Source organism: Oryza glaberrima, chromosome 6 (genome assembly GCF_000147395.1).
Source record: "Oryza glaberrima chromosome 6, OglaRS2, whole genome shotgun sequence".
Taxonomy (NCBI): domain Eukaryota; kingdom Viridiplantae; phylum Streptophyta; class Magnoliopsida; order Poales; family Poaceae; genus Oryza; species Oryza glaberrima.
Genome location: NC_068331.1, coordinates 25,232,828 through 25,515,827, shown reverse-complemented (window position 1 = coordinate 25,515,827; position 283,000 = coordinate 25,232,828). Strand labels below are relative to the sequence as shown.

Genomic DNA, 283,000 nt, shown 5'->3' with positions numbered 1-283,000 from the left:
GTATTTAGGATGGATTGATTACTATATATCAAATATTCATGGTCTGAGGAAGTAATAGTATTTTCTTTTAGATTTTTAGGAAGTAATAGTATTTTTTTAGGTTTTTAGATTGGATAATTGGAAATCATGCATATAGATTGGCCTCGAAATTGCTTTTCATGATATCTTTCAAATGCTTTACAGTAGACATAGAAAGTAGCAGTAGTTGTCAAAGTTGTATTTTGTAAACTGTGTCGATGCCCAAAATGACGTTTTTATTGTGACCAGGGAGAGTATACAATGTAACTTGACTATGTATGAAGAATAAGAGATAAAGTGATCTAATTTTGCCTCATAGTTATCTAGAAGAAAACAACAAAAATGCTCTGTTCCATGACATTTTTGCAAAATCAGTTGTACTTGCAGTCAGGAAACGGTACGTACAGGGTATAAAGTGTAGCAGAAGCCTTCAACTGCCAGGAAACAAAAGTTAGTGCACAGGGTACAGCTAAACTGTTCAAATTCAGCAAGTCCTTCATGGCGTCGCCGTTTGTACAGGATGATTCGCTGTCAGGTGAGAGAAGCTACTATGGCCCTGTTTAATTCCCAAAACAAAAATTTTCACGCTGTCACATTGATTGTTTGGACACATATATGAAATATTAAATGTATGAAAACACTAATTACATAGATTATGTGTAAATTGCGAGACGAATCTTTTAAGTCTAATTGCGCCATAATTTGATAATGTGATGCTACAGAAAATATTTGGTAATGACAAATTAATTATGCTTAATAAATTCGTCTCGTAGTTTCCTTGTAAAATCTATAATTTGTTTTGTTATTAAACTACATTTAATACTTCAAATGTATGTCCGTATATCTGATATGACAATCAAACCTAAAAATTTTCCCCAACTAAACAAGACCTATCTCTCCCGTTCTTGGCACCATAATAATGCAGTCACTTCACCTTAGGGCCAGTTTAGTTCGCGAAAAGAAAATTTTTGGTGTCACGTCAGATGTTTGACCGTATATCGGAAGAGATTTTCGGACACGAATGATAAAAACTAATTTCATAACTCGCATGGAAACCACGAGACGAATCTTTTGAGCCTAATTAATCCGTCGTTAGCACATGTGGGTTACTGTAGCACTTATGACTAATCATGCACTAATTAGACTCAAAAGATTTGTCTCGTGATTTCCCCCCTAACTGTGTAATTAGTTTTTTAATCTATATTTAATACTCTATGCACGTGTCCAACGATTCGATGGGATGTTTTTGCGAAAAAAATTTGGGAAACTAAATCAGTCCTCATTGTACTGTCAATTTCTCAAAAGTAATTAGGTACCATACGTGTATGTACGTCTGTATGGCCAATTGATCACAATAATGGAGGTCACAAAGATTTCTGTACTCATCTTTGTACATTGTGTTTCAGTCACTATGTACTGGTTGAATACTTGAATGTTGATTGAGCATATGGAGATTTGACTCGATCCTTCCATAATTTAGATGCAGTAAAAAAATGAATTTAACTTTGTGTTCATGTGTTATATTACATCAAGCTCTTAAGGAAAAGACAAAGAACCTCAAGTCTTCACCTCACAATAACAGCTAGCATTATAGGTTGTGAATGATTACTAATTAATCTTGTCATATTCATTGCTCAGGGTGTGTACCAAAAGAAATAGTGTGGAGTCTGAAGAGTTGGGTGTGTGTTTCTGTTTACAAACACTGTTAGCAAAACCATCGAAATAGCATTTGATTGGTGTGTATTTTGCTTTCAGAAAGCTAGATTCTACAGTTTTTAACAAAGGGTATAAACTGACATCTCCGTCGTGTTACTGTTTTTGTTTTTGTCTACTTTCTTGTCTTTGAAAAAAAATGCTGTGCTTGAAATGGGGATTTCATTTTTATCTTTTAAGGGAGAGTGATTCACGGTGTTTCAAATAGTGGGGTAAAATATTTAGCGGTAGGTCCTCTCAAACATCTAATAGCAGGTTAAATGAAGCAGGTTAAATGAAGTTATAGCGGTTACATGAGGTTATACGAGAGCAAAAGTTAGACTACTCCCTCCGGTTCTATTTTAATTGACTTTTTAGATAATGACATGGGATAACTGCAGGCTATAGCGAAAGATTTATAACTTGTGATCCAACGTACGCGGGATCATGATAGCCACAATCTTGGTTAATTAAGTTCCAAGTTGACCCACATTGATTGAGGATAACTGAAGATTAATTAACTGAAACTGACTCTACCAGATGCAACAAGAACCATCTCTCTCTTTCCATCAATTCTCCAACAGTCGGTCAAGATTCTGCCCATATTACCAAAGCATATATTATAATAACACGATCACAATCGAGCTGAAATGTATAAGTAGATTATCCTGTCCCTGACAGCTCAACGAGATAGCTCTGCTCCGATCGATCCAAGTTAAAGCACGTAGCTATATAGTTAGTTGGCAAGTGAAGAAGAAGAAGCTTAACTGCAAATTCCTACACGCCAGGACGACGGACGTACGCACACGATGGGAACTCGTATGAAAGCTTTGGCATCGAAGCTAAGCTGAAGCTCGCCGATGGAGGATTGGGGATGAACTGGGGACAGACATGTCATCTTCAGGCTCTTCATTTCCAAGCTCTGGAATCAGTGATTAGGTGGTGATGGCCATGGTGGCCATTGAATGCGAGGAGGAGGAGGAGGTCGTCTGGGATCAACAGAGAGGTCGCCGTCGTGCATCTATGGCGGCACATGCGGTCAGTGGACGGTGATCTCTGCTCGATCGCCGTCGTCAGTTACTCTCAGTTTTCGTCGTTATGGGGAGGTGTAATTAACGTGTGTAAGTGAGCACTGTAGTGCTGCGTGATCTCGAGGAGGTTCTTCGTGGCACTGTTGCCGATTTATGACTTCTTCCGTCCTAAAATATACAATCTGATTGATTGGATCTCCATTTTCATTAAACTAAACTAGAGCTCTGTCTGAAGAGTTACTTTGAAAGCTATTTTTAGCATAAGAAAATAGCTCTCCAATAAAATAGCACTAAGTTGTTTGGATCCAATGGTTATTTTAAAAGCTATTTAGCCTTTAATGTACCTTCCCATGGAGAGACATAGAGAGAAAAACCACTTTTTCAGTTGGCCCCACCCGAAATAGCCCTAATGAGCACTTCTTGGGTGGGTTGTTTTCAAATAGCCCTCAAATAGCTCACCCTTTTGAATCTTTTTAGGCTATTTGGACTATTTCAGAGAGGGCTAAAAAATATTCCTTGAATCCAAACAGGACCCAAGAAGATTAATAGACTTATATACACGGGCACCTTACTTAAAGTGTATATATTTAGTTTAGTTGGCTTTTACTTGAAACTAGGGAGGTGGCCAACGCATACACTTGTATTATTGAAAGGTAAGATTTTTACTGTTTGTTTAAAAATTTTGTCTGATAGATTAAGGGAAAAGTAAAGTTCAGATACTGTTATTTTATAATAATTTAAGGGTTCTATTTTCTTAAGGTATCTTAAAAATCCATTCACAAACTAAACTTTTGAGTAGGAGATGGATTAAGTACTTACGACTTTTGAATCATGTTCTTTTTTTCTCGAGTAAATAATAAACTATTGCTTATAGTATGGCTACAAATGAAAATGTGAGAGCAATATACTTAAAATTTTTGTGATTAAATCGTCTCATGAAGGTGCATGATACAATAAAAAAGGGAGGAAAGCGTATACATAGAGAAAAAGAAGAAAGGGAAAAATGGAAAAAAGGAGGGGAAGCGTAGGTACCCACGTACGTAGGTGCGTACCGAAGGTGGAGAGGTGGAACCTCGTAGTATTTAGTTTGTTCTAAGATTAATTTAATCTAATGGTTTATAATATTTGACCCATCGATTTAAGTGAAAATAAAGTAATAGATACTTTGCTTTTTTTCTTAGAATTTCTAATATTTTATCTAATTTATTAGAGCACCACGTGACAGCTTGAGGGCATTTTAAGAAATTTTAATGGACTTACCACATGTAATTATAATATTAACCATGTAATATATATGTATGTGATATATGTTAATATTCATTCTAGCATCGTCCATGTTTATATACAGACCTATTTACAATTGTTTATAGTAGCTCTTACGGATTCATCTTACGACTTTTATTATGTGTTGATCACCAATTTACTAATCACCATAACTCGCATGAAAAAATTATGTACTACTTAGGGTTTAGGGTTTAGGACAACTGAAATTGATGAATTATCTGATTTATGTGATAGCTATTTGAGATTATAAACGAATGAGTTAACTTCTAAAAAGTTAAAAAGATGTTTAAGAAAAGCACCATTTAGGAACTTGGAAAGCGTGGAGCGTGCAAACGAAAATCCAAAATATAGAATCAGGGAAAAAAATAGGGCCTTAAACTCCCTTATAACACTCTTATCCTAGTAAGAGTTCTATTGATATTCGTTAATATTGTGCTCACATTTGTAACGTAATGATTTCTTTCAATTGTACGAACAAATAATACAAAATCTAAATACAACATAACACAATATATTATAATTATTATGTAATCAACTATCGATTTCGGCTTAAACAGAGCTAAGTGTTCCCACGGTGCTTAATTCTTCTCTCAATACATCACACATTTAATTTTCTTTTCATGTTATTAACAAAATCGGTAGCGCTGCAGCGGTCATGATCACCTGAGATGCCTCAGACATGACGCTTTGTCACACATACGAAAGGAAAAGGTGTAGACGTGCATTATGCAGCGGGCAAAAAAGAGAACTTTAGATACTTTAGTTATTAATAATAGATCCGATGATTTAAATAATGGGTCGTACTTTGTTCTAGTGTAAATATAAATTAGTTAATATATTTTAAATTGTTAATTTAATGGGCACACAATATAATGGTATAGACTTTATTTTAAAACAATGTATTATTTAAGAATAATAGTCCAAAGTAATTATAAAAATAGATCCAATGATTTAAATAATGGATCTATCTGTTTAAGTGCATGTATATATTAGTAAATATAGATCTTAAATTGTTTATTTGATAGGTACACAATATAATTGTGTAAATTTTATTTTAAAATAGTGCATTATTTGAAAATAATAGTAAAAAGTAATGAGAACACCAGTTTAAGTGGAAACTATCTTACATTATTAATTTAATGGGTAAACATATAATATGGTGTAAATTTTATTTTCAAAGATTATAGAGCTAATTTAGTTACCTGTGTTTATAAAGAGTTATATGATGGTATATTTTTTGTTTGTAAAATTATCAATTATATAAATGGAAAAAAGAAGTAAAAAAGGAAACAAAAGGACGGAGGCGTACGTACTGCATAGCCATGTACGTACGTGACCTACCTATCAACCTATGCACGTATAAAAAGGAGAGATGGGACCCATAGTATTTGGTTTGTTTTAAGATCAATTTCATTTAACGGTGTATAATATTAGATCCACCAATTTAAGTAAAAATAAATGGGTATATGTTTTGCTTTTTTCTAATTTATTAGAGCGTCACGTGGCAGCTTAAGAGCGTTTGTAGGAAGTTTAATGGACTTTTAGTATATATAATAGATATTATTTGATTTTAGTTTATACATCTAACTGCGATGAGCATGAAATTTATAAGTGCTAATTTGTAGTATACTCTATCCGTCCCATAAAAAATTAATCTGGTACCGGATGTGACATATCCTAGTACTACGAATATGGACATACATCTGTCCAGATTCATTGTACTACTCCCTCCGTCCCAACCTAGGATCGGATGAGACGTATCCCAGTACTACGAACCTAGACCGGATGGACTGTCCATCCGGTCCTAGGTTGCTATATTCTAGGACGGAGGGAGTAGAATATATCACATCTGGTTCTATATTCGTTTTTTATGGGACGGAGAAAGTAGGTTTTAATATTATATTCTCCCATGCTTTCATATTCTCCCATCCTTCGGCCGAGTTTAGTTGTAAATTTTTTCTTCAAACTTCTAACTTTTTCATCATATCAAAACTTTTCTACACACATAAACTTTCAACTTTTCTATCATATCATTCTAATTTCAATCAAACTTTTAATTTAGACATGAGCTAAACAAACACACCCGAAGTGACTTGAGAGGTGTCTGAACAGAAAAAGGCATGATAAACAGAAGCGGCGGCGGCGGCATGGAGATGTGGAGTACTCGTGTTCAGATTGCGCAGACGCTATGAAATTGCGGGGCATAAATGAAATGAAGAGCATGAGCATCTTTTTCAAAGTATCATAAATGTAATTTAAATTTCATAAATCTTTTTACCGTGAAAATTCGTGTATTATTTTTCCATGAAATATTATTTGATTATATTTTATATTTAACTCTCTACTGTAATGGGTGTGAAATTGAACGGTTGATCTATAATACATATAGCAAAGGTCTTATATGTTATTTACTCATCTATCTATTATATTATTAAGACAGCTCGAAAAGAAGACATCACGTTCGATGTAGAGGCTAGAAAATTCCATATTAATCGGAGAAAAAGAAAAAATATTTGCCGTTAGATCTTGATACATCTAGATTTTAGTGGTTGAGATTGATGGAATATATACGTAGAGAAAAAATTTACATAAATCCTATTAGGAGTTCACACGGATAAATCCTATTAGGAGTTCACACGGACAAATACTAGACGTATAAGCACAAAATTCAACTTTGTATTGGATCCGGACTCCTTTCACATGGGGCTGTTTAACGTGTGAAACGGACATGGACTTAATTAATGGATCGTGTTATCCTTAAAGCAACCAACTGAGCAAACATAAACCTGAATCCACAAGCAAACGCTCATACAACTACATACACGGGTTACTGTATATCAGTATATGTTGCCATTCAATCTTTCAAGGTGATTATGTTGCTAGGAATTTTTTTCTATTAGTAAACAATGCATTTATATATGGTTTCTAATAGTAGAAATTTTTAAGAGTTTTGTAACTTTTTTCATGCTAGAATTTTTGTTAAGTGAAAAAAGAAACTCAGAAGTATTATTATACTAGAAAAATTGCCCGTACGTTGCAACGGGTGAAGACTATTTTAATTATAAATTATCACGTTAATCGAAGAATAAAATCCAAGCCGTTAGACTGTGGTAGAACCAAATTAGAACGGTGAAGATTGATAACATAAATACATGTAATATAATTGTATCTTTAGTACTAAACAATGGTACATAGAGTACAGTGACAGCGTTTGATGAGACTTCTAAATATTATAAAAATGAAATCTAACAAAACAATAAACTCTAAAATTTACAAGGTCTAAATTTTAAAGGTTCAGAACTTCTAAAATATAAGTAAAAAAACCAATGATAATAATGTTCGATTTTAACATCTCAATGATAATAAAGTGAGGAGGGACCATGCGAGCCATAGAAGAGTACATTGGCAAAGCCGCTAATGGTTTGGCGGGATTTTCTAGAAAATAAAAAAACCTAAACAGTAATTATGTTCGATTTTTAAAATTCCAATGACAATAAAAAGAGGATGCAGCAGACAGACTATAGAAGAGTATAGTGGCAGCGTTTGATGAGACTTCTAAAAATTATAAAAATGAAACTCAACGAGACAATAAACTCTAAAAACTACCAGGTCCTATTTTTAAAGGTTCAGGACTTCTAAAAAGTAAAAAAAAAACAATGATAATAATGTTTGATTTTAAAATCTCAATGACAATAAAGAGGGGAGGTAGCAGGCGAGCTGTGGAAGAGTATAGTGGCAAAGCCGCTAATGGTTTGACAGGACTTCTAAAAAGTAAAAAATGAACCCAAATAATAATTATGTTCGATTTTAAAATTCCCAGTAATAATAAAGAGAGGAGGCAGCGGATGGGCAGTAGAGGAATAGAGTGGAAATGTTGGATGGGACTTCTAAAAATTATAAAAACGAAACTCAATGAGACAATAAACTCTAAAAAATATAAAATCAAAATTTTAAAGTTTCCAAGGAGAATGAATATAAATAGTAATAGATCAAGCAAACAAATAAGGAATAGGATGACTTTTAAAAACTATAAAATTAAATATGGAGATGATATGGTTTGGGCTTTAAAAGTCTTAAAATAACAAGATAACTATTCAATAAATTTTAAATAAAATCGTATTAAAATAGATAATTTTATATGGATACAAGCCGTGCAATTGCACGGGCCACCCAGCTAGTTCTGTTTTATATTATAAATCATTTGACTTTTTTTCCTAGGCAAGTTTGACCAAATTTGGTTTCTAGCTACACTTTGCCACTTTACATATTTGGCTGTCACATTTTATTAGGCACGTGTTTGATTCACTGTTATAGTTGTGTCTGCCGTACTTTTTAAATATCATGTTTCGCGTATAGTAGATTTAACTTTCTTTTCAACTTTACTATACTTTATAACTAGTGATTTGTTCGTCATATGTTTGTGAGTGTCACAACTTGTGTAATTTACGGTAAAGTGTGACCGGTAAACAGAGCAGATTCAGCCATGAGATCGATCTGAGTCGGCGTGTCCATCGCCCGTTGCGTCCACGTGCGCTACGTTGCCATTGCCTGCAGGTTGCGGACTTGCGACTGCGACGTGGGGAGGCTTGAGGCCAGAGGCTGTACAGCCTCATCAATCAGCTAAAGCTCAGCTGCCAACGGCAGCGGCAAAGTCCTCGCGCGCCCATGCCCATGACCATGCCACTGCAAATCCTCGAACTCTCTGGGCCTCGCGTTGCAACGCAACACCAACACACACTGGCGGGCGGGCGGGCGGCGTACTATGTGTCTTGCTGCCGCCGAACGCGTCGAACGCGTCGGCGGGCGTCGGCATCGCTCGGGATCTCCGCTCCTTCGCCTCCTCCATCGCCACCCACAGGCACGCGGGAAGACGCGGCAACCAGTTGCTTGCTTGCTTTTGCGGCTGCATCTCTATCAATCACGGTCGTGGGTGGAAATGCTTTCCGTGCCTCCTCAGCGACATCTGCGTGTGCGATCGAAGACGGATCAAGCAGAGACTAGGTCCCATTTTTTTCTCCAACAAGATTTGAATAAGATTAAGATTTTTATGGCACGTTTTTTAAACTGTTAAATGATATGTTTCGTGCGAATACTTTCTATATGGAAGTTGCTCTAAAATATCATATTAATCTATTTTTCAAGTTTGTAATAATTAAAACTCAATCAATCATACGTTATTACCACCTCGTTTTATGTAAAAAAAACTTAATCTTCATCTTCATCTTCATGTTTATCTTCAGAAGAAAAGATCACCACCAAGTGAGCGACTGACATGCCCGCGGCGCGAGCCGCAATATTAGACATGAGTACATAGCACCTCTGTGACTCTAAGCAGTATCCTTTTTTTTAATCATGGGAATTGATTCCAGTTGAAATGGTTATGGAAAATTCTGAAAAAAATTATAGACAATATAGAATACAATGACATTTATTAGTTAAAAAAAATCAAATTTAAATTCGACTTACACATTATGGGAAAAGAAGATAAATTCGAATGTAAACTGTACCACTACTATTCCTAAATTTATCTTTTTTTTTAAATATCTCAATGTATGATTTGAGTTTGAATGTGGCATATATATGTTGTGTGAGTGTTGTTAAAGTTTTCATAATGTTTGGATGGTTTTTAAATAAAAGAGGAGTCATTCCCCAAAGTGATCAAAATATCTTGCCGCAGATCAACTGGGTATTTACATCAGGTTTACAAATCGGAACCACTAGACTTCCTAGACTGGTCGGTTTTCAGTCTTCCCAAAATAAAAATTACACTGAATTTCAGTTTTTTTTTAAAAAAATGACCAGATTTTATCACAAGTCAAACTGTTTTTCCGAAAACTGAGAAAACTGTTGGTACCCGGTTTTTCGCTCAATCGGTTTTGTGAACCCTGACCATCCCGGTTTTTCGCCCAAAATCAGTTTTGTGAACCCTAACCATCCCCAACAAATTCATCAATCTCAGATAGCTGGTTATAAGACTTACAAGTTACTCCCTCCATCCCAAAAAAAAAAGGCTGGATGCGACATATTCTAGTACAACGAATCTGGACAGATGTATGTCCAGATTCATTGTATTAGGATGTGTCACGTTCAGTATTAGGTTGGTTTTTTATGGGACAGAGGGAGTACAACCTTACTACAAGGCACCACTATTCAGCATGAATTGTAACCCCATGTATCATCGTATAATATTCACCAACATGAAGCACGTGATTGGTATAGCCCTTACAAGTAAAGGCGCAGATACGCATCAGATCAACTGCTCTGCAGATATACCAGTATCATGCTGCTATTCACAAGGCAAAAAAAAAAAGTATTGTCTAGGCAAGTCCTGCTTCTCTCGTGCTATCACTGTACACACACATAAAACATTACCCTCCAAGCTATTTCTCTATAGCGCCTATACATAATATAGCGTTAGCAAAAAAAAGTAAAAGAAATATGGATCGACTTCATACAGCAGAGCCGAATGGTTTTCTGTTGGATCAGTTTTTATCAGGCGTTGGAAGAGGAATCTGTTGATGTTCTGACTTGCCTTCTGCTGTGACGCTCATCAATCATCTTCTGCCCTATATACCTGTCAAATGTTAATAAACAAGGTCATTGCAACAGTTACAACTGGACCATTGTCGAGAGGGATCTTAGATCCTAGACTGTTACTATGTGCTATGCATGTGATTTTCATTTCCTCCTAAAGCTAGGAGACATTGCATTCAAATTTCCTGACAGAACATGGGCTAAACTTGCTTGAAAACCTAAATTATTTGTTGCCTTAAATACAACCAGCAGTAAGCAGATTATAGTGCTACTGAATTATACTATTATGGAATAAAATATTTGATGGATATCTAATCCTTGCTAAGGACCATCTCCTGCAGTAATCAATTTGCAAGAGCTATTCTCATTCATACCTGCCCATCATCATGATTGTGGCTTGAGGATTGGTCCCAGGTGTTTCCCTGAATGTTGATCCATCCACCACACGAAGAGCACGCACACGAAAAACACGGAAATCCCTGTCAACCACACTTCCAGCTACACATCCTCCATGATAATGCCATAATGTTGCCACAGTCTGCTGGCAGAAATCACCCAGAGCTGTGTCATTTGTTCTCCAGTCAACTGGCAGTGCAGCCCCAACAATCCTGAACTCCCTCCTCCTGCTGTCTTGGCTCAATGATCCCATCGCTGAACGAAACACATCCATTGTCGTGCTCTCAAGCACTTTCGCCACACGCCGCATGCCCGTCACACACCGTGCCAAGTCCTCACGACGGCTCAAGTAGTTGAACCGCACTGCTGGGCTCTCCAAGGGATTGGATGATGTGAGCCAAAGTGAACCTTCAGACAATGGTCCAGGAACCTTTTCCATGATGGTTACCACAGTAACATAGAGTGGCGAAGACGGGCTGAACGGACCACCACGGCGTAAGATGGGAGCAAGGGGAACAATGTATGATGCAGCCTCAAGGTAGGACTCATTCCCATTAGCAGAAGGAATGCCAACTACCTGGATAAGGGAGTGATCGATTGGGATTGATGGGATGATGGAGATGCCGTTACGGGGGTTGTCAAACATATGCTTGCCAACATCAGGGACATCAGCAAAAACTGGGATGCCTAGGGATGTAAGATCATTGGCAGGGCCAATGCCACTGAGGAGCAGCAACTGGGGACTCCCTAGGGAGCCTGCAGAAAGTATAACCTCCCCCCCTGGGCGCAACAATGCGTGGTGCTGCTGGAGAAGACGGTCCTGGTAAACGACACCGCTTGCTGCTACTGCTGGCTGTGGAGACCTTCCACGGCGTGCAACTGGACAAGTACAGCAAAAGTATAAAAGTTCCTTCGCACATACTTAAAACAGTTTATGATGAAATGTTATGTGTTATTACATGATCATTGATTCAGGAGAATTTGGATAATGGTTAGCATGAGGAGCAGTTAATCTAGTACATTTCACAAAAATTAGAATTCCTAACAAGCATGAAGTTTTGGCTTGTAGTAACGTATTCCGCAGGACAGTTTAGTTCCATAGTCATTGGGCTACTCCTCTATCTGACATCTTTGTTTTCAGTTCACATCTCTTTCCAAGAAAAAGTTTTTAAGTTCATAACATACCAGAATAAAAATGTAGTATTTTTTTCTTGTAAATGAAATTGAGATGAGCACAACTATTCACAAGTATCAGTACTAGACTGGTTCTAAAATTGTATCTATATTTCTCAACAAATACATAATTAGCGAATCTTCTAGAAAAACAGTGTAGAACATTGAAGAAAGCTCTTTTATGCTCAGTGTCATTTTTTTTAATAAAAAAAATCAGCATTGCAACATGCTCTTAACTAGTAGAGTATATGATAAATGTGTTTGACCCAGAATGGCATCATCTGATCATCATCTGCATTACACAAATACACAGGCACATAACTTCCTCTGTATATTCATCATGCAAATGAATGGCATGATCAAGTAAGGGTAATTAAAGAAGAACTTTGGGTTCTATCTAAGTATCTAACAGGATCATGCAGTCTACTCATTTCATGAAAAGTAATCAAACAAACTTTGCTGACTCAAGACATCATAAGTTCATAATAAGTATGTGGATGAAAATGATAACTCAAGTGGCCTTACCAAATGTCCACATTTTACGTCAATTCAGTCATATGTCAATCTTTCAGACAAATATTTTCCGAAGCACTGCACAGGCAACAAAGTAACAAGCAAACAAGTACTAGTAGAAGAATGCATCTCACCAGGTTCAATTGGGCTCATGATGATGCGAGTAACCGTCGCACGGATGGCAACACGGAGACGGCCAGGGCGTGCAAAGGCGAGGAGATCTGCGGCACTCCAGCGGCGGCCTGACGAATCGAACGTGGTGGCACCAACCTTGGTGCCAGAGACATGGTCCATTGTAAACCCGTTCCATGGCGTCACATTAGCTTCCAGCAACCCCGCACGCACCGCCGCCTGCCACCCACGCACCACCGGCTGGAACGCCAGTTCACGCTCCACCCACTCGTAGGACGAATTCACTAGCTTCATGTCCCAATTCATCGCCTCACCACCCTGAATCCCCAATAATTCACAAAAGAAATCATCAGACATGACACTAGTTAATTTGTTTACTCGATTCTGCACGAGAATTTCGTTGTCGAACTAGCTTCGCGAACACCGCAGACATGACAGGCACGCGCCACGCGCATGAACAACCGAAGGCAGTGAGATGCAGAGAAAGGGGGGGGGGGGGGGGGGGGGGGGACACTGACCTCGCCGTGGCTGCGGAACCAGTCAGGGTGGGCGCGCGAGTAGAAGCCGGCGTTGATGGAGGTGGCGCCGCCGAGGACGCGGGCGCGGACGTTGGGCACGCCGTCCTCGGAGGCGAAGGTCTGCGCGGGCGCGTCCGACTCGGGCGCCGGGTCCGCCATGGCGAGCGTCCTGACGAACCCGCCCGCGGTGGCGAGCGGCGGGAACTCCGCGGGCGCGCCGCCCCGCTCCAGCACCAGCACGCGCCCGCCCCCCGGCCCGGCCAGCGTCGCGGCGAGCGGGCACCCCGCCGTGCCTCCCCCGACCACGATGTAGTCGTACGCCTCCTCCGCCGCCGTCTCCGCCGCGTCCACCACGTACCGCGCGTACGCCGGCGGCGGCGCCACCACCCCTGCCGCGAATCAGACTAACATCAAATTCAGACACATCGAAATTAACCGGGAGCGTCCACGATCATATATCGAGGCGCGAGGCGTTAGGCGGCGTTACCTCCGAAACCGCGGGGCTGGGCGGCGGCGAGGGTTGGCGCGACGAGGAGAGCGGCGAGGAGGAGGTGGAGGCGGGTGGGAATGGCGGCCATGGCGGGTGGTGCTAGGGTTTGGGGGAGTGGGTTGGGTTTTGGTGGGGAGGAGGAGCGGAGAAGACGAAGTGCGGCGTTGCCGTTGGGGAGTGGAGGGAAACGGAAACAGGAGAGGTGGATGACGTCAGGCAGTAACGGATTACGGGTTGCTTCGCTTGTTTCGGAGAAAATTGACATTTTGCCATTGTTAAAATGGGGTTTCGCTCGAATGCCACTCCAAAAAGTGGTTTCGTTAAAATGCCATTCTCAAATAGGGGCAACATGTTGCAATGCCATTTCATCCATTTCTTCTCAATTTAATGATTTTTGTAGTGTTTTTTCTTGCTAAGATGACTAAAATACCCTTGTATCCTATCTCATCCTCTCTTCCTCCTCTCTGTTGCAGATGCACAGCTCGGCTCGGCTGCGTGGCTGTGGATGGGGACGACGCTAGCGTGGGTGGGGAAGGCTGCCCCGAAACCTAGTTGACGCCGCTGCAACCATAGCCGCCACCGTCACCCCGGCCTTAGATGTAGCAGCCGCCCCCGCCCTCAGATCTAGCCGTCGTCGCGCCACCGCCGTGTGTGTCATCAGGATACTTCTGGCGTGAGGGAGGGACGGAGACGGTGGAGCATATGGACATACAGGCGGCGGCGGCGGCGCAGCTGGGGATAGGAAAGGTGGCGACACGGCTGGGGACAGGGACGGGGACGGCGGCGGCGCCGACATGGTTGAGGCAGGTAGGGATGTTCTCCTACATCGACACGAATGGCGTCGCCAGCGCCACCGTCATCCCAGCCGCGCCGCTGAGCCGAGCAGCCTTCCCCACCCACGCCGGCGTCGTCCCTGTCCCTAGCCGCGCCGGCGCCGGGGATCCATCTCCTCCACACAACTCAACTAAATGGTCATAGGGGCAATTTTGTCACGCCACGGTGGAAATCATTTGCAAATCAACTAATTTGGTCGAAATGGCAAAGTAGTAATGTAGCGTCGTCCAAAAATGGCATTATAACGAAGCCACAATCCGGAGTGCCATTGTGGTGAAACCCTATCCCGACGATGGCTAAATGTCAATTTTCTCCTTGTTTCGTGGGCTTTTGGAGAGTGCAGGACGTGTCATTTGGGCCAACGGATTCCTTAGCCTCGTATGGATGGGCCGAACTCCTACCTTACCGATCCAAAGGAATAAGTTTGCATTAGGTCCTTTAAATTTGTCACCGAGTCTGAAATTCATCCATAAACCGAAATACAGGTATAGCCTATTCTACAACTCATAGTACCGTGTCAACTTTAGTTCCTCGACGATATAGTGGTTGATTTTGGTTGACGTGGTGAGTAGGACCCACATGCCAGCAGCCAATTGTTTTCCCTCCTCTTCCCACCTCTCTTCCTCACTTTTCCCATCTTCTTCAGGGCGACACACAACGGGCAATGTGGAGAGGGGGTGGCGGACGACAAGAAGTAGGGTGGTAGCTGCGGGTGGGAGGCCAAGTGGAGGAGGAGCGTGAGAGTGGATGAGACTAGGAGGAGTGGGCGGGGGTCGGGTGGAGGAGTGCGCGGGGTTCAGGCAGAAGAGGAGCGGCTAGAGCAAGGGAAATGCACAGACCAGCGGTGGTGGTGGCAACGATAGCTGGGGTAGGGGTACCATCTTCTTCTACTTCCTACCTTGATGGACCTCAACAGTGGTGTTCATGAGGGAAGCGAAAAGATAAAGGCCACTGTCTCTAGGGCCGCCATCTCTGGGGCCGTTTCCCTCACCAATGAGCCGTCGTCTGTGCCCAGTGAAGATCCCCAATAGTCTCACCGACAGGATCCCAACGCACCTGTCCGCCTGTCAAAACCTCGTCGTGCTCATGCTCACCAACATCACCGCCACATTGCTAGGGAAACAATCGGAGTTCAATACCTCTCCCTATTCCTTCTCTTGCCCCACCATTCCCTTCCTCATGGACACCAGTGTCGTCAAAAGCTCGATGGGCTAGTGGTCATCGTTGACGCGTTGTTGTCTCCATTCACTGCTGGACCTAGCCATCGTCGGATCCCCTCTTGTCAAGCATCCTCTAGCTGCTACAGACCGCCACGGTCCCCTACTCACCAGCCACCCCACTCCAACGCTTGAGGAAGTGAGAGATGGGGACTAGAGGGAGATGAGTTGGCAAGTGACATGTGGGGCTCACATGGGTCCCACTCATCACGTTAGCCAAAATCGGGCCCTACCCCCGAGAGATCAAAGTTGACACGGTATTATGAGTTGGAGAGATGTGTTGTATCTGATATTTCAATTCAGGGATGAATTTCAGGCTCAGCGACAGATTGAGGAACCTAAGTGAACTTACTCTCTGATCCAAATGTATGGGAAAATTGAGAATGTATGTTCAGGAACGAATTTCTCGGCTCAGAACGTTGTTGGGCTTCATATCGGCCCATCCAGATGAGGCGTTAGCGTTTTTGGAATTTCAGCTCAGATCCAGCAGCATTTGTCAGCATTCGGTTACTTCTGCCTCCCCGGCTTGGCTGGGTGGATGAGAATTGCCTCCCCTGGTGCGGCACAAACGCCGAGGCTGGCCGGCCGCATGCGCATCACGCCGGGATCCCGCTGTCCCGAAAACCCGCGACACACCCAGCAACCACCATTGCCTGCCGCGCCCGATCCATCCATCGCCACCACCACCGCACCGCGTGCGCCGCGCGCGCGCCCCCTCCATCTCCAGCAAGCTCGGCTTTGCAAAATTAACAAAAACCATATCCAATCACATGCCTGTCTCCCGTTTCTCTCCGCGGATGCCATTGCCACCACAGGCTGTGTCTCCGTCTCCGCCACTGTACGCGGATGCTCCTGCCTCTCCTCTCCCCGACTCCGCCACGTTCACCACCATCCGTCGCGCGGCCACTAGGCCACACCCAAATCCATATCACCATTGCCGATCTCTCCTTGTTTACAGTAAACACCCCGTTTAGATACTTAAAATTTTGAGAAGCAGCGGGTGAAAATACGAAGAAGCTGAGAAAACCAATTTATGACTTCTATAGAAGTTCATATTCTGGATTTTACTACAGATTCTCATAATCTGAGTGAACTATTTGAGAAGCTTCTAGCAACGGCAACTTCTAAAAAAAAAAATCTCCAGCTACCATATGCTCCTCAAACAGGCTCATAATCTACTCCAATACAACGAGATTATTGCGGGGATCTGGGGTTCGATGACGTCGCCTTGTTCCAACAGCGAGCTGTGCTTAACCATTTAAAAAGGTTTAATCATTTGTGCCTCGAGATCGGAGGTGTCGGGGAGGACGCGAGGTCTCCCGCAAAATTCTGCTGTCGTTGCCTCGTTCGTTGGGTGGGGGAGGCGCCCCCGAATCAAGCAGAGGATCTATCTACACGTCGATCGCGTGCCATTTTGCCAACGGATGTTCCTCCAAACAAGCCCGGTTTCTTGTGCTCGTTTTCAGGGGAGAGATCCACATGTAATGTGATGATATGTAACCAAAGCTTTACCCACAACCCCCTCTCATGATTGCGGCTTCTTCTGCCACTAGATCATCTGATCATGGAGGAGTATAAACTAATGGGCAGCCAAATCTTCTCCGCGAGAGAAATCTGCAGGATATATGTATACTAATCAAGTAATCATAATCATCATGTATAATACTCAATCCTTAACGTGCCTGTCTGAACTGAAAAAACAAATGCAGAAGTTCAGACTTTCAGAGGTTCAGGCAATGTGCTGTTCGTAGTCAAGTCAGATAGAGCAGGTTGATCTTGCGCACCCCCACAGCATGATTCACTCATCTACTAGCTATCTACCTACTAATATCTTAGGGAGATGAGATGAGATGAGATGTGATCCTTCTCATGCAGGCAGGAGATTGTTTTTAGAGCAAGTTTAATAGTATAGCTAACTATGGGCTTCAAATCATCTATAGTCAATTTAATAGACAATTCATATACTCCATATGTTTCTAAATATTTGACGTCGTTGACTTTTAAAAATATGTTTGACCGTTCGTCTTATTCAAAAACTTTTGTGAAATATGTAAACCTATATGTATACATAAAAGTATATTTAACAATAAATCAAATGATAGGAAAAGAATTAATAATTACTTAATTTTTTTTAATAAGACAAACGGTCAAACATGTTTAAAAAAGTCAACGGCGTCAAATATTTAGAAATGGAGGGAGTAATAGTTAACTATAAACATGTACTATATAATTAATGTCTAGTCCCACATGTCATACACACATGTATCTTGGAATCCGTGCTCGCTGCTCCTATCTCTTCTCTTTTATCTTCTTAAAATATATTTATAGCTAGCGTATAGTCTGTTATTATACCTGCTCTTATGGCTGCTGAATTGATGATGATGATGATGAATACTCCCTCCATTCCAAATTGATCTACATATAGTTTTTTTGAGGTTATTCCTAAATGATCTACATATTTGTGTTCATTCATTAAGTCTATTCGTTATTTGTGTATTGGAGTAAATGGACATTGATGCATGCATCCATGCACATAAGTATTTATAACCTACATGCAATATCTTGATTTGCTATTTGCTAGGAAATAGTGGGGATGGTGCATGCATAAGGTTTGTTGCTAGAGTAAATATTGTATGAGAGAGTTATTAGTTTTTTTTGGTCTTGGTGTACCTATGAAATATGTAGATCAATTTAGAATGGAGAGAGTAATAAACAGCTACTAGCTAGTGGCATGGTGGCAAAGTAGTTTAAAGCAGTAGAAGTTTCTCTCCCCACCAAAAAGATCACAACTAGGCGTGCCCCCAACAAGCTGTCCCAACTGTCTCACTTGCTTTGCTTGCCTAGAGCTTAACAATAATTTGGAATCTAGGACAAGGTTTTTGTGCCCTTGTGATTAGTGAGCATGCTATTCTATTGAGCCTTGTGACAGTTTCATTCATAAACAACTCACAAAGCCAATGTAAATTAGTAGGCAAATAGGGGAGTGAGAAAGCAACTTGCATGCAGAAGATGCATCAAAAGGGCATCAATCATGTTTATCAGGCAACTATGCATATATCTTTTGCATAAAGTGGCCAAAGGGGGGAGCAGAAATTTAAAGCAAAAGGCTCAGAAGAATGTGAGTTGCAATAATGGTGTGTAATCGAAGCATGAGACAGCAGAAAACATTGTTTATGAGATGGTAGTGATTCTGCTGGTCAGTGTACTAATCTACGGCTGTTTGCCATTGCTTTCTGGTTCGGATGCTGCGGCAGCTCAGGGAATTTTGATCCTTATTTTAACTCTTTAATTATGCTCATGTTATGCTAGCTATAATAATTCGGCATGGATCCACCTGTATGAATCTTATATTTGCAACGGCTAAAAAGCAATCTGAACTAACAGTATTAACAATGAGAAAAATTCAGAGCATATATTACAAGTACTATATGGTTGAACTATGGATCTTTGGCTACAGATTAACAAGCATTTTAGCAGAATCTTTAAGCATGCTTGCTGGTTATCAAGAGGCTACAAGTTGGTTTTCAATCTCCCATTTCTTAATTTAGTCGTGTCAACTTGTATCCTCATTTCAGTGGTAAGAAAGGAAACCTTTTTTAGGAACTGAAGTAGAAAAATTCAGACACGTTCTATGACCCTATCAAATCGTGCTGCCAACAGAGAAAAATTAAGTGGCAATCTTTGATTGTTACACAATCCAATTATGCATGACAGACCAACAGGATCATCTAATCAGTCTTCTCATGAAGACAAACCGTCTCCCATCCATACATGTGTCACTATATTTCGTCGAAATTATGATTGATTTGACGATTATTACTTTGTTCGATTAAACAGACCTAAATTCCCAGTAATGTAGGATGCCTTTTACTTTTCATTTCCAAAACCTGGCTAGCATACTTCGTGGACTTCAGGAACGTCTCATAGAACGACACGAAATTCACCTTCTGGAGATATAGAAAATTAAAGATACTTCAGAAATCAGAAAAACTAACGATTCAATCTGTCAATTCATACACCGGGAATATACCATTATCTCCCCACAACCTCGGATTTGCGACATGTAAGGTCCAGCTTACGGTGTGAATTGCCCCAATTCGACAGTATCTACCGGTACTGTGATTGGACCAGGGAATTCAGAGTTAACGAGTGGTGTTCTTCGTGTCAGGATTTTCCGGTATTTCTTGACCCCTATGTCTACTCATGTCCTATCTGTCTTGGACTCTTGGTGTTTTCGTCAAGCAATTCTCCTCCACCAACACCAACAATCTTCTTGGTATTACTTCGTGGGCGCATTTCCGGGACACACTGACTGATTGATGGGCACAGCACCGATACATACATTGACTGTTCTTTTATGTACTGTACATCTTGATGAAACTACTACGTTTTGTGCCTTCTGAAGATATTGTTATCATAAGCTATACACCTATACATTCTAAGTATCTTTACAGAAAAAAGAGAGCATTGCTAGTACTCCCTCTGTCCCAAAATAAGTGCAGTTTTAGCACTGTTCATGTCCAACGTTTGACCGTTCGTCTTATTTGAAAAAAGATTATGATTAGTATTTTTATTGTTATTAGATGATAAAACATAAATAGTACTTTATGCGTGACTAATTTTTTTAATATATTTCACAAACTTTTCAAATAAGACGGATAGTCAAAACGCTGAGCACGTATATCTATAGCTGCACTTATTTTGGGACGGAGGTAGTATGTGCCAAGATGAAAATTTGACACAAAGTTGATCTAACGGCAGAGTTGGAATTCAGAAAAAGCTTGTTGTTTATCAGTCAGTCTTGACAACAATTCCGCTGATATTTTGTCTGTCCTAGCTGTCGAAAACCCATCGCTAACAGATTTCCCTTCGACGGGACAGAAATCACACGAGAAACATCACATTAAACACATGAAGAATGTAAATTAAAAGAAAAACTAATTGCACAGTTAGGAAAAAATCGCGAGACGAATCTTTTGAGCCTAATTAATCCACGATTAGCCATAACCGCTACAGTAACCCACATGTGCTAATGGCGGATTAATTATGCTCAAAATATTCGTCTTGCGGTTTTTAAGTGAGTTATGAAATTAGTTTTTTTATTCGTGTCCAAAAACCTCTTCCAACATTCGGTCAAATGTCCGATGTGACACCAAAAAATTTTCATTTTGCCAATTAAACAGCCCTGATCGAAAGCTCACAATTAGGCAGCTACAAACAGGATGCCCTCCTGTCCTATGAATTCTAGAGTAGTCAGTTGATAGTGAGTACTACTAGCATGTGGCTGACTTTCTGTTGGAGCAGCTCTGCACCATGGAAATTAACGGCAAAAATCTCCCGATGGCTCAGGAGGAATCAACAAAGCGGGTTTGGTTTTGCTAGTGGCGGGAGAGAATTCGATTCCGGTGTCCCCGTCATGGACGGAGCAAACGCAAGCTTTATTCCACACAAAGGGGATCGGATTATCAGTCCCGTCGACTGATCTCCATCTCCTCGCCGTCGTCTCGTCAGTTGCCATTCCTGACAGGTGAAGTTGTTGCTGAATCCCGGTGCACCATACACAGTATCTCAAAGCTTACGCTGGACGGGGACGTCTCTGAAGAAAGGCATTGGGTGTGTTTTCCGCTGCGTCAGGGTATACAGCAACGCAAGCTGACAGGGTATTAGTACTAGTATACTGTTATTTTAGGAGTATACGTTTCTTTACTTTTTTTCTATACGAGTATTGGCGAGCTTTTTGGAAACGTGAAAAAAGCACGTGTGGTCTTCACCTCTCTATGCATTGCATGCATGATGCATGGGTGAATCATGATTGGTTTCATCTGAATCTTTTTTTAGTTAATGAAAATGGATTGCATCTTCGGTCTCTGCTCATGGATACACAACCGACAAGTCTCAAAAGTAAAAATAGAAAGGAATTAAAAAAAGGACATTATGGGATAAACCCCAACTTCCGCTAATAAAAGATCAACTAAAATAATATTTTCAAAATCACATAGATTCTAGTACAAAATCTATATTGTATTATTAAAGGAATAGAAAAAGAAGCCTCCACATTCGCTCTCATGACCTAGAAAATCCCACATTATTTGGAGGAAAATAAGGAAAAATATAAAACACAATGTGGGACGGTATCACATTAACAACAGCAAAAAAACAAAAACAAAAACAAAAAAACCAATCGGACACACTATTCATTATTCAATTTGGAAACAATATTTTAATTTGGTAAACAAATCATACATGGTGAAAGCAATTAGAAACAGAAACAAAATAATGCATGTCTCTGTTCCGTATTGTACTCACTACATTAATGTAAAAAAAATTACACAGACTTAGCAACCAAAGAAAAATACAAATACACAAAACAATCATAGCTGGCACGTGGGAAATCGTCTCGCCAAAATTAGCTGCGTCAACAAATTAGATAATAGAAAAACAAATCATAACATTTGCTCTTAAGGCCTAGAAATTCACACATTAATTAAAAATAAAAAATAGAGTCATATTTTTAAAATTTATGATATCTATCTATTAACTTACTAAAGGAATAGAAAAAGGAGCCTCCACGTTCGCTTTCATGACCTAGAAATTCTCATATTAATCAGAGCAAAAAAAAAACAGAGTCCATATAGAAATACAATTTAGAAATAGTTGAAATTCGAAATTTAAAAATAAGGAATATTGGAAGAGGAGACTAGAGTCCATATAGAAATACAATTTGTAAATAACTGGAATTCGGAATTAAAAGGTAAGGAATATTATTAGAAGAAGAGTATGTATTCCATATAGAAATACAATTAGGAAATAATAGAAACTTGGAATTAAAAATAAGGAATATTAGAAGTAGAGTATAAAGTCCATATAGAAATACAATTAACCCCCCGCAAAAAAAAAGAAATACAATTAAGAAAAAATAGAAATTCGGAATTAAAAATATGGAATATTAGAAGTAGAGTATAGAGTCCATATAGGAATTTAAAACTGATTAAAATTCAGAATAAACATAACAAAATTAAAAGTAGAGTTTAGAGTCCGTATAAAAATACATTTTACAAATAACTAAAATTCGAAATTAAAAATTAAAGAATATTGAATGATGAGTTTAGAGTCCACATATAAATAAAATCAGAAATAAAAATAAACAATATTGGAAGAAGAGCCTAGAGTCTATATAAAAATATAATTTACAGAAAATTCAAAATTAAAAAAGAAATATTAAAAGACGAGTCTAGAGTCCATATAGGAATATATATAATTTACAAATAACTAAAATTTGATATTAAAAATAATTAATAACTAACACGTATATAAAATACAATATGAATATTACGCATTAGTAGTTTCGTAAAGTTAGTACAAAATTTTAAATTATGTTGTCATTTTAATATATTTGAATAATATATTGAGAATATATATATGCTATTATATGAGAGAATATAACGATGCTAACTGCGCAATCTGCGCGGGCCACCATGCTAGTTTTGTAGGTATTACGCTATCCCAAATTAGAATAAAAATTTCTTGGCTACCAATTCCAAGCGTGTAGCCTCGATGCGCATAGTATCCTGTTGTTTTTTTTGAAAGTATCATGCATCAAAAGTGAAGCTAATTGAAACACATGAAGATAATCTGTCTAATGTTAGATAATTTCTTATGGTTAAAAACTATTGTCTCATCACGGGAACATCAGATTGATCAGTTTCGTCTGAATCCGAAGGAAAAAAAAAACTCTCCCTTTTTATTCAGCTGTCTTCTACAGAACAGTTGCCCTACGGAAAAGCAACACTGCTGCCTGATCTGCTGTGTCCCGTTCCCTAGTGCATAGTAGTACAGCTAAACTCTGGTTCTCGAATGGTTGCGATTTTTGCAAACGTGACATGTCCGTTGGCTCATGCTGATCATCGATCGAAAATGGACGCAAACGCACAGCGAGATGCATGAACACATGGCGGACAAAATGCGGCCGGCCATGCCAGGCCAGGCAGCCAGTTTGCAATAGACACACGCTGCCGTTGACCCCATGCGCCCGGTTGCGCTGCGCTGTCGCATCAACAGCAGAAAGCTACTACTCTTAGGGTGTGTTTAGTTCCTGAAAAAAGTTGAAAGTTCAAAAAAAAGCTAAAAGTTTTTTAAAAAAATTAAAAATTTATGTGTGTAAAAAAGTTTTTATGTAATATAATATAATGAAAAGTTAAGAATGGGAAAAACTAAACACGACCCTAAGCAGGGGCCTGAGGCCGGAGCGACGCCACACAACTCTTCCCTCGCCGAGGATGACAGACAAACTCTTGCCCATCAGCATGGCCCCGCGGCGACTCGCGAGGTCGTCCCGGCCCGATTGAGATCCTCCGCCTTCAAAACATCATATTTTCATCACTCTCATATGTCAGTAACAAAGTTATATATTTTTAGACCGTGTTTAGCTCCAAAATAATTATTCAAACTTCTAACTTTTTCATCACGTCAAACCTTTCCTACACACAAACTTTCAACTTTTCCATCACATTGTTTTAATTTCAACCAATTTTTCAATTTTGGAGTAAACTAAACACAGCCTTATATATGGTGGAGCCTGATCCGTCCCGGTCACGCATGGCCGGGTGGTACGAAAACGTGCAGGGAAAAAATACCGGAATAGTAGCGGGGGAAGACGAGCGAGCGCGTCGCGGTTGGTCCCGACGTACGCCGCCGCGAGTGCTCCGCGCCACCAACCGTGGAGATCGAGTTCGCCGTACGTCGCTCGCGTGTCGGCGTCGGCGGCCGTACGTGCGGCTGCTTTTGACGCGCGCGCGCGGGGAGGGGGGTTAGCGTGACGAAGGTCACGGAAACCGGCAACAACCACCGCGCATCAGCCAAACTGTACGAAACTGTACGAAGCAGTGTCGCGCGCGCGCACACTAGCTGGCTCATGTATGTGGTCGTGTTTCCGTTAGTCGTGGGCACGCGCGCACCCACTGTAGTCATGTGTACCTGTCACGCCTACGCTACAGGGAACGCAAACGCAACAACAGACGTACGCACAGTGGCTGCACTACTCTGCTACAGTTTCCCCATCGGCTCATCCTTATCTACTTCTACGTCCGTGCCCATTTTAGTCGTGGGTTTGATCGTCCGTTTTATTTAAAAAGTTTATAAAAAAATTACACATTAAATTTTATTCATGTTTTATCATTTAATAATAGTAAAAATACTGCCCATAAAGATTTTCAAAATAAGATAGATACGCTAAACGTAAGCAGTGCAAAACTACATTCTTTTTTATGGAGCTAGCACTAGTAGTAGGACGTACTCTTCCGGTAGTAGTAATTGTACGGTTACTCCGCGCGTCAAGTGGTGTATAATAAATTAAGTTTGAATTTTTTTTGAAAAATATATTTATTTAATATTTTTTAAAAAAAGTTATATAGAAAATTTTACAAATACTGTATATTGTTAACCGTTTGACAAATGTGTTAACGAAAATTAGGATAATATCTCAATCTTAATAAGGAAAGAAAGAGGCCTATATGTATCGCATGGTTTTCACCGCGCTGCACACATCGACGTCAAGACGCCGATGGCCGGCCTAATTTCGCGCAACTGCCCTCGTCTCATCGACACATCGGTGGATGGGCAGCATATACGCCGGTGTTCCAGCGAGCGCGAGAGAGATCAACTCGTCTTCCTCACAAACGTCCATCGAAACCGATCGTTTTCGCCGTGATGGCCGGCCGGCGGCCGGATCGGACCACCGCGCGTCAGATTCGGCGGGGTTTCATTCATCGATCGCCAGCTTCTGCTGCCGCCTGCCGATCGGATGACCCACCAATGGCGCGCATCTTGGCATCTTGCATCGGATATGTCCATCTCTGTCTCGTCTTCTTGCTCCCAAGTGGAGTGCAGAATCGATCCACCTGTGACATGTACGCGAGCTTTGCTTCGCTCGTTTTTTGCTCGGTTAAATTTGTTGATTCACTTGGGCTGGGTGGGTGATTGATCGATGTTCGCGAGACAAATTGCAGCTAGTCGTAATCTGATGGCGATATTTTGATGCTTTATTTTCACTGTAGATTGAATAGATCACTGGAGGAAAATAATAAGGATCTTCGAACAACTATTCTGACAATCAAATATACGACTCAGTGAGACGTGTCTGCAGTAACATTGATCACCATTACAGGTAAGAATAAGTGGACTAATCCACAAAACTACTTATAGCATATTTTCCTACTGGTTTGATATGGCTTACAAGTTGACCTAGACTTTTTACCTCTTGCTTCTTTTAAAAAACTTATTTTATAAATAGATCCTAAAAATTAATTATTATAGGAATAGACCTTTTCGCGGCACCAATTTTATTGACGTCGTGGTCCAATATGATGGCACCAGTAATGTTGACACCATCCCCTTGGTGAAAGCTAAGTCACTAATGTGAAAGGAGACGGCATCAATGTTGTTGACGATGAGTACTAATTTGAAAAAAAAGAACCTATTTATAATTAAAAAGTATTTATAAATAAATAGGTTCTTTTTATTTTGTAACTAAAAAGTAACGTTGGCATCATCCCCCTTGATGCCAATGACGCTGGAACCGAGGTCCTATTTGTAATTTTTTAACGGATTTGCTATAATTGTGGCGATAGATTTTCTGTCCAATCGCAGTCGATTTTTTGGCCTTAGGATGACACGTAGATTCGTGCTCATGTGCTGTATCCGCGCACGTTTTACGGCTCTTCCACAGCTTTTGCCTCGTCAATTGACTCCGTGTGTGTTGTTTGATGAGGGACATGCTGATTTGACCGATGGATGAGATACGTGTAGTAAGTTACACCATAATTATATCATATTTACACTACAATTACATATGTAATTTTAAAACTTACATATGTAATTTTAAAACTTACATGTGTAATTTTGGTATATACATTGTAAGTACACTAAAATTACATATGTAATTTTGAGACTTACAATGTAAATACATGCTGACTATTTTTTGGTGAAAAGAATGGCGCCATAAATATAGCTACTCCCTTTTTTAATTACAAATGGAATCTTTTCTGCTACAAATAGGTTATTTTTTTTAAAAAAACAAATTGGTCCTCGGCGCCAACGACATTGGCTAGCCTCCCCCTTAACATTAGTGACTTAGTTTTCGTCGGGGGGTTAGAGGGACTGCACCATCATGCTGAACCACGGTGCCAATGATGTGTATCAAGGTTATGGATACCACATACCTAATAGTAGTTGACTAAATCTTGGCAGGATCCACCACATACCATGTCCTATACGGAAGCAACCTTCGGATATAGGAGGAGTTCCGGATAAGGAAGGACAACCAGAGTTCTACATGGAAACGACAAGGACTACTCGGATTGTATCCATATTGGTTTACCTAGTTCTACTTGGACAAGAAACACCTATGGATATAAATACAAGCCCCCCTAGGAGGACAGGGGGACACCCACCACGAGCCAATCAACTCCCAACACAATCAACATAGAAGCCACAACATAGAAGCCTACATACGCCAAGACACGCCGCCGGATATCGACTTCAGGGATAGGCATGGCTATTCCTCTACGGTGTCTCCGGATACTGTCAGGAGATATGAAACCGCTATCTCTGATCTCGCCGGGCACGGATTCGAGGTGGAAGGCTACCCTGTTGTTGACTACGAGTCAGACCTTCAGACCGCCATGTCGACAACAGTTAGATAGGCTACCCCACATATTGTACTATTGTGATTATGGTGAATAAAGAGCAATACCAGCTTCGGCCAACAGGATGTAGGGTTATTACCTGACAATTCAGGGGCCCGAACCTGTATAAAAATCTCTGTCTCCATCTCTTTTACCTCAATCTCGCGTATATCCTAGCACCGACGATCCCCATACTGTCCAAATACCGTAGTCGAGACATCAAACGTCGACAGTGGCGCGCCAGGTAGGGGGATTTTGGTGCTTCAGGATTTCGACGAGATGGGTTTAAAAGATGGATTCTCCAACAACAAGCTACTCGACGACTTCAGCTATAGGGAGATCCAACCCGGCCAAAGTACGTCTCCCGACGAGATTGGAATCATTATCATCAACTAATTGATCCGGCGAGATCGATCAAGCTTCAAGAAATCGTCGCCGTGGAGAGTCAACCCAAGATCTATACGGCATCAAATTGGTGTGAGGCGTCGGTTGGCCGAGTCCAAGCCGAGCACGGGAGCGTCGACGTGACCGAGTTTTGCCAGGAGCTCATCTAACCGATTTGGAGCATGCATGACATCAGCACATAAGACCATGCACTGATCGGATTGGTGGACTCTCCCTACAGTACACGTGTATCATCTCGGGAACCACGTGTGATGGCTGTTCAGCATATGCAAGTCAAATAAGGTAATTAGTAAGATTGATTTTTAATTAATCTACTAATTCCGTAGATACATCCGGCATGTATATATAAAGGTACGCAATATTTTATACACAATTTACCGTACCTACTTTTCAGATCATACAGTATTGTCAGATCAATAATTTATTATATTTACCTAGGGCATGCTTCTTATACAATATCCGTTGTGCGAGTACTTCCGACGATAGGCCAACTATGGTCTAACGCCGGGGGCTCACTCCGTTCTCTTATATATAAATCATGCTTGTTTACGGTTTACATAATGCCTGATAATTACATCTGCTCGTTATGTCCTGATAATACTAGAAGATCCATGCAGTTTTTTTAGTACATACTCGATATTATCTGCTATATATCTTGTCTTCTAGAAAATATTTTTTAGGAACAATTGAGCACTCGAGTAGGTTATGGTCAAGTATACTCCATTATCGAGAACATTCTCGACAAATGCGGAGTTATCGCACCCAACCTACCAACGAAGACCGACGACCTATCTCATAGCACCGGCCATGGCTGGACTACTCGAGAAAAGGTTGTTAACGGATAATTCCTCGCAAACGCCGTCGGCTTGATCACCCAATATGATTGCGAGCGGACATCCGGATATGCTATAAGTTGGGTATGTGAGTCATGCTGGCTACATGATATGCACATGTAATAAACCAACTTTAGCGCCCCTATAGGTGATTAAGAGACTCCTACTCCTGGTTCTCGAACCAGTAAAACGTAGTGATCTCTCTCGCCTCACTTTAAGTGGTTGAGTTACGACTACTGCCTGGTCCTCGACCAGCGATGTAGCGTTTCTCCCACTACTTCCACTTTAAGTGGTCGAGTTATGACTACTACCTGGTCCTCGACCAGCGATGTAGCGTTTCTCCCACTACTTCCACTTCAAGTGATCAAGTTACGACTACTGCCTGGTCCTCGACTAGCGATGTAGCGTTTCTCCCACTATTTCCACTTCTAGTGGTCGAGTTACGACTACTGCCTGGTCCTCGACCAGCGGTGTAGCAATTTCTCCTACTACCTCTACTTCAACAAAGTTGGTAGCAGGTACACAATATCGCCAAGTGTTTTACCCAGAGATCCCTTACCACAACAACACCTAGCGTTGAAACCTATCCTGCTGTCCCTTTACACCGTCTTGACAAGGCCTCCGAGGAACCTAAGGGATCTTCGGCTGGGGACGCCCAGAGGCGATAAGGCCTTGTCGGATCCTGTAGAGACGAAAGACCATGTAAGATCTGGTCGTGTAAGAGTTCTCGCCGTGCGTATTAACCAAGCCGTGTAATCGGAAATTAACTTTCCAACTTCACGGCTGGGGGCTAGGATTAGTGCTTGTTCAACCAAGGCAGGTCAAGGGTCCAAGAGCCTTATCCTCCGAGAACGATTCTCCGACGACAAGGCTGGGGGCTAGGGAGAGTGTATGACTCTACAAACTGACTGATCGAAGTCGGTAAGAGAGAAGACGCTCATACATAAAACATTGGTCGGTAAAATTAATTCATTTTTAGTTTTCCATACATATTATAGCTTGTCACCCTTTGAGCGTTCGCTCGGGGGCTATTTCTATTTGATATTATTTTCTGAGTATTGATTTCAGGAAAATTTTATTCGACATTGACGAAGACTCCATGTCCCTATGGTTCTACACCAAGATCGACTAAGGCCAGTACGACCAATGTTGACAAGGCTCCGTCGCAGACTCTACGCCTTCTTGATCGCTTGAGAACGGTTGCTGGATCTCGACAAGGAATACGGAATGAAGAAATGGTGTACCCGCCGAGATAAATTTCTTGACTTCAATCCAAATTCTCGATTACAGCAAGACGGGAGACTTAGTCGTACGCTCTGTACTTTCTCGGTTGACATTAGAGATTGACTTAGACAAACCCTTTCGGTGTCCGCACGAGGCTGACAAAGGAAGTCCAACGTTATCTCTAAACTCACCGAGAACGGTCACATGAGCTCGATAACAGTTACTCCAATGTCTGCGCGCAGTTGAGAATATGAATTCGTTCATTTGCATCGAAGTCGGGGGCTACTGTCAGGGTTATGGATACCACATACCTAATAGTAGTTGACTAAATCTCGGCAGGATCCACCACATACCATGTCCTATACGAAAGCAACCTTCGGATATAGGAGGAGTTCTGGATAAGGAAAGACAACCAGAGTTCTACATGGAAACGACAAGGACTACTCGGATTATATCCATATTGGTTTCCCTAGTTCTACTTGGACAAGGGGACACCTATGGGTATAAATACAAGCCCCCCTAGGAGGACAGGGGGACACCCACCACGAGACAATCAACTCCCAACACAATCAACATAGAAGCTACAACATAGAAGCCTACATACGCCAAGACATGCCGCCGGATATCGACTTCAAGGATAGGCATGGCTATTCCCCTACAGTGTCTCCGGATACTGTCAGGAGATACGAAAGCGCTATCTCTGATCTCGCCGGGCACGGATTCGAGGTGGAAGGCTACCCTGTTGTCGACTACGAGTTAGACCTTCAGACCGCCATATCGACAACAGTTAGATAGGCTACCCCACATATTGTACTGATGTGATTATGGTGAATAAAGAGCAATACCAGATTCGGCCAACAGGATGTAGGGTTATTACCTGACAATTCAGGGGCCCGATCCTGTATAAAAATCCCTGTCTCCATCTCTTTTACCTCAGTCTCGCGTATATCCTAGCACCGACGATCCCCATACTGTCCAAATACCGTAGTCAAGACATCAAACGTCGACAATGTTGGTTTCGCGAAAAGGATCATTTCTAGTATACTACATCCGTCCCAAAATATAAGCATTTTTAGCTATGAATCTAGACAACTATGTGTTTAGGTTCATAGCCAAAAGTTGCTATATTTTGGGACGGATTGAGTAACTTTTTTAGGGGTCTATCTGTAAAATAAGTTTTCTAAAATGATCAATAGGTGAAAATTCCAGACGGGTTGACCCACTTGCATTGTTATTGCTAGACACCTTTCTCGGGTTGACGCAGTAATTTTTAATCTTTAAATGGTTGTACATGGCATTTTTCGAATTTTGACTTATAAGTCGCATTGGTATTAAAACTTATGAGGCAGTTGTATCCTAAAGTTATTTTTCCTGTTATAAATATTTCTTGGAGAAATATTTTGATAAGCATGCCAGGTAATGTGTTTAGAACCTAGAATACTTCATTATTCATACTGGCTTAAAATATTTTGTGATTATTGCTGGTTCTTATACACATATTGAGTTCATTATATTCTAGTTGCGGAACACTTTAGGGGAAAAAAGGGGATAGGGAGAGACTCCAATTTTTATTGGGGTAAATCTAGAAAAAATTACATGATGTTCTTACAAAACTAATACTCCAGTGCTTTATTCATGTGTCTAAATGGGCCAACACAGTAAGAATTTCAATCTACCATGTGTCCTGTGCACCTGAGTAGCTGTACGTAGAGGCGGATATAAAGCCCCCCTACTTCGCTGAATGGTGAAAGAAGAGGAAATGGGAGGGGGAAGAAGAGGAAGAAAAGGAAAAGTATGGGGGCTGGAGGAAGAAGGAGAAAAGCCCTCCCTCTATTAATGTCCTAGATCTGTCTCTGGTTGTACGTGGAACCGCCGCGGCTTGTCATGACAAATTATGATAGAACAACTAATCATTTTTTTTAAATGAGGGCAAAAGCTTTGCCTCGTATATTGAGAGATGGAGAAAATACAGAGCGACAGAAATATGTACAGGGCTAGTCTAAAAGAAAACTAAGCCCGCAAAAAGTGATGGTTATATGATATCTCCCAAAATTTCAATATCTTGAAGCTTAAAGGCTCCTGCTTTGACCCATGCCCGACCTTCTCCCTGATCTTGGCGAGGATGGATGCCGGCAGCGTTTCGAAAAATTCCTGCATTTCGCTCACACCAGATTTCCCATGAGACCAAGATCACCAGGGTATGCAGGGTGATGCGGGGGTTGTTGGGAGAGTCTACCACAAGGTTCCACCGTTGTTCCACCGAGTCGCAATTGCTCCATTTGTTTATTTGGAGATCGGTTTGAGCCCACCTTTGTATTTCTGTCCAAACCAACTAATCATTAACTTGCGTGTTCTTAGTTTGCATCAGAAGTGGAAAAAGATCCCACAAACCATCCCTAAAAACCAATTCCAAGTGTTTAACTCCCATCCTAAACATATCCTAGCTAGTCGTTCCTACATCAAAGATCGATATCACCAAATATATCGACAAAATAAAAGTAATGTTTTTGTAAGATGTTTTAGAAGCAGTGCGATGTGTCCTGTTCCCTCAACACTCGGGGTATAATTTGCGTGTAGCTCTCATGCTCAGATATAGGATAAATCTATTTTTCAGCTCCACATGACGGTGCAATAAGGTCTATATTTTTTAACTCATTGACTTTGCTAGGTTTGGACGTAATCCATGTGATTTTTATATTGATGGATCCAACACGTCGTGGTAGTCAACCACATTAGGGAAAAAAAACGATTGAAATATCTCTATCGAGCAATCTGTTCACTTAAAAAAAAAACTGACGAAATGTGCCAGCATTAATGTACTACTCAATCAGCACACAGCCACACACTAAAATGTCAAATGTGCACTGGCATCATGGAAAAATTATGGGCACATTTTGAAGCAGCACAAGATCTCAAAAGGTTGCTATGAAATTTGGAAGTGCCCTCATACATTACTAGAAGAATTAATGGATCGGATCTGATATGTATAGTAGAAGAGTTAAATTAAAGCAAAACTTTATAAGTGAAAACCGTCGTGAAAAAGAAAAATAAAACGTAGTGAAAGTATCTTAACTGGATAGATTTTTCTAAACAACAATACATCGAATTCAAGTTCTAAACTTGACACTATACCTACATTTACATCTAATTATTTATTTAGGGGTAGGCAATGTATCTATCAATAGCGAGTTGATTGTTATGACTTTGTGAAAGATACAATGACCCAGTATTTTGGAGATGCTCATAACGATGTGCAAGCGTCTAAGTGCCTGTGTTTATATTGTGTTCCTTAAAAAGAAGAAATATTGAGAAAAAAAGTGCTGCAGACGCGAGTATTTTCAACCGAGGGAGAGTATATGCTGCAGATTAACTACTTTATACCCATCCAATGATAACGGGACAATCGTCGTTGTCACCGATATAATACACACATGGCATGTTCATGCCCTTAAACAGATTCTCTGTCTTCACCCTTTTCTTCAGGGACATACTTCAATAGTTTTTCGTACCATAGGAAACTGCATCGGCACACTCTGCATTCCTGATTTACTCCTATATTCATGTGAAAACAGAGCGAAGCCGCCGTAAACCAGAGAGACCTTCCACTAGATTCATGCACCTCCCCTCCCCTCCCCTCGCGCGCAGCGCCATGCATGTCGCCGCCATGCATTTGCATCCGCTGCGCCGTGGCCGTGGTGGCGAGACGGGGACGGCTGCTCGCGCGCGCGAGCAAAACAATGCTCGTGTCGCGCGCTCCACATCGATCGCCCACCACCACGGGGCGTCGCGCCCGCGCCCGCGTCGTGTCAACCAACCCGCGACCGCGCGCATCGGTACGGGAGAGAGAGGTCGGTGGCGCGGCGTGGCGCAACGCTTGTTGCGAAGTCGCGTTCGCGAAACATGGTGGCGAGACCGCGAGGAATCGTGGGTGGGAAAGCCGAGGAGGAGTGGCGGTGTACTGCCGGTGTGTGCGCTACGGCCTTCTGAGCAGTAGGTACAATAGCATCGCGGAGAGAAAAGAAAAAAAAAAGTAAATTTCGTAAAACTACATGTACTTTGATTAAATTATCACAAAACTATAGATTTAACGTGATGTATCACAAAACTACATATTTAACACTAATTTTATCATAAAACTACATATTTAAAGTAAAATATCGTAAAACTATAGGTTTAGTAACAAAATTATCAAAAAAAACTATAGGTTTAATATCAATTTAGTCATAAAACTTGGATATTTATAACTCAAATATAACATTAGTGCAAAGAATTCAAACCCTAAAATATGTAGTTTAGTGATTATTTTATTATTAGATATGTAGTTTTGTGATACTTAGTCTTAAACATGTAGTTTTGTGATAAATTTGTTGCTAAATCTGTAATTCTATGATATATGACCTTAAATCTGTAGATTTGCGATAATTTAGTCAAAGTATCTATAGTTTTGTGAAATTTATAAGAAAAATAGAGTATCAATCTATAGATTTACAGTAGCACAGACTCCAAAATACTACGTGTGTATGACATGTATGACCAGGTATTAATAGTGTATTAGATATGTTTATAGATAATTATTGTATGGATTGGCTATTAAATTGACTATTAATTATTTGAAGCTAGAAGTTAGCTATACAACTAAGCAAGGCTAATAATACAGCCGATATGTTGGCTATAAGGTTTTTTTTAGCCTTCTCTCAGCCTACCCAGTTATCTCTTTACAATTAATACATGGCTCACAGAGTTTTTTGGTTCTTGCGTCTAAGCCGGCTGTAAGTTTACAGCCCGCTTCTCCTCTCCCTCCTCTCTTTTCTCCTACATCTCAGTATTTAGCTGAGTTATAATCTACTATTATACTCCCTCCTTTCCCAAATATTTGACGCCGTTGACTTTTTTAAACATGTTTTACCGTTCGTCTTGTTCAAAAACTTTTGTGAAATATGTAAAACTATATATAGACGTAAAAGTATAGTTAACAATAAATTAAATGATAGGAAAAGAATTAATAATTACTTAAATTTTTTAAATAAGACAAACGGTTAAAATTTTTTTAAAAAGTCAACGGCGTTAAATATTTTGGGATGGAGGGAGTACCTTAAACATGCTCTAATCAAGCGACACGAACAAAAAAAAGCCGTAGGAAACGAAGGAAAAAATGAATCGCAGGCACAGCCGCAACCAACCAGGAAAGTTTTTTTTAAAAATAATTTTCCTTCAGGGACACGCTCGGTGTGGGCCCACCAGGCCCACTGGGCTTTCACGGCGGGCCCACCACCTCCCGCGGCCATCGGATAACAGCGATGATGGTGTGTGTACCTCCGCGGTGGTCCACACCGTCCATCCGCGCAATCTTCCCATGCGCGCCAAAGCTAGCATTATGGGAACATCATCCTTGGCCATCTCTCCGTTTTGGGTGTGATTAGTTCACGAGTTTAATTGAAATTAGAATAATACGATAGAAAAGTTAAAAATTTATGTGTGTAGGAAAGTTTTGATGTAATGAAAAAACTAGAAGTTTAAAGAAAATGTTGGGAACTAAACCAGTCCTTTATCTCTTAAACTTAGCATGAACCAATAAGTTGGGACTCCTCTAAAAAAGTAGTATGAAGGAGGAGTTGGGACTATTTTGTTTGTTCCCTAAAGTAGCCGTACCAAAATTTGATAACGCTATGACTTAGCGTCATTTGGTTTGTTACTTAGTAAAAAATTACTATTGTTAGAATTTGGCAACAAACCAAATTTGTATAGCAAGAATCTTTGCATGACTAATTTTTTTATTGCTCTTTTCACTCTAAAATATAGCTATTTACCTATTTATATACTAGAGTTTTTCACAAAGATTAAGGTAAAAGGTAAAAAGATAAAATTACCCTTTGTTAATTGTCCCAGTTGTTGGGATTGGCTGATGAGATGAGAAGCATTTCGAACATTTTATCGCTACAAACACCCCCAAGTACATTTAAAGTAGTTCTATTTTACGACAAGAATTGAACACTTGGACATGTTATTTTCTTTCTTTTCCAACTCTCGCTCGTTTTCCAAACCGCTAAACGATATTTTTTTTAAAAAAATTCTACAGGAAAGCTATTTTTTAAAAAATCATATTAATTAATTTTAAAAGTTTTTAAGCTAATATTTAATTAATTATGCGTTAATCCATCACTCCATTTTTCCTTCCAAGAGTGAAGGTTCTCAATCATCACCTTAGAACACCGCCTAATAAGTGAAAGACGGAGGGAGGACCAGTGTTTCCTTTTCTTTTTCTTTTTCTTTTAAGAACAAAGGACCAATGTTTCGATGAGTTTTATATTGGCTACGATGTAAACAAGCATCACATTATTCTTTTACGAATTAAGTGTTTCCAATAGGCAACAGGGTTGCAACATGAATGCGGAATAGCTTTGGTCCAAAGGGACATCGTCCACACATTTGATGGTGGCTTATGTGAAAACCAACTTCTTTCGTGACATGTTAGCTCACATCGCAATATAGAGAGATTTACCACAAAAATCTAAGGTAAAGATGTGAGAGTAGAACACCCAGAATAGCCTCCTTTTACTATCAAAGCATTACAAAAGCTAGCAACTACCGCAATGGTCCACAATTAACCTTGTCTTTATAGATAGTAGGATACTTACCGTGATTAGCCCTTTCTCACTTGGTGGACATTCGGTTTGGCACTATTTTTGGCGATGGGGTGATACATAGCAACCCTCTAAAAATAATTAAACATTTTACGTTTTTCAAACTTTTGCATGTCATATATTTGACTTGTTTGGAGAGCTTATATTAGTTGCAACTCCTTCATAGTCAGAGAAGCTCCTCAAATAGTCTGCTTTTTAACCAAATTTTGAGAAGATATAGTTACAAAATTCATAAAATAAATGAAAAACAAAAAAAAATAGATTTAACAACTTCTCTCATTTTTAAAGAACTAGCTACCAACTAGTTGTTTTTCATAACCTTAGAGCTTATTCGGATCGGAAGATAAACTTAGGAAATACATAGAATTTGCATTCCTATGGATTTTAGGTACTGTAGCAGCATTCTGATCAGAGGAATCACCTGTAGAAAAATCGGAGGAATCCGAAGGAAAATTTCCTTGGCCATCCATTCCACAGGAAAACTAACAATTCACTCCGAGCTCTTTTTATTTTTCCTATGCATGGGAAACGAGGCAATCAACGAACTAATCTTCACAAGCTTCACTCCTCTGAGTCTCTGGCACATGAAGATTTTAGTCAGTGGGTAAATTCTTTAAAAACTCCTATGTTTTTTCTTTCTATGGTTTTCCAACACTCTATCCGAACACATGTTTATATATCATTCCTGGGTTTTTCAATCCTCTGTTTTACACGTGTATTTCTATCACATTTCTATGATTTTCTCATTCCTATGTTTTTTCAACCCTGCATTCGGAATAAGCCCTTAACCATCGTTAGACAGTTTTTCATTGGCACAAAGATCATACCGTCATGGTTTTACAACGGGGGATTAAAAATAGGGACGCAAGCAGGGCGGGTAAGCGAATTTTTTTAGCTTGCTTATAAAAAATAAACTAGCAACCAGGTTTTTATGCGAGTAGCGGGACTAACCCATTTACTTCCTCCGTCCCATAATATAGCTCGTACCGGATGTGTCTCATCTGGTACTAGGTTACTATATTATGAGACGGAGGGAGTACATCCCTAAATAAAAAGCCGTACGGTTTGTGGGCGTAAATCTACACCAGATCCGAAAATTCTGAATAGCTGAGACCTGAGAGGCCTGAGCGAGCCTGAGCGGATGAAACGAGCCAGCCAGCCAGCAAAGCCACGGCTCCCGGGGCGCACCCGCTCCCCTCCACTCGCAGACCCAACCCCTATAAATTCCCCACCACTCTCCCTCTCCCTCCCCATCATCCACAAACTCCCCTAAAAATTTCCCCCCCAAAATACACCACCACCCGAATTAATTAAAATCGCGCCCAATTAATCATTTAATCCATCCCCACGAAACCCACCACCATGAGCTTCTCGTCGTCGATGAGCAAGCAGCAGGTGCTCGAAGTCGCCGGCGACGAGGTCGGCGGCGGCGGCGAGGAGGTCATGGAGCTCATCCCCGGCCTCCCCGAGGAGGTCGCCGAGAAGTGCCTCCTCCACCTGCCGTTCCTCTACCACCGCCTCTTCCGCACCGTCTCCTCCACCTGGAACCGCTTCCTCACCGTCTCCCCGGCCAAGTTCCCGTCCGCGGCCGCGGCGTCGGTGTCGCTGTCGCTGCCGTTCCTGTTTGCGTTTGCGTTCGACCCGGCCTCCCGGCGGCTCCAGTGCCAGGCGCTCGACCCGTTCTCGAGGAGGTGGTTGCTGCTGCCGCCCGTGCCCGGTGGCGCCGCCGCGGCTGGGTCGTTCGCGGTGGTGGGGTTACCACGCCGAGGTGAGATCTATGTGATTGGGGGCGTGGAGGAAGGCGGCGACAAGGCCGTGAGGAGCGTCGCGGTGTATAGCGCGGCGAGGAACGGGTGGGAGGAGGCGGCGGGGATGGGCACGGCGAGGGGGTACATGGCGGCGGGGGAGGTGGGGGGGAGGTTGGTGGTGGCCGGGGAGGACGGGGAGGCGGAGGTGTTCGACCCGGAGGAAGGGAGGTGGGCCCCCGCGGCGGCCCGGCGTGGCGCGGCCGTGGCGAGGTACGACGCCGCGGCGTCGGGGGGGAAGCTGTACGTGACGGAAGGGTGGGCGTGGCCGTTCGAGCGGGCGCCGCGCGGCGCGGTGTACGACGCGGCGTCGGACTCGTGGTCGGAGATGGCGCGCGGGATGCGGGAAGGGTGGACGGGCTCCTGCGCCGTCGCCGGCGGCCGGATGTACATCGTGGCGGAGTACGGCGAGTGGAGGCTGAAGCGGTACGACGAGCCGCGGGACGAGTGGAGGATGGTCACCGGGAGCGGGGTGCCCCCCGAGGTGAGGCGCCCCCACGTCGTCTCCGGCGAGGTCGAGGAGGTCGGCAGCGGCGGCAGGCGGCGGATATACGTGGTGGGCGCCGGCCTCGACGTCGCCATAGGCACGGTCTCCCCTTCTCCGGCCATCCACGGCGGCGACGACGAGAGGGTGGACTGGGAGGTCGTCAAGGGCCCCGCCGAGTTCGCCGGCCTCGCCCCGTGCAACGCCCAGGTCCTCTACGCCTGAACTCCCCGCCGCCGCCGCTGCCGCTCGCCGGTGGCGCGTCGCATCGCCGGGGACCCCGCTTTTTCCGGGCCCACCTGTCAGTGAGACCCCTCCACCCACGCGGGCCCACCTGGCAGAAGCACGTGACGATGCTTCCCGCTGCTCACTGCTGACGCCCATCCACGGGCGAAATCACACAGGCACTGCCTTGGCACGGGACCCACCTGTCAGTGACTCCGAATCGGGGGCTAAATGGTCTTTTCACCCCCGCTGTCCATCTCTGCATCTCAATTCTATCTTGTCAGAGGAGCAGAGGACGGAGGAATGGAGCGTGCGTCTCTGTAAAACTTAAATACCACCCATATTTAATTAATTACTCCTACTAGCAGTAGTATTAGATTCTTCATGTACCACTACTTGTATATTTGCAAATATTTGCACGAGGTTTTGAACAAACGAGAAAAAAGTGGTGAAGATCGATGACGTCGACAGCACTACTGAATGAATGAACAAAGTGGGGAAAAAGAAAAGAAAAATAATTCAAACCCCATTTCATTTCGTTCACTAAGGCAAAGTACTTACCAATAAGATGGTGAAGAAAGAATGTTTTGTTCCCAGCCACTGCGGAATTGTCATATATAGGCTCGGGTGTGTTTTGATTCAGGGGTGAAAAGTTTTAGAGTGTCATATCGGATATACGAATATACATTTGAATAAATATAGATTAATAATAAAATAAATTACAGATTCTGTCTGTAAACCACGAGACGAATTTATTAAACCTAATTAATCCGTCATTAGCAAATGTTTACTATAGCATTACATTATCAAATCATGAAACAATTAGGTTTAAAAGATTCGTCTCGCAATTTACAGTCAATCTGTGTAATTAGTTTTTTATTTTGTCTATGTTTTGTCTAAACATTTGATGTGACACGGGTAAACAGGGCCTTAGCAACACAAATGAATGGAGTTGGAATTTTTGGGGGGTGTGGCATCCCATCCCATCCAAATCTCAATTCCAATTCCACATCCCCATCCTTTGCCACTGGAAGATTCAAGGGAGTTGGCCAATCTCATCACCAACTCGTGAACTTAGGAAATGAGAAAATTAAGAAGACATGTAAAATAAGATGAGTTATTTGTGTATATGATTAATTGAGTATTATTATTTTAAATTTAAAAGATGAATTAATATAGTTTTTAAAGTAAATTTTCTATACAAAAGTTTTTTAAAAAAACATATTGTTTAATAGTGTAGGAATCGTGTGCGTAGAAAACAAAGAGTTCGAACCCAACCTTCTAAAGGCACCCTTAGAAACGGATGGCTGAGTCTGCGATAAATATTTAATGATATAAACAAAAGAATTACTCTCTTTTTTAAAATAATTATCCTCTAATAATTATTTCTTTATTTATTTGTATAAAGAGTAAATGTTTATTGCGTTGCATGCAATTATCTAATGGCATCATCTTTTTACTTATGCTTATAATTATCAGCCAAAATTTGAATTTTCAACCGTAAATTTGAAGTTGATTATGAGGTTTTTTCATCGAAGTTTATTTTTCAGTTTTTGCTGTTAGATTGCTAAGAACATGTATATAAAAAATTTTATTCACAAATTATTTTCATCTGCAAATATGCCGTTTCGCTTATTCCCTAAATAAGCGAAACGATGGGGCCCTAAGATTAATTTTTATTGGTGCAACAACATGTACTATTTAAAACATGACGTAATCCACGGGACAATATGGAGCACCTTGATCGATAAGGATTAATTTCAAAATGATGAAGATCTTATTGTCGTCTTCCTGTTCTTTTGCTTGAGTGATGGTCAAACTGGGATGGAGGGAGTATGTGTTAGAAAGTTGTTAAGTTGATTTGAAAACGTTTATGGGAAATACAAAATACAGTACAGATGAAGAGATATTCTTAGAGAAATTATACATGTCCATGATAATTCATAATATGTAGAACGAGCATGATCTTAATTAGCCCTTTTGGCTAACCCGTGCATGATGGCCGGAAAAAAGAAAAAAAAAAGCAGTGAGCATACTACTTGTAACCGTTTTCTTAATCCATTAGTGCGTTTCTTTTCTCTTCTTCCAAGAGCTAATCATGTAGCGATTGCGACGTGTGAGCCCAATGGGCACATCTTGCTCCAGTGGTGGAGAAATGGGAAAGGTGTAATGGCGGCGTGGGTGGTAGGACCCCATGCTGCTCTCCCCAAATCAAATAATCTCTCACTCTCAAGTCCGAACAAGACGACCCTATCCCCATTGCCAACTTGATCTCAAAAATTTGTACCAGCATGTGTTTAGATACAGAGGTGAAAAGTTTGGACGTGTTATATCGAATATACGGACACACATTTAAAGTATTAAACGTAGACTAATAATAAAATAAATTACAGATTCCGCCTGTAAACTGCAAAACGAATTTATTAAACCTAATTAATCCATCATTAACAAATGTTCACCACATTTTTAAATCATGAAGCAATATGTGTAATTAGTTTTTTTTTTGTCTATATTTAATACTCTATGCATATGTCCAAATATTCGATGCGACAGAGTGAAATTTTTTTTTTAAACTAAACAGGGCACTAGTATAAATTAAACAGCTCAATTCGAACTGAATTTAAATTAAACCTGTCCCACACAACACAGTAGCAGTAGAACCTTCCTTTGGAGATGCAGGAGAGAAAGCCGTACTAGTATTATTGTACTGGTCGTAGTGCATTAAAGAAGCAAATCCAGATGATGGGCACTAAAACTAAAGAAAAAATGGCAGTAGACACAGCTGGGAATGAGCTCAGCTCAGGTATATACGCGTGTGCGCGTGCGCTTGCCTGCCTGTGTACGTGGGTGCGGTGATCTGATCAGATGTCTGAACTGAAAAACCATATATTTTTTAGCTGAATTTTAAACCGGGCCTGCATCCAAGATCACCGAATTGAACGAGCCTGGATTATAAATTTATAAATGGCGACTTTTGAATTTGTTTATTTGTGCAGGGACACGGAGAGAGAGGGGAGGAAAGGACAAGGGCTTCAACTAAGAAATGGGTTTCGGTGACTACACTGAACCTGCTTACACTTGGATTTGTTCTTAATCTGATGCAGGGAGAGTACTAGTTTAGTTGCTTCTGAAGCAGCGGTGATCTTTCCTGACAGTGACTGTACGCGTAGTCTGACACGTATGTAGTAGTATGTATACAGATTCAGATGAACGAATAATGAGTTAATGACAGCTTGCGAGGGCTTGAATAGAGGGGAAAATGTCAGTCCAAGAAAAGAGAGGAAGAATAATCTTCTCTCCAAGTGCCAAATGTAGGCCACTGGAGAGAGAACAATTAGCTAGGCTCACTTGGCACTGTTTGATACTAACACTACACCTGCAAATTGAGGGAACTGGTCATGACAAGAAGACAAAATGTCCATTTCAAAAAAATTTAAAAGAATGGATTTAAATCAGCCAATGGGAATACAGCCAGACAACCAATGGCTTGGCTATCCTGACAATGAGCTCACATGGAAATCGATGGAACTGATGAAGAAGATCAATATTCTTGCCCTGCAAATTGCGGATGCGAGCAGGCGAGGAGATAGCGAAATTAGCTGTAGATCAGTAGGAGTAGACGTGTGAGGCCGGGCCACTTGCAACAAACCTGTTCTTCATCACAAGCCAAACCATCGCCTGCCTCTTGCCCCCAGCAACTGGGGCATACATAGCCCCTCCCTATCAGGGCAACCATGATTTGACATCAAAATTGTAGATTACTCACATAGTTGCAAGTTGGGGTCGATCGAGGCCACTTGTGCTACCTGATGGCATTATCATCAACCACATGAAAATTTTGTTTAATTGGACCCCAGGTTCAGTTCAGATTAGCACATAATTTATTGAATAATAATTATTATAATTTTTCTAAAAATAAATTTATTGATTTTTTAAAGAAACTATTATATGAAAAAACTTTTGCAAATAACATGCCTTTAAGTAGTTCGGGAAGCTTGTTCACATGGAACGAGGTAGTAGTGTTAACGAAAAAATTACACACCGGCCTGGGAGATCTGCTTAGCTCCAGTGCAGGTCCAAAGATTGATGAGAAGCGAGCGTGCCAGTCAGTTTGATCCTGCAACTGACAAGATATACAAATAGTAGATCAAAACAGCCGATCGGCTGACAAGCCGATGGAGTAGTTCCAGCCGATAGCGATAATAGCCGATGCTGATACCAGCCAATAGCGATAGGGTTTAAGCAATCGGCTATATGTCCAATGAAGATAACGATATAAAGGCGATCGGCTGATGATAATAAAATATAACAATAATATAGTCCAGTAGAAACCAATCGGCAAATAATGATATGATAAATAAGCATCGATCCGAAGGTTAAAGCACACATCGGCTGGAGGTCCGATGTCATGAAATCTACAAGATTAGATTAAAACAGTGAAACCTTTGTTGCCATCGGCTAAATCCAACTTATATGTATATGCAATCCTTATGAGCCGATGCAACGTCCAGATAACTCACCGGCTGAAACCCCGATGAAACCCTTATTGGCAGTCAAAAAGCAGGCTAGAGATTATGGTTCTAAGCACGACTTAGTAGATCAAACTTAACTGATGCAGCACTAAGTATGAAAAGAAACATAATATCTAGACAATCAAGCCGTTGACTGAGTTTTCAGGGTGGTAGATGTCTAAGCTAATCTAATCTAGCAACACGATTTAGCCGATACCGGCAGAAACCCTAAAACGAGAAGCAGCCGATAGAGCTAAATTGATATGCTAAGACTAAATTAACAGAGACATATGATAAATAGGTAGGCAAGTATATCATCCAAACCAGAGCAATCCAAGAGGTCGAATGTACTGATGCAGCCTTGAACGACGCCGACATAAACGATACAATTGCCTGGGCCGGCGGAACATTGTACTTATCCCTTCGCCGGAGATCGAAGACGATGCAGCCCCACGTCGGGTGCCAAGTTCCGCCGGAACGTAAAAACAAAAGTAGAAATAAAAAGGGTGGCGATGCGCCGAATTGTATTGATCGTGGAGATAGATTACATAGACCCCGGGTGTACATATTTATACCCATGGGTTGATACAAGTCCTTGTCGGACAAGAAAGAAACTTTCCTAAAGATAAAAGGAAAAGATAAAGTCCTTATAGGACACTAAACACACTTTCCTAAAGATAAAAGGAAACTAACAAACTATTCCTAATTAATAGATAACTTGCTATGCCGCATTCTCTTTAAACTCGGTCTCTTCTGGATAAGCTTCCTTTAGTAAATCAATTTCCTTAACCGAATATAGCAAGAATCCGACAACTGACGACTTGACAACTCTCATCGGCTAATCTCAGGACTTTGAAGCCGATGCTGACTCTAGGCCGATGACTACTCCGGGCTTGCCAAATTTCACTGTTAACAAGTAGTCATTTCGAGTTGCTGGTTAGAACTCACCCCCAGTGTTTGTATTATATGAGCCCCATCGGTTTCCTATATTTTCATGACAGTCGGGCACGACGAGTCCAGGTAGTGACTACCCATGCTCGTGCCCACGAGGTAATTTATGCCCGCGGACATACCCGTTACTACATGACGGGCAAGAAACACTGCCCATGCCCGTCGCCTGCGGGCACCATGTGCCCGCGGGCATGCCCGTTTACCCGTCACAGTTCAAAGGCTGGAGAGGGAGCTTGGCGCAGTGGAGGTAGGAGGCGTCGGTGACCGGAGGTGGGAGGCAGCCAAGCAGGCAGATGAAGGAGGCGACCGATGGCTAGAGGACGTCGACGGCCGGAGGTGGGAGGTCGACGCAGACTGGGGTAGGAGGCGGCGACAGTGTCAGCTTGCCCGGTTGCCCCTCTCGTGGTGGCCGTGAAAGTTGCCGGCTGGAGGACCGGGGGTGGGAGGCGGTGGCGATTTGCGTGTCGGCCTGGTGCCGCCCTGGCCCCTGCGATGGCGATTCGCGTCCCCCTCCCGTGTCGGCCTAGTGCCGCCCTGGCCCCTGGCGACCTGGAGGGAGCCCTGGAGTGGTAGCTGTGGACGAAAGGGGAAGATGGTGGCTTTTATATTAAGTTGACTAAGGGCCCACATGTCAGTTAGTTTTCGCAGGTAAACGGGCGAAGCGGGCATGGATAGTGACTACTCATGTCTATGCCCATTTGCCCGTTGGGTACAAGTTTTGACCCAATAAAAAACCCATAGGTGCTAAATGAAGAGCAAATCCAACTCTATTAGGGTTTTACCAATGGGTAAACGAGTAAATGGGTCAAATTGCCATCCCTAGTCAGAATGGCTTATTAGAAAATAAAAAATAATTTATAAGTAAAACTTTTGTATATATAGTCCTGCTAACTTAAAAGCCAACGCTAAAATAGAAACTATGTAAAAAATATCTTAAAATCAACTTTAAAATTAAGTTTGAAAATTTAAAATTTTGACATTGCTTTTGGTTGGTTAGGACAACCGACGTATATAATGTACAGTTGCAGGGGTTTCTCAACATCTCGTTATCAGTTAGGCTTGGTTAGTTTGGACCGTTGTTACACAGATGATTCAGGTTGCTCTGAGCCTCTGACGCACGCTGTCCTAACTCCTAACCGGTGCTTTGCTTTGCCAAACATGGTGGTTTCTTGCAGGATCACGTACGCCGGGGACAGTTGCTGGATCCGAATTCGTTGCGGAGCACAAAATAACATCATCAGATTTAAAAAAAAAAGATCGGCTAATCTTCTTCTGCTCTGTGTGTGTCTCATCAGATACGTACGGTACACACGACGATTATTACGCGAACACGGACGAGTTTAGTTCCAAACTTTTTTCTTCAAACTTTTAATTTTTTTATCACATCAAAACTTTTCTACGTAGGTAAACTTTTAATTTTTCTGTCACATCGTTTTAATTTCAATTAAACTTCTTTTGACGTGAATTAAACACACCCTAACACATGTGTGTGTGTCAGGGAGAAAAATGCTGACAAGGCGTGTTCCCTTTTCTCCTGTGAAAATTTACATGGCCTTGTTGTGCATTTGGGCCTTTTGGTGTGGCTCGTTCGTTCATTTGGCCCGAAGTGGGGAGGGGGCCCAGTTAGGTTAGGATGCTTTTTAGTTGGGTAACCGGTTACATTACACCGCGGTTGGTTGGCAACTTGGAATGCAGCTGCAAAGGGGACGGGATGCGCGTCGGTGTGGCCTTGACGATGATAGGGGACCGGCCACTTGGAGGGTTGGAGAGACGGCCAACTGTCGATCGCTCGCCAGGGTGCATCCCCGACGGCGTCAGGTTAGGGTGTAAGTGATTAACTCGCGAATCGACTTATAAGTTAAAATAAACGTTAGAATAAATGATTTATTTTGGTCCTTCGCAGGTTAGCCAATAACACCCTTAGCACCATGGTGTCACCGCGCCAGACTCTGTTTGACTAGACATGCTCCCATCGTTGGCATGCAAGAACGAAGTTTAATATGGAAATATAGAAAATGCTTAGCTCATGTAGTATTTAGAAAATTGACAAAATTGCGAGGGTACTACTACATCCGTCTTGAAATATACTCACTCCGTTTTATATTATAAGTCATTTTGATTTTTTTAAGTCAAACTTCTTAAAAGTTTGACCAAGTTTATAGAAAAATATAATAATACTTATAACACTGATCATTATGTCTAACATTGAACATATTTTGATAGTTTTGTGTTGAAAATATTACTATATTTTTCTATAAATTTAGTCAAATCTAAAAAGTTTAACTTATAAAAAAAATCAAAATAACTTGTAGTATGAAAAGGAGGTAGAAGCAACTTCAGATCAAATTAAACATAACATAGTATTAATATCTAATCTGGTTTTAGGTTGCTATATTTTTAGGATGGAAAGGGTAATAATTGATCTCTTAGGTTGGTGCATCACTACATCGCCTTCTTTTGTTGTGATTTGCGATTATGGCCGGGTTTATATATACTGCCTAAAACCCTTCTCTGAGTCTCGCTCTTAATTCTGAGAGCATTTGTACATTTTGTAGGGGCTCAAGCTAGGGAAAGTCTTTTTTATCATTCGATTGATCATTAACTCGTTCCATGTACCCAACTTGTAAGAAAGTGTTTTTTTTCACTAGAGGAATAATGTGCACTCGTTGTTTCATGCATGCATGTCACCTAAAAAGTTATAGAAAGCTGATAAGATATACCGATATGTGATATATCACTTCACAAACCTGTAAATTTAAATTCAACTTACGCAAATAGAAAAAAAATTAGTATAAGTATAGTAAATAATACAAATAAAAGATAATTTATAGTAACTCATTAAAAAAAGAGAAGAGATGAGGACAATACATGAAAAAAATAATTTTGTAAAACCTGGTCACATGCATGTTGGTGATAGACCATATTCGAAACAAGTCACATAGGATAACCTACAACTAAATTCATGCGTTAATTAATGAATTTAGGGAGAGGACACGTGTCAACTTGTGAATATGGTTTCTCACCAATGTGCTTGAGACAAGGCCTCATAAAATTATTTTTCCACATGCATGTTATTTGACTTTTAAGAGGTCTGCATGCCCTGCGCTTTTTCCTGACAGAAAGACAAGCAGAACTATCAGGTTTGGATCTATTTATAGACATTGTACAAGTGTTTGCCATGAATAAACCAGCTAGCGATCTTTATGGGGCGCCGTATGTTTATATTTGTTTTTCTTATCCTCGCCACCTATAAATACATATCTTGTTGCAACACCCAACTCATTGATCCATCCCTCTATTATCAAGAAACAAGCAAGATTACTCCAGCTAACCAGCTACCTTGCCAATGGCCTCCTTATCCTCCTTCCTGCTTGCCGCAGCAGTGGCGACACTGTTTGTCGTTGGCTCATACGCCACCGAGCTTACCTTCAAGGTCAATGAGGGCTCTAGCGCAACTAGCCTGGAACTCATCACCAACATCGCCATCTCTGAGGTGGAGATCAAGGAGAAGGGTGCCAGCGACTGGACGGCGCTGAAGGAATCATCGTCTAACACCTGGACGATCAAAAGCGGCTCGCCACTCAAGGGCCCCTTCTCCGTCCGCTTCCTCGTCAAGAATGGCGGGTACCGCGTCGTCGACGATGTCATTCCCGAAAGCTTTACGGCCGGCTCTGTCTACAAGAGTGGTATCCAGCTCTAAGTAACATACACGTATGCTTTTTTTTTTTTTTGTTGAGTCGCATGAGAATTTTTAGCCTCTAAATAATTCTATTTTAAGACAGATTGGGCCGCCTGCGAGCGAGCCAAAAAATATTTTTCTGTTGTCATTTCATCGGTAATAGTCCATTGACAAAATAGATCTGTTTGTCCTTTGTTTTTAAACGGACTGAGTACTTAAATTGTTGTTAAGATTGTGTTTTATACTATATCTTCTCAATTTCTACTCAATCTTTTTTACGCATATATACTTATTAAATTGTTAAAGTATGTTTTTTTAAAAAAATGTATATAAAATAATGGCTTTAAAACATCGTACTAATTCAATTTTAACTATTTCTTTTTACTACTCCCTCCAGACTAATAATACTTATCGTCTTAGACAAAAGCGAGATCAAACTTTAGAATCTTTAATTATAAATTATTTTAAAAATATTTGTCTCTACATATTAGTCTTAGAAAGTAATTTAATAAAATCATATATTTGTTAACACTTTTATACATATTACAATAAAAATAATGGTTAAAGTTATTTTTTTTGAGACCATAACCTTGCTCGAAACGACGAGTATTATCAACGAGGATAATCCGTCTCTCCACATGCGCCTCTATCAAATCCGTCGTCGTCCACAAACTAGGCGACACCTCCCCCGCAACGGAGTACGGATTCCGATATACAATCAAACCCCGAATCCCGATATCACACGCTCACCATGGCGTTGGCGCCGCCGCTCTGCCACCTACTCGCCGCACCGCCGCCGTCCACGTCCGCCGCAGCCGACGCGGCTCACGACCACGCGGGAGCCCTGGCCCCACACCGCCGCGCCTCCCCGCTCCGCCGCCGCGGCCGCCTCTTCCTCGCCTGCAGGGTCCCCGCTGCTGCGCCCTCCGCCCGTGGGGTCGCGGCGGAGGCGGCGGCGGGAAGGCCGACGGTGCTTGTGACGGAGAAGCTGGGCGACGCGGGGCTGGAGCTGCTGCGGAGGTTCGCGAACGTGGACTGCGCGTACGAGCTCACGGCGGAGGAGCTCCGCGCCAAGGTGTCGCTCGTGGACGCGCTCGTGGTGCGCAGCGCCACGCGGGTGACGCGGGAGGTGTTCGAGGCCGCGCGCGGCCGCCTCCGCGTCGTCGGCCGCGCCGGGGTCGGCATCGACAACGTCGACCTCCAGGCCGCCACCGAGGCCGGGTGCCTCGTCGTCAACGCCCCCACCGCCAACACCGTCGCCGCCGCCGAGCACGCCATCGCCCTCCTCGCCGCCATGGCGCGCAATGTCGCCCAGGCCGACGCCTCCCTCAAGGCCGGTACGCCCTCGTTTCTCCAAACAATTAAGGTCACCACATTATACCATGTTATTCTTATCATCGAGTTGTCTAGAATACTAGGAGAGAGATATTGCAGCAAAATGCTATCGCAAAATTCTAGTGTATTTTCTGATCGATGAACACTGGTGGGTTACAGTGAATGACTATCCATTTCTAATACAAATGACGCCCAAAGCTTTTGCGTGTTTGCATAACAGTGACTGATACGTTTGTCCGTGTTGTTATTCTAAGAGATTCACCTTGCATGGAGGCTTAACTGCATCTTTGTTTCGATGGATGCATATAAATTGCTTTGTTCTGATGGTTAGGTTGCAAGTGATGCTGGTATGATGTGCAGGCCACAACTTGCCATGTTTTAGTATCGGTGGCACCAATGGCATGATCGAGTTATAACTGTAGTTTTGCCTTACAACTGTAGTACTACACCACCACACATACATTCTTGTGTTTGCTTGACAAACAATGTAGTCCATACTCCACTTTTCTTTTTTTTGTTTCCCCAAAGAACGCTCTCACTCAATGCCATGCCGGGGATTGAAGTTATTGAACCCCAGGTGTGTACGTGTGAATGATTGTTGTATGGCAAGTACTAGATCAATTGATTTGTACTGTAGTAATTAGTAAGGATATCAGTTAATTGGAGCTGGTGATTTACTTGTTTGCTGATATTATGCAGCAGTAATTACGAGTTTTGTGGTCCTAAAATACGAACAGCAGTGTAGGAGACTAGGAGTATACGATAGCGTGTCCTGGACCTATGTTGTGCAAATGTGCTCTGTTCTCCTCTTTATTTGGGTAAGATCAATATAACTTCCTATGTGGAAATATGTTCTCTAGTAGGTAATGTTTCAACAAATACTTCAATCAGTGATCTGGTCCGTAATGAGTTACCTAGCAGTACCTTTTGTCATTTTACTCTGTGTGGAATATGTAACTGCTGCCATTTTATTTATTATCGTGGCTAGAGTTTAGTAACATCATGTTCCATTAGTAAATTTGAAATTCAGGCTTGATTATATAACTCCTAGTAAATGTTAGCAAGAGGCAGTGAGGCACACATTGTTGGGTTCAAACTTCAGGACATCTCTACCTATCAACATTACAAGTGTGCAACAGTAACAGTTAATGGATATAAAATGCTTAAGCAACAGTTTTGAAACATTGTTTTGACACTACATACTACACATGTACTAATGCAGAATCATGTTTCTCTTTGGTTCTATGCACATACTCAGGCAAATGGCAACGTAACAAATATGTTGGTGTTTCTTTGGTGGGAAAGACGCTAGCTATTATGGGCTTTGGGAAGGTTGGCTCAGAAGTAGCACGACGCGCGAAAGGACTTGGAATGGATATCATTTCTCATGATCCCTATGCTCCTGTTGATAGAGCCCGGGCAATTGGTGTAGACCTTGTATCGTTTGATGAGGCCATCTCCACTGCAGACTTCATATCACTGCATATGCCACTTACACCATCAACAGCAAAGCTTTTCGATGATGAAACTTTTGCAAACATGAAAAAAGGTGTGAGGATTATTAACGTTGCAAGGGGTGGGGTAGTTGATGAAGACGCGTTGCTGAGAGCACTCGATAATGGAACAGTTTCACAGGTAATTCCTTTTGTCATGGTCATTCATCCTGTTGTTGATTACACATAGTGCTGTCGAATTGTTGATGTGAACTCCTGATATCATGTTGTTTGTGCAGTGTGTTTTAATGTAAATACAACATAACATTCATTTTTGTTGGTCAGAAAAGGTTGTTTTAGCCTTTTTCCTGATTGCTTTGAGGTATGAGTCAGGCAGCACTTGATGTATTCACTGAGGAGCCACCACCAAAAGACAGCAAGTTAGTACACCATGAACATGTGACTGTCACTCCACACCTTGGAGCTAGTACATCAGAAGCACAGGTTTGCTATTTGGATTGATATTCGTTCTGTGCTAATACCACATCTTACTAGCTTATCCTCTCAACCTGACGTGATTTGCTTCTATAGGAAGGTGTAGCCCTTGAAATTGCAGAGGCTGTTCTTGGAGCACTGAAAGGGGAATTAGCTGCTACTGCTGTTAATGCCCCGATGGTCCCCGCTGAGGTACTTTCATTACCAAGGACCATACTGTTATGTGTTCCACATAATTATACAATCTGCTCATGTTAAAATTTTCTCGTAGGTTTTATCGGAGTTATCTCCGTATGTTGTCCTTGCTGAGAAACTAGGTCGGCTTGTCGTGCAACTTGTAGCTGGGGGAAGTGGGATTAAGGGAGTGAAGATTGGATATTCATCATCTCGAGACCCTGATGATCTGGACACAAGGGTACTCCGTGCTATGGTCACCAAAGGCATCATCGAGCCCATTTCAAGTGCATTTGTTAACATTGTCAATGCTGACTATGTGGCCAAGCAAAGAGGCCTTCGCATCAGCGAAGAGAGAATCCTCCTTGATGGATCACCGGAGATCCCTATAGATTCTATCCAGGTGCATCTCGCCAATGTAGAGTCCAAGTTCGCCGGTGCCCTCTCTGACGAAGGTGACATCAGAGTGGAGGGAGAGGTGAAGGATGGGAAACCACATCTCACACTTGTTGGGCCATTCAGTGTGGATGTTAGTCTTGAGGGCAACCTAATACTCTGCCGTCAAGTTGATCAGCCAGGTATCATTGGAAAGGTAGGATCAATTTTGGGGAAGATGAATGTGAATGTGAATTTCATGAGCGTTGGAAGGACTGCTCCTGGAAAGCAGGCGATAATGGCCATTGGGGTTGATGAGGAGCCTGAGAAGGAAGCTCTCAAGTTGATCGGCGACATACCATCAGTTGAGGAGTTTGTCTTTATTAAGCTTTAGATAATAAGGTGTATAACAGTAGCTTACCACAATAACATCCTCTGCTCCATTGGCGTGGCATAGGTTTTTTTTTTGGCAAGCTTAGCTAGTTAATTTAGGTTAGAACATCATTTATTTTCAGTCCACGTAGATATATACTTGATGAACACTATGCAAATTGCAATGTTTATTCATTGATCTGTTGCCCCTGCTGGTTTGTTTCAAATGCTCTTGCAGCTGTGCTGAGATATCTTCAACTTGTGCAAGTTTTTCTGATTGCTGAATGCTGAGTTGCTGACCTCTGTTCTGAGACTAGCTACTATCACGAACTCTTGTTAACTTTACCTACAAATCCTAATCCTATTTTCTTTGGTTGCAAAGCTTTATTATGCATCTCTGGAACTTGCTGTTAATGTAGGGCATGGATAGCTGTTAATGCGACCATTGCCTTCGCTTTTGCTGCAGCTGGCCAATCAAACACATGGCCAGCCAAACTGGCATTCATTCATGCCATTACAGTGTTCGCCTTTCGGCAACCAGAGTGGGTGCTCTGTACATTAGACAAAGCTGCTTTCTGTGACCAAGCATGACAGATAGATCATTCTCTCGGCAACCCAGAGAAAAACAAAGTGCGTGTCAACCTCGCACTACAACTACAAGGACCAGTTTGGCCCAAGCATCGGAGTTAGAAACGGTAAAAGAATTGGTTGAGAGGGGGGCAACAGCGTTAGTTTCCGAAATTTACCAAAAGATTCAGTAGATTCAGGCCGAGTTTAGTTCCAAACTTTTTTTTCAAACTTTCAACTTTTCCATCACATCAAAACTTTTCTGCACACACAAACTTCCAATTTTTCTTCACATTGTTCCAATTTCAACAAAACTTCCAATTTTAGCGTGAACTAAACACACCCTCAATGTAAACTTTGAAGCCAAGCCCTTGCTCGTCTCTTCCTGTCTCTGTCCCTGAGTTTAGCATTAATGATCTCAAGTAAATGCTACTGGTTGAGCCACAAGTAAATTCTGGGCTCAAGTAAATGATCTGCAGTTGAAAAGGAGCACTTCTTTTTCTTTTTTTTTAAACGAAACAGGGGGTCAAAATGGTTAACTGGTCATATATTGACGTACAAGCATAATTGCATAAACAATACTTATATGAATAGAAGGATAAGAATGCTAAGCCTAGCATCAAAAAGACCCATGATGACACATCCCAAAAGGCATGATAAGTCGATAAGACGATACTAGCATTTAAGCCTAGATCAACTAAGAAGAACAAATCCTAATCCTATTTTCAGTGATTTGTAGCAGCAAAGCTGTCACCATGCTCATAATTCAGAAAAGAAGAAATGGGCGTCATGCACTCATGCATGCCTCACATGAAAGCCAAGCCGGGGAGGATGACTGTTTCTTCAGAATTGCACAGTCTGCACACTGTTTCAGATAGGGTTCGGTTGCTTGGCTGTAGCAGCTTTGCAGGTCAATTCTGTTCAGATTTAGGCCACGGCACACAAGCTGAAAATGTTAATTGCTCCTACTACTACTGAGTCTGTAAGCCAGCTAAATGCTGAGGTGAAGGAGAGAAGAGATGAGAGAGAGAGGAGAAGCGGGCTGTAAATTTATAGCCGGCTTAGACACAAGAACCAAGAAACTCTATGAGAGAGACAAGTGAGCCTTATATTAATTGTGAAGAGCTAACTATTATATGGATAGGCTGAGAGAAGGCTATAAAGAATTTTATAGCCAATAAATCGGTTGTATTATTAGCCTTGCTCTCATGCCAGCCACACGACTGATATTTGATAGCGACCTGTAGACTGTAGCATTGGGGAAGCTGTTTGTTTTAGTGGGGGTGGTCAGCCTAATCCCATGAGAAATCTGTAAATCTCTTTCTGATATATGAAGGTATCGTTTTGCTTTTGCCATACTACTTTTAACTGAAAATCTCTTTGTTTTCAGTTTTCAAAAAACAAGTTTTGTGGCACATATCATATAAGTCGGGTCGTTCCTACCCATTGCTCTCTTTGTGCCGAGTACTGGTTACGGGCACCTCCGAACAATTTTAGTATTCTCAATGTCAAATAAATTTGACTGGACAGGCTCTGGTACAAGAGTCGTACTAGTAGTATATACTAAAGCATAAATAAATACAGGCATTATTATTTTGAAATGTTTTGATTGGGTGGAAATGTCCACTTGTAGACATTTTTTTCGCAAGCCTCGTTTCGTGTAATGAGAAGCCATCGATGAGATGGATTGGATTGCATCGACCAAGTGGCAACCAGGGCGTCTGGAAAATTCCGATCGTGAACTGTCGCCAAATTATGAGATTTCGCATCATTTGGCGAGCCCAAAATCTTGCCCGAAATGCCGAAATCACGTGAAGAAAGCTTAATAACACGGGAAGGCTGGGCCCCTCCAAAGATGTTGGCGTGGGAACCAATCATCTCTCAGACCTTCGAGTTAGTGTTGCTCAGACCCCACCAACCTTGATCCGGTGCGCACGGAAGAGAATTATGCATCTCGGTGTGGCCACTAATTCACTCCCATACTCGTCCCGTCTCATAGAAAGTGAATCTAGAATTAAATGTGACACGTTCTAATACTACAGATCTAAATATATATTATATTAAAATGTATCATATCCAGTGCTAAGTTGATTTTTTAAGGATAGAGAGAAGCTAAAAGTTGCTATGCTTAAACACAATTTAGATATAAGTTAAAAGTTGCTATATTTTACGATGTAAGGAGTAGCCGAGTAGCTACATAGTCTCATTATGGAGTGTTGATTTATAGTAGCTATCAAGTGTTATGCTTAATTTCTAGTACTAAATTTCGATGATAAAATGTAAGTGGGTAATTCATTTAGGCAAGAGTGATGCTACGTACTGTTAGGGAGTTATTATTTGACATACAACTTATAAGCCGTTACTAAAATGGGAATGTTAAGACCTTTTGAAGTTCATTTTGATGTTTTTGTTGAAGTTTATTTTCTTATTGAATTTTAAATCGTCCAGGTCATATATGTAAAAGTTTTACTCGTAAATTTATTTTTTTTTCTAATAAGCTGCTTATAATCAATATTAAGCCAGTTAATGATAGCCTGATTAACATAAATGAATGGAAAGATAAATTTCTTTAAACACGTCCTGGAGATTATTCTTGGTTGTCGGCAGCGACACAATGTACCTATCGACAAGAGGAGATGATTACTACTCCCTATCCATAATATCATAATATAAGGGATTTTGATTTTTTGCTTGCACTGTTTGACCACTCGTCTTATTAAAAAAAATTGTGCAAATAGAAAAAACGAAAAGTTGTACTTAAAGTACTTTGGATAATAAAGTAAGTCACAAATAAAATAAATAATAACTCTAATTTTTTTAATAAGACGAATGGTCAAAACAGTGCAAATAAAAAGTCAAAATCCCCTATATTATAATACGGAGGGAGTACTATGCTTTAATGGCACCAATTCTCAGTAGTTTGTCCCTCACAGGTTAATTGGGCAATACTAACATTTGAACAAAATTTGGATTTCAACGTCATCCTATTTTCAAATGTTCAATCAATTGTTAAGTCAATTAATTGATGGGATTGAATCTGAGGTGTTTATGATCCAGTGCATTGCATGAATGATATTTATAGGGTTTTTTTTTTCTAAAAAAATAGATGCTGTTTCTGTCAAGTTCAATTATTTTCTGAAGAAAGTTCGATGGGCAGCCATGAGATCATTCTCATATATACTTCCCTCTTAAAAAAATAGTACAAAAATTATCACACAGAATTATGAAAAGACATGATAACATGGAGACAGTATATCATGTCACATATCATAACATGGAGTACAAGCAGAAAATGAAATATATATTTTGATGAGGGAAATTATAAAAAGGCTTTCCCACGAAAGAAGGAAACAAGTTATTGCTTATCGAATTTCGTCTTCTCTTTTTACTCCTTACACTAAACACATTTTAGTTTATTATTATTTTATTTATGTAGTGCTTGATTATGATGTGACCTTTACAACCAAATACTCCCCCGTTTCATATTATAAGTCGTTTGATTTTTTTTCTAGTCAAACTTCTTCATGTTTGATTAAGTTTATAGAAAACATAGTAGTATTTTTAACATAAAGTAAACATATTATGAAAAATAGAATTAATGAAACTAATTTAATATTTTAGATATATTGCTAAATTTCATTATAAACTTGGCCAGACTTAACAAAATTTGATAAGAAAAAAAGTCAAACAATTTATAATATAAAACGGAGGGAGTCCATAACAAGTCACCCAACTTAGGAAGTTTTGCAAAGTTCCAAAAACACTCTCTTGGGTGATCTTCTAAATCTCGACATGATCTTTCGTATACCGATTCTCATACTGTATTATAAAATTAATTGTCATGGTTCATACCTATAAAATTTAATTGAGTTTTATACCTAATAATCATATTCTTCACCCAAAACGCAACAAGATGGTAGTAGTAGTAGTACAGCCAAGCACCATGCTGTTTTGTGACAGGAAATGTGCTGTACGCTTTGACCCGTTGATGGGCAGCAGCAGCAAGCGGGTCACATGGGTGTGGCGCCCGCACCGGATCGCAACCTTTTTTTTCCGGAGATGACGGCATACGGTTCGTCACCCGCCACCCGCGGGTGTGAAATGGCGAATCTGCCCCTCGGAGCCGGAGCGTGGGACACTGGGACGTCGCGAGTCGACGCGTTCACGTCAGGTTTTAAGCGTCAAGATTCTCGGGCCGTGACGGCGACCTCGCGCGCCCGACTCGCCCGTCTTTTTTTTTCTTTTTTGCCCTTGTGAAAGTACGGAATTGGCCATCTGTCCGGCAGCAGCAAGTTCCAATTTTCCAAATTTTGGATTTTTTTTCCAACTGGCCGGGTGTATACTTTTCACCCGAATGGATAAATGGAATGGAATGAAAATAGCTTCTCAAGTTTATGAACGGTTTGATTTTCACAGAAACTTTGTATATTAATTATCTTCAAATCTATTTGTAACTCTATATTATGACTGATTTCAAAACTTGTTAGCATGCGTCATTTAGACCCCCAAACTCTTTAAAATGTATTTTTAGATCCTCATTTCGGTCTCAACCATTTGACAACGATTAGTTAACAATGTTTAAATATAAAAGCCAAATTTGTCAATTATATGAAAACAAAGAACAATCAAGCAAATAAGAACATAAGATTATCAATAAACACATTATACTGTCTTTTCTTATCTCTTTATTGCATATTTTGATACCACCCTTCACTAGAGTTTCTGTAGTGATGGCTTTTTGTAAAAAAAAAAAAAAAACAGACGATGGCAAGAGCTCTGCCAGTTATATTGAGAAGGAATAAAATCAGGAAACACAAATAAGCTAGGGTGTGTTCTCTTCATCTAAAAAGAGAGTGGAGTTGGCTGGATTGCTTTACAAAATAAATTAGATTGGTGGAGCTGGATTTAGACAGTTCCACAGCTCTACTCCAAACCCAAACCTCTACCGAACGTGCCCTAAGTTTCAAAGAGTTAAGAAAAAAAAAGGACGGGAGGGGCTAGGGGCTAGGGGGGTTACAACTTTAGAAGATAGATTGGCTATTACAAATTAGGATGTCACACAAGGTTTTTAAGGAGGTGGCACCTAACATGCATTAACTTACAGGAGTATATTTGTGGCACATCAGTACTAGTGATGTAGCCAAAAATGGCTTGCAATATGGGTAGCCAATAGTGCTATTTTCTACCCACCCTGTTTCATATTATAAGTCGTTTGATTTTTTTAGTAAAATTTTTTTAAATTTGATCAAATTTATAGAAAAATATAGTAATATTTCCAATACAAAACAAACGTTGTATCAAAGTATATTCAATGTTAACTTTAATTAAACTAATTTTGTGTTGTAGAGTTGCTAGTTTTTTTTATAAACTTGGCTAAACCTAAATGACTTGGATACAACTTTGAATAAGAAAAAAAATCAAACAACTTATAATATAAAACAACGGGAGTGTTGAAATACGTTTAAATTTGGATAGCTCGAAGTTTTTAATTTGCTGGGTAGGAACCTAACCCCATGTCATTATTAAAGAGGACAATGCGTCAATGCCATCTCTGAGCAAGGGATGCTAGAGTACAATACTTTATACTAGGCAATAAGCAATCATATGAAAGCTAATGCAATTTTGTGATCAATCTTGCCTTTCCTTTTTTTTTTCTCTACGTGAGAATATGAGATGCATGAGAGAATTATATGCTTTTCACACAAGAATATGCTACCAAGGCTGAGTACTTGTAGGTGGGCTCTAGTTGGGAGGGGACTAGGACACTTTTGAACCAAATGGCAAATTTGGAGGACTTATATACTCAATGTTAAACTGAACCTAGTCAAATTTAAGAGACTTTTTGTCGCCACTCTTCAATAATAAAAACACTGATCTTGACATAAAACAACCCAATTACTCCCTTTAAATTTCTACTTCTATTGTTTATTCTACAAACACTATTCTTTAGCTAGATAAATATTTTACGCTATTATACATACTACGGATAGCAACATGTTCATACTTAGTTTATTAGATAAATTAAAAACGTTTTCCACAACTGGAGTGCAAAGCCATCTTTTGGCTGTCGCTTTACATTGAGGGTAGTATGGACATTTCCTCTAACCCAAGATCTGTTTAGGTGGCAAGGGAAAGCTGGCAAGATACTGACGTGAAGGGTGTCACAGGCTAATTATCAAGGTGACAGATGCTAATCTCCTAACGGCGCGGTTTGACGGCGTTGTGTGTATAAAGCTAATCTTTGTCTTTTCCAGCTTTTTATGAATTGTGCAAGTTGCGGCAAGTGACCCCAAAAGAGTGGTTGCTTTCGTGACATCTTAAGCAGTGAGGACACTAAATAAGTCTATGCTAATGGAGCATGATTTTTGTTTTGACCAAAAGAATAATCTAATGTAGGAATGTTGCTGTAACAACTGCATAAGTCTTTGATTTATAGCCAAAATTTTGCAACTGGAGATAGTATTGACTTTAGATTTGTTCCACTATGATGAAGGCAGACAATGTTAAGAAAACTTGGATAATTCAAGCATGCATCTTAAAGATGTTGAGGTTATAAATTCGGTTGTCTGTTATAAAATATAAGTTGTACTCATAACTAATTAACTATTAAGTAAATCTAGGCTAGGCTACGTGACACTATATATGCAGCCACTAAAGCTCATCACATCACTATGGCACAGTTGCGAGGTCTGACATTAGAGTTCGACGACACCGACAATATGAGAGCACTTAAATTCAATAGTTCTAATAACATCCACACAAATGTATGGATTTTGTTTATAGACATCATGAAAAAAGACACAACTATGGATCTCAAAAGGTTAGTAATTAGTTGTGTAGGATACCGAAACCATTATTCTATTATATCGTAGCCAGATAGACAGAAGGACAACAATTCCCTTTGGGCCATCATGTATTTGGCTTGGTCTAGTTCAACCAAACCTGAGCAATAATCTTACTACTTACCCCGATTCTCCCTCCCCTAAACTAGCTACAGCACCGTGTCAGGTACTCATGAATCAATGTACAGCAAGCCATCTATGTTCACTCCACCACTTTCCAACGGTCGCTCGCCACCAGTTCTATCGTTGCTCTCGCTCGCCGTCGCGTATGCTTTGATCTCACCACTTGCTAGGGTTTGAGAAATAGACAGAGAGAGACAGGGGGAGGGGATTGGCGTGAGTCATAACAGAGTAGGTCAATGGGGACAAGGTGCCGCTTGAATCAACCTCCTTCTACTTCTGCTCTCGCTACTGGGCACCTCCGGTTTGTGGGCGCCACCATAGACACCATCACCGCCTGGTTCAATTTTTAGAGTTCTATAGATGGGATCAAGAAAGGAATTTTGACTTATGTCTCATTCGAACCAGACCCATATAGATTATCAGGCTGCTTAGGATCAATATGGTATTTTACTAATGTGACCATTGAATGAAAAAATTGTGTTCATGGTGTCTTACAACTACCTCCTTTCCAAACTAAAGCAATCTAGGAGTGAATTTGACACCACCTAATACTACATCGAATCTGGACATTAGTTTGCTTTATTTTTAGATGGAGAGAGTAATCACTAATTTTTTTATACTCTACATCCATGTCATTTTTTTATCAACAGTGGTGCTATAGCAAATTTTGTCTTCTCTAGTCATATACTCCCTCCGTTAAAAACAAAACACACTTGGACATACACAAAAGCGGGTTTTATTTTTCTCGACGGAGGGAGTGCATCTTTAGCTTTGTAAACCCGTCCTTGACGAGCTTAAAACGGGCCATGAAGACACACTCCTCCCACCGGCGCTCTTACTCCTCGGGCCCCCGCGTCGCCCCCCGCGTTGGGCGACTCGGGCGGCGGAACCCTAGCCGCAGCCGCCACCCTTCTTTACCCCTTCCTCTGCCTCGCCTCACAAGGATGGCAGCGGTGGGGCTCGCTGCGGTCAATCTCCTGAGTTCCAGCGCGGGCAGGCACAAAGGCGGAGGTTGGCCGGAGCGGCGCCGGTGTCGAGGCCAGCGCACGGGCGGAGGTGCTGTGGACGGCGGGCGCACAGGAGAAGACGGTGTAGACGGCTCGGCGCACGGTGGATGGTGGGAGCCGGAGATGGAGGCGGGGATTGAGGCGGCAGCGGCACCTTTCACCGGATCCGTGTGCGCCAAGCGCCGGTAGAGGCAGACGAGGAGAAGGCGGCCGGCGGCGGGATTGCAGTGGCGGTGGTGGTGAGGCGGCGGCGACCGTGGTGGGCGCCGCTAGATCTGGACCCCCTTGGCCATATCTGGCGGCCGATGGCAAGGACGGCGGGCGCACGTGCTGGCGCGCGAGCAACGCCGGCAGCCGGAGGTGGATGCGGGGAGAGGAGATCGATGACAGGCTGGGTTGCTTGTGCGGAGGACACGTGATGGTGTGATGGCAACGGGAGGCCGGCATGGTGACGCCGGCAGTTGCAGGGAGCACGGGGCTGGTGGCATGGAGGCGTGGACGCCCTGGAGGCACGGCCGATGACGGCAAACATGTCGTTGCGGTGCGTGGAGGAGAGGACGGCGCGGTGACATGGCCGGCGACGGCGGCGGTGCGGGTGGCGCCGAGAGCTTTCGGTACAGGCGAGAGGTCGGCCCGACCGTTGGTGCGGAGCGCCAACGCAAGCGACGGCAGGGAGCTAGCGGCAGGGAGGCCAGTGAGGCTGGCCGGCGGTCGGCGCCGGCTCAGTGCCCACGAGCTGATGGAGGTTTCGATGGTGGCGGAGCATTGTGGCAACATTGGTGAATAGGCAGGTGGTGAACGATAGGTGAAAACCCAGCCTGGCCTTGGCCTGGCCAAGCCAGCAACGACATCGCTTTCGAGCGTCGCTTTCCCTCTTGAGGGCGTTGTCGTGACGTCCCATCACCTCTAGGGGTTTTGCCGGGTGAAAACTCAGTCTCGGCTCTCCTTTGAGGCCTCGACGGACGACGACGATAGTGTTTCCGTCAATTTGTTCCCTGAAGACGTCGTCTAGGCAACCCCTAGCCAAAACCACCCAGACAATCAGTGTAAACTTGCTCTAGATTTCGGTCCTCTTATGTCAGCACTCTAGCTTATACAAGTTGACCACGACAGAAGGCCTAGGGGGAGAACGGTTCCATCTTCTCTCTCACCCTCTCTCCCTCAATCCCAAAGTTGTGGTTAGAGTGCATCTCTGTGTCTGTTTGTTAGGGTTGGGCTTGGGCGATCCCGGTTGTAGTTCCTCTGTTGGTCTAGCGGCGGCCGGTTCGGTGCTAGTCTCCTCGGGGGTCCGTGTGTTGGAGCGGTCGGTGCGTGGGTGGTGGTCTTTTTCTTTTTCCTGGTTACGACCTTTCAGAGTTGTAATCTTATATTTTTTTTCCCTACTATATCAATATTAACTTGGCATTGTCTGGCGTGAGTCATTAAAAAAAAAGGACCATGCCAGGTCCATCCATTGCTAATTGTTGTGACGTTCATGGCCAGTAATTGTGTGACTTCACCGTCGGTCCGTCACGGTCGGAGTCTAATCCACCATTACCGTGATGAGGATTAGCTCCTTCCCCCGAAAAGCCAACCCCATTTCCAACCCCGGCCCAACCCAAACCCAACCCAAGACGCGCCGGCCTGACCCCGACCTGACATGACGCAGATATCATCCCCCTCGTGCGTGGGCCCCACCCCACTCACATGCACCAAATCGACCCCTGGGCCCCACCCCCACCCCCACACCCCCCCGCAAAATCCCACCCCTCCATTATTCAACCCATTTCGCTTGGCTCCCCGCCCACCACGTGTCCCCTCCCCGCCACGTCACCCCCCTCCTAACCTACCCGCCTTCTTCTACTTCTACCACGCGCGTAGTTTCCTCCCCTCCCCACCATTGCCGCCGCGCCGCGCCACGCCACGCCACGCCGAGTCGACGAGCTGAGCCATGATGGAGTTGCGCAAGTACTGGGGCGTCGGCGGGCGGCGGTGCGGGGCGTGCGAGGCGTCGCCGGCGGCCGTGCACTGCCGCGGCTGCGGCGGGGTGTACCTGTGCACGGCGTGCGACGCGCGCCCGGGCCACGCGCGGGCGGCGCACGAGCGGGTGTGGGTGTGCGAGGTCTGCGAGGTGGCGCCCGCCGCCGTCACCTGCAAGGCCGACGCCGCGGTGCTCTGCGCCGCCTGCGACGCCGACATCCACGACGCCAACCCGCTGGCCCGCCGCCACGCGCGCGTCCCCGTCGCGCCCATCGGCTCCGCCGCCGCCGCCGCCGTGGCCGCCGAGGCCATGCTGTTCGGCGTCGCCGCCGCCGGGGCCGAGGCCGAGGCGGTGGAGGAGAAGGCCGCGGCCGAGCACCACCACCACCAGCAGCGGCAGCAGCACGGCGCGCTCAACCTCAACGTGGAGGCGAAGGACATGAAGCTCGACTACCTCTTCTCCGACCTCGACCCTTACCTCAACGTCGAGTTCGCCCGCTTCCCCCACGCCGACAGCGTCGTCCCCAACGGCGCCGGCGCCGGCGCCGCCATAGAGCTCGACTTCACCTGCGGCCTCGGCGTCGGCGTCGGCGGCGCCAAGCAGTCCTACAGCTCCTACACCGCCACCGACCTCGCTCACAGCGTGAGTTCCCTCGCCATCCGTACGCACGAACAGTCGAACACCTTCCTGATTCGTCTCTGATCGATCTCGCTACGTGTTCACCTTCAGGGCTCGTCGTCGGAGGTGGGCGTGGTGCCAGAGGCCATGTGCGGCGGCGGCGGCGCCATCGATCTCGACTTCACCAGGCCGAAGCCTCAACCCTACATGCCGTACACGGCGACTCCTCCTCCGAGCCACAGCGTAGTAAGCGCGCAGATGTCGTCGTCGGTGGTCGACGTGGGCGTGGTGCCGGAGCGGGCGGCGGCGATGGGGGAAGGGAGGGAGGCGAGGCTGATGAGGTACAGGGAGAAGCGGAAGAACCGGCGGTTCGAGAAGACGATCCGGTACGCGTCGCGCAAGGCCTACGCCGAGACGCGCCCCCGGATCAAGGGCCGCTTCGCCAAGCGCGCCGACCACGACGCCGACGACGCCGACGCCGACGCCGACGACCCCGCCGCCATCCCATCCTCCTACATGCTCGACTTCGGCTACGGCGTCGTCCCGTCCTTCTGATCGCCGCCCGCCGCCGGCCACCGCCGCCGCGCCGCCGCTTGTAATCTTGTATCAAATCGATCGATCGATGTGTAGGGGCGTAGTAATCCCATGTAGTATTCATTTTGAGCTAGCTCACGCTAGTTTTGTACACTACTACTGCTACTAATTACGTGCTTACTACTTAGTGGTAATTATTTTTTTGATCAGCAAGATCTACTATATTGTATTAGCTCCCCCCAACGAATAAATCACAACTATATGGTATTATTCATCAGCTAGGAATTGTTGATGGAAACAAAATAAGGCATGTTTGATGGCTTTGATCTGTTTAAGTTTATGCATGGGCTTATTAGCAGGATGAATCACTTGCTTTATTAGTTCGATTTTTCAAGATAGGAATAGATGATCATCTGATCATGTACAGCCGACGAGATAGTGAGATGTACAGAGAAAATTCAGCTCATGAACAGCTAAGGCAAAACTTATTATGGGCGTCAACATTATTACATTGCGTGTTAATTAATCTGGCCCCATCCTGCACTGGCCAATCGTGTCCACAATTCTGCTTCACAACCTTTTCTGGCCGCACAGTATGCACGCAGGACAGGCTGCATTTTTTTTTTGGGGGGATGATTATCTTTTCTTTTTTATTACGAAGAAGAAAACATCCTGCTTTTATAGAAAGCAAAATAAAATTTAAAGCTTGGTACAACAGGGACGGGGTGTTGTGATCGTACTCCACCTTGGAAGGATTATTATGGGCCGCCCGTTGCTTAATTTGGATCTAATAATGGATCTTATTCTATTACACACTACACGTGGTGGAATATGTGGTAGAAATTTCACAAGGGTAAAAATGTAACATTAGAATCAAACATGATAAATTTAGAGTGATTTACTGTTTAAACCATATTTTATTATTAAATTATTAAAGTTTTACTGTGAATCACCCTTAAATCAATCTCTCTTTTTGTTTCTTTTTTTTTTTGTTACTTTAGACCGGTGTAGTTTGAATCATCCAACTCTCTTTTTATATATCCATATCTAGCCTCCATTCTGGCAAAGATATGGGCTGCACATCCATAAACGGGGGATATATATTTCGCTGGTGTTCCGGAGAAATTGCTTAAAATAGTTAAATGTATACCGAAGAAATTGCTTAGAGTGGTCCAAATTGTTAAAAATGATAAAAATAACCAATTCAAAGTGAAAACATTGGTTATAGGGATGCCCGCGAAACTTTAGCAATAAATGTAGCGCAAATTGCAAATTTACATGTCAATGTCAGATGACATATTACAGTAGATGAATGGCTAAAGTTTACTTTATCAAGTCTCAAATAAATGCTTTAAATATCTACGAAAAATAACTGTTAAGTTTAAATTCTACCTTTCATGAACTTCGCATAGCTTACCTAATAAGGTTCGGTGTAATAAGACATAGTCACCCAGGTTTAAGTTTTAGACATCGCACGTGTGCTCATATATATTTACAGCTAACTATTCTTTCAGTGGTGGACAATATACTCGTTGTTAACAAAAATATGTTTGTGATGATTTTATCATTATCAAGATATGCCAACATAGTTTTTTATAAGCTTATATTAATATACGTGTGTACATTCATACCGACTAGCTAGTGTATACACTTATATATGAGTGTGGGGTGAGCGTGTATACACGAGTGTTTGCCTTTATACTGTCTTTTCAAAAAAAAAAAAAAAAAATCTGCCGTTCTACTACTGCCAACGGTAGGTCGCCTCTAGTTTGATAGAACAGGCACCAGGTTATCACCTAACCTAATTAACCTGAACAAAGCTATCTATGAACAAAACTTAAGATCTAACCATTTGGTAACGTTCATGACCTAAAAAGGTATAGTGATCCGATCACACTACTAGAAAAAGCATTTTCTCAAACGGTCAAAATTGATTTTTGCAGGCGGAGGGTTGGACCGCCAGTAGCTCAACGACTGCGAAAATCATCTATTTACGCAGTCGGGGTAACAGCCCGCCTGCGAAAATCCATTAAAAAAACAAAAAAAAATCACGGGCGGTGGGCCGCCGCCTCCGCCGCCGCCGCCCTCCTCCGGCGTCGCCGTGCCGGGCAGGAGGGGAGGGGAGGGGAGCCGCGCCGGTCGTCGTCGTCGTCACCGCCGCCGTCATCGTGCCGTCGTCGCCGCTGCCGCCCTGCGCCGTAGTCGCCGCCGCCGGCCTCCCCCCTCCCTCCTCCGGCCAGATCTAGGAGGGGGGGGGAGGGGAGCTGCCGCCGAGCCGCATCGTTGCCGCCGCCGCCGGACGCCTTCCGCGCCGCCCCGCGCGTGTAGCCGCCGTGGGAGAGGGTGAGGGCCTGAGGGGAGGAGAGGTGAGGGGAGGGGAGGAGAGGGTGAGGGGAGGGGTGAGGATTTGGGACTTAGAAAAAAATTTACTCCTATCCCAGTCTATTTATATTCAAGTCTATTTTCGCAGGCAGACCACTTAAGCAGCGCCTGCGAAAATTATTTTCGCAGGCGCCGCTTAAGTGGTCCGCCTGCTAATTTTCGCAGGCGCCGCTTAAGTGGTCCGCCTGCGAAAATAGATTTTGATAGGCGGATGGTAGATTTCACCCTGATTTATATTTTTGTAGGCGGTCATTTGGCTCTAAGGGTTATGTCCACCTGCGAAAATGAGATCCCCACGTCGCGAAAAATGCTTTTTCTAGTAGTGTCATACCTACTCGATATTGTTTAGATGGGACTAAAACTTTTTAGTCTCTATCATATCGGATGTTTAGACACCAATTATAAATATTAAATGTAGACTATTAATAAAACCTATTCTAAAACCCTAGACTAATTCGTTAGACGAATCTATTGAGCCTAATTAATCCATGATTAGCCTATGTGATGCTACAGTAAACATGTGCTAATTATGGATTAATTAGGCTTTAAAAAATTATCACGCGAATTAGCTCTCATTTATGTAATTAGTTTTATAAGTAGTCTATGTTTAATACTCCAAATTCATCTGATATGACAGGGACTAAAGTTTAGTACCTAGATCCAAACACCACCTCAAGCTTGGCAACCGAGGTGGGACTAAAAACTAGGTGCTGCTGCTGCCTAGCTTGCTCCACTCAGGGTTTACGATTCCGACAGGCCCTTCCGTTTTGGGCACTGGCGGAATTTGAAATTTCGCGAAATCCAGTGGAAAACCGGTAAATTTCGTACAAATTTCGTAAACCAAAATTTGAATACAAATTCCCTAAGTTGCCGACGAGTTCTCGAAAACCGGTCGGTTTTGGCGAAATTCCGATCGAAATCATCGAAATTTCGATCAGTAATTTGTAATGGAGGTAATTTGCTGAAATTTTTTTTGCATGATGTAAGTTTTAGTAAATACACACAATACATCATTTTTTTCGGAAATTTATATCCCAATAAGTTCTATGAATATCATAGTATTTATAAGATTTTATTTCATTTTTTCTTTTTTTAATCAATTTAAATTTGAATTTAGATGAAACTCCTTGAAATCTCAAACTGTTTCTACTTTCGAGCCTCGTCGGAACGTCAAAATTTCGCGAAATCCGACCGGATTTTGTCGAAATCGTAAACCCTGCTCCTCCACTAGCTAATTCGCTGTTGTACTGCTGTTGCTAGAGCTGCTGCTGCTGCTCGAGTTTAGGCCCAAGGCCAAAAGCCTGCTTGCTGTTTGCTTTGCTCTTTTTCTTTCTTTTTTCTTTTTTTTGTCAATCATGCTGGGGCGTCACACCATTCTAAGGCTATCTTCGATGGAATGTTTATGTAAATATATTGTTATAAAACTAGCACCGAAATCGATATCGGTAGCTAAATGCGGAAGAAAACGCCAGAGGAGATCCAAAACGATAACGACATCGAGACACGATATTTGGTAACGGAGTTCAGCCGTAGCCTACATCTTCGGGGCACTACATATACAGCGTATCAGAGTTACAACGGCTCACGGTCGGTCGCCACCGGCAGCCGCTCCCTCTCGCTATGCTAAGTCGCCATGCGGTTACAACAGGCACGCCCCTCTATTTATGAGGGATCCTAGGATAGAGTCCGACTCTTACTTTAGTCCTAATACCTATTACAACTCCAAGTCCTAAACTGTAACTGACTACGTACACATATTCGACATCGGTTTTTTCTGGAGAAAAAGAAAAAGGTGGTTTTGTCCGGCTGGTGACTGTGCAAGTTTAGTCGGTGGGTCAATTAAATCAGGGCAGATCAATTTAATCAGGTCGACAGCTGATCAAGTTGATTATCGTCGATGGCGGCGACGGTGGTTTCCAAATTTGAGGTGGAGAAGTTCGATGGCACCGGGAATTTCATTCTCTGGCAGATGAGGCTGAAGGATCTGTTGGCTCAACAGGGGATATCCAAGGCACTTCAGGAGACGATGCCGAAAAAGATGGATTCTGACAAGTGGAATGAGATGAAGGCGTAGGCAGCTGCAACAATACGCTTGAGTCTCTCGGATTTTGTTATGTACCAGGTCATGGATGAAAAAACGCCGAAGGAAATTTGGGACAAGTTGGCAAGCCTGTATATGTCCAAGTCGCTGACGAGTAAGTTGTATCTCAAACAACAGCTGTATAGTTTGCAGATGCAAGAGGAGTCAAATCTTAGGAAGCACGTGGACGTCTTCAATCAGTTGGTTGTGGATCTAAGTAAATTAGATGTGAAACTGGATGATGAAGACAAGGCCATAATTCTTCTGTGCTCGCTTCCACCGTCGTATGAACATGTGGTGACTACCCTGACGCACGACAAGGATACTGTCAAAACTGAGGAGGTAATTTCGTCGTTGCTTGCACGAGACTTGAGAAGATCAAAGAAAAACGAGGCAACGAAGGCTTATCAGGCTGAGAGTTTGCTGGTCAAGGCAAAGCATGATCATGAAGCGGGGGTGTCGAAGAGCAAGGAGAAGGGGCACGGTGCAATAAGTGTCATGAGTTTGGACATATAAGGAGGAATTGCCCATTACTGAAGAAGAGGAAAGGTGGCACTGCAAGTTTAGCAGCTTGTGGTGAGGATTCTGATAGAAAGACCATGAATATCATGAAGGACGGCAAGACTGTTATGACTGGTGAGAGGACGAGCTCATGTTTGTACAAGTTACAAGGGAGTGCTGTTGCAGGTGGAGTAATGGAAGATGGGTATGCTGGTGTTGCGGTGCACGATCCTGAAGGCGGCGAGCCTGGCGTAGGCTCATCGGGCGGCTCGGCGTGAGCTGCGGCAGAACCAACTCAAGTCCTGGTACACGGAGGTTTGAGCAAGTAACAAATTCAGTTTGGCGTGGCATATTCGCCAAGGTGGAGTTTGTTAGAGTTTGTGTCGAATATGTGTACATAGTCGGTTACATTTTAGGACTTGGAGTTGTAATAGGTATTAGGACTAGAGTAAGAGTCGGACTCTATCCTAGGATCCCTCATAAATAGAGGGGCGTGCCTGTTGTAACCGCATGGTGACTTAGCATAGCGAGAGGGAGCGGCTGCCGGCGGCGACCGACCGTGAGTCGTTGTAACTCTGATACGCTGTATATGCTGGATTGGGGAGGAGCGCCCGTAATCAGTGCCCCGAAGATGTAGGCTACGGCTGAACTCTGTTACCAAATATCGTGTCTCGGTGTCGTCATCGTTTTGGATCTCCTCTGGCGTTTTCTTCCGCATTTAGCTACCGATGTCGATTTCGGGGCTAGTTTTATAACAAGTGGTATCAGAGCCCAAGGTTTGGAACCCGGAACAATTTCTATGGGTCACATGGTGGAGAGGCCAGGTAACAAGTCTTCGGAGTCACATGGGTTGATGTGACGGGGAAGATTGTTGGGCCTGAGGCCAGGTAACAAGTCTTCGGGGTCACATGGGTTGATGTGACGGGGGAGATTGTTGGGCCCGATGTGTGACGGGGGAGATTGTTGGGTTTAGTCACATATCGGTAATTGATGATGGGGAGCACGATAGGTGGGGACGGTCCTCACCCATCAGACTAGTCTTTTGGGTTGTGTAGGCCCAGGACCTAAAGCTGTGGCTCCGGTTGGGCTTGTGGTAGAGCAGGTCCAATGTGACCTGGGTGGCCCACGGTTGGTGAGCTGGGCTGCGCACTCTAACATATATACCACCATTTTATCCTGCCATAGGACCATGTACAATGAGAGAAGTCCTTAAGTAGATTGCTTTCCTCCTTATAAGCCCTTCTATATTATACATTTAGACTAGAAAGACCAAACATCATCTGAGTTGTGATAGCATATGAAATGGGCTCTTAAAAATTTATCTTGAATTGTAACTATATTTTATTTAAAGAATGACAAAAGCTATACCCCGTATGTATTAATAGAGTAGGAGCAAAGAGTTTAAAGTGTTAATATGGCTCTGCCAGAAAGACAAGCGTCCACAAAAGAAGTATTAGTAAATTACTCTATGGAATATCTCTTTTCTTTTATCTCTGTGAGCTTTGTTGCTTTGATTTAACTTAAATCGTTGCCTCTTTCTTTTGTCTTGGTGACGTGTTGGAAAGTCCTAACGTTTCGCTCGTACCATAGCTTCCAACAAATGAGAATAATCAATTATTTAGTGGTTTCTTCTGGTTATTGCACTTGCAGTATAGTAGTACTTGCCACTCTACCTTCCTGCCAAATGGTAGATCCGAAACCTGTGAATAATTCGAGGCAACCACAGATGATGTGAGAAGATCAGTTTTTTCGGAAGCAGATTCACCAAACTTTAAGGCCTAGTTTAGATTTTAACTTTTTTTTCTTTAAACTTTTAACTTTTTCGTCATATCGAAATTTTTTACACATGCAAACTTCTAACTTTTCTATCACATTGTTTCAATTTCTTCAAACTTTTAATTTTGACGTGAAACTAAACACAGCCTAAGTGCGTCCGCGGTTACCATGAAAATCGTGTGGTTGCCGCGAGAATTACTGTGGTTTCAAAAACAGAGAAGGTTGTCGTGCGTAACCGTGTGATTTTATAAACCCTGGTCTGAAACACACCTAGAACCAGCAATTCAAAACTACTCCAGTTCACTCTTTTAACTTACTGATGTAGTAAATCAATATTTATCTCTAACAGTAAATTAATATATCTACTAAGTAACAATCGGTTGTCCTTGCAAAACATGAAAAACTGCTCGTGGAACTGAGAACACGTACACTGACTAAACTGAAGTGTCCATTTGCTATATGTCACTGAGTTGGGTCCTACAATAACTGAGATTCGAATGCATGAACTGAATTTCAAGTTCCATATAAAAAAACCACAAATAGTTATCTTAAAATAAATCCAAAAAATCACAAAATGTTCAAGAGAAAAAAAAAAGCACAAGTGACTGCATGGCCAAATCAGATCTTGATACCATCTCCTCCTCCAAACCTCCTGACGTAGGGATCGTGCATGGTCTGCACCGGCATGGCGCCGAACACCCCGAAGTTCACGCTGCTCTTGTCCTCCATCAGCGAGTACTCCTCCACCTCCTCGTCGTCCATGTCTTCCTCGCCGTCGCCGCCGCCGTCCTCGCCGTAGTACACGCTGCTCTTGTCCATCTCCATGAGGTGATCCGCGTACTTGATGCTCTTCATCCTCACCGGCTTGGCGTCGGCGTCGCCGCGGAGGATGCGGACGACGGCGCGCATGTCGGGGCGGCGCTCGGGCTCGGCCTGGACGCAGAGCGCGGCGGCCTCGACGGCGCGGGCGAGCTGCGCGGCGTCGAACGCGCCGCGGAGGCGCGGGTCGACGAGGTCCGCGAGGCGGCCGCGGGCGATGAGCGGCTCCGCCCACTCGGTGACGGTGCGCTTGGCCCCCGAGGGGAGGCGCTCGATGGGCTTCCTGCCGGAGACGAGCTCGAGGAGGAGGATGCCGAAGCTGTAGACGTCGCAGGCGCCGGAGACCTTCCCCCACATGGCGTACTCCGGCGCGAGGTACCCCAGGGTGCCCTTCACCCTGATGGCAATGTTTCAAATAGCAGGCTAAGACATTTAGCGGTTAGTTTCTCAAACAGCTATAGCGGCAGCTATAGCAGTAGGCTAAACTGAACTATAGCGGCTAAATTGTACTCCATCCATTCTAAAATGTTTGATGCTGTTGACTTTTTAAAAAATGTTTGACCGTTCGTTTTATTCAAAAAAAATTAAGTAATTATTAATTTTTTTCCTATCATTTGATTTATTGTTAAATATACTTTTATATATACATATAGTTTTACATATTTAAACTTTTTGAATAAGACGAACGGTCAAACATGTTTAAAAAAGCCAACGACGTCAAACATTTAGGGAAGAAGGAAGTACATGAAAGCAAATAGCTAGACCCTTCTCAAATAACTATAGCGGAAGATAGAGGCAGTTTAGCGGGAGATTTAAAACCTTGCCTGGTGGTCATGTGCGACACCCCCTCCGGCACCAGCTTGGCGAACCCGAAGTCGGCGACGAGCGGCGCGAAGCCGGAGTCGAGGAGGACGTTGCTGGCCTTGATGTCGCGGTGGATGATGTGGGGGGTCGCCTCGTGGTGGAGGTGGACGAGGCCCTCGGCGGCGCCGACGGCGACGGCCATGCGGCGCGCCCAGTCGAGCCGGACGTCGGCAGCGAACTGGCCGTGGAGGTGGGAGAGGAGGCTGAGGTTCGGCATGTAGTCGTAGACGATCATCCGCTGGTCGCCGGCGGCGCCGCCGGCGCAGTAGCCGCGGAGGCCAAGGAGGTTCTTGTGGCGCACCCTGGCGAGCACCTCCACCTCCACCGCGAACTCCATCTCCGCCTTGGAGGTGTTCGTCGCCTTCAGCTTCTTCACCGCGATCTGCAACACACACACAAAAAAAAACCCGATCGCCATTAGAAAAACAACTCGGCGGTGAAGCTCATCAAGCTGTCACTGATTAGCGGGAATTGATTCTAATCTCTCGAGAGATATCTCTCGTTCACCTTTTTTTTTTCTTACAAATCCAATGTAAATAGTGATAAAATATTTTTTGAAAAATTTGATAATGCAGAGTATATTGACACCTATCAGTACACCGAAAACCAAGTTCAAATTCGACTTAAAACCAAGTTCAAATTCGACTTATGCATATTAAAAAAATAAAAAAAAGTGTTACTATTCATAAGCCCAATTTATTTTTTTTTTCATATCACAAATGTGTCAGTTGAGTTTGGACCTAAAATTTTGTAGAATAATATATATTGTATGAGTATTGTCGAATGTTTAAGAAGTTTTTATAACCGTTTGGATATTCTTCAAAGAAACGAGGGACATGCTCATCTCGAGGGATCAAAAAATAGTTTTCCCCGATTGGCTATCAAGTGTAATAACCTGGAGGCCGTCGGAGGTCTTGCCCCAGTAGACACTGCCGAAGCCGCCCTCGCCGAGCTTGTTCTCCTCGCTGAACCCGTTCGTCGCCGCGTGCAGCTCCTTGTAGCTGAATATCCTCCACGTATTGCTGCTCATCGACGCGCTCACGCACCTAATTCATTCACAAAATCAACCCAAAATGCCACTACAAAATCATCTCATTTACAACCAAATTCTGTGCCATTCTGTCCATATATACCCTTGTTCCACCTTCTTCGATCCACCGCAGCAGGAGCTCGCTGCCGACCCCATGGCTGCGCTCTCGATGAACTGACGATCGACGCTGCTTTGCTTAATTTGTTGTCTCACTCTGTTGGAAATGTGCAGCAGATTGGAGCTGAGATAGATAGCTGAAGGGTCGTGGATTTAATGTGCAAATGCTTTGAAGTGAACGAAGTGTGGAAAGAAGAGGCAAGTGAAAGGTACTACTTATCATGTTGAGAATCCGTCCATGGCCGGCAGAAATTAACAATCTTTATGATGCACCATTTGCAATGCTATGGCTCACCTTTCTGTGTTGACCTGGCTTTGATATGATTCAGTTCAACCTGTGGGGAGAGGAGAGGAAACAAACGGCAGTATTGGCGTGTAGCTTGGCTTCCATGTGGAAGAACGAAGAAGAGTAGCGTTTCAGGCTTTCAGCTTGGTCTTACATGGGCTTTTTTTTTTTTTTTGAGAACAGTCTTACATGGGCTTGAAGGTCACTTCTTCCGGATAGAAATTAGAAAAGCAGATTCATCTGCAGGTTAGCTCCTCCTCTGATTATGAAGTATTTGCTGAATGTCAAAACAATCAGCCACCGTATATGACGAATTTTTAGGGTTGATATCACATCTACTTTTTTTTTCTTTATCTCACACATATCATAGGATTTATCCTGATGTTTAACCATGCCACGCGGCATAAACAACTGGCAACACAAATGCCAGCTTGAGATTAGTAGATGGTCCCTGTAATTTTTGTTTTTCAAAGAAACTAATGACCTCAGTTTTGGATCGTTATCACTTATCAATGGGCATTTTGCACACTGATCCAGTTTCGGATCGATACTAGTAAGGGCCGTAGCGATCTTGGCATTTTATAAAACGGTCCCTGTTTCTCCCGGACCGGTATTAATAAGCAGTAGGATCATACGTAGACGCGTGGTGTGGTAATATATTTTCTTTTTCCTAACTATAGTCTCCCAGGACTATAGGTTTGTACTTTATTCCTTCTTTATCAATAGAAACGCCGCACTATCTTGTGCGGTTGTTTCAAAATAGGAATTTAGGGTATTTTCTTTACATTAGCCCCTACGTTAGACCATTATTACTGGTAGCAGTCCTATATTTTATAAAATAATTCCTGTTTCAGATATTCCCAGCCACTAATACCTTATAGGATCCACTTTTCTCCTTTTTCCGAGTTGTTTTTTTTATTCACGGAGAAATTGACGTGTGGTGGCTATTTTGCAAAAAAGCTTCTTGTCTTGTAAACAATCATTGGCTGTCCGCACTGCGTTTCGTCTTCATATACAAAAACCTGAAACATTCGGGGTCATAGTCAAACGGCATATTTACAAATGGAAAATAATTTATGAATAAAACTTCTATATACGTGTTCTTAGCGATTTAAAAGTAAATGCTGAAAAATAAACTTACGGTTAAAAATTCAAATTTTGGTTTATAAGGATAGGCATCAGCGAAAAGATGAGGCTGATCAATTCACCCAGCACCAGATCTCCAAGCAAAACTCTGCAAAAAAAAATCCGGACGAACACATGTACAATCTCTGCAGGAAAGCCCACACTGATCCTGCCAAAACACAGCAGCTTCTCATCATCAGAGCCCTCAAACTCTGCATGATCACGACTCGTTTACAAGCACTGATCATCATTTGATCAAAGTCTACCCCTTTTTCCCGAGAATCAAATCAAATCCCGGCACAAGTTGAAGTGTGGGAGAGGAGAAGAATCCAATTCAGGGATCTCCCAACAGGCAGGCCCAAGCTCCCGAATTCCCGGTGCTTCTTCAGGTGCTCTTCCACTAGCTAGCAACGCCAAGAAAGCAACCATTCAACCAACCACTAGGAGGCAACCCGAATTCGAATCCGAATCCCGGCCGAAATTGAAACGGAAATTCCGATCGATGCAGCCATGTTACTCACTTTGATATGAAATGTTCCTGGCTGCTGCCAAATGGAATAAGCTGGAATCGGTATTCGGAAACGAAGCTGCGTACCTAGGATCCGTCGATTCATTCATCGAGTAGATAGATACATGGACAAATCGATCATTGATATGTTCATGGATGGCATGATTTGTTCCTAGGCAAGTAGGATTATGGTGAATTGGAAATGTGATCATGATTCATCTGGGATTTGGAATTAACAGTGACAGCTGAGATCACCACATCCTTATGTACATTTTTGCTGCTACCGTCGTTTGATTCCAGGAATCCATGTGCGAATCCGTGGTTGCTCCTGCACATTTGTGCGTGTATCCATCGGCAAGCCGAATCTGATGCAACATGAACTTCTCGGTTGATTTCTGCAGTACGTGGATGATGAAACACCATGTACTTAGTACGACAGGAATACAGCAGGAACGAGATAAACATGTCTGAAATTATACTCTTTGCCCACTGCATTCTTCAGAAGTTCAGATTAAGGGAAGAATGATATGATGCCAAAGTAATTTAGGCCTGATACTTTGAGTGAACAGCATTGGTCAAGATAAGTTGATAGTTTCTTGGGTCAACGGCTCCATCTTTTCCTCTTCAGTTTATCAGCCGTAGCCAAAATTTGGATTATAAATCTCTTTTCTTTCACTAGTAAGTGTTAAGGCTTATAATCAGCTGTGGGTGAAATGATGGGAGAACAATCTATAGACTGATGGACCACAGTTTCGCTCTGATTTTACTTGGCAGCTGTATGTTGGCGCCATGTTGTAGGAGATAAACATGAGCTGGAAATGTTACCAGAATCTGTCTAAGAAACCTGACCCACTCTGCTCTTCATGGACAAAACATCACCACAATGTTTCATTCCTGAGGCCCTTATCTGACTCTGAACATGTTTGGCAGATTGGCAACTGTGTAGTACTGCTGGCTGCTGCTTTCACTCTCTTGTCAATTTGTAAGACCTGATTGAACTGCAAATAATTGTTCCTGTAAAATTAAATTACTGAGCTGTAAATGTGTAGTGCCTTCAAGTTGTCTGAAACCCAAAGCAGAACCATACCAGTTGTGCAGGTGACGCAAGTGTGTATGAAATCGATTTGCTTTTTGAGCTGAAACATTTCCATTACGTGATCTGAACAATGTTAACTGATCAGTGGTACTATCAACTGCCATCCTCACTTGGCATTTCTTGACCACACGGAATAGTTAAGTGCCATACGAAGTTGGGTACCTTTCTGATTGTTTCCTAAACCTGTGTTACTCGTAGTTATCAGCTGATTGAAACAGCTGGAATTCAAACATTTTCCTTTTTCTTTTTGCCTGCATGTTCTAAACTGAATTAAAACAAGTCATTTTCCCCAAAATTTAACTGTCATATTCTTGTACATACTGTAGTATCATTTTTCCAAGATAATATTCAAGTTTACATAACGTACAGATTTTCATAACTTTGTGCTAACTTTACAGATAAATTATAATTTACTAGTTTTATGGACATTGTAAAACATACTCAAATTTTAAGCACACAGATTGCAGAGCAAATTTCCATTTTGCAAAACTTCTAGCGAAGTTTGGCGGCTCATTAATTTCACCCAACCAATCAAGTCAAGAATCTACTACCTGTCCAGCTAAAATCTAACACCACCATCATACAGAAAGTTAAAAAAAAAAAAAGAGGAGGGAAAAAAGTGATCACTCCACCCAAAAAAAGGAGAGAAAAAAAAAAACTGAAGAAACGGCTGCTTTTATTGCGAGCTTTCTTGCTGCCTTGTATTACTGCTGCTTTCATGGCGTCGGCTCGCCGCGTCGTCGTCGGCGTCGCGTTCCGACGGCGGCGGCGGCGAGCTCACCTCTTCCACCTTCTTCTCCTCCTCCGAGTGCGAGCAGCCGCACGAGCTGGCCACCGGGGCGGCACCGAGCTCGACGGCGGGCCGGCTCGTCGCCGGCATGGCGAGGAACGTGGGCCTCTCGTCGCCGGCCATGATGACCACCACGTGTTCCCGGAACCCCAGCGCCGGCCTGGCCGCTCCGGCCGCCGATCCCTTCTCCCCCTCGGCGCCCTCCCCCGCCGCCGCCGACCCGGACGCCTGGCCGTTCCCCGAGCCGCCGTCGAGGTAGCCGGAGAGCTTCCAGTAGGAGCACGCCAGGATGAGCAGCGCGAACGCGATGAGCCCCAGCATCGCCGCCAGCCCGCCGAAGAGGTACGGCACCGGCGACTGCCACGGCGAGTGCGCCGCCGTCCCGTTCGCCGCGTGCGCGTACGACGCCGGCGCGCTCGCGAGCTCGGCTACTGGCCTCATGGCGTGTACAAGTAGAGTTGCACTTGAGCTGTTCTTTGGCTTCTTCTTGCAAGAGTAGTAGTACAAGTAGTCTTGTAGTTAGTGTGTTTTGTGTTGTGTGTGTTGGGGTGGTGTGTGTGCAATGGTGAGAGGGGGGAAAGGGATGTATTTATAGGAGTTTGGAGATATGTGTAAGTATGTGTTATTTGAAATGGAATAAGAAATGACCAATGGGGAAAGGGGTTTTGGTGTGGGGGCTAGTTTGTTAGAGTATGTTGTGAGGACACTTAAAAGCTACTCCCTCCGTTTCGAAATGTTTGACACCGTTGACTTTTTAGTACATGTTTGACCGTTCGTTTGTGAAATATGTAAAATTATATGGGTACATAAAAATATATTTAACAATGAATCAAATGATATGAAAAGAATTAATAATTACTTAAATTTTTTAAATAAGACAAATGGTCAAACATGTGCTAAAAAGTCAACGGCGTCAAACATTTCGAAACGGAGGGAGTAATTACTCTCTCCGTCCCAACATATAAGAGCAAGTTTAATAGTATAGCCAACTATTAGCTTCAAATCATTTATGATCAGTTTAATAGCCAATACATATAATATTTACCTATAAAAGCAGGTACAATAGCAGACTATAAGCCAACTATAAATATATTTTAAGAAGATAAAAGAGGAGAGATAAGAGCAGCGGGCTACAGATTTGTAGCCAGCTACAACACGGACTCCAAGATTCATGTGTATATGACATGTATGGCCATACATTAATTATGTAGTACATGTTTATAGGTAACTATTGTATGAATTAACTATAAATGATTTAGAGACCATAGTTGACTATACTATTAAACTTGCTCTAAATATATACTACACTATTGATACTTGGTCACACCTGTCATCCACACATTGCGTCTTGCAGTCCGTGCTGCAGCTAGTTATAAATTTGTATCATGTTGCTCTTCTCTCTCCTATTTTATCTTATCGATATGTGTTTATAGCCGGCTTGTAGTCTGCTATTATACCTGCTCTAAGGATGTGTAGAGTTTTACACCGAAGTTAAGAAAGTATGTGAAATTAAATAGGAGATAGTTATGATTGGTTGAGATGATAAAGTATGTAGATAAATTAATTAGGAGATAGTTGTGATTGGTTGAAATAAAGAAGTAGGTGGAGCGATGGAGATGTTATATTCTGGCACAAATTTTAGACTCTATAAGGTACCGAGGATGGAGAGAGTACTCCAAGACAGAAGCATTTGGTTATGGTGGTGTTTAGGTAGGTAAGATGGATTCTTTTCCTTTTGTTGTAGATTAAGATTTGTTTGCATGGTTAATTTAATTGGGTGGAAGAAATGTATGAGGATGCTTGATATTAGAAGTTTCCTATGGTGTGTCAATTTGTGAATATAGTTTGGTCCTGATTCTGTCACATGTCTTGGTGATTAATAATTAAGTTCAAGCTTGTGTGATTAATTAGTGATTAGGACAGTTGTAGTTAGGCAGAAACAGAGGTTCAGGCAATGTTGCCAAGGGGCTAAGCAATATCCTAGTAACATCAACTTGTTTCCTAAAATAAAGGAAATATACTCTCGAGAATTATTTCCCATATTTGCTTATAAAACGAAGGAACCATGCATTTTTTAGTTGGTCAGAATTAAATGATCTTGGGGAATTAGATTCACAAATTTAACACGATTTTGCCATTATATGATGAGCAAATTAATAATTGATTGTGCTGCGCAATAAGTGATCTAGGACAGTTGTAGTTATGCAGAAACATGGTTCGGGCAATGTTGCCATAGGCTCTAAGCAATATCATGGTAGCATGAACTTGTTTCTGAAGAAAGAAAGGAAAAGCAAAACGTACTCTAGATAATTGTGTACCTTATTTGCTTCTTAAACGACAATTTTAGTTGGTCTGAATTAAGGATCTTGCCGAATTAGACGATTCAAAAATTTAACAGGTTAGTTATTAAATTGTAGAACTCTGCCCTTATATGTTGAGCAGATTAATTAATTGATTGTGTATGTGAGCAAAAGATCATATATATTGTATATTGGACTGCACCAGAATGATTGCCTGTGCACTTATTATTGGCAGACTCCAAACAAAATACAAAAAGTGAGTAAATGACATGATTAGGATCGATGCAAGTAAACACATCGTCCTTCTTTGCTGAAATAAATTAATGTGCTGATGGAGATATATGTTCGTAGCAATAAAGGGGAAAGTAAGATGTGTCCTGATTGTACTGGTACTACGTACTATCCTATTAATCCTAATCATTGGCTATTTTTTTAAATAGAATTACCTCGCTTCATTTCTACTTATTGTTTGAGACGTCCATGGTTAGAGAGGGTGGCTTTTAATTAGTTGTCGCTCTCTAAAATAACCACAACTTCATCCCTCTTATTAGTCCTCGCCTCAAGGGTGGCGATTGGGATTGGGATTCTACCGGTTTGCTTTCAAAAGTTTACGAGAAGAATTATAGACTATGAAAACTGTACATCTTGAATAGGCATATAGCTAAAAATAAGATCTTTTTAAGGATAGAGGGAGTACCTTTTGTTTTCCTTTACCATGTAGGTTTTTCTAATTGTTAGTGGTAGAATGATCCTATGCATCTCTAGTTACGGTTGTTACTGTGCCTGGAGTTATTATAATTGATAACTTCATTAACTAAATTGACATGGCCTTCAATCCAAACCTTTTCTCATTGTCACACCCTTGGTGTCCTATGTAAAGTATTACTCCCTCGGTGTCAATTTTATTGATGTTTTGGATAGGATTTCAAATACCAAGAAGTAATTAATTAGGATGCATATTCCTGTTTTATCCTTATTAAATACTTAAGCATGGCATTGTTAATCAATAGTATATAATACTCCCCCCATCTAATTTTGATAACCATATGTCTAAATCTGAAAAATTTATTTTTGATAGGCATATTTCAATCCAACAGCCTATCATCTTAATGGCTTTCTCGGATTTAATGCGTGACTCTCCATTCTTCCACACAAGATTGGTTACATGGGCATCGAGAAATGTAAATATTGATAATTATACTCCCTCCAGTTCTATATTAACTGACGTTTGCAAAACTTAATTGTTGCTTACAGTATTAGTTCTCGAACACAGAACCTCACACTTTGGGAATGGTGGCGCTAACCAGAGATAGTTGGAGTATATTTAATAAGGGTATAACAGGAAATATGGATCTAATTAATAAGTTATTGGTATTTACAATGCTGTCCAAAACGTCAATTAATATAGAACTGGAGGGAGTAATTATTTATCATTAGTCTGTGTGCCAAGATAAAATATGACTATCAAAAGTAGATGGAGAAAGTATTTGAGTGGCTCCATTTCTTGTTAACCGTGATGTCAATTTACTCCATATATAAACCTACTTAGCTGAAATGCATGCTTGTAGAACAAGCTCCAATAAGCACTAAAATTAAAGCCCATGTCCTTATCCCTAAGAATCAATTTATCTAGCTTAATCCATCACTTAGTGGAGCTTTACCTACAACAAATTATGTGGATTACGTCTGCAACCTTTAGATAGCTTAGAGAGCGTGACAGGCCCGGTTTGGTGAGTAGAGAGAACCAACGGAATGATACTCTATATATTATAGAATCATGTATCCAAGAAACTAGATTACTCTTTACTTGTACTACTACTCCTTTAGGTTTGCTTTTAGCCAAAACATATATTCCCTTCATAAATCTTTCATTGCCACTTTTTGTTAGGGAGTATCCCTCTCATTAAGTAATATTTTTTTACACCAAGAAAGAGAGATATGTGTAACATAAAAAATGACACAATGGCTTCGCATGTTGCTCTCGGGTGTGAGCTTATCCACAACAAAAATAATAAAAAAATAAAAACAAGGGGCCCAAGCTAGCTAGGTCTGTTTTTTTGTACACATTGGTAGCAAGACATGCATGGGCATGATGTCTTGGTTTTACACACAAATGTTCTGTGCTCATCAACATACCCGTGTTGTGGATAGGTTTGGGCCTCCTTGAAAATGGAGGATTTTTTAAAGGAACTTAACAAATTCTATCAAAATTTTGAAAAAAAATCGTATTCCAAAGTAACCTTATTAGTTGGAATAGAATTTCTTTTAGAGAATGTATAAACCGGCCGCCGTATCAAAGACACAAATTAAGCCCAAAGGTATATTATTAACAAATGTTCCACTTGAGATAAATAAAGAAACAAAGTTTTTAGCAAGATAAAAATATGCCAAATTTCAATTTGCATAGATCCTCTTGCTATACCTCCACTCCACCTATGCAAGTTGAACACCTATGGTGTACAAAGTGGGCTTCTCCAATTAATTCTTGAGAAATAGCACATATGTTTTAATTGTTCGAATGAGGGAAAGCTAGAACTCTGTTTTCGTCTTGTGTGTCAGTATATGTTGTCTTCATGCATACTTTCATGTACTTTTTGATAGGATGCATCGAGCTCTTCAATTCCAAAAACGCCTTTTCTTTATACCCGTACACGTATCTACGCTAGATTTGTGCATGCCATCAAGACATACATGGAAGATAGCTAGCATTTCCTATGTAGCTGGAAGCAAACATGCATTGAAATTCATGATGTCTTGATGTGATGACAATGATGTATTGATGTGTCCTCTCTTAACCCTAACCTTGTTTTATCATGTATAGTGAATATTGCTTTAAGGTCATCATCTCTGCCATTTTAACATGCATATATATCCCTCTTGATTTCCACTCTCATGTTTTTAAATATACGTCAATATTGACTTTTGGATATAAAGTTTAACCATTCTTCTTATTAAAAATTCCGTATAAATATGAAAAATATAAGCCATGTTTAAAATGATTTTGATGTAAGAAAAGCCACAACAAAATAAATAATATTTAAGTAATTCTTTTAATACGAGAATGATCAAACATACTATCCAAAAATTAACAGCATCATATGTTTAAAAACTGTCGTAGTACTAGCTAGCTCTAACTAGTACGATCCCCAGGGTTATGAAAACTTATTGTTCAGCTAAAAATCTTTTAAGTATCAATATGTTTAAAATAAACTACCTCTGTTATTAAATATATTATATAAATTTTGGATATAATATTTAACTATTTGTCTTAATAAAAATTTAGTGTAAATATTATTTATTTTATTTTGACTTGTTTTATTATTAAAGGTCCATTAAACCTTGCTTATATTCTGTTTCCATATTTTTTTATAGTACGAATAATCAAACATTTAAAAGTTAACAATGTTATATATTTATATATAGAGGGAGTACTCATTAAAAAGTACGAGTAAAAACTAGAATTAAGAGAATGTGTGACATCATGTTACAACAATATATAACGACGCACATCGTGTTACAAGAGTCAACTCCGCGTAAGCCACATATATCAAACTTAACCATGGTTGCCAACCAAACAATCCTATTAGGCGAAAGAGAAAGATGAAAAGGAAAAAAGAGAAACATATGTACGTCTCTGCCACCTTTTCTCAAGTGGCAACCCTTCTCTTAAATTTGACATGGTGATTGATTTTGATTAATTAATTCCACTCTTGGGGAATCCCATCAGTACTAGCCCATGGTTTGGTTCATTATAATTTGCTACTAGTACATACACTTACCAATTAGTCTGCCTTTTTTATTAATTAGTGCGAGATGCATGGTATCGGTTTTGGCTGAAGTGGGAGTTTCAGATTAAAGGCTAGTAGCTGCTACTCCTCTCTCTTATAAATTAATATCGTGTATAAAGAACTAATTAAATTTTGCTATCCTAAGAGATATAAACATGTGTGTGTATTAGTTACACCTTATAACACCAATTTTTAGATAATGGAATGAAATAGCATCCCGGCCTTTAATCAAAAGAGCTACAGCCAATTATTACAAACTAGCACTCTGTAAGAGTGAAGTCCAAATAGAAGCAAACACACCTACCAAACTAGACAAAATAACATTATTTCGGTCTATTGGTAAATCTTCATCCATGATTGGCAAACAGCTGCATAACCGTCATTTCAAGCTTACGACATGCAACAATTAAGAAATCTGTATCTTCATCACACTTTTGTAACTGTGCCCACAGACGAAGCCAATATGTTGCCTTGAAAATGACCTGCATATAAATAATAGTAGGTGATTTGTCAAAAACCCTATCATTCCTACTCAGCCACAGAGCCCAACACAAGGCAGAAGCTCCAACAAGTGTCAATTAATCTCTATGTTGAATCTTAGGGCCTGTTTGGTACAGCTCCAACTCCTAAATATTGCTCCAGGAGTTGAGTCTGGGGTGGAGTTGTGGAGCTGCCTAAACCCAGCTCCACAACTCCAGTACATTTTGTGATAGAGATCCACCCAACTCCACTTCCAGTTTTGGTGGAGCTGAAACTGTTTAGCTGAGCTCCAACTCCAGGCCCTTACTAGATTTATCCTAAATCAAGCTTTCTTAATTAAATTTATAGAAAAATTATACCATGTTTTAAAAAATATATATCTTGGTATTTCCAACCCAAAAAAATATACTTCGAAAATAGATATAACTTATAATGGATTTAATAAAATTAATTTGATATTATAAGAGTTGTTACTTTTTTTAAAACTTAGTCAAACTCTTATGGCAAACCCAAAACGTCTTATAATATACTCCCTCTATTTCAGATTATAAGATGTTTTGACTTTAGTCAAAGTCAAACTGCTTTAAGCTTGACCAATTTTGTAGAAAAAAGAGTAACATTTTCAACCCAAGACAAATTTATTATGAAAATATATTCAATTATTGATTTGATGAAACTAATTTAGTATTATAAATATTACTATATTTATCTATAAAATTAGTCAAGCTTAAAACAATTTAACTTTGATTAAAGTCAAAATATCCTATAACCTGAAACGGAGGGAGTATTAAGCTAGCTATCGTCCCCCTAGCTTTATCTCATGCATGTGTGGTTCAGATCACATGTTTTGAGAGCTCCGATCGATCGATGGATGATTGTTGTTGGGTGGGTGGATATGTGATTTTGTCCGTGCAAGAGTGCAACGGTAGAAGTGCTGTGCGGCGTACATGTCGCATTCGGTTCGGATTAAGGTTAATATCATTCTGACCTTTGACTTCCAGCACATAAATATCAAATTTGATTTGATTGACAACTGCATGCATGCATATATATACAGCGAGAGGAATTATTATAGAAGTATGCATGAAAAACAGAGGTCACTGCTGGTTGCACACATGACGATCTTCTCTCTTTTTTTTACCTTGTTTTCTAATTTATTTTAAGATATTTATGCAGGGGATCAAATCCGGGCTGCAAAAAGTGCAACTTTTTATATCCATTTTGAACTTTAAAATTTTGATCACATATTTGAAACTAAAAAACAATTGAATTTGGGACATAAAATTAATAAATGAGTTGAGCGCCAAATAGTGATTTGTCGGGAATCATTCGTCAAGTTTTTTCCCCTCTTTTTTTTTCTCATAAACAAATTAAGTCAGCTGAATTTGGTCTTAAACTGTCATATCTATGCTACTATGTACACAACATGGCATTCACTATTCTCTCAAAAAAAAACATGGTGTTCACTATCTTTTGATTTTTATTTTTTTTAACGACTCGTACGAGACGGTGCGAAGTTATTGATAGAACAGAAAAAAAATTACAAGACTGCAACCTTGGATGGTCATAACCAGGAAAAAAAAGAAAAAAAAAAACAACCACCAAAAAGCCACACCAAAAAACCTCATCACTGCTGGTTTTGAACCGGGTGGTACGAAGATACAAATGTTACTCCTCAAAGAGCGTTATAACCCACTGTCGCTATAGGTTTAATTTGTGAGGTGAACCAGCAGTGATACGTGGAGCAACACACCGGTTAATCTCATTAATCGGCAGCGATACTGGCTTTAGGGGGGAAAATATACGCGGTCCAGATGATCCTAAGTTCCTAACAACAGATGTATCTTTCTTTAATCTTTATCAAAGATGTATCTGATTAATATAAAATTTTCTTGTTATCTTAATTTCTTTAAAAATTCAGTCCTGATTGTTAGACGATTACCGATCCAAATATGTGTTTGGAGATACAAGCTAGCTAGGATCGAGCTTGTATCTTCATTTGAAATAAATACTTCACCCGTACTAAAAAAATCAAATCCTATCTATAAACCTAAATATATATATGTCCATATTCATGTTGCTATGATTTGTCTTTTTTTTTTTACGGAGGATGTACGTGCTAGTGTATTCTTTTTTTCTGCATAAATAATGATTTTCCATAATTTAGCCAACTGAATATAAACACAACGAAGCTGGCACGCCTTGCAATGGAGAAAAAAGTTAGGGTGTAGCTAGGACGTATAGAACAATAGAAGCTATATACATGTCTCTAATATTCAATATGTGGATAAATGAGGTGGCACTCAATATGTGTGCTTGCAAGATATATCGAATCCAAACACGACATACAAATCATGTGGTATGTATATCTTCCGAGGCACATTTTCAAATGTGAGTGTGTGTCTCATAAAGTCGATCACTACAGGATGACCAATGAAATGCTGCCAAAAAGGCATTGTTATCCAGTTTTTTTTTCTGGGATCGAAAAATGCTTGTCTTTATTAATGTCACCAATATATGATGAGCTATAGGTGACTTCTCTAGAAGTTTATATATGTACACCTGTTAAACTATATCCTTGAAAAAGTCGGTATGTCCAAGCCTAGGTTGCATGTCCTCAATCCTATCCCTTTTCCAGGTTTGTGGGTTAATTTATTTCTGTATGTATGTATATTGTTTTTCAATAGATGGCGTGCATATATTTCTTACAACATAATGTTGTGTTAATTTCCTCAAAATAACAGTACCAAATTGTCTAGTTCAATGGAACATGTAGCAACGATCCCATTGATTGGCTTTAACTGATAAGGCATAGAAAAATAAACGAGCCAATGAAAAATAATTTTAGGGCGTGACTTTTATATTTCTACTCTCAGTGGATTTAGCCACAAGAAAAAAAATAAAACAATGTATAATTTCTAACATAATTTAAAATTAAGTTTGAAAATTCAAATTTTAGTTGGCCTAGCCAACAAGCAAACAATGAGAGTGAAAAATATGTTTTACATCAATTGATACAGTTAATCTAGGACCATTACCGGCCTTTGCGTAGTTAGGACATACACAATCTACAATAATTGGAAAAAAATGAAAAATAGAAAAAAAAACAACGTAACAACAAATTAATATGGTGCCACAACTAGACTATAGGTTTTCACTCAACAGAAGGAATTCTTCAAAACTCCAGAAATCTAGATATTATTTGAGAAGACATGCATTGTACCGTATTTTCTTACAGTGAAATTAATTAAAGGCTATTTGACAACCCCAAAATTGCTTGGATTGATGCCAACTCTTGCCGGTATCACGACAAGCTAAGCTTTTGGCTAATTAAATAGCGCATCTCTATCCTACTAAATTTAGCAGTATGCCAAATTAATTGAAGAGTGAAATACATTGCCAGTCCTTGAACTTATGGGGTGGTGTCATTTAGGTCCGTGAATTTGAAATTTGCACGTTTAGATCCGTGAACTTGGTTTAATGTACCATACCCGATCCAATCATCCTTTGATCACGTTTGACCGCCAACATGACATGCCACAGCCCCCTCCACATATATCTTCGCATATAACTTGCCCTAATCAGTGCATTTCAACCCAAATCCCCCAAAATATCCCTAAATCGGCTAGGGTTTCGATGGTGAGGTTAGCGGAAGGAGGCAGAGAGGTAGCGGCTGTGGCGGCCTCGGTGGTGAGATTAGCGGCAGGAGGCAGCGCAGTGCGGCGGGGTTAGCGGTGGCACAGTGCGGTCGGATTAGCGGCGGGAGGCAGCGCAATGTGGCTTTCACGCTAGGCATCCCATGTATTCTCCAAGCTCGTCCTCGTCTTGAAGTAACTGGAAGAAGGTGTTGTTGATGAAGTGCTCGTTGTGCAAGGATAATGTCATTTTGGAGCACAGAGCAATGGCAATTGCTAATCGGGACCGTATTTTCTATACATGCAAGGAGAAGAATGAGAGAAAAGAACAATTTAAGGGTTTTTTTTTATTCTGGTGTCACTATATAGCTACGAGGAGATATATACGACGTGTTGTGATGTGGAGGGGGCTGAGAGCAAAAGTGTTGTCTACGTGGCATGCCACACGCTGATTGTCATGTAGTCAAAGGACGTTTGGACCGGGATGGTACATTAAACCAAGTTCACGGATCTAAACATGCAATTTTCAAGTTCACGGATATAAGTAACACCATCACACAAGTTTGAAAACCGGCCATATATTTCACTCTTAATTAAACCAAACCAAAAAAACAACGGCCCTAACTGCAGATGATAAAATTCCGGTTCAAAGCCGTTACACATGCGTATTACAACCATTCTAGTTTGCTACGGCACCAGATCTCTCGTCACGTTAAAGCTTCATGACCGCGGGAATCCGGGCGGAGTAGCAGCGTCCGTTACTTGCTGACAGCAACAACACACCAAGGCCGTCAGGAAAGAGCTGCCTGACATGCTAATAAATCAATGCTGACGCGGCATACTTTGTACTAGTGGTCTAAAAGTCGGAGCTCAGGTCATGTGTGTAGCATTTTCGAAATCAAAACAAGCACTGCTTACACGTACTTTTTTTAAAAGACAAACTTATAAAACTCTTACAAACAAAGTTGTCAATCATTTGATTCAATCATAGAAATCTAAATGTACTGGAAGTATGCCACATAGCCTTTTCCGATCAAAACAGTGTGCAGGTAGATCACTTACATAAGGGCCATAAAACTGTTTACAAAAATACTGTCACGTAGTAACGGCACCGTAACAGAATAACGGCAAGTGAGATCACTCATCAACTACTCATAGTACTTGTTTTTTTTTAAAAAAAAATAAAAACTAGTCATCATATATAATTTCTTGAGATTGACGAAGTCACCACGCCTATCACTGAAAGCACAATGCCGTTAAATCTTAGAAAATTCGCTCCCATGGAGAGTCAAACCCAGGATTTAAGGTGCTACTGAGACTCTTGTACCACTAAGTTTCAGGCCTTTTCGCATATATACCGCTTTTAGTTATTGTATTATTGGAAATGCCAAGAATGCAACCGGAATACCAGATGATGTGTAAAGGTTTAAGTCGACAAAGCTGAAATGTTCGTTTTGTTTTGTTGGAGACTGCCAGGATCAACAACATTTCGCCATTTTTGCACGTCTTGCTAAGCTTAGTTTGGTATAGTAGTTTGCCTCTTTCTCCTTGCTTTGAAATTTTGAGTGATATTAAAAAGGATATTTCGCTTACTTTTGTTGCTGAATTTAAGATGTTGAACCAATTTTAGGCTAAGTAGAGCAAAAATTAGTCGCACAAAGCAGGCAATATACCAATTTTGTTATACCAAATATCATTGTTTATCCTAATTTCTTACTCCATCCTAAAATAAAGGCTTCTAGCAATTCTAGAAAAAATTAAGTAGTATGATGAAAGTCTAGAATAGCCCTCATTAAATAGGGGAGATCACTCCTGAATACTGATTCATTAGTTACAAGTTGGTTTGGGCTAATCCGTACAGTACAGGTGATGGTGGGCCATGGATACGTTAACTATTATTTTAGAAATATATATTTCAAAGACAGAGAGTATAAAAAGGCCACACGAAATTACTCTTTAGTACTCTCTCCCTTTAAAAATATAAGGCATACTTGCTTTTCACAAAGTCAATATTTATAAAATTTTTGACTAATAATTAGACAAATATATATATATCTATAGTGTCGTGCATGTAAGTACTATTAGATTTATATTTGAAAATGTATATTGATATATGTATATTCTTATTATATTATGAAATATATATATGTATATTCTGTGGTTTATTGATAATATATATTATGAAAGAAATAGCAGTCAAAGTATAATATAGTAGACCATGTAAAACTCTAGCTAATAGTACGTCTTATATTTTTATAAATAGAGGGGGTATAATATTTGTAGTTTTATAGTATAAGGAAATGGCGATTATATTGCCACAGAAAACACAATCTCAACTTCTCTGCAATACCTGTTGACATGTGAGATACCATCGAAACACATCGCTCTCGACAGATTCGTCAGTGCGTCTGCTCCAACTCAGGAGGCTAAGCTGCTGGTTTGTGCTGCACTAAACCACGCATTAACAACAGGCATCACTGCCAGTCGATGTGCAAGAACAACACAAGAATCCTACCTTTTTTTCTTCTTTCAGTGAACTGAATCTGCATCTGGTGCGTTGCACACCCTCGTCACTGTCCCAGCATGTTTTCAGAATCTCAAATACTTGCATGCATCTGCCTGATCAACTGGCCTTAACTTCCTGTACAATTGTTCGGAATTTTGGATGATACATCTTCCCGTGTCGACGTGTCGATTCCGCATTGGACGATAGGAATATCAGATGGCCGAATCAATGGCACCATTTGACATGGATTCCATCAGCTGCAGCTGCAGATTCTGTTCTGCTTGGGATTTGTGGAAATGCAGGAATGGTTACTGTGCCAGGGTCTTATGAAAATAGTAGCTGCAACGTGAAAGCAAAGGAATCTGACAGATGCATTTGGCTGCTGCTGCTGCCTTGGTGAGCTTCCTAGTGAGTTCTTGATTGTGATGAAGAGCATCTGATGCTTCAGAAGATGCCAGCACCAATGAAGTTCAGCAACCTGGTTTCAGACTTGCATGGCATCAATTCAGTTTCCAGATGGATGAAAAAAATATCATCTTCTTTTGGGATTAAAAATAAAGGGAAATTTGCCTGCCCAATAAGCTGACATTGGGTGAATGGATGATCATGAGTTGAAGCACATTTTGCAGAAGGGCTGCTTATCAAACAGGAACATTAGTGACTAGGTGAGCAAGATCCATGAACCTAAAGCATATGCTCAGCAACTTGGCCTCTTTTGGTACCTGTAGACTTCAGTGGCTCCATTGCAACTGAAGCTCACTGGCAGAAAATGGCTGCTGGGGAGATGATCTGTAGCTCTCTCTTATGATCGATCGCGGTCGAGATGACGAACAAACAATGCGAGAACAATGCGCGAAAGAGACACCACCATCGCCCACAAGCTTGATCCATGATACATCATCTATAACTCAAGCAGCCCTTGTGCTCAACTGCTCTGCACTGCTGAAAGAACAAAACGTTCTCTGAACATGAAGCAAGAGAGAGCTTTATCCATGGCAATGTAAGGTCCCTTTCTGAATTCCCCTTCCCACTGCTGCTAGTGACACCAGCACTTGCAGGCAGGAATAAATTAAGAATGCTAAACCAGAACCAAATCTTTATAAAACAGCTCTGGGATCATCTGCCAGAAAAAGGATAATGCTGTAATTGAGAAATGATGCTTCAAGCTTGAGCATGAAAGAGAAAAGATTTGATGCAAAGGGGATTAAGTAAGTAACACTGGGATTAGTGCAGGTCCCCTTCAGAAAAAGCAAAGTGATTACTATGTGATGTTTGATTTGATCCAACATAATGATCTTGGGGGAGATCATTTAGCCTTTCTCTTATCCTTGTGTGGGGACTCAACATGGACTCTTTTTTTTTATAGTTCTCCTTGCTAAAACTTGCTATATTCAATAATAAAACTTAGAATTTACTGTGGGCACCTAAAGTATAACTGCAAGAACCTCTGGACCTGGACCATTTCTTAATGAGAAATATCTTATTAAAGGTAAAGCACTTGCTATTGCTGAGATTATACTTTTTAAGCTGGGAACATTTGCAGATGTCAACTGGTACCAACTCATCGCATATAGCATGATGTGCGGAACGCGGGAACATAATTATACGAGAAATTTTACATTTCTTGAAAGGTACCAAAATTTTTAGTACAAATTTGGTATCTCCTATTACTGGAGATACCGAGAGGTATCAAGGCTGTGTTTAGATTCAGGGGTAAAAATTTTTACTGTGTCACATCGAATATACGGACATACATTTGAAGTATTAAACGTAGTCTAATAACCAAACAAATTACATAATCCGCATATAAACTACGAGACGAATTTATTAAGCCTAATTAATCCATCATTAGCAAATGATTATTGTAGCACCACATTGTCAAATCATGGAGCAATTAGGCTCAAAAGATTCATTTCACAAATTAGTCGCAATCTGTGCAATTAGTTTTTTTAGCCTACATTTAATACTTCATGCAGATGTTCAAACGTTCGATGTGACAGGGTGTAAAATTTTTGTATGGGAACTAAACCCCCCCCCCCCCCCCCCCCAATTTTTACACTAGAAAATGTGATACATTCCGGTATCTTATCAAGTACTGTAAAATCACTTTTTAATTATATAGGATAAAAAGTATTAGAAACTTCTTATGATGTTTTTTAAGATAATGAAAGTAACTTCCAGTCTGTGCACAAACTATGAACGCACACAACCATCCAACGATGACCCAGTCACATAAATAGTATAGTGGGGGGCATTCGCATAGAAGGTATAGATATATTCATATATGCAGTATGCCCACTATCATAGCTTAATGGGACAGGTCAGGACAAATTTTAACAGCATCAAACTAGGATAAGAAACAGAATATTGCAGATTAAATCGTTCATCTATAAAAAGAAACAGAAGTGTTGGAATAGGAAAGTTTAGCAGTTCTATGCTAGTAGTATTTCACTTGCAAGAGAAAATGATAACAGAAAAGGACAATGGCTTTAAGACATCTGACTTTTGGGTGCAAGCCATAAATGTTTGAACCCAATTATTAACATTTGTTTCACATCAGAAAGATGACGGCTTTAATTCAGAAATATTTGGGCGACTCATATATCGAGTGCCATCTATTATGTTTTATTTTGTGAAGAATAGGCAAAAGCTTTGCACAATGTATTACTCCCTCCCATCAAAAAAGGAAGTCGTTTGGACTTTCTAAAGCCAACAAGACATGAATATTTAGTTCTTTGCATAAATCCAAAAAAAAAAAAGGAGAAAGATACACAGGTACAATCTTATGAAAGTTTTTGTTAGAGTAAACTTGGTTACACTTATATGCCAAAACCTACATTTTAAAAAGTAATTATGATCAAAATTAACTTGTGTTTGACTGCAAGCATATTTTTTCCGGGTCAACCTTGTTTTGTGAAGTACAAATAAAGAGGGAGTTAGCATAAGTTTGCAACAAGATGGGGGTTGGAAATAGCCAAACAGGCACACCTGCAAATTCTATAGCTTTTGAACCTGATGATATTTTGTCATCACAAGCCATTGGCATGCTTTATATTGATTGCAATATTACATCAGAAATATGACAGCTTTAATCCTCATCACATCATCATAAAACTGATGTTGCTCATGATACAGATGGCTAATAGCTAAAAGATAAGAACCTCCAGGAAAACTATATACAAGTGGTACAATATATGTCCCATAAAACAAATGAGGACCCTAAAGTTTTGAGTTAGCTATATGATCTTACCGATGGGACTAGGTCAGAATGCTCTCCAAAAAAGAGCTCTGCTTCTGTCTCCCAATAGTAAGGTAGTCAGGTAGATGGTTGAGAAGATAGGATACCCTATATTTATTGTGCATTCTTGATGCATCCAGAGAACAAGATTTACAAAAGACCGATGTGATTTTTCACAAAACTTTCCTAACTACAAATTGCCTTTTCTACTTTACAATAATTAGTCAGTCACTGGGGAGGCAAATACTGCTGCAGGCATTCTTTAATATTTTGGAAGTTCACTGGTTTAGATATGTAGGAGTCCATGCCTGCAGCAAGGCACTCTTCGGCGCTCTCTGAAAATGAATTTGCCGTCATCTGAATGAAACAGAAGAGTTTTGGGGGTTATACAGTGTCCCAGAAAAATATGAACTTAATATGTTTAATCCCTATATAAATATCCTCAATCCTGGTAACCGACATGCTTAGAAATGTCACAAAATGAAATCTACTTAAACTATCTATCATGAAAGAGAAACTTCATGTAATTCTGTTTTTCTTTATTTGCAAATCTAGGCCGATTCTTTAAAATTGAAAACAAGGCACACCTTCAGTGGCTTATATCATTCTAAACATGAGCAGTTAGAAATTTGTTTTGCAAGTGATCTAGGCTGGACCAAATATCTGAACTAGCAAGGGACTAAGCCTGTTATAGAGAATTAGGATGAAATTGGAAACTTACCGCAATTATAGGAACCCGCTTTCCTTGCTTTTTCATGTGTGCACAATCAGACAAATTATCTGAACCAGCTATCATCTGATCGTGTTCGGGTTTTACAGAAGTGTCCCAACATCCAGTATTCTCAAAAGAACGGATAAATTTCGTGGCTTGTAGACCATCCATTTCTGGCATGTGAACATCCTGTCAAGCAGATAGCGTTAGTGCTATAGCAGAAGGGTAGAGGTAAAAGTTCCAATGTACGACAACTTTTCAATTGGTTTTGTATATCTTATTGACATATATATTGATATGAAACCATGAGGTGAGATTGTAAAGAACAACGAAGTCTAGAACTAGCAAGAATACTGAATATGCTGGCTCACTTGTGACATGGGAATATTGGTAACAGCTAAAACATTGTCAACAACATCAGATGGGTCTTGGGAGGGGGAAAAAAAAGGTGAACCAAGTCATTCGATGATTGGCATTGCCCTTGCTATAGTTAGGTCCAAAATGATGTATGTCTCATTATCCATAAGGTGTTATATTAGGTCCATTAACTAAAAGTGTTCTATAATTCTATTATCGTCCGGTGAAAAGTGGCCTATTAATGACTTCATGTAATGCTTGCAACTGTTATATGGAAATATTGATGACTTTTGCATCTTAGCATCCCCAGTGTATTACTTTTGCATCTTGCAATTTGTCAAAGTGAGGCAATTAAAAATTAGGCAATAATTACATATTGATGAACTGATTAAGTAAACATGGATTACCAAAACATATGCTAATATAGAATTTAAAGCTAGATAATGAAAATGTTTATTGTCATACCATCAGGATAATATCGTATTGGCGCTTCTGTATTGCACGAATTGCTTCCAGTCCGTTATTTACGATATCTATTCCATGGCCGAGCTGCTCCAGCATTGATTTTGCCACCATTATATTGACTTTGTTATCTTCAACGAGGAGGATCTTTGCCTTATTGCTACTTGGAGAACACTTGGATTTCTTGTGAAGTGACTTTTCTTCATGAACTCTGCATGGTCCCCTTTCCTCATGAATTAGCCCTGAAACTGATGTCGTGTCACCTCGTGAACTGGAAACCCGTTCAGCTTGCCTATTCAGTTCAATGACCATTGCATTATCATGTTGTTCTTTGTTTGTTCTGCTAACACTAGGACCATTTGACTGATGAGCAGTAGAGGCAGAATTTGTAGAATGATCTTCTGCTAACACGAAACCATTTGAGAACGGCTTACGGTCTTCTAGTATGTTCGGAGGATCATAGAATAGGTTGCCACCGATCAACTTGGTGTTGTTCATTACTGAAACTCCGGATGTCAAAAGATAAGGCCGTGCTTGTGGCTTGAAAATGAAAGAACCTTCTATATCACTAGTAGTGAAATCACCACCAGAACTGGGCATATCATCTGGATCATCACTGTGATCCTCCTTAACAGGAATTTTGCAAGGCAGAACAAATGAAAATGTTGATCCTTCATTCTCTTTGCTGACCACAGTTAGAGTGCCACCCATCAACTCCACCTAAACCGTGGTAAAAATTAGTGAAATGTTTAACTGTAAGTTGCAGGTGATAGCTTTGAGTTACCGCTTATCTGTTACTGTTCTGTCCGGATACTGATGTTTAATGCACACATAATAACTTAATATCTTAATTGTGTATAACATAAATGAAAGCTTACCAGCTGCTTGCATATCGCAAGGCCAAGCCCTGTTCCGCCATATTTTCTTGCATGATCATCACTTGCTTGCATATACCTCTTGAATAGCAACGGCAGGGATTTCTCTGCAGGTGATAGTAGAACAAAATAAGTAATTTAGTCAGGTAAAATATAAAAAACATGTTCTACTAACTACAAAAAAATTTTCATCATGTATAACCAACAAATAGCAGGAAATACCTGGTATTCCTATTCCAGTATCATATACATCACAGCGAAGCCAAACAACTTCATCTCCCTCATGATGCTCCCCAAAGTTATCATTTGATGGAATGCCAGTCTGACAAGCATCTTCATGATTGGAGCAGCCCAAAGTATCATTATCGCATTTTCTTGGAGAAGCAGAAAAATGTTCTGCTGCGGCAGCTGGTGCAGAATGAGCTTTTGAATGAAGTTGCCCACCTTCTATTCTACATCCTGGTAACTGCTTGTCTAGAACATGTAGATTTATCCCAACCTTCCCTTCATGTGTAAACTTCACTGCATTGCTGGAATGATTCCAAATACAAAACATTATCAGACTATAGTACACATATTTTGTGTTATATCCAATAATATATATTTTTTTATCTTCGCCAGACTATACGAGGACTAGTATGCTTTTTCAAATATGCACTCCTTACCTGATTAGGTTAGTCAGAATTTGCCGAATCCTTAGCACATCACCAGTGACCTATAACAATACATATTAAAAAAATGCTGAAATCAATTGAATAATCTTTCAGTCAGACGAATCACTAAATTAACAAAGATCTTGCCTACTCGCAAAACACTTTCGATTTTTATAAATGGGTAGATCATTTCTGACTTAAGGCAACTGAATTGCAGACCATAGATAAATAAATACAAAACCTGTAGATTATTGGCAAAATGGCCAGATCAAAAGATTGTTAATTCACAATACCTCCAATGGAACATTATCACCTATGCACCCTTCAAGGATCAATTCCTTCTTCAGAGATGCTGCCGCAGTTTGGAGTACATGTTTAACTACTTCCCTTGGTCTAAATGTCGTAGCTTCTAATTTCATAGCCCCTGAGGTAACGAAGGTAGAAGCAAAACACTTGAGATTTCAAGCATATTGGACACATCAAAGAGACATAACTCTCCTGCTCTATTAATATAAAAGGCAAAGCTTTTGCCCGCCTTCAAAAGAAAAAAAAAGAGACATAACTGGAGCAACAAATGGAAATGCATGAGCTAGGTTTTGAAGTAAGTGTTTGAAGTACTGTTTCTAGAGCCATCTCGACTCACAGAAATCACATATATTACTTTTTTACCACACAGAACACAGTGGAAAGGGAAATAGATATGTTTATTGCATACATATGTACTTGTAGCTTCCTTTTTGTTTTTGCAAGAATATTTTGTACCTATAGCTAATTCAGAATCTCCTAGAAACCACGTAAAAAGAGAGAGAAAAAAAATATCTAATACCATATGATTTAAAATACCTGACTCTACTTTGGAAAGATCAAGGATGTCGTTGATTAATTGTAATACAAGGTCTCCAGATGACAGCATAACTTCTAGCAACTGATATTGCTCTTTATCCAATTTGGTAGTTGCAAGAATTTCAGCCATGCTAAGAACCCCTGAAAGAGGGGACCTGATCTCATGTGACATGGTGGCCAGCATTTGTTTTGCTCGCATTGTTTCCTCTGCAAGATGACATTTTTTCAGTGTACCATACTAACTCAGATGCACTAAATTAATATTATAAAAGATATAAACCTGTTATATGAAGAGATTTGCTAAGTTCTGTCTCTTTGGCCTTTTGGACAGCCTCTCTCACCCTTATGTCCGCCATTTTCTCTCTTCGTGTAACCTGAAGTTGAGGAGTAAATGTATTGTGGTTGAGAACCATGACACAAAAAATACATTAAGAAAACTGTACAAACACAATTTGATTACTAAACTTCAAAAGGTTTTATCAGTGAATAGGTTTGCAATCACAGCAAGTAGGTTTCAATGTGCATTATTGAAACCATGAACCTAGTCATATCATGTAAAAGATAGCAATTGATCAGTAATGCCAATTATCTACATGTCAATAGATACTTCTTTGCAGACAATCGGAAGTTAGAATATTTCCACTGGATGATAGAGGAACTTTAAATTCAATAAATCACCTGATCTGTTATGTCCATCGCAACATAATTCACACCAATTGTTTCCCCAGATTTGCTGAATACTGGCTCAATGTATGTCACAAAGGTTTTTGCTCCAAACAACGGTGTATTAAATACAAACTCTCTCTTAGTAGCCTTACCACTGGCCATGACCTCCTTCTTGACATTATTCATCTCTTCTATACCCTCACCTGACAATATCTCATAATCTGTCTTACCAATAACGTCCTGAAAAAAATAGGTTATAATTCAACCAAAAATTGCAATACATGAAAACTACTAGAGTTCAGATTAAGAGAAGGTAAACAGTATTAAGAAGAAAAACTGACAGGGATGTAAAGTTGAAGGTATCAAACAAAATTAAATTACCTCATCAGCCAATGTCGGGAAGTGATTAAATATGAACCGGTACCGCAAGTCAGCATCCTGAAAAGGAAAAACAGGATCTGTTATTTATCTCTCCCTATCATCGAATTCATGTTCAGTGCATGGTCTTCAACTTTATTGGACATGGTGTTTCAATATATATGGCAAGTTATAACAGGTGTGGACATAGATAAATCAATACCTGATGAGCAATAACAATAGGAGCACTTTGAAGAACCAAGTGCAAGAAGTAATCAGCCCGTTTTAACATTCCAGAGAATTCCTCAACTGGGGTATGTGACTGAAGATTCTTTATGTTTTCCTCCAACTTTTCCTCCAATGAACGCTCCCTTTGAAGACTGGCCTCAAGTGTCTTTTCTAATTGCATCGCTCTCTCTTTCCAGTACGAAATACTGTCATATTCTGCATCTATTTTAAGTTCTTGATTATGAGAAAGGTCATCATTCTTTTTGCTCGGACGCTTCCATTCATCTTTGTAAACTTCATCTAGTATTGGTACTTGCCGCTTAACAGCATAATAACTTTCATCCTGGAATTGTTGTTCCTCCAGTATTTGTTGCTTCCTTTGTTCAATCTCTTTCCTCTGTTGGCAAAGAAGACCAATTTGTTCCTTTAGAAGCCGAGCAGTATTCGCCCTCTTATATTCCCAGTGCTTCACAAAGTATTGCATTTGAGAAACGCCTTTCTCAGAATTCGCCAATTCCATAAGGCGGTTCAAATCCACAGAAGAAGGCTTCTGTTGAAAATTAGCATCCTCAAGTGCATCTTGGTCCTTCCCAAGCTTTTCCATTTTGAACTGCTTCTGGTGTTTATCCCCTATATTCTCAGGCCACATTGATATGGCCACCTCATCCTCAGGCTCAGCCAGGTATTCGTCCCCCATCTTTCTCAATATTAAGCGCTTCAGTTACCAAGTCACATTGAAATGTCACTCAACGTTGCAATCATTGCAGCACAAATTTTCACTTCAAAGTACAGTAAGAGTGATATAAGGTCATAGGTTTATAGTATAACTCCTCAAGAATCAGCAACTTCTTCTTGTCTGCATAAACATCAGGTTAACTCAGTGCCAAACTAAGAAAACGATTCCAATTGAATAAATTAAATGTATGAAATCAGTTGGACAATTCTCAGATTAAAAATGGGATCAGGAAATTGAAAGGATGATGAGAGCAAAAATATGATTAGACGAAGGCAGTGTGTGCGTGCAGAAAATATGTGTCAAAAGTTTCATTTGGATCATGGAAACTTCTGATTTCCGAACGAGCTCTTCTGTGGCTAAAATGCCAAAAGGAAGTCAGCTTTGCTGGAATGTCGTTCAGCTTTGGTGAATTGATGTAACCAAGAAAAAACACTCATCACTGTGGCATCAAAAGCAGACATGAAGATCTCCTTTAGACGAAATTCGGTCTTCCAAAGCCATAAAGATGGCACCTTTCCTTCCTAATACGCAGCTGGAGCATCTTTGGATCAAGGGAAGACACAGTGAAGAAAAGTTTTAAAAAAAACGAATCTAATATTCACTCATGATCCTGACATCACAAAATCAGACAGAAAATGTGGGTACATCACAAAATCAGACAGAAAATGTGGGTGGTAAAAATGAATCGCGACTACATGAACACAAATATCTGGAATTAACTCCCAAGTATCCGACTTGCTTGACTCACTAAGAATCAAATCAAGTATATACCTGGCAAAAGTCAAATGGGTCACAACTAAATAAGCAAGAAAGCAGCAGAATGCACAATCAGCAAGCTGTTCGATCTTGCACTGCTATGTTTGTCACATCACATGCTCGCAACCCATTTGAAGAAATGACAGATAGAACAAGTAACCCCGGAGTAAGCCAAGATCAACCCTTCCGCTTCAAGAATCACGAACCACCCCCGATCAAACAAGAAACACGCCGGGAACAACGCAAAACCCCCACCAGCTCGACGCCCACCACCCGTTCGACGAAACACCTGACCGGCGATTCCGATCGAGGGAGCGCAAGAATCAAGGAGGAAACTCACCTGGAAGAAATACTGAACAGAGCACCACCACTCCTCCTCCTCCTCCCGCTCGACGACTCTCCACTCCCACAAGCGCAGGTTGCAAGAACAGCAGGGACGGTCAATGCGAACGCAACGCGGAGGAGGCGAGAGAGAGCGAGCTTGCGGCGAGGATCTAATGGCAGCGAGCGGAGGGGGGGGCGCGCGGCCATGTGAAGGAAATAGTATAAAATGCCCCCCAAGCGCGGGGGGGGGGGGGGGGGGGGGTCAAAAACGGGTGCAAGGAATCGCGCCCACGGGCCATGTGCGAGGGAGAAGAAAAAAAAGAAAAAAAGAATTGCGCAACTGGAGGAGGAAGGACGAGCTCCCCCTCCATCCGCGGCCGCGCGATATTTTTCTTTTCTTTTTTATCTCCGGCCGCCGATCTGGTCGCCGCCCGGTGGTGGTGGTGGCGGTGGCGGTGAGAAGCGACGAGGAGGGGGAAGGGTTAAAAAAAAAAAAGAGAAAATGGCGCGGGTGAAGCGGAGGAAGAGAGGAGGGGAGATTTTTTAAATCGCGCGGGTGTTGTGGAGTGGAGTGGCGGGTAGGTGGACTTGGCGCGCCATATCTGTGCGCTCTCTGCCTCCTAACAACGAACTCACGCACCGTCCATGCGCTCTCACAAGATGAAGGGTGTGGGTACTTCATGTCAAAAATTTAAAAGTTTAATTAAAATTGGAACGATTGGATAGAAAAGTTAGAAGTTTGTGTGTAGGAAAGTTTTAATGTGATGGAAAAATTAAAAGTTTAAAGAAAAAGTTGTGAACTAAACCAAGCCGAAATTAACCTCTTTGTTACCCTCTAATTTTCCATCCAGATTTTATAAAGGTGCAGTTAAAAAAGTAAAAAATTAAAAATTGTACCGTTTTCCACCTTTTTTTTTGGCTTTTTAAGTCCTCCTCCTCCTCCTCCTTCTATACTGGTAACTTTGTAACCCCTTCATTTCTTTCGAGGGATATTTAATTGTTTTTCACTTTTAAGATGTACCAATTAATGATTTGTCACTTGCGGTCTATGGTATATGGACCCTTATGTGTCTATAACATGTGGATCTAGTGGCAAATCCTTTTGAATCACCCGTAAGAGTAGCAAATAGTTAATTATTTCTTCTTTTAATGAAATGGCTATAAGGTAGAACTGGCTCTACCTTCTTACGTCAAAAAAATTAAAAAAATAAACTAGAAGTCATGAGTTGGTTTTCCTAGCTTCGGATTATCATCAGCTAGATCTCTACTAGCTATTTCTAAACATCTAAAGCTTTCTCTTACTGCAGTTGCTATTCTTTTCTTTTCATAATCTCTATTCTCTGAATAATGTAAGATTTTTGTTTTGTTACATAAAAGGCACATATATACCATCTTACAAGTATATAATTATGTCTGAACACAATTAAATAGGTGAAGTTCACTAGATTACGAGCATCGGGATTTGAACGTGTAGTTGGAGTCATGTATGCACCAGCAACTTCTGCATCGTGCTTTTAGCGCAGGTTCATTGTACATGTTTTATAAGAATATATGATATTATTCAAGAAAATTTATGTGCGTTGGTATGGAGGCGACCAAAGTGATATCTTTTCAAATGATCCAAGGCATCATTTTTGCTACTATAAAAAGAACTCATGCAAAGTAGGAGATTTTTCTGTTCATGTTCATGTCGAGATTTTTTTAAAAAAAAATCATCATGCTCTGTGTAAAGGATGCATTAACATGGAATATTAAAATTACATAAGGATGCGTTTAAAAAATGCCATATATTTTGCAGGTGTTAAATCATAATGGATGGAGTTTTTTTTAGTAAAAACACACATAGTACCTCGATTGTCAACGTTGGATCTAATAGCTTCTTCCCAATTGCAGCATGGTCAGCCCACCATTTTTGTTTGGTGTGACTTCTACAATAATTATTTGTGAAGAAGTCCTACTAAGGTGATTTTGTTATCTATCTTCGGAGATTTACAAAGATCACTAACACTAAGGCCTTGTTTGGCTAATGGATTAGGGAAATGATTTCCCATCACAAAAAGACGTCTTTAAATTCTAATTATTCATTCTCTATCTTCCATTTAATCATAACCCTTCATTCATTTTCTAATCCCAATTCCACCCCTCATTTCCCATTATCGAAACACACCCTGACAGAAAAGCGCGTTACAATAACAATATTTTTCTAAAGAACATATCAAACAATTAAAAAAAATTTTAGAGATCAGACAATTAAAATAGAAATTCTCTTAGCACCTATGCGACCCCCACCCCCAACCAAAAAGAAAAAAAAAGACAGAACCACACTGTAACTAATTTTTAGTGATGCAAAATTAAGCCTATATTATTTCGTTGACACAATATCCTAAGTAACTAAGTAACAAGACGTCATCCACTTGCTTCGGGTATAATTTATAAAATATAAAAACGGAAAGCACATTTTGTGTAGTTTATTGAGTTTTCCTCCCGTGGGGACAATATTGCAGCGCTGTTGACTTCATAATTGCACAATTTGCATTGTTATGCCCATTATGCTCGACATAATGACAAATAGTGAGCTGCTAATTAATTAATTTGAAGGAGCTGATCCTCTATCTATGATTTAAAAATCATCTTACTCCAACTACTTAAACATTAAAAATTGCCAGGAGTTTCTAGCCTATTCTGCCCTTTAAATAGCATGGACGGCCAACTGAGCTGAGAGCTTGTGTGCGGTTGTGATGTCCTTCCAATTGAACAACAATTTACCCAGGAGAAGGAAAAAATGTCAGGGTACTAAACATGACTCTCTTTTTTAAAAAAGAATACCTTTTAGTAAGCTTTTAGAACAAATTCCATGTTTTGTTTGTTCATGGCATTTGTTGCCACTCCACCATATATTTATGCATGTACAGTTGGCGTGGCCAAAAAGTTTTAGGGGGTGTTCGGATTGGATTGCTGCGGCATCAGCCAATCAGGCTCTAAATCTTTTTTTCGCTAACGCGCAAAAGAATTGCATGTTAATATATTAGAGGAATATAGTTTTTGATATACAACGCAATTGGCCAGACCGGCCTATGCTAGGGAAGGAAGAAAACAAAGTCAAAAACAAGGAAGAAAAAGAAAAACTCGTACGACGGGAACGCTAGTCCAAACAACGGAAGGGAGTAGAGCCACGCTACACTCCCAACAAGTCCCCAAAGGAAGCCCACTAACGACCACAACCGGCCCTCCAAAAGGATGGACTCTAGAACCACTGAGACCGAAGAGAGCGTAGAGTCAAACACCCTATAGTTATGTTCCTTCCATAGCTGCCAAGAGACCAGGAGGACTAGGGAGTCAAAGCTGGCACAGAGATGATCAGGTAAACAAGCCTTAGAAGATGGCCACCAGTACTGGAGCTAGCTGCCATTGGGGGAGGGCAGTCCAGCTAGGAGGTGATAGCACCCATAACTAGACCTGACGAGCGAACACGCAGTAAAGGAGGATGTGGTTCATCGTCTCAAACTCTTGAGCGCAAAAGAGGCAGGCCGAGTGGCTATCGATGCCACACTTCTGGAGGAGATCAGCCGTCCAACAGTGCTGCTGAAATGCAAACCAAAGAAAGAATTTGCATTTAGCAGGGTCCTTCGTGTGCCAGAGAAGATCGGCACCAGCGAAGAAGTGCTGGCCAAGGAAGAACGCCTGATACGGCGTTAAACGATGAGTAAATTGATGAGTTGTTTGTAAGTTAAAACTAAAATGCCCTTTAAACCAAGCAGGCCCTAAATCTATAAATTATAAGTAAATTGTAAGTAAAAACTAAAATGCCCTTTAAACGATGAGTTCTATCCATTATCTTTTTAAGCAAAGCTGCATCAACGCACAGGTCCATTGTATCAACTACTACTAATACAGCAAGTAGTATCATCTCCTCTCCAGGAAACGTGCACACTAAGGACGGTTTTCTCCTCTTGATTAGTACTTGCTAACAAAATTAAAAAGACAAGTTGATTGACTATATTAATTAATCAGTGGGACTTTTATAATTGGTGCTGTCATCTCGCCAGCATTGCCCCACTAGATCCCTACCAGAATAAATTTTGGTTTATTAATCAAATACTTCTAATATTTATGATGGCCCATCTGATAATGGATTTTAGTATGGTTATAAACTAAACAGTACAAATTTAGGGCTAACTGAACAACCTAGCAGTGTGTAGTTGGGGTGAAGGAAAGAAAACTGAGATCAGGAAACAGAGCAAGAGTAATGCTAATTGGAAATTTTAAGTGAAATTAGATAATATGCATTGCTCTATAAATTACAGATTTCGGTTACTCTATTAATTGCGCTTTTATTATTTTCTGGGATTTTTTTTTCAATTCAAGGAATGGTGAATTAATATTTCGATATTTCCAATATATATATACATAATCATACATTCATACTTCAATGATATGAATAGGCTTAAGTGGTTACATCATGCATTTCATTTTTCTTGGATCTAGTGATGTGTACCTTGGTCAGTCCGAAAAGCATTAGACAACCAGAACTGTGAAATGGAGGGAGCCCATGCGTACAATAAAACCATCGCAACATTTATTTAACTCCTCACACTGAACACAAACCAAGATCTACACTATATATCATTGATATAGGATTATATTTTTTATTCCCTCAATTAATTTATGTACCAGATTTGACAATGCAGGCCCTCTTTTGCATATATCCTTTCATTAGCACAGGAACTGGAATGGCTGTGGCCTTTTGAATGGGATAACAAAAAAAAAAAAAGGATAGAAGTCCACTTAAAGGTATGAGTGTTAAATGATGAATTGTATAATTATTTTTGCAGGTTTTATCTGATTTAAAAAAAGCTTGAACAAGTATACAACCTCTTGTACAAGAAAAATAACAATAAACAGGTTCACTGTATCAACTCTGAATGAATACATCCAGCCATCTCTGCTTCCTCAGAAACATACAAGCATGAACAAGGAAATTGCAATTACTCCGAACTAAGCTTTGATAGATGACTAGTTCAAGATTCTCACCGGATAGAAAGAAAAATCTTCAGAGAAGAAACAGATGCAAGACAAGCTTGCAAACTTTCATTGGGATCCGAGGAACAAAGCTATACAAAGTGTAACAGAATTTTATAGTAGTATGTAGAAAGAGAAAGAATCTAGCATTAGTTTCTGCAGGAAATCCTGGACGTTGTCTACGAGTAGTTAAGCACCTTTATGCCGGAATGGAGGGTTCATGTAATCATTTTTATTTCAGATAATGATGTAATCATGTTACTATTATAGCTACTTCTGACGGATTCTTAGTTACCAGTTTACCACCATTGACTTCTAGTTAATCTGAGAACAGATTAGCAGCATCTTGTGATGTGAATTATGCCACAATCACCCTACATATATCCACCTGAGTCCTGACCAATCTCCAAATATATGGAAAACTAATGATTTTATAAGACATATGTGTACATATATATTTTATCATCAGACCAACTCTGCTGATTGAACTGGCTAGTTTGGAATGCAGAGCTAGCTATCTAGCTAGCTCTTAATAGCGAACATCTTAGAAGACAAAAGACTGAACATGCTTGCCTGCAAGTAGACTTGCATGATCCACCATCACTCACCAAGTTGGCTATTATGTGCTAATTAACCTGATAGTTGTAGTGGTAATTAACTAGTTTTAACAGTTCCCAGAGCAACTGTTCCAATTGCAAAGTATCATCATATATAAGCAACTGGCCTAAAGTCTAAAGTACTTAAACTCTACCTTTCAATTGATTGCTTAGGAAACCTGCAAAAATAATGCTTTCACAAGAGGTCAAGTAATCATAATCTAATTATAATTAACGTTCTGCCAGCTTGATTCCTGCAGCACCACAGCTTCTGTCATATAAAACCTAAGACATGCGGCAATATATACCAACATTCTGGGATTAGCATTTGCATCCAGGTCTTAATTTTTTGGCAAATTTAATTATGGTTAGACAAATATATGTGATCTTTTTGGCTAGGCTGAAAGCCTGCAACCAGGTCATGTACTGCCAGCATTTCTTCTGCAAAAGTGTGCAGATGATTAGGTTACAATTTGGGGTTTGTAATTTGTATTCAAGGGACCAGGAATCTATATATTGTCTAATGCATTCTGGCAGCTTAGATTTTTGCTTGCCACAAAAGAAGTAGGACAAGTAGGCTGAGGCCCAGGAGAACACAATGGTTTTTTAATTTAAAATAAATCACTACTACTTGCAGGCCACTAACAGTGCTTTATTAGCCACCAACTATGGAGGATGTAGCAAAGCTGCTTTTGGGGAAAAGGAAGAGAATTTCAATAAAACAAAGTCTAGCATGTGAGCATAGTACTGTGAATGACGCAGAAACCATCTTATAATGGTGCATTAGCCAATATATATATCCACCATGATAATAGTACAACTGTTTATTTAACCCTAATATATGAGTACTCAATTTTCTCATATCTGGATTTTTTTTTTTTTGGGCTGCCAAAATGAAAGTTTGAGGTTATGGGTGTAAATTGACCTGAGTATACCATATCATATATAATAAAACAGAGTTTCACCTCGAACATAATAGTTTAAAAACAGAGTTTCACCTCGAACATAATAGTTTAAACCATGACACTTGAACTGATAAAAAAATGCAAACATTTTGCAGTATGCATAATATTAAAATAAATATTATCGTACATTTGGCGGCCGGGCGGTTCACTAACCAGCTCAGCTAATAAATAAAACTAAGTAGCATCCTAGTTGCAAAAAAGAAAAGAAAACAAGGTCCACAGTGTTCATGTGAGTATGTGACACATTTTTATGTTTCATCATCATGTGAGCAACTTGATGTGTTCATCTGCAGAACTTCCCCTTCAAAACAAAGTCAACTCCCCCCAAAAAAATAAGGGCGTCCATAGAGATCACACAAGGCCACACCAAGAGGTCCAAGAGTACCATAGCATTAGAGCAAAGTTAGAGAAAATAAATTAAAACAAAAACCAAATAGTACAAATGCTATTATACACTACTGGTAACATTTGAGCCATAATTGTTTTCTTTCTCTCCTTTTTTCAAAAGAAATTCTCACCACACCAAAATAAGCAACACACATGAGGCTCCCATGTGCATCTGGAATAGATCATGAGCTAGTAATTGTGTAGTTAATTAAATTATCATGAGCTCTTAATGGTCACTGTAACTAAAGCTTTGGCATCTTAGAACGTGCAAGATGGTTGCCTCCATGGCTCGCTACATGCTTAGCTTGTCCATACGCCTCTTAGCCTGGTGATGAGGCAGAGGACAAGTAGAAGAGAGAAAAAAAAAACTTAGTACTACTTGGAGTACTGTTTCTTTTTAAAAATTTTCAGTTCACGTGCAAATGGAAATATATATATATATGTGCATCGATTAGCACTAAGTTATGTATGAGCATTTTATCTATTAAGGTCATTTCCCCCAGGCCCCAAGTGAAGTGACTAATATAAAATGGATAAATGTATATGACACCAAACAGCAAATTTGATTGAGAATTTAGTTATATTTAATGATAATTGTGAGTATGGTTTAATCCTTGTAAAGGAGCCTACATAAAAATATAAAACTCCCAGTAATTGTTTTCAATTTTATTTCCAAGAAATCAACACAGTTTTTTTTCTTGGAGAACTTATAGCCAACCTAATACTCACCTCAAGGCCTCAAGCAGTCAAGCTAGTTTCCAGCTTTCAAATATAAGCTGGGTCATCTGACCTTTGGTCTACAAAAAGGCCCAGTAGTACTATATTGACTTTGGTAATGCATCATATATTATACCTTCATGGCTTGATACCTCTTTGTTGTGGTTCAGAAGTGATATAAGTTTTTTCCTGCAGAAATAAGGATAAATAATCAAATGGATATCTTGTAATGCAATTTTTTGGGGGCACTACTATTTGCTTTGGAAGTTATCAATTACTCAACTTGCAAGTTATATCTCGTGGCAAATATTATTATTGTTATACCTGTCTAGTTGTCTGCAACATGCCAGCTTGATCAGCACTGCACAGTTGGAAAACCTTAGCCTGGCAAGCTCAATTCTACAGTACTCTTGCTAGCATGGTAGTATAAAAATATACAGTTAGAGTACAAAATAACCTCAACACATTCTTCAGAAAAAAAATCAAAATGACCTCAGCACCATACTTTTGGTACAATAATAATGGAGCTTTTATACTATATAATTTCTAGTTTGCTTTGGAAAGATAATTGGATAGAGTAATGAACAGAGTCGCCGAAAGCACATATAAGCTGTGACTATGTGACATCCCAAGGCCACTGGGAAATAATGGATTAATCTAGCTTATCTGAACAACCTGGCTTAGTCTTTAAAAAATCATTGCAATCATCTGCAAGCTAAATACAGCTGCATACACCAGTATTTGCAAGCAAAATACAGCTACATATAAGCGTATGCAATGCATGGTTGAACAATTCACAGCACACACGTTATTTGCAGTTCACGAAATAAGCATCAATGAAACTGTCAAAACCAGAAAAAAAAAACAAATATTAACAAAAAAAAAAAAAAAAAGATCACTGGGGAGCTCTCCTGAATTAGTTCTTTAAATGAAGCCAAACAGCTGCTATCTGAAAATTCTCAAATATTGATTAACTCACTTACTCACCCTTGAACTATCTTAGCTAGGTGTCTATACATCTGTAATCTAGAGACTGGATTATCGAAAAGATAAAATTATTTTTGCTCTCACATAGCATTGTGGACATAAAAAAAATGCTTGCTGGACTGATTTTGGATCCAGTTCATTCTGCCACTGCCCACTGACACTTGTTTCTTGGTTAACGAAACAACAAGTTCATTAAGCAGGCAGACACAAGAACAAATTAACAAATGTCAGCCAAAATTTATCCTAGCTACTAGCTGAATACTGGTACTAGCAACTAGCAAGAGACAGAGAGACAACCCCACAGTGGTGGTTAGCTGGCACGGCGACAAAAGGGGCTTGTCTGCTTCAGACTGGATCTCCCCTGTAGCTTAATTAAGTAATAAGTGAAGTAGTACTTGGTAATTTTGATCGTGAAATTAAATTAAGTAGTAATCGGAGTTAATTAATTACTAGTAAGGGATTAGCTGCCTTGGGCCGGGTAGCCGCTTGCGTGCGGTGGCGCGTCGCTTCCAAGCCCCGTGTGGACGAGTGCTAGCTTCATGTGATGAAGAGATGAAAGCTCGCGCCATGGCCTCTCTCAGATCTCTCTCTCTCTCTCTCTACACCACACATTCTCATCAATGTTATTTTTGCAGAGATCCCTATTAGTCAAGTAGATCACCCAAGTTCTTATATAATAATAGTAGTACTAATTATGTAGATATATATATATAGTCGGTAAGATGTTGTAGTAGTAATAATGTATTAGTAGTACTGTATGAGTTTTAGTAGCTGATTAATTGTTAGTCCAAGTTCTCATCATTCTGGTTACTGCCTGCTACAGGAAGAACTTGCCTGAACTGGTTTTACGAGCTGATTAATTTGGAGGAAATTTATAGGATTTTTACATGAAACAGTTCAGAATAAAAATTGCTCAGCCTCGTAGGCCTTACTGCACGTCTGAAGAGTCTGAAGTCTGAAACTTCAGAAGTTCTGAACCTGAAGGAAAAGCTAGAGAGAGTTCAGGTTCAGAATCTGAAAACTTCTGATGTTTCGGAACTTTGGTCTGAAAAGTTAGAGAGATAGTCTTGAAACAAGGCCTTTGGTCGTGAGCTAGAGAGAGTCATAGAGATGGCGACATATCGCGAGATCGAACCGCCGGCTACGAGGCCATCGTGATGATCGTGGTCGACCGCGGCGAGGCGAGCTCGCCGACGGCGAGCCGCTCATCTCTGACGACGACGAGGAGGAGGAGCTCGTGGCCCATGGAGAAAGCCCACCAGTTTCTGGCCTTCCCAGGATTGACGTCGTCACTGGCCTCTTGGGGCAGCAGCTGGGCTTGGGTCTTGCAGATTGTCAATTCTGGCCATTATACCATGTTCTGAACTTCTCTCATTCTCAGCCTGCCACTATCTGCTCTCTTGTGGCTTCCGTACTTTTCTAATTAAAATATAACTTAGCGTGTTTTTTAAACTATTAAACGATATATATGAAAATTTTCTAGATAATAAGTTACTTTAAAATATTAGATAAATATAATTTTTAAATTTAAAGTAATTAAAATTTAATTAATCATGTGTTAATGGATTTCTCACTTTACATTTCATACTCAAATGGGACGTAAGGCACCGCTCTTTTAAGAGGTTTGAGTGAGTAGCCGATCGGTTTACTAGAGAAAACACTCAATTAGCACATAACTAATTAAATATGTTCTATTATTGTAAACTTGAGAAAAAAATTATTTAATTAAATAAACCCCTATATATGTTATGTTTTGTTTTTAAAAAATATTATCGTTTAATAGTTTGAAAAGTGTACCCACGATAATCTATTAACAGGTGTAGTAGTTGCAAAGAATGAAGCACACACTTAACACATAAATTATATCCGTGTAGTTACCGCACTAAACTTTATCGAAATAAACGTAATACCACTTGGAGAGCATACCCACTAAATATAACGCGTTTATATCTCAAAATATAACTACTTCATGAGTTTTTCATAGTCATTAAATAAATATTGAGGGGAGGCATTATCTAAAAAAAATATTGAGGGGGAGAGATAAAAAAATAGATTACTCTTAGAGTGAGTATATGTAAGCGGGCTATACATGTTACCACATTATATTATATTTGTGTTTGTGCGGAGAAGAGGGGGGAAAGCGGGCTACAAATTTGTAGCCAGCTATAGCACGAACTCTAGTAACCTATGTGGGAGAGAAATATGTTAGTTATAGATGATGTGTTAACTTTTTAGAGCTAATAGTTGGCAATATTATTAAAGTCGCTTTAATTGTCACGATTAGTTTTGTGGTGAGGTTGTGGAGATAATGCGCATTTTGAACATTTCATCACCGCAAGCACTCTCTTTACTCTATAATAGCTATGTTTGGTGCCAAAATTTTAATAGTAGAAATAACTATAGTTTGAGACCGAAGGGGTATACGTCAACCTTGCAAAACATACACACTGTGAAAGGAGTACCTATTTTGTACTAATACCATTTGTGATTCCAGTTTGCTGATGGCAACCTACATCTGCCTCGGAGAGATTGTGTGAGAGGGAGGGGAAAAAGACAGGTAAAGAAAGCGTGTCCCAGCATCCGGCACGAGACTTGGACATGGAGCGTGAGAGCGATTGGGGAGACAGAGCAGTGAAGATGACAAGTACAAGTCATCTCTAAATTGAAAAAAGAAAGAAAGAAAAGGAGATAAACAAGTGCGAAGGTAGTTGTTAGTTAGTTTAATTATGCAAGGCACTTCTCAAACCATGTAGTTATAAATTATAGCATTGCTTCTGCTAGCATTGACCTTAGGTCTAGGAGAAAACAGTTGAGAAGAAACTGCAGTAGGCAAGGCAGACTTCTTGAGTTTTTTATTTCTATCACCGGGGGCAAAATGTCCACTATTCATATATTACTTCCAATAATCTTAGGCCTTGTTTAGTTCCCAATTTTTTTCCCAAAATCGTCGTATCGAATCTTTGGATACATGCATGTAGCATTAAATATAGATAAACTGAAAAACTAATTGCACAGTTTGCATGAAAATCGATCGCGAGACGAATCTTTTAAGCCTAATTAGTCCATAATTAGCCATAAGTGCTACAGTAACCCATATGTGCTAATGATGGATTAATTAGGCTTAATAAATTCGTCTCTCGCTTTCCAGGCGAGTTATGAAATTAGTTTTTTCATTCGTGGCCGGAAACCCCTTTCCGACATCTGGTCAAACATCCGATGTGACACCCAAAAATTTTCTTTTCACGAACTAAATAAGGCCTTATATGAGATTACACGGGAATACTGGGAAGAGAAAACACAAAGAAAGAGGAGGTGCTTAAAGTTTCCACCCACCAGAACATGTATATCCAAACTTCCAAACGACTCCTCTTTCTTTCCAAGCATCCACTTCACATGCAAACATGAAGCACACAAAATTGAAAATTGTCGAAGGGCCTTCTGCCACATGCACTGGCTCAATTTCCTGCGATAGGAGGTTGTGGTTGTCTAAGGTCATCTGCATCAATAAGCTATCAAGAATGACTTTACCTAATTGCTATCTAGATCAATGGTTGCAGCAACCTTTTAGGGAAGAAAGCCTCGAAGAAGGAAGATCCACTACCACGCATATTAAGTCATCTTCAATTAGGTTTTAACAAATTGCCAGCCAGGTCAACATCCTCCAACGCTCTTGAGGAGAAGGAGGCCCCATAGTGGAGGGCAGCTCAACGTTGCGGCCAAGGACACCCAAACGAAGAGGGTGAAGACGAAACTAGGAGTAGTCTAAAGTGAAATGGGAAGAGGCAACCATTGCACTGGTAGAGGAAGCATCAATATCAGCGATAGAGAAAAGCATGGTTTAGAAAATCATAACGACCACCGAAAAAAGGCTTGGCTCTTAACCAACATGCAAACCTACGTTGTCGATCAACGAGCATGCCAAGAGAGCGGGTTTAAAGCGAGAGACAAGGCAACGACATACTCAGGGTATATGATGGATCAAGGCGATGATGATTGAAGCAAAGCTAAGAACGACGACTATATTGACTTCAACCATGCACAGACGCATGTAGGCATAGGCATCAATTTGACTATAGGGAATGAAAGTAAATGATGTAGCAGACTGATGTCAGCTGAGTCAATGACGAGAAGAGCCTCAAACTTGGAATTAGAGAGGGAGGAAGGCACTGGGAGTCATGGTGCTAGGGGACAACCATGTTTTTTGGCAGAATGATGATGCGTTCAAGGAGGGGAGTAACGTTGAATGACGCCACCATCGCATACCGAAATAGGGTTTTCACCTAGAGCTCTAGTGTGGAGAGGAACATGTCGTGCAAAAAATGATGCCTTCAGGGATAGAGAAGAGGCTTGAGGGATATCACCGCCGTCGGCCCGTCTTTCAACCATGCAAAGCTTTCGCCCAACGCACCCCATCCACGCATGCCCATTTCCTATTGGAGCTTCAGGCGTTGGGAGTCCTCACTGCACCACACGTGAAGCTGTCAAGGAACGAGGTCTTCTGGTCTTTGAGATTTGCTTTTGTATTTATTGTTAGCTTCTAGGAGTATTGAGGAAAGTCTAACATACTAACATATAATAACATTATAGCTAAAATTAATACAATGCATATAACTTTAGAAGTTAAACTATTCCCTCAATTAAACACTATCCATATAAAGATTTGTAGTAGTGGTATCTAATCGAGTACTGTTACATTTTAGAACTAATAGTATAGCCAACTACTGGCTACAAATTATTTATAGTCAATTCATACAATATTAACCTATAAATATACTATACCACACAATTAATATCTAGTTTCACGTGTCATACACACATGCATCTTGAAGTCCGTGCTACAGTTGGTTATAAATCTATAGCTCGTTGCTCTTCTCTCCCTTTAAAATATGCTTATAGCTGGTTTATAGTCTACTATTGTACTAATATTCACCTTTCTGTTTCTTTTCCAGAATCATCAGATGAAAAAAATATTCTCTCCCGCATCTCGTATCTGCATCCATCGAGGTCTCCCTATCTCCCTTTCAGATAAACAAACAACTGCAATGAGAAGAGAAGCCAACCAAACACCAACGTTGTCACGTCTGATAATAAACACACACGCGCAGGCACACTTGCCAAGCAGCAGCAGCAAACCTGCGTCTCTGCATGGACGCGTAGGCCGAGGCGAAAAGCAGAAGCAGAGGAGGAGGAGGTTTGACTCGTTCCACACCCGCTGCCACGTGGGCTCCACCTTACTGGGCCCCACGCGCCAGTGAGCGAAGCGGGAAGCGCCTCTCTCTCTCTCTCTTCTTCTCCACCTCCTCCTCCCCCTTCCGGCTCCGGCTGGGACTCTCACCCTCTTCGTGGCGGCGGACTCGCGGGTGGTGGTGGTGGTGGGGCCCACAGGTCAGTCGGTGGGTGAAGGGGTTTCGGCCGCGCCGCCTGGTCAGGCTTGCTCGGATGGTTGGAGGAGGCGGAGGCGGCGGCGTGGCGGGGAACCCTAACCCTAGGACCCGGCTATATTAGATGCTGGGGGGAGGCCTCGGCGGCGGCGGGGGCGGCGGCGGTGCGGGTGGGCTGGGCCTCGACCTCTCGGCGGTGATCCAGGCGGCGGTGGTCGGCCTCGTGCTGTTCTCGGCGGCCGTCGTCGCCGTGCGCCGCGCCGCGTCGAGGTACTTCGTCGTCGACGCCGCGGGGTTCGCCGCCTCCTCGTACGACGATCACCACCACCCCCACCACCACCTCGTGATGACGCCTCGCGGGGAGGAGCAGCAGCGGCAGCAGGGCGGCGGCGCGGCGCAGGGGGCGCAAGCCGCCGCCAGTGGGGGCGGGGAGCCCTGTGCCGCGTGCGGCTACATCGCCACCAAAAAGTGCTCCGGGTGCAAGCGCGTGCGGTATTGGTGCGTCCCCTTCCTCCTCCTCCTCCTATTCGTGTGTAACTTGTAGTGGTCTTGTACCGCATATACGATCTTAGAGTCTCACCTAGTTCCTTCCCCGCGAAATTCGTCACTTCGTGTGTGCAATTGGGGGTGGCGTCTGGCGCAGGCAACGGTACCAGGATCTTGCACGGGGTTCTTGGTCAAGCTATGGTTGTCCTGGCTGTGAATTGTGATTTTATTACTGCTGTTTCTTTAAGTTCTTGGGGGAATTGGTGTTTCGGAGTCTTGTGGTTCGTGTGAGCGGATATGCGTAATTGTTGGGCTACTGCGGTTTGAATGCTATGACGAGGGCGCTTGAATTTGGATGGAATATGCGGAGAGATGATCTTGTCTCTTATGTGATCTTGTGCCTAATTTGCGTGATTGGATTGGTTGGTTGTGTTGTAATGGCTGTTAGTATTAGGAGAAACTTTGGGTTCTTGTTTGTTGCGTTGAATGTGGTTCACAACTTCACCCTGCAGTGAAGTTTTTAGTTTCTCATTTACTGGTTTTTGAATGAGTAAGCATCACAGCAGATAGTCCACGATTAATCTGTTATTTTGGCCAATGTGTGCAGTCACACCAGGAGAAAGTGTTTCTTGGTGTATAGTATGGTTTGTTTGTTGCCATTTACAAACTTGTGAAATTTTGGCGTCACCAAATTTTAGTAAGGCGATAAACCCAACATACTCCAACATCACAGCCACACCAAACTTAGGTAATTCCGGAAGATTACACTCTTGATAACTACACCCAATTTAATATGGCTTCAGATGAAACACTCCCCCACATTGCTCTGCCTCACAAAAAAATGGGTAATGGTTAGGTTTATTTTGTCAATAAGTAAAACATGCCCAACATTTGGATGATCCTATTATTGCAAAACATTGTATAATCTGATCTTTCAAGGTTCTACTGCACTGGAATAGACTTGCATTGTTTTGCCACATAATAAGGGTTACATGACTCCATGATTCACAATTACCGAACCCTGTTTCCCTAGTATCTTTGATAACCATGCTCACCATATTTCTGGACCTGAACATCAGTTTGTGCACTTATTCAGTTCTCAAGGATGTCAGTCAAAGCATTGGCAATCTGGTCACAAGTTCAAGTGCAAACAAATGAAAAAATCAAGCCCTGCTGACAAGCTATCAGGTGGAGGCGAGGAAGACAGAAATAAGTTATCTGGTTTTGGTCCCATCTCATTAGTACCTGCCCGTAGAAAATTAAACAAGGTGAATGTTTGTGCTCTTAATCCAAAACCGTGTGTGTGACATGCCAAAATGTATATTTATGTAGTTTAACATTTTTCACTAATGTTTCATATGCAGGTCATCTTTCCATATGATGAATTTCTAAAGCTGTGCAACTGGAGGGACCTTGATTATTTACCTTGTGGCCTTTTGAATTGTGGCAACAGGTATAATAGAATAGTACTATATTGCACTTATGTCTGTTTGCTTTGCAAATACCTCCTTAAATCCATAATATATCGTGTTTTATCTGTGCAGTTGCTTTGCCAATGTTGTTTTACAATGTCTTTCATGTACGAGGCCACTTGCAGCCTATCTCTTAGGAATGGACCATAGCAGGGAATGTAAGTGCTATATTCCCATGACTATGTAAGGAAGTCTAGTTTTACACTTAAACAATGTTCAACATCTCTACCTTTCAGGTTATAAGAGACATGAAGATTGGTGTTTCTTGTGCGAACTGCAATGCCATATCCAAAGGGCAAGTGAAAGTATGCATCCATTTGCGCCGAAGAACATTCTTTCTCACCTGCCAAATATAGGTGGGAACCTTGGCTTTGGTAGACAAGAGGATGCTCATGAATTCATGAGGTGAATTTTCTTATCTCTTAATCTTTTGTCAGCCTGGCCTCTTTTGAACCGCCTTCCCAATGTTGAATAATTCATTGTACCCATAGGTTTGCAATAGATAAGATGCAATCTGCTTGTCTTGATGAATTTGGAGGCGAGAAGGCTGTAGACCCTAGCATGCAAGAAACGACTCTTATTCAACACATATTTGGTGGTCGTCTGCAATCCCAGGTTTCTTCTGTTTCTGTTAGATTTAGGGTTTCAATCTACAGTGTTTGAGTTTGGCTTTTTTGGCACCCTATTTTCAATCTGCTCTAAACTCCCATGAATATGGCCTAACTGAAAGGACATGTGTAGGTTCAATGTACTGCATGTGGAATGGTCTCAAATCGCTATGAGAATATGATGGACTTAACAGTTGAAATTCATGGTGATGCTGACTCCTTGGAAGAATGCTTAGATAAGTTCACTGCAGTAGAGTGGCTTGATGGTGATAATAAGTACAAATGTGATGGGTAAGTGAACAATATTTTCTGCAATTTTGTGCGTCACTGGTATCTACACACGTCCAAATCCTGCAGGGGCATAATAGTTTTAATCATGCCCATCAGTGAAAGCAATGGTTTGACCATCCGTTGAAATTAGCTTTTCCTCTTCTTTTTGGAGAGATTAGTTTTTCCTTACTATTGATCACTACAGAATGATCTCATTTTGGTCCACTTAAGTCTCATCTAAAATTCATTAATATGAATTACTTTGACGATAATATATAGGAAGGAATAGTTGAACTTGGGTCTAGTATTTGAATCAATATAAATAGCTTGTGAGTTTGTGGCCACATTCTTAGTCTAAATTCTATTAGTTGGTTTAAGATGGAGTGTTTTTAATATGATAGCTGTCTGGAATCACCCAAGCGTTGTCATTCTCACGAATTCAACCCGAGGAAGATTTTATGGTAATAGTGCCATCTCCCATCAATATATGGACTAGGACATTGGTTAATACACCACTTATATTTTGTCTGCTATTGAGCTCCTCTCTCTCTCTCTCCCTCTGTCTATATACATCAAATGTTCCTTTTTTTTCGCTCTAATGCATTGGTTGCTTTTATACAGATGCAGCGACTATGTCAAAGCACAGAAACGTCTTACAGTTTATCAAGCTCCAAATATCCTCACAATTACTCTGAAAAGATTCCAGGTTAGGACAGCAGCTTGTTGTAACTATATCAATGCAATTGTATACTTGTATTATGACATACTTGGATAACAAGCTTTCATATGGTTATCACAGAGTGGTAGATTTGGGAAACTAAACAAGAGAGTTACATTCCCAATGAAGTTAGACCTAACGCCATACATGAGTAGCACTGATGGAAGTGACCAATACGATCTCTATGCTGTTGTTGTTCATCTGGATATGCTCAATGCTTCATTTTTTGGGCATTATATATGCTATATAAAAAATTACCGAGGACGCTGGTATAAAATTGATGACTGCAAGGTACGTGTTCACCTTTTTATGTTATTAGTATATGACCATATGAATACTTGTCATAGTCAGTGATACTACTTGCCTACTTTTGTTTGTAGGTTATGGCTGTTGATGAGGAGGAAGTACATGCTCAAGGTGCTTATATGCTTCTATATAGCAGGTAATTTCTATTAGAATGATTATGTTAATGCCTGTTGCCATCATATGTCCATTGTATTGGGAAATTCTACCTTCTAAATTTGCCGTACTCTTTGAATCTTGTGATATTCTTTATATCAACAAGACAACAGTAGCAATCAAGATAGTGGAAGTACATTATTAAAGCAACCTAACCTAAATCATCAAGTATGAACTGTTTAATTACCAACGAGACAGGCTCATAACTCAGACTTGCTTCCCATATTGCTCTGTTGTTGACTTATCTGTTTTAGGCTTGTTAGCTTAACAGCTGTATGACAGAACTTTCATAATCACTTTTTTTTTTATCTTACCATGTTTGCATTTTTCTTCTTATGCTCAATATTTTGTTTTCTCCAACTAATGAACCTCTTCACAGGAATCTAACAAATATTACTTGTCTGATGTTGAGAGCAATGCTTATTGTTCTGGATCTGACATTCTCTGCTTTGTCTTTATGATCATCTGCAGGAGAACAGCTCGCCCTAGGCCACTAATTGCAGTAGAAGAACTCATGAAACAGCAGCAACAGTTGAAAGTATGCCCTTTGAATGGACAAAATCATTTGATACAAGAGGATGTGCCATTAGAAGGCGTGCCATCTTTGAAACCCTCAGAAGATCTGGAAGTTGATTTTGAATCCAACAACAAATCTTTACATACTATGGACAGAGAGCCAGACTTGGATTTTCATGTGAGCTTTGATAGAGATAAGTTCACTAACAATGATATTATGCACCCACCAGTTTCAACGGTATCGCATGCCCTTGATGAAAATACTAGAGGAGATTCAGGTTTTCCATTGGAAGAATCGAACACCATGGGATCTATGCAATTTGGCAACTCCACATATGAAACATCTTTAGTGCATTCCCCTGCAGAGCAGTGTGAAGAACCTGCGTCATGTATTGATTCAGTTGACTACATGGAAATTGACACTGAAGCTGGCGTTAAAGTTGAAAGATGGAGCAGGCCTGCCTTAGGTGATTCAGTTGGAGTGATGGGGAATGGTACATTGGTCCCGGCATTGGAGAATGGTTTGGCGGGTAAACCAATTCCTGGTTTTCCCGACAAACCCTCGAGAATAAATTCATTCTTTGCAGAAGGATGTCAAACTGGTGACAATGGTGCTGGTTCCTCGCAAGAGTTGAATGGTCATTGCAATGGAGAACCCAGTTGCCCAGAGCAAGGAGTTCTGACCAATGGTGGCAACACGCCCTCTCCAAGCACACAATGCTATGAAAATAAGTTTGCAACATCCACCAACGGCAACTATTCTATTGGGAATGGTGATACATTATCTAGCAGCAACTCATTACATGCGGGCAAACAGAATGCTGGCTTTACCTATAATGGTTTCAATCCAAAACCTTACAAAGAACCATCAGGAAGCAACACATATCTGAATAATACATGCAATGGTAAACCATCGGAAGATAATCACAATAAATGTGCCCCAAACCTGCCGGCAAAAGATTGCCAAGGGGGCATGCCATTCTTACATCGTGGCTTCCTTCTAAGGCCTTGTTCTAGGGGAAATCCAGGCAAATGTGATGATGGCTTGTCAATTAGTAATGGCACATCATCATCCTTTGTGAGTAGTAACAGCAAATCAAGTAATATTTCATCATCTCGAAATGGCGAAGGAGGCACACCATTCTTGTCTCCTAGTTTTCGCACAAATCATTGCAGAGAGTCAGCTGCCATGGACACCTCTGCAAGCTCTGTCCATGATTTGACAACCAGCTATAACATTTCCTTGGAGCAAAAATCTATTGGTGCTGCAGTACCGTCAGACCTGATAAAAGAAAGTTGGGGTGAAGATGGCACGACTTTTGGCACTGTTTACCAACAAAGAGCAACTTCTGTTGATAATGTAAGCAGCCGCCATGATGAAAATGGGCATGTGATTTTGGGTGCCAATAATTCCAGTTATGGAGGAGAAAACGGCAGTAATAATGGAATTCTTGATATGAATAGCAGCAGTAGCCAAAGGGACGCAGCATCTAGTACCATGATGGCTTCTGAGAAAGGCATAGGACCTAAAACAGCTGACCAAGTCAATTACATATCTGATGCACCTGAACATGATGGTTTGCGACGAAGATTAACCTCAAATTTTCCTGATCAGAATGGTATTGATGCTCAATAAACTGTGGTCACCACTGGAGCGCATAAACTGGAAGGCTATGAGCTCAAGTTGTCCGGGTTGAATGGATATAAACTGAAGGGCAATGAGCTGGAAATCGGAAGAATGCCTGATCTCATATTGGTTGGTTGATTCAATTGATTACTTGAAACTGTAATTGGAGCAAACATTGTTTGCTTGGCAGTAATTTTGCCTCTTTTCCACATGGCTTCCTCCTGTGAGGTGGAGGGGTGTCTCTGGGCTTCCACACAATTTGCAGAGGCTCAGATGCTCCCCTGATTCCATGTTCTTGTTGCCTTTAGGGTACATAGCAGATTGTAGGCTTACCTTGTTCCCACCATGTTGGTGGATCCATAGCTCAAATAAACCTGAATGCTGACTCCGTTGTCAAGAAAGCTGAATCAACTGTAGAGTGATAAAAGAGGAAGATTCTGATCGCTTTCTTCATCTGATGCCCGTTTTGACCCCAATTGGTGCAAACAGATTTATGATCTTTACAATGCAACCACGATCTTTGTTGGTCGGACCAGAACTGTAAGCAACTGATGGTTCTCATTTTTTTGGTTATCACGAAGGTGTATGTTTGCTTAATTGCATTACTGTAACTACCACGATCAGCAAAAGATGGTTTTACGAACATGCCCTTGTGTATGTTCATCAGGCTTAATTTGCAGTGCGGTAATCACAATTAGCTCTTCACGAATTACACTTGATCGTATTGTCACAATGTCACCCACCGTGTGCTTTTACAGTTACAGTGAGTGAGCAGTTATCTCATTGGTAGAGTCTGGAAAAGCATATCCCGAGTGAAAATTTCAATGGTTTTCAAGAATTCAAATAAGAATTCAAATCTGATGAAATTTGACCGAAATCTAGTGAAAACCAGTCACGGAGAAGAGCACACAGGAACAATGTTTCGAGCGGTTATAAAGGGAGCCATCCGCTGAACAAACTCGCCAAAAGCGAAGCAGTCCCCACCCCGACCGCGTCCACCTCCTCTCCTCTCCCACGCGCGCCTCGCCTCGTCTCCTCTCGAGATCTCGCCATGGACGCCATCGACTCCGTGGTGGATCCCCTCCGCGAGTTCGCCAAGGACAGCGTCCGCCTCGTCAAGCGCTGCCACAAGCCCGACCGCAAGGGTAGGGAGCGCCTCGCCTCGTCTCGTCTCGTCTCGTCTCTGCCCTTGGCGCGGTTTCCGCCCAGATCTGACGGTGGCTTTGCTCTGCAGAGTTCTCCAAGGTGGCGTTGCGTACGGCGATCGGGTTCGTCGTCATGGGATTCGTCGGCTTCTTCGTCAAGCTAATCTTCATCCCCATCAACAACATCATCGTCGGGTCCGGCTAGGTATGTCACATCAGCTTGCCCGTTCCCTCCCTCCGTTAGAGTTAGATCTAGTTGTTTTGCCTTGTGAATTTGCGATGTGCATGCCTGTGTGTGAATTTGTGGTTGTTTCCGTGAAATTGGGTGCTGTGGCCTGTGGGAGTTGGCATGTGGTCAGTTCTGGCAGATCTCGACCGATTCAAGTATGATGGTTCGGTTTGCTTGCGAATTTTGTGGTTTTGCTTGTGCTTGTGGTGCATGATTGGATTGTACAGAATTTGCCATAAATGATAAATGATAAATGTTTGCTGATATTTTAGGAGACTGTTTACTCACAGATGATGAGCCCGCCAATAGTGTAGGAGTTCTGATGAATATAGCCGTAGCAACTTGTCCGTGTTATTTATTTCTTCTGTTCTTCGTGATGCAATTGTCGAAGTTGAGCTTAAGTTATAGCTATGGAAGAAAGCTTGGCTGAGTTGTTTATTTCGACATGCTGTTATGATCTTGTATTGCAGTTGTTCATCAGAGGCATGTAACTGCAGATATAGGTTGTGAACAATGTTTGTGATAAGTTGACCAAATTGTTATGTAGTACCAGCGCCCATGGTCGGATCTATCTGTGTAGGGTTTACTTTCATCTGAATATCAGGCTCAACAGCTAGAAAAGATATTTGTAACTGCTTTCATGTGAACCTGGCTTAGTTGTAACAACTTGATGAACCCTGGATATCAAGGATTCTTTGTAGTTATTTTGTCAATGCTGAATACACTTAGCTGATGCATACATCCCATGTTGGTACCCTATGCGGCTATGCCTGATTGTTTTGCCTGCTCCATCACAAATTCACAATGCACTAGGTATTGGGGCAATCATTTGACTGAGTCGGATACAACTACCATACATGAGCAAACATTTATGCCCTAACTGCTTTTTATGTTGAAGGAACAAATTTTATTACAACACCTGCTTTCAAATATACTGCTATTGTATTGAATTGTAAAAACATCCAATTGAAGTCCTGTGTTTTTGGCTAATATTGTATGGATTTAAATTATGTGATTTAGTAACACGGAGTGTTTTCATTCCTTTACCTACGCATGCTATTTTTTCTTTTTCATACATTTTTAGCGATGTATAGCATACGGAATCTCCTTAAACCTTGTTTCAGTGTTTGGGTGTTCTCTTGGTAAGACTTGGGGATCGGCATGAAGATTGAACCAAAATCATTCTCTTTCATTAGAAGAGGATGTCTACTTGTTTCTTCTCCCTGCCTATTCAAACTAGCCCATTGAAATTTCTATTTGAGTTCATGTCAGTATAAGCAGTGCACTAATAGCAACTTCTGTTGATCGGCAGGTTGGATGCTAAAGAAAGACTAGCATGGGGATATAGTGGAGTACTCATCAAGGAGAAAACAGAAGATTATTGAGGATAGTGCTGTGTTCTAAAGTAGGTGTCCAAAGTTCATTGACCCGTTTCAAGAAACTGTTGCTAAAAGATGGTTTATATTCTGTTCCCTTTTTGTGGAGAAATCATCGTACTGAATTAGACTTTGCAATTAGCATGCAATGAAATGTTCATGTTTTTGCCGTATCCCTGTGTTCCACATACCAATAGCACTGTCGTGATATCAACCAGTATCGTTAGGCTTCTAGATACTCAATCTGTTATGCATGCGTCGTAACTGCTCGATGCATCTGATCTCCTGCCCTCGAGGTCTATTTGATGGATATGCAGGTAAAAAATGGAAGAATAATAGTACTCGGAAGTAACAACGATGGAGAATCACAGCACACACGTATCTCGATGAAAATTCAGGTGGAGGACCGCGATCATCTGATTTTTGACGGACGTGTATCAGGCCATAATTAGTTCATTACCATACAATTACCATATAAAAAGCTGGTGCTAAGTTGCTACCAGAGACCTGTATGATGTAGGCTGTAGCTCAATAGAACTCATGCTGGGTTGGAGCTCAATAGAACCCGACATAATTGTGTCAGGAATAAGAGCGAAACAGCGTGTCATATAACTCCTGCGATTTAAACACACCTGCACAAGAACTGATAAAAAAGAAGCGCAAATTCAAAGAGGCCAGCGATTTAAGCACAACTGCACAAGAACTAATTAAAAAAAGAAGTCCAAATTCAAACAGGCCAAGAATGCCTCAAGTCCAGTGGGCTGCTACAACCGATGGCGCAACATGATAAGAGTTTGAGTTCAGTTATTTGGTTATACCTGACTGCTTGGGCATGTTTCTAACTGAAGATGGATTGAAGAGTGTTGTTGATTCCGATCACCTGTTCTCGACTTATTCAGCAATCGGCAGAACTTGTTGATTCAAATTAGACCGTTTGGAAGTAGCCCTGTTCGAAGCTGAGGTGGATAAAGGTTAACTACTGACACGCAAAAAAAGAAAACATTAGCACATGAATAATTAAGTTTTAATTATTTTAAACTTTAAAGCAACCTCTATATATTTTTTTATATATAAAATACATCATTTATAGCAGATTAAAAAACATGCTAATAAAAACCGAGATAGGACCTTGTCTATCTCAGGATCTCCTTGTCTATCTCTTGAGGCCCATCACAAAATTTGGGCCCACATCACGTCGAGACGGCGCGGCCCAATTCATGAGGCTTCACGCGACTAGACGCATACCGAATCCCCGATTCGTCCACGCCCCTTGCTGCGCCGCCTCCCTCGTCTCGTCTCGTTCCTCCCTCTCCGGCGGCCGGATCGGCGAACCCCCTCCCGCCGCCGCACGCGCGCGCGCTCCCCGGCTTCGCCGCCGAGCAGAGGGGTAGCGGAGGCTAGGGCTCCCTTCCGGGTAGGTCACTCTGTCCTCCTCTGTTTCGATGTCTCCGTATTGCAGATTCTGCCATGTCTTGGGACTGTGTGCGTATGGATTCCCGCTTGAGCAAGAGAGAGGGGAGAGGGGGATGCTTGATTAGGGGATATTGACATTTTCTGCACTCTGGAGCGTAGGAATTTCAAGAGCATGGAGTAGTTCCCTTAGATGAGAGGCGGAATCAGCTTAAACCCTTGCCCCGCCTCCTTGTGCTTGTAGGGTTTCCTTACTCGCATTTGATTTGAAACCTATGACCGGCGTAGAGGGTTTATTATCCTTTCAAGGAATTCTGTTGCAGATTTTGATACTCGGAACTCCAAATCCGTAGGTGTCAATATTAAAATGGTGCTACTGTGTTGTGTATTATCTATGGATTTGTTTCATCCCCCATCCTGATGTTTGAGCAATTCGAAGTAAATTGCATTTTGTTTGTAGTGTGGAAGTCAATGACAAGTAGTAGCAGATCCAGGTTTTTAATTTAACTGTAAAAGGAAGATTGTGTGCTTAGCATGCTTCAGTACACCAGCCCATCCCGCCCTAATGTAGCAATGCCTCGCACGCATCGTAGTATTATTCAGCTGCACTCACATTTTGCTGGAGTTTGCCAGATACAGAACAGGACCAGAAATTGTTCCAGTTCAACTTCACTTGCCACGGCTGCCCCAGTCGAAGGGACCCATGTGCTTGCCTTTGCTAGGCCAAAAACTTTAAGCTGTATATTAATCTTCCAATGGTTGTACTCAATTTGTTCATCATGTCACTATTCACTAAGCTGCCATACTTGATTTAAGTCTCTGTGTGTATATCCTTGTGCCCACAGTATCCCTGCCAAGGCTTTCGCTTGTCCTTTGTGTGGCCAATTTGATTGATAAAACTATTCAAGCTACTTTGAACTGGTTTCATCTGCAGTTAGCTATTTTCTTCAAACCACCTAAAATTTGTTTTTGCCGTTACTGTTCTAATGTTGATTGGTATTATGTATAGTTATTTTGTATTAATTGGACCACTTTTGTGACTTACACATATATTGAAGACACAAATGTTCTGTATCAACTGTTATCTGCGATTGTGGGGGTTCCATGTATAGCCAGGGTGTTGCACCAAACATGAGATCCAATTTAGTTTTGCCTAATACATCCAACATACGCATATTTGTCTCTGGAATTTGGAAACTGTAGCCCGGTGCACCCACTGTCCTTTGGTTTTGTACAGCAATTCAATCGTTTTTGCTCTGGATTTGTACTGGCTGTGATCTTGCTTGTGTGCTGGAAGAAGGATGGTGTTATCCTTTCTGTTTGTTTCAATATTCTTCTGTACGCCTGTGTAGGTAGGACTTGAAGTGGGCTGTTCAATTCTTCTAGTCATCTTATAACTCTCTTGATCGCAGGAACTTAACTTCCAACTTCAAGATGTTCCCCCCAGGCAACAATTCTTTGGCTCTTTCAGCCCCAAGGCCAGGAATGGAGCTGGCTAACATTCAACAGCATCCTAATCAAGCTCTTGGGCCTGGTGGGAAGCAACGTACATCCAGTCTGGAGGCCCCAATAATGCTACTCTCAGGCCATCAGAGCGCTGTGTACTGTATGAAGTTCAACCCTGCAGGAACTGTGATAGCATCAGGCTCCCATGACAAGGATATCTTCTTGTGGTATGTCCATGGTGACTGTAAGAACTACATGGTACTGAGAGGGCACAAGAATGCTGTTCTTGACCTTCAATGGACTACTGATGGGACTCAGATCATCTCTGCAAGCCCTGACAAGACTGTGAGAGTGTGGGACATTGAGACTGGCAAGCAAGTCAAGAAGATGGCCGAGCACTCATCTTTTGTCAACTCATGTTGCCCGGCTCGAAAGTGGCCACCTCTGGTTGTAAGTGGATCGGATGATGGAACAGCAAAGCTGTGGGATTTGCGTCAAAGAGGTGCTATACAAACACTTCCCGACAAGTACCAGATTACAGCCGTCAGCTTCTCAGAGGCGGCAGATAAGGTTTTCACTGGTGGCCTAGACAATGATGTCAAATGGTGGGATCTCCGTAAGAATGAAGTGACAGAGTATCTCAAAGGACACCAGGACATGATAACCGGAATGCAGCTTAGTCCAGATGGGTCTTATCTCCTAACCAATGCAATGGACAATGAGCTCAAAATCTGGGACTTGCGCCCTTACGCCCCAGAGAACCGGAACATCAAGACCCTCACAGGACACCAGCATAACTTTGAGAAGAACCTGTTGAAGTGCAGCTGGTCCCCTGATAATCGCAAGGTCACTGCCGGGAGTGCTGATCGCATGGTCTACATCTGGGACACAACATCAAGGCGGATCTTGTACAAGCTTCCTGGCCACAACGGTTCTGTCAACGAGACCGCATTCCATCCCACCGAGCCTGTTATTGGATCTTGCGGCAGTGACAAGCAGATTTATCTTGGGGAGCTTTAAGGGTACTACCATCACATTTTCATCTAGAAGCTATTGTACTATCTTGTTATGAAGGCAAACAGAAACTACCATCCTTGCAATGTTTCATCTGAAAAATTCTAATGCACGATTGACTGACCAGAATCTCCTTTGTAGATTGTATTGAGGCCAGTGGGTCTTTTCAAACTTCTCCATGTTCTGTGCCTTCATCATTCATGTTATCCTACCTGTGACTATTCTGCTATTCCCTGTCAATCACTGATTGCATGTTTACCTCTCTGAAACCTGCTTGCAATCTGCTGATTTGAGGCAGTGTTTAACAAACATTTTTTGTTTACTGGTGGCGCGGGAGCTTTGCTAGTCGACATACACCCTCCAGAAGTTGATTTGTCTTTGGGACGGAGGGATTATGCGAAAGCTATACAAATTACAACCTAGAAGATGCTTGGTGCTTTTACCTGTGGCAGTTCGACGAAACCGGCTACTGATGCAATGTTTATCATCTGCTTAGATTAGTAGTAGATCTTTCTACAACATATATATACCACTTTACAAAATATTAGATCCAAACTCAACTTATAGTCTTACACATTGAGATATAAATGTGTCCATTTTCGAGTTTGAACTTAAATTTTTGGTGGACTGATATATGAGTAATACTATACTCTACACGTCATTGTGTGAATTTCTTTTCAAAAGATTTCACAACTACTCCTATTTGTGTTGGATTTGAAAAACAAAATTACACGAGAGGACATCATCGATGGATTAGAGTCCATTTTCAGATTTTGCTCGTGATTGTTATGGGCCTTATGGCTACGTCAATCTGAAGCAGCCGAGTACACTGTCCATTGCATCTGCCTCTGTCTCATCCACCATTGATGATTCACCAAGGTTGAGTACACTACTGGTGTTCTTGTCATGGTGTGCCCTGCACTGGTAGTAGAACGCCGCGCATGCGTAGCACGCGGCGAGCCTCGCCGCGAGAACGGCCGGGACGACGACGAACGCCGGCGCGCCGTCCCCGCACCACCGCGACGGCGCCTGCTCGACAAGGCTCGCCGCGAGCGCGACGGCGATGCCGCGCGCCCTGCGCCCGGTCACCAGCGCCTCGGCCTTGTCCACGGCGGCGCGGCCCTGGTAGCCGTCCTCCACGGCGGCGACGACCAGGCTCATCCTGCAGGCGATGTCCGAGTGCGCGAACAGCACCGGACCGAGCCACGCCACGAGCGCGGCCGACGCCGACACGGCCATCAGCTCGGCGCCCGCGCCGCCGCCGGTCGCCGCCGCCGCGCCCAGGAACGCCCTGAGCGTGAGCAGGAGCGACGCCATCGCCGTCGTCAGGAGCTCGACGTACAGCGCCGTCACCGCCGGCCGCGTCCACGTGCGCCGCGCCTCCCGGAGGACAGCCTCGACGGAGAGGCGCCCCCGCCGCCGGCCATGGCGCGCGGCCGATGACGCCACGCAGACGGCGAGCACCGACGACGCCACGGACGCCAGGTACCCCACCGGCTCGACGCGCGCGGCGTCGTCGTCGTCGTGGGCGCTCGGCGGCGGCGGCGAGAGCCCGGAGAGCGCGAGCGCGAGGTTGCAGGCCACGAGCACGAGCAGCGCGGCGGTCACCGTCGAACGCCTCTGCTCCTCCTCTCCCATGGAGACGGTCGGCTCGTCGAGCGGGCGAGGTGGTGCGTGTCGTCTTCTTGACATGGCGGGCGCGCGCGCTGGGCGAGTAAACTGATGGAGTGGTAGCGAACGGCGGGCGCGACGCGCGCGCCGCCGGGTCTTCGGCGTCGCGCCAATTTTTGGACTTGGCCGAGCCGCTTACTGCGACTAGTTCATCACACTGCCGCTTCAAGAAAGGGTAGGGATTAACGATTAACTATTTACTCCTTCCTAATTACTACTTGTCACTATTGACTTTTTGTGTTTCAACTTTCATTGCTACTATGTATTTTCACATTGTAAGTAAGCTTTGACTTTTTTTCTATTCAATTTTTTTAAGTTTAACCAAATTTATAGAAAAATATAGCAGTATTTTCAAAAAATATATATATTAATGTTACATTTTAAAAAAACTAATTTGATGTTATAGATGTTGCTAAATTTTTACATAAACTTGATCAAACCTAAAAAAGTTTTATTAAAAAAATTAAAACGACATATAATATGGAATGGATGGAGCAACAATTTGTAGATGATTAAATTACGATGGACGAATACTAATGCTTACGTTGAGAACGCTAACACACTTTGATCATTCATTATCTTTTGAAATATTTATTAATTTTATAAAATGATGGGTGGTCTAAGTTCAAAATTGTAATATTTCCGAACGACAAATATTTGTGAACGGATACAGTAATTAATTATATGTCTTTAAAGTCACAGTTCTTACTAAGCTTGAACTGATTCCACATAATGGTGGTTGGACTGATTCCATAATGGAAGTGGACTTCGACAGCGTCCTTGACACTATGAATCTTTTTAGTTCTGACTTCTGAACTTTGCGAAACGTGTAGCATCAGCTAAAAGCCTGGTTTTCATATCTTTTCGACTTTCAGTAATACAAGTGACACCCCTGCTTGTTGCACAGACAGATGATAAGCAAGTATGTAATAATATCAACATGGAATGAGTTTTCAAGAGCTCTTTATCTCTCCGTCCTGCACTCCTCGTAACTCAAATTTGAATTCTTGGTTAACAAAATAGGATTTTCATCTCTTCAGCCACAAGAGAAACAACCGAGAAATCCTATTAAGCACATAGCTAGGAAGAGAAGTAGCGCTTACCTTGTTCAATCTTATTCCTCTTATCTCGTTGAAAACTTTCAACTCAGATTTAAAAGCTTTCTAGTCAAGATTTATTCAAGTTTTAAATTTTGAGTTTAAAGTTTTAAAATTTGATTTGGGAGTTTTGAAATTTGAGATGCAAGTTTTGAAATTCGAGTTCAAAATTCATGATGAAAGTTTTCAATAGAATGTTTTGAAATTTGAGGTGAAAGATTCAAATTTTAAAATACATTAAAAATTCGCAAAAAATGGGGAAAAACAACGTGTGCTGGACAGAAGCGCTAGCTACCGCAGGCGCGTGCGCCAACAATGGAGCTGACACGTCTACGCCAAATAGCAACCCCTGAAACAACCTACAACCAGAACTCGCTACTAATGACACAAGAACACGACACCCCGAAAGAAATGGATATTCTAAACGACGCCTTTAGAAAGAGTACGACACCGAGAGGGTTCAGGATATGGTTTTCACTTAGAGGAATCCATCAAAGGGCAGGAGAGATAACTCAAAAACGTCCCAAGGGGAAAGCGACGCCCGCAAGCGTCATCATTGCTGGCTCGGAGAGGCTAGGCTTTTGCCCGTAATATTCCTGCTCCCCCGTGTCAAGGTCTCCTGCTGGATATAGAAGTCACCACCAACCGCACTCCTTCGACGCGCAGCCACCGCACCAGCCTCTGCCGACAGTGGCTTCCTTCAATCGCTGACCGCGTCGCGTCGGCCTCCTGCCGACCATCACGTGGCATGGACACTGACCTCCTGCTCCGTGCATCGTCGTCCGCTGCCGACCGCCCGCCGTAGCCGACTACGCATCTTTCCTCCCATCCATTGTTGCCACCCCGCTGCTGCCGACACCGACGCCATCCGCACCGGCCTCTTGGCATCGTCCGTCGTGTGCAGCCGCTCCAGAGTCGCCCCTCACCGCCATGCACACTAGAGTCGCCTCCTATTGCCGCACGCCGCGCGGGTTGCTCAACCCTGGCCAGATGCGAGCAGGGACACGGGATCTGGCCATGGGCATTGGATCCACCGCCGTGCCGGAGTTCATCGGCGGTTTCCTGAGCTCCGCGTCGTCTCCTCCGCGCCCATGCGTGGGTGACGCGGGCTAGAGCCTTGCATGTGGTATTTTTAGGGACTAGACAAAAAATAATATATCAGTCGGATTTTCCCTCTATCCATAACAAACATATGAATTCTTGAAATTGCAGGATTTAATTTTAGAGTTTTTCCTCCACTTATATTATCAGACTATCTTTCATGATTTCCAATAGGAAAAAGTATGAATTACCCCCCCTCGAACTATCGCGATCGTCCGAATTACCCCCCTAAACCCGAAAACCAGACATCGTTCACCCTCAACTTTCAATACCAGACAAATTACCCCCCTGGATCCAATCTAGAGTGGTTTTGTCCTACGTGGTGTACGCGTGGCAGTCCAGTCAGTATTTTATTTATAAAAAAAAATGGGGGACCTACCTGTCATAGTCCCCTCTCTCTCTCCCTCTCTCTTCCTCTCTCTTCCTTTCTCTTCTCTCTCTCACTCTTCCTCTTGCTTTATCGCCGGTCGGCGCAGGCGGGGGACGCGGCGGCGGAGGCGGCGACGGGTGACGCGGAGGCGGCGGCTACGGCGGCGGGGGACGAGGCGGCGGCCGTGGCCACGGCCACGACGAGCAGGCGCCCCTCGGCGCGGGGACGGATGGAGGCGGGTGCGGGCCGCGGCGTGGGACGCAGAGACGGAGGCGGCGACGGGTGACGCGGAGGCGGCGGCTGCGGAGGCGGGGGACGCGGCGGCGGCCGCTGCCACGACCACGACGAGCAAGCGCCCCTCGGCGCGGGGACGGATGGAGGCGGGTGCGGGCCGCGGCATGGGACGTAGAGACGGAGGCGGTGGCGGTGGCGGCAGCGGCCACGACGAGTAGCCGCCCCCTCGGCGCGGAGACGGTCGGACAGAGGCAGCGGCGGCGGGGGACGCGTAAGCGGCGGCGCGGCGGGCGGGACGGACGAACGGCGGTGAACCATGCGAGCCCGCCCTCGCTGCTGGCCTCCTCCAGGAGCTCGCCGCCGCGTGACGCCGTGGTCGTCTCCTCCTGGGCCCTGACGACGAGCGCGACAACACGTCAGCGAGGCGGGAAGCCAACCGCGGCACGGCCGGCGCCGACGACACCACGCCATGGCGCGCCACCAGCGGCGGCGGCGGCGAAGGAGGAGCTCAGCGCCATGGTAGCCGCCCGCACCCGCCTCCATCCGTCCCAGCGCCGAGGGGTGCCTGCTCGTCGTGGCCGCCACCGCCGCCTCCGCGTCACTGGTCGCCGCCTCCGCCGCCGCGTCCCCCACCTGCGCTGACCGGCGATAAAGCGAGAGGAAGTGTGTGTGTGTGAGAGAGTGAGAGAGAAGAGAGAGGAAGAGAGAGATGAGTATGACAGGTGGGTCCCACATTTTTTAAAAAATAAAATGCTGACTGGACTGCCACGCGTATGCCACTTAGGACAAAACCGCTCTGGATTGGGTCGAGGGGGGTAATTTGTCCGGTATTGAAAGTTGAGGGTGAACGATGGCCGATTTTCAGGTTTAGGGGGGTAATTCAGACGACCGCAATAGTTCGGGGGGAGGGGGAATTCGTACGTATTCCTTTCCAATAAGATACAAAAACTTTATCCAAAATTATTCTGAAAAAAAGGCTTTAAAATTAGTACACAGAGAGAACAGCTTTAAATTCAGTGAAACACTGAACCTAGCTCTCATATGCTGTACACCGTCCTTGCCGAGTTTCCTTTTTTTTTGGAATGCCATTCGGCTAGCTTTATTGATAGGATAAAATTGTTACATCGTTTACCAGATGATTCAGAACACAGCCAGGGGGTTCATCGACCCAAGTACAAGAATTTTTTGTCCTAAACGCTAACCTGGCCAGTTCATGAGCCACCTGATTGGAATTTCTATTACAGTGCTCAATAGAAATTGTACCAAACCCATCCCACATCAGCTTCCAATCACCAAACACAGACATAGCCGCTGTAGCAGAAAATCCTCCATCCATCATCGTTGGAACCACCTGCATACAATCAGTTTGTACTATAACATTTTTAGCACCACTGTGTTGCACCAGGGCCAGCCCATCTCTCAGCGCAAAAGCCTCCGCCATCGGTGCATAAAGTACATGTGGAAGGAAGCCGCAACACAAGCTCCCAAGTGATCTCTCAGCACCACCCCAGTACCTCCACTTCCCGAGTCAATATCGAAGGCAGCATCAACATTGATCATTAGCATTCCTTCAGGAGGCTTCTTCCAACCGTTCTGAATTTTTGTTTTACCTTTCTTATTTGACAACATATAGTTTGTGGTTAAGGTAGCAATAGACATTGCCGACCGAGCAGGGTTCTGTATTCGTTCACCATGCACCAACTGTCTTCTCTCCCACCAAATATACCAAGCTCCCGTTAAGATCAATTCCGCCATTCCAATAGCATTCAGATGCGAAACCTTTCCACCCTTCCTTATCACCTCCTCCACCAGAACATATCCTGACCGGTCGAAACCCAGAATCGGTTGTATTCTGCTCCATATGCCTAGCTGCTTCCAAATCAACTTTGCTCTTTTACAAGTAAAAACCATATGCTTGATATCTTCAACTCCTGAAGGACAAACCGGACAACCACCTTGGACTGCAATGTGTTTGTCAGCTAAGATGCCTTTACAGGGAATCACACCATGCAGCATTCTCCATGCAAAGATTTTTATCTTGGGTGGACTTTCCAGTTTCCACAGATTGTCCCAGACCGGCCTGCTCGAGCTACTTGCACTATCAGGCAGTCTCTCCTTGCTACCAAACTTTGCATTCCACTGACAATGGTAAGCTGACCGGACTGAAAAAATTCCTGACCGAGTGTGATGCCAAGCAACAAAATCCTCTCTCCCGGCTGAAATAGGGATTTGTTCGGTTAGCATCAATAGGCCAGAACAAAGTATTTATCAGGTCTTCATCCCATCCACCACTTACTGGATTGATCAGTTCTTCAACTTTTGGGATAATGTTCCTTCCTCGAGGTGTTAAAATCTTCCCATTACTGCTTGAAGGTATCCAACTATCTTCCCATATATTAACTTGTGATCCATCTCCAATTCTCCATATGTAGCCTTCTTTAAAGCATTCCAAACCAGATAGAATGCTTTGTCAAGTATAAGAACTACCCTTTTTTGGTCTTGCCCTCAAATTATTTCCATCCGGATAGTATTTGCATCGCATTACCCTTGCACACAGTGAGTCAGGATCACACAGGAATCTCCATATCTGTTTAGCAAGCATCGCTTGATTAAAACAATATAAGTCCCTATAACCCAGACCACCTCTTTGTTTTGGAATGCACATCCTCCACCAAGCCTTCCAATGTATTCTTCTGTGATTTTCATCATCACCCCACCAGAATCGCGCGATTGCTTCAGAGATACAGTCACATATTTTTTTCGGTATCCTGAAAAAAGACATCGCAAAAACTGGTATAGCCTGAGCGATTGATTTTATAAGCACTTCCTTACCCCCTGTACTCAACATCTTCTCCTTCCATCCATTTATCCGGTTGTTCACTCTATCAATCAGGTGTCGAAAGCAATCACTCTTATCAACACCTATCATCGCTGGGAGTCCAAGATATTTGTCGTTTAAAGCTTCAGTCATAATATCTAGAGGTCCACAGACAGCAGCTTTATCTTCGACTGCAGTATTTCCACTGAAGAAAATACTCGACTTCGCTTCACTGATTTTCTGTCCAGAATTTTGACAGTAAGTATCCAAAATTGCTTTCAGATGATCAGCATTATTCCTGTCTGCTTGCATCAGTATTAGAGAATCATCCGCAAATAACAAGTGTGATATCATTGGTGCTTCACGACACACTCTGATTCCCACTAAATCTCCTCTATTTTCAGCTCCTTGCAGCATACTCGAAAGACCCTCAGCAACCAGCAAAAAAAGGTATGGGGATAAGGGATCCCCCTGCCTTAAGCCTCGAGAAGGTTTACACCATTGAAATTCACCCTGTACTGAACTGAAGAAACACAAGACATTATTAACTGAACCCAGCGGCTATCAAAGCCTAATTTCAACATGATTTGTTCCAGGTACATCCTTGCCGAGTTTCCTAATAGATTAGCCAAAGGGAATGCGCCCACTACAATTTGCCTTGTGATTACAGTGAACAGGTGCGTGCGCTTGTCGAGATTACTGTGAACACAACGGATACGGCCGTACCAGACACGTCCCCCATGTTTCACGGGAAGGCAGCATTGTGATCGAGCTTGTGATTCTTTGTGATTAATCAGTGGATACAGGATTTTGGACTCTAGCTACTTGGAGCGAACAAAACTCACTCAAGTCACATTTTAAGCACAGCGATGTTAGCATGAAAATTCCGTGCGCTTCTTTACAATTAAGCTTCTCTAGTTTTTCAAAAGCAAATTAAATCCAGACCAAAGTAGACGCAGCCATGCATGGGAAACTCTTTAATCGCTCGTGGGGATAAGAGGATGTTTCCTCATTTGCTCAAATATCATCCAAATTAGGCTATGTATATGAATCCAGTTTGAATATAGAGATGCAAATATTAACGAAATACCTAATATCAAATAATTAGAAGGGATGAGGCTTCGAATTCAAGTCGTATAGCCCACCACCTTGTGTAGCTAGTCGGAAAACCGTGTTTCTCCAGTTTGAATATAGAGACCGGATTTTAATCTACTTTCTAAAAAGAGTAAAATGCACCAGCGATCCTTAAACTTGTTGGAAGGTTTCACTTAGGTTTACGAACTTGCAAAGCGCATATCGAGGTTCCTAAACTTGGTTTATTGTATCATTCCGGTCCAAAGCCGTATTTGACCGTGGTCTTGCCTACATGGCACGCCACGTGAACGATGACATGTAATTTTTTTTATTTTTTTTCTCCCTTCTTCTTTTTTCACCACCGCGACGACCCCTCCACTCGTGCCGCCTCTCACCACCGAGAAAAAAGAAGGAAGAAAGAAAAAAAAGAAGGAAGAAGGAATAACAAAATAAAAAAAAATTCCATGTCATTATCCACGTAGCGTGCCACGTAGGGAAGACCACAGTCAAACGCGGCTTTGGACCGGAATGATACAATAAACCAAGTTTAGGGACCTCGATGTGCACTTTGCAAGTTCATGCACATAAGTGAAACATCCTGACAAGTTTAAGGACCGCTGGTGTATTTTACTCTTCTAAAAAAATCATCCAAATAGATATAAAAGAATCTGAAATGAAGAATCATTTGCTTTGAGAAAGATGTAATTAAGGCGTACGCACGTTTTCTCGAGCGATTAGAATCTATGTTCAAGCATAAGAGTTCAATGCATGCTTGAACGGGGGTGTCTGATACGCGAACGATCGCGGCGATCGTCCCCCCGCGATCGAGTTCGACCGGGTATATTTGTTAAGCCAACAATACCAGCTATACCATACTTTTGCTTCATATCAATATTATCTCCATGTGATTAGTCAAAGTGATTATATTTTATAGCAATTAGCATATGGTTAGTGTTCACTTAAGCATATTAGGTATGCAGTCCTTGGTTATATTAGAGTTAAGGATTTTCTAAATAAAATATTTTTATAAATGTCAATTTAAATTTTAGATTTTATACAAGAAAATGGTAAACTTTATACACGTAAACTTTATACACGTAAACTTTATACACGTAAACTTTATACATATAAACTTCGATAAAAAAGACTTTATACCTAAATTATACTTTTAAATAGATAAAATTAGATTTAAATTGTACAGAGAAACGTGATCGTGTTCGCCTCCCCCACGCGACCGGTCGCTTAATAGCAATCTTGTGTGAAGATATATGGCTGTCAATTGGGACTTTTTGGAGAGAGAGACATATGGAGGAAAAAGGAAACCGTCCCATGTGTGGGATAGATGTGGCCCTCGTCTTGCCATACATACATATCCATCGCATTTGCCGTATTATTTGCATCTCTCCGGCCAGCCGGCCGGCCGGCTGGTACAATTATACCAGCACACGGTGGCGCCACACATCTCTGCCGTTCTTGTTGCATCTCAGCCGTACACTGCTTTTGGTGAGATCTAACTGGACCATTTCTTCTTGATGAGTGGTACTCTCACTGTATGTATATGATGATTATGGTACATGTTAGCTAGTTGATCAAGTTCCCTCGTTTTTTTTTGTCAAACTGTGATGATTAATTTGTTATATATGGTTGATGTTTATTATATGGTGCAATTCATGTTTGGAGATAGATGGAGAGATCAATGATAGATTGAGACGAGATGAGAGACGACAATTAGTGTCGATCGATCGAGATGTCTCCTGCTGGAGAAGAGGATGATCAATGAGATGTGCTAGTGTGTAGCAATAAAGGCTTGTTCTTCCCCGTTGGCAATTTGGCGTACGTACATTAAGTAAGTAATTGTAGTGAACTAGGATTACCAACGTGGGAAGAACAAACACTACATAAAAGAGTTCAAAACAATATAATAATGGATGGATGGGTGGGTGGGTATATATCAAACGTGTTGGATCATCTCGTGGTATATTCCATTCTATGTATGGCCTCGTGGAAACACTCACTTTAAAAGCCTTATAAAATAACAACCATGTTTGTTACTCTCTCCGTTTTTAAATATTTGACACCATTAATTTTTTAAGCATATGTTTGACCGTTCGTCTTATTTAAAAACTTTTATGAAATATGTAAAACTATATGTATACATATAAGTATATTTAACAATGAATCAAATGATAGGAAAAGAATTAATAATTATTTAAATTTTTTGAATAAGACGAACGGTCAAACATCTTTAAAAAAATCAATGGCGTCAAATATTTAGAAACGGAGGGAGTATAATTTATAACACCTTCTTTGCTTCTTAATAAATTTTAAGAAAGACTAGGGGACGGGATACTTTAGTGATTCCCCTTTCTTTCCTCCGCCATCTAGCTGAGCTTCCACCCATGAGCAAAAAGCACCTACATTCTCTAGTTCCCTGCCTCATCGGCCACATCAACAGTAGAGAAGGAAGGAGCGCATCGAGAGGAGGAGTCAGTGCGGTAGGTGGCTGACCGGCCAAGCAGTAACGGTGTGCACTCCTTTCTCGTGTCATGATACCTAGTATGTATGGGTACCAACTATTATCTAGGTACTAGACCCTGGTGTTTTGGTACCAATCCTTATATCTGTAGGTATAAGTCATGATACCCCCGAGATATCAAGCCTAATACCTAATATCAACTAAGGATGACATATCTGCACACACCACATATGAGTGGCATGATGAGCTGGTGAGGACCACGATGCGACAACCTTGAGACCCGCATAAGCACCTTCTGACCACCCCTTACCTACTTTATCTGCGATGTACACGCCCTCCACATTGAGAACGATGACTACCTCCATATTATCGTCGGTTCCTCGAACTTCGTCCCCCTGGCCTCGCCTCCTCCCTGTTCTCCCTACTTAGCCACGACAGCATCAACCTTGCCACAACAACTACCTCCCTCCTGGCTGACCTTATCAATTGCGATAGCCCCATGGCCTCGCTAGCCGGGGAGGAGGAATGGGGGTTGATGTCGGTGTTGAGGACAACGGAGATTGGTCCTCCGGTTGTTAGGAAACGATAGACAATAAACGATAAAGAACAATAGATCAATCATAGAAGACACAAGATTTAATGTGAAAAACCTTCCCAAAGCAGGAGAGAAAATATCATGGGCGCCAGCCAGCAAAATATCTTCACTATATCGGGGTGAGGTTAGAACGCCGAACGGCGGCTTACAAGAGGTATATATATGAAGGTGAAACCCTAAAGGATAATGATCCGCTTCGCTCCAGCAGAAGCTGGCCTTTATTATGTGCAAATGAATTTAGATCACAACTCAACACCGGTGGCGGGAGATATGATATGTGGGGGAGGAAGGAGGATGACGGAGTAGTTTGGAGAGAAAGACATGGAGAAACAGATGTAAGAAAATTTGGAAAACCGGATCAATCCAAATATAACATTTCATTAGTAAGACACCATGTTTCTGGATGTGATTTCGCTCTATAATCTTGATCTGACTTTTTTAAACAAAAATCAAATCAAGACTATAGTCAAGTGACCAAATATATATAGACATACTCCCTCCGTACTCATAAAGGAAGTCGTTTAGGATAATGTTTAAATCAAACCTTGGGAATATAAATCATAAATAACTCTCAAGTTGTTGAGTTTGAAGATGTAAAAATTATATGAATAGATTTATCTTGAAAAATACTTTTATAAAAGTATACATATATCACTTTTCAATAAACTAGGAAGGTAGCCCGCGCATTCGCGTGAGCATGTATTGTACATTGCGTTTGAAATATATATAAAAACAAAATATCAATTGGCTGACACCTCCCATGATTAAAAGTAATATATTGTTTTTGAATGAGACACATTAGGTGAGGCCTCCGCTATTCATTGTCATTTTGCTTTGATAATTTTTCCAAGATATTTGTTAGGTTTTAAAATATATAGTATTTAATACATCTGTATAAATAATTATCTATGATCTCTCTTTATTATATAGAAAGAAGTTCTATTTAGTTTGTTTGGAAAACGTGTCTAACAAATCAAGTGTACATTAGAAGTAAGGTGTTTTGTCCTCTTTTTTATTAGAATGTTTACTTGCTTTTTTTAACAAATTTTAAAGAACTATTATTGTTAATAAATATGTTATATTTGTACCATCAAGTATTTCTCCTTCTAGTTGGTTTAAGTTCATACAAGTTGTTACATACTTATACAAAAATTAATAAAGACATGTCATATACCTCGCTTCCTTGTGATTTGTGTGATCTATACTATCTTTTTCAAAAGAAAATACCTAGTTAATATGAACCCAAAATTTTGAACTTAATAGTAACAAATATAAAATTTCAATGAACTATATACTGCGAATCTTAGTGCGGTTTATATGCGTAATAATATGTAGAGAAACTCATAATGCTATGATATACGATGGATGTAAGGCCATTAATGTCTAAGCATTGTAAAATTGTTACGAAAATGGAACATGCAATGGTTGGTCCAATTTTAGTGAAATGTAAGAACCAATTTTTTACGAACTTATTACATTTTCTCTAAACAGTTTAATTTAGTCCCTATTGACATTTTCTATTACTTGCTTTATTTTATATTTTATACCAGTTCAAACTATAGGCTTTATAGATCTTTACAGTCATTGTTTTAATAGTAAGTACAACAATATTTATATTAGATATCAGATGTATAGCTTGAAATTTATGCATGTGTTAATATTTTTTTATTATTTCCGGCTATATAAACAGGAAGGGGTAGAGTGGAGAGCTCAAGCCGAGAAGGGAAGGGACGTGTAATGCCGTGTTCTGCGTATGTGTGGGGCGAGGGTGAGTGGAGGGGTGGTTTTTTTCTATTTTATCTAAATGATTTAAGTGAAACTGATTATCTATTTTTTGTCACTTTTTTTGTTATTTTTTCTAATTTTTAAGACGTAACACATGGCGGCTTAAGATTTTAAGTGCAAACTGATGGTCAGATGGTTTTTCTTCCAATTTGTAAAGTTTTATTTTTATTTAAGACGTTATACGTGACGCCTTAAGTGCGCTCAGAGGATGTACAATGATTTACGGTAATATAATACTTATTTTCATTCTATATTATGATCTGTGTTAGGTTCATTTTACTTTTATCCATATAGATCTAATTTAATATTTTGAAGTCATATATGGTGATAAAATCTATATCATTATCTTTCTATAATTTTATAATTGTTCGAATGGCACACAAAATTTAGAAAAATTAATATAGCCCCAAAGTGACATATTTCTTCTCAAAGTCGATATTACAGTGTATATGGGTCTTTAAATGTAAAATATTCTAAAGACATAAGTTCATCAATATTAGCTGTGTGATTTAGATGTTATAGTTGCTTACTTTTTGCATAAGTTTTGCTTTCTAACTAACATATTTTGGAAACATTACTAATTGTATATTCATTTTACTTTTATGATTGTAGACCTAATTTAATTATTATGAAGTTATGTATTATGATAAAATCTATATTTTTATTATTATTTTATATTTTTTATAATTGCTTGAATGGCACGCAAAAGTTAGGAAATATAAACTAAAATGGCTTTTTTTAAAGCTAAATTATAGTAAAATATGGTCTTCAGCTGTAATTTAGTTATGAATAATCTAAATAGTTACGTGGATCAGAAATTAGTTGTATGATTTTGAAGCTTAATTGTTTAACACAAAATTATTATTGCTTATCAAACTAATAAGGCATGAAAATAGGAGAGTGAAAAAGTTGAGAAATGAGTTGAAGGAAGAGGAGACGTACATACGTACGTTCGTTTTTTTAAAAAAACTAACTTATACATACCGACTTAGGTGGGCCCGGGTTTAGGAGTGGAATTTTTTCTTGAAAATTAATCTAATAGTTGTATATATTGGGTCCACTAAATTTAATAAAAATATGTTTGTTTTTTTAGAGTTTTTAAGAATTTCACTAATTTATTAGAGTATCACATGGCAACTTAGTAGCATTTGTAGGATGTCATATGGTGAATTAGGAGTATTTTTGGGAAGTTTAATGGACTTTTAGACATCTAATCTATTGTTCTAAAACATTGATCGGGTCCACCAATTTAAATGAAAATCGACGGTAATATTTATGTAAATTTATAGATTAATATGTTTTATCTTTAAATAATAGAAAATCATATTTTAAATATCATCAATTTTTTTCCAATGGTACTAAGTACGTATGCTTTTTGTTTTGCCTATTGATTTTACGGTAATTCTGTGCGTAGTTTTTTTTCTTCTGATGCGAACAGTAGGTATGCTTCGTTAGTTTCTTGAGCGTATGAAGTTTCTTCCATATATACATAATAAAAAGAGTAACTATATTTATAGCGTCATATTAACATTGTAAGTCTATAAATTACATATGTAATTTTAGTGTATGTGTAACGTAAGTCCCAAAATTATATATGTAAATCACAAAATTACATACGTAATGACATATGTAATTAGTATGTAATTATAGTGTAAATAGGATGTAATTATAACGTAACTAACGTGTCATCATACATACAGGAAAAATCCGATGCTAATCAAAAAAGGCAAAGGATTAATAAGGATAAAAAAGGAAAGTGTCGACGAGGATACCCGTAGACCGGATATAGAGGGTACTGGGGTACGCTGGTACGAGGAACTACGTAATACAACATCAAGCACACAGAAAACAAAGATTATACTGGTTCAGGCCCCTTGATAGGTAATAGCCCTAATCCAGTTGATATGGGATTATATGATGAAAACCACATATTACAAAGGGAAAAGCGGAACTCGATGATACCGACGAGATCGTAATCGAACAGGTTTGATTAGATCTCCCGGCGACTTGGCTCCTGTAGGCTTCAACTCCGTAGGCTGTGGTGGATGGGTTGACTATGAGATTCGATGCCTTAGGTCCTCCCGGGGGGTCTCTTTTATATCGCAGGTCAACTGGTCTCTAAATAGGATTCGGAGACATCAGACCCGACACGATACAATGACAACCCAGTTCTGTCCGAGTAGGACTCCTTCCATCTGTGAACTCCATGATGAATTTCCTTAACGTATGCCGAAAACGTCCGTATACGCGCAAGTATACCATATCGATATGTGACGTATATCGAAGGGTAGAGGGTATACCTCACCCGTAACCCTGACAGAAAGTTGCATCCCTCAAGCGTTTATCCACGGTACATCAAACCATCAACGGCAAGAGATTCGACTCTTTTTCAGCGAAAAAAAAACGTGCGACACATATAGCTCATCCGCATAATAAATACGTAACAGAGGAAGGAATTAGTTTCTTTGAAATAAAATACATCTAATCTAATGGCCTAAAATATCGGGTCCACTAATTTAAGTGAAAATTTAATCTAATGGTCTAAAATATTAGGTCCACCAATTTAAGTGAAAATCGACGGTTAGATTTAATAGAGCCACGTGGTAGCCTAGGAGCGTTTGTAGGGGTCCTACATGGCGGCCTGAAAGCGTTTGTAGAAAGTTTAATGGACTTTTAGTATATAATAGATAGATATTTTTATAGAAACAAGTAGTTAAAGTTGTGTTTTGGAGACCGTTACGCTGTCCTAAACGACTTCCTTTATGAGTACGGAGGGAGTACAGTACTTCAATTCTTAATCAGATGGCTCGCATTCAAAATGGTGGTAACCGTAACCTTGTTTGCGGAGCAAAATTTGCAGCTCCATTTGGGGATTGCTAAAAATATGTCGCCATAAAATATGATGGATTTCAGTCAGTTGAAACCAACCGTCAGATGATCGAGCTGGCTGTCTCCTCGCTGCGCGATGGTGCCATGGTGGTCCGCGTGCATAGCCGGCCGGCTGAGCTAGATCTCTCCCACGCACATATCGTCCCTCCGATTCACTTCTCTTCACGGCATATGCTATAGATGATTTTTCTTAGCCACTTACACAGTAGTTACACCCCACTTATATATGTAATTAGTATGTAATTTTCGAATTTACATATATAATTTTAGGACTTACATATGTAATTTTGATATTTACATTGTAAATACACTAAAATTATATATGTAATTTAGGAACTTACAATGTAAATACATGCTGACTATTTTTTAGTGAAAAATGTGACACCATAAATATAGCTACACCCTAAAATTGGCGTGTCGTTCGTCCTTCCAAGCATTGCGAAAAAAAAAAAAACGGTGGTAGCCTTATTTTCTGTTACCTTAGGTCGTTGCTTGCAGTGCGTTTACTGACCAGAGAGGCGGGTGGGCAGGCTGATCATGTGCATGCAGTTCGCCTCCCCCAAACCAAGTTTTCAGTCGACGGACCAAAACGATCCATGTGAGCGCCCATGTGAAGCAGCAATCTGCCTGCCTTTCTCACAGCTGCAACTGCCAGCCAGACCGCCGCTGAAGAAAAAGCTAAGCGATGGCCGGCCGCCAATTTCGATATGGAAGTAGTATATCCTTACTTCCATTGCCCTTGTTTCTAGGAACTTTCCTTCGTTCTAGCTACCTCCTGCACATGCATAGTAGTAGAACCGGTCTATAGGAGGAGTACGTTTAAGATTATAAGTTGGTTTTAGCTTTATTAAAGTCAAACCACTCTAAATTTGATCAAATCTGTAAGCAGGAGTATACTAATATCTATACATTAGATTAGTTTCATTTAATTTATAATTAAATATATTTTTATAATATATTTGTCTTAGGTTAAGTTTAGAATAGTTTAACTGTAACTAAGTTTAAAGAGTAATTTTACGGTCCTTTAGATAACTCATGGTATCTACTAAAGGACTATAAAATTGCTTAAGTTTAAAACTATTTATAATATGAAACGAACGGAGGACTCTAGCCGCAAATGCTATCAAGCTCGTCGTGTCTGAAAGATTAAGCTCTTGGCAAATGCGATACGCCGATGCCATGCTCAATGACAGTGCCAATGCCTACAGCTACAAGCTTAACTCTGCAGAGATTGCGAGAAGCACACGCACGCACACATACATGCACGCGCCTCTCTGTCCCTCTGAGGCTCTGCCTGCCTGCCTCCCTTGTGGTGCAGACCAAGAGGCAACACGGACAACACAGCATGCAGAGATCGATCGCCATGCCCATCCATCTCCTCCTCTCCTCTCCGATCGAGCGGCTGTGCATGCATGCCGCGCCGCGCTGCCAAAGCGCCAAGTGCCATCCGCGCGCGCGCTGAAACGCTACATGTGCGGCCATGTGCGCCTTGTCTCGCTCTCTCTCGCTCACTCACCCCTCCCTTTCCAGCCAAATCTCGCTTGATCCTGTGACAAGGAAACATAGTACTTCCTTCGTTTCAAAATGTCTGATACCGTTGACTTTTTAGTACGTGTTTGACCATTCGTCTTATTCAAAAAATTTAAGTAATTATTTATTCTTTTCATATCATTTGATTCATTGTTAAATATACTTTTATGTACACATATAGTTTTACATATTTCACAAATTTTTCTGAATAAGACGAACGGTCAAACATATGTTAAAAAGTCAACGGTGTCAAATATTTTGAAACGGAGGGAGTAGTAGAAATTAAGCTACCACTACGGCACTACATATCAGTTGGTGCGAGTTAATTAATTATCTACCATTACCCTTTAAGCGCGTCTTAATTCGATCCATCGATGGCTTCATGCAATCCAACTAGTACCTACCTACCAACCATTGTTCTCTAGCTAGATTTCCATGCACATTTCGATACATCGTCACTTAGTTAATTCAATCACATATATAAGTAATAAAACAAGAGTTTCATGTCCTGTTAAGATCGATGATGATATAACAAATGGTTAGGTTATATACACACACGCATGAGAGAATATATCAGAGATTGTGTTTCAGCCACATGTCATGTGTGTTTATCCCACAAACCACAGTTATGCCGAGAAATGACGACACATCCTCTCGAGCGATCAGAATCCGTCCCCGGCTATAATGCCGGGGACGCGTATTTATAGTAACAGGTGTAGTGCCATTTGCATAGCTCTCCTCCTAGCTCCTACCTGTGCATTTCAGCATTGCAACAACATCTCTTCCTACTTTTGCTACCAAGCTATAGCCAACAAAGTAAGGTAGGCGCCATGGGAGGCCCCGGAGCTAGTAGCACCATGTCGTTCGAGCAAGCGTTCCTCAAGAACCTCCTCCTGAGCCTCCAAGACTGCTCGACGACGAAGCCCCTGGACGCCATGAGCCTCCACGAGAGGAAGCGAGCCGTCAAGTCCTCCGCCGACTTCGCCATGGCCACGGCGCGCGGCGGCGGCGCGCGGTGGCCCAAGGCCATCGTCTTGCAGCAGCAGCCGGCGTCGACGACGGCCAGGGCGCGGCGGTGCGGGAGGATCGTGAGGCGGTGCTGCGGCCGGAAGACGAGATCAGGTGCAGGTGGTGGTGGTGAGATGGCGAGGAGGCTGCAGGTGAGGAGGAGGGCCATGGCGCTGCGGAAGGTGATACCCGGAGGCGGCGACGCCATGGACGAGGCGGCGCTGCTCCGCGAGGCCATGGACTACGTCGTCCACCTCCGCGCGCAGGTCGACGTCCTCCGCCGCGTCTCGGAAGCCGTGCAGCTTCAGAGACGATACACGTCGTCCACCTCTCTCCGGTGTGTTACAAATTAAGCACTGAAACTATCAAACTAACCTGTGATTCTGTGAACTCTCACAGTCTCACTGCATTTCGTAGATTCAGATTTGTTTTGTTTCTTGTGCATGGTTAATTTGATTCCAATTTCATCTGTTAATGATCTGTTTTTGTATGTCTTAATTCGGTTATGTAATACGCAGGGATTATTCTTGGTCTAAATGTGCTTTGAAAGGAGAGGAGGATTCGAGCATGAATATGAAGCGATGATGAATTGATTGTGCTCTCTTTCAGAAGATTAGGGTTGTGCCATTGCAGACGGACACTGGAAATTATGGTGACCAGGGATGCATCCCTCAATTATCTTGTACAAAATGGTGAACAATCGGTTGATGGATCAGGATTTTATCATGTTCTTTGGGAGATCAGTAAGGGCATTGTAAGCTAGCTATCTACTGTTGTATTGGGAGGATAGAAACAATCTTGTAGATCATCAGAGAAATTTCTGGGTGGGTGTCTTGGAATTATGAACTGCATATTTAATTTTCCAGCAGTGACATGTTGTCGACTGATCTTTCCTAAATCATCCTTGCATATATGGTCTATGTTGCATTTATCGCCTTATCGGAGGATTTCCAGAATCTCACTTAATTACCATGTATAATAATAACTAATGGCTATAGTGTATAATAATGTGTAAAATTTACCTGCTATGTGCTCTTTCCATGAGAAGATATTCCAACATTTCTGATGATATCTGACGAGAAATGACAGCATTGAGATCCAAAGTTAAATGTAGAGATAAAGCTAATATTGTTCACTATAATGCAGCCAAATAAACAATGCAGTAAAATGTAACGGCTTCTTTAGTGAATTTTCCTGGACAACGTGGAGATATACAGGACTTTGTACAAAAGATATGGGCATGATCATACAGGAATATTGTACGTCCATTCACATGCACACAGCATGTACATCATCAGTACATGTGGGGCTCTTCCTTGCAAGCCTGTTGTACATTGTGGACCAAATGTGAAAACGACATTTTTGTTCTTGCGCCAACACAGAGGATGCAACTCAACAAGACACAGTTGACAAGGTGAATGTTATTGGTAGCAATTGCAGTAAGTGCCCTTTTCAATAGCAGGATTGAGAAAACGTAAGAATAGGAAAAACTTAGGGTTTTGATATGAATGTAAGTGTAAAACAGATAATTGCAAAATACAGAAAAAACACATTAAAAACCGTTTGATTGGACCGCAGGAAAAACATAAGAATTAGAGGAGAGATAAAATAAAGTTTTCATGAGGTAGAACTTCATGTTAGATTTCCTCCAAAACTTGTATGGCATTAGGCATTCCATAGGAATTTCATAGGATTCCATATGATTTATTCCTTTAATTCAAATGGCTATATAGGAAAAATTCCTATAGAAAAGAAATCCTCTAAAAATTTCTATAAATTTCCTTTGAATCAACGAGGGCCTAAAGGTTAACGAGCTTTTCATGTCAAACTTGAATACCAAAAGGTTAAATCAAATGCAAGCTCCTACTGCAAGAAGGAATCCAATAGCATCAATCTTTACTCCTTAGCAGTTAACAATTAGCAGCCCCGCAAAAAAAAAAAGTTAGCAATTAGCAGCACTGCAACAGCTTTCTGTATTTTGGATGATCTTGCAAAAAGGACTGGTTTTCTCTGTAAGGAGAAAGAATCCATGAAGGTTCCGACATTCACCTGCAAGATGCAGAACAGAAACACAGAAACAGTACTATGAACCAACAGGTAATAAACTATGCCGCCAGGCCACAAAGGAATTTGACCAAACATATCTTTCATAAGCCTTCAATTCATACATCATGTAGGCAAGATAGCAACCATGCTTCAACTAGCAGCGGTTGATGCATAAAACAGTAAGGCATGATATACGACAGGGTTGCTTGAAACGCGAGCGAGCTAAACATTACCGAACACGACCTAAGAACCTATACATCGCCAATGCAGATCATTTCCAAGCCGGGTACGAGTTGTCCCGCCTGTTGTTCCTGAAAGCGCAGCACCCAACGGAGTAGACGATGATGAGGAAGATCAGGAAGATGATGTTGACAGTCGCAATCTTCTTCCAGTCATTCTTCAGGTTAGCGAGCACACCAGCTTTGCATGACTGGCAGTCGTAGCACAGGGCGGTCTGATCATTCGACCATGTCGTGCAGTCCGGGTCATCGGTAGAGTTAAAGCCAGAAGGTTTGGTCCAGACGGTCTCGCTCACGTAGGCGAAGTTGCATCCTGTTGGGGGCTTGCAGCATCCAGACTGGATATGATGTAGGTGTGTTAGTTGCAGAAAACATATTTGGATAGTTTAGTATAGTTCTTATACTGATGAAAAGATGAAAGCTCAGGACATTCAAAATCTAAAGGCACGGCTGAAATACAATTATACAAGGTAAATGACAGTGCGCATAAGATTATCCATGTTCCACATCATCAGCACAGTAGTATTACGTTGAATTAAATCAAGAGGTTGAATATTAAGGACAAAAGAATACATGCAGTTTACTAATTGCTCAATATGCCTGAAGATATAGATGATGTTAAAAGAAGTATCATGTGAGCAAAGATAGTAGTGGAATAGTGCTTATGAAGCCTCAAAAGGTAGCTATCACTGGATTAAAAATAAAGGCACAGGTTTACATATTAAGCTAAGCAATGGACTATCAAAAGCTGCACCATGTATTGACATTTTGGCAAAAGCTAACATGCCAATTCAAGCTAAAGGAAGATTCAGACGCATTAAGTTATCAATACAATAAGATCAGATGTTTAAATTTCATAAATTACAACCAAAATCAGCAACAAAAAAAATCAGGCATGCAGCATGGGCAAATTAAAATATATGCATTTTTAACCGCAATGACCTACCAGGCCAAATTCAAAGAGAATTAATGTATGATAAAACTGCTACGTCAACAACCTCTCTATGTGAAGAAATAACAATTTCACAATTTATACAGAAATATGCCATTGATCAATTGCCAAACTGAAATCCAGTTTAGATTGCTAGAATTACTTATTACCAATTTGCCATACCACAAGTTCGAATCTTCTGTTAATCTTTACCAACCCCTCCAGTATTAAAATGGCATGCAACCAGAAAATATTGTGCTAAGTTGCTGGCTGTATCCATAGATAAGTAATTGCAAGTTTGCAACAAAGAACAAGCCCTTTTTTGAGGAAAAAAAAAGGCACATTGTACACTATGCCGGTAAAGCGATGATGAGAATAATAGTATATAGTATATGTACATAATTGAAGATAATGCTGTACAAATTGAGGAGTTAATCCACAATGCAGCATATGAAATCAAGAGTACTATCTGTACGAACTCACGAGTCACATGTATAACATGCTCTACCAGTCCTAGGAATTATGATTGAGTCCACAAAATGTACCAACTCAAGTCCGATGAGATCCAAACAACAATTTAAGGCAGTTGTATGCATGCCCAAATCCATCGAAAATTTCATGTCCTAAAGATTTGATCGACTCCAATCCCCAAAATTCAACCGTCGCAAGGGGATTCAATACCACTTTTAACGAAAATTGCAGTACTAAAATATCGTCGCAACAACTGTCAATCCACAAATCTCCCCCGCTAAATCCCCAATCCGAGAACTAAACAGTCGAAATTCAACAACTCACATGGATGTTTATAGAAACAGAAGAACAGAGTTAGGCTTTCTCATCTCACCTGAATCGGGGAGAGATTGCTGCCGACGAACTGGTCCATGGTCTCGCGCCTGGCCCCAAGCTTCTCGCAGACCTTGCCGTCCTGGAGGCAGCTCCGGATCTTGGCCCAGTTCGCGGAGTTCTCAACCCTCCTCTGCAGCCACGTGGAGTAGTCCCCGAGGCGGTACTCCCTGTACCCTCTCCCGGAGACGACCCAGCCGGCGCCGCGGTTGGTGACGACGAAGGCGAAGACGGTGAAGACGAAGAGGGCGAGGATGAGGAGGAAGAGCGCGAGGAGGTAGAGCCACAGGAGGCAGGAGGCGCCGCAGAGCGCGCCGGCGAGGCCGGCGAGGGAGAGCGCAAGGAGGAGCACGCCCAGCGCGACGACGGGGCGCTCCATGAACCGCTCGCAGTCGGTGGTGGCGGCGCGGTTGCTGAGCCAGATCCCGCCGCCCAGCACCACCACGGCGAGGACCAGCACGCCGGCGTTGAGGAGGCCGAGGAGGCCGTTGCTGCACCGCGCCATGGCTGCGAGGTTGCGGCCGCTTGGCTTCTTCGTCGTCGTCTTCTTCTTCCTCGGGTTACTTCTGCGCTGGCAACCGGCGTGTCGTATTTAGCGTGGGTTTCGAATTTCGAAATTGCGAAAGGGAGTTGGCTTTTTGTTCGTTTCAGGGTCGTGTTGGTTTTAAATTAAACTTGCTTGGCCCTTTCCTTTTGCTGCTACACCCCTAGAGGGTTTGCAAATTATGGAGTGCACGTCTAGGTAGACTGAGTTAGAAACAGAAACGGTCACCTTTTGTGACTTGGGAGTTGGGACTTAACGGCAACTCCCTCCGTATTTTAATGTATGACGCCATTGACTTTTTGACCAACGTTTGATCATTCGTTTTTTTAAAAAATTTTGTGCAAATATGAAAATATTTATGTCATGCTTAAAGAACATTTGATGATGGATCAAGTCACAATAAAATAAATAATAATTACATAAATTTTTTGAATAAGACGAATGATCAAACGTTGGACAAAAAATCAACGGCGTCGTACATTAAAATATGGAGGTAGTACTAATCTTATAGCTTATGATTATATTACACTTATTAGCCAAAATTTAAATTTTTTAACTTTAAATTCGGAGTTGAATTTGGGGTTTTTACATCGAAGTTTATTTTTCAACATTTGCTTTTAGATTGCTAAGAACACGTATATAAAAGTTTTATTTATAAATTATTTTTCGTTTACAAATATATTGTTTCGCTTATTTCCCGAATAAGCGAAACGATGGGGCCATAAATTTAGGGGTGGTATAGCAAAAGCTAACATGAGACTTAGGCTGTGTTCGGTTTCAAGGGATATGAACTAATCCCTCCCGCACGGAAAACGGAGCGATCCATTAGCGCGTGATTAATAAAGTATTAGCTAATTTTTTTTAAAATGATTAATTTGATTTTTTTTAAGCAACTTTTGTATAGAAACTTTTTGCAAAAAACGCACCATTTGGCAGTTTGAAAAACATGCGTGCGGAAAACGAGAGAGGGGTTGGGAAAAGGGGTGCCGAACACACCCTTAGCCCCCTTTAAAACAGAGAAAAAATGTGTAAGTTCAAAAGAAAGATAAAGAAATTCCAGAGAATTTATCCTCTAGGAGACAATCTTTATAGAGCCATGTGGAACAAAGGATTATTTCCAATCTATCAAATTCATACGGAATGAATTCTAGAGTAATTTTGAAGAAAAATAAGTACAAGATCTTACCTCACGTGTTTACTACTTGTGTATCGAATCCTTATGTTTTTCCATGAGTCAACTAAACGATAATTTTTAAAGTTTTGTGTGTTTGAAATTTTGTAGAAATCCAATAAGCATGATATTTGATTCCTATGTTTTCCTATATTCATATGTTTCCACAATCCTATACTGTAAAAGAGCCGAGAAACATTCAGGGGTCTTCCGGCTAGCTTCACAAGGTGGTGGGCTAAACAACCTGGGTTTGAAACCTCTCCCTTCTAACTATTTGATATTTGATATTAGATCATTCTCTAATATTTACGTTTTTTTTTAAAGAGCCCTTAGCAACTGAATGGTAAACGGTCTGCCTTTTCTTTAATCCAAAATCCTATAAAAATAGGATAGGAACATATTAAATACTTCTTTCTTTAATAGGTGAACGATTTGTGATCATTATTTGAGGTATGAACTATTATTTAGTTAAAAAATAGTATTAGATAATATTCTGAGAATCCCCAAAAAAAGATAATATTATGAGAAATTTATATACATAATTTCCTTATCAAAATCATACGGTTTCTACTGTGTTTAAAAAAATCGTACCGTTGCTCGGGAACCGTACACATTTGTTCATTAAGAAGAAAAGAACAAGTCGGTTTTTTTAGGGAATACCATTCGGCGAGCTTTATTCATCTGACAAAAGGAACAAGCCGTTCTGTATGGAGTAGTAAAGTAGGGGTGTGTTTAGTTCCAAAGTTTTTTTTTAAACTTCCAACTTTCCATCACATCAAACCTTTTATACACACACAACTTTTCAGTCACATCGTCTCCAATTTCAACCAAATTCTAAACTTTGGACCAATCTAAACACAACCTAAATGCGGTCAATATCCACAATTTGTAAATTTAGTGACACTATCTCGTGTTATTGTCCACGGTCATTTATTCTTTCTGACGAGGATGAACCGGGAGCACAAAGAGATCAGATGCATACAACCTAAAGAGAGGAGAAATAGCCGAATGGAAATTTCGTCACTCTTACTGGAGTTGCCATGGCAATGCCTTCTAATTTGGCTTACTACTACGCACCTATCATCCTCGCAAATATGTTTTATTTATTTCCTAGAGAATACATTTTTCTTTTATTTTAAAAAACTGATTACGAATTATGAAACTATGACTTAATTAAAAAATACTTAAAATACCACCTCAAAGGCACATAATTTCCATCAATAGTTAGTGAGAATTTTCTTTCAATAGCTTACCAGTTTTATGTAGTCGTTGTCATCACTTGCTATTCATCTTTTGTTCTTGATTTGCATGCCATCACCTGCTTATTGCTTTTTGCCTCTCTATAAAGCAAAGGGACAGATGAGACAGTTCAGAAAGGCCATGCCATTCTTTTCGAAAGTGATGAAATTCTTCCTTAAAAATATCTCACCAAACTTTTCCGCCACCGTTTTCTCACCCATCTTTGAGAGGGGCTACAGCGAGTAGCAATTTTCGTTCAGTGTCAAGAAAAAAGCTCTGCACTTTTTGCTACCGTAGACACTAGACAGCATGGTTCTTGCTTGCGTAAAATCTTTTTATCATCAGGAGTCAGCAAAACTGATATGTTTGCTTTTCTTAATCACATTGCACTTTGTAGGGAGTCTCACCTGTCACGTGCGCATGTGGTTCCTAGGTTAGCCTGCTTCTGTTTGTCTCAACCGAAGAAAACGATCACAGAATCAAGTCAGTCCAAAGAGGACTACTTCCTTCCTTTCATAAAGAGAACCTACTATAGTACATCGTACTATTATGAATTTATTCAGACTCACGATATTATAATATACTAAATCTCTACTATTATAAAGGTTGAAGATGTTTTTACCGGTATTTTGGTACGTTATCCGTGTATGAGTTGGTTTTTAAGTTCGTTTGCTTTTGGAAATACATAACCGTATTTGAGTCGGTTTTTAAGATCGTTCACTTTTAGTAATATAGATAGAATTATAAGAAATCTATTGAAAAGAACTCGCATGTTGACTTGAGACGATCGGACTCCTACCTACAGCTCATGATTTTCTAAAAATATATATATCCAAGCGAACTCCCACAATGAATTTCATCTTAACTAAACTATATATATATATATATATATATATATATATATATATATATATATATATATATATATATATATATATATATATATATATATATATATATATATATATATATATATATATCTTTACCTATTATAAAAGTTTAAGGTGTTTTTACCAGAATTTTGGTACGTCATCTATGTTTGAAACGGTTTTAATTTTATTTTTTATTTTAATCTATATCTCTACTACAATAGATTCCGTCTTCTGTAAAAAAGAAAGAAAGAAAAAAAAAGTCCGACTAAAAAAAGGTAAATAAGAAATAAAAGAAAGTCCGACCTAACAAGCGATTAAAAAAAAGCTTCGGTCGTTGTCAGTTAAAAAAAAAAGAAAAAAAAACATCTCTTATCCGACTCCCGTAGAAAAAGGAAAAATAAATCTGCCAGGAAAAAAAAGTCCGTTTGGTTTTTTGGCACCGTTTTTTTTTTCCTTTTGTCTTTGCACGCAAAAGAGTTTTTTATACGCACATGTTAAGGATTTTGTTTTTTTTGTCCCTTTTTTAATCCGATCTGTCCACTGCGCGCCTCTCGGGCGCTTTTAGTTTTTTTCGTCAATCTTTTTTGTCGCCGGTTTTTCTCCCGTGCGCTTTTTTTTTCTCATCCAGTTTTATAATCTCATCTGTTCGTTGCACGCCTCCCGAGGTGAACCCTAGCGCCGCGCCGCCGCCATATCGATTTTGTGTTTTCTCCTCCAATTTAACTGCAAAAAACGATTCCCCACTCCTCTCTCATCATTTTCTCCATGATTTTCCCTTCGATTTGGCTTTAATTGCCAGATTTAATCTCTGTTCTACAGTTGCCGATGATGACGGCAATCTTCCCCGGTCATTTTTATCCCGAGTTTTATGCTTTGATTTTGGGAAAAACGGAAAGGGTAGATCGAGTGGATAAAAAACCCTCAACCAATTTTGGTTGACCAAGAAAGATTTGGCCGGATTTGATGCCGATGATGATGGTAATGTTCCCCGATCATTTTTATCCAGAGTTTTACGCTCTGATTTTGGGCAATACGGAAAGAGTAGATCGAGTGGATAAAAACCCTCGACCAATTTTGGTTGACCAAGAAAGATTCAGACGGATTTGATGGGGAGATTTGCTCCGGCAAATGTACAGGCACGTGATTATCTTCAGAAGGTTGAAGATGGTAGTCATATTCGGGAAGTTGAAGATGGTAGGGTCGAAGAGAAGCAGACCAAATGGAGGGAGGTAGCGGACTAGCCTAGGCTGAAAAAGAAGAAAGGCTTTTGGCAAAAACCCAGGAAATATTTTCATTAACATTATAGCAATGCCAATGTTAAGATTTTTATTAACTTTTTCAATTATTAGTGTATAGTGATCACAATATTTCAGTTTATTACTTAGCTCTTAATATATCACTGAAAAAATTATTTACCCGTTGCAAACTTAGCTCTCATTGAAAAATGTATTTACCCGTTGCAACGCACGGGCATCTTTTCTAGTATATATCTATATATACCTAATTAAAAAATAAGCAAAGCTTCCGGTAAAAAAAAATTTCGTCCGTCCATTCCTTTTTCACCGTTTTCCTTTTTTTTCCGATCCGTTTGCTTTTCGTTTTCCCCCTTTTTTTTTTTGGTTTTCCGTTTTTTCCTTTCCTTCCGTCTACTTTTTTTCCCATTTGTTCTCGCCCCTTTTTTCCTTTTTTTTTCTCTGTCCGCTTTTTTTTCCGTTTCTCTCCGTCCGTCTATTTTTTCCTTCCATTTTTTTACCTTTTCCCTATTTTTTCGTTTTTTATCCATTATTTTATTTTTACTTTTTTTTGGGTAGGATTTTTTTTATCTGCCATATTTTTTCGTCGTCGGGTCAAACCCTAGCGCTGTCGTCACGTCGATAAAAATCAATTAGTTTTCCATGCTTTCCCTCATCCAATTAGTTGCAAAAGTCAATTCCCCACTACTCTCTCATCATTTTCTCATGATTTTCCACATTCAATTCTGCTTTAATTCACCGAATTTAATCTCTAATTGAAAGTCATTTTTTATAAAGTTTTGCGGATTCACTCCGATTTTGATAAAAACAAAAAGAGGAGATCGAGTGTATCAAAAGTCCTCAACCAATTTTAGAAGATCGAGACAGATTCGATCGAATTTGATGGGGAGGATCGGTTTTGGCATCGTATGGACACGAGACTGTCTTCTAGAGGTTGAAGACGGCAGTTGACTATGTGAGCTGGAATTGCAGCTACACTTGTGGGTTAGGTCTTAGAGAGGCAGGAGAGGTAGGCCCAGCAGAGGGAGGTAGCGGACTGGGCTGGGATTATAAAGGAAATAAGGAATGAGTATTTGTCTAAAACCAAAGAAAAATGTACAGCGATCCAAAAATAATTTTACCCGTTGCAACGCACAGGTATTTTTTCTAGTATACCTAATAAAAAAGTAACTAAGGCTTCCGGATTTTTTTTCGTCCGTCATGCAGATCACGTTGCCAAAATCCATTTTACTTCGCTTAATAGTCGGATCGGACCTTTTCTAATCTACTCCAAAATCTCGGTTGATATACAATATGTACGCTCATGTAGCCACCAATCACAACTAGCAGCTTGCCTACTTGGTTAGTGGAGGAAATCTTCAACCTGACCACCACGGTTCGATTCCCACCACCTCTCCCTTCTACACATATATTGTTACTTTGCCTCTCTCATCCTAGATTGCTCGGAATAAGTCTACTTTGCCTCCCATAACTCAAATCCCTATTATTACTTTTTTTCCTCTCATCCTAGGTTGCTCGGAATAAGTCTACTTGCCTCCCACAACTCAAATCCCTATTATTACTTTTTTTTTTTGCGTCTCTCAGGTTAGATTGCTCGAAATGTCTACTTTACCCCCCACATCTCAAATCCTATTATTACTTTGCCTCAGAATAAGTCTACTTTGCCTCTCACATTTCAAATCCTACTCGAAATAAGCTACATTGCCTCCCACATCTCAAATCCTATTATTACTTTGCCTCTCGCTACATTGTTGCGCAATTTTTTTCTCTCCGCCACTAGCACCTTAGTGATTTTGAAATCTTATAATGAACCAGTTTTTAATTTAAAAATTGAACGTATTATTTTTTTTCTTTCGTCATCTGCAAAATACGATATATTAGAGTCCGCACCATCTATTTGCTCCTCTTTCTTCAACAGATATATAGTGATTCTAAAATCTTATAATGAACCAGTTTTTAATTTAAAAATTAAACATATTTTTTTTCTTTTTGTCATTTGTAGAATACGACATATTAGAGTCCGCACCATCTATCGACCACGCATGAGCCGTGACAATGATTCGTCTCCACGCAAGTCCGTGTTCGATTTTAGAAATTATATCAAGCGCTTACCATGCATCCGATGGCTGAAAAATCAAAAGTTTTGCACCTCTTTCTTCAATAGATATTTAGTGATTCTGAAATCTTATAATGAACCAATGTTTAATTTGAAAATTAAACATAATTATTTTTTTTCTTTTCATCATCTGCAAAAAAACGACATTGATCAAATTCACGGCGTGACACTTTCTTTGCTTTTTTGTCGCTGCACGGACCACTTCTTTTAATGACAATCAAAAACATTCTGATCAGATTTTTTTCAAAGCAGACTCGTCCTATAACTTCTACCTCCGATTCCACGCGGTCCATTTTCTTTAAGCACCGGTTTATATGTTTTTTAATATAATACTACCTCCGTTTTATAGGTTATAGGACGTTTTGACTTTGGTCAAATTAAAACTACTTTAAATTTAACTAATTATGTAGAAAAAATAGTAAAATTTACAACACCAGCATAGTTTCATTAAATCTATAATTAAATAAATTTTCATAATATATTAGTCTTAGGTTAAAAATATTACTACTTTTTTCTACAAAATTAATTAAACTTAGAGTAGTTTGACTTTGACCAAAGTCAAAACGTCTTATAACCTGAAGTGGAGGGAGTAACTCTTTAGTTATAAGGACAAGGGGATGACTTCGGCTCGGGCGCTCGATGGGAGGGGGTTAGAATCGGGCGCTGACATTATGACGTCAGCGCCACGTATGCGTGCAAAACCACTTTAAACTGATTTTTCTCTTAAATTACTTATCAAAATCATGATCCGATTGCACCATTAAATTCGTTGCAATTAAATCTTCAAAACAAGACCACACATGGATATATTCCGACGAAAAAAATTTTAGCTTATTATTGAATTATTTTTAAATGTTGCACGATGTTCCATCAGGTATATCGGAATTGTTTCACTAAGTAGATCGAAAATGTTTCACTCGTTTAAATCGGGTGTTGTTTTACCTTATATATAAACAATCTTTCAGCAAATAGCGAAGAATGTTTCAGTTCACTGCAACATTAGATCTATACATAGTGAAACATTGTAAGTACACTAGGTGAAACATTTTTTGTGGAACAAAAAATAACCGAATTTCCTTAATAGCGGTTTTCAAAATATGTGGGTGATTTGTTGCAATGAAATATTTCAGTTCACTACAACATTAAATCTATACATAATGAAACATTGTAAGTGCACTAGATGAAATATTTTTATTGGAATAAAAAATAAACCAAATTCCCTTAATAGAGATTTTTCAAAATACGTGGGTAATTTGTTGCAATGGAGTATATGATGGAGATAAATGTCAGATGAGAGCAGAGACGTGGTGGGGCCAAGGACAGGCAGCGCGTGGGGGGAGAGAGCGCTCGATATTTCTCCCTCCCCCGAGCGACCGATCCGGGGCATTTCCCTATCGACACCGGACTATAACAAAGTACAATCATGTTACCAGTTTACTTAAAAAAAGTTATTCTATGTTGCTGACCAAAAAGACCACCTGTCGGTCCGAAACGGCCCAAAACGTAAACAAGCTTTGTCGGTGCGAACAAACTGGGCCGTTCGTGGGATTGGGAACAATTTGTTTGTGGCCCGGGAACAAATCAACCGCGTGTGCGAGTCCGTCCGCAAATGGGCCGACGCCCACAATTCTCTCGGGAAAAATTCGGGAGGCCGCTACACTCGCGGCACGTCTCACTCTCACTGCAACGACGGTTTCTCGCGCATCGCCACACACATGCAGTGATGCAGATGAACCATTCCCAAAGTGAGCAACAATCACCCAAAGTGTACGAGGAATCATCCATTCTTTCTTGTCATTTCTGCGGTATTCTTACGTACGACGCTAGCTATCAACACACAACACAAGCACGCCCGATAATTAATTAAGCTAGCCGGGCGAGCGAACAATGCAACGTACAATCGATCGACACACACGCACAACACGAAAGTTATTCGGCGTCCCCGTGCTGTACGTAGTTACTACTAGCCGCCGTCGCCGTCGCCGGCGTTCACGCCGGCGTGAGGCCGTGCCTGAGCGCGGCGTTCCAGACGGCGTCGATCCGGTCGACGTCGATGGCGCCGACCTCGTGGTGGTCCCACCCCTCCAGGAAGTGGACGACGCCGCCGGCGTGGCACGCGTGCACGACGCCGCGGCCCATGGTGTACTCGCACGTCCCCAGCCCCTCCACGTCCTCCGGCAGCCTCATCGCGGCGAGCTTCCCGTACGTGCAGTCCCGCCGGAACCCGATGATCGGCGGCACCACGAACTGGTGGAAGTGCGTCCCCGCCGGCGCCCACCGCTGCTCCCTCGGCGACAGCCACTTCCCCACGATCCACGTCTGCGACGACCGACATCGCCGTCGTAAGACATCATGATTGAGTTAGATGCACCGACCAGTTCAATTATATTTTACGTACGTACTACCTTGCAATTCTGTGCAGCCTGGTACTTGGTGACCTGGACCAGATACTGCTGGAACTCCGCAGGGGCCTCCCTCTGAATATTCATGAACCTCTCCGTTGACAGTGTCAGCATCTGAACAAAACAAACACAAAAACAGTAAGCTAAGCTGAATCACTTCCATTCTCTCTATAGCATTCTTCTGATGAACGTACCAAGACTCTGATCTTCTTCCTGCAGAGGTAGAGAGCGATGGCTCTGCCGAGCTTCGACGTCGCGCCGGTGAGGAACACCTCCGCGACGTCGCCGGGGATCTCGTTGAGGATCACCGCCGCCGTCAGGGTGTTGCCGTGCACCACCCTCACCCGCAGGTCGGGATGCTTGCGGACGAACAGCGTGCCACCCCCATTGAGCGCCTCATTCTGTCGAGCGCACACACACACAAAAGAATTACTCACTACAGTTTCAGTTAATTCGATCTTTCACTGAACTTTCCTGCCGTCAAATTCAGTGAAATCTGACAAGAAACCATTATAACCACGTTGCTAAGAGTAGTACACAGTACAAACCAATGACATTTAGCTACCTACCCAGAATCAAGAATTTATCACAAACAGAATCATTGGGACATTGGTGTTCACTTGTACTACCTGCATACTACGACTCGCCCAAAGTTCAGTCGCTGTATGGACACAGTACCAGAATGGCACGGCCACATGCGTGTCATAAAAGAATTAATCGAGCTATAGCTAACAACAACCTACTAACACTGCACAGTCTGCACTTGACTTTGTCCTACTAGAGGAAGACAACCAACATGCTTGCACTTGCAAGCAGCTTAATTACATCAACCCATCACTCACAACGCAGTACGAAGTACAGCTAGTACGATCGGTACACAATTATGAGTAGCTAATTAATCGAATCCGTATGATGCTATTACTCACCTTGTTGAGTGCAGCAAGGCTGAGCACTTTGACGCCCATCTTGTCCGCCCTCAGGATCGCGAGCTCGATCATCTCATTGATGCCCTTCTTCGCCGAAGGGATGAAATACTGCAGGATATTAAAAAAAATAAAACGATAAGTTGCATGCACTAACCAGTTCAATGGAAATCAGCCTTGAGGCTTGGATGAAACGTGTGACCTGGAAGCCGTAGCGGGGCACGCTCCAGGTCTGGTGGAGGAAGCCGCGGAGCTTATAGAAGCTGACAGTGAAGGTCTTGGAGCAGAACCACTGGAGGAGCATGAAGCCGAAGGCGATGGGCCAGAGCGGGAGAAGGACGAGGTGCGTCGCGAACGGCAGCGAGCTGCACGCGCGGAACGCGAACGGCACGTGCATCGACGACACCACGTCCACCACGTGCACCAGGAACACAAAGTCCGGCACCCGATGGTTCTTTCCTACAGAAATTAAAAAATATGATTCGAACTAATTAGTTCTTCAATTCAATCAGACACACGGTCATCGATTTTTAAGTTCAATCTGGGTTATGGATAAACTCTCTGTATAAATTGTAGTACTACGTTATATCCAATTTGATAGTAGATTGTTTTTTTTTTTGCGGGGAAGTAGATTGTGGTATTTTAGAATAGAGAGAGTAGCTAATACCTAGGTCAACCTCCTTCTGAAGCTGCCAAGACTTGGGGTTGAGGGTCCCTCCCAGGGCATCAAAGAGAGGCATGAACAGGCAGAAATTGGAGTCCTTCTCCCTGTGGTGTAGGCTAAGATACCTGCACACATCACCACAAGCATCCACAGGATTAATTAGCAGCAGTCTTAATTTCTAGGAATATCGTCGAAATGGACACAAAAGTCACGTCAGTCCGGGTTCCAAATTGCAAATCATGTCTCCAAGACCTCCCTACAATGGTTTCAACTTCTTAATTAATTCCTGTCAACCACTAGCCCATCCCTATCTAAGCTGCTCTGTTCATGCACAGTGACTCACCTGATTAGAGAAAAATTAAATCATTTGACCACTTGATTAGTACTCCATCAGTTTATCACGAGCATTGATTATCAGTTTCCAGTACGCAGCAGCGATGATTAGGGTTATAAATCATATGGCCATTCTCGTCAAGCCTGGCTATTAATGCAGTCACTGGTTTAAGGGATACCTGATCCATTCGTTAACCAGGACAGGATCGATAACATTCGCTTTAGATGACCACGACATATATATATAGGAGTATTCCAAATTGGAAAGTGATATATGCTCCAACAATGCGACTCTCATACAGTAATAAAATGCATAGTGGACACACTTCCTTAGCTCCTATGATTTCTATATATAAGCTCGTTAGTTTTTTTTTTTAAAAAAAAAAAACTTTTGAACCTTACAATATGCACTTGTTTGGACCCTCGAGTAGATAATATTACAAAATCTGATAGTCCATTATTCATTTACTTCAATGTTTCATAGTATCAATCTTTTTATTTCTCATGCAAGCAAGGCCTTTTTTGGAAATGCAAGAACTTCGCCATCACTGCGACAACTTGATTAATTCGTTGACAATTTTGGAAACAGAAATTATATGTTTTATCCAGAGATGCCTTAATATAACTAATTAAGGTCGACACATGACAGTGGACGCCACACCGGTCACCATAAATTGGGGGTAGTTGGCCAATGGGCGTGACACTTCAATTAATTTGGCAGTTTTTGGTATATTTTTGTGCTGTCTAAGTGCAATCTTTTTCGAGTTAATTGCATGGTGACACCACATACAGATATATGACTTGGTGCCTTCGACTATAGTGCACTGGACATGTCGCTCTGTACACATATAGGCCTCTATCCAGACGCGTGCACGGGAGCATGCGACATTAAATGGTGTTAATTAAGAAAATACGCTGCTAATAAGTACGAAGTACATATGTAAAATAAAGGAAAAATATATACCGTATGTTTTTTCCCTACCGGATTCGTATTGAAAGTACTATACATATGGTACCTATTAAGTTTTTAAATACGGAGTATATGGTATGGAAAATAAAGGGTGTAGAATGCGCACAACACACTACACACATATTGTACTAAATTTCTACTAAAAATGTTTGTCCTGTTATCTTAATTAGCTTATTATTCACCAGACTATATATTTTAACAAATTGTTTGCTTTGCACTTCACAAAATATTTTTTTCAAGAAAAGAAGCCTATTATTTAGACAACTTGTTTTAAGCTACTGTTAAATTTATTTTTTGAAATATTTAATTTGTCAACAATCTGTTTAATAGTTTAAATCAAATATGGCCTAATTTGAATAAATATAAATTAGTGGAGCGAGGTAAGGGAACATAGTGGATCAGTTTGGATGATATTATGAATAGTATGTAAATTAGAGGACTCACGATGGTGTGTAGATGAGGTATCTGAGAAAGGGAAAATCCTGGAAGGTCTTGTGTGAGATGACCTCGACGTTGCTGTACCCCATGGACCGGAGGTAGTCGAAGAGGAGGATGTGTCCATAGACCAGGCTCACGGAGCCGTGTCCCGCCATGAAGGCCCCTGCAAGTGGGGCCCACGCCACCAGCGTCAGGATCAGGCTCTCCAATGGCGTCACGAACCCAGCTGCATTAATCAAGCAGTTAATTAAACACATCATTAAAAACGAAACGATTTTGCTATATCTCACTCGAAAGATTTTTTCTTACCTCTCACTCGATTTTCTCACTCAAATTTACAGTGTATTTTTTTGTAAGTTACAGTGTAATTTATGAAACTTACACTGTAACTTTTGTAAGTTACACTGTAATTTTTGAATCTTCGCATGTAAATTTTAAATTTTGTATTGGATTTGGTCTTTTTCTTGAGGATATGGTAATTTAATGTCCATTATGGTGTTTCTTAATTGCCTTTTACTTTTTATTATATCTATCAGATTTTAATCTAAAGATTAAAAATCTGTGTGATACAATCATAAAAATATTTCGAAAGATGTATAGGTACTCCCAAAACGAAATTAGACGCTAATAAGTACTCCCTCCGTATTTTAATGTATCACGTCGTTGATTTTTTGACAAACGTTTGACCTTTCGTCTTATTCAAAAAATTTGTATAATTAGAATTTATTTTATTATGACTTGATTTATCATCAAATGTTCTTTAAGCATGATATAAGTATTTTTATATTTGCATAAAATTTTTGAATAAGACGAGTGATCAAACGTTGATTAAAAAGTCAACGACGTCATACATTAAAATATGGAGGGAGTAATTAATAAAGTTTGTAGATGAAAATTAGGGCCTGTTTGGCATAGCTGAGCTTAGCCAAACAGTTTCAGCTCCACCAAAATTAAGAGTGGAGTTGGGTAGAGCTCTTCTCCATAACTCCACTCCAGACTCAACTTCTGGAGTTATATTTAGGAGTTGGAGCTGTACGAAGAGAACTTTAATTTCAGGGTATTATTGTTACCTGTGAGAGCTTGGGTGGCTTGGAAGGAGTGGTGCAAGGAGTGGTACCGGCTGAAGAGTGGGCCCAGATGGAGGGCCCGGTGGGCCCAGTAGAAGGCCGGCTCTGAAACGGCCACGTGCAGCACCACAGCGATGGCCCACCCACGTAGGTCCCACGCCGAGAGATCCGACGTGGCAGGGAAGACACGGCTGGTGACCAGCACCGCCGCGATTAGGGTTTGCATGATCACCATGTTATCCCTGAAAAAAAAAAGATCATCCAAATTAAATGACAGACTCAAAGATATCTCACATCACATTAATGATAACAATCAAAATGGGATAATATCATACATGATTACATATATATTTTTTGAGATAATAAGAGCACGGAAGTGGCATTCAACCATCGTAGACAAGTTGAACTCTCTTCGTCCACTAGAGGAGATCCGACAACAACGATACAATGCTGGTGAGTTTTGTAGTCTAGAATATTTTGAGATAGAATAACAACGAATATTTTGACTTATTCTAAAACAACGATTGTGAACGAAGATTTCATATAGATCTGTTGACCCATTCTACATAGTAGTAATATTTTGCGATGGAGGTAGGAGCAAATTGTACATGGTTTATGGTTTGTCAAGGTGCACTAGCAAAAGCAAGCGTGGTGTGGTGTGTCGATGAATAATTAATTATTTTCCACTCTTACAAATGGTGATAAATGATTTGCCATTGAATCCACGTGCTACATGTCCGTGATCTCGTGCGCTTTGAATGGCACCACGTTACGACATGCTGCTACTGGTACTCGCTCGCTCACTTCGCAATCGAGACCAACACGGCCACCGAAATGCAGATGGAGTTATTGCGCGAGCATTTACTCCCAACCTCCAATCGTGATATGGTCTTCAACACTTCATGGTCTTAAGCTATGGACCGGGATATATGCATGATTTGATACACCATATATATCGTGGGCCTCATGGCACATCTAAACCCAAAAAGGAGCTAACTATACTACTATATGAGTATAATAGATTAAACCGAAACTTAATTTTCATTAATTGGCTGGTCCTCCCTTCAGACCTTATTAAGCCTGTGTTTGGTTTGGTTGAGTTAAGGTCGATAAGACGTAGAGAAATACATGAAAAAGATGTTAATAGAACATTTATATATTTATTCCTAGCGGTTTAAAGTATATATGTAAACTGTAGATACGTGTGAGTCGGCTAGCCAATTAATCATAGCCGGCCTGTAGGCAGCATCGTACTTTCACATGTCACATCGATCGTTTGAACATCTGTATGAATTATTAAATATAGGCTAAAAATAACTAATTGTACAGATTACGACTAATTTGCGAGACGAATTTTTAAGCCTAATTACTCTATGATTTAACAATACGGTGTTACAGTAAATATTTGCTAATAATATTTAATTAAGTTTAATAAATTCGTCTCGCAGTTTATTAACGGATTATGTAATTAGTTTTTTTATTAGTACCCGAATACCACATGCGACACCGTATATAATATTTGATGTGACACAACCAAACTTTACGCTCATAATCTAAACACCAGCTTCGTGTTCATAGCATGATGAAACGGGTCATCCATTACATTTGGTCGTACTTGTAGCTTCCTAGCCAGGAGGAATCTATCTGCAATTACTACTGTCTTGGACATGAGCAGTAAATACTACCGATCGACTTCAAAGAAGAATTAAAAGCTGAAGTTATGCTGCTGTTTATAAACAGAGACCCCAAGTACTTACACACAGTATTATCTATAGTAACTTTTAGATAGCGCATAACCATGACCCGATCACAAAAAGCCAAACGAGAACAGTAATCAACTAACTAGAGGGAGGTAAAAAAAAAGTTACTACTACTACTATTATTAATTACCAGTCCCACTCGGTGTCGATCTGGCGGAAGTCGACGCCGTCGTCGACGACGCGGCGGCGGCGGGTGAAGAAGAGCATGTTGCCGTAGGAGAACCATAGCTGGTAGGTGAGCGACCGGAGCGCGAGGAGGAGGATGAGGTGGAGGCACCACGACGTCCCCAGCGGCAACCTCCCTTGCTCCCTCCACTCCTGCACCACCTTCCCCACCACCGGCCCGTACAGCAAATACTGCATATATATCATCCACAATCCATCCATCAATTAGCCAAACAGCCATTGCTAATGCATATCATGAATTCATGATCAGTTCATCATTATATCACATATATACTAATTGTTTGTTGCAATGATATGTATATATATACAAAGAAGTGAAGCAGCAGTTGATCAAGTGTGCTTGCCTTGTATGAGCCTAAGAGTGCCCAAGGCCAAGAAGACAAGGGAGAGGCCATGGAGATGGCCATGGCCAGGGATATCGAGCTCGGTGGATGGGGATGATGAACTAGATAGCTAGCTAGCTAGAACTGCTGGGTTGGGAAGAATGGAGAGATCTCTCTCTCTGTCACCCACCTATGATTCTTGGGACGCCAAGACCCTCCCCTATTTATAACAAGAGGGAGGAGCGAAAAGTCCATCAGAGAATTCAATGGCAACCTTCCTATTTTCCAACTCTGGCAGTGGTTAGCCAGCTCGAGCGCTGCCTTAATTCACTACTCCTCCTCTTCTTATTTTTCTTCTTCTTAAAAAAACAAAAAGACGTAGTCACATAAACGGCAATACGTAGAAAGACCCGGTCTTTCGGCTAATACCGTAAGATGTGGGCTAGTCGATTTAAGTTCGAGCCTCACTTTTCTTTTAGTAAGTTTCGATAGGAGAGTCCTTCTCTCATATTGAATGTTTTTTTCTTTCAATAAACAGTAATACGTACTCTGGCCGAGCGTGCATGCATGCATGTACTTGAAAAGGTTAACAGTACATCAACATTTTTTTTACGGACAGTTGAATTACTAAAATACCGAGTATATTTTTTATAGGTAATCCATTAGCTCATAAATAATTAATTATTAATTATTCAAAACTTTAAAAATATATATTTTACAAAAAAAATAAACTTAAAGATCTTAAAAAAATACATTGTATAATTGTTTTAAAAACGTGCTAACGAAAAGAAAGAAAAAGGTTATAGTTTAGAGTTAAAAAAAAGTGCCTTATATTTCACAATGGACGAATTACATCCCTTCTCAAAAGTATGATGTTTTGGACATCGGTAGTAGTCGTCCCTAATGCACACGTTTACCATTAATTTGTCAAACTATACATATATATTTATAAAATATTAAATTATAGCTATATAAAAGAGTTTTTCATGGAAAATCTACTGACAGAATTTTCAATTTTTAAGTCCTATTATTTTTGCATCAATTAACAATTCAATATTTTACGTTTTGATTTCATGTATTTTAGGAGGACATGCATCTTTTTACGAACGGATATATATAGTATTTTAGGATGACATGCATGCATCTTTTTACGTACTATTAATTAAAACTACTGGCCAGATATAATATGTTGTTCATATCAATGTGACTAATTGAATTGATGTGCAACTGCGGGAGTACCACAGTACGTACCAGTAGCATTTGGCCGGGCGGTACCACTACGAGAGCCATGGCCAAAAAATTCTACCATAGCTACTAGCAGTAGAATGTAGCAGTTATTGTCTAGCAAAAATAGTTATTCCCAGCGTTTACGGTTCCAACAGGCCCTTCCAACAGTAGAGGTAATTTGCTGAAATTCTTTTCTTTCATGATGTAAGTTTCAGTAAATACACACAATACATCATTTTTTTCGAAAATTTATATCCCAACAAGTTCTATGAATATCATTGTATTTATAAGATTTTATTTGATTTTTTTCCTTTTTTATCAATTCAAATTTGAATTTGGATGAAACTCCTCGAAATCTCAGACGGTTTCTATTTTCAAGCCTCGTCGAAACGTCGAAATTTCGCAAAATCCGACCGGATTTCGTCGGAATCGTAAACCCGGGTTATTCCCTCCTTTTTCATATTATAATTAAGTCGGTTTTGGTTTTTTAATCAATTTTTTAAAAGTTTGATTAAATTTATAAAAAAAATTAGGAACATCTGAAACACCACATTAGTTTAATGAAATCTAACATTGAATATATTTTGATAATATTTTTATTTTGTGTTAAAAATACTATTATTTTATAATATGGAAATTGAGAGAGTAGCTACGAGACGTATGTACGGTACTCAGTGGCGAAGCTATATTGTGTTTGGGGGTACACATGAACACCCAAATTCTTAATTTCTCACTTAAAAACACTAGAATGTACAGTGTTGTACTCAAATTTTATAGATTCTTAATGGAAGTGCACCCCCTTGTTTTGGTGCTAGCTTCGCCCCTGACGGTACTAAGATCCAAAGGCAAACTATGGACCAGTTTGAATCTAATGAAGATGAAATTAGGGTACACAAAATGAAAAAGTCATTAGCGTGTAATTAATTGATTTTTAATTATTAAAAATTTGAAAATGGTTTTATTTGTTATTTTAAAGCAACTTCTATAAAAAAAGTTTTCGCACGAAACACACCGTTTAACATTTTAAAAAGCGTGCTAACAGAAACCGAGAAAAAACCTATACCTTAATGAGAAAAGAACACCACCTATGCGTTTATTTTTTAAATTCAGTGCAATGAAAGCACTTATATACACGTGTGCACATGTATAAATATACAGACATATATCGTACCTATGTAAACATCTCCGAACATTGGATAACATATTTTAAGATTAATGAAGCTAGTCACTAGGGGCGTATCGTTGTTAACAGATACGTTGCCTATCGCTGAATAATCAACCATAGATACGAGCTCACTAATGTTGACTCTAGGACTTGTTTGTGGGTGAGCATGTTTCACCACAACAAACTTAACCAGTTAAATTACGCTCACTTCGATGGATTTGCTTGTTTGAGCTACAATTAATTTTACCGTATATATTTTTAAATTGATGTAGAGGTTTTTTTCTCTTTTTTTTGTCATATCTACTTCTGTGTTTTAACATACGATGGCGTTTATTTTTTATGTAAATTTTTGACCGCTCGTTTTATTAAAAAGATTATTTAGTAATAATTTATTTTATTATGATATGATTAATTTCATCAATTAAAATACTTTAAGCATCACTTGTAGTACTTTTGCATATTTGTTTAGATTTTCAACAAATGAATGGTCTCGAAAATTCAATGATATTATTTATTTTGAAACAGAGGAATATCTTTTTGTTTACTTGGAATACAAATATAAATATCTTACTCTACAACTATATTTTAGTACTTGTCCCTAACTCGTATGTTGCAATTATGGTTGATATTATAAACATTAGAATTTAGTACTAGTATGTTTTGGCTTTTTTACACTGTACTAGCTGTTCCTATTAAAAAAAGAAGGGTCCATATATATTAGCTGTAACTTGCTAATTATTATTGATATTGAAATGATCCGTCACTGAAAAGAAGGGTCTATATTAGCTGTAACTTGCTAATTACTGGTTTTGAATTTGAAATTGAACTATAAAATACTTTCCGGTTTTGGGGATTGTTATCTTTTAATACATTTTTTTGTGCAAATAACTAAAGTTAAAGTGTCAGTGTTAACTTTGAAGGCCCCTTTGAATCGCAGGGTAGAAAAAACGGAGGAATAGGAAAAACACAGGATTCTGACAGAAATTGAAGCGTAAAAACAGTGGATTGCAAAACACAGGAAAAACACAGGAATGGTCGTTTGATTGGAGCGCATGAAAAATGCAAGAATCGGATGAGAGAGATAGACTCAAGGGAAATTTTCCAAGAGGTTGGAGCTCTTGCTAAATTTCCTCCAAAATCCACATGCTATGTGCCATTCCATATAAATTTCATAGGATTTGGAAAGCTTCAATCCTTTGAATCAAAGGGTCAAATAGGAAAATTTCCTATAGAATTTGAGTCCTATCAAATTCCTCCATAAATCCTTTGATAGATCATGCGCTGATGTGGTCTCATACGGACTCAAAATCCTATTCGTACATGGTGGTTAATGGCCTTAGTCAGTTAGACCTCAGATTAGTTTGAGTCAAGTCGGAGAGAGAATTCACAAAATTGAAATTGATTAAGCACAGCAGGGAAACAAGTTGATTAATATTGATGAATATGTCGATCGAAGAAAGTAAGCATCCATCGGCAAATTAACCAAAAGAGTTCAAATATAAAATTGCTCAAGGGAACAGTTAATATTTTAGGTGACTAAAAATATAAATAATTTTAGTCACCGGCCAGCGCGAGTCAGGGGATGGGGAGGGAGAGGGAGAGAGAGGAGGGGGGAGGGACGGGGTATTCTGGGCTTAGAGTGATGGCAAGATAAGGGGCTAGATGAGGTGACGGTAGTGCCAACGAAGCCATGGGTTAGCTGGAGGATGATGGTGGACAATGCTAGTTGTAAGGATATATGATTTTTGACTGGAGGTATGGATATATGATTATAAGCAGTTAGGTGGTGAAGGCGATTATCGGTGGATCTAAAAGCAGGAGCTAGTGGAAACGGGGAAGAACAACGAGACATGAACATGTTGTTGCTGCTTATCTAAGGAGGTGGACTGGGGAGGTGCAGTAAGAGGAAGGCGGGTGAAGGCCAGTAGCACGGGGCTCTCCTATGCTTATGAAAATAGATGCACAATGGAGACACGAATTTTTACGTGGAAAACCATTGCGGGAAAAAACCACGGGTGCTGACCGGCAATGATCACTATAGAGGAGATGATTACAAACGTAGGGGAATCACAATGGGAATATCAACCCTTCCCGTACGGCTTACAAGAGTATATATAAGGGAAATAGAAAGACATCTAATAGGAACTCCTACTAGGAAACTAATCCGAATATATTGTGGGCCCAAAATTCGGATCACATATTTAACAATCTCCACCTTGAGACGAATTTCCTCTTGTAGCATAAAAACATCAATCACCAAAGATATCTCATGTAGGTAAAATCACTGCGCGCCAAATAGTCTCTAGGACTGTACTGTCACACCCACCAAGCTTGAGCAAAGCTCAAACTTAGTAGCAGGAACTGGCTTTGTCATCATATCAACTGGGTTATCATGAGTACTTATCTTGCATACCTTGACATCACCTTCAGCAATCACACCTCGAATAAAGTGATATCTCACATCAATGTGTTTTGTTCTCTCATGGAACATCTGATCCTTTGTAAGGCATATTGCACTTTGACTATCACAAAATATATTAATGCAAGACGTAACTCCACAAAGCTCAGTGTACAAACCTCTAAGCCAAATAGCTTCTTTACAAGCTTCAGAAATAGCCATATACTCTATTTCAGTAATAGATAAGGCAACAGTTGCTTGCAAACTTGCCTTCCAACTAATAGCACATCCTCCAATAGTGAAAACATAACCTGTGAGCGATCTTCTCCTATCCAAATCTCCAGCAAAATCTGAATCCACGTAACCAACAAGTCTATCTCTAGATCTCCCAAACTGCAAACAATCACTAGATGTACCACGTAGGTATCTGAAAATCCATTGAACAGCTTTCCAATGCTCTTTGCCAGGATTAGCCATGTATCTACTGATAACACTCAATGCATGTGATAAGTCAGGACGAGAACATACCATGGCATACATAAGTGAACCAACTGCACTTGAATAAGGAACTCTAGACATGTACTCAATATCATAATCTGACTGTGGACATAAATATGAAGATAATCTGAAATGTGCAGCTAAAGGAGTCCTCACTGGTTTTGCATCATGCATATTGAAACGACGAAGAACTTTTTCAATATAACCTTTCTGACTAAGATATAACTTGCTAGAATGTCTTTCTCTAGTAATTTCCATACTGAGAATTTTCTTCGCTGCACCCAAATCCTTCATCCCAAATTCACTACTCAATTGTGCCTTCAACTTTGCTATCTCTGATTTGTCTTTTGCAGCAATCAACATATCATCAACATAAGAAGCAAATATATAGCTAAACCATCAACAACTTTGAGATAAACACAGCTATCATAATTGGATCTTCTAAACTTCTGAGAAAGCACGAAAGAGTCAAATCTCTTATACCATTGTCTAGGTGACCGCTTCAATCCATAAAGAGATTTCTTTAACCTACATACTAGGTCCTCTTTTCCAGGAACAACAAAACCTTCAGGTTGCTCCATATAAATGTCCTCTTCTAACTCCCCATGTAAAAATGCAGTTTTAACATCCATTTGCTCTAGTTCATAATCATGCATTGCAACAATACTGAGTGCGAATTGAACTATGCTTCACAACAGGGGAAAAGACATCATTGAAATCAATACCTAGAATCTGGCTATAACCTTTAGCAACTAACCTTGCTTTGTATCTTGCCTCATCACTTGGAGATATACCTTGCTTTCTTTTGAAGATCCACTTGCAACGGATAGGTTTCTTCTCCTTTGGCAACTTCACCAATTCCCAAGTATGATTCTTTTCAAGTGACTCCATCTCATCATGCATAGCAGTTATCCATCTATTGCAATAATCAGAAACAATAGCCTCAGAATATGTAGAAGGTTCAGCATTACCTTCAATTTCTTCTGCTACACTCAAAGCATAAGCAACTATGTTCGCTTCTTCAATATATCTTTGAGGAGGTTTAGTATTTCTTTTGAGCTTATCTTTTGCAATAGAACGTTTTGGAGACTGCTAAACAGTAGAAGAATTTGTATCTTCAATAACAGGTGCATCTTGGTTAATAGCAACATCTTCTTTTTCTGGTGCATGCCCTGAACTGATCAAGTGCTCCACCTGCACACTTGCTTTCTCCTAACTCTCAACAGGAACATTAGTAGGAGGTTTGTCATGTAACATAACTGATTTATAGAAGACAACATTTCTACTAATCACAACCTTTTTGGTTTCAGGACACCATAACTTATAGCCTTTCACACCAAACGGATAACCAAGAAAAATGCACTTAATAGCTCTAGGCTCCAATTTACCATTATCTACATGAGCATAAGCAGTACAACCAAATACTCAAGTCTGAATAATTTGCTGGGGAACCAGACCATACCTCAATTGGAGTCTTCTTATCAATGACCTAACTGGGTGATCGATTGATAAGATAATAAGTAGTGGAAACGGCTTCCGCCCAAAACTGTTTAGGCAAACCTGCATTAGACAACATACAACGGGTCTTTGATATAATTGTCTTTTTCATACGCTCAGCTACGCTGTTTTGTTGAGGTGTGTGAGGAACGGTGTAGTGACACACAATGCCTTTAGACTTGTAATATGATTTAAATATCTTAGAATAGAACTCCATCCCATTGTCAGTACGAAGGATTTTCACCTTTCTTTCAGTTTGTCTTTCAACCATAGTCTTCCACTCCTTAAACACATCAAAAGCTTGATATTTGTTCTTCAAGAAATGAGGCCAAACTTTTCGCGAATAATCATCAACGATAGTCATCATGTAACGAGCACCTCCAAAAGATGTCTTACAAGCAAGCCCCCATAAATCAGAATGCATATAATCAAGAATACCTTTAGTAGTATGTGTAGATGTGTTGAATTTCACCCTCTTATGCTTGCCAAGCTTCCCGATGCTTTGTCCATCTAGCAATCCTCGCTTGCTCAATTCTGCCAAACCAATTTCACTCATATGCCCAAGACGCATATGCCAAAGATTAGTAGCATCGGAATTAGATAATGAATCAGAAACTGCTGCAACATTACCTAATATAGTTGTACCTCGCAGATGGTACAGGTTGGCAGATTTAATATCAGCTTTCATCACAACAAGAGAGCCTTTAGTTACCTTCAAAATTCTGCCTCCACCGGAATATTTGTACCCTTTGCGATCAAGAGTACATAAAAAGATGAGACTTCTCTTCAAATTTGGAATATGCCGCACATCTAACAATGTTCTAATACAACCATCAAACATCTTGATCTGAACTGTTCCAATACCTGCAACCTCGCATGGTGTATCATCACCCATCAAAACAGTACCACCTTGAACAGCTTCAAAGGTGGCAAACCAATCCCTATTCGGGCACATGTGATAGGTGCATGCAGTATCAAGAATCCACTGGTCACTAGTTTGTGCACAACCAGTATAAGCAACAAGCAATTCTGCATCAGACTTCTCATCAGTAACAACTGCGGCTTTACATTCCTCTTCTTTCTTGCCTTTTGGTATATATTTTCCGGTTCTCTTGTCTTTGTCCTGTAGCTTCCAACACTAAGAGATATCATGTCCATCTCTCTTGTAGTATTTGCATGGCTTATACCTGCCTCTGGACTTTGATCTCCTACGGTAGCTACTTAAGCTTTTATCTCTTGATTGGTTTTTTGTGTTCTTTTCCTGTTGCCTGCCCTAAACAACCAAGCCTTCTGCTTGTGAATTTGAACCTTCAGAGGGTACCATCTTCTTCATCTTTTCTTTGGCATGCAAAGCATCATAAACTTCTTTCAAAGTTAGAGTATCACGGCTATAAAATATAGTATCCCTGAAGTTTGCATATGAGCTAGGCAATGAACACAATAGAATAAGGCCTAAATCCTCTTCATCATACTTCACCTCCATAGACTCAAGGTCAGCAACAATTTCTTTGAAAGTGGAGAGATGGTCCATCACAGACTCATCATCTTGCAACTTGTGCAAAAATAACTTTTGCTTCAGGTGCATCTTACTGGTCAGATCCTTAGTCATGCATGTCTGTTCCAGCTTCAACCATAGCCCAGCGGTTGTCTCCTCCTTAAGCACCTCCTGCAAAATATTGTTAGATAGATAAAGATGAATATGTGACATAGCCTTACGATCCCTTTTCTTCTCATCATCGGATCAATCCTGTCTCCTCTTGTCAAATCCAGAAAGCGCATCATCGAGGTCTTGCTGTGCAAGAACGGCTCGCATCTTCACTTACCAAAGTGAGAATCTTGTGTCTCGGTCCAAGAGCGGTAGATCATACTTCAAACTCGCCATGGGAATTAATACTGAATTCGCTAGTAAGAAAATAATGGTAAACTAGCAAAAACACAAACTATGGTACACCTCTCGTGTGCACGTAGCGTAGATCAGAAACTTCCTGGTACACAAGCTTGTGTGCGTATAGCAATTTCCGCCGGAAATTTTGGTCCTCACGGGACAGAGCAGAAACCCGACGGCTGTTGCTCCTTTTTCTAATCTGCCTTGGGAACCGTGCGCTGCATGTAGATGGATTGACTTGGTGCTGCTCCCGTGATGGCTTTGCTGCTACTCCTGCTTTTTCTCCCCGTGCGCAGGCGGTACAACTCGGAGTCGAACAACGACTCCGCTTTGGATTTGTAGTCGACGATAGCAGAATCGATCTCGCCGAGCAGATTGACGACGATGAACCCGAAACCGGCAACGACGGCGGCGGAGTGGTGTAGATCGATCTCCAATGCTCTGGTACCACTTATTATAAAAATAGATACATAATAAAGACACGAATTTTTACGTGAAAAACCCTTGCGGGAAAAAACCACGGACGCCGACCGGCAATGATCACTATAGAGGAAATGATTATAAACATAGAGGAATCACAATAGGAATATCACCCCTTCCCATACGGCTTACAAAAGTATATATAAGAAAAATAAAAAGACACCTAATAAGAACTCCTATTATAAAACTAATCCGAATATATTGTAGGCCTAAAATTCGGATCACATATTTAACAGCAAGAGGAGATGTAAAGTATTGACACACGGGGTGGAAGGATGTCGGTGCAGGATCTAAGCCAACAAAGTTAAATGCATATTGGATTTTACTATATACATTTTCTCTACCTAATCTATGATCAATTTTTTTTAACATAAAAGCTATTTTAATAACTAGCTAGCTAGTGTCTAATTAGTATACTCTGTATGTACAGGTATACATAGATAGAAAGCTATAGTTTTGTTTTGGTCGTATGTCCATGCCTTATCAATTACTCCCTTTATCCGTAATAGAACCGTTGTTTTAACTAGTCAAAATCAAATTATACAAGAGTCTTAAAAATAACATGTATTTTATTAATCGAGAGAGAAAACGAGAGGGACAAATCGAGGATAAGAGAGCACTATTGGCTCGATGGCAAAAACAAGAAAATAATGTTAAACCAGTACTCCCTTCTCAATTTAATCATCGTATTTATAAATGGCACCAATATAAAAAAAAGACTATCATTATTCATTACTTCTGAAATTAAGGTGTTGTATTAGATATGCATATGGGCATGCAAACATGCAATTGAATGCATGGAAGAGGCATATGCAACTATATGCCATTTACTTCTACACGAATAAACGAATATGTTAACTCTACACATATAAACGAACAGACATGCAACAATGTTACTTACGTTTACGCGGATAAACAAATAGACGCCAATTAGATTATGATCAATCTGTAATGGAGGAAGTATTTAAAAGGTCTGGGTGGAACGTTACTATGAGAGGACAATCTTTATAGGACAAAGCTTCAACATAAAAAGACAATGTTTGAACTGAGTAAGTAGAGTAGCCATTAAAGCGGCTTTTAAGCAAGCTCAATAACTACAACGTTGTTGTTGTTGTAACGGAACACAATTTAAGATTTTCAGTACTGTGGCCTGCAATGCAACTGCAAGCTGAGCTTAACACACTGAGTAATACTAGTACTGTGGTCATGTGGTGTGCCCACAGCAGCTGAGCTTATAACAACACTAGCGACCGACCGATATGAAAGTCACTTACGTGGCTAGCTAGCTACAGATCGATCATTGTACATGTAGCATGTAATGCGTTGCGCATTTTGTGCACGTACCGTGGTCCATGTGGTCCGGCCATCTGGTTCACGGCCGCAGTGTGTTGGCTCAGATCAGATCCTTCCCGGCCACCTCTTTGAGCAGTGATTTTTTTTTAAACCTCTCCTTGAGCAGTGATGCTGAATTAATTTGATATTTTGATGTATATATATCCACTCATTCTTCAAGCTAAGGCCGTGTTCTTATTCCCTCTTTCCTAACCCACATCCCTCGTTTTCCGCGCACGCTTTTCAAACTGCTAAACAATGCATTTTTTTAAAATATTTTTTATATGAAAGTTGTTTTAAAAATTCATATTAATCCATTTTTTAAGATTTTTTGATTAATACTTAATTAATCTCACTATAATCGCATGCTTTGTTTTCCGTGTCGGGAGGCAAAGTTGGGAACCATGCCTCGTGAACACAGCCTTAGCTTGAAGCTTCATTTGTGCGAACTAAGGTCTTAGGGTGTGTTTGAGGAGGAGGGGATTGAGGAGATTGGGAAGATACGCAAAACGAGGTGAGCCATTAGCTCATGATTAATTGATTATTAACTATTTTAAATTTAAAATGGATTAATGTGATTTTTTAAAAGAACTTTCCTATAGAAAATTTTTGAAAAAAACGCACTATTTAATAATTTGGGAAGCATGCACACGGAAAACGATGTGCTTTCTTCCTTAAACTCACTAGAACGAACGCTGCCTTAGTATGTAGTACATGCAAATAGGTCTTGGGTAATACTACATCCGTCCCAAATTAATTGTAATTCTAGGTTGTTCAGTATATATTAGGATTTAAGAAAAACTATAATACCTCTTATTAAATGGTTTATAGGTAATAGTGGAGGGTAGTTGAGGGTAAAGTAGGGAGAAATTTGGATGATAAGTGATTAATATATGATGTCATTAATTTTTTTGATAAATGTTTGATCCCTCGTTTTATTCAATTTATTTTTACGAATATACGTAGTTTTGGATGTACTAGTAGGCAGTAGTAATTGCCTAATATAAGTGCATTTAAAACTGAATGTAAAATTTTACTCCCTCCATCTACTTTTGATAGTCATATTTCATCTTGGCATACAGACCAAGGATAAGTAATTCTACTTATCATCTATTTAAACATGCTACTCCCTTTATTTCAAAATACTCCCTCCATCTATTTTTGATAGTCATATTTCCAAATCTGAAAATTTTATTTTTGATAGTCATATTTTCAAATCTGAAAAATTTATTTTTGATAGCATATTTCAATCCAACAACCTATCATTTTAATGACTTTCTTGGATTTAATTAGTGATTCTCCATTCTTCCACATAAGATTGGCTACATGTGCATCGAGAAAAGTAAATATTAATGAATCGTTTTTTTACGAGGAATGACTAGTAGCATGTTTAAATGGATGATAAGTAGAAGCGATTCATTAATATTTACTTTTCTCAATGCCCATGTAGTCAATCTTGTGTGGAAGAATGAAGAGTCACGCATTAAATCCGAGAAAATCATTAAGATGATAGGTGGTTGGATTTAAATATACCTATAAAAAATAAAGTTGTTTGTCCATATTCGTTAGACTATAAAATATCACATTCGATACTAGTTGTATTTATATTGATAGAAGGGAGTGTTATCTATATTATATAATATACTCCCTCCATATTTTATTGCATGACACCGTTGACTTTTTTACCAACGTTTGAACATTTGTTTTATTCAAATTTTTTTGCAAATATGAAAATATTTATGTCATGCTTAAAGAATATTTGATGATGAATCAAGTCACAATAAAATAAATGATAATTACATATTTTTTTAATAAGACGAGTGGTCAAACATTGGAAAAAAAAGTCAACGACATCATACATTAAAATACAGAAAATACAGAGGTAGTAACAATATAACTTTAGCCCCTCTCTTCTAAACACCCCTTAAATTAAATTAGATACAATCATGTAGTACGAACATGAACAGATCTATCTATATTTGTTATACTAGGTTATCTCCAACCGAATTTTAGATTGCTACTTTCTTCGTGTCAGAATGTTACAATCAGATTTATTGTTTTAAAATGGATTAAATCTTACTCCATTTCTGATGACGGAGAGAGTGAGCTCTTCCATCGGCCGTCCTGGCTACGACACATTGATTGCAGCGTGCCAGTCTGCCACATCTGCCAATCGGGAGTAATGTTCATGTGCAATGACTCACATCCGTCTCATTAATATGCTCACATACTACGGGCGGCAATGGCACGTACTCAAGTCACATTTTTCTCTGAACTCTCCTCGTGCCTACTACGCTCGTACTACGCCCCACGAGCTCACTGGGAAAAAAAATGCAACAGTGCACATGCTTAGCGACTGGAGTACTAATGCTACTACTGTGGCCCTTTAGGTGGTCACAGATGACTTAATTGCAACTTGTGGCTAACTGAATTAAAAAAAAAGTTATAAAATGTTTTGACTTTGATCAAAGTTAAACTTCTTCAAATTTAAATGACATAATATCAAATAAATAAAAAGAGAGAGGCTTCGAACTCAGGCCGCTTATCCCACCACCTTATAAAGCTAGCCGAAAGACCCCTACCGTTTCTCGGCTAATTGACTGAATATATGATAAAGTTAATATAGCCTGAGGATATATGAGAGCACTAGTAGTAAATCAAGAGTTTATATAATGTACTCTCTGCGTGTCATAATATAAAAAATTTTAGTGGGATATGACGAGTTTGTAGAATGTACTCTCTATGTCTTATAATATAAAAGATTTTAGTGGGATGTGATACTTTCTAGTACTATGAATCTGGACATGCTCCCTATCTAGATTCGTAGTAGTGTCACGTTATTTTAAAATACCTTATATTTCATGACAGAGTACCCGTTAGCTTGATCAGCAATAGTCAATATGAGGCTGCTCTAACAGACGTGTGCCTCTGACGTATGGATCTACGAGGATTTGTTTTACATGTCAGGAACGGCTTCCGTAGGAGGAAATATGTAAAACCTCAGTTATTTATATCTGAGGAAAAACAGAACACTCGGTATTGTTAATTTCCTGCGAGTTCTGCAGAGGTTCATGCGTCAGAAACGCTGCAAACGCGCGGCCCCGGCGCAGCTATATATTGTGGATTCAGAAAAGGTTGAAGAAAATATCCTTTGCGCTAGTAGATTGAGAGAACTCCTGCTACGCCTCGTGGGCACGCACCGATCTCTCGTCACCAGCTGCGCATGATCATATTTCAGATATTCAGATACCATCATCAGGGATTCCCACAGGGCATAGGCTGCTGCTGCTGCTGCTGCAGGGCATGGCCACCGGCCACTGCCGATTGGGGATTGGGAGGAGCCTGATCACGCTAGTACAGTACTCCCTCCGTTTCAAATTATTTGACACCGTTGATTTTTTAGCACATATTTAACCGTTCGTCTTATTAAAAAAATTTTATAAAATATGTAAAACTATATATGTACATAAAAGTATATTTAATAATGAATTAAATAATATAAAAAAATAAATAATTATTTAAATTTTTTAAATAAGATGAATGGTCAAACACATACTTAAAAAGTCAACGGTGTTAAATATTTTGAAAAGTACGTTGTACGCACGCACCACTCACCGCCCAATGAATGCAGCGTGTACATTGTACAAGGCCTCGTCTCGCATTTGGTCGCGTCCGCCAAGAAGAAATTGCCAACAAGTTGACTGCGTTTCTCGCGTTCAGGTGCAGTTGGGAGTTGGTTTTTTTTCCCCTCCTTTTTCCCCCCGAGCTGTCGAGTTGGGGGTTTTTTTTCCCAAGCTGTCGAGTTTGGCTGAGTTTACTTTCAAAATTTTTTTTCAAACTTCTAACTTTTTCATCACATCAAAACTTTCCTACACATACAAAGGCTATGTTTAGTTCACACTGAAGTTTGGAAGTTTGGTTGAAACTGGTACGATGTGATAGAAAAGTTGGTGTGTATGAAAGGTTCGATGTGACGAAAAGTTGGAAGTTTAGAAAAACACTTTGAAACTAAACAGGGCCAAACTTCTAACTTTTCTATCACATCGTTTCAGTTTCAATTAAACTTCTAATTTTTTACCGTGAACTAAACACACCCTTTATTCAACGCACGGAGTAATGCAGATTGCAGAGCGATGTGTATTACGGCCATCTCTGACCATTAATTACGTGCACATCGCATTCGCAGACCTTGTGAGTTGTGAGCAGTGTGTCTCAGGAGGTAGAAGAGGAATCAAATATCGCCGATGAAACTACTTCCTAGCTCCGACCCCTTTTTTATATGAAAAACGAAAAATTGTAGAACACATCCCATATGTCATTCTGATTTCTTCTTATAAGACGATTCAGTTGCACATACCCTCTCCTAATTCACATTAGTGCGATATTCCTCCTCAATTCACATGTTTCTTCCCTCTTCCCTAATTATTTGTTAATCGTCCATTCTAATGACAAAGCATTATGATCGCATTTCTTATCTTGAATGTGCCAAAGAAATCAGACGCCGCTAAACCCTATGAGGCAAACGCATCAGCTTATCTTCGGTGACCCTTATATCTAAGAGCGAAGACTCGTGATCACCGCCACTAACGATATGCTGCTTGGTAGGCCGCCATGAGTGGAGATGCCATGGTCATGTCATCGCGTCTGGTCGACATGAGTGATGACCACGGGTCCTCGTCTATTAGTATCAATATGAGCGCGTATGTAGTTAATGGCCATGAGAATGGATGAGTAACAATAATTGAGGAAGAGGAAAAAACTACATGAACAATGGTAATTTAGGAGGAATATTAAACTAATGTGAATTAGAAAGAGGGTATTTGCAACGAATCGTCTTTTAGGGGGATCTCGAACTCACCGTGACATCTAGGGTGTTTTTTTTTTGCAATTTTCCCTATGAAAAAACATCAGTGTGTTATTTTGTGGAATGGTTGAATGGTTGAAATATTCATAATAATTATTTATGGGTGAAAATAAACGAATTAAATATTATAGAACTAAAAGTGAGTTTGAAACAATATTACAACAAATTCATATATATATATATATATATATATATATATATATATATATATATATATATATATATATATATATATATATATATATATATATATATATATATATATATATATATATATATATATATATAAAGCTTATGTTTAAAAAAAATCGCACCATGTAAAAGGCTCGGGAAGCGGTTCCATTACTCCATTAATCCATTCATCATAAACAAAATTGAATACTTTGAACGCGAACCGATCAAGATATATTACATCTAGGGTGGAGCTAAAACGAAATAGAGGATGGTTTCATTCGTCTATTTTACTCTGTTTTGTATCGAGGTTAGAATATCTTGATATGGATGTATAAGTTCAGATTGATGAGGTGTGTGTATATATATGTGATGAAAATAAATAAACTACTACCTCCGTTCCATATAAATTGCACTTCTAGCTAATTTAGGACAAAATAGTAGGATTGAAAAATAACCACAATGACCTTATTTAATGAACACAATAGATGCACACATTCCATATATAAAATTGATTAAAAAGAAGTTTGAGACAATTAAGGAAACAATTTTAGATTAAAAGGAAGATTGCGGGATGGAAGGCTGGGAGACCATAAGGAAACATATTTAGATTAATCAATTTGTTGGGTCCCACGTGATTAGAATTACAGTATTTGTGCGACAAAATCTGAGAGCCAGAATTGCAATTTATATGGGACAGAGGAAGTATAGCTTAAAAATAATGTTTCTGGCCATCCGTTTCGACACATGCAGACATGCAGTACCTGAAATGATTACATTAAAATGTTCCTAAGTACAGTAGATTATATTTTCTTTTTCTTTTTCCTATAACACTTCAAAGGATTTTCTATTAGATGTGCCAATCATATGCATGATCCAATCACCACGGGCCTAGTACAAGATATAGTACAGTAGTAGTACACAACAGGAAACCTCACGTAGAGAAACGTGTGGTGCCAAACAGTCTATAGAACGGAATATACTACTACTGTGTACGGTGGGGAAACCAGCGGGCGAAACCGCGGGTCAGTCGCCGCAAAGAGCAGAGCGCACGCGTGCGACCGACTTGAATTCGCTCATGGCCGCAGCCCGGGAATGAGTCCATGCTCGATCGATCGATCGCCTCACCTGCCAATCTCCCAACGACTTGAGCAGCCAGCAGCCACCCGCCCGCCCGGTCAACCCAACCCCACTTCAGTCACCGCCGGCCTCCGCTATGTCGATGATCAATGACAGCTCTCTCACTACGTCAGATCGGTTCACGTTTGACGGACTCAAAACCTGTTAGGCTTTGTTCGGTTTAGAGAGGATCGAGCAGGATTGGAGGAGAATGAGACAGAATAATTCCACACTACAATAAATATAGAATAAATTTCATCTAATCTCTTCCACATAGGGATTAACCGAACAAGGTCTTAACCGGTTTGATCCTGTTAAAGATTAGTGATCTTATAACTTCAATCCGTGACGAGTAACGGTGGATCGTCAGAGGTGAGTGGTTCTGGCATATTATCTTCGCCGTTCGGGCTCAACGACATTGCTAGCTCTGCCACGGATTACTTGATGAAATGTATCCTTTTTTTGCGTACGTACCGATCAGTTTAACGGGCGAAAGCAAAATGGTGCTACGGCTTTCATTTCAGCCCGATCGGTTCACATGTGCATAGGTGTTGCACCACCTGCGTTGAATGTACTTCAGTATATATGCACTATTAGTTGACTAGTATAGTATGGGACTATGGGGCTCAGGCTATAATGAATGGTTGGGCAGAGGAAACATTACTTTACTCTGCTTACTGTACACATTGAGATCGGCTCGCTGTTGCATAACCATCCATGTGCAGTGCATTGCATGCGTGAAGACAATGCATGAAGACAGGGAGGGTCCGGAGGAGGATAGGTACCCCATGGTGAGCTCATGACCGACTGGGCTTATGTCAATTTATCTGTTGATCAGTTGATGTGAATCTATCTCAGACATTAACTTGGCGCCGCTGGTGATAAAGGACAAGTAAATTCGAGGTAGTTGCCTGGCTCATAAAATTCATAAATGAGCCCTCCTCGATCAAGCTCCTCCAGAAGTAGGGAGTAACACTTTGCTATGTAAAGTGCTTTCAAAATTACAAGTATATACTTGTTTAAAAAAAGAATTTACAAATATGCTAATATAAAAAAAGAGTTTTGCTTCTGTCCAACGGAATGTACCGGCCGGTACAGGTACCGGGCAGTACCTATTGAAATCTGGCCGTTGAATACACTAGGGTTACGATAGGAATCAGATTTTGTTAGAGAGAGAGAAGAGCTTGTCGTGGTCATCTGCCATCGCCCTCATCTCGCTCGTTTTCCATCCTTTTCCAGCGCCGGCGAATCGCGGTGGTCGAGGTGGGTGTGAGACCAGCTTCATCTCCATGGTCGCCACTCTACTCCGCCGCCGCCGTGCGGCCACACCTCCTTGGCCACACCGCCGCCGTCGGGATCGACGACACCACTCCCACTCCGCCACCCTCGTCGAGGAGGGAACAAATCCGGCACCAGGGAGCCACTCCACCGTCGCCCTCGACTCCACCATCGCCGTTGAAGCCTTCTCCGCCGTCTGGATCGACTCCGCCACCGCCGACTGATTCGGGACCTCCTCCAGGAAACGATGTCGATGAACTGCCCGCCTCATCCGTCCATGCCACGCGAAATTACACTCTTACCCCTCCGCCCCTCTTCACTGTGCGGTACTAACTCATGGGGTGAATTGGTACCGGCCGATCCCGACAAATCCTAGCCGTTAGATCGGCCAGGATCCAACGGCCAGAAATTGGTACCGCCCGGTACCACCCCTATCCGCTGGACGGTAAAAACCCTCATAAAAAAATTACAAGTACACAACCTTTAAGTTTCATTTGGAGCGAAGCGAAGATTGCTCTTAGATTTTTTTTTTTTGGTTGAAACCTATCCAACTAGAGAAATTGTAAACTTAATACAAGTGCTCGTATTAATAGGTGATGTATCTGCCGCTTATCACTTCTGTTATACTGTACATGTATGGAATAATCTACTTATCTTAATGGGATAAATATTATTCTGTCAATCTGTTGTACTCCACAAATAATAATTTACTTATTTTAGTGAGATAAATATATGGACAGAAATTAAATATAGGTACGAAGGTCAGGATCAGCCCATCGCCCTATCCATATATATATGCTGTCCAAATCGAGGGACGAATTAACAGAGATTACGCGCGCACCTGTCATCTCAGTGCGACCAGCATGCACACCACCGGTTCGCACGCAGCATGGGGTTCCGGTTTTCATTCCGGCTGCACGCAGCATGCCGCCAGCTTAGCTATGTATACTTCCCGTGTCCCGTCGTCCAGTTTGCCGCGTGAGCCGACACGGCACGTACGTCGTACTACGTCGTCGGTACGTACGTGACCGCAGCAGCAACAACTGGTGCAGGATGATCGCGCGCGCGCGCGGATGTGTCGCATGCCCCCCGTGCCGCGCACCCGCGCCTGGTGGTCCGATCCGCGTGTAGTGCCCATGCCCCCGCCGTAGTGCGGCGGAGTGCTCGCGTGGGTATCCAGCCAGCGCCATGCCGGGCGCGCGTCGTCGTCCCCCGGATCGGTGGAAAAGCATCGGCGAGCGCGGGTACTCGGGATCACGGGAGAAGCGCGGGTTTTTCCGGCATTTTCACGTTGCGGGAGGGGGAGGGGTGATCAGGGGGACGGTGCGGTGCGGTGCTTGCGTGCCTCTGTGCTGTCTTCGGTGGATCGGCAGGGTGCGCGCGCGTGCGGCGCCGGTGCCCCAAAATGCAGGTAGGTTTGGGTGCTTTTTGGTTGGGTTTTCTCCTCTCCTTTTCTTTTTTCGTCCAAAGTACAAGCAAAGTGTGATGGGTTGGGGTGTGTGTGTGTGTGTCACGTGTCGGGGTTAATCGTAGTGATGGGAATCGTGCGTGGTGGGTTGTGTTGCACGCACGTTCAAGCAACGTCTGTATTTGTTGCGAGGAACTGGACATCATCCCCCAGAAGTAAAATGGTCACAAAGATTTCATGATTTCATTCCAAGATAGCATCTGCCGGTACATATGAAGAAGTACGTACTGATCCGTCACGATGACCACAACGATTCAAGCATTTTGTTGGAAACAAAGAGCAGCTACTGCTAGTGTACAAGAGGAACTGAGCGTACTGAAAACTGATGATCGCTTATTCCCAGGGAACTCAATACAACATGTAAATCAACCATGAGAGCAAGGGGATCCAAAACTCTCACCCCCTTCTTTTTTATATAAGAATCTGCCCAACACCTTATCTTAATGGTGCTTACCCCAACCTCCGGCTCCGGCTCCAAATCCGTAACCCGCTCCAAACCCACCTCCTCCACCCATACCAAAAGTCGGTTGGGCTCCGGAACCGAATCTGCTTCCAACCCCTTGCCCACCACCTAAACCTGAGCTTGAGGTAGACCCGGACGTCGAGCTTGACCAGTTAGAGGATCCAGCCCCAGAGAGTGTGCCAGTGTTTGAGCCAGCATTAGACCAAGAACCTGAGCTAGAGCCAGCATTAGAAGCAACCCCTATACCAGATGGCATAGTCGAGCCGGAGTTGGAGTTGGAGTTGGACCATGCGCTTGAATCTGAGCCTGAGTTTGCACCGGTGACAGAGGTGGCGGATCCAGAGTTTGATTCAGCAGTAGACGATGTTCCTGTACTTGACGGAGCGTCAATTCCCGACATTGTGCCAGAGCCAGAATTAGAACCGGACCATGAAGAAGAGCTGGAACCTGAACCTGCACCAGAGTTGGACGACCCACTTCCGGAAGCACTAACCGATCCTGCAGCAAGATAAATAGCTACCATTCAGTGCATATTAAGTATGATTGTTTTGTATTTAGAGACACAACTTAGCGGCTGTTAGCGATACATATATTTGTCACGCTCAGTTCTTTTGAGCTGGATGGATGAATGGATAATGGATTATATTAACTGGTTTTATGATAATATATGAGGGTACAAACGAATGAAATTAGAAATTTAAAAGTTGTTTCAAAATTAATTCTAAAAAACTTATATATAGTTTTTTTTAAAAAAAATGCAGCATTTAAAAGCTTGGGAAACATGTCCGTGATAATCTATAATCCTTACAAAAGAAAAAGAAACTGTGCCTAAATGTATAACCATATATTGGATAGTTTGGATGAACCTGAGCTTGACCCTGAATCCGACATGGAGTTTGATCCACTGCCTGATGCACCATATGCACTAGAGCTTGAACCGGCTCCTGAGTTTGCACCTGACATGGAGCCGGCATTAGAGTTTGAACCGCTGCTTGATCCACTGAATGAGCCAGCACCTAAAATGAGAACATTTTAATTAGTCTAAGTGCAAGAAAGGCATGCAAATTCTACCTTGCTGCAACATGATTGTACAAGAATAAATATTGACCTGATGAACCATATGACATCCCTGTGGAACCGGATGATGAACTTGAACCAGATCCTGACATAGAACCAGAACTAGAGCCACCATAACCTGAGCTTGCACTTGAGCCAGAGCCAGCACCCGAACTTGATCCTGACCCTCCAATTGAATTTGAGTTTGAACCAGAGCCAGAACTCGATGACGAGCCGCTAGTTGATCCAGAATATGAACCCCCACCCGCACCTGATCCCGACCTAGAACCAGAACCACAAGTCGAGCAACCACCACTTGGCCCAACATTAGAACCGGCACCAACACCAGAAGTTGCTCCTAAACCAACCCCCGAACCTGACCCAATACTAGAAGACCCGCCATGACCACGTGAGCGGTAGGAAACTCCACCCGACCCGTAGCCAGAGCTTGAGCCTGTGCTAGAGCCATAGTTTGACCCAGAGCCAGTGTCGCAATCTGACCCGCCGTTAGAGCCACCATTGGCTCCTACACCCACACCAACGTTAATCGATGTCCCTAGTCCTACGGAACCTGATCCTGAGCCCGAGCAAGATGTTGAACCAGAGCCACAACCCGAAGCAGAGCCCCCATTACCAGCTCCATACGCGGATCCTGATCCATACCCATATCCGGAGCCCAAGCCCAACCCATGACCTGACGCAGTGTAAGAACCACCGTTTGGCCCAGACCAGGCCCCATAACCCGAGCCCTGGCCTGAACTAGATGCCGAGCCGGAACCACCTAGTCCGATATCAAGTCCTAGTCCTACACCTAGCCCACCATTGGCGCCAAGGCCCAAGCCCAAATCGCTTCTTCTGATTGGCCTAGCCATTGCAATTGCAGCTACTGAAAGGAGCAGCGTAAGAACAGCAAAAACAGCAGCTCTGTGAGATGCCATTGCTGATCAAGACTGTGTGCAAGTGTGCTATGATCTTCCTGATTTGATGTGTGGAGAGTGTGATTTTGTGCATGTATATATAGCCACAGATTTTCGTCTGATGTAGCCTCTGCACATGATGCTTACAGTGAAAGGTGGTGTTATTGGTGACTAGGTTCCTGCACGCGTGCATGTGGATGCAACCTAATGCTTTGGAGCTTAACCATTGGCAGAATGGCAGCTAGTCTTGTCTTAGCAACTGATGAAAGATTTGGATCAATCTATGTTTACTGTTCCTGATGGAAGGTTCTAGATTGGGTTTGATTTGCGCTCTTAATCGTTTTTTCGTTTCCTAATGAAAATACATTGCCAGAAATTTTGTAGTCTTTATGAAGAATTCACGAATTCAGCTATTCTAGTTCTAGTTAATTCCCTTGAATATTTCAGGTAGTTTGTAGTCTGTCTCAGTGTGTCTCCTGAAATGTTATTCAGACAATTCGGAGTGGACGTTCTGCAATATTGTCCAATCAGTAAGTTAACAGCAAATGCCAAATGCACACTGTGATCAAGAAAACTTTTCGCTTATATCAAGGTTTTGTGCAGAGTGGATTTCAACACAGTATACTGGCTTGTTTGTGATGGGAATATTTGAAAATTTGTTCCAAAAAGTGCATCATAGTTTACATCATGTCTGAAGAATTCATGAAAAAGCAAAAAAAAAAAGTTTAACTAAAGAATACAACTGGTATTAGGATATCAGTATCATTCTAGACTTGCCAATATGGTACAAAAAATGCACACCTCCAAAGCTTAAAACCATTGCTATATGAGAGAGAGAGAGAGAGAGAGATGAAAAAAGAAGAAAGAGGGCATGATCCTGCAGTGTGTCAAGTGCACCGCACTGAAACGAAACACTTGTGGTTGCCTTATGGGATGCTTACGTGGAGCCCTTGACAGCCACGAATGTAATTTAGGACTTAAAACACTTGGAACTTAATCTTTGTCTTCAGATTCGGCTAGCGAATCATCGTACAATTCTGCACCAAATCCTCATTCTTTTACTGCCATTGGCCGAATATTTATGCTTCAATGTACATTGGTTCTGAAACGACTAATGCTGAAAGACTCCCTTCTGCATATGTCAAAAGTTCACATACTTCAGTTATAATTATAACATGCGTGCAATCATCATATTATTAAAGTATTCAGTATTGAGGACAAATTACCAGTGGTTAGTAAGAAGTTAGCCCTGTCAAAAATATGTTTTGCAACTGCTAAGGTTGAACAAGTTCATCAGCAATCTGAGACTTAGACTGTATTTTCTTCTTAGACTCACTGGTGTTCTGTTCCTTCTGCATTTATTTTTCACAGGAAAGACATGCTATAAAACAGAGGCTGTGACATGGTGGATCAGAATATTTAGCGAATGGGGAAGAAACTTTACTTGTTGATCCAGTTTCTTCTCCCTTTTGGCTCGATTGCCTCGATACTCAACTGCGTAGGATGCGGTTTTGCAGAAAGGACAGCTGCATTTCTAGTATAAGGACCCCAAGGAGTTGTCAGGTGCAAGATGTAGCTGGCAATCAGCTTTATCAGTGTAACTCTAGGTAAATAGGAATAATTCTGTTTTAAAATAATCCTAATTATTAAAGTATATTTCCAATACCCCCATTTGTAAAGATTGTTCATACTTAGGATTATGAAAGTAAGAATATTAACCTTCTCTGAAGTGTTGAGTTAATTAACAAAAAATACCAGTGCTCTGCTGCTTTTGTTTTTCAAAAAAAAAAAAGCTCATTTATCACATACTACAATATACAGTTGCATAATACATACTCAATTCATATAGATAGATAAAAATAGGATACTGGACAACTTTCGAAGACTTGGACGGCATCAGTTGCAAGAAGCATTCTGCAGGACAAGGAAACATGTTACAATTTAATGAGGTACTTTTTCAAGCATTATACGGAAGGGGAGCGTATCCTATGCACACAGGCCCTCGCGTGTACACACCGTGTACACCAACTAAAAATTATCACAAAAAATTCTAGCAAAAATTTATACATGTACTTTCAATAGTATTACATCTATGTGCAAAGTCGCATCTTCAAATTCATTCTACATAGACAAAAAAGATAAAATTCTAATAAAATTGCAACCTTAAAACTGTCAGATTTTTTGTTTTTTTGTACGGCTAAAATATAATGAATTTGACGTTAAGATTTTAACCCTAGGTGTAATACAATTGAAAGTATGTGTATGATTTTTTCTAGATTTTTTGGTGATATTTTTTAGTTGGTGTGCACGTGTGTATACGTGAGGGCCTGTGTGCATAGTATATGTTGCCATACGGAAGAACCTTTAATAAGATTTAAACGCACATTAAGGGCCTGTTTGAGAGCCCATATCGCGGCCCAATCCCCACCGAAATGAACTGGGATAGCATATGGGCTCCCAAACTAGGCATTAGCAAGAGGGTACTGAAAATATCAAAAAATGTTATCATTGATACTGAGGAACAGACGATATGATCAGGCATAGCGCAACCGCAATCTACCGTGACTAATTATTTAATACTTCTATATACAATTAGAGTTAGCCTTTCATTAGCATTAAGAAATGTTCATGCCTAAGGAATAATAATACGTAGTAGTACTAAGAACTAAGAACGGTTGCTGAAATCACACAACTAACACGAAAGACGAAACCACACATATGTTCATAACCCAAAATGTAACATATTCTCTGGTTCTCTACTACTCCCTTCGTTTAACAATGTAAGTCATTCTAGCATTTCCCACATTCATATTGAAGTTAATGAATCTAGACATATATATTTATCTAGATTCATTAACATCAATATAAATGTAGGAAATAATAGAATGATTTACATTGTGAAACGGAGGAAAGTACCTCAAAAGCGGAGTCGTCCTTCTTCCATCACCTCCTCCCACCACGCTCTCTAATATCCTTAACCCATCTCTACCTATATGGACCGGGCTCCCTAATCTCTTTATAGCTCATTCCTACTTAGTATCTTGTAAAATTGATGATGAATCCCTAGTTCCCTACCGTTTTCCTTTGCCGATGTCATTGCCTGCAACTCAGTACTCATAACTTGGCCGGTTGGCGCAATTGCTAATGATCAAAGCAGTAGTTGGAGAGTGTAATGTAATAGCACTACAGTTTTTCGGGCACACAATTTCGTAAATTTTTACACGGCGATGGCTTTGAACTCACCTGTGCAGATCCCCTTGCCGCAACACTTGGATCGATTCAGGCTCGGATAGAACTGCAAAGAGAGCAACGAAACGAACAAAAAAAAAAATCAGAGTTCAGAGCAGAATGAACATAAATTCAGAACACAAACCCCAGAGGCAGAGAGAGGCAGAGACTAGAGAGCTCTCGCCGGAAGCAGAGCCAGAGGAATTCAGATCAAAGTGCTCAGAAATTCAGAACACGCAAACCAGAGAGAAAGATGTAGAGAGCTGGGAAACAGAAGGCAATATACACGCACGTAGAAGCAAATGGGGCAATCCTCGTTGAGGCCAGCGTCGTCCTCGGCGGCATCAAAGCACGGGGCGAGGTCGCCGGAGCGGATGAGCCTCCGAAGCCGGCCGGAGTCCACGTCGGACAGCTGGCGGAGGAGCCTCCGCGGCTGCGTGAGCCGCTCCTCCACCTCCGGCCAGCGCCGCCTCCGCCGCCCCACGCCGATCGCGACGTTGCCCATCAAATCAAATCAATCAACCGGCCGCCTCCTCTTCTGCACTTCTCCCTCCTATCCTACGCAGTACGCACGCCACGCGAGTTGCGGGAAAGCAGCAAGCGGCGGCAAGCAATGGCGTGTCGGGGAGTCGAAGAAGCCTGAGGTATATAGCCGCGACCGCATCGTTGGAGAGTCGAGACGAGTCGAGTCGAGTCGCGGCATGGGGTGGGGAGGTGTGGAAGGAGAAAGGAGAAGAGGTGGGTGGGAGGCGGCAGCGGGGCGCGCGCTTTTTGAGCGGAGGAGGGAAAGGAGAAACGGAGGGGGAAGGGAGGAAGCAAGGGATCATACATTTCAAATGACCCCTTTTTTTCATTAACATGCCTTAATTTTCGTTAGCACATTTTTGAAACGGCCAGACAGTATACTTTGTAAAAAAAAATTAGTGTAAAAATTGCTCTAAAATATTAAATAAATCTACCTTTTTTAATAATTAAAACATAACTAATCATCCGTTAATAGTTTTCTTGTTTTTCGTGTCCTTCATCATCATTTTCATTCGTTTGAAATCTCATCTCATCCTTTTTAATTCTTCTTTTTCGAACGGATTGGATGGCTGCGATACACTCGAGCTGCTTTTCCAGATCAGTGCAACTAGTACTAGATGGATCAAACACATCAAAAGCGCCATGACCATTCATAGCTGAACGGAGGAACTTTTCCAGATCAGTACTACTACTAGATGGATCAAACACGTCAAAAACCCCATGACCATTCAGAACTGAACGGAGGAAAATAATCAAATCAATCAATCAAAATTAAAAGGAATCAAATAAATCAAGACGAAATAGAGAAAGGAAAAGAAAGTAATCAAATAAATCAATCAAAGTTAAAAGGAATCAAATAAATCAAGACAGGAATACACAAAAATAAAAAATTCCGTTGCCGGGACTCGAACCCGGGTCTCTCGGGTGAGAGCCGAGTATCCTAACCAGCTAGACTACAACGGATTTTGTTAGACTTCAGATAGCAGAATTATATATATATATTTTGTACTGATCATCCCTAATTTCACCAGCAATTCTTGCAATTTTCATCTCTGTTCTATGCTGATATGACAATAGACGGCCGAGCACAATCTCCCGCTAACAGAACACATCCCTTGTTATAATGTTACCGGGTCAGTATGGGAGCTGTGCTCCAAACTCAGAAAAGGGTACATTCCCTATGTTGGGCAACCATACAGCTTGTTGAGCCTGGAGTCTCTCCTGGACACTTTAGTTAAGCTGTTCAAAAGCTAGGCAGCATGCATCCAGTTTACTCAAGTTTCTGCTAGCTAACTGTTTAACTTGCTTCTTGAACCGAAAAGCAATCTACAAAGCAGTTTATAACTGCCACTGCTATTAGCACCCAGCAACATTGGCAGTTTAGCACTACACAAGAATAAAGACCACATGGTTATTCAGTGAGCCAAAGGAATTAAAAGTAAACTCTCTCAACAATGAATTGTAAAGTTCAGTTTAGGTATCAACATACTATCAACCTATAACTAAAAATCAACATAGTATCAACCTATAACTAAAAAGGAGTTGATTCAGCATGATGAATTGATGATGCCACATTATCGAATGTACTAAACCCTCACTGAGTGCCGAAAAATCATTCTTTCACATTTCATCCTTTTTCAGATTGCTCATGAACAATAGCCTTTCTGCACTTTCAGTCCCCAAAGATATTTCGAATAAAAAAGGGTGTAGTTCTAATCACAGATGGTAAATATTATTTTGAGTAAGGTGGGTATACATGGAAGTGTTAAATCTGGCACAAGCTTGTAGAAGAAAAACTTACTGTAAGACTAACTAATAGACTACCTGACTATCTTAACACAAATGTACAGCCCCAAAACAATAATATGACTTCATTACAAACGAACTACACTTTGATTTTCAACAACTGAGCCATCAACAAAAACACAAGAAATTAATTTATTCCATTAATATCTCCTCTCACCTCCCAACCATAATTAGCATACAAAACAAGGGCACAAAGCATAGAAACTGTTCTGAACAGATAAAATTATTTCATAAATCAAAACATAGCTTACTTATTCCGTGTGTGTAAAACTTTTTCAGGCCAATTGACATCAAACATTGCAAAGTGTGAAACTTTCTCTAATCGACAGAAATTGTTCTAGATCAATTAAGATTCTAATTGTATACTAGTTTGACCCCACATTATTCAACCAACATAACGACCTCTTCTTTGTGGGAGAGATTATAACTGATAATTGTATGATCTAGTAGCCAGCAACAACATGAAAACTATTGACTGTAATACCAACTTAAAAGGCGCCAGAAGATATTGAGAACAACATGCCATCATCATCACGGCGCTACTTCTTCGCAGAGATGACATTCTCGACATACCACTTGTATGTCTCGACGAGCCCCTCCTTGAGGGGGACCTTGGGCTTCCACCCCATCTCCTGTATCTTGGAACTATCCATGAGCTTCCTCGGTGTGCCATCGGGTTTGCTAGAGTCCCATACCAGCTTCCCCTGGAACCCAACCACCTCCTTCACCAGCTCCGCGAGCTCCTTGATCGTCACCTCGCTCCCGCTTCCTACATTGACATGCTCCAGCCCCGAGTAGTGATCCATCAAGAAGATCACCGCATCTGCAAGGTCATCGACGTGCAAGAATTCACGCAGCGGCGAGCCAGTGCCCCAGACGACAACCTCCGCGGCATTGGACGCCTTCGCCTCATGGAACCGGCGGATCAGTGCGGGCAGGACGTGTGAATTCTCCGGGTGGAAGTTGTCCTGCGGGCCGTAGAGGTTGGTGGGCATGGCCGAGATGGCGTCGAAGCCGTGCTGGATGCGGTAAGCCTGGCACATCTTGATTCCGGCGATCTTGGCGACGGCGTACCACTCGTTGGTGGGCTCGAGGGGGCCGGAGAGGAGGGAGTTCTCCGGGATCGGCTGCGGCGCGAACTTGGGGTAGATGCAGGAGGAGCCGAGGAAGAGGAGCTTGCGGACGGAGCCGCATTTGAGCGCGGCGTCGACGACGTTGGTCTGGATCTGGAGGTTGGCGGCGATGAAGTCGGCCGGGAAGGTGGAGTTGGCGTGGATGCCGCCGACCTTGGCGGCGGCGAGGACGACGTAGCGGGGGAGCTCGGCGGCGAAGAAGGCCTCGACGTCGGACTGGCGGGTGAGGTCGAGCTCGGCGTGGGTGCGGACGACCACGTTGGTGAAGCCGAGGGAGACGAGGTGGCGGAGGATGGCGGAGCCGACGAGGCCGCGGTGGCCGGCGACGAACACCTTGCCGCCCTTGTCGGCGAGGAAGGAGGCGTGCGGATCTGCAGGGAACGGGGTGAGAGGAAGGGAGTGGAGAGAAGAGGATAAGGAGGAGAGGACGCGTGCGGCGTCGGGGGGCTTACCGGCGGTGGTGACGGTGCCCATGTCGCCGGAGTTGATCGCCGCGGCCGCCGGAGACGAGGAGATGCGATTCGCGTACGGGGATTTGGGGGCTATTAGTACGGGGGCGGATGGGGTTTGGAGTTTCGACTACTTTTGAGTTCTGAATGGACACTGTTCTAAGCGACTTCAGTGATAATGTGGAAATTCCTTTTCTTTAAGATAACGTTTTAAGAATTCCTACTTGTGATTTTGAATCGTTTAGATGTACTAATAAAGCTGTTAGAAACTTTTTTTTTTAAGAAACACAATACAAACGCAGACGTTCACAAGATTGAGTCATGCCTCCTCGCGATGTTACGTAATAATTTTCCATAGATGTGAGTACCCATGTCAAATGTAGAATTTGAATCCAGATGTATTGCTTCCACTACAGATACCTAACCAGTTAAATTACATTCACTTCGTAGAACGCAATTTTTTTTTTTGCAACTTTACTGGATTATTGCCATGGATTATTTCATTCACACTTAAAAAAACATTTTCTAACAAAAAAAATCTACTACATTGCTTGGATTCTTTTTATATTTGTTTTGTTTATTTACTAAAAAAATAATTATACCATAATAATATGTTTTAAATTGTGCCTTGATTTTCGTAAAAATGGTTTGGAAATCTATGGCTTTTATTAAAGAAAAAAATGATGTGATCTCTTTGTGAAAAAAAAATGATTTCACATTTAGCTAAAAATCCAATGGTTGATATTAGAGAATCCCTAGTTATATGAGCCTTGTTCGGCTACACTAATGCAGCTACGGCACAATATATCGAACGGTATTCTGTAGAGCTGGCTGTGTCACATCTGTTGCACCCTGCACCCTGCAGTCAAACACAACCTTGCTAGAATCTTATAAAATGAGAAGAAAAGTAAAAGATAAAACTTAGGCTAAGTTCGGATGTGGTGTTAGCTAGGCTGGTGTTTTCGACGACCAGCAAAATGATATAAGCCATTAGCATATGACTAATTGAGTGCTAAACCACTGAGAAATCAGAAAATGCATTTGTTTTAATTATTTTAAAAAGTTATATGTATAAACCTTTTACAAACAATTCTCATGAAGTCCGTTGATGGAGAATATAAGGAAATTGGCGCACCTAATTAATTGCTCTACCGATCTCCCTTAGATGGGAACCATTACTCATCCAGTTTATCCCTAGCTAGTATATCACCGTCGTTTGAGTTGTGCGGAAGTTGCCACCACGTGCGTGCCGCGCACGATCCAAAGAATAACCCATGGATCCATTGACTTGTGACTTGTCAAATGTACCATACGATGCACTTGGGCACTTTGCCACGCTGAAACGCCCACGCCACTTTCCCATCCGTTCCACGAAATCATTTCCAACTAATTACTCCGGAGTATAACCCATCTGGTATCCAACATCGAGTGTTCTAGATCTACCACTCACAATTGACGTTGTCGTATTTTCTTTTTTACCTTTTGATTTGCCATAGTACACACGGTACTACTACTTTCATGTAGGAGTAACACTTTAATTTCATGTGCATAAGTTGAGTAGCTTTGCTTGAAGGATTGGCCCAAGAAACGTTTTACTCCAATTTCATTTTCATCGGTACCAGTGATCGATGGAGCGAGTCAGCGCCTCGGAAACTCGCACACGAATGCTTCGACGACCACACGAAACGGGCGAAATCGGCAAATCCCACGACGAAACGCACGCACTCCCATTTTCTCCACAAATAAGTCCTATAGCCTCCGAAGGCTCTGAGGCCCATCTGACACGATGCGTCCTCGACTTGAAGCCCCGCGTTTCCTGGGCCAAGTCTCGTCCGAACTGCGCAACCTAACTCGACGAAGCGGCCCGTGCAGCCCGCCGCCCTCATGATCCACCTAGGCGCCGAGCCGAGCACAAGCCCACTCAGTATTGGGCCTCTTTCACGGCAAAATTTAGGAATAAGTGACCGATTTAGGAATAAGTTCACTTTAAGTCTCTTAACTAATGGTCGATTCTGATCCATATCACTGCAATACCAGATATTTTGACCCCTAAATTATTAAAGTTGGTACAATTTAACTCTCTATATGGTTTCGCTGATATGGCGCTTTGACCTAGTCCAAGTGGTTGACTCAGCATGTGGGACCCACATGTCAATATCACTTTTTTTTTTCCTTCCCTCTTTCTTCTCTCCTTTTTCTCCTCTTTCTAACCCGACTGTGCAAGCAACCTCCACATCGCTGCCAAGGCCGGCACGCTAGCAATGATGCGGCCTCAAGGGAACAATCCATGACCGCAGTGTTGACGGGCAGGACGTAACGTTCTTCTTCGGCGGACGAGAGGTGTCTGGCGGTGGCGAGGGGGAGGACGTCGGCCTCCTCTCCCGCAGCTGCTGCTCATCTTGGGGATAGGCGATCTAGGTCGGCAGCGACGGCGAGCACGACGCGACACTCTACTTTGGTGGGCGAGTGGGAGGACGTCGACCTCTCCTCCCATCGATGCGCCGCCACTATTGCTTGTCCTGGGGATACGCAATCCAGACCAGCGGCGCCCGCAAGCACGACGCGACGCTCTTCTTGGCGGGCGAGGGGAATTTGACAGCGCCAAGGGGGAGGAGGTCAAGCGGCTGCCTAATTGACAAAGCCACCGACCTCCTCCGCGGATCTCCTCATGCCACTTTCTGCGTCCTGCACCACCTCAATCCTCTTGCCAAAGGTGGGGTAGATCAAGGCGGTGAGCGACTCGATCCATCTGCTTCATCCCACGGCGGCGACGGAATGCGGTCGGGGAGCGCTGTGATGTCGCCGCGGGACAACCACACCTACAGGAACATCTCCATCCGCTTTCTCCAACAGCAGCAATGGGATGTGGTTGGGGAGCAGCATGATGTCGCTGACATCCGTCGGCTACTACGAGGCTCCCTCACCACGAAGGTGTGTGCACCGCCGTACTTGCAGGTGTGGTGGCAAAAGCAAGATGACGGCCGGTGGTAGCAAGCAGGACGGCGCTAGCCGCCGCCGCCTCGATGCGGACAGCCTAGCCACCGCTCCTCCTTGGGCCACGCCGCCATCGCCGATCCGCATCCGTCTCAGGTCGCCGTGGGATAGTGTGGGAAGAAGAGGAAAAAGAAAGGGATGGGAAAAATGTGACATCGAGAGGTGGGTCTCACATGCTGAGTCAGCCACTTCATCCGGGTCAAAGCACCACGTCAGCGAAATCGCTCTCTAAAACTGTCGACGGAGTCAAATTGCACTGATTTTAGTAAATTGGGGAGTCAAGATAGCCAGTATTGCGGTTCAGGGATATGAATTAGATTCGACCACTAGTTAAGGCCATTCCCAATCTAAGACACTAGACATAGTTTCCATAAACTCCACATCATCAAAAAAACTAGTACTAGACACTACTCTTCCAATACAAAAATCACTATTCCATACTTAAATTTAATGCTACTTATCTCACATGATGTCTTGGATATTGTGTAGAAACCATTTCTCATGCAAGACATGATTTCCTTCTCTTTCCTCATTTATTCACTTGCCACATCATTTTTCATCATATGTGGTAACTTATTTAATGCTATGAACACCATCCTAGTCATTGGGTTGTGAATGGCATAAGAGAGTCAAGTGAACTTATTCCACTGATTTAGCGGGGAGAATACGACAGATACCACCGGAAAAACTATCTATACATTTCTCAATAATTTTATGTCGAAAATTTAACAGATATAAATATAATAAAATCATATTGTAAATTATATTATTATTTTTTTGTTTTTTTATATACACAGTACAATCACAGGTGCTCACAACACGTGCACACTCACCCATATGAATGCACATGCTCGCACGTACACTCTATCCCTATGAGCACCTCGAGAAGAATGGGTTGACAAATCACGAAATTAACAATGTCACTATGGACGTCTTGCTGTCGACGGATAAGTCACCTACCATTGAAAGAATAATTAGCCATAAATGCGAGCATCCGCGGTATTTATATATAACTATTGTACAACCTGTATATAACTTTAAACAAATTATCCGATAAAAATGTTGTTTTCACGAAACGGAGGTTAGAGGACCAAATCCCCTCACTTATATGTGTTGTGATTTTTTTCTTTCTCGCTTGCGCTAATTTTAATGCAAATCTAACCGTTTTAAAATAACATAAAATTTACATACCAATTATATTATATAGTTACATACAAGTTGCAATATAATTATACTGCTATTGTATTATTCTTACGTATGTTAATTTTTGGGGAGAAAATTTGTCGACCGCAAAACTGCCCCCAGGAAGGGTCGCGGATCGATTGATGGCGATGAGATGAACCGCGATGATCCGCGCGCGCGTATCGTTCTGCACTCGATCGGTTCATGGCCGGGAAGGCATCGAGCTAGGGCGATCCGCTATAAACCGTGCTCAGCCCACTGGTGGAGAAAGGGTTTTTACTCCCGGTTCGTAACCCCCCTGTAGTCCCAGTTTTCCAACCGGGACTACGAATCCGGGACTAAAGATCGCTATCTTTAGTCCCGGGTAAAAAAACCGGGAGTAAAAATCCATTTTTAGTCCCGGTTGGTGATCCGGTTGCTCTTTATTATTTTCTTTTCTTCATTGTTTTTAATCAAAATCACAAATCAATCCCGTCCCCAAAATCACAAATCAATCATTCTCAAATTGCTTCTAAATCCACAATCGATCATCTCAAATACTCAAATACATCACAAAATCTCAAAAAAAAAAATTACATTACAACTTCTACAATATTATCAAATATTCACATCACACACAAATCAAATACATCACACAACAATAAGATCCAATCAAATACATCACACAACAATCTCAGATTCTTAAAAAAAAAATCTGCCGCCTCGCCGGCCGGCCCTCCGCGCCCCGCCGCCGCAGGCCGCCGCCTCACCACGCGACGCGCCACCGTGCCGGCCGGCTGGCCCGTCGCACCCCGCCGCCGCGCGGCCGCCAGCCACCGCCGCGCTGGCCGGGCCTCCTCGCCCCGCCGCCCTCGTGCCGGCTGCCGCTGCAAGCCGCTGCCTCACCGCGCGACGCGCCGCCCTCGCGCCGGCCGCCGCCTCACCGCGCGCCGCACCGGCCAGGCCTCTGCGCCCGACCGCCCTCGGTCTGTTAGAGAGAAGGAAAGGAGAAGGAGAGGAAGATAAGGTTGAGGAGATAAGGTTGAGGAGAGGAAGAAATAAGGTTGAGGAGGAGAGGAAAGAGGAGTTAAAGGAGAGAAGGAAATACCTCGATTCGATCGCTCATGCCTCTCCGATCTCCGCGTCGATCTTTTTTCTCAGTTGATATTACCAACCGGGAGTCCCGGTTGGTGTTACCAACCAAGACTATAAATAGATCTTTAGTCCTGGTTGATATTACTAACCGGGACTAAAGATTGAAAAGTAGCATGGAGCTTTCAAACTGGGACTAAAGATGTTTTTAATCCCGGTTTTTAATACAACCGGGACTATTATGAAATCTGGTCGACCGACCAAATATGGTTTCTCCACCAGTGGCCTGACGCATATATACACATACGCGTCTGCTCCTCGTTAATTGCCCTCTTCGGATTTCGGAAACGTCCGACGATGTACATACATACAATCAATACACATGCCCCTGTGGTCTCACAAAGGTGCAGCAGAGAGCATCCCCTTTGCTTTCAATTTTCATTCCCTGATATACTCGTTTCATTTTATTTGACACCGTTGACTTTTTATTCCATTTTTAACCGTTTGTCTTATTAAAAACTTTTATGAAATATGTAAAACTGTACGTATCCATAAAAGTATATTTAACAATGAATCAAATGATAGGAAAAGAATTAATAATTATTTAAATTTTTTAAATAAGACGAGCGGTTAAACATGTGCTAAAAAGTCAACAGTGTCAGATAAAACGAAACGTTGGGAGTAATACAGTACACACCAGCCAGCCGGCCTGGTAGCTGTCGTGGACACGCTTGCATTGCACCGCCCCCAATTGGGCCCTTTGCAGGAATGAATGACATTATATCCACGTACGGTGCCGTATCCGTTGCTCGCCATTACAAACACTATTTATTTATGGCGAGGTATCCATTACAAACACTATTTATTTATGGCGAGGTGTTAGAGCAAGTATAGTAATAGGCTATAAGCCAGCTAAATGCTGAGGTGGAGGAGAGAAGAGAGGAGAGAGAGGAGAAGCGGGCTGTAAACTTACAGCCGGCTTGGACACAAGAACCAAGAAACTCTGTGAGAGAGACAAGTGGATTATGTATTAATTGTAAAGAGCTAACTATTATATGAGTAGGCTGAAAGAAGGCTAAAAAAATCTTATAGCCAACAGATCGGCTATATTATTAGTCTTGCTCTTAGACAGCGAATACAGGTAGCTATAGTTAAAACCGACACATATATCTACCTCAAAACATGTGAATATCCACATCGAAACACGTGAATTATGTTGTGAGCACGAGCAATGCGGCTAGTGTGTGCCACACACGTACCTCTTAGGACATCTTCGTCGGGTGACTCATGATATTGTTTGTTTGAAACATATCATCCACATAATTATTGCGTATAGGATAAGTACTTTTCAAACTCTAAATACTTAGGGAAAATTTTGAACCGCTGAAGTTTATATTTTTGTACACGGGAATATTATTCCGGTGTAAGCTAGCTTTGTACATACCCATGTGATACTCGTTATTCAGGGCTGTTTAGATTGTAGCCAAAATAAATCTTATCAAATTTCATTAATGCCAAAATTTTAGCAGGATTTCTTATGTATTTACTAAAGTTTGGCAAGAAACTAAATTGATACACATATTTGGCAACTCTATATAAAAAATGGTATGGTTTGAAATGACATCAATTTGAAGAAGCCTTAGTACTATATATCCCCATCAAACCAATCACATAGCACTATTAATATTGCCACATGCAAATATTTGCGCCTTGTAATTAGTTGTTTTTTCATTTATGCATGATTAATATATGTATATGATGCATAAAGTATACACATATGTTGTAACCTTGAGAAAAAATAACTACTAAGCCAATGCACATGTAGCACCATACATATATACTACTCCCTCTGTTTGAGTTTATTAAACGTTTTCAAGTCAAACTGCTTTGAGTTTGTAGAAAAATTATTATGAAAATATATTTAATTATTAATTTAATGAAAGTAATTTAGTATTATAAATATTACTATATTTATCTATAAACTTAGTTAAACTTAAAATAATTTGATTTTGATCAAAATCAAAACGTCTTATAAGCTAAAACGGGGAATAATATACATGCGCTAGACTCGTACGAATTAATAGACCAGACGATAAAACCAACAAGCAAATCATGAAAAGCTTATCTTTATCCGAATTATGCAAGCATTATTTTTTTAAAAAAATACAAGTAAAAAATTAGCCTAAAGGTCCATATTACCGAGTTCGTGTAAGGTCCTCACGCAATCAACACTCGACACGGGGGCAGGCAGAGGTGGCTGTCATGGACGTATGTAATATAAGGACACGCGTAATTACTTTGCGCCTAAAGAAATCTGAAACAACATACTCTGGCAATGTATAGAGCTCCTATCCTGTGGTGAATGGCTATCAGCCTCGCAAGAGCTAGCTATCTGTCGTGTTAAGTGTATCAACTTATTTTTTCTATCTAATCCTTTTAAAATTTACAAAAAAAAATCTAATAACATTTTCAACAAAAAAATAATTTTAAAAAATATTTAATGAAACTAATTTACGGCACTACACCCTTTGTCACATAAAAAACCAACTTAGTCTGGATGTGACACATCATAATACTATGAGTCTGGACATACATCTGTCGAGATTCGTTATATTATAATGTGTCACATCACGTTTCTTTATGGGACGAGGGAGTATGTCGTAGATATGTTACTACGAGTAATTTTTTATATAAATTTAGTTAAATGTAAAAATATTTTTTTTAAAAAAAGAAAAACAACGTACAATATAAAACGGGGGAGTAGGAAAATACTAGCAACGGCATGCATAGATTGCGTGCACAGTGCACACCTCGTTTTCTATTTAAGGCCAAGTGCACTAGAGAAACACAAAACACCTGAAGCTAGCTAGGTAGAGCTCACTATTACCTACCATGCCTTCTCAGCAGCGCAGCAGCAGTGGTAGCACTGCGAAGGCCGGGGACGCCGATGGCGACGGCGACGCCGCCGCCGTATCCTTCCTCGGCGACAAGTCGGCGAAGGTCTTCATCGCCGGCCACCGCGGCATGGTCGGCTCGGCGGTGCACCGCAAGCTGGACGCGCTGGGGTTCACCAACGTCGTGGTCAGGACTCGCGCCGAGCTCGACCTGGCGTGCCAGGCCGCCGTGGAGGCGTTCTTCGCCGCCGAGCTGCCGCGGTACGTGATCCTGGCGGCGGCGAAGGTCGGCGGCGTCCACGCGAGCTCCGCCGCGCCGGCGGAGTACCTGACGGAGAACCTCCGCATCACCGTCAACGTCGTCGACGCCGCCCGCCGCTGCGGCTCGGTGCGCAAGCTGCTCCTCCTCGCCAGCTCGACCATCTACCCAGCGGACGCGCCGCAGCCGACGCCGGAGTCGGCGCTCCTCTCCGGCCCGCCGGCGCCGGGGAGCGAGTGGTACGCCATCCCGAAGATCGCCGGGATCAAGATGTGCCAGGCGGTACGCGCCGAGTACGGCATGGACGCCATCGCGGCGGCGCCGAACAACCTGTACGGCCCTCGCCACCCGTTCCCGCCGGAGCAGTCCCACGTGATCCCGGCGCTGATCCGGCGGTTCCACCGCGCGAAGCTGGCGGGCGCCGGCGAGGTGGCGGTGTGGGGGAGCGGCGCGGCGGCGCGGGAGTTCACGCACGTGGACGACGTCGCGGAGGCGTTGGTGGTGCTGATGGAGCGGTACTCCGGGGAGGAGCACGTGAACGTGGGGAGCGGGGAGGAGGTGACGGTGAGGGAGCTCGCGGAGGCGGTGAGGGGGGTGGTCGGGTACGAGGGGGTGGTGGCGTGGGACGCGGCGCGACCGGAGGGGGTGGCGCGGCGGGTGGTGGACAGCGGGAGGATGAGGAAGCTGGGATGGGAGCCGAGGGTGGCGCTGCGCGACGGCATCCAGGACCTCTACCGCTTCTACCTGCGTCACGAGTGCGGCGGCCAAGCTCATCATGCATAGGCGAGTTTTATTGTGTACCATATTAAACCACGTACTCCCTCTGTCCCAGTAAAAATTCAAAATAAATCTAGTACCGGACGTGACATATTTTAATATAACGAATTTAGATAGAGATATATCCAGATCTATAGTAGATATAGTTGGTTTTCAGTAAAAATTCAAAATAAATCTAGTACCGGACGTGACATATTTTAATATAACGAATTTAGATAGAGATATATCCAGATCTATATAGTTGGTTTTTATAGAACGGATGAGTACGCGCGCACACATATGTGTAGTACATCTGCTTCAATAAAGTTGGCAAATGAGATTGTATGGAGCCAGTTAACATGGACCCAGACGAACCTAATTACGAGCCGCGTGGCCCAGTAGCTTGTTCCCCGTTATTTGGGTGAATAAGTTTACTTTGGGTCTCTCAATTTATTGTCGAATCTAAATTTCATCACTGAACCGTAATACCATATATGATTGAGAAATAAGAGATGCATACCAGAATTTTAGACTCGGCGATAAATTGAGAGAACTAAAGTGAACTTATTTCTTATTTGGGTGCGGTGCAGCTAGTGTTTGCGGATTAAAATAAGTCTATTTTGCATCCCATATCTTCCTTCGGATTTAATCATCTCCGTTAACTGCAAAACGGTGTACAATGTGTCCCCCCATGTTTAAAACCTGATGTAAATCGACTCCATCAATTGTTTGGGAAGCAGTTTCTGCTAAATGTGGCAAGTTAACTTGTTGGGTAACGTGTAGGACCCAGATATCAGTAAAACATGTAATACTCCTCTATCCCCTTCCCACTCCCTCTCTCTCCTCTTTCCCTTATTTTCTCCATCAGATCCGTGCGCTCATCGTCATCGCCCTCCGAGCCATTGAGTTGAAGGAGGCCAATGGAAGGTGCTAGTGGTGCTAAAGGAAGGTGGACGGAGAAGCTCCAGAATACGTACCATTTTAGCATGTACTCCCTTCGTCCCTAGAAAGCTAACCTTGTACTGGATGTAATATATTCTAGTAATATGAATTTAGACATATCTCTATCCATATTCGTTATATTAAAATGTGTCATATCTAATCTAGATTCGTTTTTTGGGAAGGAGGGAGTAGGTTGTAACCTTGTGTTAAAGAGTGGTATATCAACGAAGCTTGCTTACGGAATTTGCGTTTGGATGATTTCTCATCCGAGATCCAAAAGTCTCATCACGCTAGCAACGCAATTTTTTTTTTAAAATTCATGTTGTGGCAGTGTGCACGCACAGATGGAGAAGTTGTCCACCTGTAGTGCCCGCTTCCTGCCTGCCTGCCCGCCTACTCGGCCATTAATTTGTCCCAGCTCGAACGACACCTGTGCTCGTTTCAATCCACAAAAACGTGCCCGTGCCAGGTGCCAACCGTAGTACAGAACAAGGATATCAACCACAGAAACATGCCCGTGCCAACCCCGTCCCGGACAAAGGGGATCAACCACAGAAACGTGCCTGTGCCAGACGCTATTAATATATGGTCCCACCTGTCATAGTGTTTTGGAGTCCGTGTTATAGCTTGCTATATATCTGTAGCCTATTACTTCTTTCTTTTTATTTTATCTCACCGATATGTGTTTATAACTGATTTATAGTCTACTATTATGCTGGTCCCACCCCACGCTACCGCAGGCTGCAGCTATAGCCGCCCACGGCCCCCACCATTCTCCACCCGTTCGCGGCTCCGGCGACCGGTTTGCCCAACGCCCCAACCCCCACGTCCCGAAGTCCACGACCACAACACAAGACGCAACCCCCCGCAAATCAACGCAAATCTCGCAGTCCATCGCGTCGTCGAGTCAAACGTCAAAGCTTCCAATAGTTCAAACCCGTCTAGAAACGAAACGCAGTGGGGGAGAGGGAGGGAGCGCGACGCACGCACGCACGCACGGCACCACCACCACCTGCCGCGCGCCAACCTTCCGTTCGCGTCGTCTCGCCAATCGCCATAAATCCCACGCGCTCGCGAGCGAAATCTCACACACCACGACTCGAGCCCGAGCCGAATCCGAGTGATCCGACGGGGAGACAGTACGCACGCACGCTCGCTGGCTGTCTGGCTCCGTGTCGTCGCGCGCCATCGAGATTTCGGAGTTGGGAGTCTTTCGCTCTATATAAAGCCTCGGCTTCGGCTGGGCGGTTCGGGGAGCGTGAGCGTGAGTGACTTCGCCGTCGTGAGCTTCGCTTGTTTGGGATGGCGACGATGACGATGACCGTGACGGAGACGGCGGCGGCGGCGGCGGCGAACACGGTGGCGCGGCGGCGCCACCGCGGAGGGTGGTGCTGCGCCGGCGGCGGCGCCGAGGAGGAGGAGGAGGAGGTCGTGGCGCTGTCGTCGTCGTCCTCGGCGCCGGGGAAGAAGGTGGGGGCGGCGGCGGGGGGGTTGCCGCGGCTGGTGCGGTTCGAGGAGTTGCCGGACTATTTGAAGGACAACGAGTTCATCCGGGGGCACTACCGCTGCGAGTGGTCCGTCCGCGACGCGCTGCGCAGCGCCTTCGCCTGGCACAACGAGACCCTCAACGTCTGGACGTACGTCGCCGCCGCCCGCCATTGCTGCTTCCTCCTCCTCCAATTCCCCTCTTCTTGCTCCATGGAGAGCTCCATCGGTTGGCTGACGTTTCTTCCTCTTTCTCTCTCTTGCAGCCATCTGGGAGGCTTCTTCCTGTTCCTATGGCTCGCCGTCGCCGGCGGGACGGAGCGGCCGGCCGCGGCGGCGGCGGGCGTCAACGCCGCGCCGGGGATCATGACGTTCTTGGTGGCGTCATCAGCCAACAACGCGTCGTGGGAGACCAATAGCACGGTAAGCGAACAAATCTTTGAAACGTTTCTTCAACTTTTGACCAGTACTAGTATTCCTTTCGCTGTTTGTACTCCTGAATTTGATTAAATCATCGGATTGCATTCAAAAGAGCACAAATTTCTGTTCACCTATCCTTTTTCTTTTGGCGAAAAATCGACAAAATATATCAATACATCATACCCCAGAACATTATAATTCCAAGAAAAAAGGAACTGAGCTGTAGCTAAGAGCAAACAATTGTAGTGTTCCAGCTGTGAAGACATCGGTAGCCACTAACCGAGAAGAATCTTTCAAAGTCTCGACCTACCTACCAACATCCAGTTCAACACTGTCCCTCTGAATTATAGAATTGCGTATATAAAAACACAAAGCCGTTAGCTGTATACATCCAAGCAGAACAGCAGGCCACAACGTTACATGCACTTGGGCATGATGTGTAGTATAGTGACAAAAGAAATTAGGCTGGCAACTCACTGAGCTGGACGACAGCTAGGCAAGTGTTAGGATGAAATGGTGAGATTTTAAAAGCAATTATTATAAGGGGTGGCGATTATTAGTGAAGGTTAGTTGAATTTTGGGTCCTAGATTAGATGCATCTCTGTCTGATTGATCAGGCAGGCAGGAAAGTACCACAGTGTGCATTGTTCTTCAGGACCATTTTTAAAAAATTCGTCTCCTTCCTACCCTATCTAGATATAGATCTGATGCAATTACAACCAGCCAAATGACGTTCCCGAAAAGAAAAATTAAACAACCAAATGGAGCCAATTGTTGCAGACTTGAGCACCAACTTGCAAAATTGCAGAATCTTGTCGTTCTCAAATGTATAGCATTCTGACAAGAAACAAAATGCATCTGTTCCAGCAAAATCCATATAATTTCCTCTGTTTCGCAACCATACTTTGAGAGCCCCTTTGAATCGTAGGATTGAGAAAACGTAGAAATATGAAAAATGTAAGATTTTGATAGGAATGTAAGTGTAAAACAGATGATTGTAAAACACAGGAAAACACATGAATGACCGTTTGATTGAACCGCAGGAAAAACGTAGGAATTAGATGAGAGATAGACTCAAAGGTAGATGAGAGATAGACTCAAAAGGAAAGTTTACAAGAGGTTGGAGCTCTTGCTAAATTTCCTTCAAAATCTATATAGGATTGTCCATTCCATAGGAATTTCAAAGCATTAGATATGATTCAATCCTTTGTTTAAAAGGGTTCCATAGGAAATTTTCCTGTAGGATTGAAATTCTCCAAAAATCCTAAGATTTTCCTCCAAATCAAAGGAGCCTAAATAACGTGCCATATAATGGATTTTCTCTGTTTCGCAACCATACTTTGAATAACGTGCCATATACTAATTTCCTCTGTTTCGCAACTACTATATGCTTTGAATAACGTGGGGATTGATCTGGTATGTGCAGAGCTTGGAGGGGAAGGATTCGCCGGCGTTGTTGGGCGGCGGCGAACATACGCTGGCGAGGTGGCCGCGGACGGTGTTCCTGGTGGGCGCCATAACGTGCCTGGCGGTGAGCGCGACGGCGCACCTCCTGGCGTGCCACTCGCGCAGGTTCAGCCGCCTCTTCTGGCAGCTGGACTACGCCGGCATCGCCGTCATGATCGTCGCCTCCTTCTTCCCGCCGGTGTACTACGCGTTCCTCGGCCGGGCCGTGGCGCAGGTGGCGTACCTGTCGGCGATCACCGCGCTGGGCGCGCTCGTGGTGGCGGCGCTGCTGGCGCCGGCGAGGTCGTCGCCGCGGCTGCGCCACATCCGCGCGAGGCTGTTCGTGTCCATGGGGCTCTCCGGCGTCGTGCCGGCGCTGCACGCGCTGTGGCTCAACTGGGGGCACCCGGAGTGCTACCTGGCGCTGTCGCTGGAGCTGGTGATGGGGCTCTTGTACGCCGCCGGCGCGGGGTTCTACGTGGCGCGCGTGCCGGAGCGGTGGCGGCCGGGCGCGTTCGACTTCGTCGGCCACAGCCACCAGATCTTCCACGTGCTCGTGCTCGCCGGCGCGCTCACGCACTACGCCGCCACCGCCATCCTCATCGACTGGCGCGAGGCGGCGATCGCCGCCGGCGGCGGCGCCGCGGCATTTTTGTGACCCGCCATGGCAGGATGTGTATGTATGTGCGTGCCATTGGTTATTCCTTCATTATTTTTTTATGTGACGTAGCACAGGTGATTCTTTGGACTCTGACATATCAGAAGTTCGTTGGGTTGAAACTGTGAATGTGAATGTAGAAGATGGGCTTCAAGCCTTGAAAAGAAACTGTATTGCAAAAGAAAGCATACGAGGCTCTGATAGTAACTCAATCTTAAGAATGCATTTCAATTGGCCCTCCAACTTAATCGAAACTTTTGAGGCTTAATTACACAAGCGATTGCAATTCTTTGCGGCCCATATGGACTCATTGTTTGGGAGGAAAAGGCTAACATCAATCCAATTTTCAATTTTGCGATACAGGCATACAGCCACTGTGAATTGCAAAATTTGGCCTCTGCTCAAATATTTTTTTTGAAACCTTCTCTGCTCAAATATTGTTAGACCTAAAACGATACTGATTTAGTGTCTAGGAGTACCAAACAGCTACCAGGAATCTCTTTCAGACTGAAGAATGCAGTATTTGGACTTTCCACAGAAAGTATGGGAAACTATTTTAATCTCTTTCACTTAAATGGTTATGAAAAATTTTGAGAAGGTGTATTAACATGTGATATAACACTCCACAAATATGCAAATTCAAATTTAACTTCTATATATCTTAACGAAAAAAACAAATCAAACCCCAGCTAGTTAACGTATATTTAAAGTCAATTTTTTTTCATTGCAAGATGTAGAAGTTGAACTTTTACTTGCATATTTGTAAAGTGATATATCACATGTTAATACATCTTCTTAATTTTTTTCATTACCATTTGAGTGACATGCAAACAACAAGGGAATATCCCCTCAGAGAGATCAAAATCCACTTCCAAGAAAGTATATGGTTTGCAGCTTTGCATCGAAACAGGAATCAGATCAAAGCAATGGATGAAATTTCTAAGTTTCATTGAAAAACATAAAGCAAATCTATAACAAAAAAAATTAAGCTAAGAATTTAGGATTTATTTCCGTTTCCAAGCCGTCCTTGATGACAAACAGAAAGAGAAAAACACAAAGCTAAACTAACAGAGACGCTGCAAAACGACGGGGATTCATTCGGTTAATGCGTACCGATCAGATCAGTCGAACACGACGAGCTTCTCGTACTCCCGGCCGGAAATGGCCCTCTCCATGACGGCCCGCGGCGTCATCTTCTCGTAGCCGCCGCTGAGGAACAGCTTGAGCATGTTCTTGGAGAAGCCGCTCACCAGCGCCACCCCCTTCTTGTTCCCGGTCACCGGGACGGAGCACGAGTCCCTCAGGTTCCAGAACACCACCTCCGGGATCGCGCCGCCGTAGCCGGCCTCGTTGAACTTCCTCGTGATCGCCTCGTAGTCGGTCTCCCATGCCCTTGACGACGCCTGGTTGAACTCCATGTCGCTGAACACGAACACCTTCTTCACCATCCGCTCCGGTGGCAGGTTGCCGGAGACGGCGACGTGGAGCAGCTGGTCGAACACCGCCTGGAGGTCGGTGTTGAAGCCCCACTCCATCTCGCGGATGAACTCCTCCTTCTCGTACAGGGTCTCGCCTTTGATGTGGTGCAGCTGGGGGCGTTCGCTGAAGGTGATGACACGGTGGTGCCACGGCTCGTCGCAGAGCTCCGAGAGGAGGAGGCCGAGCGCGACGCAGACGTCCATGGGGCGGCCGTTCATGCTGCCCGACACGTCGCACACGGCGAGGCAGTTGTTGAGCTTGCCGAGCTCCAGCAGGTCGTCGACCATGCGCTTCCACTGCAGGTTGGCGACCTCGTTGCCTTCCTTGTCGTGCGAGTCGACGGAGGCCAGGATGTCGTGCGGGAGCAGGGCGCCCGCGGCGATCTTCGCCTTGCCGGTCTTGACGTTGGCGAGGAAGAGGTTGAAGCGCTCGTGGTCATGCTCGAGGAAGAGGTCCGTGTAGTTCTTCATGGCCACGGAGGCCACGCGCGAGTACACCACGTCCCCCCACCGCCGCGCCGAGATGTACACCTCGGGGAGATGGAGTGCGCGGCGGAGCGGCACGAGCGCCATCTTGCGGAGACGCTCGCGGACGCGGTAGGCGTAGTACTCGTCGGGCAAGTCCTCCGGGAGCTCGGCGTCCGAGCCCTTGGGGAAGAGGCGGCGGCCGATGGACTCGCAGAGGAGGGTGGAGCGGTCGTAGCACTTGTACAGCGAAGGGCACCATTTGCTGGCGAGCGAGAGGTTGTTCACCTTGCCGTCCTCGAGCTTGCGCATGTCGTCGGCGATGAGGTCGGCGAACAGATCCGCCGTCCTGTCGTGGAGGAAGCGGTACTTGGGGTCGCGGGCGTACATCTCGACGGCCCTCGCCGCCGCCTCCGCGCGCTTCTTCCTGCGCTCCACGGCGGCCTGATCCGAGATCTTGCGGTGTTTCTCCTGGCTGGCGGCGATGCGCGCCGCCCTCGTGGCGGGGTCGCGGCGCACCTTCCTCGGGCGACGGCTTGAATAGTAGGATCTGGTGCGGGCGGGGGGTGGCGTCCTCGTGGAGACGCCGCCATGGATGATGCGGTGGAGGAGCTCGGGGAGGTCCTTGAGGTAGCCGAACTCGGCGACGCTGGGGGCGTTGAGGGCGAGGGTTTTGGGGTGGTGGTCGTGCATCCAGAGGGCGGTGGCGTAGAAGCCCTCGTGGTCGGACTTGCCGGTGCCGCGCACGCCGCGGAGGTTGCAGGCGAGGCGGAGCGCGGTGTTGGGCTCGGCGGTCCAGGCGGCGGAGAGGAGGCTGGTGACGGTGGAGGCGTGGGTGTCGGGGACGACGTTGAAGAAGAAGTCGAGGCAGGGGTCACCCGACGAGGCGAACGTCGGGGAGTAATTCTCCGTGAGCCGCTTCGCCGGCGGCGTCGGCTTGGGCTTGTTGTAGTTGGAGTCGAGCAGGTCGACGAACGGATCCCCGGTGGACGCCGCGGCCGCCGTCGCCGATACCGCCGCGCGGAGGCGCTCCACCGGAGGGCCGAGGAGCGTGTACGACGCTCTCCTGCATGCTGCCCCCGCCGCCGCCGCCGCCGCCGACATTGCCCCGAGGGCCGAGGGTTTAGGGTTTCGTGATCGGCTTGAAATGGGCTTTGCGTGATTTTGTGAAATGGCCTTGCAAGTCGGAGAGGAAGTTCGAAGTCGGCGGCGGCGGCCTATATATCGGCCGGTGGACCGGGGGGACTGACGTGGCCGTCAAGATACGCCGGTAAATCTGATCCTTATCTGGAAGCTTCGGTGGGCCATAGCGCCGTGATTACAGCGCCGACTCGCCGGAGCGATTCGAATTTCGAACCGCTGCACTAGTTCGAACTACAAATCGCATCAAAATTCGAACGGCTGGACGCTGCATCGCAGCCTCTGGCCATTGCATGCACGGCGCGCAAACAGCAAGCTCCAGTCAGAGAGAGATCGACGGTGCGACTAATTATGTGTTTAGTTCCACGTTAAAATTGGAAGTTTGGTGCGACTAATTATGTGTTTAGTTCCATGCCAAAATTGAAAGTTTGATTGAAATTTGAACAATGTGCTGTAAAAGTTAAAAGTTTATGTGTGCAGAAAAGTTCGATGTGATGTTCGGCCTAAGGATTTTCAGTTTGTCGCCAAAACAATTGTATGACTTCACCATCGTAAGCTCACCCGGTCCCTACCTAAATTTGGTAATTTCGGAAACTTCTATCCACAAAACTGCACAAAAAGTTATTTTGGCAATGAACCTAAGGAAGCAGATATTTGAACGAATCGACAAGATCGAGCCGTTTTCATGTACATTTCTCTCTTTCAGGTTGCTTGCTATCAACAGCATCCAGCAATCATGTACACTAGTATACATTTCTCTTTGGCACTTTATTCTACACATTATTACCAGGTCACCGCACCGATACAGCAATCGGCTATAATTATAGCCCTAAGAGGCCAAAAGATAATGTTACATGTATAGACAGTGAAATTATGGTTCAACTGTCGCCTATGATCAAATTGGTCAGGGTGGTCAGCAGGACTAGTATCGATCAGTATTCTGTAGTTGATAAACCTGTTATGTCGCAAAATCGCCTTCATTGGCTGGGTGTAGCATGGTGAATTCCCTGAACTGAAATCCTAGTAGATCCTGCATGAATCTAAAAACATCAGCAGGAAGTACTGGGTTTTGTTTCAGCTCAGGTTTCTTGGAACTTTTTAGCTTCCTCCAAAATCGGTAATCTGGGGAACTGATTTGCCAATGACAAAAACCCATAAACTGTTCCAGGCTCCCAGCAGTTGCAACGGTGTGTTGCTCTTCTCTGATGCTTATGCCACATTTCGTACTTGGCACCAAATCACCATGGTATCAGCAATATGGCTGGCTATTCAGCTACTGCCGAACTTACTGACTTGCTGCGTATGTGCTAATGTGCAAAACTTTTCCATTAAGCTTAGTTGAAGAAGTAGGTTGAAGCAAGAACTTCTCTCACATCAAAGTCCCCTTGTGAAGGACAGGGAGGAAATTCTAGTGTTGGGAATGATGTCTGGAACTCCTTGAGCAACTGAAAAGAAACATTCAAATTGAAAAGAAATAAATTGTTAGGGGAAGTAATCCTCACATGTAGAGTTTAAAGTGAAGTGTAGAATGAAGACACTGTTGAGTGAATAGTGACTGTTAGCATACATTTTCAAGAATTGGCATGCTGTAAAGCTCCACAAATTGTTCTCTCAGTATCTGATTCATTTTATCAACATCACATGCATGCACCCAAAACGAGTCATGCACCCCTGCATCGAAGTACATGGACAAAAGGCAACATAGATTAGAACTGCACAAAAGATGTAGACAATGAAATGCAAATAGTATCTAAAAGCTTCTCTGTGCAGATGTAATTCCTTGATGTAATTGGATGAGTTCAATAAAATCTTCCATTATCTAAACAAAATGTAAATACTATAAGTGCATATGAGGCAGCTCCTTCACTCTCAGTTTTTTTTCTTTTTTTGGCTATAGAGATGTTCATGGTTCATGGAATGAAAGATAAAATACAATATACTCCAACGATTCAAGTGCTATTATTTGCAAATATGGAAGTAACACCAGGTACAGCTCTGCTCAAGTTAGGATTCAAAACAGACTTCATGAGAAATTTTTTTAGTGGTCATTCAGGTATGCCTCCTAAAGAAAATATTGTGACCAGATACTTGCACTGTTCAAAGAATCATCAGTATCAACTGTTCACTGTTCAAAGAATCATTAGTATAGATTGTTCTTAGTGAGCTTGGATTCAATCCAGAAATCCTGACATCTTTTTCAAGAGATTAATGTTTATCCTTATATATATTGTAGGTAAAAACATATAGATTCTGGGATCCTTAGTAAAAAATATTGTGCAATTCACAGAAAACGATTTGAGGCCAACAATCACCATGGACACAATACAGTACCGCTTTTTGCCAGAATAAATCCCTATATTAACATCAAGTCAACAAGAAGCATAAAATGGCATCTGCCATCCATGTTCCATCAGGACCTTTGATTTAAATCAACCTTATTACAAAATAAAAGCAAAAACTAAGTAGACAACTGCATATCACAAATGACAGGACAGCTTGCCTCCCCATGAATGTAGAAAAAATGACTGAATAATGTGAAGGCAAAGGCATTATTTGCAGCCGTGCAGGTACTTATTAAATGACTTTTGTCAGGATTGGTCAAGGTCAAGATGAACCACTGGTACATTTGCCAGAAGTTCAAGGAGAACAAAATTTGAATACTTCAAATGTGGGGTTTGCGCAGCAGTGTCCATTTTTAGATAAAAGTGTAGATAGCAATGCAGTTCAATCTCTTAAATGCACTTTGCACTGCAATGACTATGTAAAATTATGGAAGTTCTGTTACTGGTAATTATTTCTGATAGTAATGGAACCAGTAAATCAGATCAAACCTGCAAAATGAAGACCAGCCTTTTTGCATGCAATAGCAGTCATCATCATGTGTGAACTATCAAGAGAGTGCACAAAATTTGGGGGAAAAGCTGCCTTTTGCCGCTGGAGTGCAATCTGGAAATTGTGACAGCGATATTAATCGCAGTAATGAAAGAAAGAACGGAAAAATCAATCCAGAAATTGGTTTTACTTACTGCATCTCCCTCCCGTCGTAAAGCCAGACATTGCAGTGAAGTTCGAATCTGAGAAGTGATGATGCATATAGTGTTCAGAGAGGGGCAATGCAGCAAAACTATAACAGTATTGGAGCTTATCATGGTAATGTGGTTATCCATAAGAACAGAAGAGGATGGGACTAATTGAACACATTAACACGGATTGCTTGGTTCTTCCTAAATATCCATTGCTCATGCGGGGTGAACTTTCAAAAGGCTTACAAAATGGTGAAAACAAATATGACAGAACAATATGGACAGTTCTTACATAAATTAATGAAAGGTAATCCTGCTTGTTGCCAGTGTTGCCTGGCACAAGTTTCAGACAACAACGATTTTAGCATACCCATGATAGCAAGCCCCAGAAATAAAATCCACAGACTAAGGGTGCGATCGTTTTCAGCTTATAGGATTAGATTCTCCTCGTTTTCCGTTAGCACGCTTTTCAAACTGCTAAATGGTATATTTCGTGCAAAAACTTTCTATAAAGAAGTTGTTAAAAAAATCCAACAAATTTATTCATAAAAAAATATATATTAATACTTAATTAATCATATGCTAATCGCATTTCTCGTTTTGCGTGCGGCTAAACAGTCCACCGCCACAGCTGAAACGATCGCACCCTAAGTCTTTATTTGTTAAAAAAAATCAGGGGAAAATGCGTAGAGAACATTTACATGTCTGCCCTTGAATTTGGGCATATATACAATCAATCAATCAAATCCATTTTGATTTAAGTATCAGGAAAGGCAAGAATGGTAATAAAACAATGCATCACTGCAGAAATGCAGATCGAAGAACACGTATTATCCAGGTAATACTACTTAGTCCAGATTTCTGTACTCCTTTAAAAGAAGGTAATGGTGTGGCAGTGAATCTGCCACCCCCACCTACTAACATTGTAAAATTGCAAGTTACCCCTTAAACTTCTTAATATTAAAAAAAAGATCAAATCTAAATGGATAGCCACATAAAAAATTAGATTAAGATGAATATTCCCTATAGCAAAAAGATGGGTAACACTATTTTCTTTTATCCGTAGCAAAGCGCGGGTATTTGACTAGTTTTTTTCTAAAAAAGAAAAAAAAAGAAAAGAAGAGAGCACACATGTTTGCCTGTTGATAAGTAGCTCACCATGTAGTTCTTATATTTCTTGTAGGGCTGAACAACCGGAAGACCAACGGGACTCGTCCATTTGACAGGGTGGTTTTCTGAAGCAATCATCTGGAACATTTGTCCACAAGTGTGAAAAATATTTGAAGGTTTGGCTCTAGAGAAGCTTTGTAAAAGGATAAGTTAAAGTGCCACAAAAACTAGATGTCTTAAGTCAAAATTTAAAGAAGCTGAGAAAATAAATTCATTTAGGTGTGGAAAAACTGTACCTTTGCACAATCACCAAGCCATGCCATTATACCACGGGCAGACTGGAACATTTGTCCTAATGCATCCAAAGTTACCTTCATCAGAGAATGAATAGTCAAAGCATGCCCTTGTCTTACTAAAGCAATCAATAAGGAGACACCCCAAAAAAAACATCAGTGGAGGTCAAATGCAAGTAAAGCATTTACCCTGGTAGCATAGCAGGACACTTCATACAACAATTTGTCATCTGTAATGAGCCCTTTCTCTTGTAGTCTTTTTGTTATCTGTTGACGAGCACCAATATATGTGACACCGTAAACTGATGTCATCACTGTCTGCTTAACAAGCTTCCTATCCACCTGTATGCTACCAAAGTGTAGGTCTCAATTGTTTCGCTAAAGAAAGTACATGAAAGAAAAAAAGGCTTCGAATTTAGCAGCAGAAAGGGAGAAGGCGAAGGCTAACCTGATCGACTAAAACCCTTGCTAATGAGGCAGTTGGATTAGTTGCAGGATCCTCCATTGAGTCTTCCCGAACAACATCCAGCACCCTTCAGACAAGTTCATGTCAAAGCATCGTTAATATATATACTAATGAGCACACTTGGCATCAGGACAATACATCATGAAATCAAGAATCAATAGCTAATAATTGAATTATCAGATGGCACGGAAGTTACATAAATATATTATGTAGCTTGGAAAATACCAACTCAAAAGTTTCTTGTGGCAATTTAGTATTGCAGAAAAGAATTGATTAAATATGTTTTGTAGAAGCTCTTTTAACACAACATAATGCATGGGCATCTATCTACTTTGATTTTCAGAAGCCAAACATGTAAGTTGTTAGTGCATTTCTTCTCATCATCACTGGTTGGAACTTGGAATCATGTTTTAACAAAGGAGTATATTTTGTGATTTGATTTTAAAAAGATAAGTTCATGTGAAAAGTGATTTAGTATATTTCCTAATAGTCCTGAGACGATAGAATACAGTTTAATAGATACCTCTACTACTTAATAAATTCAGTACAGCATTGAGATCACAACAACTGAGGTTGATAGCAAGAAGTTTTGAGCTACAAACACTTTGGGGATGAAGCATGCTGCTTGATCCCTAATGATAGAAAATTTATAGGGTCTGAAGAAGCAACAACCTATAATGGCAGGGAAACAATGGATATCCCAGACTGTGCTATGCATAAGAAATAACGAACAAAAATGAACACTAGCAGGAGAACTCACCTAGCAGCAATCTCTGAGTAGATATCTGCAGGTTTGTCTCCAGGAACTAAATTGACAGCAGCTGCACCCATCTGCGGAACAGTAGAACACTCAATAATGCAAACTACAAACCAAGTTTACATATCACCAAATAGTGTGTTTGCACTCTAAAACAAGAGGATCAGCCAGATGGAAGATTTTCATCAGCACAAAACAGGAAGCATCTTCACTCTCTGTTCAAGACTATCTTACAAATAATTGAAGATTCAAATGCACTTATTTATCAATGCAACAATTAATAACTACCATTGACTATACAATTACAAATAAGCACATAGTAGCAGATAGTGCTACTTCTATTATAGCATGTCATGAGTTGAGTTAGATAAAATAAGTTAGCTGAATGAAGCTCATACATCATAGCAGGGCACAAAACTTACATAGTCTCTTCCAAGAGCAGCATAGTGTTGTAAACCATTGCATGAACCATCCTGATAGATGAGATGTTACCCAACTATTAGTATATCAAGGCAAATGCCGGTCATGCAGAATAGATTAAACCAATTGCTATCATAATTAAATGTCAGAGTAACCTGGCATGACTATGCAGTAAAGATTATATTGCTGTGTTGTGTCGACAGTTTTAGCTTTCATTGAAGTACAACAAAATCATGTTTTCCCGTTATTAGACCTATTACTTATGCCATTGAAGAGAAGCACTAGGCTCGTATATCTAACATTCTGGCAATTCCCTCTAAAAAGTAAGAAACAAATTGATAGAGAATTCATAGAAGCCCACCAACTTTACTTTCAAGCCAGTATAACCTGATCAGAGGTCCTCACATGTCTCTCTGAATGAAGGATATTACATGATTTATATGCACCACATATTAAAGCAATACCTGATGAATAGGTAGGTGAGAAACAGCACACTGAGGTGATGAACTTTTTAAGGCATCAGAAAGATCCATGCATGCGGCTAAACATTGAAAAGGATCCTCAGCATTCATCCACCAGCAATTCCCGTCAACAGGATTAGTTGCTGAATCAAATATATCAGGCAACTGGTTCTCCACAAATGCTACCTTGTCCTCATGAGAAAGCTTTTCAATTCCTCCACCATATTTGTTAGCCAAATGAATCTTTAACCAGCGTAAGCCAGACTTTCCTAGTGGCCGCCCTTCAGCATACTCTAGAACACCTCTGCATAGATCTGAACCTAGGTGGCTTAGATGTGCATGCATAGGGTATGCACGGCCACGAAAATCAAGATTATGGGGATAATAAAATCCATCCTCCTCTCTCATTTTCCGAGCAACCTGTTTACAGGTGGTAGTGTCATAACATACGAAAAAAAAACTGAAGAAATATCTGAAGGTACAAAGAATGAAAATTTATGTCACGTACAGATAGTTTAAGCTCTGTATCGCATCGCTCAGCATGCAGTTCACGATTAGCTTTCTTTGCCTTCTTTAAGCTCCACTTCCATTTCTGTATTTTATCTGGATCCTCCGTTTCTGGTCGTTCAGGTAGAGGAATCTATAAAAAAACAGAAGCACAAACAGATCGCATGTCAACAGAGATGTGTCCAATGTGCCTCGAGCATAATATGAAACACTGTTCGTAATGTCAGAATTAACAAACATTAAACAATTTGAGTTACTTACATTTTCCTTATCAACCAGTCCTGCAATGCCCCCACCTCGACTCCAAATAGTTTCAACAGCATTATGTACTCTTCTATTCACCCTCCATTTAGTACTCCCAAGGGTATCTAATGCCTGCCAATATGATAATACTTGAGAAATCAGAAGGCTGTCACAAACTCACAGACGGATATACGTCATCAGTTCATTCAAAAATTAAGGATGCACAATTGAATAAACATCCATGGAATAAATAGAGCATGGCGAGTAGGCATAAAATGCTTTTAGCTTCTGAGTTCTGACAGAGGAGATTAATGCTTGAATAATACTTTTTCATGGTATGTATTGATGCCATTATGCCAACAAATGCATGTTCAGAATAAAGTGCATGATTGTCTAATAGATAGGTAATCACTGGCAGCTGACCTCAAATACTTTCCGTAGCTGTTTTCTCGGAACACTCTTAATGGCTTCCTTTTGATCTTTCACGCCATGTGTCCGCATAATATATGAGGGAAGAAAAAAGTACCCACCTGTATCATAGCTGAAACAAAATATGGCTGACAAATTAAAATCACCAGAGCAGAGATGCAGGAAGTAAATAATATCTTAACCAATATAGGTTGTTTCGCATGTTAATGAAATAAATAATAAACATCATACAGAACTAACTGATAGGGCATATGAATGAATCATCAACATACCCCTTCCATTTTTTAGGAGTCACAAGCATAGGAAGATAGGGTATCTCCACGTGCCTAGCCTGCAACATATTCAAAACTCTAAGTATATCTGAAAAAAATCATTTGCACAGACAAAACAATTGCCAAATAAAAACATAAGTCCACTAAATGTTTGGCACAATTGAGAAAATCCACATAACATGTACAGGAAGATAGACATAAATGAGCCAGATGTTCTTTCAATCAAGAAAAATAACCTGCATAGGGGGTGCAAAGTAAACTTACAGTGCTTTCAAACCCCTCATGCACAAGAGGGTCACACTCTATCACCCAGTGCTTTTTCTTCAGTCTCCTGCACATCAAACATAAATGTCACAAAAATATCTACGTCAATCTAAGTAAGCACATGATAATCATAGAAATGTGGATGTGAGTACTCTGCACAGACACAACATGCAAGTATTTGCAACAAAAGTAAACAGTAGAGAAGAACGTGCTACCCTACCCATTTTCTACTATAGGTTGTCGAAGTACGTGTTTAAATGCTGGTCGAATATCTGGAGAACTCTCTGGTGTTTGGTCAGCTGGTGACTGTACAAAAGCTGAATCCAGTAACAACTCAATCAAGCGGGTCCCTAACTGCAGTACCAAAAAGAGGGTTAAGATTTTGCAATGCATAAGACAAGAAGGTTGTGATTGCTGGTGTAGTGGGCAAAAAAACACCTTCACTTGGGATTCTGTGCCCCATTCTTCCAATTCAATCTCCTGTTGCACAATCTTCTGTGCTTCAGTCAACTTTCTCCTCCTAACCAAACTCTTAACACGTTTTCGGCATTTGGCCTGCTCCTTCTCTAATGCCAAATCATTTTCACCTGCACTTTTCTTCCTTGTCTTTTGAAAGAATGTCTGGACTTTGAACTACAGAACAAGCAAACCAAAAGCATTCAACACACAGTCAACTCAACTGTCACTAGAGGCTACATTGTTTGGTGAAGACCGAAATTCCAAAAAGAAGAATTTTCAATAGTACTGAGTTCCACCAGAATTGAAGCGTATATACAACTCTCACACAGAAGATGAATATCTGACTCAGCAGGAAGAAGAATCCCTAACTTCCTTTTACAGTTTGAACACGTCAGGAGCTTTGTTCACCCATAGCATTGGTTATTTATATATATGCTCAAGAGTTAAACATTGCATGATTGCCATTGCAAAGTTCATTATCTCAAACACAATATCCAATCTGTAACCATGTCACCACAAGAAAACCTCTTATATAGTGGTTAGCGCAGCTATCATCAACTTATAAGACGTTACTGAGTCTTAACAAATTTTTCCTTAGGTCTCAACATCTTCACATGATGATCACATTACGATAAGATAATGAGAGCATACATTCCAACTCCTAACACATCTATCAGTTGTATAAAGCGCTAAACTGTCCAAAGCTTCTACGTTGTTGAGTCGATTCTGGATCAAATTATTGGACAATCAGATGAAAATCATAAACACATCCCTGAACAGCTATGCCGAGTACCAGAAAAACCATAGCCAGTCAAGTGCTAAATACACTAGTGTGACTGATCGCCACCTGATCACGAGGCATTGTTGTCATGTTGTGCGTGAATGGTATCAAAATCGCCGTGCATTTACTCCTAAAACTTTATAACTGAACCACTCACCTCACGTTCAACAGCCTCGCCGATGCAGTGCGCGGCCTGGACAACACGGACGCTGGCGACGCCATCCTTGCTCGACATGAGGAGGCCCATCATCTTGTGCATGACGATGACGGCCACCTTGTCCGCGGGCAGCAGGAGCAGGTACTTGGCGTAGACGTGCTTGACCCGCTTCCGCCGCTGCACCTCCTGGTCCCGGGCGATGGCGTCGCGCAGCGGCTCGAACCAGCCGAGGAAGAGCGACTTGACGTAGGGCAGCGCGGGCGCGAGCCTCCGGTCGAGCATCTCCCGCTCGAGCTCCCGGTACTCGTCGGCGGCCCGCGCCCACGCCTCCGTCTCCGCCTTCACCTGCCGCTGCCGCAGCCGCCGGTGCTCCGCCTTCCTCGCCCGCTCCCTCTCCCTCTCCCTCTCCCTCTCCCTCTCCACCCCCACCTCCACCTCCACCTCCACCTCCACCTCCTGCTCCTCCACAGGAATCTGGTAGGAATCCGCGGGGGAGTTGAGGAACGCGAAGAGGTCGAGCCAGTGGAAGTCATCAGTAGCAGGGGGTGGAAGCGGGGGCAAGGCGACAGACACGGAGGGGAGTATGGTCACGGGCGTGCTCAGCGACGGCGGCGCGACGGCCGCCATGGGCGGCGGCGGGGAGAGGCGGCGTAGGCGGGGCCGCGGCGGGGGCACGCAGGGAGGGGAGATGGGGAAGAGGAGGAGAGGCATGCGGCGCCTAGGGCAGGCAGAGCTTATCCCTTGGAGCTCCAATCCCCGCAATGGCGAGAGAATTTTGGTTCGGATTTGGAGGTCGGTGACGACGAGCAGCGGCGGAGGTGGTAGAGGAAGAGAGAGAAATCTGAAACCCCGGTAGAACCTTGGACTTGGGGGAGAGGAAGGTGATAAGGGAGAGGAGAAGGAGAGAAAAAAAATATCGGAGGTTGGGGAGGAGCGTCTCCGTGGCCGTTGGATCGCCGCGTGGTCGCATCCAACGACCATGTGATGGAGCCTCGACGCAGATAAGGCCTGCGTTGCAGCAGCGAGTTCTGTTGCTCGGTTAGTTCATATTAAAATTGGAAGTTTGGTTGAAATTGAAATGATGTAATGAAAAAGTTAAAAGTTTGTATGTAGAAAAGCTTTGATATAATGAAAAAATTGGAATTTTGAAAAGTAACTTTGAAACTAAACACGGTATTGGTTAAGTACTAAACACGGTGTTAGTTAAGTGAGATCGGTGTCATGATGTACTTTTTACCAAATTCTGAATTTTGTTAATCGCATGTTACTAGTACAGCAACTCTGAAAGCCTGTTTAGTTGATACAGGGCCCAGCATTGACTTTTAGAATTGCTCTGTTATATTACGCACAACATGGACAATTGGGAGGGTGTGGAATCATAAAGAAAACTGTTGCTTGTGAGGGAATCAATGGATCATATGCAAACTTGGAGAGCATTCACGTCATCCAACTCCGTACTTGAACTTTGATACTAAGCAGAATACCATACACATTGGTATTATATTTTTGGAATTGTAGTTAAGGGTATGTACAGAATTACTATCTAGCATCTATGTAATTTGTCATAGTTTTTAATTTAGTGGTTAAAATAGCATCTATGTAATTTGTCATAGTTTTTAATCTAGTGGTCAATTTTTTAAAGGATTTGAAGACTTGTCCATCACTTGAGTTTATTTTATTTTTCTTTCTTAAAACTAAGACTTATTGGTTATGTGTAACTATTCTCATTATCTAAAAAAAACATGCCGTCCCCGCAACGGTAAATGGTAATACTCTATCCCTCTATTTTTGATAGTCATCATTTTAGTTGAAGACTTGTCCATCACTTGAGTTTATTTTCTTTTTCTTTCTCAAAGCTAAGACTTATTGGTCATGTGTAACTATTTTCATTATCTTAAAAAAAAATCATGCCGTCCCCGCAACGGTAAACAGTAATACTCCCTCCCGCAACGGTAAGATGGAGGGAGTAGGACGCTGGTATAGTGCAGTGGTATCACCCTGACCCTTGAGCCTAGACAGGAGTAGATGCTTGTTTAGTTTCCAATTTTTTTCCTAAAAACAACACATCGAATCTTTAGACACATGCATAGAGCATTAAATTTAGATTACAAAAACTAATTACATAGTTTGCATACAAATCGCGAGATGAATCTTTTGAGCCTAATTAGTCCATGATTAGCCATAAGTGCTACAGTAACCCACATGTGTTAGTGTTAATGATTGATTAATTAGGCTTAATAAATTCGTCTCGCAGTTTCCAGGTGAGTTATGAAATTAGTTTTTTCATTCGTATCTGAAAACCCCTTCCGACATCCGGTCAAACGTCCGATGTGACACCCAAAAATTTTCTTTTCGCGAACTAAACACATCCTTAACAACATGTCAACATGTACACTACACCTCAAATCCTCAACAGCGTGCTACTCGTCAAGAGTGCTAATTTCTGAACTTCTGAACTTACACATAACCCGGAAGATTTAGAACTCCTGCCTTACCCTGCATCATCCCCGAGAAAGTAAGAAAAGGAAGCAGATCCTCTGACTTAACTGCACATGCAGTTGAGTCACTGATACGTGGGTCCCACTTTTACTATGGTCCGCATGTTAGTGGCTCAATTGCACAACAGCTAAGTCAGAGGATCATTTCCATAAGAAATTGGTCACATTGTCTGGACATTGCCAATCGCTGATCTGTTCTACTGATCGATCAGACCCTAGTACATGCAGTTTTCTGAATGTTTCTCCTCCACCTGGTACGGTCAGACTCAAAGAGGGAACTTTTCTTGAACATACATTTTGCTAAACGAATTATTTGTTGACATATCCAATAGGGATCTTGCTCGGTTAGGAAACTGAAAAAAATGGCCCCCACACTTGCAGTTATGCAATAGTTTGCAGTTCATCATGTAACCTAGCATTAATGAAACTGAACTCTCCGTTCCTGTTACTGTATATTGCGGATGAAGATTCATGCGGCATACATATGTAGTATATTCAGACAAGGTTTGTAGCTTTTGTAGCTTATCCAGAATGTGTTGTCTCCAGAAATGTAGTACTTAAGTGATATAGTCATTCAGTAACAAGATTAGTTTGCTGTTCATGTGGCACACATTCAGATTATTCAGATATTCGACGCATAAGAAAGACAGATTATAGTACTCTAGAATTCCTACAAGATTAATTTGCATTACTCTACATTGGATGTCGATCTGTTCATAAATCTCGAATTCTCATCAGAGTTCATCAGTTAAGCTTAGAAAAAGAAACTTAAGCTCAGATTTGGATTAGAGATAGTCAGATAGACAGTAGTATAAAAAAGGCAATCACTACATTGTTATCAAACTAAACACCATTAATCGATCTTTAATTTGATCTCTGTGAAAAATAAATCCATGCATCTAATTAACAAACATGACTCATCCATATCCAAGTCTGCAAATTAGCAGCTGCTACATGCACTAACAAACAATCCATATACATTTGTCCCTCAAAACAAGAATCGACCAACCCACTATATATTTTACATTTTATACAGCATGCCGCAATGCCGCATGGCGAACAATCTAAACAACCACAAAGGCACAAACCCGTCGAATGAAGAAGAAAAATAAGAAGAACCAACAAAGAACAGTACAATAATCATTGCTACAATCAGGAGGCCGTGAGGCCTGAACCAACCACTATTCCACTAACTACTAGCTACAGCTTTTCCCAATCGCCACATAGTATACTAATGCAATATCATTACAGCTAGAAGAGTAATTTGATTATGCAAACGCTCAACGACCAATTACCTAACTGAATTTCACCGGCCGTTGGCGTGTGTGCGTGGTCGATCAGGCGAGGATGTAGTACGGCCGCTCCCCGTCGATCCCCGGCGGCTCCGGCGGCGTCTTGAGGATGACGACCCAAACGGAGTAGACGATGCCGGGGACGTAGAACAGCGCCGTCAGCGCCGACGAGACGACGAACTCCGACTGCACGCACGAAAACCAGCAGCAGAAATCAATCAACCAAGCGAAATCGGCATCGATCGACGAGCTAATCAACTATAATCCTATCAATGGCGCGGCGGTGGCTTACGCTGCAGAAGCCGTAGCGGAAGAAGACGCCGAGCGGCGGGAGCACGACGGAGAAGATGGTCTCGAGGCAGGTCGAGCAGCCGCCGGAGTAGCTCATCCTGGCCCAGCGCCGCCGGACGTCGCCGCGCCGACGACGCGGCTCAACGTACGCCGCCGTAGACTTGGGGAGAGAGGGAGTAGCGTGGAAGCTATCACTAGGCGTCGGCTGCGCAGAGAGGAGGAGAAGGATTAATATGCATGGATGGATGGAATGGAATGGAATCGGACGTTGGCTACGGCGAGAAGATGCCGCTGCCGATGGCGATGGTACATCACAGTATCACGCGAGCGCGCGCCGCCGCCACGGCATACATGCGGCGCCCCCAAACGGGTCGGGCAAACCTGGAACGGAGAAAACTTCGGTAAGTTTTTTTTTTCCTCAAACTTTCAGATTTATGATCACCGGACCATCTCGAGATTTATCCATGAAAAAAATTGTTAAAAAGAATTTTTCACACATATCACTAGCTAACCAAACCTTAATTAAATGCATATTTTATAAGTTACATCATAGTTATAGTGTAGTTGCAATGCAGTTACAATATACTCTCTCTGTTTTAGGATTCATGATATAAGACGTTTTGACTTTGATAAAGTCAAACTGTTTCAAATTTGACTAAGTTTATAGATAAATATAGTAATATTTATAATACTAAATTAGTTTCATCAAATCAATAATTGAATATGTTTTCATAATAAATTTATCTTGGATTGAAAATGTTACTACTTTTTTCTACAAACTTGGTCAAACTTAAAGCAGTTTAACTTTGAACTAAAGTCAAAACGTCTTATAATCTAAAATGGAGGAAGTAGTTATAAAGTAATTACACTTTAATTATAGTTACATCTAAAAGTTTTTGATTACTAGCCATCGTGAGTACGAGAAGCACCAAAGAAGACACTACGCACGTTAACTTTGCTAGTGGTCTGGGAGATCTGGAACGAAAAAAATCGGAGGACTTTCCAGCACAAGGAGTTGCCGGCATCAAATCTTCTATCCAAGATAAAAGAGGAAGCAAAAACGTGAAGTCTTGCGGGTGCGAGAAGCCTCGCTGCTTGGCTGTCGCTGTAATCAGTATTTTCGGTACGGCTGTCGTCCTATCTTTGATTTTGTAAAGTTCCTTTTTGTACAGTTCCCTTCTTCGCTATTCAATGAAATTAGCGGCCTCGTCGATTCGTTAGAAAAAGTTTTTGATTAAAAAAAAAACTTGCGTCGGTTTTTTAATACTCCCACCTGGAATAATCCTCTCGGATTTCACAGGAATTTCCGCAAGAACACAGCTCATGATTTCCAATCTATGAATTTGAAGGACAGCTAGGTAACTACTATTACTTGCTGGGTTTTTTAAAATGCGACGAATTATTCGCGAATTTAGCGAGAATTGGCTATTGGATTATCGGGCTAAAGGGTTGACGGATCTTTGTTGGGGCGGTAGCTGCTGACCGGATCGACTTGCTGGACCAGACGGGGGGAGCCAATGCCAGCCAATGCTGCAATGGCTATGCGAATTTCGGTTCAGAATATTCGAAGCTTTTCTCCTGGAGATGCGATCCTCCTCCCTCTACCCGTTCAGCCAATCAGCCTGTCTGATCCTATTACTCTCTCCTAAGCTAACAGTAAACAAATACAGTACTAACTAGACAGCCTTCTGTTAATTAATCAACTCTGCGCGATCAAGTGCACGTCCTTTTTCTTAGAAAAAAAAAATACAGGATGATTACTGGTATGTGTTCTTCTTCCTCGCCGTTGTCTGTTTTTTGACAACCTTCCAATCACCACCTACTCCTCCAACTACGTTATACTCCTGGCTGAACTTGTTATGCATCGCTGCATCAAGCGTGCCTGTGTAGTTTTAAATTCTTCCTGCTCCTGCAAGCATGCGTGCACTTCGCACGCTGCCTGCCATATGCCCGAAGAAAGGATTAAGTTCATATGAGGTCCCTTAACTTGTCAACGAATCCGACTTTCGTCCTTCAACCAAAAAACCAGATACAACGGGTCACTCAGCTGTCAAAACCAGAGTAGATGAGGTCCCTTGGCGGTTTTGGTTGACGTGATGTCTACGTGGCTAATTTGACTTGGTCTTCATCTAATGTGGTATTGATGTAGCGCTTACATGGTAATTCGATCCAGAAAAATAATAAATTCGTGGGACCCACATGTCAGTTTAACACATAAATTAATAAAAAAGATGGTGGGGCCCACGTGGGCCCCACAAGTCCTTCTTGGCTCTCCCTCGTCATCGTGGCGGAGTGGCGGAGCGGCAGCGGTGGAGGTAGTCGGAGGAGGAGGTCGCCGGCCACATGTGAGTAGACACAGAATGAGGAGAGAATGAGAGAACAGGGGGACTAGGGGCGTCGGATCGACTGTAGATGCCGATGGAGGGCACCGGCGCCGGCGCAGCAAGACAGACGGCGAGAGGTGGTGTACGGAGCTCGCCCCCTGCATCTCGGTGAAGGCGTCGGGCCGGCGGAGGTGGAGACGGGCTCGGTACCCCTTGGCGGCGTGGCGTGGGGACGCCGGTAGTGTCGTGACGGGCAGCGGAGCCGAGGAGGTGGCCGGCGACGAGCAGGTCGACGGGCGGCCGGTGGAGGGTGCCGAGGCCAGCGCCCCGTCGGCCAGGACGACAGCGCTCGTGGCGGAGGAGTCGGGGTCGTTGTGCCCGGCGGCAGAGCCACGAGGCGGTGGCAGAGGTGGGCCGACGGCTTGCTCTAGGTGCCGTCTAGGCGGCGCGGCGGTCGGTGCTCGACGAGCAGGAACGGGAGCTCGTCCCCCTAGCCGCCGTGCGTCGCCTCCCTCCTCGCCCGACGGAGAGGACAGAGGAGAGGGGAGAGAGATGAATACAGGGAGTTGGGGTCTTGGGGAGAGAGAGGAGGAAGAAGAGGAGGGTGAGAATGACATGTGGGGCCCACGTGGGTCCTACCATCTTTAAAATAATTTTTTAGTGCAAACTGACATGTGGACCCACAATTTCTAATATTTTCCAAATCAAATTGCACGTAAGTGCCACGTCATGTGAAGACCGAGTCAAAATAACCACGTAGGTGCCACGTCAGTGGAAACCGCCGTCCAACCCGCCATGGGACTTCTATTGCACCGGTTTTGACAGTTGAGAGATCCGTTGTATCTGGTTTTTCGGTTGAAGGACAAAAATCGAATTCGTTTACAAGTTAAGGGACCTCAGATGAACTTATTCCCCGAAGAAAACAACAGGTCTATCTAGCTAGGATATTGGGCCAATTTCTGAAGAGATGGGTGATATGGGCTAGGAAAAAGTCCACTTTGACTCCCTTAAAGTAGACTGAATCTAATTCGTATACCTTAACCAGAAAACCGGATAGGATGACTCCCCAAAGTATTAAAACCAGTGCAATTTGACTCCTCTAGCGGTTTTGGAGGGTGGTTTTACTGATATGGCGCTGACGTGGCGGTGTTGACCTGGTCTTCCACCCACGTGGCGCCTAGGTGGCATTAGAATTTTAAAAATATCAGTGGGACCCACCATGTCTTCCTCTCTCTCTCTCTCACGCCCTTCTTCCTCCTCCCTCTCTCTCCCCCTGATCTTTCTCTTTTCTTTTCCCCTTCCCCGTCGCCTGACGATGTGTCCTGGAGTGGCAGCGGCGGCGAGCGGGAGAGGGCCGGAGCGGCCGCGGCCTCCAAGTGCGGTAGCGCGGCGTGGCTTAGCCCAAATCGAGCGACCGACAACCGATTGATTCCAGGAGCATCGAGCGATCGCCGTCGCGGCGCCTCGGCAAGGCGCCAGTGCCGCCGCTCTCGCTCTTTGGCCCCGCGCCTGCCTCCGCCTCCCCGGTCCGCACGCTCCACCGCCGCCGCTCCCCCAGCCCCGCGTGAGGCGTCCTCAGCGGAGGGCACGCTGTGGTGCGCCGTACGCCGCCGCCCGCCTCCAGAAGCTTGGTCACGCCTCGGCAGCGCCGTCGCGCTGCTGGTCCACCACCTCCCCCAACCCAAACCAGCGGGCGTCACCTCTCTTGTTTAGTCGATGCTCCACTACTGTGTTGGACGCCTTTGCTTGCATTTCAGTCTAACCAGTTTCTGAATTTTGGTCACATTACCAGTCGACAGCTTCAGGTCCATGGATTTGCATATTCTCTGAACTTTGCAGCATCTCTTTTGACTACTCCATTTTATGCCTGGTATGCTACTTGAGCTAATGATATGCTACCAAGCTTGCTTAATTAATCTAATCGTGTTACTAGAAAATCATGGACCGTTTCAAATCTTCAGATAAGTATTTTTCTGACCAGATTTGGCCTGTCTCCACTGCGCTGGACATGCCGGGCCCGGAATCGTCGCCGGAGGCCCAGCATCTGGGCAGAGTGCAAACAGCAAGGCGAAGGTTTTGGGAGTACATCTCATCGTCAGGAGTGGAAAGCAGAGATGGGCAAAGGTTTTGGGAGTACGGCTCGGGCAGCATCCAACGGAGGAGAACCAGGTCGCCGTGCGCTCCGGGCTCATCTTCGTACCCACCGTTGCCGGCTTGCTGCTTCCGGGGCCTCGGCTAGGCTGCCTGCCAGCGAGGCTCCCTCTCCTCGAAGGCGTGCGCGCCGCCGTGCATGGTGGCAAGAGCCTTGGGCTGCACTGCTTGTGGTAGCAAGTAGGGACAGCGCTGGCCGGCACCACCCCGACGCAGATGGCCAGCCGCCGCCGCGCTGCCTTTGGCCATGCATGCTTGGGTCACCGTGGGAAAAAGAATAAAGAAATGGAGGGGAAAGAAAATGTGGCACTGACCAATGGGACCCACATGCTGAGTTAGCGGGTTGGACTAGGTCAACGTGCCACGTCAGTAAAACCGTCTAGGGAGTTAAATTACACCGGTTTTAATAGTTAGGGGCTAAAGATATCCGGTATTGTGGTTTAGAAATACGAATCAGATTCGGCCATTAGTTAAGGGAGTCAAAGTGGATTATTACTATGGGCTACCACATTCTAGCTACGGGGATATTTGGGCCTGTATAGCTAAGCTGACTAGGAATAAGTCTGCTTTCTGTCCCTCATCTTTCCATCGAGTTTAATTAACACTTCTCTTAGTTCGGCTGCAAGGGTACCTAACTCATCTCCCTCATGTTCCGCACGTATACTTTTTAAACTATTAAACGGTGTTTTTTTTTAAAAAAATTATACGAAAGTTGCTTAAAAAAATCATATTGATCCATTTTTTTTAAAAAAACAAATACTTAATTAATCGCGCGCTAATGGACCGATTCGTTTTCTGTGCGCTGGAGATATATTTCCAATTGCCTGCAGCGAACGCAGCCTAAACAGCAATGCGAGAAATCTTCACCCTTATATTAGAAAAACTGTTTAAGTTAGACCCCATAAAAATATGGATGATTGTTTTGGCTGACATGACATTCAAGTGGACCTTTTAACTCTTCCCACTCTTCCCTGTTTCTCCACCTCTCCCCTCTCCCCCAGTAGCTCACCGCACGGGAGAGAGGCGGAGGCCAGCGAAGCCATCCGCGGGAGACGGCAGCAGCTGTGGGAGGTTGGTGACGAGAGGGCTCCGACGGTCCACGACGACGAAGGAGGAGAAGATGAGGGAGGCAATGGAGCCGGCGAGCTCGAGGTAATTGCACAGCGTTGGGCCAGGCCCATGGTGTTCCTCACATCACCACCCAACAGTCCGACACTCACCCAACTGCACCGCAATTCAGCGCCTGAAAAATTCGTTGAAGAACGCAGTTATTACGCAGATCCGACACCCAAACTATGCATCACGAAACCGTCTCTTTTCCTACTAGTTGCGTTTTTCGTGCAGCGCATGCAAGTGAAGCCTTGTACCGACCGGCTCCTTGCTTTGACCACTTCACTCTATCAGTCTATCTACTACTAATATCTGTCAGCCAAGATCTGGCAGATCGTTTTCGTGACCCTTTTTATATTTCTCATGTTTATTCCATGGACGACTTGACGACGGATTGCACAATTGCAGTGTCATTGCTTGCATTTGCAAGGAGTGGATAACGCAGATGTATCTATATAACATATACATAAGTATACTAGCATAGTACACGATGATGTAAGCCAAGATTTTCTTAGGGGGTAAATGGGTAATCCAAGATCTAAATGAGCTTTTTTAGAGTATATATTATCTAAAATAAATTACTCCCTCCGTCTCAAAATATAAGCATTTTTAAAATAGTATCAAGTCAAATATTTTTAAATTTTACTATTAATAGGAAAAAATAAAAAAGATCACAACATCGATGTTATTGGATTTATCATTGAACAAAGTATCACAACATACAACTATTTTTATTTAAAACATATTACTTTTATAGAAAATTGTTAGTCAAAATAATATCTAAAAGACTGTGTGGAATTTTAAAAATATTTATATTTTAGGAGGGAGGGGATTGATCTAAATGCGCATCGGTATAATCTGATACTCTCACGCACTGAACGAACGACTCACAGACGGCTGGTGATTGCTTTGAGATCTGTGCTCTCGCCACGTGTCAATCACTGGGCACAGAGGTGTCCTTCCGATGGCAGAAAAGACCAGATCCTACGATTTTTTCGAGTAAAGTCCATCACCGGTCCCTAAACTTGTACTGCTGTGTTATTCTGGTCCCTAAACTTGCAAATCGACCGTTCAGGTCCTCAAACTTGTTCAACTGTGTTATCCCGGTCTCTAAACTTGCAGATCACTCGTTTAGGTCCTCCAACTTGTTCAGTTGTGTCACCCCAGTCTCTAAACATGACGGTCTAAAAACTTTATATCAAAAAATAATTCATAACTTTTCATGTGAACTCTAATAATGACAAACTTTATATCAAAATTGTAGCCCTCGACGCGACCTACAACTTTGTAGTTGAAAAGTTTTTGAATTAAAACTGTTTAGGGTCCCAAAATATTGTTGCATGTTTATAGATTTTGAAATTTTAATTTTAAAATTACATTTTGGGACCAAAAATGACTTAAAATAAAAAAATTCAACTACAAAGTTGTAGATCGCGTAGAGGGCTACAAGTTTGATATAAAGTTTGTCTTCATTAGAGCTCACATGAAAAAGTTATCAATTATTTTTAAATATAAAGTCTTTAGACTGTCCTATTTGACCCAGATGATATTCAAATCCAAGTTTAAAGACCGGGGTGACACAACTAAAAAAGTTGGAGGACCTAAACGAGTGATCTATAAGTTTAGGGACCGGGATGACACATGCGAACAAGTTTAAGGATCTGAACATTAGATTTGTGAGTTTAGGGACCGAAATGATACAGCGGTACAAGTTTAGAGACAGGTGATGGACTTTACTCTTTTCTTCTCCAACACTGTCCCTTCCCGTCTTTCTCCTCCTCCTCCCCTCACTCGTAGTCTCGTCTTCGTCTACTCCACCACCACCATCTCCTCTCCCTCTCGTCTTCCCTGGCGCGCGCGGCCGGCGAGCCGGCGAGCGGCGTCGCGGCGGTGAACTTCCTCGTCCTCGTCCCCTTCCCGACTCCCCGCCCCCCACCTAGCCTCCTCCCAAGTGAGGACTCCTCGCGCTCGCGCGCGCGCGGCCGGCGAGGGGCGACGCAGCCGGGGCCTCCGTCCTCTCGGCAGCACGAATTGAATTGGAGGTAGGTAGGTATGTATTCCGTTCTTCGCTCGTAGCGCCTTCTTCGCACCACTCGATTTCGCCTGCGTAGAGTGGAGATCCGTCCGGAATTTGATTGGTTTCACCCCCAATTAGCACCCCCCGTGTGCCCCCAGGTGAGGTGGATATACTGTACTAGTTGACTGCTACTAGGATGGACTTGCTTTGAATTTTCGTTGTAAAAATGTAAAATATACATGTATAATCCGTTTACTTTCTATGATGGTTTATCTTCATATCTTGGCTACGCTACAAAATGATACATCAAATATGGTATTGAATTAGTTTTGTTGTCGGCAGAATCGATTGTACTAGTTATAGGCGGACTTTGAAACACACATAGTATATATTGGCATGGTCGCAAACAAACCAAACCTTTTCTTCGCTGATTTTTGCTGCACCCTGATATGCTTTATTTGTTGTTGCATATACACTGGTGCTTTTGCAAAGTTTGGGTCTAGTGCTATTTCTGCTGAAAATGCTCTTTAATCTCTGGATGTGTAGCAGCGTAAAACTCTGGTTTTTCTTGTATGCAGGGGCTTTCAAGTTATTGTTTAAGCATTTTTTTGTTGTAATTTCTGACATATAAACTTGTCGGTATGCTAGAAAGAACTTTGGAACTAACTTTAGATTGCCCGTACAATCATATGCAAAGTAGATGAATGCCGCTTCATTCAAGTGTATTCTAGAGGGTTGTTAGTGCGTACTAGGCTTCTTTTCCTACTGACATATTCTGTTGTCAGGCACATTTGTAAAAATGGGAGTTTACCTTAGTACCCCCAAAACCGAGAAGCTATCTGAAGATGGCGAAAATGATAAGCTTAAATTTGGACTCTCATCTATGCAAGGATGGCGTGCAACTATGGAGGATGCTGTGAGTTTCTATCCATTATTCCTTAATGTTGCTTACCACTTTCGTATTTCCAGATTCCATTATTCGATGGATACCTCCAGAATGTTAGGAAAATGTAAACTCCAGTGTCTGTACAATGGATAGAGTTTCTTTTCCAATAGCAAAGTTGTCATTGAGGTTAGTTGAAGTCCATATACATAACAAAATAGTTGAAATGATATTTGATTAGCGGTTCAGAGGTGATGACTGATGAGATAAGTAACATTTATATGTTTGTTGAATTTTGGTCCTAAAGTAGTGATATCTTTTCATACATTTGGTGGACTTATTTTAAATCAGCAAAATCATGAATCAACTGATGATTTCCAGTTACCATTTTAGCTGAAAAAAGATCTGGTGTTGAGGTAACCATGAGTCCATGACAAATACATGTGCACGTGCACGCACACACAAAAGGACCTCACACTTTTCCTGATTTTACCACGGCAGTTTATTCTCCAGATGTTGGATGTAGGCATCTTAGAACTTGTTTGGCATATACTCCATACTGAACTATTGCCTATACTGGATGTTCAAACTAGCTAGTAGCTACTGAAAATATAATCTAGATATATCCATAATAAGTCTTGATCACTACCATTAAAGCAGAAGCTATGGCTAATATTTGGTGACTTATTTAGTTCTTTAGCATAGACTAATAAAATATTGCCACCTGGCATGTCCAGTTGACATCTTTTTATAAGCTAAAATTTCCTCTGTTTTAATTCAGCTGTGATTGTGTTGGCTCATTTTATAATGCAAACTCTAATTCTGCATGCAATGTTCCAGCATTCAGCTTTGCTAGATATCGATAATGACACATCATTCTTTGGTGTTTTCGATGGACATGGAGGTATGGTTACCTGTAGAGAACAGTTGCTCTTCTTTACTCATGACTTTTTGAACATTGGACTAAAACAAACATCAACCTAATACCTTGTCTCAGGAAGAGTGGTTGCTAAATTCTGTGCAAAATATCTGCACAGAGAAGTTCTCAGAAGTGAGGCCTATTCAGCAGGTGACCTGGGCAATGCAGCCCATAAAGCTTTCTTTAGGTATAGGAAGCTTGAATGCCTTTTCCCTCATAACCAATTGGCAATTTTCTGTACAATTGTTTATAATAGAAATAATGACCGCATCATTTCAGAATGGATGAGATGATGCGAGGTCAAAGAGGCTGGCGAGAACTACAAGCACTTGGAGATAAGATAAACCAGATTAGTGGCATGATAGAAGGCTTGATCTGGTCTCCAAGAGGCAGTGATTCAAATGATCAACACGATGATTGGGCTTTTGAAGAGGTACTTGTGCACTTGGCATGAATTGACTGATCAAACATAACATAACATGCAATCTACATTGCAAGATGGTGCCTTAAGCATTTGTATAACTTAACGCTCATGTGTTATGACTAAACATATGGTATCCACCTTCACTAAGTGTTTAAAGTTGCAAAAGGGCAGTTATATATACAGATCAGAGAACAACTTTAAGTTGTTAAGATTCACACATGGGGCTTATGATACCAACAATGAGAACTCTTGACAAGCATATGAATATTTTTTGTCCTCGTTTGCTATTGTCATGTTGTGCGGTGCCTGTAGCAATGCTATCATATTGGTGTTTCTTCATATTTTCACAGTTTGACATTAGGTGCTTCATGTAGTCTTACAACACTTTTTTAATACCAGGGACCACACTCTGACTTTGCTGGGCCAACCTGTGGGAGCACAGCTTGTGTTGCAATAGTAAGAAATAACCAACTTGTTGTCGCAAATGCTGGTGATTCCCGCTGTGTTATCTCAAGGAATGGTCAGGTCTGTCATTGTTGTTCCTCAGAGACTTGTACTACACTTATATGTAAAGATGCAACAAGGATCTCATTATTGCTCTATCTGTAATATAGGCATACAATTTATCAAGAGACCACAAACCAGAGCTTGAAGCAGAGAGAGAAAGAATACTGAAAGCAGGAGGGTACATACAGATGGGACGAGTAAATGGAACTATAAACTTGTCAAGGGCAATTGGTATGTTCTGTACTTGCTGTTCTGTTCATACTGATTACATGATGCCTTACACATGCAAAGATTTCTGTAGGTGACATTGAATTTAAACAGAACAAGTTCTTGTCTCCTGATAAGCAAATGTTAACTGCAAACCCTGACATCAACACAGTAAGCACTTCAACTTCTAACATTGTTTTAAATTGTCCCAGCTACTATACCATGTTATCATTTCCTTCCTGATGGTATTTTATGAAACTTAATTGGTTTTGTAGGTGGAGCTTTGTGATGATGATGACTTTCTTGTTTTAGCATGTGATGGCATCTGGTAAGCCCCTCTATCAACGGGTTCCATAATTGCTATCAGTGTAATAGCCTATTATGCTACTTTGCACAAGCTATTAGCTGCAGTTTTACAGTTTCTTTGGCCAGAACTCAGAAGTAACCACCATATACTCTGACCACAAACAGGGACTGCATGTCTAGCCAACAGCTGGTTGATTTCATCCACGAACACATAAACACAGTGAGTAACAGTTTATTTCTGTAATGTTAAAGCTTATATGGGATTTCTTGGTCTTTGGCAATACTTGAGGCATGGAAACAAAATGCAGGAGAGCAGCCTTTCTGCGGTATGCGAAAGAGTGCTAGATAGATGCCTGGCTCCATCAACTTTGGGTGGAGAAGGATGCGACAACATGACAATGATCCTAGTGCAGTTCAAGAAGCCAATTAGTCAGAACAAGAATGTCAGTCCTGCGGAACAATCAGCTGCCGACAAACAACCAACTGGAGACACACATTGGTCTGAGATTCAGTGAGTTACCTTCTTCAATGCAGCTGACGATCTCTTTCATTCATAATCGATTTTTCTACCCACACATACTAACCCTAAACTCTTGTGATCAGTGTGACCGAGGAGAGTAGCTCGTGATGTTCTAGCCCGATAAAACCGGTACACCAAAGAACACCCAGTGTATCCTGATGCGATATCGCAATTGGCTAAACAGGCATAATTCACGAAATTTCAGTGTACATACCAGCCTCGTTAAATTGTTGACACAGCGTTTACACCCGTGGCCATTCATGTTCTGCTGCATTAGCAGCCAATCAGTTTGTTATTCTCCAAAGCTCCAGTTTGTAATTTCCGGTTGTGATTTCATCTCACCAATCCTCTTCTAACTACTGTACAAGTGTACATTTTGGTGGAAATGAGTTACCTGTTGAGTGTACTAACCACTCGTAGTGGTGCTGTGCTCTTTTGATCTTGCTCGTATGGCTTTATCAGATTTGCAGATTTGTCAGATACGCACTCAGGCAGTAGTCCATTTGCACCGTTGCAGGTTGTGCAAGTTCAGTATGGCGAGAAAAATTCGCGAGAAATTAAATACTCCCTCCGTCAAAAAAAAAAAAAAGACAAATCCTGGGTTTTCATGTCCAACATTTGACCGTTCGTCTTATTTAAAAAAATATAAAAAAAATTAAAAAGATAAGTCACGCATAAAGTACTAATTATGTTTTATCATCTAACAACAATAAAAATACTAATTATAAAAAGAATTCATATAAAACGGACAGTCAAACGTTAGACACGGAAACTCGGAGTTTATCTTTTTTTTTTTTTTTTTTTGAACGGAGGGAGTATGTTTCTGCCATTAGTGGTGTTTTAACGGCAATCTTCTGATTACCGGCGGCTGCAGTGTTTTCTGATTGCCGGTATGGTTTGAATTTTTCAAAACGTTTCCGCAAATTACGAGATTCTATATCTTTTTCCGATTTTTAAGCCGAGCAATGGCAACAACTCACAGCAGTCTCTTCTCTTCTTCCACCTCGAAGCGCGGCCGAGGAGAAAGCCACCGAACAGTGCTGCGCAGTGCGGCGCAGCGCCGCCGCGGCGAGGGCCATGGAGTTCCGGTTCCGCGCCGGCGACCGCAGGCATCGACCTCCCTCCGCCGCGTCCGGGCCCTTCTCCGACACCCGCCGCGGCTACTTCGTCGGGGCGGCGCAAGCCATGCGAGGTAATTAAGCAGGGGCTGGATAGAGCTGTGATGTCGAGCTCTCAATTGTCCCTGACAGGTTCTGCCACCCCCCGCGCAGGCGCAGTGGGGCACTTCCGCGGCGGGCTCCGGCCGCCGCCGCCGACGCCGTTCGGGTGGGAGGAGGCCGCGCGGCTGGAGCGGATCATCAGCGAGGAGGTGGGGCGGCGGCTCATCGAGAAGGAGGTGGAGCGGCGGCTCATCGAGGAGGACGTGCGCCGCGAGGTCGCCTTCGCCCACGGCCTCCACGTGCTCCCGCACGATCCCTTCCCGCGACCGCCGCCGCCGCCGCCGGAGATGCCGGTGGGCATGCACCCGCACCCGCACGAGCCGCCGCCACGCTTCCAGGAGTTGGGGGCATGGGAGGGATTTCGACCTCGCCGGCAGCACGCCGGAGTCGCTGCTCCGCTTAGGTTCGGGCAGAGGATGCTCCTTGGTGGCGCGGAGAGGAGGTGGTCGCCGCCGCCGCCGCCGCGGCCGAAGCCGAAGCACAAGCTCGTGCTGCGGGAGATCGAACCTGGGGAAAGCTCCGAGGTTTGCACCAACTAGTCTTTTTACTCTGAGTAGCAACAAAATGACATCCCCTTCGTTCTCCTCAACTTTTATTTCCCTATTTGGCATAAAGCACTGATACTGATACCTGGTTCTGAAATTCCTTTACCACATTTCTCTTCTGTCACTTGGAAGTTCTGATTACAGTATCTCTAGATGGTAGCTTTCTTCCATTTTAGCTTGTGTTGCTATACTCTTGATGATAAAAGAACATGTGAGTAAATCCTTGTTATGTAGAGTGGTCATTGTTTTTGTTGATTCAGGGGAAGTCCAGGAGTAGATCTAAGTACTGGCTGCAATACATCTCATATAGGTAGAAGGGTTTTTTATTTTCACCTTGATAGTCATTTTGCAATAATGAAGAACTGTGGGGGGACACTTATCTCAAGGTTTAGGTAAAAGTTTTAATTAGATTATAAGATTTCGAGAGATTGTTGCCCTTTTGGACCAGAAGAAATTTCTGAAGTGAAATTTATTGTTTAGCCATGAGTGAACTTGGTGCACAGAGATGTCATTTGGCCCTTTGGAACACATGAACATTCTGAGGTAAAATTTATGATTTAGGAAGATGGGCTAAACTTGATAGAAGAGATATAATCCACATTTGTTGGGAAAGAAGTGCTGAGCAGGCTGTAGTAACCTGTTACCACTTTTTTTTTGGCGAAGATCGCTGGCCCAATTTATCAAGAAGAAGGGTAGGAAACGGTAGAACAGCACCATCAAGGTGCCTTGAATACAGGATTTTACTCAACACACACATACCACTTACCACCAGGGTTAATCCTATCGGTTAGGCCGATTTGATTGGGCCTCGCCGAAATGCCGAAATTTCGGAAATTTCGATCCGAAATTTCTGAAATTTTGAACAAAATTTAGTTGAATTTGAACAAATATTACCAAAATGCATGAAACAATTGAAAAAATTCAGCCGAAGTAATATCGTATAGGAGGGGACCGAAATTTCTGAAATTTTTTGGAAATTTCGGTCCGAAATTTCCAACCCTGCTTACCACTGTTTTTTGGTTGTTGGAAGTGCTGGCATAGTTTACTGGGGGTATGAGGTACATCATACAGGGTTCAGAAGGGGGACTAGGGAATTACTTGTGGATTTCAGTTTCTACTTGTAGCAATATAAAAACCTACGGTTAGTTCTTTATCAAATTGTTTGGTCCCTCTTGCCCTTTGTTGTTTGACATCAGTGTTCTCTATCCAATATCCACACATTCATCTGGTAGATATCCCTATAGAAATATTTTCAATCAAGCAAATGACCATGACATGCTTTTGTTCTAGAGCGTTATTTTGAAGCAGTCAGATGCATATTAAGTTTTTAGCTGAGCTGAAATATCCTTTTTCAGGTTCCTTCAGAAACAAAACATTCAGAATCAAAACCTTTGGAAACAAAACCTTTACAAACAAAGGTTTCAGGAGTGAAGAGGAAAGTAGATGCAATTCCTGCAACCACTCGACCAGGGAAATTACAGAAACCAGCCCAGGACTGGAGCTGTGCACTATGTCAAGTGAGTGCAACTAGTGAGGGAGCTCTAAATGAACATCTTGAAGGGAAAAGGCATAAGGCAAAGCTGGCTCATTGTGGAGCCAGCAATGCGATTAAGGATGGCAAAAGCAGCCTGAAAGAAAAAACTGCAAATAAGGATGATGCAGGCCCTAGTGATGCACCTAAGAAAATATGCATCCAGGTAGATGGAGCAATGCATGAAGTTGTTCAAAAAAGCAATTACCTGTGGTGCGATCGCTGCAAAGTCAGGTGTGACAACAACGTGACCATGGCTGACCATCTGCGGGGCAAGAAGCACAGTGGTTTAAACAAGGTTTGGACATCAATAAATGCTGTCAGAATGAACAAGAAAAAGGAACAGTCGGCTGCTACATGGGAAGAAACGGTGAATGAAAATGAACGTACTGAAATACCAGTGGAAGCTAAGGATGACAGCGCAGGCTTGTCCACCGAAGAAGACGAAACATGCCATTATGAAATTCCAGTGAAAAATAGTAAGAATGAAGGCACATACTTGGCCACTGAAGTAGATCAAAGTGACTCTGAAATTGAAACTCCGGTAGAAATTATGAGAGAAGGCTTGAACATGGCCACCGATGCCACCGATGAAAATGTCCGTATGGAAGATCCACTGGAAATCAAGAAGGAAAACCCCGATGAGACAAATCTTGCGCCAAAGGAGGAGCAACACTAACACCATAGATTGGTGTTTTGCTTGACTTCTTCATTAATTAAGACAAGCTTATGCCAAACATATGCCCGTTCTCTCTTCAACATATGGAGCTCACAGGGTAACAACACTACTTAGGGATAAATTTTTCTTGTAAAGTTGTTTGGCTACTGATAATCAAGTTAGGAACCATGCAAGTTGTTTATGAGTTGTGCCCTCTGTGCCTAGCGCCATAGATGACTTGCAAGATTTCTAACTTGAGTGCCAGTGTCCAAGTAATTTTGTATGGAACATTTCTCCCTAATTTGTGTAGCTTGTTATTCTGTAAGGTGCATATGTTACCAGAAGGGATAATTTGCATGATCTCAGAGAGAAACTGATGTGGGCATGCGAAGTATTTTCAGCGAGTTCAATATCTTAGCCGCCTCTATGCTACTGCTAGTTGCATTAGTTTTGATTGATGCTTGGCAGTGACCAAGCTGAGCTGAGTCCTGTCTATATAGAGGTGACGAGTTGCTTAGCTCCCTGTTAACTGTACTTCAGTTATTAGTTTCTTCGTAACCTGTTTTGTCCTGGTAGGAACTTAAGTTATTGGTTTCTTCATAATCTGTTGTGTCCGGGTAGGATCTTAATTTCGAGGCAGCTTTATCTTTTCAGTTTTAAAATGCATGTGCTCATTCAGGTGTTTGCTGGTGTTCTGCACTTCTCTGGCAATCTTTAGTTTGTCGTATGGAACCGGTTGCACTCACGAGAAGTTGCAAAATCACTATATTATAGCATGGTGATTGGGGGGCTTGTTGCATTACTTTATTCTTTGTATGACAGGAACTATCCATTCTTCGGCTGGACATTCAGGTTTTCTCGCTCAAAGGTAAGCATCAGAGATTTTCGTTTGTTCAGCATATCAGGTATAGTTTCAGTCTCTCTGTGGCTGAATTCTGTCTAGCTTAACATGCAGTAATGAATTTGTAATTTTCCGTAATGTTCTTAAAACCACCCTTCGATCTTCGAGACAATCCAGAATGACCATTATTACCAAACTTGCAGCTGGAGTAATTCATAAAGCTGTAGCTAGATTCTGACATTCAGTTACTTACATACAGAGACGAACAGGTAGAAAAATCGTGCGAGTGGCATACTAGCACACCATGTGACTACCATGTTCTTACAAGTTACAACTAGTTCAGATGTTACAAGCTACTTGTACGAAGCAAGAGCGGCTGTGCAGAACAGAACTGCGTCGCTGTGGCCATGCTGCGGCTGTCAGTCGGCGAGCTGCTTCTTCTTGGCCTCCGCCTCGTCGGTGGCCTCCACCTGCATCTTGGCCGCCCTCATGTCCGCCTCCGCCGCCTCCTCCTCGCTCCTCGCCGTCACCTTCCTCACCTGCAAAACCACACACACCCCACAGATCAAAAGCAGAAGCAGAGCAAACCTCACACAAAAGCGTGCCCAACCAAAAGCGAGTTTCTACCAGTCCAAGGAACGAGGCCCAGGCGTGCTGCAGCGACTCGCGCACGGAGATTCCCGCCGCCGCCGCCTCCTTCTGCGCCCTCGCCGCCGCCGTCGTCTCCTTCCTCCCGTCGCCGCCCTCCATCGTCTTCGCGCGATCCGACGTCCTCTGCTCCTGCCTCCTCTCCGCTGCTTGTGCTTGATATGGTATGCAAGTTACACGGTGGTCGCCGTATAAAAAAAGAGAGAGAGAAAAAGGGTGCAGGAACAGGATGCGGGCCGCCACGTGTCCCGCCGCCCCCGAGCTACGTGGCGGTTCGAGACGTTTGGAGAGAAATCAGGGAGAAAGTGGAGAAGGGGATGCGGCGCGGCGCGGCACGGGGAGACGACACGTCGGATGGTTGGCAGGAGCAAAGAACCCGGGAAATGGCACTGTTACTTCTGGGCTAAATGTGTGCTGGGCCAACCAGGCCGGCCTGGCTGGTGTAGCCATGGGCTCGTGGCCTGGCTTTAGGCTAGCTTGTCAACGTCACCGACGCACGCAATTACTTCCTCTTACACAGAAGACAAAAAAAAAAAGTAGTTGGGAATGATTAAAGTTGGTTGAGTAAAAAAGTATATTAAATAAATTTAATAGAGAATTTTTATGATTAATTGAGAATAGGAGATATATGAAAAAATAGCTTTGTTTTAGGTAGAGATAGCTACGTTTTAAAACGACGGTAGTAATCGACGTGCACAATATCACCAAGAAAAGCAGTTGTTGGGAATCCAGCTGATTGGAACACGAAGAAGATGAAAAAAAAAATATCAGCTTATGGTTTTTAATTTATTTTTGTGAATTTTACAATCTTCTCCAAATCTTAAATTCTAAAATAAAAGCTGGATTATTTAGAGAGATTTTGACTTAAAAAAGCGGTTGCTGCTGAAGCTTACCAAACTTGTCCCAAGTCTGAATCAAAATATCAGATACAGCCAATCAGCCATGCGTACCAATCTGCACACAGTGAGCGGCGGCTACCCGATCTGGTACTGGTAGTAGCAGGAACGACGATGGCGGAGGAGTCAGGGAGGAGGAGCGGCGGCGGCGGCGTCAGGGTGTGCGTCACCGGCGGCGCTGGGTTCATCGGCTCGTGGCTCGTCAAGAAGCTCCTCGGCGCCGGCTACACCGTGCACGCCACCCTGCGAAGCATAGGTACACACGGTTCAACGCTCCGGCGCGGCGACCGATCCCCCTGCCGCGCGTCGCGCCGCTGATTTGGTCGCGTGGTTTTTCAGGGGACGAGGTGAAGGTGGGCCTCCTGCGGCGGCTCGTCCCCGGCGACGCGCCGCCGGAGCGGCTGCGCCTGTTCGAGGCCGACCTCTACGACGCCGCCACCTTCGCTCCGGCCATCGCCGGCTGCCAGTTCGTCTTCCTCGTCGCCACGCCTTTCCTCCATGACGCCACCAGCACGAAGGTAAAAAAAAAAAAAAAAAAACAGAGAGAAAACTCTCATCTCACTCTAGTACACACTCCGCCCTAAATTAAAAGACATGTTTTTTACACGGTTTTTAATAATATATTTTAATTATTAATTTATCTCGTGTTATATTTTCGATGAATATGAAATTAGCATCATATTAAAGTACTAAATCTAGTGATATAATATACTTAATACTTGCATACGTATGGTTAGTATAATTATTAATCAAAAGTTATCATGTTTGATTTTTTTAAAAATAACAGGACGGTCCTGTAATTTTGTTACGGAGGGAGTAGTACTATTTAATCGTTCTTTTCAATGAGGCAATTAATTAGTAGTACTACACAGTCACATGGTTTGCTTTGATTGATGGCGTCGTATGTCACCGGGATTATATTCCTCTCCACATGGTTGAATTGGGGGAGCTCGCTTAGCATGTCAGGATGTGAATGGTTAGATATGGATTGAACATAGACTGTTTTGAGTGTGTTTGTTGATCTATGATTTAATAGGGTCAATCTATTATGAGTCTATTATATTAATAGGTTATATATGGATATCCAAATGGATCGGTTACATTACTAGTAGAAAAAAAAACTCTTATTACATATATGCAAAACTCGGATCGAAAATTTTTGAACTCGCATTCACACTATAACAACTTATCGAATTCAGTCGAATTTTGGTGGGATAATTTATTACACAGAGAAGCAAATTTGTGTAAATTTTGAGCCCTTTATATATATGGGCCCACAACACACTACTAACATACTAAGAAAATTTCATTATATGTGTGTAAACTTGGACCCAAAAATTTTAAACTCAAGTTCACATTATAAAAACTTATTAAATTTAGTTGAATTTTGTAGAAATGATTTATTATATAGAGAAGCAACTTTGTTCAAATTTTAAGCCATTTAGACATGCAAGGCCCACAATGCATTACTAATACCCAAAAATTTTTGTTACGTGTGTAGAACTCGGACCCAAAAATTTTAAACTCGTGTTCACACTTTAAAAACTTATCAAATTTAGTTGAATTTAATAGGAATGAATTATTATATAGAGAAGCAATTTTATATAAATTTTTGAAATATTTATAGATGTGAAGTCATTTTGGGTTGAACCCTTTAAACCTAGGTTCTAGTGGTTTCATCCTTTTGATCCATTTATATTTTTGGTTCGATCCTAAAAATCTATTAGAATAAATTTACGGACAGGTTTTAAATGGATCGACCCTGACCATTCCTCGCATGCAGTACAATAACACGGCGGAGGCGGCGCTGGACGCGGCGCGGGTGATCCTCCGGCAATGCGAGGAATCCAGCACGGTGAAGCGCGTCATCTACACGAGCTCCATGGCTGCGACCTCGCCGCTCAAGGAGGACTCCACCGGCTTCAAGGACTCCATCGACGAATCCTGCTGGACGCCGCTCGCCGTCGACTACCCTTACCGGAGCGCACGGTTTGATGTAAAAAGAAAAAGAAAAATCACGACGAACTTCGGAGATGAATTCTAATCACTCGAGTGGATGTCCACTCATATAGTGCATATCAACTAAATAATCTTGAAAAAAATTTAAAAACATTTACAAGATAGATTGATATATAACTCCATAAACATACAAGTTAAAATTCAATTTTTATAAGTCGTAATAAAAAATAACAAATTTAACTGTGAATATACGTGTACTATTCAGAGTTTGATTTGTTATTTTTGTTACAACTTGTAGAAGCCGAATTTAAACTTGTATGTTTGTGGGGTGATATATTACATATGAATCTATCTTGTTAAATTTTTTGAATTTTTTTCATGCACATTTAGTTGATAATGCAACAAATAGGTGGATGTCTACCTACGTGATTAAAAGTGTTTCCTGACGAACCGACGATCTCAAAATCTATCTATGCAGGAGTACATCCTGTCGAAGCTGCTGTCGGAGAAGGAGCTGCTGGGGCACAGCCACGCCGGCGAGAGGCGGAGGCCGGCGGTCGAGGTGGTGACGGTGCCGTGCTCCGTCGTCGCCGGCGGGACGCTGCAGGGGCAGTCGACGACGAGCCTGGACTGCGTCGTGTCGCCGGTGTCCCGGGACGAGGGCAGCTTCCGGGCGCTCAGGCTGCTGCAGAGGCTGATGGGGTCGGTGCCGATGGTGCACGTCGACGACGTCTGCGACGCGCTCGTCTTCTGCATGGAGCAGCCGTCCCTCACCGGCCGGTTCCTCTGCTCCGCCGCGTACCCGACTCTCGACGACATCGTCGAACACTTCGCCGGCAAGTACCCTCACCTCGACCTCCTCAAAGAGTAAGTCTCCACTAATTCTACAAACATTATATCCAGAATACTCTCTCTCCCTAAATATTTGGCACCGTTGATTATTTTTAAACATGTTTAACTATTTATCTTATTTAAAAACTTTTGTGAAATTTGTAAAACTATATGTATGCATAAAAGTATATTTAACAATGAACCAAATGATAGAAAATAAATTAATAATTACTTAAATTTTTTGAATAAGACGAACGGTCAAACATGTTTAAAAAAATCAATGGCATTAAATATTTAGAGACGGAGGGAGTATTTCACGTGATGATTGGATTGTTTGCGTCGAACTATTCTCTTTATCTCACAGAAAACCAATATATGTCTCACAGAAAACCAACATACGATAAGATGTAATATTATCTAGTGCAACGAACTTAGATTAATGTATATCTAGATGGAGTACTATATAGTGTCATATCCCATTTTAGATTCGTTTTTGTTGGAACGGATAGGGATATCAATCATCTGAAAATAATACATTAGAGATGGGATTGATTAAATGTTGGAACTTAATTGGTGTCAGGACGGAGACATTGCCGAGCATTCAAGCTCACACTGATAAGCTGGGGGAGCTGGGGTTCAAGTACAAGTACGGAATGGAGGAGATACTGGACGAGAGCGTGGAATGCGCGGTGAGACTTGGTTGCCTTGATGCGTCCAAGCTTAGTTTACAAGGATGATAATATCATCCTGATTAGTGCAATTTACCATCATTATTGTGTTGGTGTGCCTCTTCAGGCGTTCTAATTACTATACTTAAAATAAAAAGGAGCAATGGAGCATTCCTTGGCGTCATTGGTTTACAGTCGTGTACTCGTGTACTACCAGCAATCTGAAATCTGAACTTCATTTTTCACTGTCACTGTGGTTTGTTGTCATGTATGTACTAAACCAGCAATCTGAAGGTCTGAACCTCATTTTTCGCTGCCACTGTTAAGGTGGATGATTAACTAACACTAATGGGTAATCTCCGGAGGCAAATCATCGATTACTTCGCTCGTATGGTTCTCTGACGGATAGCCGATGGATTAATGACTTGAATATTTTTGTAACCAAGTGATAATACAAATGGATTTACTAGAAAACTTTCACAAGGGTGTGTTTTTTGCGTTAAAATTGAAAGTTTAATTAAAACTGAAACGATGTGACGGAAAAATTGAAAGTTTGTGTGTATAGGAAAGTTTTAATGTGATGAAAAAGTTAGAAGTTTGAAAAAAAAGTTTGGAACTAAACTTGGCCCAAGTTTTGTGCCTCTAAAACTTTCGCAAGTTTTTTTTTCCCTAAAACAAATGGATTAATGACTGTTTGACTCGCTTGCTCACTAGTCAACGGTCAAATTTATTTTCCCTTCTTCTAAGAACAGTCAAACTTGATGTCTCGTGCTATAAAATACTGGCTGGTCTCGATCACATTTCTCACGTGGCACTCGGGCGGCGGCGGCAATGGCGGAAGAGGGGAGGAGCGGCGGCGTCGCCGGAGACGGCGTCCGGGTGTGCGTCACCGGAGGCGCCGGCTTCATCGCCTCGTGGCTCGTGAAGAAGCTCCTCGAGAGAGGCTGCATCGTCCATGCCACGCTGCGAAGCATGGGTGCGCGTGTTGGTTTTGCTCGGTGATTCGATTTTGTGCTGCGATTTGAGCGAAATGGGGAGAGATCGGTGGGGGATTGGGAAGTTTAATTCGATGGTGGGGTTGAGGGTTTTGGTTGGTGGGATGCAGGAGATGAGGAGAAGGCCGGGCTGCTCCGGCGGCTCGTCCCCGGCGCGGCGGAGCGGCTGCGGCTGTTCGAGGCCGATCTCTTCGACGCCGCCACCTTCGCGCCGGCGATCGCCGGCTGCCAGTTCGTCTTCCTCATCGCCACGCCGTACGGGCTGGAGGCCTCCAACTCCAAGGTGAAATTTCCATGTTCTGTCCCTATTTTTATTTCTCATATGTAGATTCATTCCAAGTTGGAATTTCCAACTTCCATTGGGGAATAATAAACTTAGATTTGCTCATTCTGAACACGCGGATTGTAGGACGAATTCTTCTTTTTTTCCTGAAATCTTTCCTGAGATTAATTATGTTTTGTTCGATCGAGAAAGAAACCCGTTGAATTATAAGCTCATGAGCTCATCTATGTCGATTGGATCTTGTTGCTGCTCTGATCATATTTGTTGCTCCCAGTACAAGAACACGGCGGATGCGGCAGTGGACGCGGTGCGCGAGATCCTCCGGCAATGCGCGGAATCCAAGACGGTGAAGCGCGTCATCCACACCGCCTCGATATCCACCGCCTCGCCGTTGATCGACGTCCCCGGCGCCGGCGTCGGCGCCGCCGGGTACAGGGACTTCATCGACGAGTCCTGCTGGACTCCGCTCGACGTCGACTACCCACTCCGGAGCGCCCACTTCGACGTGATCTCTCCTCCTCTGTTCTTCCTCCTCCAATCAAGAACACGATGAAGCAAAAAACAGAAGAAACCAAATTAAACATTGTTTTGCAGAAGTACGTGCTGTCGAAGATGATGTCGGAGAAGGAGCTCCTGGGCTACAACGACGGCGAGGGCCGGGCGTTCGAGGTGGTCACCCTGCCGTGCGGCCTCGTCGCCGGCGACACGGTCCTCGGCCGCGCCCCGGAGACGCTGGAGAACGCCGTGTCGCCGGTGTCCCGGAACGAGCCGTCCTTCGCGTTCCTGAGGCTGCTGCAGAGGCTGGTCGGGTCGGTGCCGCTGGTGCACGCCGACGACGTCTGCGACGCGCTCGTCTTCTGCATGGATCAGCCGTCGCTCGCCGGCCGCTTCCTCTGCTCCGCCGCCTACCCGACCATCCACTACATCGTCGAACACTTCGCCGCCAAGTACCCTCACCTCGACGTCCTCAAAGAGTATGCCGATCTTTCTTTCTCTGATCAAGAACAAATGATTCAAGAAAGATTATACTCCACCTCGGATTCTAGCTTTGGTGGTGTTCTTTTCTTCTGGAGATGAAGATTAAGTCTTTTTTACTTAATTGAGGTGGTATTAACGTATGATTGTTTGAGTTTTAATTATTACAAACTTAAAAATAGATTAATATGATATTTTAGAGCAACTTTCACATAGAACGTTTTCGAACGTAACACACCATTTAGCAGTTTGAAAAAGTGTGCCACGAAAATCTTAATATTCATCCAACTCTTATTGGAGAAAAGAACGGGACCTTTCTTGTGCAATCTGAATTCTGAAATCTTGGCGGCGACAGGCCGGAGAGGGAGGTGGCGAGGGTGCAGCCGGCGGCGGACAAGCTGGGTGAGCTGGGGTTCAGGTACAAGTACGGCATGGAGGAGATACTCGACGGCAGCGTCGGCTGCGCGGCGAGGCTGGGTTACATCGACGCAGCCAAGCTCAGGCCGCAGGAAGGATGAATCTGCTACAGATTTGCAGGATGAAGAAGATGGATGATATTTGTTCGGTTTTAAACAAGTTTTTGGTGTTTGTTTGTAATCTCTTGTGTTCTGAATACCTCTCTCATGTATCACATGACGCATTTCTGCGTCAGAGAACGATATTAATAAGTACCCCGTGGGGCTCGCTAGGCACTTGAGTTATCAAGCGTGTTTCATTCGGTAATTCGGGCTAATTTGCTATTGTTAGCACAAGCCTGAACTGGTATTACCATTTACCAACGCGTGATTTTTTTTAACTGATTTTGAGAAGATGAAAAATCTGGGAGGCAAAAAAAAAAGGAAGAATTTTCCACCATCGGTGACTTCGCACCGTTGCACGGGCACAAACCGTGAAAAATTCAGAGCTTAGTTTCAAACTAGCATCGCGTAAATTGAGAAGAAATCTCTTGGAGTATCTTGGGAATTAATTCAGCATCGCAACAGTACAAACCGGCCACTATCAACATTGAGAGAGAACCACGAGCGATTCCATGACGTCACTGATTACTTGCCTTGCCTCCTAGGCTCCTACCCGTAGAATGGGCGGTGGAAACGGTCTAAACTCTGCCGGTTGCCGTGTGGAAAAGCCACGGAAACCGCGACGGGCAAGACGGTGTGACCGTCACGGCGACGTTTCCGGCGTTTCTGGACAGTGGGTGCCCCCTGCCGTCCGATCAGGGATGGACGGCTCCGATGGAGACAGCGACATCTCCGGTCCCAGCCTTTTCCCGCAAGTGGACACGGATAAGCAATACGGCAATATTATCCCTGCCTGACTGACTGACTAGGTGGGACCGGGCCCACATGCCATCGTCGCTGCTGTATGTACATTAATGTTGAGAAAAAGTACGATGAAAACCCTCAAAATCAATTCTAGATTTGAATTTTGGCGTTATACGTTGTAGGGAGAGAAAAAATTATGGCACCGGAGTGGTTCATCGTACGTGGCTACAGAGTACAGCCTACAGGTTGCGTGACTCTTCCTAAACACTAGGATGCTGCTCACGTAGACATGTTTGTACCATTTTCACTCGGTACAAATCTCACCAATTTAGCGGCAACTGGCCAATTGTCAATTGGACATTGGGTAGGGGGAGGAGAGTGACACTGTAAATAATATCCACGCAAAAACAACGATATAAACACAGATCAAACAAATGGTTGGTGAGAAAACTGGGGCTCCAAACATGTAGCGTGACAGAAGCGCTCGTCCGTGGGTCGCGGGGAGGAGCCAAATGAATTTTAATTACTTTTTAAATCTTTTTAATTTTAAAAATAAATACATCTTAAAAACTTATATCTAAAATATATTTAGCGTGGCAAAACACGTCACCAATAGCAGGCGTGGCAGGTTTTTTTTATTGTCATGTTGACTAGGTTGCGTGACGAAACAACACTACAACGCTAGCTGGATCGGCGTGGGTAAAAGGATTGGAAATTGGAAAAAAGTTTTGACATAGTTTATTTTCTTTAACGCCAGCAAAAACTTTACCTTTTATAATTTTATATTAATAGAGCAGGAGAAAAATGACAAATACATATATAAAGTACTAAAATCCCCCACCCCTGCATAAGAGCATTGAGTTAGGTGGTCTGTCCGACTCTCCCAAAACATGCAAATCTCCAAGGGTGGCAGCTCCGCCCTAAGCCTTGACCCATGTCCTAGCCTGCTCTTTTATCTTAGGGCATGTCTAGTTCCCAAACAAAATTTTTCACGCTGTCACATCGAATATTTGGACACATGCATAGAGTATTAAATGTAGAAAAAAAACAAATTACATAGTTCGTCAGGAAATTGTGAGACGAATCTTTTAAGTCTAATTGCACCATGAAGACAATGTGGTGCTACAGTAAACATTCGCTAATGACGGGTTAATTAGGCTTAATAAATTCGTCTCGCAGTTTCCTGGCGGAACCTGTAATTTGTTTTGTTATTAGACAATGTTTAATACTTCAAATGTGTGTCCGTATATCCGATGTGACATGCGAGGACAAAATTTTTCACGAACTAAACATGCCCTTAGCCACAATCGTGAGATAGGCCCTGTTCTTTTCTCAAACAACGTTTGGATTAAATTTCGGATATTTGTGGCACGCATTTCAAATTGCTAAACGATGCGTTTCGTGCGAAAACTTTCTATATGAAAGTTGTTCTAAAATATCAAATCAATATGTTTTTCAAGTTTCTAATAATTAAAACTTAATTAATCACACATTATGACCACCCCGTTTTGCGTGAAACACTTAATCTTCATCTTCAGGAGATTCAAACTCCACTATAGTCTATTTTTAAAATTACAAAAAAAAACTTAAAAAAAGAAAGAAAGAAAAGTTAGAGTCCAGAGAAGCTTCCCTGTTCCGCCCCGCCCTCGAAAACTCCAAACGGGGGCGGACGCGGCGGGAGAAGCGGATAGGCGCGGGCGACCTGTCGCTGCACGCCACGCCACGCCACCGTGGGTCCGTGGGGACGGAAGCAACGGCCACGGCCGCAATCCAAACGTGCGCTCTCCTCTCCTCGCCCTAACCAACTCACCGAAAACTGCCTCCACCTTCCTCCCCCTCGCTATAAATCCCGCAGGTAAAATCAAATCCTCCTCCTCCTCAATTCTCACACACCACCGGCGCGCCCCGCTTGATCGGAGAGGAGGGGTTTATATTGATTTTTGCGATCACTGCATCCATCGTCGTCGTCTTCTTTGCGGATTTGAGACCGAGGATCGATGGCGGCCGGAGGGATGCTGTGCGTGTCGTCGTCGCCGACGGCGTCGGCGTCGGTGGCGAGGGGGCGGCGGCAGCGGCGGAGGAGCGTCGAGGTGAGGTGCAGCTCCGTGGCGGCCGCCGGGCCGGGGGGCCCCGTGGAGGAGCACTACCGGACTCTGCGGCTTCCGCCGGGGGCCACCAAGGGCGAGGTCAAGAGGGCCTTCCGCCGCCTCGCGCTCACGGTGCGTCTCGCCGGATCTGCGCCGGCGTCTCGGGTTTTTTTTTTCTCTTTTATTTTTCAGTTATTGCAGAACATTCTTCTGATGAGAGGCTGGAGAGCTGAAGAAATTTTTTTTTCTCTTGCTGTTCTTGGCGTGCAGTATCATCCAGACGTTTCAAAGGAGAGCGATAGCGGCGTCCATTTCCAGCGGATCAACGTGGCCTACCAGGTAATTTCAAACTAAATCCGATTTCACTCTCACCTCAAAAAAAATCACAGTGAATTATCAACGTCAGTATCATCAGCAACACACCGCAACAACTCTGAATCCAACCAATATCTATCCAAGAACAATAGCATATTAAAATTACCACCACTCCAAACATTTTTCGAGAGTATGATCAGTTGAAACTCCTGCTCTGTCTTCCTTTCATTTTTTCACCTCGCCTCGATAGCTTAACGTTGATCTTGTAAACACTTGTAACCCTTCTTTTTTTTTTCTCTTAATAAAATTTTATCGGCCATCAAAAAAAAAATCTCCGTAAACTTTTTTTTTAATGAACCGACACAACACAGTGCCAATTTCATTGAATATAGTAGGAGAAAAAACTGTAAACCTCTGCAAACTTTAAATTCAGTATTTTAGATTCTTAGATTCAGTGCAATTTTCAGTTGCTGATCACATTTGGTGTGATGGATGTGCGTGCAGATGGTGATGGGCAACATGAGGGAGGCCGAGGAGAGGCTGGAGTACTGGAGGCTCAAGTACGGCCTCGACGACGAGGACCTGGACAAGTACAGGAACCACCTCAACGACGAAGACGACGATGAATGGTTCGACGTCTAATCTGAGGATCGTGAATCGCTGCCTGGACTGACGGGATCAACGAGCACAGATGCAAACCATCTCGTTGATCTCCATCATTGATACTAGAAATTTAATCTTGTTTATAGCACTGAAAAATCTGTTCATTTGTATGTATGCCTGTATGTAGAACAGTAGTAGTAGCAGCTAGAACTGAAAAAATCTGTTTATTTGTATGTATGCCTTTCCCCCGGTTTTATTGTAGGGGAAGGGGTACGATTAGACTGATATATATATAACTCAATTGGTACTAATTTTGTGCTTATAATTATATCGTCTCTTGATCGAATTACTCGTGAATTCAATCTCTGGGGTAGGAATTGAGCTCAGTTTTGTTACTCGTCCTTCATCTCTTGGTCACTTGCAACCTCATCTAGCCATGGTAGAGTGAAGCCTTAAGAAGGCTAAGTCTGGGCTTGGCCCAACTTGAAGTCCATTGAGGCCATGTTTGTCTAAACCGAATTTCTGGCCCGTCATATGTAGGCCAGGATTTTAATTGGAATAAGTTCATCCGAGGTCCCTTAACTTGTCAACGAATCTGATTTTCATCCTTTAACCGAAAAACCAGATACAACGGGTCCCTCAACTATCAAAACCAGTGCAGATGAGGTCCCTCGGTAGTTTTGATAGTGGTTTTGGCTGACGTGGCGCCTACGTGGCTTATTTGACTTGGTGTTCATCTGATGTGGTATTGACGTGGCGCTTACGTGGCAATCCGATCCAGAAAAATAATAAACTTCGTGGAACCCACATGTCAGTTTCACATATAAATTAATAAAAAATGGTGGAGTCCACATGTCAAATAAAAAAAGATGGTGGGACCCACGTGGGCCCCCACAAGTCCCTCTCGACTCTCCCTCTTCTTCCTCTCGGCTCTTCCTCATCCTCGCGGCGGCGGCAGGCCGCGGGCGAGCGGAGGGGCGGGCGGAGCGGCAGGCCGCGGGCAGTGGAGGTGGCTGGAGGAGGAGGAGGCAGAGGAGAAGGTCGCCGGCGAGCGCGACGGAGCAGATTAGTTGATTAGTTGTCGCCGCCGCCGGAAAGCATGATTAGATGATTACCCATCCCTACATACAGTCCCTGCCGTCGCTGATGTTGCTGTTGTTGTGGAAGTCCGACATAACTTGGTTCAAGGGTTGATCGGGGAAGAAGTAGTGCAGGAAAGGCAGGAAGGCCAACAAGCCAACAAGGTTGCTTCTGCTCCTTCTCCTACCATTACCAAGGACCAAAACTCAAAGTGCCGCTGCAAGTCTGCAACGGAAAAAGAAAACTGTTTCTGCTTCTTCTCCATCAAGCCTTGCCGCCGCGCGTGGCCTCGGCAGCGTGCGGCTCCGTCCGTCGTGGCAACCCCAATGCATCTCTGAGCGCGTGCTTCGCCATGCGGTGCCCACACCATCGTGCACGCGGGAAGCTATCCGCCGCAAACTGCATTGAGCTCCATGGCGGCAGTGCTGCCTAGCTGAGCTCCCGCATCATTTCGCGCCACCGCAGCCTCCCGAGCTCCCGTCGATGTGCTAGCATGGTGGAGTGGAGGCTGGGGCCCAAGCCAATGGTCGCCGCTAGAGATGGCAACGGGGAATTCACCATCGGGGGTCATCTCCGCATCCCCGTCCCCGCGGTGATAAAATTTCACCGTCCCCGCCCCCGTCAACCACGACGGGGGTATATTTTCTCCAGCTCCGTTCACCACGCGGTGAATTTATCCCCGTGGTTACCGTCCCCGTTAAACAACATATTCATGGTCGGCGGATGGCGTGCTGGCGGCGGACGGCGTGCTGACGAATGGCGACGATGACGAAGGGTGCTGGCGGCGTACGGCGGACGGACGGCAAGACGACGGCTGCAGGCGTCGGGCGGTGCGGCGACGGCAGCTTCCGGTAGCGCGACGACGGCTGCAGGCGCCAGGCGGCGTGACGACGGTGGCTCCCGGCGACGTGTCGACACCACCACACAAGAAAAAAAGAGAGGCGAGGCGAGGAGAAAAGGGAAATAAATAAAAAGGAGGCAGCGCCGGACGGACGGCAAGACGGCGGCTGCGCGCCTGGTGGCTGGTGCGCGGCAGGCGGCGGCAGCAGCGTGTCTCGATTTGGATCTGAACTCTGAAGGGGAGGAGGAGCAACGGCATGTCTCGATATGTCTCGATCTGAATCTGAACTCTGAATGTGTGGAGTTTGACTAGTTGGGTTAGGAGTTATATACTCGTACCCGTTACTTGGGCTTGAATATTATGGGCCAAAACATCTGAGAAAGTCTAGATTTGGTCCTGGATATAGTATATGCGGGTCACCGTGGGGGGTGGGGACGGTGAATGGAGCACCGTCCCTGGCCCCGTCATCCTCGACGGTGATAAGTTTGAGACCATATGATTCCCTATGGAGGATAAATATCAACCATCCCCATTCCCTAATATGTGAATTCACCGCGGGAACTGATGATCGGGTCCCCATTGCCATCTCTAGTCGCTGCCTTCTCGCCTCCCAACTGCAACCGTCTCTCCATGGCCGTCGCAGATCGACGGCCACCAACCGTAGCTGCGGAGCGTGCCGGCGAGCACGCCGTCGAGGCGCCCCGTGCTTGAGAGCACCCAGTGGTACACTGACAACGACAACAGAAACGATGTGGGGTCAAGATCTGTCGGAAAAGGAGGAGCCAAAACTCCGGAGCGGCGGCGGCGGCGGCAGGCCGCGGGCGGCGGCCGCTTCTCCCTCTCCTTTCCCTCCCAAATCCCGCCGACCTCTCCTCCCCCCTCGGCCTCCTCCCGCCGGCTGGCGCCCGCGCCGCTCCTCTCTCGCCGGCCGCCACTCCTCTCCTCCCGCCGACCGGCACTCGAGCACGAACGTTGCTCCTCTCCCACCGGAGAGACTGAGAAAGATGACAAAGATAAGAGGGGAGAAAGAGGATGACAGTTAGGGCCCACGCGGGTCCCACTATTTATTAGTATTATTTTTTTGTGAAACTGCCATGTGGGTCCTCCATGTTTTATTATTTTTCAAGATAAATTGCCACGTAAGCACCACGTCAATGCCACATTATATGAAGACCGAGTCAAATTAGGCACGTAGGCATCACGTCAGCCAAAACCGCCATCTAAACCGTCGAGGGGCCTTATCTGCACCAGTTTTGATAGTTGAGGGACCCATTTTATCTGGTTTTTCGGTTGAAGGACGAAAATCGGATTCGTCGACAGACCTCAAATGAACTTATTCCATTTTAATTTAATTTTCTGGCCTATACACGTGTATGGATCAGGAATGAGGCCTATCCAAGTGATGGTTACTCCACTTTTCTTCTCCCATCTCATTATCTCGTCCATGCAGAAACTGTTGGATATGATTTTTTGATAAAAAAAAACTATTGTTTGGATATGTTTTTTAGCTGGGCGTTTGAAGGCACTAGAATTATATATAGATTTGTCTTATAAGTTACTGTAACAAAAGTAAAATTTTATTTGTTTATTATATATCTTATAATAAAAAATATTATTAAAGATATATTTTGGAGATCATGTCGTTACCCAAAACGTTAAGAATTATGAAACCGGAGAAAGTATTTGTCAATGGTTCAACGCCTCAGCAAGTGTCCACAAAATAATGTAATATTCCCCACTAAGTCCATATCAAATTATAAATGCTTTTCGCTGAGTTTGATAGGGATCTTTCTAGCCAAATCTTTCATCATCTTCTTCCTTTTTTTTTTTCTGTGTTTTGACAAATCGGAACCCAATCTCTTGGTGAAAGGCCGGGGCCAAATCTTCTCAGAAGTGATAGTACTAGTTTGAACTTTAGTGGTGCTTACTGGAGTAATACTTAATGGCTTGCATTGTTTCTCCAGGACCTACATCATGGCTCTTGACTTGCACTAATACCATTTTTGTAACCTGATCATGCATCTTCCACATAGCTTTATGTTCACATACGCACCACTATTTTAATGTCTTCAGCTGATTTTGTTTTGTCCTTAACCTTCTAAACCTCAGATTCTTTTTGTCTTACCTAACCTATTATCATGGATGCAGATAACCATCTTTTGCCTTGCCTAACCTATATCATACTCCTATTTCAGATTCCCCACCCCCATTAAAGTGGATGCACATGTGGAGGATCTCCCACACTGTCTGCTCTGTAGATCTTTCCTTTGCCCAGATGATTCTTTTAGAAAACTGTCAGTGGCAATTAGCAATGCAAGCTTGCTGTGGATGCCGACCACAGTTTGCTGTCAGCTATGTATCATATATAGATGTTTACAGCAAACCGTGAGACTTAATTATCAAGTTGTTACGGTTTTGCTGTAATTTCGGTGTCAAGAAAAGGTGAAGTTTTTTACTGTGATTAGCTTTTTTTTTTTGGCTGTGTTTAGTTCAGCGCAAAGTTTAGATTTTGATTGAAATTAGAGATGATGTGACTTAAAAAGTTCTCTGTGTATGATAGGTTGATGTGATGAAAAAGAACTGAGGCTGTGTTTAGTTCAGCGCAAAGTTTAGATTTTGGTTGAAATTGAAGATGATGTGACTGAAAAGTTGTGTGTGTATGAAAGGTTGATGTGATGGAAAAGGACTGAAGCTTGGATCTAAATTTTGAATCTAAACGTAGCCTAAAATTTAGATCTAAACTTTAAATCTAAACACAGCATTACATGAAAGAACTGCAAGTGGGTAGATCAGTTGATGCCGGATCGATCAGCAGTGTACTGGACTACTGGAGTACTGGCCAATAATGAAGGTGCATGCATAATCTTTTTGGAACACTCACGGGCGTGATTCATGTCAGTCTCAGTTCCCATGTGAAGTTGTGAACTCAGCGGCATGTAACTGTATGATGAATAAGGTCTCGTTCACTTTGCTATCATTTTTAACCTTACCAAATTTTTGCATTGTCAAATTTTGATAATTGATAAGGTTGCCAAATTTGGTAAGATTTTATATGTGCGTACTAAAATTTGGCAACAAACTAAATATAGCAACTTTTTTTTAACTTTGTAAAAAAAAGATAATGTTAAAAATGATAGCAAAGTGAACAAGCCCTAAGATTATTATCATTCTTGTCAAGGGTATCCAAGATTTTGTTATCTACTACTTAGAGTAAGTTCTAAAATATACTGACTACGTTTTTTCAAATATTTAGCTAGAAATTAGTTTATTTTAGAAAAAGACAGTAGACAACTAAAAAGTTATCTACATAATTCTTACTCTCTTTTACCAAAGAGTAAAGTCCATCACTGGTCTCTAAACTTGTACCGCTGTGTTATCCCGGTCCCTAAACTCGCAAATCGACCGTTCAGGTTCTCAAACTTGTTCGGCTGTATCATCCCGGCCCCTAAACTTGCAGATCACTCGTCTAGGTCCTCCAACTTGTTCAGTTATGTCACCCCGGTCCCTAAACTTGGATTTGAATATCATCTGGGTCAAATAGGACGGTTTAAAGACTTTATATTTAAAAATAATTCATAACTTTTTCATATGAACTCTAATGAAGACAAACTTTATATCAAACTTGTAGCCCTCGACGCGATTTACAACTTTGTAGTTGATTTTTTTTATTTTAAGTCATTTTTTGTCCCAAAATGTAATTTTAAAATTAAAATTTCAAAATCTATAAACATGCAACAATATTTTGGGACCCTAAACAGTTTTAATTCAAAAACTTTTCAACTACAAAGTTGTAGGCCGCGTCGAGGGCTACAATTTTGATATAAAGGTTGTCTTCATTAGAGCTCACATGAAAAAGTTATGAATTATTTTTTGATATAAAGTTTTTAGACCGTCCTGTTTAGGGACCGGGGTGACACAACTGAACAAGTTGGAGGATCTAAACGAGTGATCTGCAAGTTTAGAGACCAGAATGACACAGTCGAACAAGTTTGAGGATCTGAACGGTCGATTTGCGAGTTTAGGGACCGGGATGACACAGCGGTACAAGTTTAGGAACCGGTGATGGACTTTACTCTTTACCAAAATATAAGTATTTCTAGCTATGATGTTAACTTACTTATCCAGATTCAAAGATAAAATTTATTATGTTGTAGGATGGAGCTAGTATTATTTTTTAAATAGAAAGCTGGATGCTCACATTTGGTAGACATCATAACCTTACGTGAAAAAAAAAAGATGGAAGTCTATATATAATATTTTTTACCAAGATAGCTGGAAGCCCTAGCCTCTAACTTCTTTACACAAATTTGAATGTAGGCTATGCCTTGTTTAGTTTCAAACTATTTCTTCAAACTTCTAACTTTTTCATCACATTAAAACTTTTCTAAACACACAAACTTCCAACTTTTCTATCACATCGTTTCAATTTCAACCAAACTTTCAATTTTAGCGTGAACTAAACACACCCACAGGTAAATTTTGTCTAGATTTATATGCAAAAGTTATTTTTTTCTATAATGGAGGTTGGATAATATTTAGAATATATTTGGATAGAGTTAATTCTGATATAATGCATAATTTACCTTTATATCTTTTTTCTTCTGGGATCTTGTTAAATACTTGTTGCATATAAAACAACAAATGCGTTGCGTGCCCCTGCTGCACGTCCCATATTATTATCACCTACTCCTACCCATGTTCCAAAACATCCAACTTCGCCCATTAATTTTCCTTTTTTTAAAAAAACTTCCAACTTCGAGAAAAAGAATCCAATCTCAATCAATAAAGAAAAGAAAAGGTTAGTCAAAAAAATAAAGAAAAGAAAAGAAAAGAAAAGAAAAAAAAGACACACACAATCCCTATTCCCTTCGACTCCACACCACCACAACTACCGCGCGCGCACGCACGCACGGGGCCAAAATCTACTCGCGCGACCCAATTCTCGCCTTCTCCAGGGGCCCACCCGCAAAAAGGACACCACCGCCGCAGCCCAAGCCCACCACCACCACCGCCGCCGCGCGGACCAACCAACCAATCACTCGCTCGCCGCCGGCCATGTCCGCCGCCGCCGCCTCCTCCGCGGCGGGGGACTCCGCCAAGCAGCCGCTCCTCCACCACCAGCGCGGGAACCCTCCCCACGTCGCGTCGGTCTCCTCCCCGTCTCTCCCCTCGGCTCCCCCGGGGGCCCTCGCGGGCGGCCGCCGCTTCCCCGGCGGCCTCGACGTCCCCAACCTCAAGAAGCGCGGCGGCGGGACGCGGAGCTGGATCCGCGTCGAGGCCGCCACGGCGTCCGTGCAGACGCTGGAGGTGGACAAGGCCACCATGATGCGGCGGTGCGAGCTCCCCGCCCGCGACCTCCGCCTCCTCGACCCGCTCTTCGTCTACCCCTCCACCATCCTCGGGAGGGAGCGCGCCATCGTCGTCAACCTCGAGCAGATCCGCTGCGTCATCACCGCCGACGAGGTGCTCCTCCTCAACTCCCTCGACAGCTACGTCCTCCAGTACGCCGCCGAGCTGCAGCGCCGCCTCCTCCAGCGCGCCGAGGGCGACGAGCTCCCCTTCGAATTCCGCGCGCTCGAGCTCGCCCTCGAGGCCGCCTGCTCCTTCCTCGACGCACAGGTGATCAACCCACTCTCAATTTCCTTCGCTTTTTTTCTTCCTGTCTGAACCTTTTGGCCATTCTATGTCTGTATCTTCGCAAACTTTGTGTAGTTGAATCAGAACTGTTCCATCTGTTGCGATTTTTAGTGAAATTAAGTCCGGACATGCCACAAATTTTTGCAAATTCTTACAACCTTTGGCTGTTTGCGTGAATTCTGTTTTTTGTTCTTCCCTTTGGGTTCAGCTTCGAGAATTTTTCCCTTTGGAAGTTTTTCCCTTGACTGTCAGTTAGACAGTTACTACATGGACTATGATAATCAGACAGTGGTAGAGTTCTTGGTTGCTATGCTAGCAGACAAGAAAGATGGGTTCCTCCGTATCTTGTTTAGGTGTCATTGGTATGGAGTTTTGGAGATCACTGCAGGTCTAGTTCTTACTTCCTCCGTTTCACAATGTAAGTCATTCTAGCATTTCTCAAATTCATATTGATGTTAGTGAATCTAGATAGATATATATATCTAGATTCATTAATATCAATATGAATGTGGAAAATGTTAGAATGACTTACATTGTGAAACGGAGGGAGTATCTGATATGTGAGGATGACTAGAATTTCCGTGTATAGTAATGGTTGATGAGCAGTGATTAGAATCAAACTGGAACTGATAGTATTTTTTATTATTTGAGGCTAGTAGAGAACACAAAAGTAAAGCAAAAAGATTACGTGTGTTGTTTCTCCTGATTGAACAGAGATTATGGAATAGTTCATTTCCTTTTTGGGATCAACCAACATTACCATCAATAGTTGGCAGCAATCTGATTATTCAAACTTGCCAAAAATGCTATATCTGATTTAAGCTTCTGAGCAAATGATGAATTAAATTTAAGGAATTTCTAGATGATACCTTGTTCAGGTAGGAACATTAAGGAACTTCTGCTGCTAATTTAGAGTTGGTCCTTTGGTGCTAATAGCTAGGGTGGTTGGTGTAAATGTTGAAAAGAAATGATATTGCTTTAGGTGGAGATCACTAGTTTTGGTGCATAACACACAAGATAATAGTTTTTTTTTTTTTTTTTACAAAGCGAGTACCTTTTTATATGCAGATTCTTTTCTTCCGCAGGCAGTTTTGATGATACTTTCTCCTTTAAACTCCTGACGTGTATAAACCCTCTGCGATTAGATTTAGCATCCTTATTCAAAATGACGCTATTTGGTTATTGATGTAGCTACTTCAGATTGGGGCTTATTTTGTGGTTATCCCATAGGGGGTTGAAGTCTCTTTCATCAGTGAGGCAAAAGCCAATGCAAACAGTGACTTGAGTTGGTAAAAAAAAAAAGTGTAACAGTGATGCTACTTACTAGTATTTTGCTTCTCTACCAGAGCAAGAAATGCTATTCTTGTCCTTGAAGTTTACTACCTTGTGAATACACTGACTTCACATTGCCGCTTATTTGGAAACTGGGATTGGAATGGGGAATTGACAAGATTAATAGAGTTGGTTTAGCTCTCATTGGTCTTATATGGAAATTTTAATATGACATTTTTGTAAATTAATTTATCGTAACCCTTTTTTGTAACTGTAACAGTGAAGCTTTACTAACGATGCCAAATATTTTTCATAATTCCTGATTAAAAACAGAGCCTGACTGTCTCTGTGCTCCAAGTCTCCACTTTATTTTGGTATGAGTATTCAGATTGGATAGAAGTTTCCATATCGGCTAATACTGCTTTGGATTGAAAAAGGAAAACAGTAATTAGTTAGAAAATTTTAAAGAACCGCTTGCATGACCAACAGAGCTTTGCATATTTTAGCTATTAGGAATTTTTTGCTTGTACAACCGACAAATGGACAGCATCCCTGACCCTTCATTGGGTTCCCTAGCATCTTTTGTGGTAAATAGTACAATTGATGCTGCTTGTGCTTGAGATACTACATGTCTTAGCTTTAAGGGTATTGACCTTCAGCTACCAAAATGCTGTTTTACTACCAGTCTCATGCATTTTCCTGGCACTGAACTTGAATGTGTGGCAATTGAAAATTAGACCTACTTGCTTACTCAATGTTGTATATGTAAAAATATGCTGGTTTCTATTAGAGCAGAGTTGCACTTGGAGCATATGAGTAAAATCTTTTTCTCCCGTTGTTCAGGCAGCTGAATTGGAAATTGAAGCATATCCCTTGTTAGATGAGCTGACATCCAAAATCAGTACACTGAATTTGGAACGTGTACGGCGATTAAAAAGTAGGCTAGTTGCTCTGACGAGAAGAGTCCAGAAGGTATCATATTGCATTACGATTTATATGCTACTTTCTACTTTCAGATCATCATTTGAAGCACTGTCTAATTGGCATTATGTCTTTCAATAGGTCAGGGATGAAATAGAGCAGCTAATGGATGACGACGGAGATATGGCTGAGATGTATCTCAGTGAGAAGAAGTTGAGAACGGAGGCATCCTTCTATGGCGATCAGTCTATGTTAGGCTACAATTCAGTAGGTGATGGGACATCGTTTTCAGCTCCTGTATCTCCTGTCTCGTCACCCACAGAATCACGGAAGTTGGAGAAAGCTTTCAGCTTGTGTAGGAGTAGGCATGACAGTGTGAAGAGCTCAGATAACACAGCAACAGAACATATTCAAGAGCTGGAAATGTTACTGGAAGCATATTTCGTTGTGATTGACAGCACTCTCAACAAGCTAACATCGGTAATGAACCACCTCTCCCCAAAATCCCAATTAATCTTGTTTTTCATTACTAGCAGTTACAGGATGTCTGACCTTCATTTTCTTTCAGCTGAAGGAGTACATTGATGACACTGAAGATTTTATCAACATTCAGTTGGTAAATCAGCATCTCTCTTACCCTCATCCATACTGCCATCACCTCTTCATCCTGCATACAATGGGCCTATACCAACTTATTTTCCATGGCTTTGTTGTGCTTTCAGGACAATGTTCGGAACCAACTGATCCAATTCGAACTTTTACTCACAACTGCAACATTTGTTGTCGCCATTTTTGGAGTGGTTGCTGGGATATTTGGGATGAACTTCGAGACCTCAGTTTTCAGCATACAGAATGCGTTCCAGTGGGTGCTCATCATCACTGGGGTGATCGGCGCTTTCATCTTCTGCGGATTCCTATGGTTCTTCAAGTACAAAAGGCTGATGCCCCTGTAGATGATCATAGCATCCATAGGACCAATGAATCAAACTCAATTGTCGTCTACGCTGTTGAGGTACTTGATCAGAAGCCTGAATTTCTGCCCGATGTAAATTACCATTCTTTTAGAATTCTACAGCATACATACCAAAGAAATTGAATGAAAAACAAAAGTCTTCATACCACGAGGCCTCTACTAAAAAGGGGTGATATTATAGGAAAAATAAGATTTACTCATTTATCATGGAAGAAATTATTTACTGCTTTACTATTTCCTCTGTAAAATCTGGGTCCAGTCTATTACTACTGTAGTACCACTAGTAGTTTTTTATTACTGCTACAAGATAAATTTCTTTCCTGATAACGCCGAAAAGTAGCTGGAGGACTGACCTGACGCTGGCCCCTGCCACGTGGCGGTGACCGGTGTCCACGTGTCGCCCCCACGCTTGCCATTCTGCCGCTTAACGTAGCCACGTCAATAAATCCAGCCGGCTGCAGCCTCTCTAGAACACAACCACACACACACCAACCAGCAGCAGCAAGCAGGTTAGCTGCTTAGGAGCAATAGACACCGGAGGCCAGGGTAGCCGGCGATCATGTGGCCGGAGAAGATGAGGGCGTGGGCATCCATGGCCGAGGACCCGCTGAAGCGCGCGTCGGCGGCATCGTCGTCGTCGACGAGCCCGCTACGGCGCTACAGTCCGGCCACGCTCGCCGCCGGCGGCCTCCTCGTCGGCGCCGTCGCCTACTTCATGTTCAAGGGGAAGCAGGGCCAAGGAAGGCAAGGCGACCAACCGGTTCGCCGTCCTTAACTAGAAGGAGATCGCTTATATCACCTAGCTTATCTAGTAATCGCTTGAATAATAATCTCCTCTCCCTTTGCCTAGCGGTCGGCATCCATGTATAAACCACTATCTTTGTGCTTAGGTTTATGTATCCGTTTTATCCATGAACTGTCAAAGAACATGAACAGAAGTCCCCTCTTTCCTGTCATCCCTTGTAACAGTGTCATTTCGATTTCAACTGAAAAATGCCTGTGGTTAAATCTTCACTTGTATCAGAAAACTTTGTTTAATGTAACTATATAGGATTACACATCAAAAGCTACTAGTACAACTTGACTAAACTGTAGATCCCCTGAAGCATCCGGGGATAAGAGAGCAGCCTAATTACCAATTTATCATGACCTGATTAACAAATTAACTCTTATACATGCTAGTAGTATCTCAAGCAAGCACGTTAATGACACTGCATTCATGCAAGTGCAAGTGTAATTAAGCTCTAGTCGATCTTGACGGAGGAGTAGATGAGCCTGGTGAACCAGAAGCAGGCGTAGAAGCCGATTGTGCCGGTGAGGACGAAGAAGGCGGCGGAGGCGATGAGCATGTAGCCGAAGTAGAGCACGCCGGAGACGACCTTGGTGATGTCGAGCTTGGTGAAGAAGTAGAAGGCGGCGTAGAGGAAGAGGTAGAGCGCCGACGAGCCGGCGGTGAGGTACGACCTCCACCACCACTCGTAGTCCTCGCCGCAGAGCTGGAAGTAGCAGAGCACGACGGCGATCTCGGCGCAGGTGACGACGAGGATGGCGAAGACGAGGAAGAGGAAGCCAAAGATGTAGTAGAATTGGTGGAGCCAGATGGAGGTGAGGATGAAGAAGAGCTCGATGAACACCGCGCCGAAGGGCAGGATCCCGCCGATGAGCACCGACATCGCCGGGTTCATGTACCACGGCTGCTCGGGTATCGGCCGCGGAATCTTGTTCGTCCGCACGGGATAGTCCTCCGTCGCCGCCGGCCGCTTGAACCCGAGGTAGCTCCCGACGAACACCAGCGGCACGGAGATGCCGAACCAGAGCAGCACCAGCGCGGTCATGGTGGTGAACGGCACGGCGCCGGATGACCTCTCGCCCCAGATGAGCGCGTTCAGGACGAAGAACACGGCGAACGCGGCGCCGGGGAACGCCAGCGCCGTCCTCATCGCCACCGCCTTCCACTCCGACCCCCTGAACCCCCTGTACAGCCGCGCCGCCGCGTAACCGGCGAGCACGCCCATGAACGCCCACACCAGCAGCATCGCCGTCATGAGGCCGCCCCTGTTCGACGGCGAGAGGAGGCCGAGGATGGCGAACAGCAGCGTCACCAGCAGCATCCCGAGGAACTGCACCCCGGTGCCGACGAACACGCACAGCGTGCCGGCGCGCGCCGGCGGCCGGAACACGTCGCCGTGCACCAGCTTCCACCCGGTCTCCTCCTGCGCCTCCTCCTGCGTCTCCAGCTGGTTGTACTTGGAGATGTCCCGGTACAGCGTCCTCAGCATGATCATGGCCAGCATCCCGGACAAGAACAGCACGATCATCAGCGAGTTCACGATGGAGAACCAGTGGATCTGATCATCCGTCATCAGCAGGTAGCTGTCCCACCGCGACGCCCATTTGATATCGCTCTCCTGCATATCATTCATCCACCATGGACACAAACAATGCAGCAAATGCCAAGCTAACCACACCGTATGCATCTGAATTGGCTGAAATGATTTGGCATTTGACACATTACCTCAAAGTTGACATCATAAGTGAAGATGATCTCTTTGCCGGCCTCTACTTCTTGAGGCGAATCGGAGTCGACGACGAGGCGTCGCGAATGCGGATCGCAGGTCTTGAGCCGGGTCTCATTCTCCTTCCATTCGCCATCATATTCATGCTTGGTACTGCGCAAATCGTCGGAGGTACATAATAAACTGATGTTAGTATGGTCATCAGAGAGCTGGAAAAAATGTCAGTGAGCATCATCTGATTCCTACAAATCCAGAAGAACACACAAACAACCTGAATGGTTTGACTTCAAACCCAACGATCCTAGCAAGATCCGTGTTCTCATCCCTGTGGTACTTCACCAGAAACGATAAGTGGTTGTAGATGAAGTGCTTCTCCTCATTACTCTGCATCAGTGAATTAACCAATTGAATCCCACTGAGAAATTGATCTGAATATCACATAGGTCAAATGCATCGGCCTAGCTACCGATCGAGCAGTCAGATTATTCAGAATTTCTTTTCCAGATCAGCTCACCCCGGCGTACTGGCCCTTGATGCCGACATGGACGCCAAGCTGATAAGATGTGGGCGCGTCGTGATCATCCAACAAACTCCTGATCGGGACGACCAGAGGAAGGTTGTCAAGAATCCTGCAGGCAACACGGGTGAGTAGTAAGATCTCAAGATAGTACATAAGAGTTCTTGAGAAATAATTGCAGCGACACAGGTGATCGAGCATCAGTGCAAGCAAGAAATTGTCACATGTTTATGCGGTACTCGTCGTCGATCTTCTCCCTGAAATCCTTCGCCTCCTGATGGGTCAGCGCGGTTTTGCAGACGATCTGGCACAGCCTCGGCTCCCTCATCTCGAACTGCGACGCGGGGGATTTCATCAGAATTCGCGGTCAATTCGAACACCAATTCAGCGAACCTAACCGGGTACTACTGACCACGTAGAGGGAGTTCTCGATGCGGTCGCCGCGGAGGACCTCGCCGAGGTTCTCGGCGCTGTCGACGATGGTGGCCGGGCGGCAGAAGGGGAGGGAGTAGTAGGAGTAGGGCAGCTGCGTCTTGATCGAGCTCAGCTGGTTCACCTTCACCGCCAGCTGGTCCTTCTGCACCCACACCAACCACGGTTACCTCGCCGCCGCCGCCGCCGCCGTCGCCGGTGGCCATAATCAGAATCAAGAAAGTGAAAACAACAGGTGCGTCAGCCAAACCTTGCGGAAGTCGCGGGGGGCGACGCCGGGGAGGTAGAACCCTCGGGCGGCGCCGGCGCCGGCGAGGACCATGACGACGACGAGGAGGAGGAGGAGGGGCACCTCGCGGGTCGCCATGGGTGAGACCTCGTCGTCGTCGTCGTCGGCAACCTCGGAGCTCACGAGGAGGAGGAGGAGAGTGGAAGAGGAGGGAGAGGGAGAAGTCGTCGCCGTAGAGAGGCTTTTGGCTTTGGGCTTGACGGGTTTCCGTAGGGAGGCTGACTGGTGGGGCCCGGGACCCCCCGGGTGCGGGGCTCGCCTCTCGTACTTGCCGCCGCGGTGGCACGCGGAACGGATCCCCAGGGGGTCAGAGAGTGGGGCCCACCTGATGGACGCGAATCTCGAGGCGGATCGATGGCGCGGGAGTGTTGATGAAGGGAAGGGATCGTGTTTTGTTGGTCAGCGGTTTTGGACCCCCGGGCCGTGTCTTCTGCATCATGCCGTACCGTTTATTTTTCAACTCTAATTTTGCCCTATTTGATGTACTATATACTATGATTTAGGGATGGTTTCAATCTTCAACTTGGTTTTTCGTTAGCACATAAATAATTAAGTATTAATCTTCACTATTATAAAAATTAAAGATGTTTTTGTCGGTATTTTGATACGTCATCTGTGTTGAGTCGGTTTTCAAGTTCGTCCGCTTTTGGACATACATATTGGTGTTTGAGTTGAATTTTAAGTTTGTTTGTTTTTGAAAATATAAAAGTAGTCGTATAAAAAATCTCTTTAAAAATACTCGCATACTAATTTGAGATGAAGTACGAACTCCTAATTGTAGCCCATGATTTTCTTTAAAAAATTATTCATGTGAATTCTCACAGTAAATTTTACCATAACTAAACCGTACAACGATAATAATATTAAAATAATATACACGTTGCAACGCACGGGTATTTTTTTTTGTAATTATAAACTTTTAAAATAGATCTATTTAATTTTTAAAGGAATTTTTATATAAAAATCTGTATTTACACATATCATTTAACAGTTTGAAGAGTATGCTAATGGAGAAGGAAGAAGTTGTAGTTTGGAGTTAAGGAAAAAATAGGCTTATTTACAAATTGACTAAGGGTGCCTTCGTTCTTAGGTGATTGGGTGAGATTGCACATCGTATTCCGCGCGCACGCTTCCCAAACTATTAAACGGTGTATTTTTTACAAAAATTTTCTATATGAAAGTTGCTTTAAAAATTATATTAATCCATTTTTAAAATTTAAAATAGTTAATACTTAATTAATCACGTACTAATTGCTCACCTCGTTTTGCGTATCTTCCCAATCTTCCCAATCTACTTCTCCACAATCACAGCCTAAAAGAGCTTTTTGACCGGATCGACAACACAAATTGTCTAGTTTTTTGATAAACTTTTACCAGATTTTATCGGGAATCAACGGTTTTCAGAAGAAAAAAGACTGCAAACCCACTTATCCTCGGTTTTTGACTCGGTAACAGTTTGGTGAACATCCAACTCAAAATATAGTTTATTCACACCTGCAATTGTTGATAATATATCCTTTTTTTTTATAATTACACATTAAGAAATTCGCAACAAGTTGTCGAAGTAGTACATGGAGACCACTGCTCATCACTTGCTCAGAATGCTGTACTAGTCCCAGAAGCAGTCAAAAGCACTAGCAGTAGTAGATTCTGGCAACACATTATCACATTCTTGTTAGGTGACCATGATCCCTACCAAATGTGATAAACCCTTGGACCTCTCCCCTCCAAACTGCCAGCTGCACAAGCCTTTTCCATGCTCTGCAGCAATGCCAAACTTAGCTTTTTTCCTGCAGTAATGGGCGAGCTGGTATTCCACTATGAACTAGTGACAGCAACCTACACGAAGTTGCATGCTGTCTCATCTCATCTCATCGAGCTCAATTAGCATCACAAGTGGATGATATCATGAGACGACCAAGAACATCCTAAAATTGGATTACAACATCACACAGTGCGTTAGTGGGGTTAGTTTAGTACTGGAATCTATAGCTACTACTAGAAGCCTAGAACACTTGGGGACCTGGAGAGTCCTGGACTAATCAATCTCACTTGGGCCGAGTGATTGGGTCAAGCAGGTTTCAGCCCAACTAGTAGTTGGGCCTGAAGGGATGCTGGGCCCTGAAAAATTCAGAGGGAACAGGTAGATTATGCATGGTTTGCCACTGTCCATCCGGAATTGCAAAAGTTATTTTCTTTCTTTCTTTTTGTTTTTTTAGTTCTGTATGCATGCAATTGTTGTGAATTCTTTGGAAAAGAAATGTATAATTTCTTTTGTGTTTTCTTAAAACAATTCAGTAATGAAAATCAATCCAAAGACTCTAGTCACTCTACATACATCCAGGATGGGTGCCTATGTGTTTTTAAATAATTCGTTTATAGAACTAATTGGTACCTCATTGCTTCTATACAAACTTATATTATAGTACAGTACGTAGGGAAAATATGTAGTACAAATCACATTTTAGTGGAAACTTGAAAACTATTGTTCAATCTAAAAATGGGCGTATGAGATTTGCCAATGTTCACTACTACAGACAATTGAAAAGCCTTTTCTCGTGTGGTTGGCCGGCCCGTCTGCTCCCAGGTGCCTGCAAAGATCACTATTTTCACATGCGAGCGATCCAACCGCACGCGAAGACAACCACTACTAGAAAACTAATCTTTGCTCGGTCGCCCCAAAACCACAATAGTCCCGGTTACAAAAAGAACCGGGACTAAAGATCATCTTTAGTCCCGGTTCATCCCCTGTCAGTCCCTTGTCAGAGGGGCGGGGATCTTTAGTCCCGGTTGGTGTCACAAACCGGGACTAAAGATCACCACTTTAGTCCCGGTTGGTAATGCCAACCGGGACTAAAGATCTTCTAGATCTTTACTCCCGGTTGGTAATACCAACTGGGACTAAAATCATACGTAGTATATAATCTCTATTCCTTATCCTCTCACCAACAACCGGCCTCTCCTCTCCTCAGATTCATCTCCCTCTCTTCCTTCCTCCTCCCATCCCGGCCCTCTCCTCCCCCTCCTCCCTTCCCATCCGACTCCTCCCTTTCCATCCGATCTCTCCTCAGATCCATCTCCCTCCCCTCCTCCTCCCCTTCCTCCTCCCATCCCGACCCTCTCCTCCCCCTCCTCCCCTTCTTCCTCCCATCTCGGCAAGGGCCGCCTCCTCCCTTCCCGTACCCAGTGGGACCGCACGCGGCAGGCAGCCGGTGGGGCCGCGCCCGGCGGGGCCGCACGCAGCAGGCGTCGCGCAAGGCCGAGTAGCGAGCGGCGGCAGGCGGCGCTATCGGCATCCATTATTTTTTTTCTTTTTTTTACAATTTGTGATTCACTGAGATGTATAATTTTGTGATTTGTTGTATGGATCTGAGATGTATAATATGTGATGTATTTTGTTTGTGTGTAATTTTTTTAAGATTTGTGATGTATTTGATTTGTGTGTACAAGTAACTTAAGATTTGTGATGTGAATGTTTTGGGATGTTATTTTGATTTGGGGTTTGATTTGGATATGCATCCCACTCGATTTGGGAGGAAATATAGGGATTAAACTCTGGCTAAAAAACAATAAAAAAAAGAAGAAAAGGAGACCTAATGGAACTGCCGCTACCCTCTCTTTAGTCCCGGTTGGTAACACCAACCGGGATTAAAGATCCATCTTTAGTCCCAGTTATTTCAACCGGGACTAAAGATGGGCATCTTTAGTCCCGGATTGCTAGTTCCAGTTGGAAAACCGGGACTAAAGGGGGTTGTCAACCGGGAGTATAAATGGTTTCTCCACCAGTGAACCGGCCTCCGGTGAGCGGTTTTTGCAGGAACGGCCACTTATGGCCCGCCTGCAACCTACTAGGCTGCTCGTCCAGAAAAATCATTTTTTAGTAGTGGTTATCAAGAGTACAAATTTTACTCCTAGTATGACACGGATAAATCTTAGTCCATTTATATATCGAAGGTAGTTTTTAGATTTTCACTACAAAGTAAAAGAAGTAAAGAAGTATATACTGCATGTTCTTTCAGCAAATAAGTAAAGAACAATGAAAGCAAAATTAATCATCCATGATCCATGATAACTAGCTTGCATGGTGATGGTGCCTAGATGACAAAACAGAAATGAGTGCAGCTTTATCTGCAAAGTATAGGATCACTGTTCATCTGATCGAGCTAGGCAGTGTACTTCCTGTTACTGACCATAATGTCAGTTAATTAGAGATTAACATGAGGATTAGAGCTTGAACCTTATCCCCTGGGGCATCCATCTATCTCCGTACTCTAGCTAGTATGCCTGATCGATGCATCGCCATAGATTTGCTTGTCCTTGCTATATGTATCTTTATTCCATTATTATACAAAACAATGCTCTAAACTTGTCCTACAAAGTAAAAGTAATAGCTAGCTAGCCAGCAGATTTGCTAATCATTGTCCTTGTTAACTAACCCTAAATCCTTATCCATCCAAGGAGTTTATCTTATACGTATCAACAATCATGAACATGCATGCACGCACGCAAAAAAAAAAAAAAGAAGAAGAAAAAAAGAAGCTAAATTCTTGCACAATATCAAATGCTAATGTCCTACATACTGTATATAGCATCGACTTTTACCTAAAGGTGTTTTTTATATATAGATCATGGAAGAATTAACTTCCATTCGAATCTATATTGTGCAAAACTTTGTTTATGTCATTATGTGCATACCAGCTAGATGCCTAGCTTAGCTAGATACAAAAGCCAGTGATGTTTTAACAAGGAAGATGATTACATCTTGAAGCTATATAACACAAACTGGTACTCCTATATTTTCTTGGCTTATCACTTATGCCTCCATGCCTATGTACGTACATGTACTACGACTCATTTGTCAATTCCCTTCTTGGCATCAATCTCAAAAAAGCCAAATTATGTTATTCCAAATCGGACTAGTCAGTTAGACTTTCTTTGTGTAGCCTTTAAACCGTGTCACCCAATGGCGTTAGTGATTCCCCTTTAGGTGTTTTTTTTGGCCCTTTTGAGAGAAAGATATAGTCAAATAGCATGTTAATTTTGCTTATGACCTGATCTTTATCTAACTAGCTAGCTAAGCTATAGGCAGTTGATCATTGTGTAGTACTTAGAGATTCATGCATGCATGCATGATATATGATTAAACTGAGCTAAGACTAACTAAAGTCTGGACACGTTTCTAAACATAAGAGGTTATATGGTAGCTACAAAGTGCTGTTGTTTTAGTACTAATTTAGCACTAATACTACAGCTAAAGGCGAGCACCTTTCTTTGGGTGTTAGTTAAATTAACATGCCAAGTATGCTCCTTTCGATATAGTACTATATAATAGCAGAACAGTAGTACAGTCAGCGTGTGAGAGAGGGATTAGCTGCTCTAGATTGCGATTAGTGTAGTTAATACCAGTATACCCCCAACATATATACGTTCTCTAAGAGCAAGGTTAATAGTACAGCCAACTACTAACTCCAATTTATCTATAGCCAATCTAATAGCCAATTCATACAATAATTGCTTACTATATTATTAGTATATGGTCCCACTGTTATACACATATTGCGTCTTGGAGTCCGTGCTGCAGCTAGCTACAGATCTGTAGCCCGCTGCTCTTCTCTCTCATCTTTTATCTTATTAAAATATGTTTGTAGCTGACTAATAGTCTGCTATTGTAACTGTTCTAAGAGCTTAATTAATTAGTGATAGATATATATTAGTACATTATGCGTTTTCTAAGAGCAACTAGCTATAAGCTTACTATAAGCTTACGTGGAGTAGAGAGGTAACAAAAAATCAAAGGTGTTGGCTCTCATGCAAGAGCTAGCTTAACACAAGCTCCAAGACAAAAATAATAAATGTATAAGTGAGAGATAGAGATAGGAGAAGAAAAATTATAGCCAACCTTATAGCTAATCTATTATATATGTTGGCTTTAAGATGGGCTAATAGTAGATAGGGAGCTCTACTATTGTCCTTGCGCTAAGAGTACTATACATAGCATCAGCAGGAGTAGTGTATAGTAATGGCTAGTAGCTAGTGATGATATGACTACTAGCTTTTCTTCTTGACTAAGCATGCCTGCAGGCTGCAAGTAATTAAGCTTATATAATTAGCTATTGAAGTACGTACTAAGTTGTTGTTTAAGGAGTGGTTTGGAGATAAAGCCTTGTTTGAGGCGATGTTTCGAGATGTGATTGGCTGTTTGACCAGTTCATCCTAGCTTTAGGCATGCATAGAAGCAGCTAAAGTACAATTTGTTAATTAGCACTAGAAATTTAACTATATAAACTAGATTTTTTCATAATGGATTAAATAAAACCCGGCCTCTACATTCCGAAGTCGGAATGTACACAGCCACAACTATATATGCAAGTGTTCTGTGTACCGTAGTTATTCAGGGAGATTCGATATTAATGTGAGAGTTGGCTCGACCAATAATTATTATCAGTCGTTAATTATATATAAAATCAATCTTGGATATGGACACTGATCAGTCTCAAATAATTAGCGCATACTCCATGATGCAGCAGGCTAGGGACGGTTTTCATCATTAGAGTATACTCGCTCCATTTCGTATTATAAATCGTTAAATTTTTTTTATAGTTAAACTTTTTAAAATTTAATTAACTTTACAGAAAAAATTATAATAGCATTTTCAATACAAAACAAACATATTATTAAAATATATTCAGTGTGCTATTTAATGAAACTAATTTGGTGTTATAAATTTTATTAATTTTTTTATAAATTTAGTCAACATAAAATAGTTTTTTAACAGAAAAATTAAAATCTTATAATATAAAACGGAGCGAGTAGTAATTAACTAATCAAAACTGACTGCTACAGTAGATTATGTTAAGTTGGTCGGGTCGGGGCCGCCGTAGCTAATAGACTTTGTCGCCGCGGCATTGGTTGGTACCGTTGTTGCTAGTGGGATCATCAGTTTTAATCGTTGTTCCTAGCTAGTAAAATTTATGCAGGTGTTAGTGACTTGTGATGTTGTCCATCAGCACTTATTCAGGTAAAAACAATTCAGAGTGAATTACGTCTTTGCCACTTTTTAAGTACAAAATTTCACTTTGAACCACCCTTTATCAAATATTTTTGCTTTGTATAGGTATTTTTATTTTTGTTGTACTTTGGATCACCCTTATGTTTACGTTTAACCACTTCCAATCTTTTTTTCCAGCAAGGATGTGACCAACATATAAATAGGAGAGATTGTTGGCATGAAGGGGCCAATGTGCTTGATCAAGACTGTTGAGGCGCTCGCGAAGAGAGTTTTGAGTGGTTCAAAATGTAAAAAAAGGCAAAAAAAAAAAAACACTAGTGTTAAGTGAAAAAAAGGGGTAAAGGATAGTTAAAAATAAAACTTCCGTAATAGAAAGTAACATAAAGTGTAATTTGCTTAGTTTTTCACTACTATCATTCCTATTATCTCCGTCTGAAAAAACTTTATTGTTTACGCATGTATGCATTGCAGCATACTCCTTCGGTTTCAGAATTTTTGATGCATTGCGGCATACCTCTCCTATTTCATAATTTTTGATGTTTTGGATGATACAGTATCCAAAATATAACTTTAACTATGTTTTTCTATTATAATATATATATGATAAATAAATATTTTTTTACTTCTATTACAGTACCTTATAAGATAAATCTATATATTTAGTTCTTGTGCCTTTAAACTATATTTTTTTATTTTTAAATTTATTCATAGTCATAGATATAAAAGTTTAATTACAACCTTGTTCAAAATACTATAAAAATTATGAAACCGAAGGAAGTATATATTGTGCATGTCAAGATCAAGACCAGCACTCTAGCAAACAGCGTTAAAATTTGACATGCGTAGATGGCCGTGGACCTTCCAGATTCTTGATTTCAATTATAAAAAGCACCACATTAGCGAGGGAAAAAAAAAGAGAAAGGCTTCAGTTCATTGACTCGTTGACCAGATACACGGGAATGCCTAAGCTAGATTTTGACAGGCACGACGATATCGATGAGTTGACGATCCAATACGTTCTCCGTAGTTGACTCGTGTGCTGAGAAATGCAGCGAAATTACTCCTGTATGATGGGTATGTATATATAATTGACACTAACCTAACATTTACTTCAGTTCGATCTTTCCGGTGACGCGATTATGATCAATGTGTCACCGAATAGGTACTATGTTCCCTTTTTTAAGAGATAAAAGATGTGTGAAGAAGATGCTGATTTTCTTTTTCAATGTCTTTTTGCCAAACTAATTCGGAGGATCTCTGATTTCAATATCAACTCTCAAATAATAGATGGTATGAATGATATTTTCTGATATCTTAGCACTATGTCCTTGCAACAGCTGGCCCTAATGCTATACTATGCAGAAGTTATATGTTATCCTTTGGTTTATTTGGAAAACTAGAAATGATCATTATTTCGAAAAGAAGGATTGGGATCCTATTCAAGTTTGTATTGTTTGCAGATGTTATGGCTAATAATTTTGTTAAAACGTTAAACTTTGAAACAGAGGAGAAAAATGTAGAAATGCTGCATCATAACCGTAATGCTCCCATTAATAGATGCTACGTTGATGCCTCATGGAAAGAAGATCAATCAGGTTTTGCATTTTTATTCATGACTCAAATACTCACAAAGCAAAATCAATGATTTATACTTCCGGGATGAGGGTTGGAAGTATCACGCATACCCATTTTTTTTTACGAATTGCACAAGATAGTGTAATATTTTATATCAATATAGTAAGAAAAATTACAAAAAAATAATCATAATAGGCTATAATCAGGAAAAGAAACAAAAGGACATACCAAGTATGACACAAACATTTCTATTGGAAGCAATCAGGAGTACGACACCCAACGCACTTCCCTCCATCCATAACAGCAAACTCTGTTTTGAATGAAAAGCTGCTTATACACTATAACATGATCATATCATGAACTTGATATAGTCGAATTAATTAGGTTATTACTCCCTCCGTATTTCAATGTAAGACGCCGTTGACTTTTTGATTAATGTTTGACCATTCGTTTTATTCAAAATTTTTATGCGAATATGAAAATATTTATGTCATGTTTAAAGAACATTTGATGACAAATCAAGTCACAATAAAATAAATGATAATTACATAAATTTTTTGAATAAGACAAATGGTCAAACATTGAACAAAAAGTTAACGGCGTTATATATTAAAATATAGAGGTAGTGCTTACTTGTTCTGTCCACCTTTGGTTCAGTAAATATAAGTGTGTATAGCTAGTGTATCCGAATTACGTGACGCAATTCATGGACCAATTGATGGATGGATCTTTCGGGAAACTAGTTGTGTACAGCCGAGATCACCGGCCGTGCCGGCACTCCAGAGGATCGATCGGATGAACTGAATTCATGTGCGGCACGAGAAGGTGGCGCGGTCATGGCGGTCGGTCGGTCGGTCCGGCCAGCCGGCCGGACCCGAGCCAGCTACTCCAACGCCGACCATGTCCGCAGAATTGAAGTCCCTACTGCAATACTGCTCACTAACATATCGGATCCATGTGTCACTTAGCAGTACTGCAGACGACCTGCATTCATGTCCCGATGGCTCCGGCTCTGGCACCAACTGAGGTGGCTCCGCGCACACTGACATGTGGGCCCCATCACCTAGGGGATGTGCATACTGTGCGTGCGTCACAGCCTCACAGGCAGGGTTTACAATTTTGAGATGGCTTTCTGTTTCGGGCTTTGTCGGAATGACGGTTTTCGGAAAATCTGGTAGATTTTAAACAAATTTCATAAATCAAAATTTGAATATAAATTCTCTAGGTTAAGCTCGCGAAAACCGGTCAGTTTTGATGAAATTCCGAGCGAAATTATCGAAATTTCAATCGGTAACTAGATTAGATAAGGAGGTAAATTAAAAGTGTTCTTTTTTTCATTCGTTATTATTTTCTTTCCTACTGTACACGGAGTATATCAATTTTTTCGAAAATTTATATCCCAATAGATTTTATGAATATCATACTATTTATAAGATTTTATATTTAATTTTTTTTATCAATTCAAATTTAAATTTAGATGAAATTCATCGAAATCTCAGACGGCTTCTACTTTTCAGCCTCATCCAAACCTCAAAATTTCGCGGAATTCGACTTGTTTTCGTCGGAACTGTGAAGGCTGATCACTCACAGGACGGTCAAAACCACCGCCGGTCAAAACCACCTGGAAACCTTCGCTTCTTCGTCTCTCTCTCTCTTCACTGCCATGCTGATGCATGTGTGATGTGAAACTCTCGCACTGCAGGTCGATCTGATCCATTGCCTGCGTCGCTTCTATCTGTCCAATCTATCCGGCCAGAGTGGAGCTGAGTACACAGGCTACAGTGATGATAGATGCTGCACTGTTTCGTGCGTTGGCTGCCGCTGTTCATCTGTGCGTTCGTGTGGCACAGGTAAAAAGGTGTCGGATCGATGCACTAGCAGGAGAGTACGTGTGACTAGTGTTGTGTGCTTGTGATGTTTTGGGGTGGGGGGTTTAACTATTTGACACTTTTAGATTTGTCAAATAACTATTTATCATCTCTATCTCAATGACATGTGAGTTCACATGTGTCTATGATATATGGATTCAGTGGCAAAAAGTTAATTGCCACATCTAACTGTGACAAATGGTTAAATATTCCCTTTTTTGGGGGGTTTAGCGGCTACTGTTCGTTTGACGGTTAATGCCCCCACACGTTTCTCACTTGCTACAGTATTGCTCTTCATTTTCTCTGTGTGTGTGTTTAGTTCATACCAAAATTGGAAGTTTGGTTAAAATTGTAACGATGTGACGGAAAAGTTAAATGTTTATGTGTGTAGAAAAATTTTGATGCGATGGGAAAGTTAAAAGTTTGATGAAAAATTTTGGAACTAAACTCGGCCTTTTATTCTTGATAAGTTCTTTTTTTTTTGCTATCAATTCTTTTGTACTATCTTGGAGGTAAAATACAAGGAATTTTACCCGTATAACTATATATGTAAAATCTTTTATATTTCAGGATGAAAATGTAGAGTACTACACATGTCTGGATTGCTATCAATATGATACTAAATTCGAATAATATGGAGAAACTAAATTTTGATAATATGAGGAATAAAGTTATAAGTTAGTGCCAGGTCGACCATAGAAATTAACAAAGATTTGACTTCAATCTAAATATTTTACTATCCAAAACATCAATAAATTAATATGGTAGTATATTTTAACATCAATCTAAAGCGGCCCTATGCTCAGGAACACGAATGACAAGCTCTGACTCTAAAGTGAATGATAGTAAGAGGCCACCGGATAAACCTTATCTTACACTAAGGCAGTGTTTAGCAAATGTCTAATGGAAATGATTTCCCACCCATCTTTAAATCCTAACCATTCATTCTCCCCCATCCATTTAATCCTAACCCTTCATTCATTTCCCAATCCCAATCCCATCTCTCATTTCCCATTATCCAAACACACCCTAAATGTTAACCATATTAACTAATGAAAAGAAATCACATATGTTTCTATTTATTCAAAAATCTATAGGAGCTGCACCACCTAAAGTAGGGAAAGAAAACAGAATACCTATTTTCGAGAGTGTAGCATTTTATTGCATATGTATAGTATCATGCTTTCTTTTGAAATTAACAATACTATAATGGAGTTAGTTGAAAGACATCTAATTTTTTATTAGAATTTACAAGAACTAGTAATTTGTCCGTGCTGTGCTAACGCTACGGTAATATTTTTCAATGAAAACCAAACAATTACATAGTTAAAATTGTAATGTTTAGTCGACGTAGTTAAAATTAGTTAAACTACAATTACATATAGGATTTTTTTTCACGTGATGATTTCTCTCTACCCTCTTCGTCCAAAATAAGTTTATTTTTCATCCATCGTACGCATACCAATACAAAGTCATAAGACTAGAATACTCATATTTTATCAAATCCCAGTATAACTATTTATTATTTTATCTACTTTCAATAGTAAACTCCGATGTAATAATAACTCTAAACATGAACTTTTACGGTAGAAATAAAAAAAGCTAAAAGTAAACTTATTAGAGAACAGAGGAAGTAGAACTTTTTCCAGTGATCTAAAAATGAATAGAGCACTGCATGATTTATGCATAGCTCCAGCAGCATAGTACATTGTAAACAGATTTACAGTGCGCGTGCATTTTTGCAGCCAAAGGATGATCCAACTTTTTCAGAGCCCCTAGTTGGGTGGGTCCCAAAATCATCTACACCTGCAGGTGTACGTAACGTGTTCGTGGATGGACTTAATTTGGGCTGCTTGGCCGTAGGAATATCAGTCCTGAATTTTACGTGGTTGCCTAATATGTTCCCATTTTTTAGGTGCCCGGCCGATACTACCTGCGAGATTTAATTGTGTAGAACTTTCTCCGTTAAGTCATTCTAACATTTCTCATATTCATATTGATATTAATAAATATATCTATCTAAATTTATTAACATCATTATCAGTGTGAGAAACGTTAGAATGACTTACATTGTGAAACGGAGGTAATATATATATATATATATATATATATATATATATATATATATATATATATATATATATATATATATATATATATATATATCATGTCTCGTCCTGAATATTTGCTTTTTTTTTTCATGTCCTTCTTGATGGCCTTAGAAAACATGTCTGTTGAGTTGGTTATTTACTTCCTCCGTCCTATAAAAAAAGATTCCTAGCATGCATCCAACTATCCAAGGTTAATTTAGTTAGAAGTAAAAATGACAAAAATGACCCTCATCAATGAAAAAGATAGTAATAGTGATAGGTAGGTAAAGAGTATTTAAGGGAAAAAACTTCTCGTTTCATATGCTGAAGGTAGATATAATGGTAAAAATTGGTTTTTTGGGATAATATTCAAACTCTTGAGTTTTTTTTGATAGAGGGAGTAGCTAATTAAACCTACGGGTATTTACGATTTGGGACATGGGTCATCCACGTGTCCAGTGGAGCTGGTTCTATTCCACTATAAAAGAAATCAAGATAGTGATTGATGCTAGTTCATAAGCTTTTGCGCGTGCTGGAGTTGGTCGGTATTATGGTTACGTTTGTTTGCTTGTTTCATAGATTTTCTTTCCATTAATTCCTGTAACGATAATAGTGTAATATCTTCTATTATATGATTTGTCCACTTTCTTGAAAGAAAAAGTTGAAAGGAGACATAAAAGTTTTGCACTAAAATCAGATGTTTTGGTCCAGTTACGTGTGTTTGGCTTATAAGCCACAATAGAAAAATGCCTCCCAAGCAATTGTATCCTAAACAATACAATTGTATTTGTCTTTCGAAAAACAAATACTGCATCTTTGGAAAAACAAGGGTTATACATGTGAAGGAGCAAAAATAACACACAATAACCTTTTTCCCCCCAAATTTCATTAACGCCAGGTACCCTTTCTTCCAAATACTATGTGCTGCATGGCTAAAAAAATGTAGGGCGCCCACAACCATGAGGCAGCTCCACCTCTGTGGCAAAAAAGAAAAAAAAAACTCCATATGCACGCTCTGCGCACTGATAGATACTTATCCAGCTCCTAGATCTATCAGAGTTCTTTCAAAAAGAAAATCTACCAGAGGCACACATCCTCTGATGCAAAAATATTTGTTGTACCTTTTCATTTTAAAAAAATAAAACTAATATAAAAAATGTAACCTACTTCCTCTGTTTAACAATGTAAGACTTTGTAGCATTGTCCATATATATATAGATGTTAATGAAATTAAACACATACATATATGCCTAGATTCATTAACATCTAAATGAATGTGGGCAATACTACGAAGTCTTACATTGTGAAACAGAGAAAGTATTTTACTACTACGAATCTAAACACTCCCTCCGTTAAAAAAAAAAAGCCAACTCAGGAGGGGTGTGCAACGAATTTGAATAGAAAAATGAATCTAGACGGCTTGGATGTGTTATATCCTTTTAGATTAGTTTTTTTTAGGATGGAGGAATTAGATTTGATTGTTTTGGAACGGCCGCAGGAGTGGTGCGCACAACTAAAGACACCAGTGCGTCGACTCGTACCGTACCAAATCTAATCGCAGCGATCCACGAGATGCATCCGTGCAAATGCAGTGACTGACAGACGACATTGGCGCAGGCAGGCAGCAAAACCTGCAAAGGTGCACGTGAAGATGAATTCGTGCAGCGCCGGGTAGACGACGCCGACGTCGCCGACACAGCCAGCCACCAACGCTAGTGGCCTCTCTGCGCCGCTGTCAGCTAGCGGCCGGCGCAGGAAAGAAAGCGAAGAAAAGTTGCCGCGCTCGCGGTCGGCGACGCGACGGTGCGGCGAAGTGGCAGCGGTATCCAGCTAGCTGGTGGCGGCAGGTAGCGGCGGCCGGAGACGACGACGACGACGGCGGCGGCGGCGGCGGCGGCGGCGAGGTCCAATAATTGACCGTGTGCAGAGGCACAGTCGCTATCCTTAAATCCACGCCAATTTATGTCCGTCTGTCTGTCTGTCTATCTATCTACTCTCCATCCATGGAGATGTCGGATCGATATGACAGTGCACGGTGGTGGCATGCACAGTGCCGTGTATGATCTATCCGTGTTTAATTTTCTCATCTATCAAATCTAGGGAAGCGATGAGCAATCGACCATGGTGTACAGTTGGTCAACATTGCTACCCCATGTAGAAGTGTAATTCCTCCGTCCAAAAAAAAAATCAAATCTGGGTACAGGCTATGTCTAAATCTATAGCCAGAAGTT

At 42.1% G+C, this 283,000-nt stretch overlaps 28 protein-coding genes and 1 non-coding gene across 32 annotated transcripts; 14 read left to right on the top strand and 15 right to left on the bottom strand.

Moving 5' to 3' along the window:
• Positions 1–10,174: 10,174 nt before the first annotated feature.
• Positions 10,175–13,964, bottom strand: LOC127775358 ((R)-mandelonitrile lyase-like). Its single transcript, XM_052301584.1, has 5 exons — positions 13,779–13,964; positions 13,292–13,680; positions 12,776–13,091; positions 10,934–11,834; positions 10,175–10,599 (listed from the first exon to the last, which is right to left on the bottom strand). Exons 1-5 carry the CDS (start codon positions 13,867–13,869, stop codon positions 10,518–10,520), a joined length of 1,779 nt encoding a protein of 592 aa, XP_052157544.1. The 5' UTR covers positions 13,870–13,964; the 3' UTR covers positions 10,175–10,517.
• A 23,885-nt stretch (positions 13,965–37,849) lies between these two features.
• Positions 37,850–39,869, top strand: LOC127777974 (F-box protein AFR-like). The gene has a single exon (XM_052304593.1). It carries the CDS (start codon positions 37,979–37,981, stop codon positions 39,128–39,130), a length of 1,152 nt encoding a protein of 383 aa, XP_052160553.1. The 5' UTR covers positions 37,850–37,978; the 3' UTR covers positions 39,131–39,869.
• A 7,990-nt stretch (positions 39,870–47,859) lies between these two features.
• Positions 47,860–48,501, top strand: LOC127777579 (pollen allergen Lol p 2-A-like). The gene has a single exon (XM_052304180.1). It carries the CDS (start codon positions 47,939–47,941, stop codon positions 48,290–48,292), a length of 354 nt encoding a protein of 117 aa, XP_052160140.1. The 5' UTR covers positions 47,860–47,938; the 3' UTR covers positions 48,293–48,501.
• A 347-nt stretch (positions 48,502–48,848) lies between these two features.
• Positions 48,849–52,823, top strand: LOC127777578 (D-3-phosphoglycerate dehydrogenase 3, chloroplastic-like). Its single transcript, XM_052304179.1, has 5 exons — positions 48,849–49,608; positions 50,865–51,241; positions 51,433–51,543; positions 51,631–51,726; positions 51,806–52,823. Exons 1-5 carry the CDS (start codon positions 49,023–49,025, stop codon positions 52,475–52,477), a joined length of 1,842 nt encoding a protein of 613 aa, XP_052160139.1. The 5' UTR covers positions 48,849–49,022; the 3' UTR covers positions 52,478–52,823.
• A 10,033-nt stretch (positions 52,824–62,856) lies between these two features.
• Positions 62,857–64,383, top strand: LOC127777955 (zinc finger protein CONSTANS-LIKE 5-like). Its single transcript, XM_052304577.1, has 2 exons — positions 62,857–63,596; positions 63,684–64,383. The coding sequence occupies exons 1-2, from the start codon at positions 62,925–62,927 to the stop codon at positions 64,125–64,127; spliced, it is 1,116 nt and encodes a 371-aa protein (XP_052160537.1). The 5' UTR covers positions 62,857–62,924; the 3' UTR covers positions 64,128–64,383.
• Positions 64,384–65,870: 1,487 nt separating this feature from the next.
• Positions 65,871–73,714, bottom strand: LOC127777041 (PTI1-like tyrosine-protein kinase At3g15890). The gene is made up of 5 exons (XM_052303551.1): positions 73,662–73,714; positions 73,424–73,565; positions 72,489–72,910; positions 71,495–72,061; positions 65,871–65,907 (listed from the first exon to the last, which is right to left on the bottom strand). The coding sequence occupies exons 1-5, from the start codon at positions 73,712–73,714 to the stop codon at positions 65,871–65,873; spliced, it is 1,221 nt and encodes a 406-aa protein (XP_052159511.1).
• A 3,020-nt stretch (positions 73,715–76,734) lies between these two features.
• Positions 76,735–78,035, bottom strand: LOC127777388 (protein GLUTAMINE DUMPER 2-like). Its single transcript, XM_052303966.1, has one exon. The coding sequence runs from the start codon at positions 77,919–77,921 to the stop codon at positions 77,367–77,369; it is 555 nt and encodes a 184-aa protein (XP_052159926.1). The 5' UTR covers positions 77,922–78,035; the 3' UTR covers positions 76,735–77,366.
• A 15,164-nt stretch (positions 78,036–93,199) lies between these two features.
• On the bottom strand, positions 93,200–100,606 carry LOC127775744 (probable histidine kinase 1). Its single transcript, XM_052302036.1, has 13 exons — positions 100,413–100,606; positions 98,576–99,436; positions 98,377–98,433; positions 98,008–98,235; positions 97,610–97,703; positions 97,330–97,536; positions 96,780–96,910; positions 96,499–96,548; positions 96,056–96,363; positions 95,837–95,940; positions 94,962–95,678; positions 94,149–94,328; positions 93,200–93,784 (listed from the first exon to the last, which is right to left on the bottom strand). The coding sequence occupies exons 2-13, from the start codon at positions 99,275–99,277 to the stop codon at positions 93,656–93,658; spliced, it is 2,907 nt and encodes a 968-aa protein (XP_052157996.1). The 5' UTR covers positions 99,278–99,436; positions 100,413–100,606; the 3' UTR covers positions 93,200–93,655.
• A 13,594-nt stretch (positions 100,607–114,200) lies between these two features.
• Positions 114,201–121,201, top strand: LOC127777817 (ubiquitin carboxyl-terminal hydrolase 15-like). Its single transcript, XM_052304436.1, has 11 exons — positions 114,201–114,946; positions 116,031–116,202; positions 116,299–116,387; positions 116,479–116,564; positions 116,643–116,811; positions 116,898–117,021; positions 117,148–117,305; positions 117,906–117,990; positions 118,084–118,293; positions 118,383–118,444; positions 118,933–121,201. The coding sequence occupies exons 1-11, from the start codon at positions 114,573–114,575 to the stop codon at positions 120,611–120,613; spliced, it is 3,210 nt and encodes a 1,069-aa protein (XP_052160396.1). The 5' UTR covers positions 114,201–114,572; the 3' UTR covers positions 120,614–121,201.
• Positions 121,202–124,597: 3,396 nt separating this feature from the next.
• On the top strand, positions 124,598–127,464 carry LOC127777818 (uncharacterized). The gene is made up of 2 exons (XM_052304437.1): positions 124,598–124,768; positions 126,177–127,464. The coding sequence occupies exon 2, from the start codon at positions 126,199–126,201 to the stop codon at positions 127,228–127,230; it is 1,032 nt and encodes a 343-aa protein (XP_052160397.1). The 5' UTR covers positions 124,598–124,768; positions 126,177–126,198; the 3' UTR covers positions 127,231–127,464.
• Positions 127,465–145,494: 18,030 nt separating this feature from the next.
• Positions 145,495–147,166, top strand: LOC127777267 (transcription factor IBH1-like 1). The gene is made up of 2 exons (XM_052303841.1): positions 145,495–146,209; positions 146,391–147,166. Exons 1-2 carry the CDS (start codon positions 145,695–145,697, stop codon positions 146,455–146,457), a joined length of 582 nt encoding a protein of 193 aa, XP_052159801.1. The 5' UTR covers positions 145,495–145,694; the 3' UTR covers positions 146,458–147,166.
• Positions 147,167–147,988: 822 nt separating this feature from the next.
• On the bottom strand, positions 147,989–150,567 carry LOC127775586 (tetraspanin-8-like). The gene is made up of 2 exons (XM_052301845.1): positions 149,933–150,567; positions 147,989–148,495 (listed from the first exon to the last, which is right to left on the bottom strand). Exons 1-2 carry the CDS (start codon positions 150,434–150,436, stop codon positions 148,190–148,192), a joined length of 810 nt encoding a protein of 269 aa, XP_052157805.1. The 5' UTR covers positions 150,437–150,567; the 3' UTR covers positions 147,989–148,189.
• An 8,305-nt stretch (positions 150,568–158,872) lies between these two features.
• LOC127777258 (very-long-chain aldehyde decarbonylase GL1-3) lies at positions 158,873–166,400 on the bottom strand. The gene is made up of 10 exons (XM_052303829.1): positions 166,214–166,400; positions 165,814–166,040; positions 163,927–164,165; positions 162,863–163,082; positions 161,119–161,240; positions 160,654–160,910; positions 160,455–160,562; positions 159,723–159,929; positions 159,532–159,642; positions 158,873–159,445 (listed from the first exon to the last, which is right to left on the bottom strand). Exons 1-10 carry the CDS (start codon positions 166,274–166,276, stop codon positions 159,116–159,118), a joined length of 1,884 nt encoding a protein of 627 aa, XP_052159789.1. The 5' UTR covers positions 166,277–166,400; the 3' UTR covers positions 158,873–159,115.
• A 19,415-nt stretch (positions 166,401–185,815) lies between these two features.
• LOC127776070 (uncharacterized) lies at positions 185,816–188,066 on the bottom strand. Its single transcript, XM_052302390.1, has 3 exons — positions 187,146–188,066; positions 186,904–187,053; positions 185,816–186,535 (listed from the first exon to the last, which is right to left on the bottom strand). The coding sequence occupies exons 1-3, from the start codon at positions 188,029–188,031 to the stop codon at positions 186,015–186,017; spliced, it is 1,557 nt and encodes a 518-aa protein (XP_052158350.1). The 5' UTR covers positions 188,032–188,066; the 3' UTR covers positions 185,816–186,014.
• Positions 188,067–188,602: 536 nt separating this feature from the next.
• On the bottom strand, positions 188,603–191,944 carry LOC127777443 (E3 ubiquitin-protein ligase GW2-like). The gene is made up of 6 exons (XM_052304035.1): positions 191,531–191,944; positions 191,254–191,305; positions 189,879–189,924; positions 189,455–189,536; positions 189,237–189,362; positions 188,603–189,142 (listed from the first exon to the last, which is right to left on the bottom strand). The coding sequence occupies exons 1-5, from the start codon at positions 191,741–191,743 to the stop codon at positions 189,285–189,287; spliced, it is 471 nt and encodes a 156-aa protein (XP_052159995.1). The 5' UTR covers positions 191,744–191,944; the 3' UTR covers positions 188,603–189,142; positions 189,237–189,284.
• A 709-nt stretch (positions 191,945–192,653) lies between these two features.
• TRNAE-CUC (transfer RNA glutamic acid (anticodon CUC)) lies at positions 192,654–192,726 on the bottom strand. Its single transcript has one exon. It is a non-coding gene; the product is annotated as a tRNA-Glu (tRNA).
• Positions 192,727–193,312: 586 nt separating this feature from the next.
• LOC127775406 (probable GDP-L-fucose synthase 1) lies at positions 193,313–195,300 on the bottom strand. Its single transcript, XM_052301649.1, has 2 exons — positions 195,155–195,300; positions 193,313–195,073 (listed from the first exon to the last, which is right to left on the bottom strand). Exons 1-2 carry the CDS (start codon positions 195,174–195,176, stop codon positions 194,109–194,111), a joined length of 987 nt encoding a protein of 328 aa, XP_052157609.1. The 5' UTR covers positions 195,177–195,300; the 3' UTR covers positions 193,313–194,108.
• A 7,911-nt stretch (positions 195,301–203,211) lies between these two features.
• LOC127775484 (putative GDP-L-fucose synthase 2) lies at positions 203,212–205,429 on the top strand. Its single transcript, XM_052301737.1, has one exon. The coding sequence runs from the start codon at positions 203,291–203,293 to the stop codon at positions 204,332–204,334; it is 1,044 nt and encodes a 347-aa protein (XP_052157697.1). The 5' UTR covers positions 203,212–203,290; the 3' UTR covers positions 204,335–205,429.
• A 911-nt stretch (positions 205,430–206,340) lies between these two features.
• Positions 206,341–209,443, top strand: LOC127775483 (heptahelical transmembrane protein ADIPOR2-like). The gene is made up of 3 exons (XM_052301736.1): positions 206,341–206,886; positions 207,001–207,157; positions 208,581–209,443. Exons 1-3 carry the CDS (start codon positions 206,552–206,554, stop codon positions 209,256–209,258), a joined length of 1,170 nt encoding a protein of 389 aa, XP_052157696.1. The 5' UTR covers positions 206,341–206,551; the 3' UTR covers positions 209,259–209,443.
• Positions 209,444–210,285: 842 nt separating this feature from the next.
• LOC127777622 (uncharacterized) lies at positions 210,286–212,374 on the bottom strand. The gene has a single exon (XM_052304220.1). It carries the CDS (start codon positions 212,303–212,305, stop codon positions 210,380–210,382), a length of 1,926 nt encoding a protein of 641 aa, XP_052160180.1. The 5' UTR covers positions 212,306–212,374; the 3' UTR covers positions 210,286–210,379.
• A 361-nt stretch (positions 212,375–212,735) lies between these two features.
• Positions 212,736–222,848, bottom strand: LOC127776565 (DNA-directed RNA polymerase 3B, chloroplastic-like). The gene is made up of 19 exons (XM_052302981.1): positions 221,984–222,848; positions 221,025–221,219; positions 220,807–220,940; positions 220,587–220,653; positions 220,323–220,381; positions 220,045–220,162; positions 219,640–219,753; positions 219,380–219,511; positions 218,875–219,291; positions 218,413–218,463; positions 217,994–218,064; positions 217,216–217,300; positions 216,957–217,109; positions 216,771–216,845; positions 216,523–216,612; positions 215,368–215,415; positions 215,173–215,287; positions 213,909–214,012; positions 212,736–213,786 (listed from the first exon to the last, which is right to left on the bottom strand). The coding sequence occupies exons 1-19, from the start codon at positions 222,692–222,694 to the stop codon at positions 213,676–213,678; spliced, it is 2,850 nt and encodes a 949-aa protein (XP_052158941.1). The 5' UTR covers positions 222,695–222,848; the 3' UTR covers positions 212,736–213,675.
• Positions 222,849–225,447: 2,599 nt separating this feature from the next.
• On the bottom strand, positions 225,448–226,291 carry LOC127776566 (hydrophobic protein LTI6A-like). Its single transcript, XM_052302982.1, has 2 exons — positions 226,066–226,291; positions 225,448–225,959 (listed from the first exon to the last, which is right to left on the bottom strand). Exons 1-2 carry the CDS (start codon positions 226,159–226,161, stop codon positions 225,819–225,821), a joined length of 237 nt encoding a protein of 78 aa, XP_052158942.1. The 5' UTR covers positions 226,162–226,291; the 3' UTR covers positions 225,448–225,818.
• A 7,129-nt stretch (positions 226,292–233,420) lies between these two features.
• LOC127777723 (probable protein phosphatase 2C 58) lies at positions 233,421–237,871 on the top strand. 4 transcript variants are annotated; one of them, XM_052304337.1, is made up of 12 exons: positions 233,421–233,691; positions 234,452–234,582; positions 235,390–235,453; positions 235,547–235,655; positions 235,748–235,901; positions 236,292–236,417; positions 236,507–236,630; positions 236,701–236,777; positions 236,882–236,934; positions 237,078–237,132; positions 237,221–237,423; positions 237,516–237,871. In XM_052304337.1, the coding sequence occupies exons 2-12, from the start codon at positions 234,466–234,468 to the stop codon at positions 237,538–237,540; spliced, it is 1,107 nt and encodes a 368-aa protein (XP_052160297.1). In that variant the 5' UTR covers positions 233,421–233,691; positions 234,452–234,465; the 3' UTR covers positions 237,541–237,871. The 4 variants fall into 4 exon arrangements, with proteins under 4 accessions (XP_052160297.1, XP_052160300.1, XP_052160296.1 ...); XM_052304340.1 differs by having other exon boundaries at positions 233,421–233,695; XM_052304336.1 differs by having other exon boundaries at positions 233,421–233,699.
• A 529-nt stretch (positions 237,872–238,400) lies between these two features.
• On the top strand, positions 238,401–242,318 carry LOC127777722 (uncharacterized). Its single transcript, XM_052304335.1, has 3 exons — positions 238,401–238,624; positions 238,704–239,176; positions 240,553–242,318. The coding sequence occupies exons 1-3, from the start codon at positions 238,510–238,512 to the stop codon at positions 241,405–241,407; spliced, it is 1,443 nt and encodes a 480-aa protein (XP_052160295.1). The 5' UTR covers positions 238,401–238,509; the 3' UTR covers positions 241,408–242,318.
• Positions 242,319–242,439: 121 nt separating this feature from the next.
• Positions 242,440–243,381, bottom strand: LOC127777724 (uncharacterized). Its single transcript, XM_052304341.1, has 2 exons — positions 242,855–243,381; positions 242,440–242,766 (listed from the first exon to the last, which is right to left on the bottom strand). Exons 1-2 carry the CDS (start codon positions 242,975–242,977, stop codon positions 242,647–242,649), a joined length of 243 nt encoding a protein of 80 aa, XP_052160301.1. The 5' UTR covers positions 242,978–243,381; the 3' UTR covers positions 242,440–242,646.
• A 330-nt stretch (positions 243,382–243,711) lies between these two features.
• On the top strand, positions 243,712–250,278 carry LOC127777040 (uncharacterized). Its single transcript, XM_052303550.1, has 10 exons — positions 243,712–244,027; positions 244,111–244,289; positions 245,555–245,767; positions 246,209–246,597; positions 247,142–247,295; positions 248,028–248,205; positions 248,335–248,507; positions 248,782–249,012; positions 249,102–249,481; positions 249,838–250,278. The coding sequence occupies exons 1-10, from the start codon at positions 243,886–243,888 to the stop codon at positions 249,998–250,000; spliced, it is 2,202 nt and encodes a 733-aa protein (XP_052159510.1). The 5' UTR covers positions 243,712–243,885; the 3' UTR covers positions 250,001–250,278.
• Positions 250,279–252,523: 2,245 nt separating this feature from the next.
• LOC127775938 (chaperone protein dnaJ 8, chloroplastic-like) lies at positions 252,524–254,074 on the top strand. The gene is made up of 3 exons (XM_052302257.1): positions 252,524–252,963; positions 253,102–253,170; positions 253,651–254,074. The coding sequence occupies exons 1-3, from the start codon at positions 252,742–252,744 to the stop codon at positions 253,786–253,788; spliced, it is 429 nt and encodes a 142-aa protein (XP_052158217.1). The 5' UTR covers positions 252,524–252,741; the 3' UTR covers positions 253,789–254,074.
• Positions 254,075–260,577: 6,503 nt separating this feature from the next.
• On the top strand, positions 260,578–265,013 carry LOC127776412 (magnesium transporter MRS2-B). Its single transcript, XM_052302768.1, has 5 exons — positions 260,578–261,289; positions 263,423–263,551; positions 263,642–263,980; positions 264,069–264,116; positions 264,223–265,013. Exons 1-5 carry the CDS (start codon positions 260,726–260,728, stop codon positions 264,451–264,453), a joined length of 1,311 nt encoding a protein of 436 aa, XP_052158728.1. The 5' UTR covers positions 260,578–260,725; the 3' UTR covers positions 264,454–265,013.
• A 460-nt stretch (positions 265,014–265,473) lies between these two features.
• Positions 265,474–268,411, bottom strand: LOC127776410 (transmembrane 9 superfamily member 9-like). The gene is made up of 7 exons (XM_052302767.1): positions 268,189–268,411; positions 267,919–268,083; positions 267,731–267,840; positions 267,504–267,618; positions 267,261–267,373; positions 266,989–267,142; positions 265,474–266,881 (listed from the first exon to the last, which is right to left on the bottom strand). Exons 1-7 carry the CDS (start codon positions 268,303–268,305, stop codon positions 265,718–265,720), a joined length of 1,938 nt encoding a protein of 645 aa, XP_052158727.1. The 5' UTR covers positions 268,306–268,411; the 3' UTR covers positions 265,474–265,717.
• Positions 268,412–283,000: the final 14,589 nt, after the last annotated feature.

Excerpts from the sequence above, each read along its gene's own strand:
- LOC127776412 (XM_052302768.1), top strand. The coding sequence starts at position 260,726 with ATGTCCGCCGCCGCCGCCTCCTCCGCGGCGGGGGACTCCGCCAAGCAG. Across the intron at positions 263,552-263,641 it reads TGACGAGAAGAGTCCAGAAG|GTCAGGGATGAAATAGAGCA; the intron begins GTATCATATTGC and ends GTCTTTCAATAG. Across the intron at positions 263,981-264,068 it reads CTCTCAACAAGCTAACATCG|CTGAAGGAGTACATTGATGA; the intron begins GTAATGAACCAC and ends ATTTTCTTTCAG.
- LOC127777579 (XM_052304180.1), top strand. The coding sequence starts at position 47,939 with ATGGCCTCCTTATCCTCCTTCCTGCTTGCCGCAGCAGTGGCGACACTG.
- LOC127777724 (XM_052304341.1), bottom strand. The coding sequence starts at position 242,977 with ATGGAGGGCGGCGACGGGAGGAAGGAGACGACGGCGGCGGCGAGGGCG. Across the intron at positions 242,767-242,854 it reads GGGCCTCGTTCCTTGGACTG|GTGAGGAAGGTGACGGCGAG; the intron begins GTAGAAACTCGC and ends GTGGTTTTGCAG.
- LOC127777622 (XM_052304220.1), bottom strand. The coding sequence starts at position 212,305 with ATGTCGGCGGCGGCGGCGGCGGCGGGGGCAGCATGCAGGAGAGCGTCG.
- LOC127777041 (XM_052303551.1), bottom strand. The coding sequence starts at position 73,714 with ATGGGGTCGGCAGCGAGCTCCTGCTGCGGTGGATCGAAGAAGGTGGAA. Across the intron at positions 73,566-73,661 it reads TCGAAGAAGGTGGAACAAGG|CGCGTCGATGAGCAGCAATA; the intron begins GTATATATGGAC and ends TAGGTGCGTGAG. Across the intron at positions 72,062-72,488 it reads GTGTCGCACATGACCACCAG|GGTGAAGGGCACCCTGGGGT; the intron begins GCAAGGTTTTAA and ends CATTGCCATCAG.
- LOC127775744 (XM_052302036.1), bottom strand. The coding sequence starts at position 99,277 with ATGGGGGACGAATACCTGGCTGAGCCTGAGGATGAGGTGGCCATATCA. Across the intron at positions 98,434-98,575 it reads CTATTGTTATTGCTCATCAG|GATGCTGACTTGCGGTACCG; the intron begins GTATTGATTTAT and ends TTTCCTTTTCAG. Across the intron at positions 96,364-96,498 it reads ATTCTGACTAACCTAATCAG|CAATGCAGTGAAGTTTACAC; the intron begins GTAAGGAGTGCA and ends GAATCATTCCAG.
- LOC127775586 (XM_052301845.1), bottom strand. The coding sequence starts at position 150,436 with ATGGCGCGGTGCAGCAACGGCCTCCTCGGCCTCCTCAACGCCGGCGTG. Across the intron at positions 148,496-149,932 it reads GCAATCTCTCCCCGATTCAG|TCTGGATGCTGCAAGCCCCC; the intron begins GTGAGATGAGAA and ends CATCATATCCAG.
- LOC127777817 (XM_052304436.1), top strand. The coding sequence starts at position 114,573 with ATGCTGGGGGGAGGCCTCGGCGGCGGCGGGGGCGGCGGCGGTGCGGGT. Across the intron at positions 117,991-118,083 it reads TTACTCTGAAAAGATTCCAG|AGTGGTAGATTTGGGAAACT; the intron begins GTTAGGACAGCA and ends TGGTTATCACAG. Across the intron at positions 118,294-118,382 it reads ATAAAATTGATGACTGCAAG|GTTATGGCTGTTGATGAGGA; the intron begins GTACGTGTTCAC and ends TTTTGTTTGTAG.
- LOC127776410 (XM_052302767.1), bottom strand. The coding sequence starts at position 268,305 with ATGGCGACCCGCGAGGTGCCCCTCCTCCTCCTCCTCGTCGTCGTCATG. Across the intron at positions 267,374-267,503 it reads TCAAGGGCCAGTACGCCGGG|AGTAATGAGGAGAAGCACTT; the intron begins GTGAGCTGATCT and ends TCACTGATGCAG. Across the intron at positions 266,882-266,988 it reads CTTATGATGTCAACTTTGAG|GAGAGCGATATCAAATGGGC; the intron begins GTAATGTGTCAA and ends AATGATATGCAG.
- LOC127777388 (XM_052303966.1), bottom strand. The coding sequence starts at position 77,921 with ATGAGGCCAGTAGCCGAGCTCGCGAGCGCGCCGGCGTCGTACGCGCAC.
- LOC127777818 (XM_052304437.1), top strand. The coding sequence starts at position 126,199 with ATGTTCCCCCCAGGCAACAATTCTTTGGCTCTTTCAGCCCCAAGGCCA.
- LOC127776565 (XM_052302981.1), bottom strand. The coding sequence starts at position 222,694 with ATGCCTCTCCTCCTCTTCCCCATCTCCCCTCCCTGCGTGCCCCCGCCG. Across the intron at positions 220,382-220,586 it reads ATGAGGGGTTTGAAAGCACT|GCTAGGCACGTGGAGATACC; the intron begins GTAAGTTTACTT and ends AATATGTTGCAG. Across the intron at positions 215,288-215,367 it reads TACGACGGGAGGGAGATGCA|ATTGCACTCCAGCGGCAAAA; the intron begins GTAAGTAAAACC and ends CACAATTTCCAG.
- LOC127777258 (XM_052303829.1), bottom strand. The coding sequence starts at position 166,276 with ATGGCCATCTCCATGGCCTCTCCCTTGTCTTCTTGGCCTTGGGCACTC. Across the intron at positions 164,166-165,813 it reads ATCGACACCGAGTGGGACTG|GGATAACATGGTGATCATGC; the intron begins GTAATTAATAAT and ends TTTTTTTTTCAG. Across the intron at positions 159,930-160,454 it reads GCCTTGCTGCACTCAACAAG|AATGAGGCGCTCAATGGGGG; the intron begins GTGAGTAATAGC and ends TGCGCTCGACAG.
- LOC127777267 (XM_052303841.1), top strand. The coding sequence starts at position 145,695 with ATGGGAGGCCCCGGAGCTAGTAGCACCATGTCGTTCGAGCAAGCGTTC. Across the intron at positions 146,210-146,390 it reads ACGTCGTCCACCTCTCTCCG|GGATTATTCTTGGTCTAAAT; the intron begins GTGTGTTACAAA and ends TGTAATACGCAG.
- LOC127777722 (XM_052304335.1), top strand. The coding sequence starts at position 238,510 with ATGGAGTTCCGGTTCCGCGCCGGCGACCGCAGGCATCGACCTCCCTCC. Across the intron at positions 238,625-238,703 it reads GGCGGCGCAAGCCATGCGAG|GCGCAGTGGGGCACTTCCGC; the intron begins GTAATTAAGCAG and ends CCCCCCGCGCAG. Across the intron at positions 239,177-240,552 it reads AACCTGGGGAAAGCTCCGAG|GTTCCTTCAGAAACAAAACA; the intron begins GTTTGCACCAAC and ends ATCCTTTTTCAG.
- LOC127777955 (XM_052304577.1), top strand. The coding sequence starts at position 62,925 with ATGATGGAGTTGCGCAAGTACTGGGGCGTCGGCGGGCGGCGGTGCGGG. Across the intron at positions 63,597-63,683 it reads CCACCGACCTCGCTCACAGC|GGCTCGTCGTCGGAGGTGGG; the intron begins GTGAGTTCCCTC and ends GTTCACCTTCAG.
- LOC127775483 (XM_052301736.1), top strand. The coding sequence starts at position 206,552 with ATGGCGACGATGACGATGACCGTGACGGAGACGGCGGCGGCGGCGGCG. Across the intron at positions 206,887-207,000 it reads GAGACCCTCAACGTCTGGAC|CCATCTGGGAGGCTTCTTCC; the intron begins GTACGTCGCCGC and ends TCTCTCTTGCAG. Across the intron at positions 207,158-208,580 it reads CGTGGGAGACCAATAGCACG|AGCTTGGAGGGGAAGGATTC; the intron begins GTAAGCGAACAA and ends TGGTATGTGCAG.
- LOC127776070 (XM_052302390.1), bottom strand. The coding sequence starts at position 188,031 with ATGGCATCTCACAGAGCTGCTGTTTTTGCTGTTCTTACGCTGCTCCTT. Across the intron at positions 187,054-187,145 it reads GATGTCATATGGTTCATCAG|GTGCTGGCTCATTCAGTGGA; the intron begins GTCAATATTTAT and ends TTCTCATTTTAG. Across the intron at positions 186,536-186,903 it reads GGATTCAGGGTCAAGCTCAG|GATCGGTTAGTGCTTCCGGA; the intron begins GTTCATCCAAAC and ends ATCTTGCTGCAG.
- LOC127777443 (XM_052304035.1), bottom strand. The coding sequence starts at position 191,743 with ATGGGCAACGTCGCGATCGGCGTGGGGCGGCGGAGGCGGCGCTGGCCG. Across the intron at positions 189,925-191,253 it reads CGGCAAGGGGATCTGCACAG|AATGCTTCTTGCAACTGATG; the intron begins GTGAGTTCAAAG and ends CTTGTCCTGCAG. Across the intron at positions 189,537-189,878 it reads AAGTCTTCGAAAGTTGTCCA|CTGTCCTTTCTGCAAAACCG; the intron begins GTATCCTATTTT and ends CTAGAAATGCAG.
- LOC127777974 (XM_052304593.1), top strand. The coding sequence starts at position 37,979 with ATGAGCTTCTCGTCGTCGATGAGCAAGCAGCAGGTGCTCGAAGTCGCC.
- LOC127775484 (XM_052301737.1), top strand. The coding sequence starts at position 203,291 with ATGCCTTCTCAGCAGCGCAGCAGCAGTGGTAGCACTGCGAAGGCCGGG.
- LOC127775406 (XM_052301649.1), bottom strand. The coding sequence starts at position 195,176 with ATGGGCACCGTCACCACCGCCG. Across the intron at positions 195,074-195,154 it reads GGGCACCGTCACCACCGCCG|ATCCGCACGCCTCCTTCCTC; the intron begins GTAAGCCCCCCG and ends CGTTCCCTGCAG.
- LOC127777578 (XM_052304179.1), top strand. The coding sequence starts at position 49,023 with ATGGCGTTGGCGCCGCCGCTCTGCCACCTACTCGCCGCACCGCCGCCG. Across the intron at positions 51,242-51,432 it reads ATAATGGAACAGTTTCACAG|GCAGCACTTGATGTATTCAC; the intron begins GTAATTCCTTTT and ends GGTATGAGTCAG. Across the intron at positions 51,544-51,630 it reads CTAGTACATCAGAAGCACAG|GAAGGTGTAGCCCTTGAAAT; the intron begins GTTTGCTATTTG and ends TTGCTTCTATAG.
- LOC127775358 (XM_052301584.1), bottom strand. The coding sequence starts at position 13,869 with ATGGCCGCCATTCCCACCCGCCTCCACCTCCTCCTCGCCGCTCTCCTC. Across the intron at positions 13,681-13,778 it reads CCAGCCCCGCGGTTTCGGAG|GGGTGGTGGCGCCGCCGCCG; the intron begins GTAACGCCGCCT and ends GATTCGCGGCAG. Across the intron at positions 13,092-13,291 it reads GGTTCCGCAGCCACGGCGAG|GGTGGTGAGGCGATGAATTG; the intron begins GTCAGTGTCCCC and ends TTGGGGATTCAG.
- LOC127776566 (XM_052302982.1), bottom strand. The coding sequence starts at position 226,161 with ATGAGCTACTCCGGCGGCTGCTCGACCTGCCTCGAGACCATCTTCTCC. Across the intron at positions 225,960-226,065 it reads TCCGCTACGGCTTCTGCAGC|TCGGAGTTCGTCGTCTCGTC; the intron begins GTAAGCCACCGC and ends TCGTGCGTGCAG.
- LOC127775938 (XM_052302257.1), top strand. The coding sequence starts at position 252,742 with ATGGCGGCCGGAGGGATGCTGTGCGTGTCGTCGTCGCCGACGGCGTCG. Across the intron at positions 252,964-253,101 it reads TCCGCCGCCTCGCGCTCACG|TATCATCCAGACGTTTCAAA; the intron begins GTGCGTCTCGCC and ends CTTGGCGTGCAG. Across the intron at positions 253,171-253,650 it reads GGATCAACGTGGCCTACCAG|ATGGTGATGGGCAACATGAG; the intron begins GTAATTTCAAAC and ends ATGTGCGTGCAG.
- LOC127777723 (XM_052304337.1), top strand. The coding sequence starts at position 234,466 with ATGGGAGTTTACCTTAGTACCCCCAAAACCGAGAAGCTATCTGAAGAT. Across the intron at positions 236,935-237,077 it reads TTAGCATGTGATGGCATCTG|GGACTGCATGTCTAGCCAAC; the intron begins GTAAGCCCCTCT and ends GACCACAAACAG. Across the intron at positions 237,424-237,515 it reads ACACATTGGTCTGAGATTCA|TGTGACCGAGGAGAGTAGCT; the intron begins GTGAGTTACCTT and ends TCTTGTGATCAG.
- LOC127777040 (XM_052303550.1), top strand. The coding sequence starts at position 243,886 with ATGGCGGAGGAGTCAGGGAGGAGGAGCGGCGGCGGCGGCGTCAGGGTG. Across the intron at positions 244,028-244,110 it reads CGCCACCCTGCGAAGCATAG|GGGACGAGGTGAAGGTGGGC; the intron begins GTACACACGGTT and ends GTGGTTTTTCAG. Across the intron at positions 247,296-248,027 it reads CCAAGCTTAGTTTACAAGGA|CATTTCTCACGTGGCACTCG; the intron begins TGATAATATCAT and ends TGGTCTCGATCA.